This window comes from Staurois parvus, unplaced genomic scaffold (assembly GCF_062004578.1).
Source record: "Staurois parvus isolate SC_StPar_1 unplaced genomic scaffold, SC_StPar_1.0 ptg000344l, whole genome shotgun sequence".
Lineage (NCBI taxonomy): Eukaryota > Metazoa > Chordata > Amphibia > Anura > Ranidae > Staurois > Staurois parvus.
The window spans coordinates 1057557-1345914 of record NW_028318140.1 but is presented as its reverse complement, the minus strand read 5'-3'; the positions used below and the strand labels follow the sequence as shown (position 1 = coordinate 1345914).

Here is a 288358-nt window from a genome sequence, read left to right as displayed (position 1 = left end):
AAGACCAGGGGCGGACTGACAACTCATGGGGCCCCCGGGCAATTGGGGATCATGGGCCCCTGTGTCCTCACCCACAGCTAAAAAAAGCCTATGAAAAAGCCAATTAAAGGTACCAGGGGCATCTCATGGGGCCCCCTACTGACCCTGGGCCCTCGGGCAGTGCCCGAGTGCTCAAATGGTCAGTCCGCCCCTGGAGAAGGCAACAAAATGATGACCTTCTAAGTCTGATTCTGCATTTTTATTGTGCAGCTATAGGCTCAGGCAGGGATGTGCTAAAGCTTTATTGCTTAATGGCAATACGCAGGGACGGACTGACCATTTGGAAACTCAGGCACTGCCCGAAGGCCCGGGGTCAGTAGGGGGCCCCATGAGATGCCCCCGGTACCTTTTTCATAGGCTTTTTTGAGTTTGGGCAAGGACACAGGAGCCCCATGATCCCCTATTGCCCGGGGGCCCCATGAGTTGTCAGTCCGTCCCTGAGCAATAGAGAAAAATCAGGCCACTGGGCTTGCTGTGCTACCTGACAACACTGTATATGTTTCAGGACAGGCTGGACCTAAGTAATAATCCTTTGGCAGATTAAACATCTACCAAATATACTGTATATTTCAGCAGCAAAGCTTTAAAATTCTCTCTAGCCTCTAGCTGCTGGATGTAGCAGAATGTGAAAGCACCTTAGTAGCATTCCTGTTTCAGAAACACAAGCAAAAAAAAGCATCATTTTAAACTAATGAGAAAAAAGTGTTATTAAACCCACAACTGAATAATCAGTCTGCATATGCAGAAAAGCATGCTTGTGATACTCACTGAGTAACCTAAGAAGTTAAAACTCTGCTTTGTGTAAAAAGGATGTTTGATCCTGTCTCCTCTGATCTCCCCCTTCTTCCACAGTCCCCAATCCATCTGCTCATAGAACAGAGCCTTGGTGGCAAGCTGCACATGCTCAGTTTTGTGTGTATTGCTAGACAATTTTTGTCCACAGTCCCCAATCCATCTGCTGATAGAACAGAGCCTTGGGGGTAAGCTGCACATGCTCAGTTTGGTGTGTACTGTTACATAGTTTGGGTTTTTTGTTTTCTTGGGAGAGTACATGTGATCAGCACATGGCTAATCAGCACTTTCTAGACAGAGGGTCAGGGGTCCTGCAGCCTCATAGGACAATCAGGGAAGAATGAAAACTCCTACATTGTTTTTTTTTTTCATAAACAGAGTTTTCTTGACTTGTGTTGTGCTTGTAAATTTCTTAATAAATCAGACTACTTCAGAAAAGTCACAAACAGTACAGCCCCTCTCCTCTTTTTGGGAGTGCCTGATTACTGTCAGCCCTGGCCTAGCTCCTCTGCCCCTCCCTATGGCTCCCTACATAACCTTTTACACAGCAGCTGGGAAGAATGAAGGGGCATACTATAGAATGTCATTTGAATGACCGCTGTGAGTCTACTGGCGCTGCTGAAATCACAACCAAGGTGGTGGTGCCCAGCAAAAATATTGGGGCTTGTTGATGTCTACACAGCGAAGCTTTTACAGTTAAATAGCTTGCCTAAAATATGATAAATGCACATATAATCTTATTGTAAGATTGTTGAAATGATAAGTCTGGCTTAAAGCTAGACAACATCTATCAAAGAATGAAAACTCATAATTTTTTTCAGAGTAAGAATTGTATACACGTAAAGAACCAGCAGGATAGCTATCAATAATTCTATATCCATCGAACTAATACATTTTTCATATTTTCTATATTCTAAAGGCTTAGTGCCCCCAAACAAGTGGCATGTTAATAACCAAGGAACGCCCTTTCTAATTCAGTGTTCTCAGTGATCCTGCAGACTATGTGTGTTTTACACATGTTATTTTTTTGTCGGAAAATTGACTAGGTTACCACTGTGTTCACTGGCCTGTCAAAAATATCCAGACTAATTAGATGCTTGCTCTGTAGCTTCATTAATTTGAGCATTCATACAAGTAGAGGAGCAGAATAGGATCGGCTGTGTGTGTAATATTATAGAGGCAGTCCTGAATTACACAGGATTTTATTGGTTATATCAAGATTATATTTGTATAAAAGTGCGCTGGACAAAGACTGATGTCTTCATTACAAGGCGATCATACCCAATACAATGATCAAAAAGGTAAGTGAATGCTATAGAGATCCTTTATGAATATATGTATAAAGGAAGTAGTAGTGACATTGCACTGTATCAACCTTCCATAACAATGACTCGATATATAGGTTAGGCAATGGACCTATCCACAAGCTTTCATCAATGTTAATGATTACATAAATCAAACCATGCAGTACATTTTTTAAGTCTGTATTCCATAGTGAAAACAACATATTGTTCCAGTTTATTATTTAATAAATCACATGAAAAAAAAGATTAGAGAGATCTAGTATTTCAAAAATGTTTCTTGAGTGAATCTGAAAACAGAAAGCAAGAACCCAGCGTTTTTGAGCAAGCTGAGAGAATCCAAAAACGTCTTTAACTTCTTAGAGTATTAAGCAGCCTGGGCACATTTATTCAAACTCCGGACACTACAGAGGAATGTGCCTGGACAAGGTAGATAATTATTCAGCATGACTCCACCCAGAGCAATTATTTAAATACTGACAGACTCTGGAGAAATATGTTTTTTTTTCTGTAATTTAGGAACATGTACATATTACATTGTGCTTGACAAAGTACATAAAACCACACAAGTTCAATCTCCTGAACAATAAAGGATTCTAACCACAAACCAAAGCTGACCATAGAGTAAATGTTTTTTTTTTTAATCAGCCTTGCTCAACCGGCCAATCTTCGATCCATCTATAGCCAGCTTAAGACAGATTATCCAACCAACCAACAGGTTTTTGGTGGAAAGCAATGCAAACTTCAGAAGAAGATAGTGGCCTTGTACCATGCAGTGTCATTTGTATATGTGGTAATGGTGCCTGTTCTAGTATTTTTGGAGACCAATTCTGTACAAGTGGCCAGTGCCCTTTGGGTGACTACTAGATATTTTTCCAGGAAAAATCTAAATTCCCTGAAAGCTGTAGCCAAGGCAAAGTTGTTTTACCTACCAAAGGATTTGTATTATAGTCTATCCAATCATTAGATTTACACAGGCCGGCCAGACAGGAGAGGCAGGTTGGCGACCTAACTTTTCCCTGATACAATTAAGCAGTCAAGCTTGGTCTCCATTCTGTGATTGGATACTGAGGGAAAAGCAATGAACTGGTGAGGTCATCTCTCCTTCGCTCTCTTTGGCAGACTGCTGCCCAGAGCTCAGCTTTAAACTGCAGTGGGTGTGTATCTGTTGATTTAGAGAACTATATATATATATATATATATATATATATATATATGTATGTGTGTGTGTGCTGTTCTATAATCTAGATTGTAAGCTCCAGGGAACAGGGCCCTCCTTTCCCTCTTGTATTGAACTGTATTGTTGCTGTATTGTCTCCCATTATATTGTAAAGCGCTGAGCAAACTGTTGGCGCTATATAAATCCTGTATAATAATAATAATGTGGCACATACACTCCACAATGTAGCACATACGCTAAAGCCAAACTAATTTCATAGGTTGCCGAGAGAAAAAAATAAGTAGCCAAAGACACATTTTGTAATTAGGTTCTCTGAATAGCAATTTTCTAACTTTCCTTTTATTCTTCTTAAGCATACATTTTTAAAAGTAAACAAAACATTGTTGCCCCTCCCTCACAAAAAAACAGTTTAGCACACCAGTCAAATGATGCCGATATCCCTTGACTGGAAAATAGAGGGAGTCTCTTCTAACCATACTGATACCAATAATGACCTTCTGATGAAAATCAAGAATACAGTTCAAATGTAATTTTAATTTTTGTATTATTGTTATGCAGGATTTACAACATGAGGGCAGACAGTACAGTTAGAATACAGAGTTTACAATCTAGGAGGGAGGATCAAGTGATACAAAAGCTAATAAGGCTGCTTTCACACTGAGGAATTTTTTAAGCATTTTTGCGTAAAAAAAAAAAAAAAATGCACCTGAAAAGCTCAAGAAAACTGCTTCCCTGTGTATGTGAATGTATATCTATGTATGTTTTCACACTGAGGCGTTGTGCTTGCGGTGTAAAAACTCCTGCTTGCAGCATGTTTGGGGAGTTACAAAAAATGCCCCAAAAAGCCTCTTTCCATTGAAATCAATTGAAAATGCCTCAAAAGCACCTCTGAGAAGCATTTTTGGTGCAGTTTTAAGTCACGTGTCCTTTAAAAAAACTCCGTAAAACCGCCTATGCCTTTTTGAGGTGTTTTTGCGGTGGATCAGTGTGAAAGTAGCCTAACTGTGTGGGATGAGCTGATGGAGAACATAAAACTCCAGTTGTTAGTTGGGGCAGAATAGGCGTCTCTGAAGAGGAAGGTTTTTGGGGATTGTCTAAAAGCGAACAGAATAAGAGATAATTGGGCTGATTGGGGTAGAGAGTTCTGTAGGATAGAAGATGCTCGGGAAAATTCCTAGAGGCGAGCATGGGAGGAGGTGACGAGGAAGCCAGAGAGCAGGAGGTCTTGGGAGAAATTAAGAGAATGAGTGGGTCAGATTTAGAGACTAGGTTAGTGATGTAGATGGAGGATGAGTTGTGCATTGTAAGCAGTTGTTAGTAGCAGACACTGAATGGTTGGTAAGGTGGATGAGCCTGACAGCAGTACTTATGATGGACTGAAGGGGTGCTAGCCTATGTTGAGTTGAGAGATGACCAGGGAGTGAACTAGGAGCTTCGTGGTATCATTCCTTAGGAAAGGGTATATTTTGGAGATGTTGCGCAGGTTGAGGTGGCAAGATTTGCACAGTGATTGGAAATGGGGCTGAAAGGATAGTTCAGAGTCCAGGACTACATCTAGAACCTTGGCATGCAGGGACGGGCAGATAGTTGTGCCATTGATTATGACAGAGAAATCAGGGGAAGAGGCTCATGGGGAAGGAAAAATTATGAGCTCAGTTTGGATAGATTGAGTTTGAGGACGTGGTGTGACATCCATTCTGATAAATCTTTTAAATTATTTAGCTCAGAGAGGTAGATGGACATTTTTTAAACTGATTACAAACTCTGGATTATTAGTGTGATGGTATTTGTATTTACAGGAAATATTGTGTTCTTCCCATTTAATGAATAATACATGTAAAATGTAGTTATTTCAAAGCCTTGATGTAATTGAGCAAATTATGTACCGTATATTTTGCTCCATAAGACGCACTTTTTTCCTCCCAAAAAATGGGGGGAAATGTCTGTGCTTTTTATGGAGTGAATATGGAGTGGCCGGCCTGGTATTGCCCCTGTCGCTGCCGCCGTGTTAGAATACCGAGCCGGCTGATCGGCTCTTCTGTGGCATCAGCAGGCAGGGCCCTAAGCAGCTGCCCCTTAAAGCGGAGTTCCAGCTGAAAAAAAAAATAAAAGTGAGCAGCTACAAAAACTGTATCTGCTGACTTTTGAAATACAGCCACTTACCTGTTCCTCAGTCCAGCAGTGTCCTCACCACTGCTGGTTACACCAGCCGTCTTCTCTCCCTGGTGCCGGCATCTTTAGTGTGGTCACCCGGCTGTGATAGCTTGTGGTTTCACAGCCGGGTGCCAACTGCGCACGCGCAAGAAGCTCTGCTCTTTTTGAATGGTCCCGTAGTCTTCTGGGACCTGTCGTGTGTCCCAGAAGACTACGGGGAGGGAGGACAACTTCTGCTTCCGATCGCCTAGGCGATCGCAGAGGAAGTGGGAGCGGGTACCTGTCAAATTCGGGTACCCGCTCCCCCCTCCTGCTCCCCAAAGGTCTGCAGTCTCTGGTCATCTCCTGTACTATTTCTACAGTCTCTGGTCATCTCCTGTAGTATGTCTGCAGTCTCTGGTCATCTCCTTAGTACGTCTGCAGTCTCTGGTCATCTCCTTAGTACGTCTGCAGTCTCTGGTAATCTCCTTAGTACGTCTGCAGTCTCTGGTCATCTCCTTAGTACGTCTGCAGTCTCTGGTCATCTCCTTAGTACGTCTGCAGTCTCTGGTCATCTCCTGTAGTATGTCTGCAGTCTCTGGTCATTTCCTGTACTATGTCTGCAGTCCATTGGTTCAGAATATTTTTTTTTTACTTGTTTTCCTCCTCTAAAACCTAGGTACGTCTTATGGAGTGAAAAATACGGTATATTACTTTGCTTATTTTTTATTGTATTTTTTTTTTTAATTTATTAAATGTGATCCATAGGCTGATATGTAGTCTGCTTGCACATTTAGGTATCAGAGCACATAAATAACAATTAAAAACAATGATTGGACTATATGGCTGAAATTTATTGATACAGCCTGAAAAGCGTGAATGGCTGCTTCTTCCTAATACATTTAACAGATGTGAACAGCCTCACAGATTACCTTAAAGTGTATTTGACCTAGACTAAAACATTTCTAAAGTAACAACACTTCTGAAGTGCACACAGCTTGCCCAGCCTGCTATGGAGACCCCTTGGATTCTAAACCTAGATTGTACATAGAAGATTGACTTTTGCTCAAGTCTAAACAAAATCCCAACACCTTCTTGACATCATGTCTCAACCCTGTCACTGAACTTTCATTCTACTGAATACTGACGTTCTGGCACATAATAATTGTATGAGATGGATCAAAGCTTATTGCCAATATAGGCTCAAGGTTTGCAACTTCCTATTTGTGTATGTGAGAGACAGCAAGGTCCCTGCTGTAGGTGAATTAGGAATTTCTCTTCTGCAGTTACACATCAATAAGCAAACGTTGATCTCATAACAGTCTAAATTGGGTCTTCACCCTCTCTAACTACTTTACCTAGTTTTATTCCTTCCCCTCTTTAAAAAACTGGATGCAGAAAAAAAATTCTCACCCACCAAAACACCTCTTCTGCAGGACCAAGGGCTTCTCACTCTTCCAGCATTTCTTGCCTAGGTGAGAATAATGTGTCTTCCACCCCCTTCCAGAAGTCTCCTGGAATACCCACATCATGCACGCACAAGGCTTCAGGGCAATGCCAGGCACACTGTGCATGTGTGGACAATCTGGAGCATACTGCACATGCAGTTGTGAGAATCCGGAAGTGACACCTGGCCCTCTGAAAATAGTGACTCAGGACCCAGCCTGCAGCAGTGAAGCAACAGGTTTTACAAGACAACTCTTGATTCACTGGGCATGCGAGTATGTTTTTTGAGGACTAACCTAATGGGAAATTTCTCTGTAAGACCCATCTACTTGCTCCCATTTGCCTCTAAACTTCTTGATCAGCTTACCTAAAACTGTCTGAGCTGCTACTGCAATGATAACAACCTTCTCAACCCCCTACAGCTTCCACCCTCAACATTTCCCTGAAACTGTCTGACTGAAACTCACTAACGACTTACTAACTGCTGAAAACCAATGGCCACTACTCCGTACTCATACTTAGACCTTTCCACCATTTTTTATACAGTTGAACATCTTCTTTTTCTCCAAAAACTCCAATCCCATGCCCTCTGCGAATCTGCTTTATATAATTCTCCTCCTACCTATCACAGCACACCTTCAGTGTAACCTACAACTCTCTCTCGCTTCTGTTGGGATTCCCCCAAGGCTTTGTCCATGGGTCCTTTCTATTTTCTATTTTCCCCATACAACTCTTCCCTGGGCCAGCTGATAATCTCCCACAGCATCCAATACCATCTCTATGCTATTGACATCCAAATCTATTTTTCTATTCCTCAGCTCACCATATCAATCATCTTATGCATCACTAATTTACTGACTGACATATCAGTATAAATGTCACACCACTTCCTCAAACTTATTCTGTCAAAGGCTGAATGTTTACTATTTCATCCTCCCCCATTCCCCGTCCCTCAACTTTAACAGTGAGATCAATAGCACAACCATCAGATCCTCCATACATGCTAGGGTGTTAGGTGTAATCCTAGACTCTGATCTTTTCTTCGGGCCCCATATCCAGTCACTGACTAAATCTTGCCACCTCAACCTGTGCAACATTTTCATTGTTCACCTCCAACTAATGGCAACAACAATTTACTAATTTGATCCCTTGTTATATCCACACTGAACTATTGCAACCCTTTTTTGTTGGCCTATGTTTAAACAGACTGTCCCTCATTCAATTTATTATGAACGCTGCTGCCAGACTAATCCACCTTACTAACTGATCTGTAGCTGCCATCACTCTCTGACAGTCCTTCCATTGGCTTCTACTAGCCCACTTTATATAATTTATAATACTAACAACCACATACAAAGCCATGGAAGCACTAGTCAGGTAGGCCCAATTTCCTTTATGTGCTTTTAAGGCAGGGGTGTCAAACTGGCGGCCTTCCAACTGTTGTGAAACTACATCATGCCTCTGCTGTTACGGATCCGCCAGGTGGTACCTCTGGCAGCCCACTAGGCGGAATCACCCGGAGCGTGGAGTCTAAGTCCCGGTCTGCGTTTTCACCAGGGCCCTTGATGGTGGGGATGGACTTGGAGCAGAACCAGGACCAGGTCACGACCTCCGAGCAATGCCACCAGTGGCAGAGGGAGCCTCCGGGGATGAGAGTAAATCAGAAGAGAGCCAGAGGAGGCCGGCAGGACCAGGCAGGATAAACCGGCGGTTGTCACCGTGGGGAATGGCGAGGTACAGAGACGGCAGGCAGAGAGTGGTCAGGTCACACGCAGGGTCAGTATCGAAGTCAGTCCGCAGAATGGTCAAACAAGCCGGGGGTCGGGATAGGAGAAGGCAGCGTAGACAGGGGCAATCCGGGTCAAACTCAGGAGAAGGCAGCGTAGTCAGATAATCCGGGTCAGAGCTGGAGCAGGCAGAGAGGTCAAACAATCCGGGTCTAATATCACAGGGCACAGGAAACTTCAGATAACAGGTCAGACCTTGCGGCGATTTGTGACAGTGCAGGGCATCTTTAAATATCGCGCCCTGCACTGTCATTGGCCGCCCAGGACGCGCCCCCGGGCTGTCATTGGCCGCCCAAGGCACGCCCGCGGCTCCTACTGCGCAAGCGCGGCATCCTGTCAGCCACGGCCCGCCGGGACCTGGTGCTTGTGTCCCTGCGTGAGCCGCCGATAGTGCGCGTGCGCCGGGGACGGACATCTGCCTTTGGGAGTCATACTTGTAACTTCAATCTTGCAATGCCTCATGGGACTTGTAGTTTGGAAACAGCTGTAGGGCCGCCAGTTTGACACCTGTGCTTTAAGGCATAAAGTATTCCCACTCGTTTTTACAAGTATGCTAAACTTGTAAAAATTAAAATGCAGGCAACTAAAGGCCTGTGCATACCTGCAGATATCCAAGTGTTATATTAATCTGTTGTATTGGGGGGGGAAGGGGGGGGTGAGGTGAACCCATTGAACAAACCTTTAGTATGGAAGTAGTTTCATTACCAGGAAAAGCATTAGTTTTTTCATTTTGTGTTTTAGCTGTGCGTACCACTACTGTGGTTCAGATTTATCAAGCTACAGTGACAGAGGTGCTAAATAATGCTTAAGACATGATAAAATGGCCTCTTAACCAATGCTAATGAATATCATTTTAGCATGCCCTAAGCACTAGTTAGCACTTCTTAAGTGATACTGCAGCTTGATGACTCAAGGCCTTTATCCGTGTATCTTGAGTTCAAAGTTGGTTTTATCAATCATCCATAAACTGAAAAAAGATTATGAGTGGGTTATAAATTAATTTGTATAGTTTAATAACATGTAAAAGACTAAGCTTTATCTCACTGTTGTGGAAAAGGATCACAGGTTTGATTATCATAATTACATACATTTCTTCAGCACAGGAATTTGTGAAATTCTCCAGAAAAGGTTTCCTAAAATCCCTGCCATGTAGTATGTATATTTTACCTGAAGGGGATTTTATTTATTATAATTTCTTTTTTCCTAACGATACTGAACCTTCAGGCAGACATAGACAAATATAAACAGTCCTTTACACAGGCATCACACCTTTTGTGTCCATACCTCTGTGTGGCGTCCCTTGATGTGGATTGTTAAGCCAAGACCCACAGTGAGTTTTCTGGGATGGTGAATCAGAGACCCCAGTACCATCACTGCAGTTCACAAAATTTTTCAGGATCCTCACTAAAGTTATCCCTTTGTTGGGAAATACACGTTTAAACAATTCAAGAGGCCTCTCTATTTACAGTCCTACGTAGTCCACAGGGGGGCCCATCAAACACCAGAGACATAGAGACATAGGGCTCAGATTTTCAGACCCATTCACCAAAGAGAAGCTTCTTACCATTGCCAAGCAGGTGGACCATTTTTACTGAGCCACCACTCATTCCCAACCCAAATGGGTCGCATTGTACAAAATCCCCACGTATTGGCTGCATTGTATATTTCTTTTACATGACCAATACAGTACTTATAACACCAGTCCAAATTATTATCTTTCCACTGTGCATAGACTCCCACCATGCCAGGCTTGGCATACCCATGTTGGTAGTATTCGCAAAACACATCACAGAGGCACTGTTGAGTTTAAACATTTATTAAACGTACTTGCATAGAATTACATATTTGACATAGGCAATTGTTTGCGTAGATTTTCTAAGATATGACAGTGTGTTGAATGCATAGTTAAGTTTTTCACATAACTCACCCAGAGTCAGGTGCTATAGAAGGGGTGCTTTGGTACTCATGAGATTGTTCTCTTCTTACATTGTTTTGATTCTTGCCTAAGGGTTCAGTTAAGCTCCAGCTTTACCCTGAAGAAGAATGTATAAGTACACACTTCACCTTTCCCCTGAAGAGGAAAGTGATGTGCTCTACATCTGTTCTCTTGTGGACTTCTCGTCTTTCCTAACCACCTCTCCCTTAAATACCCCAATCCAACTCACTTGAATGACAAGGGTCAAACCTCTAAAACAGGAAGTATCTGTTTTTAGAAGTATACTTGATTAACAGGGGCTCCACTCTGCTACCATTTTCCTTCCCTCCTTAACTATGGCACATTCTCGTGCAGGGAATAAAGAATCACAGAGCTCTCAACTCACAAGTTAACAAAAGTTAATGATTTTTACACACAACTTCGATGAACCAACAGCTAACACAGGACTTGCAAGTCTTTTACACATAATAGTGTCAGGCCAGCATCTGAATCAATTTCCCTGTACTGGGGTGCTTCCAATGAACTGGAAGAATAATATCTGGCCCACTAGGGTGAACAAAATCTCCTTTCAGATGTGTCAACCGTAGAAAAGTCCTGGAAGCAAAAGTTGAAGTCTTTAAAGGCTGGATTGTTCAGCTGCCAATGACAGTAGAATTTGAGCACTTGTAGGAAGTCACAAACAGCCGATTTGTAAAGCATTTGTCAGTTACGGTCTACGGCATCAAACAGACATTCCGCCACATAGGGAAAGTCAAACTCGTATTCAAAACAGGCAATTCTCCAGTTTATCAGTCCATTCTATCTCCTAAACTTCATCCATGCATGTGACAACCACCCTCTACTCATTGACAGTCACATATCCAGAGGGGGTCCCCTCATGTATAAAGAGAGTCACTTCTACCTCTGATGTTGGGGAAAAACAGGGTAACATTTCTCAATTCTTTCAGCTGTGCCAGGGATGCCTCAGCCCTAGGTTCTGAGGTTAAACTGTCCCAGCCCTCTGACTCTGCAAGCATGATTTCAGCACCCATTACAACCTTTGGAGACTCTTGGGGTAATGGGTCTGCATCTGGAGGCAGGCTACTGATGTTATACAGTCTCAAAATTGGCTTCTCGAGGTATGGATAACACTGTCTGTGTTATCCAATCAAATGTAGAATGTCACTAGTGTTCCAAAAGCCTTTCCTTTACTACTTATTGTGACGGAAAAAAAATTCCACATAACCCATGTCAATAAATTGGTGAAAAGAAAAATGCTGGTGGCTTTCTACATTTGATTGATTCAAAGACATCATAGACTAGTGTTTTTCATTTGGACAGATCCCTTAAAATGTCATTGCATTTAATGAATATGGTAATATGTTTGTCTTGTTGATCTGTAGCATGAGCACACCAAGCTTTTATAATTTGTTATGCCTTCAATTATTTATTAACTCTGAACAAAATATAGCTTCAAACTCAGTGATCAAACAGTACTGTTACAAAGATTTAACCTGATTTAAGCTTTCTATTTAGGTCAGCTGGAAATAATTGACATGAGCCATTCTCTGTGTGAGAGTGTCTTAAAAGCTTCTCTCCTGCATAGTCCGATAGATAATATTTGACTGTTAGATTCTTCATTCATCTTTGTCTGATGTAAACTCAGGGACAGCCACCATATCAACTAGCTGGGTAGACAAAGTCAGCTTATTTGTCTCACAGTGAGAGAGAGTGTATGATACATCAAGATCTCATTATAACCCTAAAGGAGAGTTCCACTTTATCATGAATACTAAACAGCTGTTCTTTAAGGATATCAGACTTATAAGAAAATCTCAATATATGAAAGACACCTTACAGCTCAAATTGTGTAGCCACGGTGCCACCAACCCTGCCTCACACCACAAACCTTATATATATGCATATGTATTATATATATGCATATAAATACATACATACACATATATACTGTATATGTATATATATATATATATATATATATATATATATTTATATACACACTGCTAGAAAAAATTAAAGGAACACTTTGAAAATACCTCAGATCTCAATGAGGGAAAATATCATGCTGGATATCTATACTGATATGGACTGGGTAAGGTGTTAGGAACGTAAGGATGCCCCATCGTTTGCTGGAAATGAAAATTATCAACCTACAGAGGACTGAACTAAAAGACACTTCAAAAACCAAAGTGAAAAAATGATGAAGCAGGCTAGTCCATTTTGCTGAAATTTCATTGTAGCAACTCAAAATGGTTCTCAGTAGTTTATTTGGCCCCCACGTGCTTGTATGCATGCCTGACAACATGGGGGTATGCTCCTAATGAGACGATGGATGGTGTCTTGGGGTATTTCCTCCCAGATCTAGACTAGGGCATCACTGAGCTCTTAGGTAGTCTGAGGTGCAACCTGGCAGTGTCAGATGGACCGAAACATGATATCCCAGGGGTTTTCTATTGGATTTAGGTCAGGCAAACGTGGGAGCCATTCAATGGTATCAATTTCTTCATCCTCCAGGAGCTGCCTGCATACTCTTGCCACATGAAGCCGGAAATTGTCATGCACCAGGAGGAACCCAGGACCCACTGCAGCAGCGTAGGGTTTGACAATGGGTCCAAGGATGTCATCCCGATACCTAATGGCAGTCAGGGTACCATTGTCTAACCTGTAGAGGTCTGTGCGTCTCTCCATGGATATGCCTCCCAAGACCAACACTGACTCGCCATCAAAACAGTCATGCTGAATGATGTTACAGGCAGCATCACATTCTCCAAGGCTTCTCCAGACCCTTTCACATCTGTCACATGAGGCTCAGGGTGAACCTGCTCTCATCTATGAAAAGCACAGGGCGCCAGTGGCGGACCTGCCAATTCTGATGTTCAATGGCAAATGGCAATCGAGCTCTATTGTGTTGGGCAGTGAGCACAGGGCCCACTAGAGGACATTGTGCCCTCAGGCCACCCTCATGAAATCTGTTTCTGATTGTTTGGTCAGAGAAATTCACACCAGTGGCCTGCTCGAGGTCATTTTGTAGGGCTCTGGCAGTGCTCATCCTGTTTCTCCTTGCACAAATGAGCAGATACCAGTCCTGCTGATGGGTTAAGGACCTTCTACGGCCCTGTCCAGCTCTCCTCGAGTAACTGTCTGTTTCCTGGAATCTCCTCCATGCTCTTGAGACTGTGCTGGGAGACACAGCAAACCTTCTGATAATGTCACGTATTGATGTTCCATCCTGGAGGAGTTGGACTGCCTGTGCAACCTTCGTAGGGTCCAGGTATCGCCTCATGCTACCAGTAGTGATCCTAGCCAAATGCAAAACTAGTGAAAAACTGTCAGAAAAGATGAGTAGGGAAAAAATGTCAGTGGCCTCCTCCTGTTAATTTCATTGACACCAAAGCAGCTGAAACTGATTAACAACCCCCTCCGCTACTTAACTGACCAGATCTAATATCCCAGGAGTTTAATTGACTTGCTATACTCTGATTAAAAAGTGTTCCTTTAATTTTTTGGAGCAGTGTATATAAATACAGCACAATTCAAAGGATTGGGCACTTGTGAGAAAATGCTGTAAAGTAAGAATGCCTTAAAAAAAGAAATAAACAAAAGTTTTTTATTTATCGATTAAAATCCTACAAAGTGCATAAACAGAAAATCTAAATTTTAAATCAATTATTGGCATTTCCACCCTTTACCTTTAGAACAGCGTCAATTTTCCAAGGTACACTTGCACAGAGTTAAGGAATTTGCAGGCATACATCATAGTGCATGATTAAACGTTTATACTAGACATGTGCAATTCGTTTCATTACAAATCAAAATTCGGACAAAATTTTCGTTATGCAGAGATTCAGATATAACTGAATTTCCGAATCACAATAGTAACAAAATTCAACAAATCCAAAATAAATTATAACAAAATGAATTATCCAAATTCGAATTTAAAAATTCGAAAATGAATTCAAATTCAAAATGGAAACATATTGCAATAAATACAGTAATGCATAGAAGTGAAATAAGATAATTCCTACTTATAGATTCCTACTTATATTCTACTTTATAGAATATAATAGCATAGAAAACATAAAATAGAAAACAATAACATAGAATGGAAAATTAAAAAATAGAATAGAAGGGAATAGAATAGAACAGAATAGAAAATAAAAGAACAGAATAGAAAGGAATATAATAGAAAATAATAAAATAGAAAAAAAATTTATATAATACAATAGAAAGAATAAAGCCATCTTCCAAAGTTCTAATTTTAATTTCGAATAGAATAAAACAGAATATAGCCATCTTCTGAAATTTTTGAATTGATTAGAAAATATTGAATATACAGAACAAATCTGAATATACAATACAAATTCCCGAAAACGAATTGCCGAAACAAAAATTCTTTAATGAAGGAATCCGAAACTAAAGAAATTTTTCCATTTTGCACATGTCATCTCTAAATTATACTAACCAAGTGCTAATAATCAACAAGATAACATGTAGGTTAAAATACAATCATTTAATCAAAAGAATTAGCTGCATCAAAGAGATTAAACTGGGTAAGTGTAGCACCCTCCTAGTTAGGCTGCTAGGTAAATTTAGTTTTTGACTGTTTCTGTAGTCAAAAGAGCAGGGATTGTTTGCTCTAATCTGTTCAGGGTTTCATGGGTTGGGAGTTTGATTGCTTCCCCCTACCTCTAGAAGACGTTTCTGGAGCTTGGGAGGGAGAATTCAAATAACCAGCCTGAATATAGACCAGGGACTAGCCAATCTGTGGGGAGGTGTGCCCAGATGGAGGCTGGGCAGCTGATAAATAATCTGAAACCCTAGACTGCTCTATTCCACAGGAAAGAGAGTTCCCACCCTCAAGAGGGCTGTTGCCCCTGAGGCAGCCTAAGGATTGGATTCCTGTTGGAAGGACATGCAGTGCTGCATCCTAGCCTGGATTTGACTGCAGGATTTCCTCAAGGTGTTTGGAGAAGGATTATTTACCTGAGTGGTGTTCTGGAGGAAGCTGGAAGGAGGGAGCTGTCCTGAGGACTTAAGAGTAAAGACCCTAAAAGTGATGATTGTTGTGGCTGTATAGTGTTCTGAAGAGTCCACTTGGTACAATTAGAATAGATTGGAACAAGGTAACCATACGCCAGTGTGATTTGCCTCCATGGTCTTCAGCTGTGAGGGAATAGACTATTTAGTATTCATATTTACATTTGGGAGAAGATTGTCCTCTAATTGTTTGCTAATCATTTTTGGAGTATCCTATCTCCAATCCTTCTCCTGTTCCAAGTTCTTCGGGCAATAAATCTTAAAGGAGACAGCCCCTACACTATTTCTTGAGTGAATGGACTGTTGCTTGGGTCACTGGTGGCCTCTATTCTGTTTGGGAAAGAACCAATTAATATCAGTGCAGGTGGAAAAGCTATGTTCTACTAACAAGCTGAGGTTGTTGAAGACAACTCAGTGTAAAGTAATGCCATGTTATTTCAAGAATGAGCACAGCAACAACACCTTAGTGCTACAACAAGGTCTCTCACAGGAGAACATTTCAGGGTAAACAAGTGTCTACAGTCCAAGCTCAAAACAGGCAAACCTTGTACACTCATCTACAGTCTGGTGAGAATGGTCTTTATAGAAGGCCTGCTGCTACAGATGCTAACGCTGGGGAGAGAGGACGGCCGGTGAAACCTGCTGTGATGAGGACACTGCTGGACCCTTGGACAGGTGAGTGGCTGTTTTTTAAAAGTCAGCAGCTAGTTTTTGTAGCTGCAGACTTCTATTTTTTTTCAGATTTGACTGGAGATCAGCTATAACTAAATATCTTTATAAATGTCAAATATTGAATGAAAATAGTATAAAAAATTGCACACATATAAAAATACCCATCTTCCACCATTTTTTTTTTTATTGGTGGAAGAAGGGTATTTATATATGTGTGTGATTTTTTTATTTTTTTTTTTATACTATTTTTGGATAGGGTGGAGAGATATTAGATCACCTATTAGGTTTTTATTGCTGTCTGTGCCCCCATTAGGGAGATTCACCCTGTTTGTCCTGTTTACCATTATCACTGAAAGTGAAAGTAAAAGAAAAAATCCCACATTTCGGGTTGCCCCCAGAAAAGTAATGAGGGGGAAATCTTCCAATGGGAGTCCTGGTGACCTGGGAGGGGGGACCAAAGAGATTCCCTCAGTTTGCAGGAATTTCCTCTCACTTCCTGTTTTGCCAATGGGATAAGAAATTAAGGCAAATCTCCCCAATGGCAAAAAAAACTGACAGGGGTTGTAACCCTCCATTATTCTATCCAAACTGAAAAAGAAAGTTTTGCCTATAGTTATACTTTAAACCAGCCTTTTTCAACCTTTTCAGCACAGAGGAACCCTTCAAAATCACTTTCCAGTCTCAGAAAACCCCTGCTCAAAATGTCTATATCTAAAACACACAATACATTAATGCAATGGTCAGTGAAAAGAATGTTCCTTGCACTTGTCGTTATTGGGAATAATTGCCCCCTTACAGATAGCTAAAAAAATCAATGGTGTTAGTGGGAATTTATCTGAGGGGCAGAAATTGCTCATTAGTCAAGGAACCCCTGGGAACCTTGGATGAGAAACCCTGCTTTAAAGTAATTTTTGCTGTGATATTTGAAAGTCAATGCTATATCTTTGGACAGGCCTGTTTTGTCTTGTGAGAGAATATCCATTGTCATTCTCTGAATGTTCCTGAAAGTGTCACTCTGGTATCCATCTGTCAAACCTTCAAACTGATGACACCCCTCTCCTAACAGCTCAAGTTCCACACCTTGGTAAGAAAACTTGTAAGACTACTCCGAATCTGATTCTGTCTTGTGAATATTTGAGTCAAAGATATTCCTAAAAATAATTGTGAAAAATTAAAGTATCTCCACTACATATGACATACAGTAAATTCTAAAATGGGTTTAGACCATTGTGATATGTTTGTAAATTCTATTATGTTTGGAGTGACTGAGAGTTTTTTTTTTTTTTGCAGAAAATTATTTTTATGCTTGTATATACACAAAAACAGTCTCTAAAAATTTGGTGAAATGACAGGAGAAAATAGATATATCTGACTAAATGTAATGGGGTGGATTTACTAAATGCAATGAGGTGGATTTACTAAAGACACATAGACTGAGCACTTTGCAAGTGCAGTTACCCCAGACATAGTAAGTAAGGGGAAGCTCTGCTGGATTCCATCATCCAATCATGTGCAAGCAAAAATGCATTTTTTTTTTTTTAATTTCCTTGCACGTGATTGGATATCCTTTGTAAAGTGAAGCTTTACCTCATTTACTAAGCTCTGGAGCAACCTGCAAAGAGCACAGCCTATTTACCTTAAGTTAAAGGATTAATTTGGGTCCCCCAGGTTACCAGAACAAGTGTCTCCATTGGAAGGTTTTGGATTTTTGGATTTTGAGGTAAATCCCGAATAAGGTGATAGTGAATTGACATTTTAAGCATCCCATGCAATATTTAAGAAAAATGTGTCAGATCACCTAAATACAGCATGAAATCTGTTTTAGTGAATGGAGCACATTATTTTTTATTAGTGTACCTAGGAGAAATGATGCTGTTTTAAAGCCATACGCTTATTTGTACCAGCACAATGGAGGGTTTTGATGATGAGCTGCTGCATATATGCGTACAGCTGGTGTTCCTCGTTCACTCGCTCTCACTCAGCACCCCCATTACAATGACTACATTGTCCCCAGCAGCTCCCAGTCACTGTTTATAATTAGGAGCCAGTGGGGCAGGCTTCAGCTCATGTGATCACTGTGAAAGCCAATATCAGTGATCACATGACTAGGTAGCCCATGTAACGCTTCTGACATCACAAAATTGTAGCAGCTTTAATAAGTTAATTTTAGGCTTTTTTTTGTCAGTTTAACCACTTTTGAAGGTTGTTAATTGACAAATATGTACTATTTTGGTACCATTTTTACCAGTGCCTAAAACTCTCTCTCTCTCTCTCTCTCTCTCTCTCTCTCTCTCTCACTCTCTCTCTCTCTCTCTCTCTCTCTCTATATATATATATGTATGTAGGAAAACAACAGTTTATAGCAACTGAATTAAACTGCAGAGTATATCAAGAGTATCCCCCCACCTCGTGTCCAGCAGAGATGAGACCATATGGCAGTCAGTTGTACACAAGGTGCTTCCAAGCACAAAACAATATCATTAAAAACAATATAAAACACTAGGTTAAAAACTGTTGTCTAAAAATAAATAAATAAAACTGACTACAAATCATTGGATGTTCCCTTTAATGCAGCAGTACAAAAAATCAATATTGTACAAAGTTCAGTAACTCAATCAATCTCATGAAAGATAGACTAATGAGTGTAATGTCAGAGGATTTGTATGTCAGCATTACACTCCTTTACTAACAGTCTCTCAGTCTTGTTGTTGCAGCTATGGCTTGTTATTTTTGTTTTACTTATGTGTTCAGTTTAGTACCCAGCAAGCCATGCTGCCTCACCCACTGGACTACTTACAAGTTTACTATGACCACATACTTTATATAATAAACTGTTTGGTTAAAAAAAAAATAAAAAAAAAAAATAAATATATATATATATATATATATATATATATATATATATATATATATATATGGGAAAAAAGTGTCAGTGCATTGATGTAATCAGAATAGAATCTTTCAGGGTATAGGTCCACCACTACTACTTGGCATTCTACTTGTAAATGCTGGGAGTATTCTGCATGTTTTTGTTTTATAATTTTGAATATATCCCCATCAGATTTCATAGTGTTTAGCAATATATGCAGAAACATGCCTGTACAAAACAATAGCAAGAGAAAATCTACAACTTGCCAGAAAATATAAAGCCTCATACACATGGACATATAGCAGCACCTGTGTGCTAAAGGATAAAATCCCCGACAATTTCCTGCGCCCTGGGAGCCGCAAGTGCCATGTTCAGCCACTAATACAAGTGAATTGTGGAGAAAGTGCCATTTTTGGGAGAAATGCTTTACCCGCATGTGCAAGTAAACACTCATGCTCATAGACATGTGCACAGGGTGTTCCTAGGCACATCTTAATCACCCATAGTTGCCAACATTCCTAGATGACATGCACATTAAAGAGATGACTTTCCTCCCCCTATCATCTCCTCCAGCAGTTTCAGGTGCTCCTGCCTCTCATGGAGGACTGCAAGAACATCTCCAAGGGGGATACTGCCTTCTCCTTGCTTTCTACTAGTACTCCAGTTAAGTTTGACTTGCCAGGATGGGAATGCATCCAGCCTTTGAGATTGGGCCTGGCCTGTCCTTTTCTGCTGTGTCGCATGTGAGCTGAGCAGAAGTCAAAGCGAGTATATGCAGAATATATATATATATATACACGAATGAGTATTTGAGCTTTTGGGGGCACACCCTAATGCAATAGATTGCACACACCAATGCTTATGCAGAAGCAATCCATGTATTCCCTTGTATTGGCACCTGTATATGGCATGTGTGGCTCTCCAGGTGCAAGAGAGTGCAGTGGATTTTAAGCTTCAAAACAGGCCCTGCTTTACAACCATGTGCATGAGGTCTAAGGGTATGATGCCCTGGCTATGACAATCATCATTGTACCAATGTGGACAGTGGATGGATACAAAGAGACATTCCGGAATAGAGTTACTGTTGAAGAAAACAATCATTGAATGGGGCAGTTTTGATATTTTCCAGTGTGGATTATATTGTGTGCTTTGTTTTCTTTAGCCAGTCATTCAATATTTATGAAGGTATTGTGAACTTGTAAATCAAAAGGCTCTACAGGTGCTGTATACATGAGGGCAACATGAGGAAGTATAGCAAATGATTCACAGCATTCCTTGAACAGATTTTTCTAATGTGTATGTAAACCCAAATACTAAAGTTGTGTGAGTAGCACCCTTTTTGCTTTGTAAATGTAGTTGTGCAATGTTTATGGTTAAAGTGGATGTAAAGGCTCAAGGTTTTTTACCTTCATGCATTATATGTGTGAAGGTAAAAAACCTTCTGTGTGCAGAAGTGCCCCCAGCACCCCCTAATATTTACCTGAGCCCCATTGCAATCCAGTGATGTTCATGGCAGCTTGGGTTGTCGTGGGTCTCTGCCTCCTCATTGCCTGAGGCAGCAAGTAGGAGCCATTGGCTCCCACTGCTGTCAATCACAGCCAGTCAGCCAATGAGGAGAGAGGGGGCAGGGCCAAGCTGCGAATCTCTATGTGAATGGACACACAGAGCAGCGGCTTGGGAACACATCTGCTCTGGTTCCCCTATAGCAAACTGCATGCTATGGGGGCACCCGATAAAAAGGAGGAGTCAGGAGCGCCGGCTCTGACCATTTAGCTACTAAAACAGGGATTTCCCTGTTTTGTCCCATATACCCCTAGACCCTATCCAAGTTTAACCCCTTAATAAAAAAAAAACAAAACCAAGCTCAAAGACTGCTTATTGACTACAATGTGAAAATGCGTGTTACCTGGCCGTGCAGAGCACAGGGGGACCCAATTCAAATCCATCGGCCCCTAAAGGGGTAGTGCTACATTACTTAAATTGCTGCAGGACAACTGTGAGATTTTAACCCATTACTTCTTCCCCGATAAAAGGCTTTTTTTGTATAACTGAATGTACCGTATTTTTCGCTCCATAAGACGCACCTGACCATAAGACGCACTGAGACTGCGGACACAGTACAGGAGATGACCAGAGACTGCGGACACAGTACAGGAGATGACCAGAGACTGCGGACACAGTACAGGGGATGACCAGAGACTGCGGACACAGTACAGGGGATGACCAGAGACTGCGGACACAGTACAGGAGATGACCAGAGACTGCGGACATAGTACAGATGACCAGAGACTGCGGACACAGTACAGGAGATGACCAGAGACTGCGGACATAGTACAGATGACCAGAGACTGCGGACACAGTACAGGAGATGACCAGAGACTGCGGACACAGTACAGGAGATGACCAGAGACTGCGGACAGTGCAGGGGATGACAAGAGATTGCAGACAGTGCAGGGAATGACCAGAGACTGCTGACCTTTGGGGAGGGAGGGGGAGCGGGTACCTGAATTTGACAGGTACCCGCTCCCACTTCCGCGGTGTTGTCCTTCCCTCTTCTTCCTGCGCCGGCTTCTGTGACAGCTGGGTGCCCACTGTGCATGCGCGAGAAGCGCTGCGCTTTGTGAATGGCCCGGCGCCTTCTGGGACCTGTATTGTTATCCCAGAAGACACCGCACCATTCACAAAGCACAGCGCATGCGCAGTGGGCATCCGGCTGTCACAGAAGCCAGCGCGGGAAGACTGTGCAGCGCTGGAGCGAGGAACAGGTAAGGCCCTGCAGGAGAGAGCAGCTGAGCGGCCGGCCCGATATTCTGACATGGTGGCGGCAGAAATACCGGACCGGCCGCTTTATATTCGCTCCATAAGACGCACTGACATTTCCCCCCCTTTTTTGGGGGGAAAAAAGTGCGTCTTATGGAGCGAAAAATACGGTATATTATTTTTCAGTTTTTGTTAACTTAGACTTTTTGTTTTTCACCTGACAGTTTACTGCTAATCTTTGTACCATTTCAGCTTATTCATTGGACTTGAACTGTTTACATTTCAATAAAAACTGGAAAAATGGGGGTGTTCTAAAATATTTGACCATTGGTATATATGTTATTTCCATATATTGTTATTGTAACCCCCTTAACGGCCAGGTAACACGTATTTTCCACACTTTGCACACTGGAGTCAAAGAACAGTCCTTGAGCTTGGGTTTGTGATTTTATTAAGGGGTTAAGAACTTGGATGGGGTCTAGGAATATATGGGATGCCCAAGGTACTGTAGAACTTGAGGACCACTCCTTAGCAACTATGTACAAAAATGTGGTTAGCAACAGTTTATTTCTTTGAAGAGCCCCAAAGACTCTTCCTAGGGTCCCAGATGATTACACCTCTTCACCCAGCTGCACTGAGGATATTCCCTGGGCAAGGGGGCCCAGAAGCTGCCAATTTAGCACAAGCAGTCCCGAATGTGAAGCTAGTTAGGTCTTTCACCTGACTGCCCTCTCCCCTTATCTAGACCAGGGGGTATAAGAGTACTCACACTATCCTTTCCTGTCAGCTTAGTAGGTTGGTGGCTGCCTTCAGGCCTTTTTCTGGGCTGGATCCTTCCCTGCTGCTCAGGATGTCCTCCCCAGGAGTCGGTGGTACAGCGGAGATCCACTTTTCCAGCAAGCTGCCTGTAGGTAGGCCTCCTCCCTGGGCCCCTCCCCGACTCCACACTCCAGCACTCCCTCCTCAGGCTCTGCCACATTTGAGGGTTGCCCTGGTCACCATGCCCATCCTCCTGTCAGAGGATTGGCCAGTGTCCCTCAAATATGCAGATCTGGGTCTTCTCCCCTCCTCCACCCCTCCTCCAGAAAGTTCTCCGGTGTCTAGAGAGGTGGAAGGGCTCCAGAAGCCCTGACCTGATAGAGCCTCCTAGCTTGTCCTGAGGTGAACTCTTGTCTCACTCACAGGCTGACTCATCCCAGGCTGCTACTCAGCCTCTGCCTGAAAAAAAAACCATCCTACCTGGCTAACCTGGAGGGTGTTACACTATAATTAGACTTTAACCACTTCAAGTCCGGACACTTTCACCCCCTTCCTGTCCAGACCAATTTTCAGCTTTCAGCGCTATCACAATTGCGCGGTCCAGCAACACTGTACCCGTATGAATTTTTTAGCATTTTTTTGAGACACATACAACTTTATTTTGGTGTTATTTATTCACCAGTGGGATTTTTATTTTTTTGCTATATAAATGAAAAAGTCCAAACATTTTGAAAAAAAAGTATTTTTCTTATAAAATTTTGCAAATAAATAATCTTTCTTCCTAAATCTTGGCCAAAATGTATTTTTTTTACATTTTTAGTTTATTTTTTATATTATTTGTTTTTTTTTTTAACATACTGTCATCCTAGCAATACAGTGTAACCATAATGACACCTTACTACTTGTGGGGGGTGATGACAATTTGTTTTTTGTTTTTTTTACACTGATTGCTTTTATACCCATAAAGACTGTAAAAGCAATTATTTCTCCTTCTCTCTGACTGCCTTCTTGCAGCCATTGAGAAATACTGTGTGAGCTGTAATTGGTCACAGTTTGTCACATGGTACAAGGCTGTTGTGAATAGCCTTGTACCATGTGACCTCTGTGATCATTCACAGATTTCACAAGTAGTAAACAATGATGTCAAGAAGTGACATCTTGCTTACTACTATTCATGTGATCACTAATTGGCCAATCAGTGATCACATGAATCGGGATCTCACACAGAGGTCCCGTACAGCGATTGGCATTCCGCTGTGTCCGGAGGATCGCAGTGTCGCACGCTCCCAGGGAGTGTGCACAGGCAGGGAATCGGGGAGGACGTTTATAAACAGCCACCCACTCCTGCAATGCTCCCGTCCAGCCATTTATATACATGGGCCAGACGAGAAGTGGTTAAAGTGAAGTCTACATTGAAGATACCTCACATAACTAATTACAATATGATCTGTCAATAAGTTTTATTTGGTTTTAAACTGTCTTACAGGGAATGTCAATGTTATTGTCTGCCTCCTCATGATTCAGATCTCTCAGTTCTGCAATACTGAAATCCTTAATTGCGTGATATTATTTTTTCTTTTGTTTATAGTGTTAGGCATGTTGAAAGTTGCCAGGGCTAACAATGACAGTGCAGTCTTAACCACAGCAGGATCAGCATGTTATACTTTTTCTGTCCAGGCCCTTTCTCAGCTTTGAGTGCTGCGATAGTTTTATTGACAATTATTCAGTCATGCAACATGGTATGCAATGGAATTTAAAACTATTGTAAGACCCTTTTTATAGTTAAAATAAAGAAGAGGTTTATACTTATCTGCTCTGTGCAATAGTGTTGCACAAAGCATCTCCTTACCTCCTCTTCTGGAGTCTCCTCCTCTCCTGTGTGTGCCCCATAGCAAGCCATGTGCTATGGGGGCACATGTGCGGGCACACTTCCTAACTGGGCTGTAGGCATCCATAGAGACACACAGCACAGCTCAACCACGTCCCCACTCCCTCCTCACAGGATTTGACTGAAAGCTGCAGTACTCAATGGCTCCTACTTCTGCCTGAGACTCCTGTTAGACCAGGAAGAGGGGAGAGAAGACCTGCAGCTGGGTACAATGCTAGTCTTAGGTAAGTGTTTGGCGGAAGGGGGGCACACCATAAATGTAATGCATTAAGGTAAAAATATTTTAACTTTAGAACCACTTTATAATCATTTTCGTAGACACATAAGGGGAGATTTACTAAAACTGGAGCACTCAGATCTGGTGCAGTCAATCAGCTTCTAACTAAACTTGTTCAATTAAGCTTTAACAATAAAACCTGAAAGCTGATTGGTTTCTATGCACAGTTGCACCAAATTTTTCACCCTCCAGTTTCTGAGAGATTTCTATTTATATTAAATTCCTATTTTCTATTTCTATTTAATAACCACTGTTGTATAACTATATAAATAAAAAATAGAGAAAATGTTGAAACAGATATTTTTTTCCTACTTTCTACTATAAAACATATCAAATAAAAATGCTAGGGCAGTAGGAACATCCACCTGTTTGTGATGTGGACACCTCAAGGTGATCTCTTTTTTCCATTTTTCCTTCAAAAGTCTGACATTACATTGTGTGCAATGGCTATGTCAAAAGAAACAGTATAATTAAAAAAAGATAATTTTTGTCATGATGTCCTCAGTCCTTGAGCTTCAGTTAAGTGACTGCATCTATGTATACTGGGAAGATTTAATTGTTCTTGTCATAGGAAAGTCATTGGTCTGGAAAAATGGAAGCTGAATGCATTGGTATTATTGTAGTTGCCTCTGTGGGAGCAAATACATAAAAGGAAGTGTTATACTGTAATTAGACATAACAGGCATGAGTATAAAGTGATTGTAAATCTTCCTCCTCCTCCTCCCCCTTCTCCCCCTTCTCCTTGTACATGCTCACTCTCAAATCCCTCTCTGTGTGTCTAATGACACACAAAGCGCAGCTCGGCCCTGTCCCCCACCTCCCTTCTCACTGGCTGTGATTGACAGCAGCAAAAGCCAATGGCGGCCTCTGAGCCAATGAGGAGTGAGAGCTCCGAGAGAGTCTCTGCTCTCATGCATAGCACTGGATTGAGATCTGGCTCAGGTAAGTAGGTAAGTATGAGGGATAAGCTGCATGCAGAAAGTTTTTTTTTTTTTACCCAAATACATAGAATGCATTACTGTAAAGAAACACTTTAGGATGAAGAAATATATATGATGCAAGATACGATTAAATGATAACAAAGAAATATGGCCACATTCAATAACATATGACATACAGTGTATTGAAACAGTTGCAGACTGCTAAAGCTTTGCAAGTTGCCATTATTCAGACCTTGGAAAGATTTCCATAATGCAGTGGTCGGCAAGCCGCGGCTCGCGAGCCACATGCGGCTCTTTACAAGCTTAAATGTGGCTCTTCTGTGTGCCGGGCGCCCGCTCCCCTCCCTCCTCTCCCTCCTCTCGGACGGGCGTGTGCAGGGCGGCCGCCCCCTCACCTCCCCTCCCCTCCCCTCCCTCCTCTCGGACGGCCGCCCGCTCCCCTCCCTCCTCTCGGGCGGCCGCCCCAAAAGTCAGGACTCTGCAGCTGTCAGGATGTAGGCGGGGCAGCGTGACGAACTCCTCTCCTCTCACAGTCCGCCCTGAAGACCAGAACGGCGCGGGAAGCACGGCGAGAGGAACGCGCGGAGCAAAGGTAAGTGAATTGACACAGGGGGGACTTACTATATGGGGGATGAATTACTATATGGGGGACTTACTATATGGGGGGACTTACTATATGGGGGGGACTTACTATATGGGGGATGAATTACTATATGGGGGACTTACTATATGGGGGGGACTTACTATATGGGGGGGGACTTACTATATGGGGGACTTACTATATGGGGGACTTACTATATGGGGGATGAATTACTATATGGGGGATGAATTACTATATGGGAGATGAATTACTATATGGGAGATGAATTACTATGGGGGGGATGAATTACTATGGGGGATGAATTACTATATGGGGGATGAATTACTATGGGGGATGAATTACTATGGGGGATGAATTACTATATGGGGGATGAATTACTATGGGGGATGAATTAATATGGGGGATGAATTACTATATGGGGGATGAATTACTATATGGGGGATGAATTACTATGGGGGATGAATTACTATGGGGGGATGAATTACTATGGGGGATGAATTACTATATGGGGGATGAATTACTATGGGGGATGAATTAATATGGGGGATGAATTACTATATGGGGGGATGAATTACTATATGGGGGATGAATTGCTATATGGGGGATGAATTACTATGGGGGATGAATTACTATATGGGGGATGAATTACTCTATGGGGGATGAATTATTATATGGGGGATGAATTACTATGGGGGATGAATTACTATATGGGAGATGTATTTTCAGTTTTAAAAATGTGGCTCTCAAAATAAATTTCAATCGTGGTTTTGGCGAGATTTGGCTCAGTTGAAAAAAAAGGTTGCCCACCACTGCCATAATGCATAGTCTCACTACCCAACAAGAGAATGCACTGACCAGTGGTCTACTGCTGACAACAATGGTTAGTTAGTACTTAGTGAACACACTTCCTGACAGGGAAGAAAAGTTTGATTCCTGAGATTTAACTGAATTCTGGTATGTACTAATACACTTGTAGGTTACAAGTGTCCACCCGACTATTGGAATGCAGAAGAGCACTAGACAAGGGTGGTTGGAGACACCAAAGCAAGTGCTGACACAAAACTATGTTCTGTTCTCCAAGTGTGAGTAATGACAGAGTCACAAAACTCTAACAACATTTCAAAGGAACAGAAAAGTCTCTTATGTATTTATTTAAAACTAAATTAACAAAGGAAATATTTACATAGTTGCCAGGGGTAAATGTAAAACTGCAGAATGTTCTCACATAAGACAATCATGATGAACCTTTAATTAGCAGTACCGTCAATTAGAATGTTGATATTAACTAACTCAAATCAGTGAAGGTACCTAGAACGAGAAGAAAACAGCATTAGCTTGGAGGAAATGGTGAAGAGTGGAATGTGCTAGTTTTTTTAGTAGCTCTATCAAAGTAACATACATTTTATATGTGTTACTGTGGTGACCAACAGTGGGTTGTTGATTAGTGATAGCAGAGTTGGAGCCTCTAGTGGTTCAGGCAAATAAACAATGAGCAGCAGATACGTTTATTTATTAAAGGTACTTATATAGCGCCATGAAGTTTACACCACGCTTTACACTTATATTGTACATCCACATCAGTCCCTAACCCTCAAGGGTGCTTACAATCTAAGGTCCCAAACTCACATTCATACATTCACATGCCTGAGCCAAATTAGACAAGAGACATTAACCTACCAGCATGTCTTTGGAGTGAGGAAGGAAATGGGAGAACCCGGAAAAAACCCACACAGGCACAGTGAAGACATGTAAACTCCAGACAGGTATTGTCATGGTTGGGACTTGAACCAATGACCCTAGTGCTGTTAGGTAGACGTGCTAACCATATATAGAGCTATGTGAAAAAGTCAGAATATAAAACTTGGAAATGACAGAAAAATTAAAACACAAGAGGACAAGGGGAAGACCCAGTACCAACCAACTGGTGAAGGGTTCTTTTAGCAGCCCACTTTTGGAGAAACTACCTACAGTATCTCACAGAAGTGAGTACACCCCTCAAATTTTTGTAAGTATTTTATTATATCTTTTCATGTGACAACACTGAAGAAATGACACTTTGCTACAATGTAAAGTAGTGAGTGTACAGATTGTATAACAGTGTAAATTTGCTGTCCCCTCAAAATAACTCAACACACAGCCATTAATGTCTAAACCGCTGGCAACAAAAGTGAGTACACCCCTAAGTGAAAATGTCCAAATTGGGCCCAAAGTGTCAATATTTTGTGTGGCCACCATTATTTTCCAGCACTACCTTAACCCTCTTGGGCACAGAGTTCACCAGAGCTTCACAGGTTGCCACTGGAGTCCTCTTGCACTCTTCCATGATGACATCACAGAGCTGGTGGATGTTAGAGACCTTGTGCTCCTCCACCTTCCATTTGAGGATGCCCCACAGATGCTCAATAGGGTTTAGGTCTGGAGACATGCTTGGCCAGTCCATCACCTTTACCATCAGCTTCTTTAGCAAGGCAGTGGTCGTCTTGGAGGTGTGTTTGGCGTCATTATCATGTTGGAATACTGCCCTGCGGCCCAGTCTCCAAAGGGAGAGATCATGTTCTGCTTCAGTATGTCACAGTACATGTTGGCATTCATGGTTCCCTCAATAAACTGTGGCTCTCCAGTGCCAGAAGCACTCATGCAGCCCCAGACCATGACACTCCCACCACTATGCTTGACTGTAGGCAAGACACATTTGTCTTTGTACTCCTCACCTGGTTGCCGCCACACACGCTTGACACCATCTGAACCAAATAAGTTTATTTTGGTCTCATCAGACCACAGGACATGGTTCCAGTAATCCATGTCCTTAGTCTGCTTGTCTTCAGCAAACTGTTTGAGGGCTTTCTTGTGCATCATCTTTAGAAGAAGCTTCCTTTCGGGATGACAGCCATGCAGACCAAATTGATGCAGTGTGCGGCGTATGGTCTGAGCACTGACAGGCTGACCCCCCACCCCTTCATCCTCTGCAGCAATGCTGGCAGCATTCATACGTCTATTTCCCAAAGACACCCTCTGGATATGACGCTGAGCATGTGCATTCAACTTCTTTGATCAACCATGGTGAGGCCTGTTCTCAGCAGAACCTGTCCTGTTAAATTGCTGTATAGTCTTGGCCACCGTGCTGCAGCTCAGTTTCAAGGTCTTTGTATTCTTCTTATAGCCTAGGCCATCTTTATGTAGAGCAACAATTCTTTTTTTCAGATCCTCAAGAGAGTTCTTTGCCATGAGGTGCCATGTTGAACTTCCAGTGACCAGTATGAGAGAGTGAGAGCAATAACACCAAATGTAACACACCTGCTCCCCATTCACTCCTGAGACCTTGTAACATTAATGAGTCACATGACACCGGAGAGGGAAAATGGCTAATTGGGCCCAATATGGACATTTTCACTTAGGGTCATACTCACTTTTGTTGCCAGCGGATTAGACATTAATGGCTGTGTGTTGAGTTATTTTGAGGGTACAGTAAATTTGCACTGTTATACAAGCTGTACACTCACTACCAGGGGCCGACTGACAACTCATGGGGCCCCCGGTCAATAGGGGATTATGGGGCCCCTGTGTCCTTGCCCAAACTCAAAAAAGCCTATGAAAAAGGTACCAGGGGCATCTCATGGGGGCCCCCTACTGACCCTGGGCCCTCGGGCAGTGCCCTAGTTTCCAAATGGTCAGTCCGCCCCTGCTCACTACTTTACATTGTAGCAAAGTGTCATTTATTCAGTGTTGTCACATGAAAAGATATAATAAAATATTTACAAAAATGCGAGGGGTATACTCACTTCCGTGAGATATTGTATACTCATTTATGCATAGTTGCCCTCAATTCTTTCTACTTCGTGAACATTTTACTTGTACCACACGGTATGAATGCCTAGGACACACTAGAACAGTGAAACTAGGATGGGACTGCCAGTGAATGCAAGTGATCTGAAATGCAGACTACAAGTAGACAGACTAGGAAACCCTGACTGAGACATGAGATATGCAGTGCCTTAGATAGATAACACAGAAAGATAGTCGAAATGGCAGCCAAGAGATAGAATTCCAAACAAAACATGAGTGAGATGTAGAGATCATAACAGGAATAACAACAGTGATGCAGGTTGAGTCAGCAAATGAACACTCAAGCTGTGGCAATATTCAGTCAATCCCAACAATTGTAACTATAAGCTTTTGTAATTCCCATCATGCTTTGCCCTGGTGACCACGATCACCAAGTCGAACAGGGATTGTGAACATCCCCAGTGGGGACACAGATCTGATAGGTTCCAACCTTCTACAGTCCACCCACAGTTTTTGGCTTTAAATATATTTCAATTATTGGCTTCAAGCACAAAAAAAGAAAAGCATGAGCAAATTCTGGGATCTTTTCCAGAGACCTAACCATTAATTACTCCCAGGAGACAAGATTTAGAGTTAAAAATATTGGGTAAAGAGAAGATGTTAACATGAAAGTTCTAAGTTCTAACCAAAGTTTTTTGACATTCTCAGGCCGCATGGAAGAATCATTTGAAGGGCAAAGATCTAAAGGAACATCTGAAGTACTGATATCAGTTTGAAAGAAGTGCCAAGAAACATAATAAACATAATACATTTGATAACATAGATTAACTTTTTATTAGTGAGATAATGTGAATTAATGGTTTTTTAACACCTATTCCACCTATTCTCTGTCATATGAGAATTATCTTGATGTCACCCTTCCAAATTCCTTGAAATTTAAAATACAGTATTTAGGGACTAGTTTGTCAATATGTTTCCCAAGGAGTTATCTGAGAACCCAATTGTAGAAAACCACTTTCTGTGCTTTAAGTAAAAGATACCTTAAAGCAGACCTTCATCCTGTAGCATTCACCCCCCGGAGGGGCCACTGAGATTATACCTACATCTCCCTTGCTAGTACAGAGTCTGCCTGCCACATACACTGTTTCATGCACACTGACAATACAGGCTTAGTCTAGGGGATGTCTTTTTGTGAATTTATTATAGAAAAAGTTAACATGAGGGAGGGATAGGGTGTAGGATACTCCAAAATGCCAAGAAGTTAAAAAGAGGAATAATTTCTTAGCACAAATCCTGCAGCATTATCCTTGACAGGAGGGAATAGGAAATGGCCATTAACACTAGGTCTTGAAGAGACCAGTTCATACAGTAGACCCTGGCACTTTAATGTCTGCCACCCAGCTTCTCCCTTTTCAGCGAGGGAGATAAAATATCTTTCTCCAAAGCATGCCTCCAGAACAATGCCCTCAAGCAAAAGTCCTTTAGCAAAACTGCAAATCTTGTTTCAAACTATTTACTTCTCAGGAGCAGGAGAACTGGTACCCTCCCTGAAATGAAAGAACCTCTGGAAAGGCCTCCCAAATATTTATCACCTCTCCAGCCACCTTCTGGGTACCCACTTCCCAGGGATTGTCTGGGGTCTGATAAATATTCATAACTCAGTAGTTGACCCTCCTCTTCTTTTTTTGGGCTTCCTCCAGAAGCAGAAAGGAGCAATCAACCACTGACCTTAGGAAAAACCTGACCAGAGCTAAAAACAGATAATTGCTCTAATGAGTACAGTGGGGCCAAAAACTAGTAAGAAATGTAGCCTAACATTTGGCAAGGCTCTATAACACATTAAGAGAAATTTCTCTCGTCTGTCTCTCCCCACTGAGTCCCATTGAAACGATTTTTCTTCAACTCCTGTGCTGAAGGCTATACAGAAAGTGGATGGAAATCTCCCCAAAGTAAGGCAAATTCCTTACCATTACCTCTTGTTGGGTCACAACTCAAAAAAGCTGGATTTCCCATTACTTTCTCCTTTGGTGGAAAAAATGATTTTCCTTTAAATCTCTCACACTCTCACACTATAAGCTCTCACACTATGAATGACAATTGCACGGTCATGCAACACTGTACCCAAACTAAAATTTTATCATTTTGTTCACACAACTAGAGCTTTCTTTTGGTGGTATTTAATCACCACTGGGGTTTTTATTTTTTGGTAAATTAACAAGAAAATTTTGAAAACAACCCACGATTTTCTTTGTTACTGTTATAAAAGTTTGCAAAGAAATAATTGTTCTTCATAAATTTAGGCCAAGATGTATTCTGCTACATTTCTTTGGTGAAAATAACCCAAATCAGTGTTTATTATTTAATCTGTAGGAAAGTTATAGAGTTCACAAACTATGGGATATATCTGAAAATTGACCAGTCCTGAAGTACTGACAGCCAATCTAATTTCTTGAGGCCCAGAAATGTCAGAACAGTACAGATATCCCCCAAATAACCCCTTTTTGCAAAGTAGCCAGTCCAATGTATTTCATAAGAGGCATGGCAAGTTTTTTGAATTTGTAATTTTTTTGTAATAATTTTTTGGAAAATTAAGAAATTAAAAAAAAATGTTCACAATTGTTTTTGTACATACTGTCACCAGTGCAGTACAGCATCAGCATATAACTGGTGTGGTGGTGATCAGGGACACTGACTGGTGACAGTACGAAAAAAAAAAAAAGACAATTTTATTTTAATTTTTTTTATTATTATTTTGTATTTTTTCTCTTTTTTTTAAGATTTTTTTTCATATTGCACTACGACCAAAGTAGTACAATGTTACCATAGTAACATTGTACTACTTTGGGGAAGTGATCAGTGTTTTTTTTTTGTTTTTTTTTTACACAATTTCATTGATTATAGCAAAGAAATTCTTTAAGCAAGCATTAAACTGAATGAAATAGATTCATTCAGGTTTTTTTTGTTGTGATTAGCTGTGATTGGCTACGGCTAATCACATGACACAGATGGGCTGTCATTGGCCCAGCCTGTGCATGTGATCGCTGTGACCATTCACAGCTAGACACACTTGTATATTGTGGATGGCATGAAAGGAAGCCATCCATTGTATACAAATATCATGTGACCTGCTGTGATTGGTCACAGCAGGTCACATGGTACTGGCAATGGGGCTGATACACAGATCTGTCATCGGCCGTGTCAGAGGTACACGGGCGATGACAGATCTCGCCACAGCGCTGCCCTGCGGGCACGTGCAAAGCGCGACCCGGGAAGGATGCCATATGGTGTCCTCCCAGAGGGACGAAGTGTTCGCCCGACCGCCATTTGACCATAGGCCGGGCGACAAGTGGTTAAGCCACACCCACTCTCCAGCTTGATATTTACTAATCCTTCCAAAAGTAAACATTACAACAAAATATACAGCAAACTAGAAATTTTTGCAGTGCTTTTTCAGTAAGTTTTCCCTAAAAAGAGAGTGTTCCTGTGACTTTAACATGTGTCATCATCTTGTTAGGGTTGCACCGATACCTGTATCAGTGCTGATACTAAGCATTTGCATGAGTATCAGTGCTCATGCAAATGTCCCAATACCTGAAACTGATAACTTCAGGCTTGATTTTTTTCAGCTGTCAGCGGAAAAAAAAAATCCAGCAATTACCAGTTGTTAAGGAGCGGTGCTGCCATGTTCTTAACAACTGATGACTCATTCAGCTGTCATCGGGGTCCTGGCAATTAAAAAAAAAAGAAACATCCCAGCAATTGAGACTGGCAAAAATCAGCCTGACAATTTTTATCAACAACATTGCTCAGTTGCTAAAACTGAACAATAAAAAGTAATATTGTTTCATTTTGTATCTTTATTCATCTACAGCAGGGGTAGGCAACCTTTTGAGCATAGTGTGCCGAAAAAATGTTTGAGAGCGCCAGCTACATAAAAATAAGTCAACTTCACACTCAATCACGAAAATACATTTTTATAAAGAAAATGCTGTAAATGACTTAAATAATAGTAAGAAATTAATATTGAGCTTTGCACCTTCATACCTCAGATCAGCCCAATTTCTGTACCTTCACACTTCATATAAACCCAACAGAGCATAGGACTGGGGTCAGCAGGGCATAAGCCTGGGGTAAGCAGGACTTGGGTGTGGTCAACAGGGCATAAGGTGTGGTCAACGGGGCAGAAAAAAGGGGTCAGTAGGGCAGAGGATGGAGTCAGTAGGGAAAATATATGGCTTAGCAGGACAGAGGATGGGCTCAGCAGGGCAGAGGATGGAGTCAGCACAGCAGAATACAGGGTCAGCAGGACCTAGGACTGGGGTCAGCAGGGCATAGGACTGGTGTCAGCAGGGCATAATACTAGGATCAGCAGGGCATAGGATGGGGTCAACAGGGCTGAGGACAGAGGTCCCAGGATGAGAGGAGGAGGTTACCGACCCAGGCACGGCATCCGTGCAGGCATTCAAAGTGAGCTGGACAGAATCAGAGGTGGGTCGGAACGATGGCGGGTGGGAACAAAGATGTGCGGAGTGGGTATGAGGTGGGAAAGAACCAGCAGCACTACCTCCTGTTTAGCCAGCCACAACCTCCGGTCAGGTTTGCTGATGTGTAGGAGGTGTACCAGGCTTCCCTCTCGTGTCACCATAAATGCGCCTGTGTGCCATCTTTGGCATGAACTTCAATCTGGAGATGTCAATTAAAACCAATTTGTAAAAAAAAAAAAGTTTTTTCTCCCTCTGTTAACCCCTTATTAACCCTTAATTTACACTATTTAGGCCTAATTAATTTCTTATTCTCCTTCTCCATTTAATTATTATTTTCCTGCTGATTTTTTTTCTGTTCATTTCTTTTGTATAAATTATTAATAATTAAAACTTTTTTGTTTTTGTTTGCTTTGTTTATTAATATTTTTATACTTGCCCTCCTGAAGATTTACCTCCCTTCCTGACCAGGCCATTTTTTGCGTTACAGCGCTGCATTATTTTAACACACAATTGCGCAGTCATGCAGCACTGCACCCAAATGAAATTTACATCCTTTTTCCCCCACAAATTGAGCTTTCTTTTGGTGGTATTTGATCATCTGTACTTTTTTTTATTTTTTGCACTATTAAAAAAAAAAAGACCGACAATTTTGAGAAAAAAACATTTTTGACTTTTTGCTTTTAAACGTGTTCAGTAAAAAAAATGTTAAAAATCAAATTTGGGCATAAATGTAGGCCAAAATGTATTCTGCTACATGTCTTTGCTAAAAAAAAAATCCCAATACGTGTAAATTAATTGGTTTACGTGAAAGTTATAGTGTTTACAAATGGCAGAATATATACTGGGATTTTTTAAATTGTTTTTAATTTGTAAAAATAATGACGGTGATCAGCGAATTATAATGGGACTGTGGCGGGCATTCTGACACTGTGGGGAACTGACTTGGTGTCACTGACATCCCCAGTGACACCAATACAGTGATCAGTGCTAAAAAAAAAAAGCACTGACACTGTACTAATGGCACTGGGCAGGAAGGGGTTAATATGTGGGGCGATCAAAGGGTTAACTGTGTGCTGTTTTACTCTGTGCTGTGTCTGTGTGCTTCACTGTAAGCACACTGCTTTGGATGGCTGTGCTGTGCACAGCCATCCAAAGCAGTGTGCACGAGCTGACAGGGAGAAGAACTATGTTGTTTACATACAGTTCTCCTCCCCATCAGAGATGCTCAGGAATCACCGGGCGCCGGCGAGTAATCACCGGCCGGGACCTGTTGATTGAGAGCTGTGGCTGCGAATGGCGCCACGGGTAGCCGGAAATGCAAAATCATGTATATATACAGTATATCTGCTATAGGGTGGTTGGGAAGTGAAAAGAAAGTCTTGTTTGTCTTTAAATAAACAATATATGTACTATGTTGTTATCTTAAGTAATGACAAAGTTATCGCTAAATAAACAGGTTCATAGCAGAAATGTAAAAATTGCTCTGGTTCATAAGGGGTGAACAGGTATGACAGCTAAAGTGGTTAAGGAGCGGGGCCTCTGCATCCTTAACAACCGGGATCCCCTGCTGACAGCTGAAGTGTAAACAAAATAGTTGGTCGAAGTTATCGGTAATTGGTATCGGTGAGCACAAAAAAAAAGTATTGGTATTCGTACTCACTGTAAAAAAAAAATGGTATCAGTGCATCCCTAATTTTTTCCTCTGTGGTATTTCCAATATAGGATCCCTGTAACTCTCACCTCTCTGTACTCAGCAATCTCTACTTATGCGTTAAGGTAAAAAAACTTTTGCATGCAGCTTCCCCCAGCCCCCTTTATACTTACCTGAGCCTAATCTCGATCCATCCATGTGCATGAGAGCAAAGGCTCTCTCTACTCTCTCCCTTCCTCATTGGAAGGGAACAAGCTTGCATGTGTGCCTCCATAGCAAACAGCTTGCTATGGGGCACTCGCAGGGGGGAGGAGCCAGGAGCGCTGGCTGGGCCCCAGAAAAGGAGAATTGGGTCTGCTCTGTGCAAAACCATTGCACAGAGCAGGTAAGTATACCATGTTTGTTATAAAAAAAATAATCTTTACAATCACTTTGACTTTTATTATTATGTCAGTTAGTTAACACATTTTAATTTATGAATTAGTATTTGCCAACTTAATTACATTTTATTTACAGCCAGTGAATGAAAAACTCAATACTAGAAAATATTTAATATCTGGAAATCGATAACATGTTTGATTGTATATGTCCACACTTATGCACTAACACTCACTAATGGGATGATGATCTGCAGTATGGGTATATATATATATAGTCTATTTCAGATAAGTGTAGAGGTGCTGATTTTTACTGGTTGGGCTGCAGACAATGCAGGAGGACACCTAAGGCGGTAAGTACTTGCAGAGAGAGTGGCTAGGCTGTGTATGTTTAAAGGGTTAGGGAGAATGCTTGGAGAAAAAAAACACAGAACCTTTAAGAACCTTTAGAACTGTTAAATTGCCAACAGAAATGTACAGGTTCTTGTAGATGGCTGCATGCATGAGTACATGTGTGGTAGAGCACCCTGGGAACTCAGAACCCCGGTGTGTCTTAATATGCAAATAGAAATTCCAGAATTGTGTCCACACTTCACCTGTCACCTCCAACCTCCAGTAGTGCAGCACAAGAAGCTATTAGCATATTCCAATATTGCTCCGTGATATGTTTTGCACGCTATGCTATATAAACATACACACAGGTAACTTAAACTTCACATCTTCCTTGGGGGTTTAAAAAAGGTACACTTTAAGAAAGGAAAATAGTAATTATTTCTAATTTAATGTAGCAGGAAGCCTGGTCTTGAGGGGTTTTGGCCATCCATGCTGATGATCATGTCTGACAGATATGGGCAATTGTGATGGATGTTGGTAATTCGTATTGTTTTGGAGGCCATAGGTCACAACTTGCCAGCTGTATAGATGTGCTGATGCAAGCCTCAAATGATCATACTGTCCACATGAACAATATATGAGTAGATAACTAAGGGGGGCGACTTGGAAGTATCCTATATACACACTTAGCAGCATCAGACCATAAGATGAGAGCTCTGAACATTATCAGCTCATGTCAGAATCTTCAGCTTATACAATATTATTTTGCTTGCAGAGGTATGTTTCTTGAAATACCTGCAGTGAATGTTACAAATACCTACACAGCAGCTGAAGACACTTTCGGTAGTCCATAAAAGTGTATGAGATGTGATAACTGTGTAATCAAACTTATAGCTACCATATATTCTGAGAACAAAAAAAAGCAGGTAAAAATCTTTTTAGTTGACATACATATTAATTAATTCTATGTTTTGCTTAAAGTGCTTCATCAAGCCTAATGTTGGTTGGTCCTTCCAATGGAAGCTTCAGCCTTTTTACAACTCTCTGAAAGGTCTCACCTCAGTTTGCATGCAGATCTTTCTTATTAACAGCAGAAGTAGCAACCAGGTAGAAAAGTCAAATTAACAAAATAATAAATGGAAAAAGATAGTTTGGAATACATTTGTTTTTCAGGTATAGCAATTTCATTAATCAAGGGCGGAATGTTTTAGAGTCTAATGTTCCTCTTTCACACCATCCAAATAAATATTTAGTGTTGAGCTAAGTGAAGTATAAATTAAATAAAAAATTCTCATAAATAATATACAATTAATATATATCAAATAAAGGACAGGAAAAAAAGTGCTCAATAATGAACCATTGCCAGAAATTAAAGTGCAAATAGATTAACATATATGGAAACAGTTGAAAATCTTCATTTCAATATAACCACCAACATGAATGTTGCACCACTGTAATGACAAATTGGAGGCTTACCAGATCCTTTGACCCCTTGACTATAGGGGGTCAATAAATTCCTGATATATATAATTCCATCCAGACTCATATGACTCAAATCAGATCACATGTATCATCAGAGGCTCCTCAAACTGTCCCGATCTTGTGGGGTTGACTTATGCTCAAATAAAAATAAAAAAGGTGCCTTTCATAGTGCAGCAAGTTAAAAAAACATTTTATTGAATAAACAAAAATGTACTTACAAGCATCATGAAATATATAGCGACCATAGACCATCAAACAGCAAGAAATGGTAGAAATGGCGATTTTTACGTGATGACATCACTAGGGAGGCTCCGCCCAACGCGTTTCATCATACCAGACGTCTTCCGGGGCTAGAAGACTGCCCTCCGTCATTCACACCTTACATGCATAAAGACTGATGGATAAAACATGCAGATTTGACTTGCATAGGCTTGTTCACACCATCTGCAGAGACATGCATATTTATTATGTACATATCTACAAAAACATAAAGAAAATTATTTTCTATGTGTCCTGCTCACACCATAACACTAGTATCACCTGCAGATTTTTTTCTGCGCAGAGATACATAAATTCTACAGGTTGCAGATGTCTGCTCAGAAAAAATCCACTCATTATACTGGTGTTTAAAGGGCACATAGAAAACAATGGTTTTCATTGTGCCTTTGCAGAAACAGGTGTGTGAAAATTCACGTCTCTGTACATGGTGTTAACAATGTCTAAAAGTAATTCTTTATTCTAGTGGGGAAGAAAAACTTTCACTGAGAAACTAAAATAGAAATAAACATAGCAAAATACCAAAACAATGTTCCAAAGTAGTTTGCTTAACCAAGACCAAAAATTGAAATGAGAAGCTCACTGCCCAAAGGTCTGAAAAGAGGATCATAGTAGAGATATGCATGATGGAAACATTTGTTTTGTTTGGGGTTTGTTTGTTAAGTTAACAATTTAGTTTCATCATCTTCATTATGCTAGAATGATTTGTTTTTGTAATTTGTATATTCAAATTTATTTCATATATTCATTTTTTCCAAATCGATTTGAAATGTGAATTTCAGAAGACGGCTATATTCATTCTATTCTATTTTATTCTTTTATTTTATTTTCTATTCTATTTTATTTTCTATTCTTTTCTATTCTATTCCTTTTTTTGCTATTCTCTTGTATTCTGTTCTGTTCTATTCTGTTTTATTCTATTCCTTTGTTTTCTATTCTATTCTATTTTGTATCCTATTCTTTTATTTTTTTATTCTATTCTTTTCTGTTTTATTCTATTCAGCAGCCTAAGTAGAAATCATCATCTTATTTAACTTTTATATCTTACTGCATTATAGTATTTCAATAAGTTTCCATTTCAAATTTAAATAATTTGTTTCCTTTATAATTTGTCTCGGATTTTAAAATTCATTACTATTATGACTCAGAAATTCAGATACATCCAAATCTCTGAATAACGAAACTCTTGGCAGAATTTTGATTTGTAATGAAATTAATCATATGTCTAGATCGCAGAAGGGAGCTTCAGTTCTGAAAGTGCTGAGGTTAATATTGAGAATATAAAGTGTAGTGCTAAATAAACAAGGTGAAGTGACAAAACAAATAATAATATGTGCTTACAAATAATTGTCCATATAAATGTTCATTGTATCCATAAATAAAGTATTAAATAAGTGTCCATCCACCACCCTAAAAGAGTATTCTTGACTGCAGACAACACAATTCAGTAGTAAATGAACCACCACCGTCTCCCAGTGAATTACAAACTCACCAAGGCTGGTAGCTGCCACTACAGCAGCACAAGTGCCAATATAGACCAGCAGGGATGTGTATATCTTTTCACAATAACCAATAAATGGACAACGTCCTCTTTGCCCAGACTTTGGTAAAATAAGGCTCACCAAAAGCAAGTGATACTTCCAACAGTGTAGTATTTTAATGGTAAAACAAAAAGATTACAAAGCAAAGTCACTCTTCGCTCATTGTTTTTTTTTCTCTAAACACTCCTTTCTCCATAAATGCGTTTACTCTGCAAGTGCCCTGTTTTATTTTCTCCAAAACCAGGGCACCCAGTAGGATAGCAGTCTTGTGCAGATCGGCAGGGAGGGATGCACTTGCTAAGGAGGAGGATCACCTGTGTTGTTGCTGCCAAAAAGCCTTCTCCATAGCGAGTTAGAAAGCAAAGCTGCCCAGGGTGACAACACTCCAGTGAAACCATCCTGTGAAAGAAAGGAAGTCTGACCTGTGTGGTCATTGGGTATTTATAAGAGAAATAGAAATCCTGGAGGTAAGTTTATTAGGTATTTTGACATACTCTGCTTCAGGCTTTCTCAAATGTTTTACCCCAGAGGAACACTTAAAATAATTTTTAGGTTTCAGGAGACCCTTGCTAGATAATATACCTACAACCTACAGTTTATTAGCATGGTCAGTAGGTTGTAGAAAGTTTAAAATGCAAAAATACATAATGTTGAATACCTAGAGTATTTGTACCCAGGTCAGATCATTTTTAACACCCAGCTGATGTATAGGAGAAAACACTCTTCATGTTAACCCCTTTAAGGCCGTGTAACAGGAACCAATGGCTCCTGCTGCTGCTCATGTGCTGTGTGAAGAGGAACAGAGGGGACAATAGATGCAGCCATGCAGAATGCTGGATCTATTCTCTATTCTCTTCCCCTTCACACGGGGGGGGGGGGGGGGCACAGCAATAGAAAACATTTTTTACCTTAATGCAAGAAATGCATTAAGGTTAAAAAAAAATTTTTAGCTTTAGTATCCCTTTATATCTGTTGAAAAAAAAAAGTTGATTAACTTGTTCACTAGTCAGTATAAAAGTAACACCTTATGTTGATGGTCAGCGAAAAAAATTCCTCTTGCATTGGTGGGTCAGTGTTGGTGGAAGATTAATTCCCCACTGCTCAAACACCTACCAACTTGTGGAAGAACCCTATGGATTTATGGAACCCTGATTGAGAAAGGCGTTCTAACCTTCTGCACCACCATCTTGCATTTTGGAGCCATCTGCCACTTCTTGATTACAAGAAGAGTGACTGGCCCTGTAGCCAACTGGGATGTGTGACATAATCTCAGGAAGCTCTGGGGAAGAAGGCAGGTGGGCCAAGGACACCATCAAGGATACCATGAATAACAGCAAAAAAGGGTACTTGGAGAGCTGGGGCTTTAGAAGAAAATGATGATGACTGTTATTTGTACAAGTCTGCCTAAAGCCCCCGTTCACACCTGATCAATTTGTTTCACATTTCCTGAAGCAATGCCCTTTCACACCTAAGTGTAGTGCGGCTGCTTGTCATGCAAAGAAAGACATAAGCACCACTGAACATAATGGGAATCTTGATGTTGAACATTGAAGTGCTTGGGGATATCGTGAAGCCTTTTACTCTCAGAAAAAAACATTTTAATATGATCTTGTTTTGCAGGGATTTTCAGTGCCTTTTCTGTGCCTTCCCCCTGTAGTTTTTAACATAGCCTGCCCCCCCCCCCAAGTTGTTGGTTACCAGATGCTGGCTGCCGCTGGCGTCCTAATGACCAATGATGGACAGCCTCTCTGTCTATTGACCACCGACTGAGTTATCCATCTCTTAACGACTACAAACATTGAGGATTTGGATTTTCAGGGCTTTTCTGTGCCTTCCCCCTGCTGCCGCTGGCGTCCTAATGACCAATGATGGACAGCCTCTCTGTCTATTGACCACCGACTGAGTTATCCATCTCTCAATGACTACAAACATTGAGGATTTGGATTTTCAGGGCTTTTCTGTGCCTTCCCCCTGCTGCTGCTGGCGTCCTAATGACCAATGATGGACAGCCTCTCTGTCCATTGACCATCAACTGAGGTATCCATCTCTCCACCTCTTCCAGCCCTGGCCAAAGCCCCACCTGGACCCCAATCAGACAGTGCATGTGATCAGCACAGGGCCAATCAGCGCTGTCCAGACAGAGGGCAGGGGTTCTGCATTGTTCTAGAGGAGAAAGAAAACTCCTTCTACAAGCTGTAACATGTGCTCGGCTGGACACTGATTAGAAGTCACAAGACTGCTCTAATGGCTGATGAGAAAAGTTCTCCCTAGGAGGATTCCCCCTTCATTTTGAAGTTTTTAATATATCCATTGGAGAAGTCTGGTCTGCACTTATTGGTCTCTAAGATTTTCATCTTTGTGATCAGCATAAATGCTACTATAACCGTAGTGTTCTGGTGAGTGCATATCCAAAGGAGGTGATGGATCCCCACTTTGGATTATGAGCACCATTTTGAACATCTCCCACTGGTATTGCTGTACTTTGTAGTACCATGGATTCCTTAACTGGATGATGAGCACTATTTTATCAGTCACATTGGAATTGCTGTTATTTGTAGTACCATGGGCATTTTATTCATATCTTGTTTGCCATTTGAATGGGTTTATGTGTAATACATTAATATTTTGTCACATAGTTTATTGTAATCAGGTGTACACATTTTTCACCATAACACTTTATGACGATATTTAATGTTTTAGCGCTGCACTTCTATCTGCTCCAGCATCACCCGCTCCACACCTCCAGATTTATGGCTGCTAGTTGCTGTTTGCCACTCGACCTTCTCTTCCTCCTGGTCCCTAATCTCTGTTATACTGTAACACTATAAGGTATGTGATCAGGGGACAACTTATGTGAACAGTGGATATGAAAGGGGGGCTCCAGATGTGAATAGGGGGACTCTTTATGTGAACTGGGGGGTTCCTGATGTGAATGTAGGAACTCCTGATAAGACAGAAGGGACTCCTGATGTGAATGGAGGGACTCAGATGTGAACATATAATTCTTGATGTGACTGTAAGGTCTTCTGATATGAACAGGAGGACTCTCATGTGAATGGAGGGGCTCCAGATGTGAACTGGGGGCATTGATGTGAACAGGGTGGGACTCCTCATGTGAACTAGGAGACATGTGATGTGAACAAGGGGACTCTGTGAATGGGTGGATTCTGCTGTGAATGGGGGGACTCTGAAGTGTACTAGGGTTACTCCTGAGGTGAACTGCGGGACTGTGATGTGAACAGGGGACTCCTGGTGTAAAGGGGGACTCTAATGTGAATGTGTGGGGGGGGGGTCTCCTGGTGTGAACAGGAGACTCTGATATGAATGGAAGACTCTGACTTGAATGCAGAACTCTAATGTAAACAAAAGGGAACTCTGATGTGAATGGGTGAAAGGTTAATTTTTTTCATGATTTTGCTGACCTTTGTATGTGTCGGCTTTATTTAAAGTAATATTAAAGGCTCATTTTTTTTTTAGTTAACATAAAAAACATGCTATACTTAGTTGCTCTGTGCAATGATATTGCACAGATTAGTTCCTTACCTCTGTTTCGACAGTCCTCCACGGGTGTTGTGTTCTCCTTACTGCGGGTGCCCCCTCAGCAAGCTGTGTGATAAGGGGTACCTGTGCGGGCATGCTGGGCCAGAGCAGGCTGTGTGTTTCTATCGACACACACAGGGTTGGTTAGCCACGCCCCCCCCAGCAGTCCCCTCCTCCTCAATGGCCCCAATGCTCTCTGTGTGTCCTGTGAAACCAGAAGGAGGGAGCAGTGCTACTGCAGCCAGGACAGCACTGGATTGGTGGAGGAGTCAGGTTGGGGGCACAATAATAATACTTATTAACTTAATGCAGGGTTTGACAAATTTGCTTTGAATCTAGGAGCCAGATAAAAAAAGTTAGGAGCCAGTTTTTTTTTTTAACAAAGCTTTATTTTCAACAACAAAACCCCTTTTCTTATAAAGCCCTGATGTGTATCTTTCCAGATGTATGACAAAGGTTACTCACCTCTGCCATTACAAGAGTGCACTCTCTCTGATTCAAACACCATGCATACATTATTTCCAGTTTTTATGGTGCCCAGCTCAATGCCATGACAACAGACGCACCGCACACCTGCAACGTCTGAATCTAGGAAAGATATTGCTGTGGCACTCCAGCCGCTAATGCCCACTCTCTCTCTTTGAAGCTCTTGGATTCAAACATGATGCTGAGCTACTCACCATGGCAACAGGGAAGATGTAAGACCCCCTATATACCACTACAACCCCATCCTGTATAGACTTATTCTAATCCCCCTACATACCACAGACCCTCATTCAGCATAGACATATGACAACCTATATACCACAGCCCCCCTCATCCTGTATAGTTGCATGACCCCCTATATACTACAGCCCTCCCTATCCTGTATAGACACATGACCCCCTATATACTACAGCCCTCCCCATCCTGTATAGACACATGACTCCCTATATACTACAGCCCTCCCCATCCTGTATAGACACATGACCCCCTATATACTACAGCCCTCCCCATCCTGTATAGACATATGACCCCATATATACCACAGCCCCCCATCCTGTATAGACATATGACCACCTATGTACCACAGCAACCTCATCCTGTATAGACATATGACCCCCTATATACCACAGCCCCCCCCCATCCTGTATAAACATATGAGCGCCCATCCTGTAAACACTTATTCTAACCCTGCTACATACCATAGTCCCTCATCCTGTATAGACATATGACAACCTATATACCACAGCACCTCCATCCTGTATAGACATATTTTACTCCCTCCCATACATAAAACCCCCCTCAACCTGCAAAAACGTATGATCCCCTCTTTAGCACATCTCCCCCATTCTGTATAGACATATGCCCCTCAAAATATATTATAATTAAGTATGACCCCCCACATACCACAGCCCCATCCTCATTAGACATATTATGCCCCCCTATATAGTACAGCCCCCATTCTACAGAGATACATAGGTCCGGTCCACATATGGGCTATGCCATGGATGGAGGGGATGTGAAAGGATTCTGTGTAGCCCCATTGATGAGAGTGATTCCCAGAACTGGCCATGCTGGGATGACACGTCACATTAACTGGCAGGAGAACAATCTGGGGGTGTTAGGTATTTTCAATGGCTGGCAAAGTTTTCTGCCACAATGCTGAGGATGAGGGCTCTGATGTGACACAGAGGATGGCTGGGTCTCCTTAGTGCTCCCCAGCAATCAGAGTGGTGTGGGTGTGACAACCTCTGACTGGGGGTAAACTAGAGGGAGTTGCTCACCTCCGGGGTCTGAGCCGGATCCACCTCAGCGGCCACACAGATGGTCAGCTCCGTCTGGTTGGTGTGCAGCCCGCAGTTCAAGCCAGTGGAGAACCTGAAGAAGAACATAGAATGCTTTAGGGTCAAAAACATTTTGCCTTTAGAACCACTTTAAGATATTAAACCTTTTGACTTTAATACCACTTTAAATATGCTCCTTTATACCCTCCTATTGTTAATCGAATCAGGTCTCACCCACCGTTTGGCTTTCTGCACTACATGTACCGCTTTATTACTAAATATATTTTGTATGCGGGAAGCGTTAAATACAAAATTACAGATGTAGGTATCTGCAGTTTGCCAGTGCTCTCCCTTGTTGTGGGTCAGGGGCCTGTTTTTACATACAAGCTCCCTGCATTCAGTCCTGTATCCTCACCTACAGAGACATGGGGGAGTACCAGGGCCTCACCTGTATAGAGAGATGAGGGAGTCTCGTGTCCTCACCTGTATACAGAGAGATGAAGGAGTCCCGGGTCCTCACCTGTATACAGAAGGTGTATAGAGGACAGGGAGTAGGGGAGGACAGTGGCTCCAGTGTCTCCCTCTCACATCCTCAGTCCCATGGACAGACATATCAGCCCTCAGTATGTTCTCCCCTCACAGGAAGTCCTGTATCCTTGTATACAGAGAGAACTGAGGGAGTCCTGTAGCCTTACCTGTATACAGAGAAAGCTGAGGAAGTCCTGTATACTCACATGTATATAGAGAGAGCTGAAGGAGTCCTGTATACTCACATGTATACAGAGAGAGCTGATGGAGTCCTGTATCCTAACCTGTATACAGAGAGAGCTGAAGGAGTCCTGTATCCTCACCTGTATACAGAGAGAGCTGAGGGAGTCCTGTATCCTCACCTGTATACAGAGAGAGCTGAGGGAGTCCTGTATCCTCACCTGTATACAGAGAGAGCTGAGAAAGTCCTGTATCCTCACCTGTATACAGAGAGAGCTGAGGGTGTCCTGTATCCTTACCTGTATACAGAGAGAGCTGAGGAAGTCCTGTATACTCACATGTATATAGAGAGAGCTGAAGGAGTCCTGTATACTCACATGTATACAGAGAGAGCTGAAGGAGTCCTGTATCCTCACCTGTATACAGAGAGAGCTGAGGGAGTCCTGTATCCTAACCTGTATACAGAGAGAGCTGAAGGAGTCCTGTCTCCTCACCTGTATATAGAGAGAGCTGAGGGAGTCCTGTATCCTCACCTGTATACAGAGAGAGCTGAGAAAGTCCTGTATCCTCACCTGTATACAGAGAGAGCTGAGGGAGTCCTGTATCCTCGCTTGTATACCGAGAGAGAAGAGGAAGTACTGTATCCTCACCTGTATACAGAGAGAGCTGAGGGAGTCCTGTATCCTTACCTGTATACAGAGAGAGCTAAGAAAGTCCTGTATCCTTACCTGTATACAGAGTGAGCTGAGGGAGTCTTGTATCCTCACCTGTATACAGAGAGAGCTGAGGAAGTCCTGTATCCTTGCTTGTATACCGAGAGAGATGAGGAAGTGCTGTATCCTCACCTGTATACAGAGAGATGAGGAAGTCCTCTATCCTCACTTGTATACCGAGAGAGAGATGAGGAAGTGCTGTATCCTCACCTGTATACAGAGAGATGAGGAAGTCCTTTATCCTTGATTGTATACCGAGAGAGAGATGAGGAAGTGCTGTATCCTCACCTGTATACAGAGAGATGAGAAAGTCCTGTATCCTTGCTTGTATACCGAGAGAGATGAGGAAGTGCTGTATCCTCACCTGTATACAGAAAGAGCTGAGGGAGTCCTGTAACCTCACATGTATACAGAAAGAGCTGAGGAAGTGCTGTATCCTCGCTTGTATACAGAGAGAGCTGAGGAAGTGCTGTATCCTCACTTGTATACAGAGAGAGCTGAGGAAGTGCTGTATCCTCGCTTGTATACAGAGAGAGCTGAGGAAGTGCTGTATCCTCGCTTGTATACAGAGAGAGATGAGGAAGTGCTGTATCCTCGCTTGTATACAGAGAGAGCTGGGGAAGTGCTGTATCCTCGCTTGTATAAAGAGAGAGATGAGGAAGTGCTGTATCCTCGCTTGTATACAGAGAGAGATGAGGAAGTGCTGTATCCTCGCTTGTATACAGAGAGAGATGAGGAAGTGCTGTATCCTCACCTGTATACAGAAAGAGCTGAGGGAGTCTTGTATCCTCACCTGCATGCACAGAGCTAAGGGAGTTCTGTTTCGTTGCACATCAAGTATCATCCAGTTTATATTCCTGTTCTACCTATCTCAACTCCAATTCCTGCTGTTACCAACAGATGAACTACATTACAGAAGATTCAGGAGAGTGACTGATACTTTGAAGGAAGCTCCGGAATGTTACAAAGAGGCTGCTGCCAGACATTGTAGGTGACTTCCTACTGGGTGACGTTTGGTTAACTACCAAAAGCGTGAAAGTTTCATCTGGGCCAACAATTTGTAGGACCTTTCTAGATTTCTGCTCAAATTAATCCGGTCAATTTTCGCTTAAGCCATCCAGACAGTATTAAGATTCTCCGTTTTTCACAAATCACTACTCAAACCATTTCATGAAAATTCTATTTCTGGAAGAATTTGTAGTGGAGGAAATCCTAGATTCCAGGACTTTTAGGAAACAATTACTAAAATCTGGTTCATGGACCAGAAGAAAATTGTTGGGAGCCTGAGGAAAATGTTCACCCCCCTAGAATAACATCAGAATTCCACCAGAGGTTTCCTCACAAACTTGGCCCTATGACGTCTGGGAATTTCCTGGGAGAAGGGAAGTGCTGCCAGGACCCCCATCTGAACCTGTGACCTCTGCTGTGTCTGGCAATGTCTCTTCTTCCTGAGCCACCTGAGATGCTCTATGGTTCCCTGCCTGATCTCTAAAGACAACCTTCATTGTGTCTTGTAACTTAAACCCCTTGCTCCTCCCATAAACTTCCTATTAAAGCCAAGTCTTCGCACTACCCCTTTGCCATATAATTTTGCTCTGTCCAGCCAACATCTTGCTCGTCTTTCCTGCTGCCATCCATATCCTCCCTACCACTTGTTACTGACTTTTGGCTTGTTTACTGCCTACACTTCTTTTTGATCCCTACTTGCTATATCTGTCCCGGGTCCTCGCTGTATACAGAGGGATGAGGGAGTCCCGTGTCCTTACCTGTATACAGAGGGATGAGGGAGTCCCGTGTCCTCACCTGTATACAGAGAGATGGGGGAGTCTCGTGTCCTCACCTGTATACAGAGAGATGGGGGAGTCCCGTGTCCTCACCTGTATACAGAGAGATGAGGGAGTCCCGAGTCCTCACCAGTATACAGAGAGATGAGGAAGTCTCGTATCCTCACCTGTATACAGAGAGATGAGGGAGTCTCGTGTCCTCACCTGTATACAGACAGATGAGGGAGTCTCGTATCCTCACCTGTATACAAAGAGATGGGGGAGTCTTGTGTCCTCACCTGTATACAGAAGGTGGACAGAGGACAGGGAGGAGGGGAGTACAGTGGCTCCAGTGTCTCCCTATCACATCCTCAGTTCCATGGACAGACATATCAGCCCTCAGTGTGTTCTCCCCTAACAGGAAGCGCCTCACCTGTATACAGAGATATGAGGGAGTCCTGGGTCCTCACCTGTATACAGAGAGATGAGGGAGTCTTGTGTCCTCACCTGTATACAGAGAGATGAGGGAGTCCCGGGTCCTCACCTGTATACAGAGAGATGAGGGAGTCCCAGGTCCTCACCTATATACAGAGAGATGAGGGAGTCCCGTGGCCTCACCTGTATACAGAGATATGAGGGAGTCCCGTGGCCTCACCTGTATACAGAGAGATGAGGGAGTTCCGTGTCCTCACCTGTATACAGAGAGATGAGGGAGTCTCGGGTCCTCACCTCTATAAAGAGATGAGGGAGTCTCGTGTCCTCACCTGTATACAGAAGGTGGACAGAGGACAGGGAGGAGGGGAGGACAGTGGCTCCAGTGTCTCCCTCTCACATCCTCAATCCCATGGATAGACATATCAGCCTTCAGTGTGTTCTCCCCTCACAGGAAGCGCCTCACCTGTATACAGAGAGATGAGGGAGTCCTGGGTCCTCACCTGTATACAGAGAGATGAGGGAGTCCTGGGTCCTCACCTGTATACCGAGAGATGAGGGAGTCCCATGTCCTCACCTGTATACAGAGAGATAAGGGAGTCCCGTGTCCTCACCTGTATACAGAGAGATGAGGGAGTCCCGGGTCCACACCTGTATACAGAGAGATGAGGGAGTCCCGGGTCCTCATCTGTATACAGAGAGATGAGGGAGTCCCGTGTCCTCACCTGTATACAGAGAGATGAGGGAGTCTCGTGTCCTCACCTGTATACAGAGAGATGAGGGAGTCTCATGTCCTCACCTGTATACAGAGAGATGAGGGAGTCTTGTGTCCTCACCTGTATACAGAGAGATGAGGGAGTCTCGTATCCTCACCTGTATACAAAGAGATGTGGGAGTGTCGTGTCCTCACCTGTATACAGAGAGATAGGGGAGTCCCGTGTCCTCACCTGTATACAGAGAGATAGGGGAGTTACATGTCCTCACCTGTATACAGAGAGATGGGGGAGTCCCGGGTCCTCACCTGTATACAGAGAGATGAGGGAGTTCCGTGTCCTCACCTGTATACAGAGAGATGAGGGAGTCTCGGGTCCTCACCTCTATAAAGAGATGAGGGAGTCTCGTGTCCTCACCTGTATACAGAAGGTGGACAGAGGACAGGGAGGAGGGGAGGACAGTGGCTCCAGTGTCTCCCTCTCACATCCTCAATCCCATGGATAGACATATCAGCCTTCAGTGTGTTCTCCCCTCACAGGAAGCGCCTCACCTGTATACAGAGAGATGAGGGAGTCCTGGGTCCTCACCTGTATACAGAGAGATGAGGGAGTCCTGGGTCCTCACCTGTATACCGAGAGATGAGGGAGTCCCATGTCCTCACCTGTATACAGAGAGATAAGGGAGTCCCGTGTCCTCACCTGTATACAGAGAGATGAGGGAGTCCCGGGTCCACACCTGTATACAGAGAGATGAGGGAGTCCCGGGTCCTCACCTGTATACAGAGAGATGAGGGAGTCCCGTGTCCTCACCTGTATACAGAGAGATGAGGGAGTCTCGTGTCCTCACCTGTATACAGAGAGATGAGGGAGTCTCCTGTCCTCACCTGTATACAGAGAGATGAGGGAGTCTCATGTCCTCACCTGTATACAGAGAGATGAGGGAGTCTCGTGTCCTCACCTGTATACAGAGAGATGAGGGAGTCTCGTATCCTCACCTGTATACAAAGAGATGTGGGAGTGTCGTGTCCTCACCTGTATACAGAGAGATAGGGGAGTCCCGTGTCCTCACCTGTATACAGAGAGATAGGGGAGTTACATGTCCTCACCTGTATACAGAGAGATGGGGGAGTCCCGGGTCCTCACCTGTATACAGAGAGATGAGGGAGTCCCGGGTCCTCACCTCTATAGAGAGATGAGGGAGTCTTGTGTCCTCACCTTTATACAAAAGGTGGACAGGGAGGAGGGGAGGACAGTGGCTCCCTCACATCCTCAATCCCATGGACAGACATATCAGCCCTCAGTGTGTTCTCCCCTTTACAGGAAGCGCCTCACCTGTATACAGAGAGATGAGGGCATCCCGGGTCCTCACCTGTATACAGGGAGATGAGGGAGTCTCATGTCCTCACCTGTATACAGAGAGATGAGGGAGCCCCGGGTCCTCACCTGTATACAGAGACATGAAGAAGCCCCGGGTCCTCACCTGTATACAGAGAGATGAGGGAGTCCCAGGTCCTCATCTGTATACAGAGAGATGGGGGAGTCCCGTGCCTTCACCTGTATACAGAAGGTTAATAGAGGAAAGGGGGAAGGGGAGGACAGTGGCTCGTCTCCCTATCACATCCTCAGTCTCATGGACAGACATATCAGCCTTCAGTGTGTTCTCCCCTCACAGGAAGCGCCTCACCTGTATACAGAGAGATGAGGGAGTTCCGGGTCCTCACCTGTATACAGAGAGATGAGGGAGTCCCAGGTCCTCACCTGTATACAGAGAGATGAGGGAGTCCCAGGTCCTCACCTGTATAGAGAGATGGAGTCCCGTGTCCTCACCTGTATACAGAGACATGGGGGAGTCCCGGGGCCTCACCTGTATAGAGAGATGAGGGAGTCTCATGTCCTCACCTGTATACAGAGAGATGGGGGAGTCTCGTGTCCTCACCTGTATACAGAGAGATGGGGGAGTCCCGTGTCCTCACCTGTATACAGAGAGATGAGGGAGTCTCGTGTCCTCACCTGTACACAGAGAGATGAGGGAGTCCCGGGTCCTCACCTGTATACAGAGAGATGAGGGAGTCCCAGGTCCTCACCTGTATAGAGAGAGATGAGGGAGTCCCGGGTCCTCACCCATATACAGAGTGATGAGGGAGTCCCGGGTCCTCAACTGTATACAGAGAGATGGGGGAGTCCTGGGTCCTCACCCGTATACAGAGAGATGAAGGAGTCCCGGGTCCTCACCTGTATACAGAGAGATGAGGGAGTCCCGGGTCCTCACCCGTATAGAGAGAGATGAGGGAGTCCCGGGTTCTCACCCGTATACAGAGAGATGAGGGAGTCCCGGGTCCTCACCCGTATAGAGAGAGATGAGGGAGTCCCGGGTCCTCACCCGTACACAGAGAGATGAGGGAGTCCCAGGTCCTCACCCGTACACAGAGAGATGAGGGAGTCCCGTGTCCTCACCCGTACACAGAGAGATGAGGGAGTCCCGTGTCCTCACCCGTACACAGAGAGATGAGGGAGTCCCGGGTCCTCACCCGTACACAGAGAGATGAGGGAGTCCCGGGTCCTCACCCGTACACAGAGAGATGAGGGAGTCCCGGGTCCTCACCCGTACACAGAGAGATGAGGGAGTCCCGGGTCCTCACCTGTATACAGAAGGTGTATAGAGGACAGGGAGGAGGGGAGGACAGTGGCTCCAGTGTCTCCCTATCACATCCTCCGTCCCATGGACAGACATATCAGCCCACAGTGTGTTCTCCCCTCACAGGAAGCGCCTCACCTGTATACAGAGATATGAGGGAGTCCCGGGTCCTCACCCGTACACAGAGAGATGAGGGAGTCCCGGGTCCTCACCCGTACACAGAGAGATGAGGGAGTCCCGTGTCCTCACCCGTACACAGAGAGATGAGGGAGTACCGGGTCCTCACCCGTACACAGAGAGATGAGGGAGTCCCATGTCCTCACCCGTACACAGAGAGATGAGGGAGTCCCGGGTCCTCACCCGTACACAGAGAGATGAGGGAGTCCCGGGTCCTCACCCGTACACAGAGAGATGAGGGAGTCCCGGGTCCTCACCCGTACACAGAGAGATGAGGGAGTCCCGGGTCCTCACCCGTACACAGAGAGATGAGGGAGTCCCGGGTCCTCACCCGTACACAGAGAGATGAGGGAGTCCCGGGTCCTCACCCGTACACAGAGAGATGAGGGAGTCCCGGGTCCTCACCCGTATACAGAGAGATGAGGGAGTCCCGGGTCCTCACCCGTATACAGAGAGATGAGGGAGTCCCGGGTCCTCACCTGTATACAGAGAGATGAGGGAGTCCCGGGTCCTCACCTGTATACAGAAGGTGTATAGAGGACAGGGAGGAGGGGAGGACAGTGGCTCCAGTGTCTCCCTATCGCATCCTCAGTCCCATGGACAGACATATCAGCCCACAGTGTGTTCTCCCCTCACAGAAAGCGCCTCACCTGTATACAGTGATATGAGGGAGTCCCGGGTCCTCACCTGTATACAGAGAGAGGAGGCAGTCTCGTGTCCTCACCTGTATACAGAAGGTGTATAGAGGACAGGGAGGAGGGGAGGACAGTGGCTCCAGTGTCTCCCTATCACATCCTCAGTCCCATGGACAGACATATCAGCCCACAGTGTGTTCTCCCCTCACAGAAAGCGCCTCACCTGTATACAGAGATATGAGGGAGTCCCGGGTCCTCACCTGTATACAGAGAGACGAGGGAGTCCCGGGTCCTCACCTGTATACAGAGAGATGAGGGAGTCCCGGGTCCTCACCTGTACACAGAGAGATGAGGGAGTCCCGGGTCCTCACCTGTATACAGAGAGATGAAGGAGTCCCGGGTCCTCACCTGTACACAGAGATATGAGGGAGTCCCGGGTCCTCACCTGTACACAGAGATATGAGGGAGTCCCGGGTCCTCACCTGTATACAGAGAGATGAGGGAGTCCCGGGTCCTCACCTGTATACAGAGATATGAGGGAGTCCCGGGTCCTCACCTGTATACAGAGAGATGAGGGAGTCCCGGGTCCTCACCTGTACACAGAGAGATGAGGGAGTCCCGGGTCCTCACCTGTATACAGAGAGATGAAGGAGTCCCGGGTCCTCACCTGTATACAGAGATATGAGGGAGTCCCGGGTCCTCACCTGTACACAGAGATATGAGGGAGTCCCGGGTCCTCACATGTATACAGAGAGATGAGGGAGTCCCGGGTCCTCACCTGTATACAGAGATATGAGGGAGTCCCGGGTCCTCACCTGTACACAGAGATATGAGGGAGTCCCGGGTCCTCACCTGTATACAGAAAGATGAGGGAGTCCCGGGTCCTCACCTGTATACAGAAGGTGTATAGAGGACAGGGAGGACAGTGGCTCCAGTGTCTCCCTATCACATCCTCAGTCCCATGGACAGACATATCAGCCCTCAGTGTGTTCTCCCCTCACAGGAAGCTCCTGCACCACAACAATTGCTTTCCCCAACAATCAGCAAGTTGTAAGCGAGGGCGTCGTTTGGCTGGCAGCGCCGTGTCCTCCTCCTCCCCTCCTCCTCTCAGGGCTCACACACACACACTATGGAGGGCAGCGGCCGCCCGCTCCCCCCGGACCAGGAGGGCATCGAGTCGTGGCTGGACGACCACCTGGACTTCACTCACTCCTACTTCGTACGGAAAGGGACGAGGTGAGGAGGGGCGAGCTGCCACGGGATGGTTGGGATGGGATGGGGTTCAGTGTACAGGGTCGGGGTGCACGGCTGCTCTACAGGTGAGACATGGTATCCGGGGAGCCCAGTGATGAGGACGGAGCCCGCCCATTGTCCTCCGCTGTGTCCGGTGGAGCGCTCCTTCCTCCCCGGGGTGGATCCGATCTTCTGTCAGCCCCGTCTGTGCTCCGCTCCCCGCCTGTCCTCTTCTCTCCTCACTCGGGACGATGTGGCAGGGGAAAGGCTCGGCGATGGCTGAGCGGGGGGACAAGCCCGGGGCCCAGCCTGACCCATGGGGACACACAGCACTACTCACCGCCGACCACGGCTCGCCTACTGGCCGCTGCACTCTACAGTAAGTGCCCCGCCACTGTGACTACCTACCGCCGCCTGCATCGGACACTAACTTCTACTCAACTCCGCTACTGTCACTGCTGGCTTCATCTATATCTCATCAGAGAGAGAGAGGGATGGAGGGAGAGAAGGATAGATGGAGAGACGGATGGAAAGAGGGAGAAATAGAAGGGTAGATGGAGAGAAAGAGGGATGGAAATAGAAGGGTAGATGGAGAGAAAGAGGGATGGAAATAGAGGGGGGGGGGGGGGATGGAGATAGAGGGGAAGAGGGAGAGAAGAGAGAGAGAGGGGGGAAGAGAGAGAGAGGAAGGAAGGGAAGGATGGAGATAGAGGGGAAGAAAGAGAGAGGGAGAGAAGAGAGAGAGGGATGGAGCTAGAGGGGAAGAGAGGGAGAGAAGAGAGAGAGGGATGGAGCTAGAGGGGAAGAGAGAGAGAGGGAGAGAAGAGAGGGGGGGGGAGGAAGGGAAGGATGGAGATGGAGTTGAAGAAAGAGAGAGGGAGAGAAGAGAGAGAGGGATGGAGCTAGAAGGGAAGAGAGGGAGAGGGAGAGAAGAGAGGGGGGGGAGGAAGGGAAGAATGGAGATGGAGGGGAAGAAAGAGAGAGGGAGAGAAGAGAGAGAGGGGGGGAAGAGAGAGAGAGGAAGGGAAGGATGGAGATAGAGGGGAAGAAAGAGAGAGGGAGAGAAGAGAGAGAGGGATGGAGCTAGAGGGGAAGAGAGAGAGGAAGGAAGGGAAGGATGGAGATAGAGGGAAGAAAGAGAGAGGGAGAGAAGAGAGAGAGGGATGGAGCTAGAGGGGAAGAGAGGGAGAGAAGAGAGAGAGGGATGGAGCTAGAGGGGAAGAGAGGGGGGGGAGAGAGAGAGAGGAAGGGAAGGATGGAGATGGAGGGGAAGAAAGAGAGAGGGAGAGAAGAGAGAGAGGGGGGGAAGAGAGAGAGGAAGGGAAGGATATAGATAGAGGGGAAGAAAGAGAGAGGGAGAGAAGAGAGAGAGGGATGGAGCTAGAGGGGAAGAGAGGGAGAGAAGAGAGAGAGAGAGGGGTGGAGCTAGAGGGTAAGAGAGGGAGAAAAGAGAGGGGGATGGAGCTAGAGGGGAAGAGAGAGAGAGAGGGAGAGAAGAGAGAGAGGGGGGGAGAGAGGAAGGGAAGGATGGAGATAGAGGGGAAGAAAGAGAGAGGGAGAGAAGAGAGAGAGGGATGGAGCTAGAGGGGAAGATGGAGAGAAGAGAGAGAGAGGGAGGGATGGAGAGAGAGAGAGGTGAAGAAAGAGAGAGAGGGATGGAGATAGAGGGGAAGAGAGAGAGAGGGATGGAGATAGAGGGGAAGAGAGAGAGAGAGAGAGAGGAAGGGAGATATAGGAAAAGAGAGAGGGGTGTGGAGATAGAGAGGAAGAGAGAGAGAGGGGAAGAGAGAGGGATGGAGATAGAGGGGAAGAGAGAGGGATGGAAATAGAGGGGAAGAGAGAGGGAGAGGGATGGAGATAGAGGGGAAGAGAGAGAGAGGGAGGAATGGAGATAGAGGGGAAGAGAGAGAGGAATGGAGATAGAGGGGAAGAGAGAGAGGAGGGGGTGAAGATAGAGGGGAAGAGAGAGAGAGGAGAGCAGGAGAGAAGAGAGGGAGAGGGATGGAGAGCGAGGGGAAGAGAGAGAGGGATGGAGATAGAGGGGACGAGAGAGAGGGATGGAGATAGAGGAGAAGAGAGAGAGAGAGGGATGGAGATAGAGGGGAAGAGAGAGAGGGATGGAGATAGAGAGGAAGAGAGAGGGATGGAGATTGAGGGGAAGAGGGAAAGAAGAGAGAAAGGGGGGGGGGAGAGAGGGAAGGATGGAGATAGAGGGGAAGAGAGAGAAATGGAGAGAAGAGAGAGATAGGGATGGAGATAGAGGGGAAGAGAGAGGGATGGAGATAGAGGGGAAGATGGAGATAGAGGGGAAGAGAGAGTGGGGGATGGAGATAGAGGGGAAGAGAGAGAGAGGGGGTGGAATTAGAGGGGAAGAGAGAGAGGGGGATGGAGATAGAGGGGAAGAGAGAGAGGAATGGAGATAGAGGGGAAGAGAGAGGGATGGAGATAGAGGGAAGAGAGAGAGAGAGAAAGGGGAATGGAGATAGGGGATAGATGGAGAGAAAGAGAGAGGGAGAGATAAAAAGAGGGATGGAATAGAAAGAGGGATGAGATAGAAGGCTAGATGGAGAGAAAAAGAGAGAGAGAGAGAGAAAGAGGAATGGAGAGAGAGAAAAAGGGTTGGAAATAAAGGGAGAGAGAAATAGGGAGAGATAGAAGCATAGATGAAGAGAAAGAGGGATGGAGATAGAGGGATATATGGAGAGAGAGAGAGGGATGGAAATAGGGAGAAATAGGGAGAGATAGATAGAAGGAGAGAGATAAAAAGAGATAGAGAAAGAAATAGAAGGACAGAGAGTTAAAGGGAGAGGTAGAGAGGAACAAAAATAGAGAGAAAGAGATATAGAGCATGAGAGAAATAGAAAGAATGAGGGAGAAAGATAGACATATTTTAGATAGACAAAGCGAGAGAGATATAGATAGATTAATAGATAGAAATAGACAAAGATATATATATAGAGAGAGAGGCATAGCTAGAGAGAGAGAAAGAGATCAAAGAGTGATATATAGTATAGATGATAGATAGATAGATAGATAGATAGATAGATAGATAGATAGATAGATAGATCATAGATGCATAGATAGGTAGATTATGGATTTGAAGAGTTTATTCTGATGTTTTTCTTTTACTGCTGAAGTTCATCTCCTGCTTGCTTTCAGTCATCACTCTGAAAATGGGGATGAGAGAGATGACCTAGCTATACAGAGATAGATAGAATAGATCGATCTATGGTTATGAGTCGATTTGCCGAGTTCTCTCTGTTGAGCTCCATAGAAGTGTTGTGATCAGACATAGTGACATTGTGTCCTAATAAGGAGAGGAAAGTGAGTGGGGCTATGCTTTGTTTCCATGTCCCCACACAAGAAGAGTTCTCTTCTCACAGCCTGCACAGGGAAGTCACTAGGAAGGGATTGCTCCAGGACTCCAATAATATAAATAACGTGTGCATGGCCTGCTTCAAAAGCACCTTTTGATTGTCATTAGGACTCCTAATAATAATCTTAACACACTGCCAAGACTGAAGTTGTAACTGCAACAAATATGTAACAGATTGACTGCTGGATACAAGTTGTTTCCAGCCAGGAAAGGCAGTATACTCCCCTTGTTTTCTGCAGATTACACATCGAACATTGTAACATCGCTCATTTCAAGACAAAATCCCAGTCCTAGTTGTAGATCCCCAGCAGCACTGATAGAAGAAGTTTTGAAAGAATACATTTGGGAAAAATCAGTTTGATGAATCTGAAATGACTGTGCAATTTACAATGTGTATCAGAAAGTGTTCTTACTTTTCAGCTTAGCAATGCGTTGGAGATCACTAGATATATTTTCACCAGACCGCAGTGACTTCTGAAAAAAGGCTGATTGTCCTTTTTGGGGCCACGAGTGTTTGAAAGCAATCGATGCACTCCTTCTCCCCAGGCAGTAACAGATTTTTGGAAGAGACAGCTAATGGTTTTTAAATTGTTCGCAAAAGCTTCTGTTCACTTGCTCATCTGCAAAAAGCAAAAACACGCACAGATCATTTTGCATGCCTGTGTAGCTTGTGAGATGAAAGATCAGATTGTCGGAGAGATTGCTCAGAGAAGATCAGATTAATTATTGACTAACATTAGTAAAGCAGCCATCTAAACCACCTGCTTCCCTAAAACCATCTGTGCCAGACTCCTATACTACCTCTAAACATATGGAAAACATCCTATTGAATTTCAAAGTGCAACCCTTACTATTCCTGAAGGAGAAGTGAGCAAATGGTTTGATGCCTATCGTGAGCAATACCAGGCAGATAGGAAAGAGGCATATTGGAAAATACATAATTACTATTATTATTATTATCATTATTATTTGTTCCTTAGATTAATGACACACAGGCAATTCTGCTGCTAGCGACAAATCGCCAGCTGCAGTATTGCTAAAAAGGTTGCCTTGTGTGTCCCTATGGAATTGCTTTCTACGTAGCCAGATGCAGAGATATAATGTGACATCTTGCTGCCTCAGCTATGGAGGGAGCGATTCCACAGAAAAATAGGCAGATGTTTAGTGAACCTGCCACTGCCAACTTTGATAAACTGTCAGTGGCAGAATCGCTAACAGCAGAGTCAACCAACTTAAAGGTTAGAGCTATAATGGAAAACACAAATGTTTTATTTATTATAGGGATGATAATGATTAAAATAGTAGTAGTATGTGTTCTGGAAAGGGTAGAGGCGTATTGGAAAATATATTATTATTATTATTAGTCCTTAAAGGGTGGAAAATTATTAGAAAAATGATTATTATTTTTATTACTATTTGTCCCTACAGTGTGGAGAAATATTGGAAAACACATTATTATTATTATTATTACTATTTGTACTTAAAGTGTGCAGAAATTTTGGAAAACACATTATTATTATTATTATTATTACTATTTGTACTTAAAGTGTGGCGAAATATTGGAAAACACATTATTATTATTATTATTACTACTAGTTGTCCTTAAAGGGTGGAGAAATATTGAACACATTATTATTATGATTTGTTCCTTAAAGGGCAGAGGCATATTGGAAAACAATGTATTATAATTTTTTTATTATTATTATTATTACTGTTTGTCCTTAAAGGGTGGAGAAATATTGGACAGAACATTATTATTATTTGTTCCTAAAGGGTGGAAAAAAATGGAAAAAATATTATTAATATTATTATTACTGTTATTATTGTTATGTGTTTTTAAAGGGTCACTAGTTTCTCCCGCTGATTAATATATCAAAGATTTGGGGGATTGACAAAACAAAGATTACTGAATATGATTTAGTAGTGTGCAGCATTTTGAAATACACAGCTGACTTCCTGTCCAGTAGACAGAAGAAAACTGCCAACTGTTATTTTAGCAACTGTTATTTTCTTTGCTTTGCCCAGAATGGAACATTGCAGAGCAATAGGATGCTCAGAAAAGTTTTGTACATGTCAGATATGTCAGTTTGCAGGTGTGAGCTCACTTAAACGGTCATAAAAGTTATTAGTAGCTATTTGACATGTTTGAATCCTTTTTGTCTAGGTTTTAATTATATTGTCTGGAAGTACATGCTTTGAATTTGAAAGCTGCAGTATAAATTATAAAATGTATTCCTAATAAAAATCTAGACAGAGTTGAGATAAAAAAAACAAAGCAAAAAAAAACAAAAACAAAAAAATGAACAGTGACATTGATTGAATGTTTGAAAGAGAGAACTTTGGTACAGTTTGCACCCTTTTGCTCCATGTCCTCGTTAGTCAAATGTAGGGTCATAATTGGCTGATTAACTAGTATGTTTCATCAGCCAACAGCAGAAGTTAAAAATCAGAAATGTCATGACTGTTATTGTCTTATTGACATAAAATATTTATTGCCAATGGGAACACAAATAGATATGTATAATTGTAGTACAGTGTTAAGTGCCATCACTACTATGTTAAAGTTAGGCCACTTCTAGTCTGTAAAGTTAATTAGATTTAAGTAAGAATTATTTAGAGGAGGGATCTGCTCTGTGCCAACATTTTCAATATTCTTCTTCCAGCCCTATCCTTGGTACTCTTTCGAGTCGGTGCCTCTCAATTGCTAAAAAAATCTTTCTTCACATTTATTCTTAACTACTTGAGATCCAGACGGTTTTACCCCCTTTATGACCAGGGCTTTTTTTTGCTATTCAGCACAGCGCTACTTTAACTGGTAACATTGTCCTGCACTGAAATTAATATAATTTTTTTCACACCAATAGAGCTTACTTTTGGTGGTATTTGATCACCACAGTTTTTTTTTATTTTTTATTATATAAATGAGAAAAGACCAAAAAATTGGAAAAAAAGTATATATTCTATATATGATGGCCTATCTGATTTCTTGAGGCCCTTAAAATGTCAGGACAGTACAAATACCCCCCAGATGACCCCTTTTTGGAAAGTAGATAGTCTGAAGTATTTCGTAAGAGGCATGGCGAGTTTTTTTAGGTTGTAATTTTGTGTCACAATTTTTTGGAAAATGAAGAAAAAACATTTTTTTCACATATTTTTTACATATTGTCATCAGTGCAGTACAGCATCATTATATGACGTGTGTGACAGTGATCAGGGACACTGACTTTTGATAGTGGGAGTTATTTAATAAAATTGCATTGTGCAAAATCTGGTACAGCTCTGCATAGAAACCAGTCAGCTTCCTTATTGTCAAAACATAATTGAAGTTAGAAGCTGATTGGCCAGCTGATGCACCAGATTCTGAGGGCACCAGTTTTAGTAAATATCCCCCAGTATGTTAAAAAAAAGTTTCAACATTTTATAAAATTTTTTAAAACTTTAAAACAATTTTTAACAATGTTTTTCTTTTTTTCCTAAACATTTTTTTTTAACATTCTGTCATCATTTTAGCTCAGTGTCACCATAGTGACACTGTACTACCCTGGGGGGTGATCAGGGTTTCTTTTTTGTACATTGTTATTGCTTATACTGTGAAGATCACTGTATAGGCAATAGATTTAGCTGTCATGAATGGGTTAACCATTCTTGAACAGCTTGCTTTTGGTTGTGATTTGTGATTGGCTACAGTTAATCACATGGTACAGTTAGCCAGGTACCATGTGATTTCTGTGGGCCAATCACAGATCAAAACAGTAAGCAACCATTCATGACAGGTTGTTAACATTGTTATCATGTGATCGCTATGACCAGTGATAGTGATCACTTGATACCCAGTTACTGATCACCGGTAACTAATTTTATGTGTCCGGTGGACACAGCGGTCACAGGAGGGGCATGCACATCATTGTACCTGTATGCGCCGCCCTGCCACAGTATAAATACTGTGGTCGGGGTGGCAAGTGGTTAATTTATAGAATTTACAATAACATTTGCATAAGCCATTTGGGCTCCACCAACTGTCCTTAGATGAAAAATAATCCTCTTTTTATGGGATATGTGATGAAATAAGACCTGAATACTTTCTGTTTTAAGAAGGCTCTGATAGAGTAGTAATTTTCTGTGCTGTGATGGGAATTGCGGTCATTGGACTTGGTATATCTTGGTGCAGGGTGAGAGATACTTCAGATGACAGTTACTTAGGATTTAGGGTGTTGAGTTTAATGGTTTAAACTTTCTTTCACTAAAAATCACATCAGCCAGCAGCTCTGCATGCTGATATGAAATAATCTTACATTCATTAAACAATAATTTTTTTTGCTTTTACTTATAATTACTGTTTTTCAAATATCCTGGTTGAGTGAGGCACTGGTGATGTAGTCTTCTCAGGATGCAATTTTTAGGCTAGAGCTACATCACCAGTGCCTCACTGCCAGGATTCATCACGTGTTCCAGCAGGCAGATGTTCAGGAAGTAAAGGGAGATGGATTAATTTGCCTGTAGTGAAAATGTCCACCATGAGAAGAATGGAATGAATAGAAATAATAGGGTATGACAAGGATAAAAAGCTTGAAATGATCTATAAGTATATGATTGTAGATTTCTGTTACTAAATATTTTTTAAGGTGCATTTTTTAATTTTTAAGATAAAAGTGAAGCTCTATAAAGTGGTTGTAAACCCTTACATATATCCAGTGAAGTGGCTGGCCTTGGGTAATACACATGATGAAACAAATCCTATATAAGTTGTACCTGTCTATCTGCAGTCTTTGGTTCTCTACATCTACAAAGTCCAGAATTTATACAGCTTTCTTAAGGGGGCAAAGAGCTGACGTTACGCTCTGCAGAGCTCAGTGAAGAGAGATCTTAGAGCTGATTGGAGGGAAGAGACACCCCCTCTCCACATAGCACACAGGAACAGAGTTGAGGCTGTCAATCAGCTGGAGCTCTCCTCCCCTGTCACCATGTTTAATTTGGTGTTAGGAAAACTTGTCACAGACAGAAATGATGTGTACTACTCTTAATTGAGACAAGTACACACTATAGAGCAGGGGTGCTCAACCTTTTAAAGAGTGAAGGCCACTTAAGTGATTTGGTAACTGGTCGTGAGCTACAATAAAATAAAAAAGTGTAAAACAGAATGTGACAGGGAGGCCACACGGGCCCCCTGGAGCATGGAGTGGGGTCAGCATTGCGACCACTGATTCCTTATCAGTGGTTGGGGGGGTATGTGCTAAAAACACATCTCAACTATGGGGTTTTACTGCCCCCCAGACCACAAATGTAATTGAGCCTGCTGTCCTAATCCCCTATATCACTGCTTTTACACTGATGTGCTGTGGTTTACCTGAACTGCAAGTGCAGTGCAGTGCACCTGCAGCTTTCCTGTGGGTTAACTGCGCTTGGCCATAGAATTTTTATTACATCTTGTGGGTGTGGTGTACTTTTTGAAAGTGCACCAAACCTGCAGGATATAATAGAAGTGCACTTCCCTGGTTTCAGTTTGAGGGCCACATCAGAGGGCTCTGAGGGCCACAGGTTGAGCACCCCTACTATAGATATTCTTTGCTCATATTTCATATCTGAGGGGTATAATCACTTTAAGTGTTAAGGTTCCAGGTTACATTTTAGGGCTAGCTTCAGTGTTAAACAGTAGATTAAGGGCTCATGTACACTGTAGCTGATAAACTCACGTTTAGGAGATGTTCAGCGGTTTTTCAGCAGCCCCTGAACTCTCCCTAATGTTTTCTTATGTGTCCATGTACACATCTTTGTTTACAGTCATTTACAGGCATTTAAGTTTACAGTTGTTATTTGAACGCAGAAAACTTGCGTTCAGCAGTTGATTTTATCAGCGTCTCAAATGCAAAACGCTTGTAAACGCAGCAAATCGCGTTTATAAGCGATTGCGTCTGAAATTTTTTTGTAACTCTTCCAATTCCCAATGCAGTCCAGAGCCTTTTTTCATCATGAAAAATGCATGCAAAGCATTTTCAAGGTACTCAGATGGACAAAACACTTAACACAGGATGTTCCTACCAAGCTTGTCATACATTGTAATGACCAATTCACACCTCAGACCTCTCCCACTCTTGGAAAAAAAAAAGGTATGTTAATGCAATTCACACCTCAAATTCCTCATCAAGACCCCCTGCCAGGTGACCTTAATGACTCACTCCACCAGTCACCTATCCCACCCTGGAAACAAAAGAAATGTTAATGAGCAACTCACACCTAATTATCTCAACACATACTGCTGTATCTGCTTCTACTCTCTGTGTTTCTCTGAAACAGTCTGAAATAGTTAATAATTTACCACTCTTCAGTGCATTCTCGGCATTTGGGAGATTCTCCTGTGCTTATTTTAAAAAAACTATTCTAAACGTAAAAGCGCATAAACACGCATAAACGTGTTATGCAAACGCGGCTAAACAGACATTTTTTAATCTACGTTTTCCATCGTTCATAAGTGTCCTGCATACATGGGGCTCATTTTAGGGGGTAGGTAAAAGTTAAGGTTGAGGTATGGAAGGTTTAACTTGGTGAGAATAAAATAAGTGCCAGTGTGAATTAATACTTGGCAAAGCATTGGTATTGCACCCCTGCACCCATAGCACCACCATTAACATCCTTAACCACTTAATGTCCGAACACTTTTACCCCCTTCCTGTCCAAGCCAATTTTCAGCTTTCAACGCTATCACACTTTGAATGACAATTGCGCGGTCATGCAACTCTGTACCCATTTGACATTTTTAGCATTGTTTTGAGACAGATAACACTTTATTTTAGTGGTATTTATTCACCAGTGGGATTTTTATTTTTTTTGCTATATAAATGAAAAGGTCCAAAACATTTGAAAAAAAGTGTTTTTCTTATAACATTTTGCAAATAAATACCGGTAATCTTTCTTTATAAATCTTGGCCAAAATGTATTCAGTTATCTTTTTAGCAAAAAAATAACCCAAATTAGTTTATAACCAAAAATTTAAATTAAAAAAAAAATGTTTTTTACATTTTTTTTTAATATTATTATTTATGGGTTTTTTTTGTTTTTTTTTAACATACTGTCACTCTAGCAGTACAGTGTCACCATAGTGACACTGTACTACTTGTGGGGGGTGATGAAGATTTTTTTTTTTACACTGATTGCTTTTACACCTATAAAGGCTGTAGAAGTAATCATTTCTCCATCTCTCTGGCTGCATTCTTGCAGCCATTGAGAAATACTGTGAGAGCTGTGATTGGTCACAGCTTGTCACATGGTACAAGGCTGTTGTGAATAGCCTTGTACCATGTGATCTCTGTGATCATTCACAGATTTCACTAGTAGTAAGCAATGATGTCAGAAGTGGCAGCTTGCTTACACCTATTCATGTGATCACTAATTGGTCAATCGGTGATCACATGATTGGGACCTTACACAGAGGTCCCGTACAGTGATCACAGTGGGCACCGGATCACGGTGCCGCATGGTCCCAGGGAGCATGCACAATCCAAAATGGCGGCGCTGTTTATGAACGGCAACCCGCCCCTGCACTGTCACCATCCGGACGGGAAGTGGTTAAATAAAGACTATAGACAAGAAAGAATTGAGGTTTACTAACAAATCAGATGAGTTCTGCAAATATGTTTTTTGATGAATCTCATATTTTTGTTGCATTACTTAATGTGTATGCCGATTTGGATTCTGGGGATAATCATATAATTCACTTAATCGGGAATGGTATATTGAATGACCCTCCACAGATCAGATAAATCTACATGCTTGTATTCAGGCAAACTGAAAATACTGAGTCTGCAATAAATTCATCAAATTTACTCCTTTACACTATATTCCTTGATAGTACACCTGTTTTACATCTTAAAATGCTTAATGGGTAAGTGACACAGGACTGGAGTATCTCAGGTCACCCTCATCTGCTGTGCAGTGTAGTCTTGTTGGAGGTATCTGGATAAGACGCAGAGGCAGCAGTTGAATGGTATATTTATAGATCGAATTTGAGTAAAATCTGAAAACTCTAACACAGACTCCATACAAAAATGGAAAGCAGTTTAAGGCTAACAGCTTAATAGGTGGTGATTTAAATTGAATATGACAGGAATTTAATTTAATTTGAACGAGCTACAAAGTTCCATTCTATATGTTATGAGTAATTCAAAATGTTGCAACAGTTTGTTGACAATAACTTTGTTCATAGGATTGGGATTTCTTTCTCTCTCCTATTTTCACATTGTAATTATTATATAATATATATATAGTATCTCACAGATGTGAGTACACCCCTCACATTTTTGTAAATATTTTATTATATCTTTTCATGTGACAACACTGGAGAAATTACACTTTGACACATTGCTACAATGTAAAGTAGTGAGTGTACAACTTGTATAACAGTGTAAATTTGCTGTCCCCTCAAAATAACTCAACACACAGTGAGAACACCCCTAAGTGAAAATGTCCATATTGGGCCCAATTAGCCATTTTCCCTCCCTGGTGTCATGTTAGTGTTACAAGGTCTCAGGTGTGAATGGGGAGCTGGTGTGTTAAATTTGGTGTTATCACTCTCACTCTCTCATACTGGTCACTGGAAGTTCAACATGGCACCTCATGGCAAAGAACTCTCTGAGGATCTGAAAAAAAGAATTGTTGCTCTACATAAAGATGGCCTAGGCTATAAGTTGAATTATTTTGAGGGGACAGCAAATTTACACTGTTATACAAGCTGTACACTCACTACTTTACATTGTAGCAAAGTGTCATTTCTTCAGTGTTGTCACATGAAAAGATAGAATAAAATATTTACAAACATGTGAGGGGTGTACTCACTTCTGTGAGATACTGTATATATTCTAAAATACCAATTAAATTCAATAAAATCATGTAACTAAATGTCAACCAGTACAACATACACATACACAAATATTCTTGGTAATTTGCAGAATAAATAATTCTCTAATTTGATGCCACACATACATATTTCATGTATTTCAGTTCTTTGTTTCTTTAATAAATTTGGGCCTTTTCTGCAATTTAGATTTGTATTAGTTTGCCATCCAGATATGTCCTAGGCTGCCTCGTTTGCAAAACATCTACCTGAATGATTTGTAAATAAGGAAACAGAAGGGTTTAAGCATAATAAACACCAAAAACAAACATTATATTTCAGTTTACTTGTCTTTCAATGAGTTAACTGCATTAGCTATTACTGTGGTTTGTAGTGTAGTGGGCTGCATATTCTTGCATACCCCCTCCTCCCCTGCATTCATAGTTTGGAGAGCCAACAATTCTTTTTTGGATCACCTTTTTGTGTATGTTGGCAACAGCTGTAGTCATCGTTATATTGCTGTGCTCCCCCTTGCAGTTTTTCTTTTTTTTATTGGGTTTTGTTTTTTTTTATTTATGTAAAAAAAATTTTAAATAAAAAAAAAGGTTGAAGTTGTGCCTTTGAAGTTTATTTTTGTTGGGGGTAGTAGGGTATATATTATTTTGTTTTCCAAGGGCGTTTTTTTTCAGGGTCTGCAGCATACACTTACAAAGCTGCCCCTTGATTGCAGTACTTCACTGCATTCTTGTGTAGTAAATTAGTGTAAATCAAAGCACCACATATGATTTCCCCCCATTTGTAATCTATTTTATTAAAAATGTCACTAAGGCTTACAGTGAGAGGCAGATGGCGAGCAGGCTTTGCAAGATAAAGAGGTGTTCGCTGATCATGGAGCACAATTTATGTAATTTCTGATGCAATACCTTTGTAAGAAGATGCAGATGGAACATACCATGGCCAGACTCTATCACCCTTAGACCAATAGGCTATATGAATGATTCAATGACACTTTGAAGCAGACTATCAAAGTGTTTGTGGAATCTCCGGGAAGGGACTAGGGAATCTGCTCTTCACCTATCGTGAGGTGCTCCAGGCAGGAACTGAAATAAGGGTCCATGGACCCTTCATTGTCATTTGCGAGGCTTTGGAGGGGAAGAATGTTGGTCTGGGAAACTCAGTTTTTGTAATATGACCTTAACCCCTTCATGCCTAAGGGTAAAACAAATCTTAAATCCTAAGCACAATCTTGCAACTTTGACATTTGTTAGTAAATCCGTACATATCATCACAACTACTTTGTACATCCAAGTAGATTATACCTTGTTATTTTCAGGACACATTTGGCTGTCATTTAGTGGTAAATGGTAATGGATAGCTCTTGATTTTTTTTATTATCAAAGGAAAACTGACTCAAAATAATTAAAAAATAATAATTTTTTTTAATTTAGCTGTGTGTTTCTTGTTACTACCATAATCTAACCCCAAAGAACAACCCAAAATAAATTTCCTAGCTCTTGACGATTGCAGCGATACCATATACAGTGAAGGAAATAAGTATTTGATCCCCTGCTGAGTGTGAATGTTTGCCCACTCACAAAAAAATGATCAGTCTAAAAATCGAAAAGAATTCAAAAGAAATGCATGTCTAACAAATTATGCACTGATTTGCATGTTCATGAGGGAAATAAGTATTGGATTCCCTTCACAAAACATGACTTAGCACTTGGTGGCAAATCCTTTGTTGGCAATCACAGAGGTCAGACATTTCCTGTAGTTGGCCACCAGGTTTGCACACATCTCAGGAGGGATTTTGACCCACTCCTCTTGGCAGATCCTCTCCAAGTTATTAAGGTTTGGTGGCTGATGTTTGGCAACTCAAACTTTCAGCTCCCTCCACACATTTTCTATCGGATTAAGGTCTGTAGACTGGCTAGGCCACTCCAGGACCTTAATGTGCTTCGTCTTGAGTGAGAGGTAAGGGAAGGCCTGAAGGTGTATGCCATCTAGCAGTGGCCCACCCCACAGACCAAGAAACAGGTCATGTCCTGGGGCCTGCAGGGTAGTATAGATAGTTTGTTATTATCTATAGTGCCCTGGCAAAAACCTTGTTATATCTGACAAAGAAGAAACTGTCAAAGCAGGCCCTCTAAACTCCAGAGTGAACAGTCATTAGCAGCCCTTAAGAGTGCCCTTGCCAACTCACCAGTGCTGCAAGCAACAAAATTCAGCCATAGGTTTAGGGTCCAGACTGGTGCCTCAAACTGTTGTCCAGGCACTGTACTAAGCCGAAAAAATGTAGCTGGGAAGGAGCATCCTGTCCTATACCTCAGCTGGAAGCTGCTGCCCTATGAATTAGCCTACACCAACTTAAAGAAGTAGTGCTTGACAGTTGTATGGGCCCTACAATAATAATTTGCCTTCATCCCTTGCTGTGGTGACATACGGTATCTAAAAGTGTGGATCTCCCCTCATTTCAGACAAGGAGAACGAGTAAATTTATTAATGGGAACACAGACAGCAATACAAAGTTGTGAGAGGCTGTAACCTTTTCACAAATCTAAAGAATAGTTTGCCTTTACATAAAATACAGCCTTGTGGGAAAGGACAAAATATGGCATATATGGCTAGTGGAGTTTCTGAGGTCATCATGTGACTTAACCTACCTGTGCCCACCCAAAACTAAATTATAAGAATTGGGTGAAACTAGCCTTTCAATGAATATGTGCGCTCATTGCATTATGTTTCTACTAATAGCTATAAAGCCAGGATTCCTTGTTATTTGTATAAAATACACTATTGGGGAGATTTACTAATGTAGAGTGAAGAAGGGTTACAATTTCTGGCAGTGTTTTATTGCCGTCTGTTACCACCTGACCCAGTGACAACCATACCTCTTTTGACACAGGAAGCAAGGGAAATCCTCTTCAGTGTAGTCACTAATAGAAAATAATTCTGACAGAATTTTTTGGTTTTCTCTGCTGTGTTGAAAGTAAAAAAAAAAAAACCTGGGGTTTTAAGGTTGAATTACACTGTTCAACAAATTTTTATTTTTTGCCAGTTTTGGAAACAAAAGGATCCATTTCTTAATGAATTTCACATTCTGAGTTCAAATATAACAATGAAATTTGTCAATTGGCTCTAGTTTTTCTGTAAACGGAAAGTTTTCTACTATAGGCGTAATGACTACATAATGCACAATAATTATATAGATAGATGTCTTTCCACAAATATAAAGCAAGTGATATTGACTACATAACAAAGCCTAAATGGCATAATATATTGCATAGGATTACCAAGAAAAATTATAGCCATAAGCTAAGTTGAATCATTTTAATACTTAGGATTCTCACTAGTTTTGTCTTCAGTTTGTGTCGGTTTTGCTTCTCTTGGCTTTTCTCTTGTATTCGAGGAAAGGGCTATCTCTTACAACTGCACGTGACTACACGCTTCAGGTTCTTCCTCACTTGACTCAACCACGAAGGATTCTGGTGCTTTAGGAATTGGTAGCCCCTCTCCATGAGGAACTGGACGTATTGCCGATGGAATATTTGGATAGTGCACAGATAACTTTTTCTTCTTATTTAGCCCTTTTACAATTGGAGGCACCATACAAAAGTAACAATTACTAACATGATCTGTTGGCTCTCTCCAAATCATTGGCACAGCGAAAGGCATAGATGCCTTTTTTCCATTCAACCATTGCTCCAGTGCCGTCCCACAAGAATTGCAGCATATATGTGGTGCCCAGCTCTTGTCCTGGTCTCCTATCTTGCAGCCAAAATACAAGTTGTAGGCTTTCTTAATCATTCCTGTTATCCTCCTTTTTTGTGAGATAAAAGTTATTTCACCGCAGATATAGCAGAAATTATCTGCTTTATTCACACAAGTTCGAGGCATTACTGAGTAGCCTATATAAGCATAAAACGAAATGTAAAGACGCTGTCGAACTACAATCAGCTACAGATACTGCAGCTTTTATGCAGTGAAGTGATGCAATTAAAGGCTAATATTGCATCATCTCAGTATACATGCAATTTTCTATTGGTCACCAGTATCAATTGCGCAATATGCAGCTGAAGTTGCATCATAATTTTGAATGGCTTACGTCATTAGATGGGTGAATATATCATGGAAACTAGAGCCAATCAACATTTTTTAGGGTCATTTTCGTTTTCAGCACCCCAAAATTATGTAAGATTAGCTAATTTTATGCCCAAAACTTTTTACCTGTTGAACAGTGTTATAGGCAAAACTTTTTTTGTCATTTTGGATAGAGTAAGAAAGCCTTATAACCTCTGCCAGTTTTATTTCTGTCTGTGTCCCATTGGGGAGGTTTACCTTCACCTCCTGTTCCATAGCCAAGGGAGAGGAAATCACTGCAAATTCATGGAACCCCCCAGGTCACCAGAACTAATGTCCCCATTGAAAGATTTCCCCTTTATTACATTTCTAGAGACAACCCAAAATTTGGGATTTTCTTTTACTTTCACTTTCCATGATAACGCTAAACAGGAAAAATAGAGAGGGTGAATCTCCTAATGGGGCAAGGACAGCAACAGAAACTAACAGGTGTTCTGCTCTGTCTCTAATCTATACAAAACTAACAAAAAATTGCCTTCACTTATACTTTAGGTCAGGGGTCAATAGTTAGCTATCAAGTTCTAACTCTGCTTCCATAAGGGTTTAAATAAATTTAAAAAGTTGAGTTCTTAGGACACACTGTTGTCTAAACTGGCATTTTTGATGTGTATATGATGCTGAAAATGCAGCATGCAGTCCCTGTTAGCCACTGTAGTGAATAAAGAAATAGTAGTGGAAATGAGCCAGCGTTGGAATACTCCTGAAAAATGTGTTTTGGTGCTAAGGTTCAAATGAAGAAGCTGGCCAAAACTGATGTGTTGTTTTTGAATGAGCACTGATGAGTTTGACCAACTGCTGGCTTCTAATATATCTCAGAGACTCCATTCATAGGATAAAGTGTCTTCCTCCAAGTTCCACAGTACTTCTGAAAGCTACATTTAGTTTCATTTTCTGTTGCTTTTAATACAGGTATATGCTGATCTTGTCAATAGGGTCTGTAGAGCTTATAAAGAACAAGTCCAGCTAAACAGAAAAGTAGAGGAATGGACAAAAAAATGCAGATTTTTTTTTCAAGGTTCCGTTCAGTTTTTCAAGAGAAAATGTAGTCATTTAACTGGCATAACATATACACTTTATGAAATTAAAGCTGGTCTTTTAGTGAAGTTAATTTGGTCCAAACAAACTGTTACCTTCACTACCAGATGTGCTCGCTGTGTTCACTGTATAAACTATATGTACAGTGCTTTGAAAAAGCATTTATACCCCTTGAAAATTTTCCACATTTTGTCATGTTACAACCAAAAATGTAAATGTATTTTATTGGGATTTTATGTGATAGACCAACACTAAGTGGCACATTTTTGTGAAGTGGAAGGAAAATGATAAACGACTTTCAAACATTTTTACAAATAAATCTGTGAAAAGTGTGACGTGCATTTGTATTCAGCCCCCCTGAGTCAATACTTTGTAGAAACACCTTTCACTGCAATTACAGCTGGCAGTCTTTGGAGATGTATCCAGCAGCTTTGCACATCTAGAGAGTGACATTTTTGTCCATTTTTCTGTGCAAAATAGCTCAAGTTCTGTCAAATTGGATGGAGAGCATCTGTGAACAGCAATTTGCAAGTCTTACTACAGATTCTGAATTGGATTTAGGTCTGGACTTTGACTGGGTCATTCTAACACATGAATATGCTTTGATCTAAACCATTCCATTGTAGCTCTGGGTGTATGTTTAGGGTCATTGTCCTGCTGGAAGGTGAACCTCCGCCCCAGTCTCAAGTCTTTTGCAGACTCTGGAAGGTTTTCTTCTAAGATTGCCCTGTATTTGGCACCATCCATCTTCCCATCAACTCTGGCCCTGCTGAAGAAAAGCATCCCCACAACATGATGGTGCCACCACATTTCATGGTGGGGATGGTGTGTTCAGGGTGATGTGCAGTGTTAGTTTTCCGCCACACATAGCGTTTTTGCTTTTATGCCAGAAAGTTAAAATTTGGTCTCATCTGACCAGAGCACCTTCTTCAACTTCTCCACAACTTTATCCCTGATCTGTCTGGTGTGTTCCTTAGCCTTCATGATGCTATTTGTTCACTAATGTTCTCTAACAAACTTCTGAGGGCTCCACAGAACAAACTATATTTATACTGAGATAAAATTACACACAGGAAGACTTTATTCACTAACTAGGATTTTAGTTAGGGGTATCAGAGTAAAGGTGGCTGAATACAAATGCACGCCACACTTTTCAGATTTTTTTTGTAAAATGTTTTGAAAACCATTTATCATTTTCCTTCCACTTCACAATTATGTGCCATTTTGTGTTGGTCTATCACATAAAATCCCAATAAAACACATTTATGTGTTTGGTTGTAACATGACAAAATGTGGAAAATTTCAAGGGGTATGAATACTTTTTCAAGACACTGTAGCATCAGCTATATACAGTATTTAGCCTTCAGCAGGAATGGAACAAAATCGAATTGGCCTGAGTGCCGATCACCCATTCACATTTGTAATCTATGAGTAAAGTCAGAGAATGAATCGGAGACTGACATCATCGAGCCGCCTCTCTTCTTCAGTCAATCATAAGAAGCTTTATATTCATTCAAGGAATACAAAGCTCCCTGTGAATGACTGAGCATTGATCAGTCCAACTCTATTTTGTTTTAGGAGTGGGATGGGAGGTTCTCATCTTGCTGCTGGAACACAGCGCTGTATACTTTAACCCCTTCTCACCTAAGGGTAAAACAAATGTTAATGCCTACGCACAATTTTGGAACTTTGATGTGTTAGTGAAACTGTACATATCAACACAACTACTTTGTGTATCCAGGTGGATTATACCTTGTTTTTTTTTTTCAGGACAAATTGGGCTTTCATTTGGTGGTAAAAGGTAATGGATGTCTTCTGATTTTTTTTTTATCAAAGAAAAACTGGCCCAAAAGTTTTTCTTTTTTAATTTAAATGTATATTTCTTGCTACTACCATAACCTACCACTAAAGAACAAACCAAAATCAATTCTCCTGCGTTTGACAATTGCAGCAATATGACATATGTGTATGTTAGTTGTTGTAAGTACCTGTAGAAATCCAGAAAAACATATACTAATTTAAGCTTTTTTTTTTTTTAAATACTGCCCAAAATATACTGACCATGACCTTCAAGCCTGACCTTGGCCCTAACACTAACCCTGGCACTAATACAGATCAAACCTTAACCCAGGTATTTTTTATTTATTATTATTTTTTTATTATTATTATGGATTATTTTACACAAAGTAATGTTTTTTTCTCTGCAAGGAGAGAGAAAGATACTATATATCTCTGTCCTCCATTCAGAGAGAGAGAAAATACAGGGGTGGGCTTCAAATATATTTCTTGCTACTAACATAACCTACCACTAAAGAACAACCCAAAAAAAATTCTCCTGCTTCCGACAATTGCAGCAATATGACATATGTGTATGTTAGTTGTTGTATGTCCATGACCTTCGAGCCTGACCTTGTCACTGACCTAATCAAACCTTGATCCAGGTATTTTTTATTTATTATTTTATTATTATTATTACACAAAGTAATGTTTTTTTTCTCTGCAAGGAGAGAGAAAGATACAATATATATCTGTCCTCCATTCAGAGAGAGAGAAAACACAGAGGAGGGCTTCACAGTGACTGATCAGTGTGATAGCCAATCAGAGGCTATCACAGCGATCAGGTGACCTGGAACCAGGAGTTCCAGGTCCTAATCGTTAGTACGGGACTTGGGGCTCCCAGTGAGTCCTCAGTCTCTGGCCAGGGTGTAGTGCACTCCCAGCACAAAGACAGATATGTATATATGTGGCACCATGGAAAATAAGCCCAGTCCAGTGAGGCCGCATATATGCCTACTGTCAGCGGGAAGAGGTTAAGTAGCTGAGGCTACATACAGTTTATAGAGCCCACACAGCGGTAACTTCTAGTAGTGAAGGTAATAGTTGGTTTGCACCAGCTTGGTCCAAACAAACTATTTAAACTTCACTAAAAGATGGAGATCAGCTTTACTAATTCCTTTATCTAACATTAATACCTTGTTAGATAATTAGAATATAATCTATGGTTCTGCCCCCAGTGTGTAGCAACACAGTCATATCTCCCCTGCACCTACTATTACCTGTTTTGGCCTGCAGCACCTCCTGCACTTAGAAAGAAGTATTGCATTTGTAGTAAAATGAACCTTTCCACTATGCAAATGACTCTTGTAAGTCATGATGGCGGTTCACTTAGGGTGATGTAATTTTCGGCTCGCCTGGAAGATATCTTAATGAGTTGCAATGAAATTGTAAAAACAGTTTTGAATTTGCAGTCAGTTTTGTTTGGTAAAAACATTCTATTTTTTTATGAGCATTTCCTTTTAATTTAGTTGATTGCTAGAGGAAATGACTTGGGTGTTGTGTTTTCTTATCTATGACTCCCTTATGTGCATTTTAACTTGGATTATTCAAGGTTTTAAACTCTAATTCTGTTTTACTTATTTATCGTGCCTTAGAGCACTGCAGTCGTCTTTATCCCGGTACCTTGTGTTACTAAACTTTAATATTGTATGCTGCGGCTAGACCCAGCAGATTAAAACCTATTTTACATCTAATATGATATGAATAATGCTCCCTTGTGGAGGACTAAACATTTATTGCTGTGTTCGCATTTTTTTCAGTGTGTAAATAACTTTAAATAACCTTCTTCAATGTGTAACCACAGGGAGCGTATTCTAAAAAAAGCTGACAAGCACAAACAACATATTATCACAGCTTTAGCAAATGATCATTTAATTCCTGTTTTAGACAAATGTGACTTTTTTTATTTTGGTATTTAAAAAATGACAGTGACTAAACAACTGTTGCATGAATTGCTTTAACAAATAAACTACTGGAAACAATGTCTACAGTGTTGCTTTGCAAGGTTTGTGACAACAAATATATAGATCATTTTATTTGTGGCCATATTGTAGTTTATTTTAAAAAAAGAGACCAAAAAATTGCAAGTACTGTAATAAAATGGAAAGAGACAAATTAAACCATTACGTAAGGGGGTCAGATTACTAATAGGGGATTTTTTCTGGCTGGTTAAAGTGGAACTTTAGTCAGAAAATTAATAATGCTAGATTACTTCAGGCTGGCTCCTTTAGCTAAGTGCCTATACTGTTTTAAATCTAGTAATACACTGGGGTTGATTTACTAAAACTGGAGAGTGCAAAATCTGGTGCAGCTGTGCATGGTAGCTTCTAACTTCAGCTTGTTCAGTTAAGCTTTGACAAAAAAACTGCATCCGATTTTGCACTCTCCAGTTTTTGTAAATTAAACCTACTATCTCACTCTGCACATGCTCAGTTGCTCTCTATTTTTAGACAGTGCGCTGAAAATCAGAGCCACTAGAGGCCAATCTGCTAACAGCTTTAAGATTTACTGCTGCTCAGGGACTCTGGGCTTCAGCCAAATGGCAGCCTCCAGCAAGCAGAAACATGAACAATGATGGAGGCAATTTACAGCACACACTAATTTTGTTAGCATAATTATTAATGTGGAATGTATGTTCCTTGCTAAAAACATTATTTTTATCAAGTTGTTATAGGTAAGTTCTGCTTTAAGCAAATAAGTCATTATACCCATAATAAATCAACTCCAAATGATGTAAAATTGGCTAAGACTGCTTTAGATACTATTATTATTTGAATAATAATATTTGAATTTATTTGGCTTTTCTGCAGTACTAATAAGTAAATACAGTACAATTAATAGGGGTGAAGTGTAAAAAAAAGAGTCATTTTATTTCTCTTACGGACATACAAGATTATATTTTAGATCTGTTTAAAAATAATTACAAAAAGTGTATAGATGGTAGACAGTTTAGAATTTTAAGGTTTTTAAAAAATATATACTGTATTTATCTGACTTTAAAAGAATATGTACCGTATTTGCCGGCGTATAAGACGACCCCCTACTTTTCCTGCTAAAATGTAGTGTTTGGGCTATACTCGCCGTATAAGACTACCCCTCTTTCAATGCACACCAGTGGGAGGAATAGTGCCCCATCATTGGTGTCAGTGGGAGGAATAGTGCCCCATCATTGGTGTCAGTGGGAGGAATAGTGCCCCATCATTGGTGTCAGTGGGAGGAATAGCGCCCCATCATTGGTGTCAGTGGGAGGAATAGTGCCCCATCATTGGTATCAGTGGTGGGAATAGTGCCCCATCATTGGTATCAGTGGGGGGAATCGTGCCACATCATTGGTGTCAGTGGGAGGAACCGTGCCCCATCATTGGTGTCAGTGGGAGGAATCGTGCCCCATCATTGGTGTCAGTGGGAGGAATAGCGCCCCATCATTGGTGTCAGTGGGAGGAATAGCGCCCCATCATTGGTGTCAGTGGGAGGAATAGCGCCCCATCATTGGTGTCAGTGGGAGGAATAGCGCCCCATCATTGGTGTCAGTGGGAGGAATAGCGCCCCATCATTGGTGTCAGTGGGAGGAATAGTGCCCCATCATTGTTATCACTGGTGGGAATAGTGCCCCATCATTGTTATCAGTGGTGGGAATAGTGCCCCATCATTGGTGTCAGTGGGAGGAACCGTGCCCCATCATTGGTGTCAGTGGGAGGAATAGAGCCCCATCATTGGTGTCAGTGGGAGGAATAGTGTACCAACATTGGTGTCAGTGGGAGGTGGAATAGTGCCCCATCGTTGGTGTCAGTGGGGGGGGGGATAGTGCCCCATCGTTGGTGTCAGTGGGGGGGGGGGAATAGTGCCCCATCTTTGGTGTCAGTGAGGGGGAGGAAAAGTGCCCCATCGTTGGTGTCAGTGGGAGGAATAGTGCCCCATCATTGGTATCAGTGACACCAATGATGGGGCACTATTCCTACCAATGACACTTGCTGGCCCCTGTTCCAGTATGGTGCTGCTGCAGCCAGCATATGTGGTTGCAGCAGCACCTCTGGACTGCACACTTACTGGCCGCTCCTTCACTCGAGTTTCGCGGGGCCGCTCGGCTCCGCCTCCTCGCCGGTGATTGGCCGCCTGTGTGCCTTTCCTGAGGTACAGTTCTGGCGGCCAATCACCGGTGAGGAGGCGGAGCCGAGCAGCCGCGCGAACATCCAGTGGCCGAATGAAGGAGCAGCCGCGCTTCCTGGACCGGATCATCGTGGGACCGGAGCCAGGTAAGAGACAGCAGTCCCTGCCCAGCCCTGTACTTAGTGTCCCTAAAAAGTGTCAATATGCCGTATACCGGCGTATAAGACGACCCCCGACTTTTGAGAAGATTTTCAAGGGGTAAAAAGTCGTCTTATACACCGGCAAATACGGTAAATTAGTATGAAAAATCATGTAAAGGGTGAGTTATAAAAGTGCCCATGAGCAAAAACATCCTTGCACGATTGTGTATCAAGCGAGGTTTAGTAGGGTATATGTCCATTTACACTGTATACAAAGATGGCATGGTTTCTGATTGCTTACTTTGACTGATACTTTGCAGATGGGTGACATCATTAGAGTTTATTGCTTCAGTCAGACAGATCTTGTCAGGATCAGCAGGAAGCAAGGCCTGCTTATCTAATGATCAAATATGACTTCCCCTATGTACATATGCAATCACAAAATGTGTAAAAAGAAGGTTTTTAAACATATACAGTTGTGTCCAAAATTATTCAACCCCCACTGAAATTGAGTGTTTTGGCCAGTTTGACATTGCTTTTGATCATTCAGTCATCTTGCTTACATTTACATTAAAGAGGCACTTGTAGGTCAGACAAATATAACATAACAGTTATAATGAAATAACCACAAATGTCTTTTCTGTGCTCACAGCATTATCAGTTTTATTCAACCCCCAAGTGACATTCAATCTTAGTACTTAGTACAGCATCCTTTTACAGTTATAACAGCTTTTAAACGTGAAGCATAGCTTGACACAAGTGTCTTGCAGCGATCTACGGGTATCTTCGCCCATTCTTCATGGGCAAAGGCCTCCAGTTCAGTCACATTCTTAGGCTTGCGCACTGCAACTGCTTTCTTTAAGTCCCACCAGAGGTTCTCAATCGGATTTAAGTCTGGTGACTGCGATGGCCACTCCAAAATGTTCCAGCCTTTCCTCTGCAACCATGCTCTAGTGGACTTGGAGGTATGCTTGGGATCATTGTCCTGTTGAAAGGTCCAACGTCTCCCAAGCCTCAGGTGTGTGACGGACTGCATCACGTTTCCATCCAATATCTCCTGGTACTGAAGAGAATTCATGGTACCTTGCACACGCTGAAGCTTCCCTGTACCTGCAGAAGCAAAACAGCCCCAAAGCATGATTGACCCTCCACCATGCTTCACAGTAGGCAAGGTGTTCTTTTCATCATAGGCCTTGTTCTTCCTCCTCCAAACATAGCGTTGATCCATGGGCCCAAACAGTTCTAATTTTGTTTCATCAGTCCACAGAACACTATCCCACAACTTTTGTGGTTTGTCCACATGGCTTTTGGCATACTGCAGTCGACTCTTCTTATTCTTTGGAGACAGCAAGGGGGTACGCCTGGGAGTTCTGGCACGGAGGCCTTCATTACGCAGTGTGCGTCTTATTGTCTGGGCTGAAACTTCTGTACCCACATCTGACAAATCTTTTCTCAGTTCCTCAGCAGTCACACGGGGACTTCTCTCCACTCTACGCTTCAGGTAGCGCACAGCAGTCGAAGTCAGCATCTTCTTTCTGCCACGACCAGGTAGCGTTTCAACAGTGCCCTTTGCCTTGAATTTGCGAATGATGCTTCCTAAGGTGTCTCTTGGTATGTTTAACATCTTTGCAATCTTCTTATAGCCATTGCCCTTCCTGTGAAGAGAAATCACCTCTTCTCTTGTCTTCCTGGACCATTCTCTTGCCTTCACCATGTTTGTAACCACACCAGTAAATGTCTAGAAGGAGCTGAGTATCACAGTCATTTTAAAGCTGCCTAATTGGTGCTTATTATGCTTGATTGCTGCTCGGTGACATCCACAGGTGTTTTCAATACCTGATGGAAAGCACCTGTATGAACCTCTGTTCTTCAGAGTGGTAGTCTTTAAGGGGTTGAATAATTGTGGCAATGAAGAAACCACATAAGAACCATTTACTACTGTATTACATAAACAATTGATGTCATTTTAGTTGCATTTGGGTAGTTACAACGTCCTTGTAGGATTTGATTCTGAATACAATTCCAAATGTACACTATAGTCCCTAAACCCCTTTACAGCATTGGGGGTTGAATAATTTTGGACACAACTGTAGGTGCAGTGTTGACTGTGTTTATGTTGTTTATCTTAAAAAAAAAAAAAAAAGTTTAACAAATTATAGTTCCTCCTTAACTACTTGCCAACCAGAGATAGCCGAATGACGGCTACACTGCGGCCGGCCAGTTCTGGGAGGGCGTCATATGACATCCTCCCAGAACCCGCTCTCCTGGGTGCCCCCGGGGGCGCGTACCCGGGGATCTCCATGATCGCTGTGTCCTACGGACACAGCGGATCACGTGATGTGGTAAAAGGCCAATCACAGCGCCCTTTTACCACGTGATCAGCCGTGTCCAATGACACGCTGATCACCGGAAAATGCAATTGCCGGTTCTCGGCTGCACTTTCCTCACGCTGTCAGAGCGCGAGGAAAGTACTGCCGAGAACCGGCAGTTGTCAGGGCAGGGATTGGCACCGATCATCAGGGCACTGATGATCAGTGCCCTGATGATCGGTGCCCAGCAGTGCCACCTACCAGTTCCGCCCACCTGTGCCCAGCAGTGCACCCACCTGTGCCCAGCAGTGCCACCTACCTGTGCCCAGATGTGCCACCTACCTGTGCCCAGCAGTGCCACCCACCTGTGCCCAGCAGTGCCACCCACCTGTGCCCATCAATGCAGTGCTGCCAGTCAGTGCCACCAGTCAGTGTCCAGCGGTTGTGCCAGTCAGTGCCCAGCAGTTTCACCAGTCAATGCCTAGCAGTGCCTCCAGTCAGTGCCCAGCAATGATGCCAGTCAGTGCCACCTATCAGTGCTCTCTATCAGTACCCATCATCAGTGGCACCTATCAGTGCCACCTATCAGTGCCGCCTATCCGTGACACCTCATTAGTGCTGCCTATCAGTGCCGCCTATCCGTGCCACCTCATTAGTGCTGCCTATCAGTGCCCCCTATCAGTGCCCTTCAGTGCTGCCTATCAGTGCCCTTCAGTGCCCCCTATCAGTGCCCATCAGTGCTGCCTCATCAACGCACATCAGTGAAGGAGAAAAATTACCTGTTTGAAAAATTTTATAATAGAAACAAAGAAAAAAATTTTTTTTTCTAGTTTTTTGACATTTTTTTGTTTATAGCACAAAAAGTAAAGTGCCCAGAGGCGAATAAATACCCCAAAAGAAAGCTCTATTTGTGAGAAAAAAATTATAAAAATGTCATATGGGTACAATCTTGCATGACCGCGCAATTGTCAATCAAAGTTAAAGAATATGTAAACCCAACATTTCATATTCCTAAAATGTGTCTGCTGTACCATGCACTTGTATGAAAAATTATCCTGCTCTCTTTGTATTGCTTCTTTTGTGTGAAATCCCCTGGATCTCTTTCCTAATAAAACTGACTACACTAGGCATGAGAGCACAGGGTGGTCAGTTCTCCAGCTGTGCTGGGAACTCAATGTACTCTCCTCCAATGATCAGACTTGTTCTCAGCCCCCCCCCCCCCCCCACACACACACACACACAGTCATTGACTGGGAAGGACAGTGTAGCGCTGTTTCTCCTCTCTGAGCTCCTTATGCAGCTGAGAATATAGACTATGTGATCACTTATAAAAAAGGGGAAAAATGTGTTTACTGTATATTGTTTTTTATATGTATACACAAATGTTTTGCCTGTTCTGTTTTAAACTGAATGGGTTGTTTTGCAAAGTGAGGGTTTACATACACTTCAATGTTTCCAAGGGACAGATTCACTTTAAGCAGAAGAGTCTGTGCAGCCAAGAGGTTAAATGATGTCACAAGTATTCCTGTATGTAGTCTTCTTTCCACAGAAAAAAAGTGGTACACAGTGAAGTCATCTTTTGGAGAGAAGTCCAGATTTTTCATGATTAGCGCATTTGTCCTTTAATATCCTCATGGGAATTGCAAAAACCTAAAATAACACTGTCATTATATAAACTAACTGGGACACTGAACTAAAAGACACCAGTGCAGACATAAGCAGGGCAGTATTCTGAGTTCATGCAACCCTATGCACACATTTATAATGACATTTTATTGTGCATGCCATATCCCATTTTTTATCCACATTATCTAATTATCATCACAGAAAATAAAACCAGAATTATTTCTGTAGGCAGCATACTGTTTGCCTTACATGCAAAACTATTACTGGTCTATAACGGCATACAATCAAGAGACTGCAAGGGAAAAAAAACAGGATAGTTGCCCGTTATATCAGCCAGAGAGAGCAATCGACAGCAATACATAGACAGTATATAGGAATAACAATATATAGTATGAGCAAAATCTTACAATTAAATTACAAGTTTAAAGAGTATGTGAACCCATGAACAAAAAATGTACAGTATATATTGCAGCTTACAATGTATTGTCTCTGACATCTGCAGATTCACTTAAAATCCAAGTGTATCATTGTTAGGAAATTAATTGGAACTATGGGATTTTTACTAGGTTCTTTACTGTAATACAACGATGGGAATACTATGATCTCTGCAAAGATGAAATGAAGGCACATTTCCTTGTAGTCCTAAAAAATACTTACCAAAAAAAGTGATATGATGACCAGCCTCAAGAGTAGAACTGCTTGACTTATACTAATTAGGTATTGTGCATTTTTGAAATGGTGACGTGTACTAACACAATTTTAATATAGGTTTTAGTTCTTTTAAAGTAAAGCATGAAATACGAACAATATTATTATTATTATACAGCATTTATATAGCACCAACAGTTTGCACAGCGCTTTACAATATAAAGGGAGACAATACAACTACAATACATTTCAGTACAGAAGGAATAGGAGGGCCCTGCCCGTGGACCTTACAATCTAAAGGAAGGAGGAGGTGGTACAAAAGGTGATAGCTGCAGGGGATGATCTGATGGAGGTAGCTCAAGTACAGTTCTTAGGTGGAGGTGGGCTAGGCTTCCCTGAATTAGTGAGTTTTCAAAGATTGCCTAAAGGCAGCCAGGGTGAGGGCTGAAATACTGGGTAGGGAGTTCCAGAGGATGGGAAAGGCTCTGGGGAAGTCGTGGAGGCAAGCATTGGAGGATTTGACAAGGGAGCTAGAGAGCAAGATGTCTTGGGAGGAGCGGAGTGGGCGATTTGGACGATATCTGCAAATGAGGTTGGTGATGTAGCTAGGGGCAGTGTTGTGGATGGCTTTGTATGTTGTGGTTAGTATTTTGAATTTTATAAGTTGGGTTAGTGGAATCCAGTGAAGGGATTGGCAGAGAGGGGCAGCAGTTGCTGATCAGTTGGTAATGTGTATGAGTCTAGCAGCAACTTTCATAATAGACTGATAGATTTGTTTCTGTTTATTAATGCTATTTCAACTTACAGTATGTAATCCTTACCCAATCAGCAGCATTGTATGTAGTTACCTATATGAAGTCCTGTTGTTAAATCTACCAAGGGCACTGTCAGGCTGATAGATAGATAGATAGATAGATAGATAGATAGATAGATAGTCATCCTTGCATTGGTTACTTAAAGTATAAGTTCACCTTTTGGAACTTTTAGGGTGGAGCATGTAACATGTTCCACTTCCTGCTGCCTCTCAGCAGGTGACAGCGGATGGGGGATCTTTTCTCCTTACCCACTGTCATAATTCAAAAAGAGCACGGATGTGTGGGGCTCCACCCACATGATTGCATCATTCGTTCAGTTTCCTGTGAATGAATGACTTACAAGTACTGTCTGCCGCTGCAGTAAGAGGCTTGGAGTTCTGAATGAACTGCGACAAAGCTGAGTGCCCTTGTAGTTCATTCACAAACCCTGAAGCTTTCAAACAGACAATCCATATGTAGGTACAGGCTGAGAGCTGCAGGGCTTGTCTACAGAAGCCTGACTTTGCACCCCTGATCTACTGATCAGGGTACAATGCTTTCCAGGCTCCTTCAGGAAAAAATAATAAATGCTCTTTTTTTTTGCCAAAATATGTGCATTATTATTTTTTTTAAAAAGGTGAACTTATTTTTTAAAGCTGGCCATTCACACATAGATGTTTTAAAAAAAATCAAACAGATTCCCCCTCCATGCTACACAGCACAGAAGAACAAATGTTCTCCTGCAGCTATTGTACTTTCACCCGAATAAAGCACCTGAATAATTATGTGCTTGCACTTTTTGCCTGATGATATTCTGCCTTGCTCCTTCAATTTTTCAATTAAGGGCTGTCAGGCAGGAGGCGACTAACAGGGCCAACCACTGAGGACATTGTGGCCTGATTCATCAGGCATTCACTCAGGGTATGGCCAGCTTAAAGGCTCATCTCTCAAAAGTATACTAGTAGGTTAGCTAGTATTTGCTAATATTTTCAGAAAAGGTAAAAGGACACTTACTTGCCATTGGTCGGTGGTGTGCTTCATATAAATTAATATAAAATATCATGGGACAAGGAAAGATAAATTGGGCTGTTAATTATTTACGGTGGCGCTTAATCCTAAGAGATCAAGATTGTGACATTACAAAACCACAAAAAAATATTTTTTTAACTCTGTATTGCAGTGGAAATGGAAGCTTGTTATTTTTGGACGCTTGATCTGCCACACACACCTATGACTAGTATGTAGACCCAGATGTTCAAATTTTGGAGGGGAACTTTTTGAAGCAGTAGATGTGGTCACTGTATAGCTGTGCTGATTGCAAATAGTTATAGCAGTAATTGCTGTGTCACGGTAATCTGCCCAACAATCAAATACCTTGTAGCTGTATTACAGTATTTACAGTATATGTTCTTCCAGCCATTGAAAACAAAAAGAATAGTGCATTTGAAACCCCTAAGTTTTCGTTAGCACACGTAAAGAGATGTTTTAGAATAATTCTGAACATTTTGAAACTTTTCATTTTTAACTGCTGAGCCAAAACATAGGTCCCATGTATACTGCACAAGGTCTTCTGGCGGTCTTTAAAACAATGTGGATAAAGAAAGGAAATTAATCTTGACGTATAGTTTTTTTTTAGATCAGTTATCTAGCATGTAAGTAGCCCTCCTAACTTCAGGACAAAACTATTAGTATGTAAAATTTACAATTCCTTTTAAAAGCATTCACTCCGTGGGTTTTCATGTTATTTCATATTTAATGTCATAGAACAGTGATCTCCAAACTGTTGCCCATGTGCTGAATATGGTCCTTTGCTTGCTTTTATCTGGCCCTTGGAGGACAGTTCATCACACTGATATGAGGCACTATTTCTCTCACTGACACCATTGATAAGGGACCATTCCTTCCACTGACACCAACGACAGGGCACTATTCCTCCCATTAATACCAATAATGGGGCACAATTCCTCTTCCTACTGACCACAGATGTTACAGTATGTAATTGTTTTACTCCCACTTACCACCAAGCCTGAGGCATTGTTTACTCCCAGTGACACTCTGGCATTTCCTGTTCCCACTGGCCACAGTTGCCCCCTTCCTCCCCCAAAGTCTAAAGGACAGTAAAACGGCCCTTCGTCTGGATAGTTTGGAGAACCCTGTCATAGAACATTGAATCACTGAGGAATATTTCATACTAATAGACAGAATAAAGACTTTCATGTCAAAGTGAAAACAGATCTCTTCAATGTGATTGAAATGAAAGAGTCTATTTCTGTTGTTCGGATACATTTTAATTTAAACAAATTAAATATGCAAAAACAATCTCGAGAGAGAGAGAACCTAAGGAGTTAATCCTCTGCATTATGTAAAAAGGATGTTTCATCCTGTCTTCTCTGATAGCCCCCTTCTTCCACAGTCTTCAGTCCATCTGCTAATAGAACAGAGCATTGGGGGCAAGCTTCTCATGCTTAGTTTGGTGTGTATTGCTAGAGAGTTTTTTTTTTTGGGGGGGGGAGTGCATGTGCTCAGCACAGGGCCAATCAGTGCTGTCCAGACAGAGAGCCAGAGGTCCTGCAGCCTCATTGGACAATCAGGGAAGAATGAAAACTCCTCCTACAAGCATTAACTAATACTCTGCTGAACATTGATAGAAGTCACAAAAACACTCAAACTGCTGATGAGAAAAGGTATTTAGCAGTTTACATTTACTAAAATAATTTCATTTCCATGTTCTGTGTACTGTGGGAGGCCAGATATAGTGATCGCAGGGTCATAAGTTTAGTAACACTTTAAGCTTTGTAATTAAACACAGACTATAAACAGAGAATATATAAACAGGAAGATTTGTGAGTCAAACCAAGCACTGCAAATCATATATCTCTCTCAATTATTTATTTATGAATTTATAGCAAAAAGTATAGACACACATTTAAACATGTAAGAAAAAAGCTGTGTTAAAGTGAGCTGCTAAATAAGGCTTTATGTAACTGTGATTATCGAATAGATAAGAAAAAGGAAATAAAGCAAAAATAAAAAAAAAGTAGTTTTCACATAAATTGCAGGAATGTCCAGTATTTCTATCAGTCATGTCAAACAATGTCGTAAGTATGTATCGAGAACACCTGGCAAGTCCTCTCCAAAGCAATTAAATCCAAATAACCAATGCTTGAAATTTCACTCCAGTGTGTCCAACAAAGTCATTGCAATCCAGGATAAAGTCATTTAACATATGGAAATAACACAAAGTGGATATGACTACAGTAGCAATATACATATTAAAAATATTTGTCTGGTTTAACCAGATATTTTCATAGACTGTCTTTGAAACAAGTGTAAACCGATATACATGTTAATTTGAAATGTGTGCTTCACTTACAGTATAATAGTGTATGAGTAACACAATTGGTACATAAATTGTATGAAAAAGCAAGCTTACTAATAGGCATATACAGTAAAAAATTTGAAAACTGAAGTCTAAAATAATTGTGCAATTCAGCCCAAAATATTATGCATGACAAAAGTGGAGCCTGTTGGCAAAGGCTGCTGGCTTGTAGAAGTGGATGGTGAAACACATACCTGCATTGTGTCACGGCTCTACGTCAGCTCCTTAACAGTTGCGCTTGTTCTACCATATGTTGTAAGTGTACATTTTTTTATTTGGTATTATTAATAAAATTTAAAATGGTGAGCACTATGCATCTTCCTTGCTTTTTTTGAGTTATATCTGCCTAAGAAGGTCTTTATGCGGTGAACCCTGGGCTCAGTCATCCATGTTGAGGAAGAGACAGCTTGATGCTGCTATTCTCCAGTTGTCCTTGTATAATGCTGGGATTGGAAGGAGCATTCTCATTTTAACCTTTGTAGTGGGGGCCATTTAACCAAGGTGAGTGGGGCTGGTGAAGGTACTCACATGAAAAGAAGTTTACGACTTCACAAGGACATTTGGGTATGTTTTCTGGCTTTTGTCAGGTGTATTATTTTGCACGGAAATGTTCAATTTGTATGTACTTTCATTTTCACATTTTTCACTGTGTACGCCTATTATTAAGCACAGATGCCATGAAACATGTTGGAATAGTTGTGGTATTGAAGATACTGAAATAGACAACACAGGTTATGCTTATGAACTGCATCAATGAATCTGAGAATATGTAAATACTGATCACAAATCTTCCCCTTTGACCTTCACCTGTAATAGCCAGAGCAACACCATTGACTCTACAACAAGTAAACTTCAGGTCAAACATACAGTTAGGTCCATATATATTTGGACACAGGCACAATTTTCATACTTTTGGCTCTGTATGCCACCAGAATATATGAAAGCAAAATAATCCAAATGAACTTGAAGTGCAGACTTTCAGCTTTAATGCAAGGGGTTGAACATAAATATCAAGTACAAATTTTAGGAACTGCAACCATTTTTATACACAGTCCCTCCATTTTCAGGGGCTCAAATGTAATTGGACAAATGGATATAATCATAAATAAAATGTTCATTTTTAATATTTTGTTGAGAATCCTTTACTGGCAATGACCGCCTGAAGTCTGGAACCCATGGACATTACCAAAGACGGGGTTTTCTCCTTTCTGATGCTTTGCCAGGCTCTAACTGCAGCTGTCTTCAGTTGTTCTTTGTGGGTCTTTCTGCCTTTAGCTTTGCCTTCAGCAAATGAATGCTCAATTGGGTTGAGATCAGCTGACTGACTTGGCCATTGCAGAATATTCCATTTCTTTTCCTTCGAAAGCTCCTGGGTTTGCGTTTGCAGTGTGGTTTGGATCATTGTCCATATGTAGTGTGAATCGCCGTCCAATCAACTTTGCTGCATTTCACTGAATCTGAGCTGACAGTATATCTCTAAACACTGCAGAATTCATCCAGCTGCTTCTGTCTTCTGTCACATCATCAATAAACAATAAAATAACCCAGTGCCACTGGAAGCCATGCATTCCCATGCCATCACACTGCTTCCACCATGTTTTACAGATGACGTTGTGTGCTTTGGATCATGAGCTGTTCCATGTTCCAAGCCTTCTCCACACTTTTTTCTTCCTGTCATTCTGGTACAGATTAATCTTAGTTTCATCCATCCAAAGAATACTTTTCCAGAACTGGTCTGGCTTTTTTAGATGTTTTCTGGCAAAGTCTACTCTGCCTTTTCTATTCTTCAGGCTTATGAATGGTTTGCACCTTGTGGTGAGCCCTCTGTATTTGCTCTCGTGAAGTCTTCTCTTGATAGTAGACTTTGACAATGATACGCCCACCTCCTGGAGAGTGTACTTCACTTGTCTGGATATTGTGAATGAGTTTTTCTTTAAAATAAAGAGGATCCTGCGATCATCCACCACTGTTGTCTTCCGTGGACGTCCATGCCTTTTTATTTTGCTGAGCTCACCTGTGCATTCTTCTTTCCTCAGAATGTACTAAACTGTTGATTTGGAAACTCCTAATGTTGCTGCTATCTCTCTGATGGGTTTGTTTTGTTTTTGAAGCCTTACAATGGCCTGTTTCACTTGCATGGACAGCTCCTTTGAACACATGATGTAGGTTCACAGCAATAGATTCCAAATGCAAATACCACACTTAGAATCAACTTCAGATGTTTTACCTGCTTAACTGATGAAGAAATAATGAAGGGGTAGCCCACACCTGGCCATGAAACAGCTTTTGATTCAATTGTCCAATTACTTTTGGTCCCTTGATAAAGGGGGGATGGCTACTCTTAAGAGCTGTAATTCCTAAACCCTTCCTCCAATTTGGATGTACTGCACATACCCTCAAATTAAACCTGAGAGTGTGCACTTTCAGCCCATGTCCATTATATAACTATAGCTTGAATATGTTTTGGTAAATACCTGAAAAAAACTAAAATGTTGCCTGTGTCCAAATATATATGGACATATCTATATATCTTTTGCAGTGAGGAAAATCAGGGAGATAATTTTTTGCAGAAAAAACAGAAGTGTGTAATGTAGATTGTCTTGATCCAGTTGGACTGAACTTACCAGTGCCAAAGCATGGAAATAAAAATGTTCATAAGTACTGGGCAAACTGTTTACGACCTCTTTGGAGTAGCTGAGCATGCAATTCTTGACAAGCATTTGATTGGATGTACATCTTTTTTCTTATCTGTATGGTTACCAGGGGTGGACTGACCATTTGGAAACTCTGGCACTGCCCGAGGACCCGGTGTCAGTAGGGGGCCCCATGAGATGCCCCTGGTACCTTTTTCATAGGCTTTTTTGAGTTTGGGCAAGGACACAGGGGCCCCATGATCCCCTATTGCCCCATGAGTTGTCAGTCCGCCCCTGATGGTTACCACAACTACACAGGGCCTGTATTGAAAGTTACTTCCTTTTCCCCTCCGGTTTACACCAATGGGTTTTTTAGTGCTTTTTGCAGAAACGCACTACAGTCCATTTAACATGGCTTCCTATAGGACATGTTCACATCCATGCTTTTTTGAGCTGCTGTAGTTTAAGGGTCAGGGACTTTTTCAATGCAAAAAGCAACGTTTTTGCTGCAATAAAGTAAAATGGAGAAGCTGCTGAAACGTATGTAATACGTTTTTACAGTGTTTTGCATTTTTTCTGCCCAGCAACAAAAAAATTTTCCACTTTAACAAAAAAAAGCTGACAAAACCGCGAAACACGATAAAAACATGGCAAAACTGAGTGTGTAAAAACGCAAAACACGATGCAAAAAGCAAAAAACGGATCAAAATCAAAGAGCATAGGTGTGAACCAAGCCAGGATCTTTGGATGTTTTTAAATGTGTATTTTTTTTAATTTTTGCTATAAATTCAGGAATAAATCATTGAGAGAGATACTGTATGTGATATGCACCTGTAAAGCCATGATTCAATTTTTTTATTTTGTCCAACCATAAGGTTTAACAAAAAAAATTAGCTGCTTTGATGTGGACGGTGAAATCCTTCCTGCTGTGGTATTGTATTCTGACAGTGGGGAAACTTCCATGCCATCAGAATACAATTATTAGTGTTGCTGGCTATAGCCTCATCATTCGGCAAAAACCCAACAGGTTGGTTGTACACATGTCGATCGATAGATTGGCTCATGTACAACCAGCCCGCGCATATATGGATCGAAATTTAGCTAAACCCTTCTGGACCGGACAAATTAGGATTGGTGTATGGCCAGTTTAAATCTTCCTGTAATACGTATTCTCTGTTTACAGAAAAATGTAATCAATGGATATTCAATATTCTATGCTTACAAAACCTGAAAACCTGTAGGGGGCCAAATACGTATAGAAACTGTAAACATCTAAGAAGCTCTGCCATCAGAAATTATTGATTAGAAAGTATTTTTTGATATTCTGGCTCTGGTCAATTTATACCATTTATTCATTTTACAATACTCAAATTCTGTTTTAGCAAGCAACTTTTCAGGAAGAAGAGTCTCTTTTTTTTAACACAGTAAAGGCTAATATACAGTATGCCAAAAATGTGCCTGAGAAACTCTGTTTCATACAGTTATATTGAACACAGGCTTTAGTTTTTCATTATGAAAATGACCCCAGCCAAATTACAGACAGTACAGATGCTATGCATTGGATTGCAGTTCATTTCTGTAAAGGTTAAAGGATTAATGATCACTTTAAATATTTCATGCTGACACTTTACATCAATCACATGCTTCTGTGTTGTGAAATATTTATCAGTTCTCTCTCCTTTTCAGAGAAATGGTCAATGCATGGTTTGCTGAAAGGGTTCACACAATACCAGCATCAAAAGAAGGAAACAAAAGCAATACAGAACATAACCAGCAGGCCACTTCTTCTGAAATCACCAACCAAGGGGCACCAGTAAGAAAGATTTCAGCTTCGGAGTTTGACCGGCCTCTTAGGCCCATCGTGGTTAAAGACTCTGAGGGAACTCTGACATTTCTTGCTGATTCAGAAAAGAAGGAACAGATGCCTCTGCAACCCCCCATTATATCGACTGCAAGTGATCAGTGCTCAAGGCTTTTGGAACTGGTGAAAGATATATCAAGTCACTTAGACGTCACTGCCCTTTGTCATAAAATCTTTTTACACATTAATGAACTTATATCTGCTGACCGATACTCCCTATTCTTAGTATGCGAGGATAGTTCCAATGAGAAGTTTCTGGTCAGCAGACTGTTTGATGTAGCTGAAGGCACAACACTGGAGGAGGCTTCAAATAACTGCATCCGCTTGGAGTGGAGTAAGGGCATTGTAGGCTATGTAGCAGAGTATGGACAGCCTTTGAACATAAAAGATGCATATAAGGTAAGATAAAGAAATCCTGAACTAAAGCAAAACTGTGGGAAAAAATGACAAATCTGATGCAGTCTGTCAATATGAATAACAAAGATGTCTTTGTTTTTTTGAGTCTCCCATGTAACATAGTTTTGTCACCTGTTGATCCTGCCAGTAATTCTGTTAGTTTTCAACTTCTTTTAACAGATTAAACTGTCCAGGAAAAGTAACAGAGGATTGCACCAAACTATTTACAACAAACAGGTGCTCACAGTGGTCAGATTTCTTCTATAGTTATAACTTTTATCACAAAAAGACAAAAAAAACTCTGTAACTGCGTAAAATTGTTAGCTAGATTAGAATGTATTTTGTAAGTTACTTACCGTATGTAAAGGCCATCTACATCTACTAGTCTATTAACCTCTGCCCTCTCCACAGATAGATAATGTTGCTGTCAAAGTCTGCCTACTCTGCTTCTTCGATACAGTGGAGTAGTGAATGTAGCCACCCTAAAGAAGGAAATGTTTTTCTAGCCAGATAATCAGGTAAAAATAAATGGGAAAAAAGCCTAAAGAGAAAACCAATGCAGCCAACACATCTAAGGACTGGCAAGCTGCAATATATTACAATTTTGTTTTTGAGTTTAGATATGCTTTAAGCAGGGTTTCTCAACCAGAGTTCCATGAAACCATAGGGTTCCTCCAGAAGGTGCTAGGGGTTTCTTGAGCAATGAGCAATTTCTGCCTCCCAGATAAGTTCGCAATGACACCATTATTCTTTTTAGCAATCATTAAGGAGGTAATTCTTCCCAATGACAAGTGTAAGGAGCATTTTTCCCAATGACCACAAGTGTAAGGAGCATTCTTCTGACTATCACACTAATGTATCATGAGTTGTAGATATAGTAATTATTATAAACTGCTCCCTGGTACCAGGAGGTTATTTCAAGGGTTTCTCTGTGTTGAAAACTTTGAGATTAGTTGCTTTAAAGTAAAGCATACATGCAGTAACTTATAGAGCTTGGAAAACATGGCCTAAAGTAGATGAAAACCCCAAATGAATGGTACTTAATCATCTACAGCACTGTGTATTATAAACAATTACCTTTTGTTTTAAATATAAAACACAGTTTCCACCTTTTTCAGTGCTGCTGGTCTCCTGTCTACTTGCATGCACTCCAACAACTTTTTCACATCATCTCCTAAGGTAAATTTCCTGATGGTTTACAACAGTGGAATGTGCCTATGCTTTGTGTGTTGGCACATCCACCTCTATTCTCTATTGAGAGAGTGTGGAAAGGGAAGACAATGCAGGAGAACAATTAGGAAAAAGGGGCAGAGAGTTGTCACCCTGTAAAGGGAAGTGCCTGCACAAGTATATTCATGGCAGAATTGCCTAGTATTATTATATCAATAAAAACTGTAGATGCAACATTACTTAAAAATTATAATAACCAGCTTATGTGAGATTTCAGCGACTGGATATGTGTACTTTATTTTTCAGTATTGTAATTGCTACATTATTATTTTCTGATGTGTTTGTATTAAAGAAGCCCTCCAGCTAAATGAAAAAAAAAAAATATTTTTTTTCTAAGTGAAAGGTAATGACTCTCTTTTGGTCAATAAAATGCAACAATTTAAATATTATATATCTATGTTTTATCTATATCTATATATGTTTTATCTAAATATGTCTTCTCACTATACTGGTATATTTAATAAGGAAGTGTAAAGTGCCACGGCTATGTGTGAAGTGCAATAATCTATGCACTTTGTACTGCTTTATTAAATAGCCCTGTCTGTGACATGTTCATATTTTGAAGTTGTGCATTGTCTTCAGCACCATTGCCACACTGTTTAGGTGCTATTTGCCAGTTATATTTTGGTACAGGTATCCATTATTATTATGCTTCTTCTGCCATGTATTTCATCTTGTATGGTGCTTGAGTATAATTATCTGAATGTAATATCAGGTCTTCTGTAGATCTACAGAAGGATAAAGGACAAGGACTGACAACAAGTTCCTCTGAATAACATTACTCACAAAATGATATTGATACAATAGAATGAGTCCAGAAATGGGAACCAAAATGGTGAAAGGTTTGGTGATAAAACTTATCTGGAGAGGCTAGTATTACTTAATATTTGCAGCTAGAGTAAAGAAGTGAAAAGGGGACATGGCTGAAACCTTTAAAAATAATAGGGGTGAATAAGGCCGGGGAGGATAGTATTTTCAATATAAAGCTAAGATCAGGAATACAGGGACATGACCTGAATCTAGCAGTAAATAACCTTCAAACCTAACCTAAGTTAAAGTATAATTTTCCCCGAAAGAATAGCGGATACTTGAAACAGACTTTTAGTAGAGCTAGTTAGGCAAACTATTGTAAGTAAATTTAAACATGCTTGGGATGAAAATAGATCTATACAAGGTTAAAAACAGAACAAGAAAAAAAAGCTACAAACGATAAAAAGAGGGACATACTTAACGGACCACTTGGTCTTTTTCTTCCAGAAATGGCACAGTTATCGCGCCATGCTTGAAAGTAGAGCTGTTGCTTTTTAGGGCTGTTTATTACTAGCTTATTATAGATTGTGGAGTGCTTAGTGATCATAGCACTGCATCCCCCATATTGAGCATAAGAAGAGCAGTTTATAAATGGGACTTCAAAGATGCCACACACAAGAATAGCTAAAATGCATTCATATTTTATTGAATATACTGTGCATTCAGTATTCAGACCCCCTTCACATTTTTCAATTTTCTTATGTTGCAGCCTGATAATACAGTTGATTAAGTTAATTTTTTTTCTCATTAATTTACACTCAGAACCCCATAATGACAAAGTGAAAACAGAATTTTAGAAATATTTGCAAATGTATGAAAAAGGAAAAACTGAAATATCACATTGGCATAAGTGTTCAGACTCTTTGCAACAACACTTGAAATTTAGCTCAGTTGCCTCCCATTACTCTTGATCATTGCTGAGATGATTCTATGCCCAAATTGGAGTCCACCTGTGGTAAAATAAACAAATTGGACATGATTTGGAAAGGCACACACCTCTCTATAAAAGGCATCACAGCTGACAATGCATACCGTATCAGAGCAAAAACCATGAGGTCAAAGGATTTGTCTGCAGAGCTCAGAGACAGGATTATTGCAAGGTATTGATCTGAGTAAGGCTAAAAAAACTTTCTAATGTATGAAGGTTCCCAAAAGCACAGTGGCCTCCATAATTCTCAAATGGAAGACATTTGGCACAACCAGGATTATTCCGAGAGCTGGTAGCCTGGCCAAACCGAGCAATCGGGGAGAAGAACCTTAGTAAGAGAGGTGACCAAGCACCCGTTGGTCACTCTGACTGAGCTCCAAAGTTCCAGAAGGACAACCATCACTGCAGCCATCCACCGATCTGGACTTTATGGCAGAGTGGCTAGTCAGAAGCCTCTCAGTGAAAAACACATGAAAGGTTGCTTGGAGTTTGCAGAAAAGCACCTGAAGGACTCTCAGACTGTGAGGAACAAGATTATTCTGGTCTGATGAAACCAAGATTGAACTATTTGGCCTCCATTCTAAATATTATGTTTGGAGGAAACCAGGCACCGCCCATTACCTGCCCAATATCGTCCCAACAGTGAAGCATGATGATGGCAGCATCATGCTGTGGGGGTGTTTTTCAGCAGCAGCAACTGGGAGACTGGTCAGGGTTGAGGAAAAGCTGAATGGAGCAAAGTACAGAGCTATCCTCAATGAAAACCTGTTCCACAGCACTCAGGACTTCAGATTGGACCTCATGACAACCATCCAATCACACAGCCAAGACAACACAGTAGTGGCTTAGGGACAATTCTGTGAATGTGCTAGAGTGGGTCTGCGAGAGCCATGACTTGAACCCTTTTAAACATCTCTAGAAAGACCTGAAAATGACGGTATACCGATGGTCCCCATCCAACCTGACTGAGCTTGAGAAGATTTGCAAAGAAGAATGGCAAAAAATCCACCAGTCCAGGCATGCAAAGCTTGTTGCATCATACCCAAAAGGTTTGAGTCTGTAATTGATGCCAAAGATGCTTCAACAAAATACAGACTGAAGGGTCTGAATACGTATGCTAATGTTATAATTTGGTTTTTTTCTTTTTAATAGATTCACAGACATTTAAAAATGAATTTAAACAACAAAAGTATCAGGCTGCAACATAACAAAATAAAAAAAAAGAAGGGGGGTTGAATAATTTATGAATGCACTGTAAATAATTTAAAAACATACATATATGTGCAGAATGCTTTATGGGTATAATTAGCACTCCTCCTTATGGGCTAACTAAAATATCTCTTATTAATCACCTCCAGTTAAATACTTAAAGTGACTCTAAAAGCACTATATTCACTATATCTGGTCTTCCACAGTACACAGAACATGGAAATGCAATTATTTTAGTAAATATAAACTGCTAAATACCATTTCTCCTCAGCAGTTAGTGCACTCTTGTGTTTAGTCGAACACATGTTAAAGCTTGAAGGAGGCATTTTCATTCTGCTCTAGGAGGATGCAGGACCCCTAACCTCTGTCTGGACAGAGCTGATTGGCCCTTTGCTGATTACATTCACTCTCCCAAGAAATAAAACCCTTATAGCAATACACACCAAACTGAACATGTGCAAAGTGTCTCCACACTATATGTCTTATTAGGAGATAAGAGGGGGGCCCCCACCTTGCCCCACCCCCACTCTCTTCTCATTGGCTCACTGGCTGTGATTGACTCAGCCAATGAGGAGAGAGAGTCCCGGGATAGCCGAGACTCCAGTGCACATCGTTGGATCGAGAGGAGGCTTAGAGTATAAGGGGGGCTGGGGGGGATGGTGCATAGAATAGGTTTTCTACCTTTATGCATAGGAATGCATGAAGGTAAAAAAAACTTGAGCCTTTACAATCACTTTAATAGTCTATACACATTACAATCAATATGCTAGAATTGTTTACAAAACTTCTCAATGTGTTCTGCTGTCTTCTTCAGGAAATTGACAAGTTACATTTCTATCCAGTTCAGCTACTTGCTATTGGCTTTGACAGCTCAGACTACCTCACCTATGTTAAGTTGCTCCATAACAGAGGTGTGGAGGTGTTAGCAGGGTTACTGTTAATGCTGAATGTCACAAAATGTACCTGCTCTTGGCTATGAGGTCTGTCATCCTGACATGTGGACATTAAATCCCTACAAACACAAATGTATTGCACATGGGATTGAATGTTTGAAGTGAACATTGGTTCACTTCACCTTGCAGAGTGACATTATTACTAGTTTACAGATTAGCTTTCCTAATTGCAGGGGAAAAAATAAATGAAACACAAATATGTATAGACACTAGCAGCTCTTTCTTAATGCTTATCATGCACATGATCTTTTCGGCTGGAGTTCTTTAAAAAGTAAGTTCCACATACTGTTGTCATGCTTTCTTTAGAAGACCTCCAAGTGCCAGCATCATACGAAGAACATTCTTTCTTAATAGACTGCTGTTTGTTGAAGCATTTGACAAACAGCTGTGAATGAATAAATACACATTACTTTTGGTCAATATGGCTAAATTTTCATTTTGTTTACTACAATTTAAACTTTATTTGGGAATATGAATATTTTCAAGCTTTTCAGCATGTTTTCCTGACATCATTATTACAGAATGTCATTATTTGAAATCAGAAGTGCCTTCATCAAAATGACACAACGTAGTAGATGGAACATTAATATCACCACTTGGCTGTTTTACTATCTGGAATGTAATTTATTACAGAGCTTGATGTAAATGTGGAATAACATTCCAGCGTAAATCCAGTGGATTTACAGTGATTGCTCTTTTGAGACCTATACACTAATTAATTCACAGAAAGGTCACGTTATGTATGTGTAAGTAGCATTACAATTAAATACGCAGGATTGATTTTTAAATCGCAGTTTGTTATGTTAAAGTCAGAAAAGCCCAGAAGGAGCTCAGTACCTCGCCCTGCAGGTGCTCAAGCCGTGTACCTACTAATTAACACATAAACCCAATCTAATTGGCCCAACAGGATTTAAATCAAGCTGATTTCAGAGTTGTTATGCCCAGGAACATTTCTCAGTGCTCCCAACCCCTGGGGTGTTAGAAATGAGTCATACCTCACACATGGATCCCTTAAGTAGAAGCAGATTTTACAGATTATGAAAAGAAATGTTTAGTTTTAAAGATACATGCTAATCAAATCAAAAATATTAACTACTTGACCTCTAGAGGATTTACCTCCCCTTCCTGACAAGGCCATTTTTTGCGATATTTACGTTGCTTTATTTTAACTGACAGTTGCGCGGTCATGCAATGCTGTACATAAATGAAATTTATGTCCTTGTTTCCCCCCACAAATAGAGCTTTCTTTTGGTGGTATTTGATCACCTGTGCAGTTTTTATTTTTTACGCTATAAACAAAAGAAGACCAACAATTTTGAAAAAAAACCCTGTATTTTTGACATTTTGCTATAAAACATATCCAGTAAAAAAAATTTAAAAAAAAATTTTAAATTTAAATTTCTTCATAAATTTAGGCCAAAATGTATTCTGCTACACGTTTTTGTTAAAAAAAATCCCAATACGTGTAAATGAATTGGTTTACATAAACGTTATAGCGTCTACAAATGGCGATATATATATTTAATGAGTCATACCTCACACATGGATCCATTAAGTAGAAGCAGATTTTACAGATTATGAAAAGAAATGTTTAGTTTTAAAGATACATGCTAATCATATCAAAAATATTAACTACTTGACCTCTAGAGGATTTACCTCCCCTTCCTGACAAGGCCATTTTTTGCGATATTTACGTTGCTTTATTTTAACTGACAGTTGCACGGTCATGCAATGCTGTACATAAATGAAATTTATGTCCTTGTTTCCCCCCACAAATAGAGCTTTCTTTTGGTGGTATTTGATCACCTGTGCAGTTTTTATTTTTTACGCTATAAACGAAAGAAGACCAACAATTTTGAAAAAAAACCCTGTATTTTTGACATTTTGCTATAAAACATATCCAGTAAAAAATTTTTTTTTAAAAATTTAAAATTTAAATTTCTTCATAAATTTAGGCCAAAATGTATTCTGCTACATGTTTTTGTTAAAAAAAATCCCAATACGTGTAAATGAATTGGTTTACATAAACGTTATAGCGTCTACAAATGACGATATATATATTTATATATATATATATATATATACAGTCATGGCCGAAATTGTTGGCACCCTTGATATTTTTCCTGAAAATCAAGTATTTCACACAAAAAAGGTATTGCATTAACACATGTTTTGCTATACACATGTTTATTCCCTTTGTATGTATTGGAACAAATATAAAACAGAGGCAGAAAAGCAAATATGACATAATGTCACACAAAACCCCAAAAATGGGCTGGACAAAAGTATTGGCACCCTTAACTTAATATTTGGTTGCACACCCTTTGGAAAACATAACTGAAATCAGTCGCTTCCTATAACCATCAATAAGCTTCTGACACCTCTCACCCGGAATTTTGGACCACTCTTCCTTTGCAAACAGCTCCAGGTCTCTCTTATTGGAAGGACACCTTTTCCCAACAGCAATTTTAAGATCTCTCCACAGGTGTTCAATGGGATTTAGATCTGGGCTCATTGCTGGCCACTTCAGAACTCTCCAGCGCTTCTTTGCCATCCATTTCTGAGTGCTTTTTGACGTATGTTTGGGGTCATTGTCCTGCTGGAAGACCCAGGATCTTGGACGCAAACCCAGCTTTCTGACACTGGGCCCTACAGTGCGACCCAAAATCCTTTGGTAATCCTCAGATTTCATGATGCCTTGCACACAGTCAAGGCACCCAGTGCCAGAGGCAGCAAAACAACCCCAAAACATCATTGAACCTCCACCATATTTTACCGTAGGTACTGTGTTTTGTTCTTTGTAGGCCTCATTCCGTTTTCGGTAAACAGTAGAATGATGTGCTTTACCGAAAAGCTCTATCTTGGTCTCATCTGTCCACAAGACGTTTTCCCAGAAGGCTTTTGGCTTACTCAAGTACATTTTGGCAAACTGTAGTCTTGCTTTTTTATGTCTCTGTGTCAGCAGTGGGGTCCTCCTGGGTCTCCTGCCATAGCGTTTCATTTCATTTAAATGTCGACGGATAGTTCGCGCTGACACTGATGCTCCCTGAGCCTGCAGGACAGCTTGAATGTCTTTGGAACATGTTTGGGGCTGCTTATCCACCATCCGGACTATTCTGCGTTGCAATCTTTCATCAATTTTCCTCATCCGTCCACGACCAGGGAGATTAGCTACAGTGCCATGGGTTGCAAACTTCTTGATAATGTTGCGCACTGTGGACAAAGGCAAATCTAGTTCTCTGGAGATGGACTTGTAACCTTGAGATTGTTGATATTTTGCCACAATTTTGGTTCTCAGGTCCTCAGACAGTTCTCGTCTCCTCTTTCTGTTGTCCATGCTTAGTGTGGCACAGACAGACACACAATGCAAAGGTTAAGTGAACGTCTCTCCTTTTTATCTGCTTTCAGGTGTGATTTCTATATTGCCCACACCTGTTACTTGCCCCAGGTGAGTTTACAGGAGCATCACATGCTTGTAACATTCTTATTTATCCGCAGTTGTGAAAGGGTGCCAATACTTTTGTCCAGCCCATTTTTGGAGGTTTGTGTGACATTATGTCGAATTTGCTTTCTTTCCTCCCTTTTTTTGTTTTGTCCCAATACACACAAAGGGAATAAACATGTGTATAGCAAAACATGTGTTAATGCAATACGTTTCGTGAGAAATACATGATTTCCTGGAGAAATATCAAGGGTGCCAACAATTTCGGCCATGACTATATATATATATATATATATATATATACTGGAATTTGTATTTGTATCTATCAGTGCCGTCAGTCAGTGCCACCCATCAGTGCTCATTAGTGCCGCCTATCAGTGCAGCATCATCAGTGCTGCCTATCAGTGCCGCCTGTCAGTGCCTCCTATCAGTGCTTTTCATTGCTGCCTATCCGTGCCACCTCATTAGTGCCTCCTATCAGTGCCCATCAGTGCTGCCTATTAGTGCCACATGTCAGTGCCCATCAGTGCTGCCTATCAGTGCAGCCTCATCAACGCACATCAGTGAAGGAGAAAAATTACCTGTTTGCAAAATTATATAATAAAAACAAAAGAAAACTTTTTTTCACATTTTTTGCTCTTTTTTTATAGCACAAAAAATAAAACACCCAGTGGCAATTAAATTCCACGAAAAGAAAGCTCTATTTTTGTAAAAAAAAAAGGATAAACATTTCATATGAGTATAGTGTTGCATGACTGCGCAATTGTCATTCAAAGTGCGACAGTGCTGAAAGCTGAAAATTGGCCTGGGCAGGAAGGGGGTGACAGTGCCCAGTAGGCAAGTGGTTAACAACCATGACTCATCTGCTTTCAGGGGGATTTCCCAGTGACAGCAGAATGTAAACCAACAAGTGCAGCATTAAAAAAAAAAACTACGTGGGGGTCTTATCCAAACATGCAGGCTAGGAAAGAGGGGGACAAGCATGTGCGCCTCCCACCTTCCCGAACCATACTAGGCCACATGCCTTTAACATGGGGGGGGGGGGTGCTTTGTTGATGAGAACAAGGGCATGTTTCCCACAATCCTGGGAGGTGGATGTGCGGGTGTGTGGGGTGACTTATCCTGCTGTATTTATCTAGGGGTACAGCTTAGGTTTTGATTTTGCAGGGATAATTTTGAATTTGATAGAAAAAAGAATTGCATTTTTACACAAATGTCTCACCTTAGCTGTATATTTTGTGCCATTACCGTGACCAAAAACAAGCCAACATAAATTCTCCTGACATGCATGGGGATGCCATATATGCTTGCATTACTTGTTGTTTGTACAGTACTTGTAGTACGGCTCAGAAAGTATAGTGAATAAGTGTCACAGAATTAAAAGAAGTAAATGTGTGGGTTTCCTTATTAAGTAAGTTTATAAACTTCAAGATTATTCAGATTAATAGGAGTAATATAAATAATTGAAATGCAGTGTGGAAGTGAATATATAATTTTATATTATGACCAAAGATACAGTTTAATACACTAAAACTTTTGAGGTTTTAATTATGAGGTTTCCATACATTTAAAATATGATTATAATCCTTTCTATTGCTTAGTACTGGCCTTTAGAAATGTGACTTGTCACAGATTCACATGTGGATATTAGGCACATCATTATTTTAATGAGCTTTGCCAATTTTTCCTTTTTTCATTTTATACAGTTATTGCCCCTCTGATACAGCAATTGAAATTATTTTAACAAATCACAATATATCTGACTGCTTCTGTGGAGCAATTTCATTATTTAAACCTTCAGTAATTCCGCAATCATATTATTTCAGCAAATTGTTAAATATAAAGGTCTACTAGCATGTAATGCAACTTATACAAGGACTCTCGTCAGAGAAGGTAAAAATGTACTGGTGAGCTCCTATTCAGTATACATTTAGATCAGGGGACATCTGTGACTTCATAATTATAGGAATCCATATTCATCAATTGGCTTTCGCTTCAGGAAAGATATTAGTTGGCACTCTTGGTGAAATGTGTGCATTGGCTGCCTTAATAATGAGAATGTTACATATGTTATGTGTTTAACAATCCAGTAAAAAGAACAGTGCTATGCACCTTCATCGTGAGTCACTGAAATAAGAAAAGCAAATACTGAATACTGACTAAAAATTTAATTTGCTTGTATGGGGACCTATTGGAATTCTATTACAATGCATTTTGCTATCGGTTGACAATGTTTTTAAATCCAATTTGCATTTTTTCTCCAAAATATTTAAACAAATTGCTTAATCGAGTTCATAGTTGCATTGTCACGTTGGAAAAAAGAAATGTCCACTGAGTTCAACCAAAAGTTAAAATGAATCTGTAGTTTGAAGGTTTTTATCTAGTTTTGGATACACTAGGAACCAGAGGCGGCTCTATGCTTTGTGAGGCCTTAGGCAAAACTTAGACATGAGGCCCCACTCACGCCAATAATGGGTAAAAAAAGTTCAAGCGATAAAAATTAACTGTATAATTTGCATATATTAGGAGACCTAAATCCTATGAACTAAGAATTCACAGTTTCTAGAATTTTCTCTAACTAATTATTCTTAAATCAAATATCATTAAACATAGGGTATGTACACTATATTGCCAAAAGTATTGGGACACTCTCCAAATCATTGGATTCACCTCCATGGCCACAGGTGTATAAAATCAAGCACCTAGGAATGCAGATTTTTTCTACAAATATTTGTAGAAGAATGGGTCGCTCTCAGTAGCTCAGTGAATTCAACCTTAGTACAGTTATAGGTTGCTACCTGTGCAATAAGTCCATCCTTGAAATGTCCTTGCTACTAAATAATCCGCAGTCAAATGTTAATGGTATTATAGCAAAGTGGAAGCAACTGAGAAAAACAGCAACTCAGCCACAAAGAGGTAGGCAACGTAAAATGACAGAGCGGGGTAAGTGCATGCTGAAGCGCACAGTGCGCAAAAGTCGCCAGCTGTCTGCAGAGTCAATAGGTAAGGCACCCACCTGAGGGCGGAGCCTAACCATGGCGGCTGAGGAGAGCCCGATGTAGGAGCTCTCGGACAATCTCCTCCACCCGACCTCCCCAAACCCCTACCTGTGACGAGGAAACGTGGTGAAAGGGGTTGCTGCGGCAGGGTGGTCCCCGCTGGATGGACGGAAGAGCTGTGGGAGAGCTAGTCTGGGAGACGGGGTTCGGATGCGGTGCTTGGTGGCGAGGGCGTGTCTGGTTGCTCGGAGACGTGGAGGAGCGGTGCGGCCACGTGGTCAGCCGCTAAGCAGTGCTGGGAGACCAGGAAGCCGGCCGGTGTTCGGAGCGGAGGGAGAGCAGCTGCCCGGCTTACGGGCTCACTAAATGAAGTCCTGTTGCGGGTCAAATAACCGGACTTTTGTCTGCCGGCAGACTATCTGGTGCCCAGCTAGCTAGCTCTCGATCTGCAGTCCCCTATGTTAAACCTAGAACCCGGAGCCCTGGTGGTCGGTCCTTACCCGGAGATCTGCCTGCCGGCTTATTAACCGAAGACCTGACCGCTGGCCAACTACATGGAGGCATACTTGGTGGTCTACTGTTCGGGGTCCTGCTGATTGGCCCACTGTTCAGAGCCCTGTCTGTGAAGGAAAGACACTGGGGATTGGAGAGACAAAGGTGGAAGATACACTTGGGAGCCCTCTAAATACACACACTGCCCAGCCGAACAACAGTGGAAGAGAGCTCCTAGCCGGGTCACGAGAGGAAGAGTGACACGAGGAGGGTGAGTGACTTTGGTCGATACTTGATAAGTATGGTCCCCTGTTGTAAACTGCTTAGGGGAAGAAGCGTATGAGAGTAAAAAGGGGACCCCCCTTGACTGGGGAATGTAAAGGAGTGGAAAAGAGAAGAGGGTAAACGAAAGAAAAGTGTGAAAACCAAGTGAGTGGATAAGGTGCGATTTGTTTATTAATAATTGTCTCTCCATAACCCCGAGCCTATAAAGAAGAATAAGATTCATAGAAGAATGAAAAATAAAAATGCAAAAGGAAGTGGGCCTAAAGGGACTCAGACCGGTACCATTAAAAAATATACCTCCCAGGGAAATATAACTCCAGAAAGATCTCAGGGAAATAGTGGAAAAGGAGAAGTAGACCTAAGTCTGGAATGTAGCCCTAGACTATCACTAGGCCTTGACATTAGTAGCCAACAAATATCAGCTAATACAGTGATGGAGACAGAGTTACAAATACCAAATAAAAAGGAAATGGCAGAAATGTTTAAAGGTCTGGAAAAAACAATAAAACAAGAAATTGTAAATATTCGAAATGATCTGGGACATCTCTTGGTGAGAGTGGAAGAAACGGAGGAAAAAGTTAAAAAACAATCCCAAATTATCTCTGAATTAGAAAAAGAAATAATTAATATAGGGAAAGCCCAAGAAAAACTGCGCTATAAGACTGAGATACAAGAAAATAGGAATAGGAGGAGAAACATTAGGATACGAGGAGTCCCAGAGAATTCAAAAGGAGAAAATTTGCAAGAGGTGGTCTGTAAAATATTAAACTCCATAATGGACAATACTGATATGGAAAGGATTAAAATGGAAGGAATCTTTAGACAAGGAAAATTCCAAGGAAATTCGGGAAAGGAAAGGCCAAGAGATATACTTGTTAAATTTTGTGACTTCCTAGATAAAGATAAAATTTGGAAAAGGATTAAGGGAAAATCAGTAATCATGTACGAAGGAAAAGAAATACAGATATATGCGGATTTGTCATCAGAGACTCTGTGGAGAAGGAGAATCCTTAGACCTCTATTGGAAAGATTGAAAGAACAGAACGTCCAATATAGATGGGGGACCCCTGAGTGCCTAATAGGGTGGAGAAATGGAACTACAGCATATCTCAGGTTCCCAGAAGATTTGCAGTATTTTTGTGATAGACTTAAACTACAAAGACTGGAGATCCCTGGTTGGGAAGAAGAACACTGGGAAATTAGAATAAAAGGAAAGGAGCGCTGGCAGCCTGTTGGAGGGAGGAGGCGGGGGGAGGGGGGGGGAGGGGGAGAGGGAGAGAGATAATGTGGGTTTTTTTTTTTTTTTTTTTTTTTTTTTGTCTCTCTCTCTCCCTCCTGTCTTTTTCTGCCTTCTCCCAACCTTCTCCTAGCCACTATTATTGAGATATTCAGGGAGGAGTTAGGGGTTGAGGGGGAGGTTGGAGAAGGGGGAAAAGTGGTCCATGGGTGGAGTTCTTTATTTTTTTTTGCCCTGAGATTAAATCAAAGGTGGATTGTATTTCCACAAATGATTAGTAGGCAAATAGTAGGCCTAAAAAGAGGGGGGGGGGTGGGAGGGAGGGGAGGGAAGTTGGGAGGGATGGAAGCTGGGTGGGAGGGAGGAAGGGGAGGGAGGGAGGGGAGGAGGTACGGGGTCAATACTCTGCAAGACAGAAGAGATAAAGAGGAAAAGGCAATCAGGAAGAGGGATGGAGCCAATTGGGAACGATGGAAGAAATACAGTTTATAACATATAATGTGAACGGGCTGAGTTGCCCAGGGAAGAGATTTAGGTTGTTTAATGAGTTACATCATAGGGCGACGTCAGTGGTATTTTTACAGGAGACACACTTTGAGATAGAGGCAAATGTAAAACTGAGATCCAAATACTATCCAACATGGTACTATGCAGATTCTCCAAGTAAAAGAGCAAAAGGGGTTGCAATAGGTTTGGCAAAGAATATGAGATTTGAGCTGGAGGATAGAAGAACCGACCCGGAGGGGAGGTTTTTATTCTTAAAAGGTAAACTTCAGGGGATTGAGTGCACTTTAGCCAATATATACTGCCCTAATAAAAATCCGGAGATATATATGAAGGGTCTGTTAAAAAAATTAATGGAATTTAAAAAAGGGCGTTTGATAGTAGCTGGAGACCTAAATTTCTGTATGGACCCACAAAAGGATAATACCTCTTCTGTGCAAAGAGAGGGGAGTAGGTCTCTGAGAGCTTTGAAAAAAGCGATGCATGAATACCAACTAGTGGACATCTGGAGAATAACGCATATGAAAGACAGAGACTATTCCTTCTTCTCGAATGCACACGAGATATACTCGAGATTAGACTACATCTTAATAGACCACCAACTGATAGATCATCTGGTTAAAATCGACATAGAAACAAGGACGTTCTCGGATCATGCTCCGGTTGTGATGAAAATGAGATGGGGAGGAAGGTGGACTGGAGGATTGGGGTGGAGGTTAAACGAGGCTCTTCTTCTGGATGAGGATATAGTTCAAAAAATCGAGAAAGAGATTAAGGTATATTTTAAGGAGAACGAAACAGAGGGAGTATCGATAGCTACAGTTTGGGAAAGCCACAAGGTATTTATAAGAGGAATCTTGATCGCGGCAGGTGCAAGGAAAAAAAAGGAAAGAAGAGAGAGGGTCAGTAGGCTCTTAAAAGAAATATTGGAACTGGAGCAGATCCATAAGAAGAAAATAACAATAGATACGAGACAGAAGTTAGTGGATAAAAAAGATGAGCTAGAGAGGTTGATGGAGGAGGAGAAGAGAAGAGTATACAACAGGGTTTTGAACGAAAGATATAGATGGGGAGACAGACCAGGAAGATATTTAATGAGAGCCTTGAATAAAAAGAAAAATAGGAACTACATAGAAAAGATAAAAAGTTCAAAGGGGGAGTTGGTCCACTCAAATAAAGAGATTATTAAAGTGTTTACGGAGTATTATAAGAAATTATATAATATCAGTACCCAAGGCCCTCTAAAAGAAGCCCAAGAGGAAATTAATAAAAAAAAGATGACATACTTAAAAAATGCGGGATTACCAAAACTAAGTGAAATACAATTGAAATCCCTAGATGCAGAAATCTCCCAGGAAGAAATTAAAAGAGCATTGAAAAGCACAGGGGGGGGAAAAAGCCCAGGCCCGGATGGTTATACAGTTAGGTACTATAAGAAATTCAGTGAGGTATTGCTACCCAAGCTGGAGAAATATATGAATGCTCTGGGAGGTGGGACGGAAATGAGGAGAGAATCCCTACAGGCCCATGTAGTACTTATTCATAAGGAAGGAAAAGATCCATCTCAGTGCTCCAGCTATAGACCTATTTCATTACTGAACACTGACACTAAACTGTATGCAAAGGTGTTAGCAAACAGGTTGAGGGATCTGATGCCTGAATGGATCCATGGAGATCAGGTGGGCTTCGTACCAGGGAGAGAAGGTAGAGATAACGGCTTGAGAACCCTGATGCTTATTCAGAAGAGTAGAAAAGGGAAAGCCCCGGTGGTGCTCTTGTCGATTGACGCAGAGAAGGCATTCGATAGAGTGGACTGGGGCTTCATGATGGATAATTTAAAAGTGCTGGGGATAGGCGATAGAATGCGAGAGTGGATAAGCAAATTATATAGTGAGCCTACTGCAATCATCACGGTAAACGGGGAGAGATCAGAACCCATTGGAATGTCTAATGGGACAAGACAGGGCTGTCCACTGTCCCCTCTGTTATATGTATTGTCACTCGAACCTCTGTTGTCAATAATAAGAAATAGTGGATCGGTAAAGGGAATACAGATAGAATCCACAGAACATAGAGTAGCGGCCTTTGCGGACGACTTATTGTTCTATGTGGGGAATCCTCGAATAACTCTCCCAAATATAATGAAGATTCTGAAGGAGTACGGTGAACTTTCAAACTTAAAAATTAATCCAACGAAAACAGAGATCCTGAATATTAATATACCAAAGAATGAAAAAGAAAAACTACAAAAAGAATTCCCCTTTATATGGAGAGAAAAAGAGATAAAGTATCTAGGAATAAAGCTTACTGCCTCACTTAAGAACTTGTATAGATTAAATTATATATCTTTGATAAATGAGATCAGGGAAGATTTAAAAAGATTAGAAGGAGGAAACCCAGCCTGGATAGGACGCATAAACCTAGTCAAAACGGTAATTATGCCTAAAATACTGTATAGATTTCAAATGGTACCAATTAAAATTCCAGAGGCCTTCTTTAAGATAATGAAAAGAATGTTAACAAAATATATATGGAGGAATAAGAAACCCAGAATAGCATATGAAACATTGAGTAGGACTAAAGAGAAAGGGGGAATGGGTCTACCAGATGTCAAGAGATATTATAAAGCAGTGGTTTTGGCAAGAATATATGACTGGACATTTAACCATAAGGGGAAAAGTTGGGTAACAATTGAAAATGATCTTAGTGGCACTAGATTGAGTCAGATGATATGGGTCCCAACACAGTTTAGGGGAATTAAAGAAAGCACAAGTATGTACACATTAAATGTTTTTAGGGTATGGGACACTTTACACAAAAACATGAAATGGGAATTCAATTCTATATTAATGCCTCTCACAAATACTGAGTATTTCCCCCCGGGAAAGAATAAGATATCAGGGAGATGGTTTAGAAAGGAGGACACCCAACTGAGTGATGTCTTGGTGGAAGGGGAACTGAGATCACTTAAAGATTTAATAGAGAAGAAGGGAGATATTTTTATTAGAATAGATGAGTGGAAGTATCATCAATTGAAATGTTTTATTGGAAATCTACCGAAACCCCTGAGAATAAAACAGGAGTGGAATATGTTTGAAAGGTTGTTGGGGACACGAGGTGATGGGAAACACGGTATTTCAAAAGTGTATAGAATACTCACAGAATTAGACACAAACACAAAGTCAACTTTTATTACAAAATGGGAAAGGGACATGGGAGTTGAGTTTGACGAAGATAGACAGAGAAAGATGTTTAGATTGATACACGATAATGTTAGTATGAGAGAGGTTGAGGTTAATTACAAGTGTATGACACGATGGCACATTACACCGAGTGTAGAGCATAAGATGAATGGGGAAAACTCAAATAAGTGTTGGAGAGGATGTGGAGAGATTGGCACGGTGTTTCACATATGGTGGGAATGTCCGAAAATTCAGGCCTTTTGGAAGATAATAGTTAAACTGATTGAGGAAATAACCGAAATTGACATAGGGTTAGACCCAACGACGTGCCTCCTACACAAGGTAGAGACATCTGTAAATAAACATAAAGATTCAGGTATTTGGTACTTCTTGAATGCAGCGAAAGGGCTGATACCCAAGTTTTGGAGAAGAGCCGAGGTACCGAAGGAGGAAGACTGGATTAACAGAGTGAACCAGATTGGTAGAATGGAAAAATCATACCATATGCATGAAGATAGGATGGGAGTGTATTCTAGGAGATGGGAAAAGTGGGAAAGAGCAAGATTGAAGGAGAAATATAAGAAAATATAAACTAAGAGGTTAACAATAAAATGGATAAGCCTTATTAGATCAGAATGGATTGGAGTCTGCAGAGGGAAGAGGGGGGATGAGGGGCGGGAAGGGGAGATAGTGGGATGGGAAAGAAAAGAGTTTTTTTTTAATAAGGGAAAGATAGAAATGTTATAAATGTTTATTTGTATTGAGAATTTTTTTTTTTTCCCTGTTTTGGGACTTTTGTATTAATATGAAAAATTTAATAAATATTTAAATTAAAAAAAAAAAAAATAGGTAAGGCACCCAAACTTTGTGTGGCCTTCAGATTAGCAAAACAACAGTGTGTAGAGAGCTTCATGGAATGGTTTTCCATAGCCAAGCACCCAGTGCAATGCAAAGCATCGGATGCAGTGGTGTAAAGTACGCCGCCACTAGACTCTAGAGCAGTGGAGATGTGTTCTCTGGAGTGACGAATCACACTTCTCTGTCAGGTAATCCAATGGACATGTCTGGGTTTGGCATTTGCCAGGAGAACGGTACTTTCCTGACTGCATTGTGGTTGAGCTTGCCCCTTAGTTCCCATGAAGGGAACCCTTAAGGCATCAGCATACCAAGACATTTTGGACAATTTCATGCTCCCAACTTTGTGGGAACAGTTTGGGGATGTCCCCTTCTTGTTCCATCATGACTGCGCACCAGTGCACAAAGCAAGGTCCATAAAGACATGGATGAGTGAGTTTGGGGTGGAGGAAATTGATTGACCTGCACAGAGTCCTGACCTCAACCCAATAGAACACATTTGGGATGAATTAGAGTGGAGACTGTTAGCCAGATCTTCTCAACCGACATCAGTGTCTGACCTCACAAATGCTCTTCTGGAAGAATGGGCAAACATTCCCATAGACACACTCCTAAATCTTGTGGACAGCCTTCCCAGAAGAGCTGAAGCTGCTATAGCTGCAAAGGGTGGGCCAACTCAATATTGAAACCTACGGACTAAGACTGGGATGCCATTAAAGTTCATGCGCTTCTAAAGGCACGCGTCCCAATACTTTTAACAATATAGTGTGTGTGTGTATATATATATATAAAAACAGATTCTGTTAAGAGTACAGGAGACGGAGCTTATCTTTGTGAGCAGAGAACGATGGTGTAGAGCTGTCATTGTCTGGGGTGTTAGAGTAGAGTGTCAGCACACATGCCCCAGTTGTTATGCAGAGTGATCAGTGCCCATCTCACCTTGTCCCGGGGTGTTCTGGAGCTGTGCAGGGTAGGGAATCCCTAGCGTCCCGCCCTCTGTCTCAGTCTGCATAGTGCCTTGTGAATATATTGGGCTCTCCATGGTGTGATGAGTGTACATACAATGATTTACAATGCAGAGGTCACCCTATGCTAGATTCTGCAGGGAGGCGCCACCACCCATATATGGTCAAAATGTCCTATTCGGGGAACTTTGAGCAAGGCCAATCAGAATGCGGGGGTGTGTTCATCAGTCCTCATTCACTTTACAACTCCATTGAATGACTTAATGGGGAGCAAGGACACACATGACCTGCACAAGGCATGAACACAGCATCGCTCAGACTAGGGTCTCTCTCCACAGACGGGGCACAAGTGACACACACTGCACTTCTTACCCACTTCAGCTCAGGAGATACATCTGCATCAGAGGCGGCTTTTTAATTAGGAGGCCACAAGACCCCTTGAGCGCGAGGACTTAGGCGACGGCCTAATTTGCCTAATTAAAGAGGTGCCTCTGCTAGGAACAGTTAGAACCTTGATTTGGGGTTTTTATTGCTGTCTGTGTCCATACTGGTAAGATTTACCATATCTATCTGCCTAGTCATTATTATTAATGGGACAGAAAATGATGAGTGAGTGCTTTTCCCAAATTTTAAAGCCCTCACCCCAACAGGTGGTGAGGGAATATATTCCAAAGTGAACATATGTTCTGTTGACAAATGTCCTTCCCTTTAGAGGCAGTCCTCGAGTTACGAACATTCAAGTCATGAACGACTCATACTTACGAACGGAGGGAAAAGTAAGAAAGGAGAGGAAATCTACCTCTAGGAAGGGAAATTCATTCCTGTAAGAGTTATCATGGGAAAAAGGTGTTTTCACTGAAGGTTTATCACCAATCCTTGATTCTAGGGCACAGACAGCAAAACAAACATTACAAGGGTGTTATCCATTCCCTATGCTATCCAAAAAACTTTATAATACTTTTTTTGGTTGGAGCTACACTTAAAAAATTTACCTGTATCAACTTACATACAACTTCGCCTTACGAACAAACCTCCAGAACCTTGTTTGTTTGTTTATTGTAACCCCGGGACTGCCTGTATTTTGAAGAGATGTCTCCTTACTCACCGTTGTGCTTCTGATAGGAAGTATAGGGAAAACTCCCCAACGTGACATAGGCAAAAAATAAATTTAAAGCAGAAACTTGGACAGGTTTTCTAACCATTTCCTATGCTTAAGCCTCATTTATAATGGCTTCCCTTCTTTTAGAAAAGCAAAAAGTATCTGGAAACAGATCACTTTTTTACTGTGTAGGAAATGCATATAAATGCAGGTTTTACAGTGCCAGTGTGAATGAGGCCTTATTTTATCCAAACACCACTCATGCCCACTGGGCATTTTAATAACACTGGTCACGGTAGCTGTGTAAAGTCACATTAAAAATGTGAGTTTTTCAGCGTTTTTTTAGCATCTTTGTATTAGTGTTTAGCAGCGTTTTGACACTTTTTTTGCGTTTTTTAACATTTGCGGTTTTTAGAGGTTTTTTTTGTAAAAAAAAAAGTCCAAAAACGCTGGTTTGCCGCCATTTACCACGTTCTGCCATGTTTTGCTGCATTTTCCAACGTTAGAGCATTTTTATAGCTAAAAAAACTCCTCTAGAATCCCACTACTGGGTTTTTTTCCAGCCAAAAAAACTCCCCTGCCAAAAAAACGTTGATTACAGTCTGTCTGCATGGACACATAGGATAACATGCTCGAGAGTTTACTGGCTTTAGGAAAAAACGTCAAAAGCCAAAAACAGCAGCTGTAAAAACGTCCAGTGTGCATGAGGACTAAAGAAAAAAAAGTTTTGGCCATCCAATTGTTACAGTTATTGTAGAGAAAAACTTTGAACTAAATAGCAATCAGAGGATCCTGTTTGGTGCATTGTTTGTCTAGTGCTTCCGGTGATTTCCTTCCTAGCTTGAAACTGTGATAGAACATGATGCAAGCTCCCTTTTCATCTCTCTCCCAGAAGCATGTGTTTATCAGCAGAACTAGAAATGATTTATTCTCCAGGCACCAAAGCTGTAAAAGTCTCACTTGAAGGCTTTGTCTATGGAACTAACCTAGTGTAGAGTAGTTCTCCCGCAATTTCACTTCCATTACCCCGGTATGTAATATTGTCATTTGCACAGCTGACATTTTCTGAAATATATAATTTGCCTTGTGTAGAAACACTGATGTGCACTTAATACAGCAAAAAAATGGCATTATAAATAATTGATACTAGCTTTTTCTGCTTGTTATGTGCCTGTGTTGTTTTCCAGTTTATTTGGTTGCTATTGTAAAATATTTTCATACATTATAGGCTTCAGAGATTATTCTTCCAAAACATACTCATTTTCTTTCCACCTCTGCGCTCCAGTGTTTGTGTCCTGCATGATTCAAGAAGACTAGAATACAAGAAAAGTGGAAGTGTTACCCATAATACTCAGACTCACTTTTTATTCTCTATTTGGGCGTAAAAAGACTAATGGCAGAATCTTGCTGGGCAAGGCAAACCATTTCCATCCTTTAATTTTGGTGAATTAGGTTCAGTCTGCATTGCTGAATGAAATCCACATGAATCCTTACCTGTAAAATGGACAGGGTGGAGGTGACTGTGTGTGTGGAGGATGGAAATGACAGGATGGAGCTGAATGTGTGTGTGTGGAGGATGGAGGTGTGTGCGCAGGATGGAGGTGACTGTGTGTGCGTTCAGGATGGAGATGAGAGGATGGAGGTGTGTGTGTATATGTGCAGGATGGAGATGACTGAATGGAGGTGACTGTGTGTGTGTGCAGGATGGAGGTGGGTGTGGGATAGAGATGACTGACAGCCACCCCCACCAGATAGAGACCCCAAATGGCTGCTTCTCACTCCCCCTCCCCCCAAAACAAAAAACACAGAGAGAAACCCTTAGCCATCATGAACCCCCCCTCCCAACCTCCCACCCTCAGAGATGTAGATGCAAAGAGAGCAAGAATTTCAGCACTAAACATACCTCCAGTTGGGTCCATTGCAGCCTCACACGTGTTGTTTTTGTCCCAGAAATCCAAGATCAGGGCAGGAGCAGCAGCAGATAGGGGTTCCTAATTCTGCAAGAGCCTAGAGCAGTTAAAAGATTATAAGCTTTCCTGTCCTTATTTGCTAAGTGAGAAGGGGGGCTGCGTCAGACTGGGGACTGTTTCTTTATTTTCGGGTGCCACAGATTAATCTGCATTCTATGCATGAAGGTAAAAATTCTTCTGTGTGCAGCATCACCCCCAGCCCCCCTAATACTCACCTAAGCCCCCTCCCAATCCAGTGATGTGCACTGGAGTCTCGGCTATCCCAGGACTCCCTCTTTTCATTGGCTGAGACAGAAGCAGGAGCCATTGGCTCCAACTGCTGTCAATCACAGCCAGTGAGTCAAAGAGAAGAGGGGGGGCGGAGCCAAGCCGCGACTCCGTGTGTGAATGGATACATGGAGCAGCAGGTACCCCCATAGCAAGTTGCTTTCTGTGGGGGCCCCCGACAGGAGGGAGGGGACAGGAGAACCTGCGGGTGACCCGAGAAAAGGAAGATCCAGGCTGATGTGTGCAAAACCACTGCACACAGCAAGTAAGTATAGATGTGTTTGTTATTTGTTCTTAACCACTTGCCTTCCTGAGGATTTACCCCCCTTCCTGACCAGGCCTCTTTTTGCTACTTGGCGCTGAAATAATTCAACTGATAATTGCGCGGTCATGCAATGCTGCACCCAAATGAAATTTACGTCCTTTTTTTCACACAAATAGAGCTTTCTTTCGGTATTTGATCACCTGTGCGCTTTTTATTTTTCATGCTATAAACAGAAAAAGACCGAAAATTTGGAAGAAGAACGATATTTTTTACTTTCAGCTATAAAAAATATATAGTAAACTCAAAGTTAGTTATAAATTTAGGCCAAAATGTATTCTGCTACATGTTTTTGGTAAAAAAAAAACCCAATAAGTGTATATTGATTGCTTTGTGTGAAAGTTATAGAGTCTACAAACTATGGTATAGATACTGCAATTTACGCCATTTTTTGCTATACAGCGCTGCACTAGTTTAACAGACAATTGTGTGGTCATGCAATACGGTACATAAATTAAATTTATGTCCTTTTTTCACAAAAATAGAGCTTTCTTTTGGTGGTATTTGATCACCTGTGCGCTTTTTATTTTTGGCGCCATAAACAGAAAAAGTTTTGAAGAAAAAAAAATTTTTTGAAAAAAACAATAGTATTTTCTCATTTCAGTCATAAAAAATATCCAAAAAAATTTACATTTCGTCATAAATTTAGGCCAAAATGTATTCTGCTACATGTTTTTGGTTAAAAAAAATCCCAGTAAGTGTATATTTATTGCTTTGTGTGAAAGTTATAGCGTCTACAAACTATGGTATAGATAACGAAATTTACACAGCTTTTACTTTCTGACTGCCCATCACATTTCTTGAGGTGTTAAAATACCAGAACAGTACAAACACCCTCAAATGACCCATTTTCGGAAAGTAGACACCCTAAGCTATCTGCTAAGAGGCATATTGAGTCCATGGAAGATTTATTTTTTTCCACAAGTTTCTGGAAAATGACAAAAACATTTTTTTTTTTACACAAAGTTGTCATTTAAATGATTTATTTCTCACACAAGCCATGGGTATATGTGGAATTACACCCCAAAATACATTCTGCTACTTCTGCCGAGTATGGGGATACCACATGTGTGAGACTTTTTGGGAGCCTAGCCACATACAGGAGCCTGAAATCCAATGATCACTTTGCAAGCCTGAAGGTGCGTAACTTCCTCATTACACTTCCTCACTACCTATCACAGTTTTGAAGGTCCTGACATGCCAGGATAGCACCAAACCCCCCCCAAATGACCCCTTTCTGGAAAGTAGACACCCCAAGGAATTTTAAAAGAGGCATGGTAAGTATTTTGCAGATCTCATTTTTTCTCACAAGGTTTTGAAATATAAAAAAAGAATAGAAAAAATTTTGTTTTTTTTCTTCATTTTCCAAAAACTTGTGGCAACAAATTAGATCTGCAAAATACTTAACATTCTTCCTATCAAAATCCTTGGGGTGTATACTTTCCAAAAAGGGGTCATTTGGGGGGGTTAGGTGCTATCCTGGCATTTCAGGGCCTCCGAAACTGGGATAGGTAGTCTGGAAGTGTAATGAGGAAATAAAGCCCTTTAAAACTCTGAAGGTGCTTATTGGATTTTGGGGTCCTGTACTTGGCTAGACAGCCAAAACGTCTCTCACATGTGGTACCCCCATACTCGGGAGAAGTAGAATGTATTTTGGGGAGTAATTTCACATATACCCATGGCATGTGTGAGCAGTAAATCATTTAAGTGACAATTTTGTGTAAAAAAAAATTTTTTGCATTTTCCAAAAACTTGTGGTAAAAAATACATTTTTCTATTGATTCAACATGCCTCTCAGAAAATAGTTTGGGGTGTCTACTTTCCAAAAAGGGGTCGTTTTGGGGGTTGGGGCATTCTATGCCCAGCATTAGAAGTTTATGCCACACATCATTCACTCTTCTAACCACCTGAATATCAAGCCTTTTCTGACACTTTTTGTTCATATGAAAAAAATCAGTATTTTTTGCTAGGAAATTAATTTAAACCCCCAAACATGGAACATAGTACTCGTGCAGTGATTTTTCAAAAGCAAATTTAAAAAAAAAATACATTTTTTTTACTTTTAATGCACAAAAACACAATATATTGGCCAATTATTTGGTAAAATATAAAATTCAGAGTAAATAGATACCAAACATGACATGTTTTAAAACTGTGCATGCCCCGTGCAATGGCGACAAACTGCATACATATTTAATATCCATAGGCAACGCTTTAAAAGCCTTTAAAAGCTACCATTTTAGATTTACAGAGGAGATCTGGTGTTAGAATTACTGCCCTTGATCTGACGTTCATGGCAATACCTCACATGCATGGTGCAACCGCTGTTTACATACCAGCACAGGGTCAAGGCTTGTGCACACAGGTGTGTGCGCATGGGAGGGGCGATTTTTTTTTTTTTATTATTTTTACACTTTACCTTTCATTTTTTTTTATCACTTTTAATGCTATCACAGGGAATGCAAATATCCCCTATAACCTAAATGGGCATTGCCATATATTCTTTTTTGAGAAATCTGGGGTCTATCAGACTCTGGATATCGCTTCTGCCCTTACATTATCTAATCAAACCAAAATCAGTGTGATCAGATGCTTTCCCAATTTACAAATGACGCTGTTTATATCCTGCGAAACTGAAGTGATGAAATGCTTGTAGCTTCCAAATTCTAAGACTATAGAGATGATTGGCACCACTCTGGTCTCCAATCAGCTCTATGGTCAGCTGGCAGAAACACCTGCTGCATTCTCAGGTTCCCCCGATGGCACGGGACTGCCCGAGAAGACCGTGGAAGGCAGCGGGGGAGGGGGAGCATCATCTCCCGCTGCTTGTAAAAGCAATCTTGCAGCTAATTAGCCACTAGGATTGGTTTTACATGAAAGCCGATCGCCGGCTGAAAAAAACGATACCAGGATGATGCCTGCAGCTGTAGGCATCATTCTGGTATAACCATTCAAAGTCCAGTGATGTACCAGTACATCGCTGATCCTTGTTGGGTGTATATGCTATGTTCTTTTTTTTTTTTTGTATGCAGCCTGTGGACTGAATGAAAAAAAGAGAAATCTCTGTCAGAAAAAGTGTGTGGTATGCCCACCATTAGAATATACCGCCCTGCATCCACCCTCTTCTAATGGTGGGCACACATTAGGTCACACTTTGCCACATGCGCCAGTTCCAAGATTGAACAAATGTCTAAATAGTGGCACGCTTGAATAAAAATTGTCCATGTATAAGTGGTACCCCATATGGAAAAAGGATGACACCAAGTCCCAAACTATCTTGCCACTGTTTCCCATGTAGTCTGGGCATCCGGGGGCTCCACGTGACTATCTTTTCCCTCGTAAATCCAAAACTTATAAGTATAGCCTGTTGTCCTCTCACAGGTCTTCTACTGTACAGTTGCAAGAAAAAGTATGTGAACCCCTTGGGATTACGTGGAGTTTTGCATGAATTGGGCATAAAATGTGCTCTGAACGTCATCTAAGTCACAACAATAGAAGAACACAGTCTGCTGAACATAATACTACACAAACATTAGATGTTGCCATGGTTTAATTGCACATAACATGTAAACATTCACAGTGTAGGGAGGAAAAAGTATGTGAACCTTTGGACTTAATAACTGGTTGACCCTCCTTTGGCAGCAATAACCTCAACCAAACGTTTCCTGTAGTTGCAGATCAGACCTGCACAACGATCTGGAGTCATTTTGGACCACTCCTCTTCACAAAACTGTTTCAGTGTAGCAATATTCTTGGGATGTCTGGTGTGAATCACTCTCTTAAGGTCATGCCACAGCATTTCAATGGGGTTGAGGTCAGGACTGACTGGGTCACTCCAGAAGGCGTATTCTGTGCTGTTGCAGCCATTGTTTTGTTGAATTACTTGTATGCTTTGGGTCATTGTCCTGTTGCATCACCCATCCTCTGCGGAGCTTCAGTTGGCGGACAGATGGTCGTACGTTTTCCTGCAAAATGTCTTGATAAACTCTGGAATTCATTTTCCCATCAATGACAACAATCCGTCCAGGACCTGAGGCAGCAAAGCAGCCCCAAACCATGATGCTCCCTCCGCCATGTTTTACAGTGGGGATGAGGTTTTGATGTTGGTGTGCTGGGCCTTTTTTTCTCCACACATAGTGTTGTGTGTTCTTCCCAAACAACTCAATCTTGGTTTCATCTGTCCACAGTATATTTTGCCAGTAGTGCTGTGGAACATCCAGGTGCTCTTTTGCAAACTTCAAACGTGCTGCAATATTCTTTTTGGACAGCAATGGCTTCCTCCGTGGTGTCCTCCCATGTACTCCATTCTTGTTTAATGTTTTCTTTATTGTAGATGTGTCAACAAAAATGTTAGCATGTGCCAGAGATTTCTGTAGGTCTTTAGCTGACACTCTGGGATTCTTCTTTACCTCATGCAGCATTCTGCGCTGTGCTCTTGCAGTCATTTTTACAGGACGACCACGCCTAGGGAGAGTAGCAACAGTGCTAAACTTTCTCCATTTGTAGACAGTCTGTCTTACCATGGACACATGAACATCATCGCTTTTGGAGATACTTTTGTAACCCTTTCCAGCTTCATGCAAGTCAACAATTCTTGATCGTAGGTCTTCTGAGAGCTCTTTTCTGCGCGGCATGGTTCACATCAGACAGTGCTTCTTGAAACCAGTAAACCCAAAACAGGTGTGTGTTTTTTAAGGGCAGGACAGCTGGCAGCAACACATCCAATATCATCGCACTGATTGGAGTCAAGGTTGGCTCACTCCTGGCTCCAATTAGCTCTGGGAGAAGTCATTAAGCTAGGGCCTCACATACTTATTCCTCCCTGCACTGTGAATGTTTACATGTTATGTGCAATTAAACCATGGCAACATCTAATGTTTGTGTAGTATTATGTTCAGCAGACTGTGTTCTTCTATTGTTGTGACTTAGATGACATTCAGAGCACATTTTATGCCCAATTCATGCAAAACTCCACGTAATCCCAAGGGGTTCACATACTTTTTCTTGCAACTGTACATCTTGACCCCATATCTGGCACAAATTGTTTGAATGCAAGGCGGCCAGAAAAATTAATGAGGGACTCATCAACGCAGATATTTTGCTGGGGAGTATAGACATCTGCAAATTTTTGGTTAAGGTGATTTGCGAGGGGCTGAATTTTGTGGAGCCGGTCAAATTCAGGGTTACCCCAAGGATAACAGAGTGCATTGTCGCTGAAATGCATAAAACACATTATACTCTCATATCTATGCCTGACCATGGCAGCAGAGAACACGGCATATGATGACTCGGGTCTGTGGACCAATACAACCGCAATTCATTTCTTTTAGTAATGCCCATGTTGAGGGTTAGGCCCAAAAAAAATGTAAATTCGAAAACTGTAATGGGTTTCCATGTGAATGGTCTGGCAAGGTTTGAATTTGGGTTGGCGGCTATAAATTGTTGGGCATACAAATTGCTTTGATCCACAATCAACACATACAGATATTCCTGTGAAAAACAGCTCCAAAAATCAAGGGGAGTAGTTAAATTTGCTATTTCCACCTGAATTCTGGGTTGGGCAATGAATGGGGGAAGTACGGGTGCTGCAGAATTTGTGGGCTGTCAATCGGGATTTGCAAGCACATCCGGAAGGATACTAGGAGCTCTACGGGCCTGTGTGCGAATTCTTTGTGGTTGCGGGACAATACTTGTGCTTGCCATGGCACCAGCTTGTACTGCACTTATGGGACTCACCAAGTCGCCAAGTCATACTGCAGTGCTGGTATTATTATTATTATACAGGATTTATGCGCCAACAGTTTGCTCAGCGCTACAATATAACGGGAGACAATACAGAACAATACAGTTCAATACAAGAGGGTTAGGAGGGCCTAATCCTGGGAGCTTACAATCTAAGAGATATGTGAAAGACCAGGATGTACTAGGCCACTATTACTCGCCAGTTCACCAAAAGATAGCGTGGCACTAGTACTGGCACTCTGCTGCATATGAGAGTCATCAAAATTTACTGACAAGTGCTAACAGAGATCAGGACTGATTCTGCGAACACTGCGGTTTTGTGTGCAATGTATCAAGTGACAGTGGCCTACTGACACTGCACTTGCTGGGGGAGAAGGGGGGGGGTATGCGTAGGGGCTAAACGCAGGTGCAGGCAGGTGCCGGGGCTGATCCTACTAACGCTGCGTTTTTGGGGACACTATACTAATGTGAATGCTGGTATAGTGCTGATCTGATCAAAGATATTGATCCATTCAGACACTATACTAACAATGGAGGTTTATTGTGTACGAGCGTGTTCGTGGCAATCAGTGGGTTAAATGTGATGACTGGTGTACTGACGGGCAATCTAACGCTATCTGGGAAGGGCGTGAAAACCGCGGGAGCGCAAATCACATATATATATATATATATATATAAATATATGTGTGATTTTGTGCACCCATGCCGCCCTGTAACAGTATTTCTGCTATAGGGCGGTCAGGAAGCGGTTACAGAAGCGGTTTGTGTTACGTCGCTGCATTACTTTAACTGACAATTGCTCGGTCATGCAACACTGCACCCAAATTAAATTTACGTCCTTTTTTCCCACAAATTGAGCTTTCTTTCGGTGGTATTTGATCGCCTGTGCGTTTTTTTTTTTTTTTGCGCTATAAAAAAAAAAGGCTGACAATTGTGAGAAAAAAAATATATTTTGGACTATTTGCTATAAACATGTCCAGTAAAAATATTTAAAAATCAAATTTCGGCATAAATTTCGGCCAAAATGTATTCTGCGACATGTCTTTGCTAAAAAAAAAATCCCAATACGTGTAAATTAATTGGTTTACGTGAAAGTTATAGCATCTAGAAATAGCTATATATATACTGGATTTTAAAAAATTTTTATACTAGTAATGGCGGCGATAAGCGACTTATGGCGGGACTGCGGGACTACGGCGGACATTCTGACACTGGGGGGGAACTGACTTGGGGTCACTGACATCCCCAGTGACACCAATACAGTGATCAGTGCAAAAAAAAAACACTGACACTGTACTAATGGCACTGGGGAGGAAGGGGTTAACTTTTTTTAGGTAATGAAAGGGTTAACTGTGTGAGGGGAGTGTTTTACTAGGGGGAGGGGGTGTGTGCTTCACAGGAACATGCTGATCCTGAGAGATAAACTCTTCTCTCAGGATCAGCGTGCTCGGAACTGACAGGAAGCAGAGTTGCAGTGTAAACACTACAGCCGTGCTCCCTGTCAGTGATTGCCGGTAATTGCCGGGACCCAGTGATTGACACTCGCGGCCGCGATCAGCGGCACAGGTAGGGCGGTCACGCGCTTCGCGTGCTCCCCCTACCTGTTTTGCAGAATGACGTTTAAAAACATGATTCTGCACAGCGGTGCCGCCCTGCCGCAGTAAAAACACTGTGGCTGGACAGCAACTAGTTAAAAAAAAAACAAGCCTTTAGAATCCCTTTAATCACTTGCCCTCCAGAGGATTTACCCCCCTTCCTGACCAGCCCATTTTTTGTGTTACGGCGCTGCATTATTTTAACTGACAATTGCACGGTCATGCAATGCTGCACCCAAATGAAATTTATGACCTTTTTTTCCCACGAATAGAGCTTTCTTTTGGTGGTATTTGATCGCCTCTGCATTTTTTATTTTTTTGCGCTATGAAAAAAAAAAACGACAATTTTGAGAAAAAAAACAATATTTTTGACTTTTTGCTATTAAACATGTCTAGTAAAAAAATTTTTAAAATCAAATTTCATCATACATTTAGGACAAAATGTATTCTGCTACATGTCTTTGCTAAACAAAATCCCAATACGTGTAAATTAATTGGTTTATGTGAACGTTATAGCGTTTACAAATGGCAGAATATATACTGGGATTTTTACATTTTTAAAAATATTTTTACTTGTAAAGGCGGCAATCAGCAACTTATAGCGGGACTGCGGTGGGCATTCTGACAATGGGGGGAACTGACTTGGTATCACTGACATCCCCAGTGACACCAATACAATGTTCAGTGCTAATAAAAAGCACTGACATTGTACTAATGGCACTGGGCAGGAAGGGGTTAGCATGTGGGGCAGTAAGGGTTAACTGTGTGCTGTGTGTCTGCTTTCAACTGTAAGCACACTGCTTTGAATGACTCTTTTATGTGTATTGTTTACATACAGTTCTCTACCTCTGTTGGTAATGTGCCTCGATTACCGGGTGTCGGCAAGTAATCACCGGCCGGGACCCGGTGATTGACAGCGGAGGCCGCAAACAGCGGCTTCGGTCAGGCACACGGGCGGCTCGCGCACACCCCCTACCCGGAAATGCAAAATCAAGTATATATACGGGATTTTACACACCCCTGCTGCTCTGTAGCAGTATATCTGTTATAGGGCAGCAGGGAAGCAGTTAATCTTTTAACTACTTTAGGCTTTGTAGAATTAGGAAACCCTATCTGCTGCTGCCCCCTCCTTGATCTCGGATCCAGAACACTGGCCGGGACTGAGGCATATCGGGATATCATTCAAAACTTTGTGACTGTCCCCAACAATCCGTGACAGCTGGCAGCTATGCCATGGACATATTTCCCAAGTAGACTGAGAATTTAATTCAGGGAATACATCCAAACGCTATATATATGTGGATGTACCCATGCACAGCTATTCATGTCTGTGGGTGGCTGTACGCATCACCTGTGCTTCCCTGGAAATGAAAAAAGCCAGCTTTTTATATTTTTCTGCTAATACATCTGTATACATGTGTATATATAACCAAATGTTTTTCTTAGTCTTGAATAGAATAGGGAGGGATTAAAACCCCCTGCCAGCTATATTATGCAGCCTGTGTGTTGTGGGAATTTCCCTTAACTTTCTGCCCTGATTACACAACAGAGAGTTGGAAATCTCCCAACATGTGCAGAATAAAGGGGATCAGAGGGTCCTTCTTGTTAGAGTTTACAATCTATTTCACTGACCTTTTATTCTGAGAACAGCTCTAAACGTTTGATTTTCCACTTATTTTCTGATTTGGTTAAAAAGGGTAATCAGTATAGAGGGGTGAATGTCATAAATGTGGACACAGAAAGCAATAAAATCTTTAAATTATAAACCCAGTCAGGTGGGCTGAGTCAGTCCCCAGTTTTTTACATTTCTCCTAAACTTCAACAGCAAGATTTAGTACTATACATTGCTATATTATTTTTCTCTGTTCTTGTCCACCCTCGAGGTTCTGGGTGTTCCTTCCCACCATTGTGTCTTCCAGTTCCTCCTGTTGCATTCTTCATAAAAAAAAATTATAAAACAAAATTGTCTGGTGGTGTACCTAAGTAGCACCTGCCAAACACTGAATTAGCAGTTTGAAATAGACTGACTCTTTAAATGTATTCAGTATCTGCTTGATTTGCGTTATCTGTCTAGATTCTTGCCTACTATTTTTGTAAATGCTCAAAAATGCTGGATAAAAATGCTGGTAATAGCATTTTTAGTAGTGTTTTAGTAGCATTCAGAAGCATTTAGGAGCGTTAGCGTTTTGGTAGCACTTTAACAGTAGATGTAGAGGAAAAAAATTAAAAAGCTAGAAGAAAGCTGGAGTGTTTTAGGAGCATTTAGCATTTTTTTCTGCTGGAGAATTCTCTAAAAAACTCTACAAAAACAATTTTTTTTCTTCTCCTAGATGCTGAAGCTCAAAAAATGCTCATAGCTAAAAGTAGTGTGCGTGGACACTTCGTGGAGCAGAAAAAATTCTAATAACAGCTACTAGGAGCTTAAAAAAACAATAGTGTACATGGAGCCTAAAGCTGGCCAAATTTCCCAATAAACTAGCCAAAATTCACTTTATGGGTAGCCCTGTCATGACCCTCCCACCCAACATCCTTCACTGGAAAAATTGGATGAGCCAGGCCAATAATTGTCTGGCGAACAGCCATTCAATCTGTTCAGCCATTCTGACAGCTGCTAGCATCGGCTGTCAGGAAGCAATACATGAAACTGTAGATTCATCGATCTGTGCAAAGTAAGAAGGTTTTATTCTTGCTGCTATGGTGATATCCCATACAGTTTATAGGGTAATAGGCGTTTTCAGTTGGACATTCCATGTGCAGTGGAGTCTGCAGGTTCAGGAGTATAAAATGTCTAATGCTATGCTTCTGCTGTTGGATTTAAGCAATGATCTTGCTTGTGACTGAATGCAAATTGAAAATAACATCAATAAACAGAACCTCTACATGATAAATTGAGGTCATATAAGGCCTATGTTGTGTATTGATTTCTCTACTGCAATGTGTCATATTTTTGTGAATTAAGTACAGCTGCATTATTATGTTACACCACTATTATCTTTGAATTTGATCTAATGACTGCTGAGGTAATCATAGTGAATATTATCTCCTCAGTTTTGTGAGCCACTACGTGCAATCTATTCTAGCTTTATTTGCTTTTACATTTGATATTAAAGTATAACTAAAGACCAAACATTTTTTTTAGATTTGGATAGTGTAGTGAAGTGTTAGAACCACTGCTGTCTGTGTCTCCATTATGGAAGCTCAGTCTTTAATTGTTCTGATCATCAATGTCACCAAGAAAGAAAGTGAGGGCAATTCCAAAACTTTGAAATATTCCAGTGGGAACACTTGAGACCCTGACAACTGTATGAGAGGAGATATCCCTCACAGTGAAAAGATCCTCTCAATTTCTGTTGAGTCTACGGGAAAGGAAGTGAAGCGAAATCTCTGTAATGAGACACAGATGGTCTAAAAAAAACTGACTTCAGTTTTAAACCTCCCCTATCTATTCAAAATGAAAACATGTGGCTTTAGATATTTATGTTGCAATTAAAGTAATATTAAAAGCTACTTTTTTTTAAGTGGTTATAAAACCTAAACATTTTTACCCTAATGCATTCCTTGCATTAGGGTAAAAAATGTTTAGGCATCGGTATCCCCCCCCCCTTTTTACTTATCTGAGCTCTCATTAAATCTGGGCTGTGCCTATCTGAAGCTCTTCTCTCCCCTCTCTTCCTGGCCTTGCTGGCTTTGCTGAGGCAGCGGGAGCCATTTGTGCCCACTGCTATCAATCAAAGCCAGTGACGAGGGGTTCAAGGCTGAGTCCTGATGTCTGTGTCAATAGACGCAGACAGTGAGCTTGGGAGCGAGCCCAAACGAATGCCCTCATAGAACCAGGAGCTCTGCTGGTGGGGGACCTGAAAAGAGGAGGTTTGTGGCTGCTCTGTGCAATTTGATTAAGTTTAAGCCTGTTTGTTATTATTATTATTTGTTTTTTTTTAAAGAGCGTTAACAGTCACTTTAAGAAATATGTACTGCTGATATAAAGACTTAGACCAGAACCTCTGGCAGAAAAGCAGCATAGAAAACACACTGATAGTGGCTCGTATTGCAGAAGAGTTTATAAGCTTTTATGAACATTTGCTTTTATAAGCACTTCACTGCAATTATGCCTGTAAATGCCAAATGTGCAAGGATGAACAGGCTAAGATAGAGTTGCTTTTAAAGGCTGAAAACAAAAAAAGTGTAGAGGAACCATTTTTTATGCCCAGTGTGAATGAGGCCTTACCATGTTCACTGGTGCTTCTTCTTTCAGAGTTCTCCTTACCAATGTTTTAGCTTCTCCCTGAAGTGTTAGCACTGCTTTCTGGTTTTAGGATGGCTCTATTCCTTTGTAGGGTCTTCTGTAGTCACCCTTTCAAGTGCGTGCTTCCAGGATCAGACTACACAAGGACATGCTGACGCTGCTTGTGCCTACATACACACAAGTGATCAAAGATTACTACAAAAAAAAGATACAGTGGGACTTCCAGTCCCGCTGAGGGAGATATAGTAGTTATGAAATGTGTGTTGTCTGCAACAGGATGTTTTTGGGAAGCGGCATGAGGTGAACAGGAGAATAGGGGATTAAGCATGGAAAGCTAAGTGTTGTCTATATACTGAAGCTAATGATTATTGATGAGTTGCTGTTAAAAATGAAGGCGTTTTGTACTACTGTAAAGACGGACCACAATGAGACATATTTGGAAGATGCTATTACTGAGCTCTTCTGAAATGCTGATGGTAGTCATGCTGACCCTCTTACTTTAATACTTTAAGCCGCAGAACCAAAATGAGTATATACTGTAGGTAGGGACTAAGAACTTTTGTCCATCTTTCATGACTGTCATATTTATTCTGGGTCAATAGCAGTATTAAACAGAGTGTGTTTCCAAGACTGTAACACATGGAAACACATCCTCTTGTTTCTCTCGTAATAGGTTTACTTTAATTGTTCTTCATGGGGTTATATCTAAAACCTTAAACAGATAGTACTCAGAAATTCCCTTGTCAAAGCCCGGATGTCCGGATGTCTCCTGGCTGTTCCCGGTGTTGGGAAATCTAACATTCTCTCCTGACTGTACAGACAAACAGTTCAAATACCTTATCCAACAGGGCATCCAACAGACTCTGAGATTTCCTTTCTGATTCTGGGTTGAAATTTCCTTCAGACCTATGAATGATGCTTGACCAACCGGTAGACGCCTGGAGGCTCCAGTATTGACATACTATATAACTAGCCTGCTCTGGCAAGGATTTTTCTCCCACCTTAATACCCTGTTTGAGAATCTTTGTCTGGTGGTGGGACCTTCCTCCCATTCTGCTTCAGAAGCATACAAACTACTTTGTACACCCATTCTTGAGGAAGTGGGAGAGGGACATAGCTTTCAACCGAACAAAGAGAATACATTTTGTATTTTGCTCATTATTTGTCCATTGCCAGCAAATATCAGGGTTTCTGTTACAAGGTCCTCAATCGCTGGAGTAAGGCTCTTACACGTCTAAGAAAAATTATTCCTAACGCTTTTATTTAAACCATTGGTGGGCTTTCTCCATCCCGAACGGCAGCTGGCATCACACCTATTTATGGCAACCAAACTGACAATCGCGAGGGCTTGGAAGACTCACCTCCTCAGCTTTGAGGTTGTCAAAAACCGGATAAACTTCATAATGGTTAACGAAAAACTGACAGCTATACTGTTGGACACCCATACAAAATTCCTGCAGATGTGGCGTCCCTGGCTTGCTATAGCCCAACAATCGAGATTCAACCAGTCCCTTCTGTCGATATAAGGAATGATTCTGTTGCGATCGTCCTAGAGCCCCTTTTTGATTGTTTTTGTATTTGTTTTTGTTCTCGTCTCCTTACTTACCGTCCTTCCCTGTTCTCTTGTCTAATCTGTTCTCATGCTACTTGTACTGATTGTGATTATTGCTATGAGTGCCACACCTGCAATACTAAATCCGCAAACTGGACTCCACCGTGTGCCCAGGGTTTGGATTACCTATCTACATTTAGAGAGACTTCACTTCATACCTTTTCCGCTCTCTGTACGCTGATACAGTGACAATTTTTCTTAGAGTTTATATTATTAATCTCTAAAGGTTTACTCATTGTTTTCTCCCTTTTTTTTAATTTATTATACATGGCACTTAAATATTCCGTTTATGTCTATATCTCTACCAGTACTTGTTGTGTAACACTCAGCAAATACCCGGTATGTCTCATTTATACTGGTCAATGCATATGTTTTTTTTGACTGATTCTTTGATCCTATCTATTCTATAATATAATTCTTTGTAAAAGAAAAATTATTCCTGAGGCAATGAGTACCTGTTGGCGCTGTAAGGAGGCAGAGGGAACCATTTTTCACATCTTATGGATGTGTAAGAAATTAGAGAGGTTTTGGTCCCAAGTTGGCAAACCATCAAGTGGCTTACTGACATTGACTTTGGCATGGACCCAACCAGATACCTTTTGTAACATTCTGATCTCCCCATACACAAGTATAAAAACGCAATGCTGATCTATCTGCTAAATGCAGCTAAAGCTTGCATACCCGTACTCTGGAAGCAGGAATCCTCTTACTCTCTCGCTGTGGCTCACAAAAGTCACTGAAATTTATTCTGTGAAAAACAATACTGAGAGGCAAGGAAGAGAAATTCAGACATAAGTGGTTTCTCTGATCTCTGTACATGAGTTCCAGGGAATTGCTGCTCTGTTATTGCAGCAAAAGGGTGAGAATTCAGAGCAACCTCCCCCCAATCCTCCCCTTTTTTCCTCTTTTCTTTTCTCTTCTTCTCTATTTTGTACACTCCTTTTCACGTCTCTTTAATGTTGGTGGCCCCCCATCTCTGGGAAGCTACCCACAGGATAAGAGTTGTTTACATTGGACGTCCACAATCTGATTATTTGCGGTGTAGTTTTGTACTACTGGATGACTAGTCCTTGCCTCTATGTACTCTCTAAAAGTACTTGTTTGATACATTGCTGATGATATTTGTTGTAATTGTACAGCTTCACTCCTGTGTGATTGAAAATTTCGTAAACAATTTTGTTAAAAAAAAGTACTATTTTACCTTCATAATCCCCTGTAGTATTAGTTCTCCTCTCCAGTACCCCACTCTCTTTCATAAGACTAAAGTGGAATTCTCCTTGGATTTTGTTTCTTTTTATTATCTGTAATTACACTATATGTGTACAAGGGGCATTTTTTGCCTAATAGACACGCAGGCTTGTCTCCTTTCTTATAAGTGTTGTAGGGGTCTGTCTACCTCAGTGCAACTCTATCAGAGAAATCAGATTCGCTGAAAACAATACACTCTCAATTAGGACTAGTTTGATGGGTAGGCAAAGTGGATGCATGCATTGGGTGCATCAGGAAAATGAGGCACAATTGGGTCAGATCTTTGCTCTCCCTCCTATTCCTGTAGTTGCCTTGTTATGAGGGAATGATTGTATTCAGGTTGCTACCTTCTACCTAGTAGCTAAGGCTGGAGTTGGGAAGAAACAGTGTGGGGGTTCTAGACACAAGCCATTGCATCTCGAATATGTCATCCCTTCCCTTCACAATCAGTTGATCTTTCAGTGTACCAAAAAAATAAACATATGGTGCCCTCTTTCCTCTCTTGGGCTTCTGATCACCTGCCAAGGCTTGTTTACATAGTGCTTGTGGATCAGGGAAAGATGTCATTGATGATTGGTGTGATGTCAGATATTGGTTGGAGAGCAATTTGCAGAATTAGCACTTGGCTTTTAAGTTTTTTTTACAGCTCTCCCCAAGAGATTTCTCAAAGCACAAGAATACAACAGGAGCACCAAGCCAAAGGTGAAGAGTCCAAAATGCTTTAATAGTTCTGTAGTTCTCTATTCACACCAGCAAAACTTCAGACTGTTTTGAACATTTATTGTATGTCTGAATACAGATTTTATGTTCTAAAGAGGTTAGTTGAGCCCATGAAAGTTTGCTTAATCCTTAGACCCCGATAAAGGGGGAGCATGTGACCCCTGAAATTCTTTGGCTGTGTTTTTTTAAATATAAAGAACTTGTGACAGACCCAACCGAGAAGGGGCTTTTGAAGGGGACTAGGGGCTAGCCTTCTGTTCACTGATTATGGCCCATGGAGAGAGCAGATCATTCTCTAATGATGGAAAACAACATGATAAACGCTGAGAGCGATGCTTGGATTAATTCTCTGCATAAAGACAATAAATCTTCCCTTTTGGATTGGATGGAAAGATGTAATATTAATCTTGTACAAGTTAATGGTCAGAGAAAATTTGGTGGCCCTCATGAGGACTGGGTTGCAGAAGATCCTCTATTTGGGACAGAAATATATATCAACAATCTCCCTTAAGAAATCTATGAAGATAAATTAATTCCACTGTTCAGACTGTTGGAATATTGTATGAGTTTTGTCTTGTGATGGACAGTTTATGCAAGTGATAGACAGCATGTGTAATGGACTTTGTGTATTCAGGAGTGGGTTTGTTGCTGGGCTGTCTGCAGTGGGCTCTCTGATTAATCAAAGCATTAACTGACTGCTTGGGTGCTGATTAGCTTACTATTAATTAGATCACTGTTAGCTGTTGGCTGTGCTGTTTACCTTTTGCATTTTTAGGATGATGTGATCAAGCTCTTACCTAATCATTGTGGAATGTTTATTCCAATGTTTAATATTTGTTTTATTGTTTATGTGGGGACTGCCCCTATTTCTGAGTGTATAAAAACCTGTATTTCTGTACAGTAAAGAGTTCCAGTTTAGCATCTAAGCTAGTGTGCAATCCAAACGCACACGTTCCTGTATTAAAAATGCCTGTGTGTATAAGTGGGTGCTGCAGCGACCATTGGCTGGAACTGAACAGAATGAGCTCATGCCTGATAAAGGGGTCTTGCGAGACTCCAAAATGTTGCCTTGCTGTAACTATGTGATTGTTCATTAAAACTTTTGGTGATCCTTTGTGTGCTTGTGACATTCTCCCTTGGCATTTAAGCTAGTCTCGTCTAGTCTTGGGTGCGATGCCCAGCTATAATACCTTGGTCCTGTGTCCTAGTGGCGAGGAAGCGCTTCTCTGATGGAATCACCCAATAACGGTGACAGGCATTCCGTCACAGAACTGTTTATTTATTTTGCACTCTTTACCTTTGGTTTGGTGCTACTTTTGTATTCTCATGCTTTGAGTTGCTTAATTTAGTATCCAATGGAGTCCCTGTATTATGTGAGCCACCAAGCTGGAGCTAGTGAGCTTAGTAAATTTGCTTTTTTTTTTTCTTTACTCCTGACAAATAATTACCTGTGGACCCAATGCTGCTTTGGAATTTTTTTTTTGCTCCACAGATATTTCTATCGAGTCCAAATCTGTTCACAAATGAAAGGGTAAAGCTGAATTCTGGGATAAGCAAATATTGTCTAAATAACAGATTCATGTGTATTCTTATTGGAATCTTGGTGCTTTGTATATTTCGTTCAGATCTGTGCAATAATCCAGTGTGAAACTTTTCCTCCTTGCATTAGCTTCCTGCCATAAACACCAGTCACTGCAGCTCTCTCTCTCTTTGTGCACCATGAGTGATCGTATCCCTGCCCCTTCTTGTGATTTTGCAAGTAGTATGTAATGGGTAGTGGGTGAGCCTGCTGGACTACTCCCACAGCTCTTCTTTTTGTGCAGGCTATTTACAGCACAGTGATGTCACTGCCACTTTTATATGGTAATATCCAGGTTTGCCAAGAAATTTGCTCACACAAACTGAATTGAATACTGTTATGTCTATTGAGGAATATACAGTCAGGTCCATAAATATTGGGACATCGACACAATTCTAACATTTTTGGCTCTATACACCACCACAATGGATTTGAAATGAAACGAACAAGATGTAATTTAACTGCAGACTGTCAGCTTTAATTTGAGGGTATTTACATCCAAATCAGGTGAACGGTGTAGGAATTACAACAGTTTGCATATGTGCCTCCCACTTTTTAAGGGACCAAAAGTAATGGGACAATTGGCTTCTTAGCTGTTCCATGGCCAGGTGTGTGTTATTCCCTCATTATCCCAATTACAATGAGCAGATAAAAGGTCCAGAGTTCATTTCAAGTGTGCTATTTGCATTTGGAATCTGTTGCTGTCAACTCTCAAGATGAGATCCAAAGTGCTGTCACCATCAGTGAAGCAAGCCATCATTAGGCTGAAAAAACAAAACAAACCCATCAGAGAGATAGCAAAAACATTAGGCGTGGCCAAAACAACTGTTTGGAACATTCTTAAAAAGAAGGAACGCACCGGTGAGCTCAGCAACACCAAAAGACCCGGAAGACCACGGAAAACAACTGTGGTGGATGACCGAAGAATTCTTTCCCTGGTGAAGGAAACACCCTTCACAACAGTTGGCCAGATCAGGAACACTCTCCAGGAGGTAGGTGTATGTGTGTCAAAGTCAACAATCAAGAGAAGACTTCACCAGAGTGAATACAGAGGGTTCACCACAAGATGTAAACCATTGGTGAGCCTCAAAAACAGGAAGGCCAGATTAGAGTTTGCCAAACGACATCTAAAAAAGCCTTCACAGTTCTGGAACAACATCCTATGGACAGATGAGACCAAGATCAACTTGTACTAGAGTGATGGGAAGAGAAGAGTATGGAGAAGGAAAGGAACTGCTCATGATCCTAAGCATACCACCTCATCAGTGAAGCATGGTGGTGGTAGTGTCATGGCGTGGGCATGTATGGCTGCCAATGGAACTGGTTCTCTTGTATTTATTGATGATGTGACTGCTGACAAAAGCAGCAGGATGAATTCTGAAGTGTTTCGGGCAATATTATCTGCTCATATTCAGCCAAATGCTTTAGAACCCATTGGACACCGCTTCACAGTGCAGATGGACAATGACCCAAAGCATACTGCAAAAGCAACCAAAGAGTTTTTTAAGGGAAAGAAGTGGAATGTTATGCAATGGCCAAGTCAATCACCTGACCTGAATCTGATTGAGCATGCATTTCACTTGCTGAAGACAAAACTGAAGGGAAAATGCCCCAAGAACAAGCAGGAACTGAAGACAGTTGTAGTAGAGGCCTGGCAGAGCATCACCAGGGATGAAACCCAGCATCTGGTGATGTCTATGCGTTCCAGACTTCAGGCTGTAATTGACTGCAAAGGATTTGCAACCAAGTATTAAAAAGTGAAAGTTTGATTTATGATGATTATTATGTCCCATTACTTTTGGTCCCTTAAGAAGTGGGAGGCACATATGCAAAGTGTTGTAATTCCAACACCGTTCACCTGATTTGGATGTAAATACCCTCAAATTAAAGCTGACAGTCTGCAGTTAAAGCACATCTTGTTCGTTTCATTTCAAATCCATTGTGGTGGTGTATAGAGCCAAAAATGTTAGAATTGTGTCGATGTCCCAATATTTATGGACCTGACTGTATTTCATGTAGGTTTTTGTGTCTGAAATTCAGCTTTAAGGGCTCCACTCTGGGACTGGTTCAGTGAACTGCAGTTTTTCAACTACCCTCCTCTTTCTTCACCTGGTAAAATAGTGTACCTCATCGGAATTTTTTTTTAATATATGAATGGCAGTTATCCTTATGTTTTATGTATATTTAATTTTTAGGAACCTTGTTATTAGGATAATTTTTACTCATGATTAGGTAACTAGGTATTATTATGAATTAATTAATTTTGAATACTTATACACAGTGAAAGGAAAATGGCAACAAAGGAGGGTACACTGGAGGAGGAAATGGACAAGACAGAAGGGTATGCCAGAGAAACAGGAAAATAGCAGTACAAGAGGGAACACTGGAGGAGAAGAGGGACCGTACAGGAGGGAAATTTGGAAGAGAAGGAAAGGAGTAGTGCAGGATGGAATACTGAAAGAGAGGGACAGAGCAGGAGGAAACATTGGAGGAGAGGGGCAGTATGGGAGAAGAGTGGGGTGGGGGAACACTACAGGAGTAGGAGAGGGACAGTAAAGGAGGAACATTGGTGGTAGAGAAGAAGGGCAGTACAGGAGGAAACAATGGAGGGGAAGAAGAGGGGCTGTGCAGGAGGGAAAACTGGAGGGGGAGGAGATGGACAGTTCCAGGGGGCACTAGAGGAGGAGGAAAGGGGCCATACAGAAGGGAACACAGGATAACGAGAGGAACAGTATAGAACTCTGCAGGAGGAGTAGAAAGTAGAGGAGTAATTTGTAGATGAGCAAAAGAGGCAGTATAGGCTGGGACCTAAATGGAATAAAGTGAGAATCAATAGGTCAATTAATGACAATGCAGCAGTAGTCGAGGGGAGATGTGATGTTCAAATATACATTCCAGAAACTGGCAAAAACAGAGTAGAGAGGTATACTTTGCCATCCTCACTTTGAGTGCTGAAGGGTTTTTTCTCACCCTGTTCAGCAGTTGATGATAGCACCGTCACAAGTAGGGAGATAGGCAGTAGAAATAAAATATGTAAAGGTGAGGGACAGTATAGGGAGTACACTGGAGAAAGAGGAAATTGGCAGTACAGGAGGGTACACTGGAGGAGGAGGAAATTGGCAGTACAGGAGGGTACACTGGAGGAGGAAGAAATTGGCAGTACAGGAGAGTACACTGGAGAAAGAGGAAATTGGCAGTACAGGAGCGTACACTGGAGGAGGAGGAAATTGGCAGTACAGGAGGGTACACTGGAGGAGGAAGAAATTGGCAGTACAGGAGGGTACACTGGAGGAGGAGGAAATTGGCAGTACAGGAGGGTACACTGGAGGAGGAAGAAATTGGCAGTGCAGGAGGGTACACTGGAGAAAGAGGAAATTGGCAGTACAGGAGGGTACACTGGAGGAGGAAGAAATTGGCAGTACAGGAGGGTACACTGGAGGAGGAGGAAATTGGCAGTACAGGAGGGTACACTGGAGGAGGAAGAAATTGGCAGTACAGGAGGTTACACTGAAGAAGGAGGAAATTGGCAGTACAGGAGGTTACACTGAAGAAGGAGGAAATTGGCAGTACAGGAGGGTACACTGGAGGAGGAGGAAATTGGCAGTACAGGAGGGTACACTGGAGGAGGAGGAAATTGGCAGTACAGGAGGGTACACTGAAGAAGGAGGAAATTGGCAGTACAGGAGGGTACACTGGAGGAGGAGGAAATTGGTAGTACAGAAGGGTATACTGGAGGAGGAGGAAAGGAACAGTACAGTATAACACAACATTCAAATATACATTACAGACATTGGCAAAAACAAAGTAGAGAGGAATACTTTGGCATGTTCACTTTGAGTGCCACAGGGTTTTGTATCACTGTTCAGCATTTGATGATAGAAGTCTAAATGACATGGCCAGTAGAAAGAAAATCTTTATAGGCTCATATGAAAATTAGACAGTGAAACTAGAATAGCTACAATTTCTGGGGAAATTGTGTGAAGTGTTCTTGCCTCCACCAGTAGTCTACAACTGGAGTGGTCGCAGTTTAGAAATTGCCCTTCAAATTTGAGGTGGCTAGAGTGGAGTTTCAATAAATGTCAATGGGCAGCGTGAGTTGCAAACAAATGGTCATATTGTGAAAACTATCAGGACTATGGCTTAGCCGTGGACATTTTTTGTGTAGGAGGGCTTGAAAATGAGGGAGTGATGGCAGTTTAGAAATCATGTCCTGATTTTTCAACTCACACTCTAACTTTTGCCAGCTCCCACTCTAGTTTTGAACATTCCGCCATTCATTCCTGTGGGACCAATTTCACCACAAAAACGCCGATATTTCGTGAACCATTCGGCAAAACGTTCCACAAAGTAATACCACACCAATCGGGAACAATCCGCACGTTTCGGTATATTACTGTCTATGTAGTGTAAAAACTGTGGGAGGAGTTAGGGTGGTAAATTTGGCTATAATAATAAGAATATATATGTGAGATAACAGTAAGTGGTCTTGCCATGCAAGAACACTTAATAAGCAACAATAAGCAAGCAAAATATGAAAGCCAAGTTAAAAGACTTTTATGCAGCTGTTACAATAAGAACTGAGAATGCATAGTCCCTGAAAAAGAATTCTAATTTCCCTTTAAGTTTGCTTGTTTGTTTAGCACATGTTCATTGTGATAGCAAAGTCTGCCCTTTGCTGCTGCTGTATTTCTAGGTTGGAATGTCCATCGTCAAATCAGATTATTATGTAGAAAAATCATCTGTAATCTTTTATCTAATTAGACAATGTCGTTTGCCTTTTCAGGATTCCAGATTCAATGCGGAAGTCGACCAAATTACTGGGTACAAAACACAAAGTATTCTTTGTATGCCAATAAAGAACCACAGAGAAGAGGTAAGCTGTGCAATTTTCCCCTAAATATTTCTACTTCCTGAGTTTAAAGGTTAACAAGGGCAGTGTTTTTATAACCGTATATAAAGACTGCCTTTCAGCTACAAGAAGACTGTAGAATTTTGTGAACTGTTTAAACCTTGCATTTCCAGAAATCTATGTTCATTTTCAATACCTTTTTTTAAACAATAAGAAGAAACCCACATGAACCCATTGAACTGAAGCCTACAACTGTACCAAGGGTGCAGCTGTCCTGGAGCCTCTGCATTTTGATAGGGCCGTAGCTGCCATTTTTATTCCTCTGTGGCCAACAATTTGCAGCCTCCTCTTTTTTTTAACTGTGTTGTACCTGGAGCTATAGGCTGCATCCCATCCACAGGAAAATTTGTGGGAGGTTATATTGCAACATGGGAACAATGGCAGTGCTGGCATAATGTGATGATGTCACACTGTGCAATTGTGTTCCTTCTTGGGATAGACAAGACAAGATAAACTCCTGAAGTACTTAATGCCATTCTTGTTTGATAAGTGATTTGCTGATATGTGGAACATTTTGAATATGTAATATAATGCACAGCAATTGGCGTTTCAAGTGTTGTGGGGCTAAGTTCAGGGATGATGTACAATGTGCAATAAACTATAGAAACCACACAGATCTGACATTTACTGCTCTGACTACGGTAAACGGAGATATGATTGCTTACTATAAATTACTGCCAGCTGGTATACTGTCAATTTTCAGATTACACAAATAATAAAAAAAAATATAAGCAGAGGACATTTTCAATGAAAAAAATGCATGTCAAAACATTTGGTGCATCAAAAGAATTAGCTAATTCTGTGCAAACCTTGACTTTTCCTGTTTTGATTAAACTTGGCTTCACATTCCTGCTTGCTAACCATCTCTATTAGTAAAGGAGACTAGATATGTGCAGAACAAAAAACATTGTTTCATTTCGAATTGATTCGTTAAGTTACCAATTTTATTTAGTGTATTCATTTTTGACCGGATTCACATTTTTCCAATGGATTCGAAGTATTTTGAATTGAAAATATTGAATCAATCCAAATTCATTGTGAAGAATAGTTGGTTCTATTCTATTCAAAATTCAGGTTTCAGAAGACGGCTATATTTATTCTATTCTATTCTTCTCTATTCTATTTCATTCTTTTCTTTTCTATTCTGTTCTATTAGTTTCTATTCTGTTCTAATATTTCCTATTCTATTCCTTTATTTTCTATTCCATTCTGTTCTTTTATTTTCTATTTTTCTGTTTTACACTATTCTTTACTGTTTTATTTCAGTCTATTCTTTTTTAGATTCAAATTTCTGAAGACAGCTCTTTTCATTCTATTCTATTTTAAATTTGAATTTCAGAAGATGGCTATATTCATTCTATTCTATTCTTTTCCATTCTATTCTGTTTTATTCTATTCATTTCTATTCTATTTTATTCTGTTCTATTCTTTTCTAAATTTGAATTTCAAAACACGGCTATATTCTTTCTATTTTATTCTCTTCTGTTTAAAATTTGAATTTTGGAAGACGGTTATATTCTTTCTATTCTACTCTATTCATTTATTTTCTATTCTATTATTTTATTTTATGTTCTATTCTGCTTTATTCTACTCTTTTCAAATATTCTGATCCACACAGTCTTTGAAGGATATCAGCAATAGTCAGCAATATGTTTACATTTCAAATTTGTTTTCCAGTTTTGTATTTTAATCTGTTTCGAATTTGGATAATTCGTCCTTTCAGACGAAATTTCGTTTTGTAATTTCGGATGAAATTTTGTTTCATTATTTGGGATTCATTTAAATTCATTACTGTCGTAATTTGGAAATTCGGATACATCTAAATCTCCGCATAATGAACATTTTGTCTGAATTTTGATTCAGAACAAAACAAACTGCACACTTATAAAGGAGATCCCGTCATCATTAGGGAGGCTTGGGAGGTTGGAGAAGGTATGGACAAGCTTAACCTTTATAGGATAGTTGCAAATATATTTAGCTGTCTGTAGTATTTATAAAATCATCAGAATTCCAGTACTTCAACATTAAATCTGAAATACAAACCACACTTATACTGTAATTACAGGCATACCTTGGTTTACAAATGTAATTTGTTCTGCAGGACTTTTTATATAGCGCAAAATTCATAACTGAAACGCCGTTTCCCATAGGAATGCATTGAAAACCAAGTAATCCGTTCCTGAGGTCAGAAAAAAGTAAACGCTACTAAAATACTGCATGAGTTATTTTATCAAATCATGCGGTATTTTAGTAGTGACAACCATGTGTAAGAATTAATTAAATTAAAGAAATAAATAAAAGGACCCGAAGACCCAAAAGATGGATGGGAGGGTGGACCCCACGCTTTTTTTTTATTTATTATGGTGCTGGTTTTTAAATGTAATTACCGCTTTTATTTTTCTTCACTATAGCTCAGAAATTCAGCTGTCACTTTCACCCCAGCTAAAAGAGAAAGTTTCTTTTTAGTTTGTTTCCCCAAGTTAAAAGAAACAAAGCTTCCTTTAACTCCGTGGAAAGTGACAGCTCTGTGAGCTATAGTGAAGAAAAAAAAAGCCGGCAATTGCATTTAAAAATTGGTACCAACATACACTTTGTATTGCCAAAAAAAAATTAGTAAAAAAGTAGTAAACCGAGGGATTATTTCCAAAGGATTTTCATTCGTAAACCGAAAATTACGTTAACCAAGGCATTCGTAAACCGAGGTACACAAGTACTTGTAATCTACAATGTAAGGTGCTAATAGACATATAATTGTGTCTTAAAACCATGGATAACTTGTATGATTTTACACTTGTTGTGATTACTGCAGCTGATCTCGGACACTGGAAACACTGTTCTCACACATACCTCATGCATATAGCACTGGGATTAAGATGGATTATAACTTTTCCTACTTGGCAAAGGCTAGATGTGACATATATAGATTTTATGGTTCCAAGATTATAAATCTTGTGGATTGTGTAGCTCCCAGAAGGTAAATGGTATAAACATGAATGGGGCCTTGGATAAGATCTGAGGGGTATAGCTTAAATATTCATATTGTTTGTAAAGAGGCCAAGAAAATATACTTTTAGCAAAACAGTTTCAACAAGCCAATGATTTTGGGGATTCTAGGGGGTCACCTAAAACCATGCAAAGGATCCAGAGAATAAATATATTTAATTAAAAACAAAAAAATGTAATGATCAGTTGCCATCCATTTGGTGAGTATGTACCTATACAATCTATTCTAAGGTAACTCATAGTAATAATTGTATACTAAATAGACATTGATACACTCAAAATAAAATAGTTATCCTTTACATTTTCCATGAATTGTGTTGTTGTTTTTTATTTAAATTTCACAGTGGTAAAGGTTAAGGCTGAGGGCCAATGGCTTCTGCTGATGCCTCAGTCAATGATGAGGGAGAGTTCCCAGAGAGATGAGGCTCTTGTGCACATCACTGCACATCACTGGATTGCTCCTGCACACAGAAGGTCTTTTACCTTGATGCATAGAATGCATGAAGGTGAAAAAACTTTGAGCATTTACAACCACTTTAAAGTGGAACTTTAGGCAGGCCATAAATTATGCTTTTTTTTTGTGGTTGCAGAATGTATGCTCCCAGCAGAGGAGCGGAGGAGGGCATGGAGAGTCACCACTGCAGGGAGAACACAGTGATTATTGCTAGTGGCTATAGCTGTTGTCAATAATCGCTTGCTAAAAATCTGCATGTTGTTTGTACCCAGGTCGATCGATAGATCGATTTGGGTACAATCAGCCTGCTCATAGATGGACCGAATCTCAGCTGGTCCCTGCTTAACTGGTCGAGATTTGATCCATCTATATTCGGCTTTACTCTCAGTCAACAGGAGCTATTTTTAATCCTTATGCTGCTGGCCTTAGTAAGTATATTGCAATATTTACTATACAGTATGTACTTGTTTTAAACTTTTTTTTTAACATTTCTGCTTCATGGCTTCTGGCCTAGGCCAAAATGATGTCATACTTCCCAGGAGTCTTTATGGGCATTTTCTGAGAGGGGACGGGGTTTTCTAAGCAGCCCTCTTGCTTCTATACCTGACTTAAAGTGGAGCTCCACCCATATTGACATCTCCCTTGGATCACAATGCCCATCCACAGTACAGTGCTAAATGGATATTCTTTTTTTAATTTATAAATACCTTTTTTTAAATTTATTTTGGTACTGGCTGCTTATACGATTACGTAATTAGGTGATTCTCTTGGACTCCAGGGATATCGGCATCATGTATCCCAGGAGTCTTCAGGAAGCCAAATAGTGTATTGCAGGGCTTTATCTTTTCCTTGACTGCACTTTCCTCTGCTCCTTTCAGCGCACTGTGTTGTTTACAGGGTGCTATAACAACAGGGCTGGAACTTCTGCTGCCACCTTCATTAATATAGCAACCTGTTGACAACACTGGGCACTGTCACTGGTGCGCATTCACGGGTTTGGGATGCGCATGCTGGGCAAACCAGCTACACTATATCCCGGAAATCATTGGCCCTGGCTTCAGATGCCCGCACCGAAGATGGCCGCCGCAAGCATTTCATCAGAGGCAAGTAAACAGCAGATGTGGCAAGTAAGCACTTTATGGACAGTGTTTACAATATCCAAATTTAAAAAATCATTTTTTAAACAGCATGGGGATGTTTTGATTGAACTTTTCATTTAAGGAGACTGTAGCTCCTCTTTAAAGGCAGATGGATTCCAGAAAGTAAATGCACCATGGATCATCTGCTCTTACTCACAATGAACATGGCTACAAATGCTAGGGTGTGTTTTTCAAAGTGATTTCTCAGCAAAATAAAACATGGATACATGGGTGGATGCTTTGCTTTGAAAATTAACCGCTTTAAGTCTGCCCTATAGCAGAAACACTGCTACATCGGCGGACTCCCTGTGCAAAATCACATATATATGTGATTTGTGCTCCCGCGGTGACCGGGGACACACACGTGCGCCCGCCGACCCACCGGTGCCGTGATTCGGTGCCTGACTGATTAATCATCAAATTCAGCACAGTGATGTTCAGCCTGGATATGGTGATTCATCCCTGCCCTATCACAGGTCTTCCTGTACCGATGTTTACATTTACACAGGTACAGGAAATGATGAAATCTTCTCTCTCTGGGCACATTTCGTCCCAGAGAGAGAAGAAAGCAGATCCACGTGAGTAAAAGCAGTACACACACACAGTTAAAACACTTTTAGGACACGTTTGACTCCCTGATCGACCCCCAGTTAACCCCTTCACTGCCCTGTCACCAGTGTCATTAGCACAGTGTACAGATTTTTTTACAGATCACTGCATTAGTGCCATGGCGACTTCAGATAGCATTAGCGTCAGTTAGCGTCCCTCCCAGATAGTGTCAGATTTCCTGTCACTACATCAGTCATCACATTTAACCCCTTGATTGCCAGGAACACACTCACATACACAATAAACCTCCATTGCTAGTATAGTGTCTGAATGGATCAATATATTAGATCAGATCAGCACTATACCAGCATTCACATTAGTATAGTGTTCCCAAAAACGCAGTGTTAGCAGGATCAGCCCCAGCAGCTGCCAGCACCTGTGTTTAGCCCCTACGCTTAACCCCCCCCTTCTTCCCCAGCAAGTGCAGTGTCAGTAGTTCACTGTCACTTGATACACTGCACACAAAACCTCAGTGTTCACAGAATCAGACCTGATCTCTGCTAGCACTTGCCGGTAATTTTTTTTGTAGTGGTTCAAGCACTCCCTGGCAGCCAGGTGCTCTTCTTCCCGTGAGGCGCACTAGGTACCCATAAATTTAATGGCCAAAATGTCCAACTAAAGGTACTCTAGTGAAGAGGCCTACAGGATTCTGAGCATGTCAGGTGAGAGCGAAGTGGAAGACTCACTGACAGAATCAGGCTCAAAATGCGAACCTGTAGACAGCAGCGTCACCCTGACAGATAGCTCAGACGATGGAGAAGAGGTCCCTGCTAGGGTCAGGCGTACCCGACCCCGTTCCCAGGTTGCTGAGATGTTACAGTTGCATGATGATTCTCATATGCAGCAGAGTGCCAGTACTAGTGCCGCTCTACCTTTTGGTGAACTGGTGAGCACCAGCGGCCTAGTACATCCTTGTCTTTCACATACTAGCACTGCAGTATCACTTTGTGATGTGGTGGGTCTCATAAGTGTAGTACAAGCTGGTGCGGTGGCTAGCACAAGTAGTATCCCGCAGCCACCAAGATTTCGCACACAGGCCTGTAGAGCCCATATGTCCTTCCAGATCTCTTGCAGATCTCTTTTGTTGCCACCAGTTTTTGGAAAATGAAGAAAGAAAACAAAAACATATTTTTTTTTATTTTTTAAAACCTTGTGAGAAAAAAATGAGATCTGCAAAATACTTGCCTTGCCTCCTATTAAATTCCTTGGGGTGTCTACTTTCCAAAAAGAAGTCATTTAGGCGCTATCCTGGCATTTCAGGACCTCCAAAACTGTGATAGGTAGTGAGGAAGTGAAATGAGGAAGTTACGTACTTTCCGGCTTTCAAAGTGGTTATTGGATTTCAGGCTCCTATATGTGGCTAAGCTCCCAAAAAGTCTCACACAAGTGGTATCCTCATACTTGGTAGAAGTAGCAGGATGTATTTTGGAGTGTAATTCCATATATACCCTTCGCATGTGTGAGCAATATATCATTTAAGTGACAACTTTGTGTAAAAAAAAATAATAATAATAAAAATGTTTTTGTCATTTTTCAAAAACTTGTGAAAAAAAAAAAAAAGTTTATGGACTGAACATGCCGATCAGATAGCATAGGGTGTCTACTTTCCGAAAAGGGGCCATTTGGGGGTATTTGTACTGCTCTGGTATTTTAACACCTCAAGAAATGTGATGGGCAGTTAGAAAGTAAAAGCTGTAAATTCCAATATCTATACTAAAGTTTGTAGATGCTATAACTTTAACACAAACCTATTAATATGCAGTTATTGGGATTTTTTTTTATCAAAGACATGCAAAATACATTTTGGCCTAAATTTATGGCGAATTTGAGTTTATATGATATTTTTTTTAACAGAAATGAAAAAATATTGTTTTATTTTCAAAATTTTCGGGTTTTTTTTTATTTATAGAGAGAAAAAAAACCCCAGAGATGATCAAATGTCACCAAAAGAAAGCTCTATTTGTGTGAAAAAAGGACATAAATTTAATTTATGTACAGTATTGCATGACCGCACAATTGTCAGGTAAACTGTATAGCAAAAAATTGTGTAAATTACAGTGTCTATACCATAGTTTGTAGATGCTATAACTTTCACACAAAGCAATCAATATACACTTATTGGGATTTTTTTTACCAAAGACATGTAGCAGAATACATGTTGGCCTAAATGTTTGACTAACTTTAAGTTTACTATATATTTTTTATAGCAGAAAGGGAAAAAAACATTTTTTTTCAAGATTTTCGATTATTTTTTTGTTTATAGCACAAAAAATAAATAACGCACAGGTGATCAAATACCACCAAAAGAAAGATCTATTTGTGTGAAAAAAAAGACATACATTTTGTTTGGGTACTGTATTGCATGACCGCACAATTACCGCACAATTACCGGTTGAAATAGCGCAGTGCCGAATAGCAAAAAAAGGCCTGGTCAGGAAGGGGGGTAAGTCCTCTGGAGGGCAAGTGGTTAAAATGGTTTGTGGTGCTCAGATACTGTTCTGCTTTAAGACTCCTTGTGTTTACCAACTTATCTTTCATTAGACATGCTGGGGTTTATTTACTAAAGCTGGAGAGTCCAAAATCAGACTCCCTTCTGCATAGAAACCAATCAGCTTCTAACCTCAGCTTGTTCAATGAAGCTTTGGCAATGAAACCTGGAGGCTGATTGGTTTCTATGCAGAAGGGAGTCTGATTTTGGACTCTCCAGCTTTAGTAAATAAACCCCGCTATGTCCGTCCATACCTTCTTTACCTGAAGTCTAGGATCAGGTATTCTAGGTTTAAGGTTTTTTCTTCACTGAAATCAATAGTCTTTCCATTGGATATGGTGAGGGTTATTTCCATGGTTACTAAAGCTGGAGAGTGCAAAATCTGGTGCAACTCTGTATAGACACCAACACAGCTTCCAGGTTTTATCTCTAAAGCTTAACTGAACAACCTGAAGTTAGAAGCTGATTGGCTACCATTCATAGCTGCACCAGATTCTGAGTTAAACATTTTTAATAAATCTCCCCCGGTTTGTCTGTTTGAACCTTCCTATATGGATTTGTTTTTTTTCTGGGACTTGGCCCAGCAAACATTGTTGACCATGATAGCAGTAAGTCTTTTTTTACTCCCACTTGTGTTGTGTTTGGTTCACCACTTTTTGGTGAATGGATTGTTGGACCTTCACATTTGCTGGTTGAGGCCCAACTTCTTTCATGTAGTAGTTTCCCCTAGCTGTGATTAACTATCCTGGTCTGGAGCATCACGTTGATCTTCGATGCCCTCCCCTTGATCATGGCAAGTTCAATATTCTGCTTGTACCCTTCAGATACTCTTTTGTAGAATGATCTCCACATCTGTTGGACCTTGTAGTGGCCGTTTCCCTACCCCTCAGTTGTACTACTTTTTTGCCCCCTGGCAGCTGAGTCTGGGTCACAGGAGTGCAAAAAAAGATGCACTCCTGTGACCCAGAAGAGAAGTGTGGCCAAAAAAAACTTTGGGCATACTGCTCTTTTAAAGAATTCCCGAGTTCTCATTTCACTCAATGGACAATAAAGAAATATAAGATTTCTGCATTTACTGTAAAATATTTTTCTTGAAGTCCATTGATAGACACAGGTCCCACAACTCTGTGTCCTGTGTCGTTTGCACTATGTACTGCTTGCTCACAAAGTTTATACATGATGATTAAGGCTCATTTGCCCTAGTGTTAGCTCTCTGAAGAATGTTTTGTTGATTGCTCCTAAGAGGGCAATTGACAGGATGTGGCACCTGTTTTAACCTCTAAAAATTCTACACCACTGTATCGGAAGGGCATGCATTATTTTTGGTAGTGGCACAAGCACACAGAGCTGATTCAGTGGTGAGGATTTCTTTATCTACCAGTTGTTTCCCCTCTATTCCTGTTCCAGCAGCAAGAAATTGAGAGAGTGTTTCTCCCTAATGGGGACACAGACAGAAATGAAATCCTGGCAGGGATACTGACTTCACTATTTTATCCAAAATTAAAAAGTTTTGGATTAAGAAACAGTGTTTTGCACTTTAATGTAATCCTGTTGTGTAAGAGTAGGCATTGATCAGCAGCCATTTACTTAGCAGCCAAGTTTTCTTATTGATACTCTAGCATAGAGTGCAGTTACATCAAATGTTCAACAGCACGACTGTGCTTACTGGTCTATGTCGGTTATGGTTCAGGCCAACACAAGGCTTGTTGTGGGCTTTTAGGGGTTTTCTACCTCACTGCTGCTTCCAACACCCATCTATTGTAAACATTTCCAACTGTGATTTAATGTTGGAGCAAATGTTATCAGCATATTGAATAAACAACTGTCATATTTTCTACTAATAGTATCTTATATTGAGCTGTCACTTTATGGTTCATGCAACTCTAGACCTCCAAATTCTGTTTATATAATTTCAGGAGCAAATTCAGGCAACAGGATAAAGTTTGTTCTTAGTAATCCTATACATCCAGACAGAGTTCCTTATTTAGTGGCATAGAATTTACTGAAGCCTGTGCTTTTCAATATCCTCACTCTGTTGAGGATCAAGCAAAATGACAACAGGGGTTCCTACTGTGCAGAAGACACTGTTCTTATTTTGTGAACCTCTCATGCCATAATTCCAGTGTCTTCTCTACGTTAACCAAAATTGACATCTCCATGAATTCTAATAAGCCTGTTACAAGGTAGTACAAGTGGTCTGTGCTGCAGGCTTTGCTGTCATTACATCATCCCCTGAAGTGATATTTGTACACATACTGTCTATCCGAACTTGAGACCATATGGTCTCAAAATATGGTGTGAACTGGAAATAGCATTCTTACTATAGGGACCCACTAGGGAACTAAACCTTGCAAATATGACTGTAAACAAGTATCACACGTGTTAAAAGGACATCTAATGTCACAGGATCATACTGCGGTATTTCCAGTAATACAGTGTACTGTTACACATTCAGATGCAGCCAGGGTCCTTTCAATGGTAAAACAAGACAGAAAGAAAGGCAAAAATAAATACCAGAAGCAAACTGTGTATTTGTGGCCATTGTCACTAAAAAAGAAATTGAGGGGAAAATAAAAATGTTAGAATTGTCCCCAGAACAAGGAGAAACCTTCTAATGAGGATACCTTTTCCAGGGACAACTGTCTTAAGAGGGCATTTGCCTCATTTTGGTAACTTCCTGTTGTGTCTCTGGGTCAGGTAATGGAAGTTTCCCGAATGGTACACAGACAGCAAAACAACATTTTGGTAGGGTTTTTAATCCTTCCCTACTCTGTCCACAGCTACTTTGGCTGTAGATAAACTTTATAATCTATATACTATCATAAAGTTAATTGCAGCATTGTCTGTCAGTGTGACTGACAGTTTATACAAAAATGAATCAGTCTTAAAGTAGAAATCCAGTCTAAACCTATCTAAGTCTATACCTGCTCCTAGTCCCATTCTAAGCCCTATATTAACTAGCTTGTAAAGGAAAAATGTGTCTGCATTATTACCTATTCTAAGGGCGAGTCGGTCCAGTCACGTGTTCTCTCCAGCCACTGGCTTCAGGGGAGAGGAGAAAGCAAAGACAACAGCTGCATTGCCTGGGCGGTGATGCTACCCATAGACTTACTATGGGGCTTCTGCTGTCTGCTTTTCCTCCACACCCCTGAATCCTGCCCTGGGAGCTGATCATATGACTGGACCAGTATAGGTAAGTATACAAATCTTTACTTTACAGGCTAGTTAGTATAGGACTTAGAATGTGGGTGTAATACCATGACACATGGAAGAGAAGGAATGTCCTTGTTTTGAGGAAAGAACATTAAAGCTATTTAAGAAGGAAATTCCTTTGAAGCTGATCTCCAGGAAAAAAATACCTTTACCCTTGCAGTGGGCCCCCTCCCCACTGCAATGGTTAACTGTTCATTTTTCCTAGGGGATAAGGAATACTTTGATTGCTTACCTTATTCTCCACTCCCCCAGCAGCCAGTACTTTTCTCCACTGTTTGATGATCCTGGGTTGTGAGTGGACCCTTAGCATCTAATGCACGACTACTGGTTCTGCATTGTACAATGTAACATCAGAAAGCTGCAGTTGGTTGGGCATGAAGATAAGGGAAGATGCATCAGGGGACTAGTTGCACAAAGAGGAAGAAGCCTATAGAAGCAAGGACGTTTATCAACATTATTCATCATTCCCTTGGCAATACGAGCAGGGTAAAGTTTATTCCTTGGAGTTCAGCTTTTAACTAAGAACAATAATTCTGTTTGATACAGGATAATGGACTCTGTGTTGATCTTTAATGTTTTTAAGGAATGATCAGATAAATATATGACTATTCTCACTCCTACAACCCTATTCCTTAGCCCACTGTTCTGTATTATGGCTCATTCCTATGTATGCATTTTCATTGTTTCCTAAAGGTGCCTGCAGGCATTACAGAATGTTTGCCAGTGAATGTAAAACGTGCATGTTTGTAGAAAGATCTTTTGATAGAGAAATTGTTCAGCAGCCAGGTCATTCATCCACAGCCAGTCATCATCTAGTGTTTGTAGGCCGCTTCAATTTTCACTGATTATTATCTAAATTGTAAAATGTGTTTTTAATTTCTTATGAACGTTTGCATATCAGAAATGCTGTGATTCAGTAAAGAGAAAGTATGTTTCATATGTTTGTCATGAAAACTGAAATGTTAGTAAAAAAAACCCAAAGAATTATCACTTACACATCACTTAGCACAAAGTCAAAGTAATTGTTTTAAGTTTTAGAGGAGGGAGCAGGAATGAGCTCAGACCAGTTCAGATCTTCTTCCAAGCCTACCTGAGCTATTCCACTAGGCAGCTGCTGCTGCACAAAGGCAAGCAATCATAAGAGGTCGAAGCATTCCCCACCTGCAGCTATGCCTATACTAGGGGCATGCCTGCAAGCAGTGTGGAGTGGGAATGCCTGGGCCGCTTAAGATTGGCTTTGTGAAGTGGCAGCTTCCTGGCGGGATAGGTCACGTGGGTTCAGACTAATATTTGAACATACTCGGGTTCATCCCTAGTAGGGAGCTAATGAAACCCATGTAATTTTTTTTTACTTCATGGGTCCTTTTGTGTAGATTTTCTTTCACTTCCTGTCTCAAGACAAAGCTGAAAGTAAGGAGATTTCTCCCCAAAGGAAATCCTCTCTTTTAAGCTCTATGCTCACAAATGTTTACAAATTCTTGAGCGGTGCACCCAGGGAAATATGCTGTACATGCATGCACAGGAAAATTCCAATGCAGAAGACACTGTCATTTACAAGCAGCCATCTGCATACAGCCATTCACCTATATGGGCAATTATATGTGGCATTGCTGCTCTCTCTGGGTGTAGGAAAGTTTTGTAAATTGTATGATGCATAACTGAAGAACTTATAAACGCTCATGTGCATGAGGCCACAGACATAGGTTCCCATTGGAGGATTTTCTCTCTTCTCCTGTTCCAGGGACAACAAAAAATTTCAGTTTCTGTCCTGGTGAGAGTAGTCATCAGGACAAACAGAAAGGGTGAATCTCTTTAATCCTCCACAGACATCAATAAAAACCTTACAGAGATTCAGATTTACTACTGAAACAAAATTGGACTTAGATACACGTTTTATATTGCACCAACACAGCTACATTCAGTACTGAAAGGTAATCTTGAAATGATGGTGTTGATGGTTTTCACTTGAATAGACAGTCAGGAAGCTGGCTGACTGACATTTGGTTTTCTGGATAGGCTGCAGGGAGACATGTTTATCTGGGGTCTTAAAACATGGCAGATATAACATCACTAGGGAAACCACCGTATCCAGTCAACACATTCATCCCCACCAGTTCCCATTTTGAAATAGTTTCAGGCCCATTCCTTTGTACACACTGGGGATAGTCAAAATATAATTATATAAAGCATGAGCCAAGATTAATGAGCACGTACTATGCTGTCTAAATCACTTTTGCACTGGAGCAAAACACTGATGTAAATTGTAAGATGTCCTGTTCAGGCTTTTTCAGTCTGGCTCTTTGCACAGCTGTCTTGCATGTTATCAGGCTATGTCTCCAAATACCGCTGACAGATACGAGGCACAAGCTTGACTAAACTAAACATCACAGACTACAGGAAGTATAGAAAGAATGCAACACCGCTGAAAATCTAAAATCTAACAGGATGTCCTTATGATTTTATGGGCACAAAATGAAACAACAACAGCAAGTCAAAATTTGTTTTGGAGAAAGGGACCAAGACAAAGTCCCAGCAGAAGGTTTTGACTTAACCATAAGGTTTTCATCAACATCACTGTAGTGTTCAGCTGACACATTTCTCTATTTGGGCTTTAATTCAAGAAACCAACTACTAAATTACAATCTGCTTTCTACTACTGTCAACTGCTTATCCTAAAAAAGGCAAAGGAAAACACTTTGCAAAAACATGGCCTGAACTGAGCTAACCCAATTGCTAATAGGGCTATGGGAAGCTGTTTGGTGTGGTATTGCGAATATTAAGGGATTGTTTACACCAGCAGCAGTCAAACACATTTTTTAGTGCACGGCAAATGCATATGAAACACTTACCCCCGGATGGGCCGCTAAGAATGTACACAGGTCTCCCACAGTAGTACAGAGGCTAACAGTCACACAAGCTCAGTCTCAAAGACACAGACCATGCAGGTTCTAGGGGATGTCTTTTTAGTATTTATTGCTGAAGAATTTCAAAAGGAGAGGAGTGTAGGGTCACAGGACACTCCAAACCATTCAGTAGCAACAAAAGGAGAACACATTTCTCTCTAATCTTCCAATAGCAGCTTTTCTGGATTTTGCCCACTGTACAGAGGCAGATACCAGGATCGTTCTACCCCCACTGCCCACCGCTGATGCAGGGAGAGAGAGGCAGAATGGCTCCTCATGTTCACGTTCATGTTGAGTTCTGCTTGGGCTGTGGACTGTATATGGGCAGAGCAGTGAGGCCCTAGTCAGCTCTGTTTTGTAGCAGGCCCCCTGGTAGAGTGTGTGGCATCGAATTGGGGGCTGCCTTCAAGCTTGGGTGGAAGGGGCACTCCTTTTTTTAATTCTTACAAAATAATAGACGGAATAGGTGAGTGGATCCAGCTGCTTGGCCTCTATCCACCAGCCTGATATGAGTCTGAGATTGATTCAGGAAGATCACCTTTAGTGAGAATGAGAAAATCTTCAATGATGAAATACATCTGTCTAGGGTAAAAAAAAGCATACACTTTATTCTTTGGAGCTGCTGCCATGTAAATTAAACCAAAGGTTTAAAAACTAACAATGGAAACCCGTTGCTCAAATTAGTTCTCTGCTAACACCACACACACCTTCCAGTAAGGTGCTCACCCAGTTTGCATGCTGCATAGAGATCAAGAAAATGTCCAGATGTCCTCACTCTTGAATGTTCCTCTTTATTGTAAATAAACAGTAAAATCCAAGGCAAAGATATATACAGTGGGGAAAGGGGGAGGGAGGTTGATGCATTTCACACTTTCAGCGCTCATTCATAACCTTTGTCACTGTCAGTGACTGGCTCTCTGCTGTGCCCTTCCAGTGCTCACTGGATCGCCGTGCTGGGTATGGGCAGCTCACTGAGAGGCTGAGCCAGCTGCCGGTCCAGGCATCTGGGTGGACCCCGACTGTAAACTCAGGAACTTTCCTGAGCCTGGACCAGCGGAAAACGGGCCACAGGAGTGAAGAAATGAACTGCACTGCTGTGATCCATAGGAAGAACATAGTCTAAATAGCTTTGGTTATACTTCTCCTTTAACTCAAAAAGTACCTTCTATTGCTCTCAGCCTCCTCCAAATTTCTGCTGTGATCTGACTTCATATTAGAGGGTGGCTATGTTATTCTCCATGGTCCCACTTTATGTAGGAATGTACAGGATCATTAAATAGTGGATGTGTATGGATTATTTTTTTGGGAGTAACAATATTTTGTGTCAATTTAATTGTGAAAACATTTCCTCTTTAGTTTATAATATAAAGTGTTCCACACTCCCAAAGACAGTGGTCATAAGTGGATCCAACAATGCTTGTGCACCTCCACCAAGTGAAATGCACCCTAACCTTAATAACTGACCCATGTACCATGTGTTCTTAGCTCAGAAATACGGCTTATCATGATCACCTGCCAGATGGAATCCTGCACCATACAGCCTAGACAGTTTGGATGGAAAACGGTGCCAGTCCCCTTTAAGACTTAGTGGTCCCGGGTGGAGGTTAGAACTCAAGAAAGGAAAAAGAAACGCAATAGTTTATTCAAATAAGATACTTAATATGCAAATGCACTTACAATTAAAAACAGTCTCAGACTCTCAAACAGCATGAATGGTTTAGCAGAGAATCTCACATATGGTCCTCCATTCGGACTGGAAATTACATCATGTCAGGAATGGACTTGCCAGTGGTGGTGGGACTCACCTGCCTTGTGGGCTGCAGTACCAGGGCTGGCCAGCAGGTGCTTACAGCAACCAGAGGCTCACTCCTGCAATGAGCCATCACCTGAAGCTGATTAGAACAGGTGTATTTAAGGAATGGCCAGGCCTGTGATCAGGGCCTTGGTGTATGTTTCCCATGGGGCCCTGTACCTGCATCCTGTCTGCTTTCTGCCTGATCTAGATTTTGCTTCGATCCCTGACTCTGCATGAACTCCGCCTGTCCTGACCTCGGCTATTCCTGACTACTCTTCTGCCTTCTCCTTGTGCCCTGCCTGCCCGTTTGCTACCGACCCGGCCTCCCCGACTACGCTTAGTATTGTTTCTATTGTTATCTGTTGGAGGTTTGGGTTGGTTTTTTTGCACTGTGTTGTTGTTTAGTCTTGCACTGCATCTATGTTTTGTTTAGTCTTAATAAATTGTCTTATTCACACTATACCTGAAGCCTGTGTTTCCCTGTGTCAGTCCACACATTTCTGGTCATACCCGGATCCCTAACACATCACCAGCCTCTGTTCTGATGTGTTGTGATTGGTTTGGCAGTGCAACACCTTTTTATTTTCTATGCATTTAGTTTATGTGGGAACATGGTGTTTGCAGTCCTTGATACTTATTGCTGTGAGTTGGCAGAGCATATAATTACTCATTATATTGGCTCTGGGTCATTTCTAAATTATGAGAAACCATCGTTCCTTATAAGTTCATCTTTAAAAAACACTCCGGGATAGGCAAAAATAAATCACCCACTAGTACACCTCCCTACACAAAACACTACACAGTTAATACATTTGTGAAATTCCTTAACATTGAAGGAAAAAGTCTAATAGAATTTTCAGGAAGTCTTCATTGTAATTCAAAAGATAACACAGCATCTGCTCTGCCAAGGTGGTGTAACAGCACATGTTACATCATATCTTCTCTCTCTCTGCAGTAAAAAGAAACAACAGTTCCCATCAACCACAGAGAATTGTAGTAATTGTGGGTGGGTACACTAGACCTGTACATATTGAATGTGTTTGAGAATCTTAGTCAGCTCAACACTGCAAGTGGGGCTGAATTACATCACTGCTTTCTGGAGAAAGAACTACAGAAGGGATGTGCCAAGACCAGTGGCTGGGGGAATAAGGGGTATAGCAACCACCAGTCTTACAAACAGGAAACTAAAGAGAATAAACAGTTTGATATAAAAATGAATAGGTTATTTCAGAGCAACTACTGAGTGAACCAGAAGATGAGGAACCAGAACAAGGACATGTAAAGAAGTGTTTACCCGGAGTTCAGTTTAAAAAAAAAAAAGCTGTATTTGGAAATTCTTCAAAAAATTGCCAACAAGACCAAATACAGTAACGATAAATTGGTTGATGTAATACAGCATTGTGGTAACACATTTACATTTTTTGTGCTACAGTATGGTAAAACAGATGTTTTCTGTACGTTCTCCATAAAAGTTTTAAAGGGTCATAAGGGAACAGGCTTAGAGCCTACTGAGAAAAATGTTGCAAAAATTAGGCTAATCAGATGTTAGACTATGGTGGGAAATGTGCATCATAACATTTGCTAAGGGAAATCACATACACATAATTTCATCCTAATGAGAGAGTTAAAGAAATGTTTATTATGTCGTCTTTTCCTACGCAGCTGTTACATGCCTTGTGTGGCTGTGCGAGTTCAGACCTGTGGGTGCGTGAGATTGATTTAATGAGCTGCTGAAACCTTGCAATAACAGGAAAACAAACTGTATTTGTTATTATTTAACCCTGTTATGCTTGGTTAAAGTGTATTTAAAGGCTAGATTTTTTTGTCCTCCTTAAGTTTTTCCTACCTTGATGTCTTTCTTGGCCTTCCACTTATGGCCTCTTTCACACGATTTGATTGAGTCCACCTGTCTGTTTTTTAGGACCTGATTGGAACCTCTATTCTCCTCTATGGAGCAACATGTGTAAAGTGGATCAGATTGGATGCCTACATCCAATCTGATCCGCTAAAAACAGACACATGGGGATCCGTTCCCTTTCCATCTAGCGCAAGGGTGTCAAACTCAATTTCATCTCGGGCCATTGCCCTCAAAGGGCCAGTTAGTATCTGTAAGACTATATAAATGTATCTACTCTTTTATTAAATAATTGCCTCTGTGTTTGATTATTACTGGTTTTAGTAATAACTTAAGTAATAATTAGTTCTGAAAGTAGAAATCTAGTAAAAATAATGGCAAGCATTACACCATTACCACCATCAGAAGTCAAGAGTTCCCAGCTTCCCTCACATCACTGTGCTGTTGTGCTGTTGCCGTGATGAAACTGAGAGTGGAGCTGGAAAGAAGAAAGTGCAGGGTCTAGAGGAAGACCAGAGGAAGACTGGAGTCAGCTGCTGGAGTCTGCTGAATGCTGAGGCCAGAGGAGGTGGAGACGAGGGGGTGCTGCGGCTGCACAGAGAGACGCAGGATCTGTAGGAGGAGTTTTTCCCTTCCCTTTACTGCTGAGACGGGTGGAAAGGGGCGGTAGAGTTAAGCCACAGCTACTCAGAGAAGTGCAGGAACTCTAGAAGGAGCTCTGTCCTCCTCACTACAGCTGACTGCTGAGACAAGGTGGGGCGGAGACGAGGGGGCCACCGCAACTGCAGATAGGTGCAAGGGCAACATGGAATGGCCAGACAGGCCACATTTGGCCCGCGGGCCTTGTATTTGACACATGTGGTCTAGTGGATCAGATCAGATTGCAGTCGGGTGTAAACGGACGGACGGTCCGTTTACATCCAACCACCCACAGAGGAGACCAGGTTGTATCTGTATCCATTCTGCATAAGTGGAGGAAACAGTGACCTGTTATTCTCCTGCTCAGTAGGGATCAGCAGACCAGTCCCCTGCTGAGAAAACAGATCTCAGGTGGAGTTCACCCTGTGTAAAAGGGGCTGCTCTGGTCAAATTTCTTAATAACAGGCCTCATCTTCACTTCCTCTCCCCTGGTGACACCCTCTCATTTTTAGGAGCATGATTGTCATTAGAGATGAGCGAAGAAATGAAAAATTCGATTCGGCTGATTCGGCGAATTCCAGTGTGAAATTCGATTCGATGCGAATTTCTCCGCTACGAAGATGACTTATTTAAAGGGTTTCTAGGCTTCAGAGAGCCTTTAAATTAGTGCAGAACACTGTACCTTTAATTTAAATGCCCTTGGAGATGAGGAAGGAGAAGGAGAAGGAGAAGGATGAGAAGAAGGAGAAGGATGAGAAGAAGGAGAAGGAGAAGGATGAGAAGAAGGAGAAGGATGAGAAGAAGGAGAAGGATGAGAAGAAGGAGAAGGAGAAGGATGAGAAGAAGGAGAAGGAGAAGGATGAGAAGAAGGAGAAGGAGAAGGATGAGAAGAAGGAGAAGGATGAGAAGAAGGAGAAGGATGAGAAGGAGAAGGATGAGAAGGAGAAGGATGAGAAGAAGAAGGCTGAGAATAAGGAGAAGGATGAGAAGAAGGAGAAGGAGAAGGATGAGAAGAAGGAGAAGGATGAGAAGAAGGAGAAGGAGAAGGATGAGAAGAAAGAGAAGGATGAGAAGGAGAAGGATGAGAAGAAGAAGGATGAGAAGAAGAAGGATGAGAAGAAGGAAAAGGATGAGAAGAAGAAGGATGAGAAGAAGGAGAAGGATGAGAAGAAGGAGAAGGAAGAGAAGAAGGAGAAGGAGAAGGATGAGAAGGAGAAGGATGAGAAGAAGGAGAAGGATGAGAAGAAGGAGAAGGATGAGAAGAAGGAGAAGGAGAAGGATGAGAAGAAGGAGAAGGATGAGAAGAAGAAGGATGAGAAGAAGGATGAGAAGGATGAGAAGAAGGAGAAGGATGAGAAGAAGGAGAATGATGAGAAGAAGGAGAAGAAGGAGAAGGATGAGAAGAAGGAGAAGGATGAGAAGAAGGAGAAGGATGAGAAGAAGGAGAAGGATGAGAAGAAGGAGAAGGAGAAGGATGAGAAGAAAAAGGATGAGGAGAAGGAGAAGGATGAGAAGAAGGAGAAGGATGAGAAGGAGAAGGAGAAGGATGAGAAGAAGGAGAAGGAGAAGGATGAGAAGAAGGAGAAGGATGAGAAGAAGGAGAAGGATGAGAAGGAGAAGGAGAAGGATGAGAAGGAGAAGGATGAGAAGAAGGAGAAGGAGAAGGATGAGAAGAAGGAGAAGGAGAAGGATGAGAAGAAGGAGAAGGATGAGAAGAAGGATGAGCAGAAGGAGAAGGATGAGAAGAAGGAGAAGGATGAGAAGAAGGAGAAGGATGAGAAGAAGGATGAGAAGAAGGATGAGAAGAAGGAGAAGGATGAGAAGAAGGACAGTTCTGTGACAGTTTCTGTCTATTTCTGACAGTTCTGGGACATTCACTCCATACAGCGGTTTCAACCGCTGTATGGAGGGAATGTCATAGAACTGTCAGAAATAGACTATTAATGACAGTTCTGGGACTGTCCTTCCATGCAGCGGTTGAAACATTGTATGTATTTGTTTCCATAAATGGATCCATTTATGGAAACAAATACATACAATGTTTCAACCGCTGCATGGAAGGACAGTCCCAGAACTGTCATTAATAGTCTATTTCTGACAGTTCCATGACATTCCCTCCATACAGCGGTTAAAACAGCTGTATGCAGTGAATGTCCCAGAACTGTCATAAATAGTCTATTTCTGATAGATCTGGGACATTCACTCCATACAGCTGTTTTAACCGCTGTATGGAGGGAATGTCATGGAACTGTCAGAAATAGACTATTAATGACAGTTCTGGGACTGTCCTTCCATGCAGCGGTTGAAACATTGTATGTATTTGTTTCCATAAATGGATCCATTTATGGAAACAAATACATACAATGTTTCAACCGCTGCATTGAAGGACAGTCCCAGAACTGTCATTAATAGTCTATTTCTGACAGTTCCATGACATTCCCTCCATACAGCGGTTAAAACAGCTGTATGCAGTGAATGTCCCAGAACTGTCATAAATAGTCTATTTCTGATAGATCTGGGACATTCACTCCATACAGCTGTTTTAACCGCTGTATGGAGGGAATGTCATGGAACTGTCAGAAATAGACTATTAATGACAGTTGTGGGACTGTCCTTCCATACAGCGGTTGAAACATTGTATGTATTTGTTTCCATAAATGGATCCATTTATGGAAACAAATACATACAATGTTTCAACAGCTGCATGGAAGGACAGTCCCAGAACTGTCATTAATAGTCTATTTCTGACAGTTCCATGACATTCCCTCCATACAGCGGTTAAAACAGCTGTATGCAGTGAATGTCCCAGAACTGTCATAAATAGTCTATTTCTGATAGATCTGGGACATTCACTCCATACAGCTGTTTTAACCGCTGTATGGAGGGAATGTCATGGAACTGTCAGAAATAGACTATTAATGACAGTTCTGGGACTGTCCTTCCATGCAGCGGTTGAAACATTGTATGTATTTGTTTCCATAAATGGATCCATTTATGGAAACAAATACATACAATGTTTCAACCGCTGCATTGAAGGACAGTCCCAGAACTGTCATTAATAGTCTATTTCTGACAGTTCCATGACATTCCCTCCATACAGCGGTTAAAACAGCTGTATGCAGTGAATGTCCCAGAACTGTCATAAATAGTCTATTTCTGATAGATCTGGGACATTCACTCCATACAGCTGTTTTAACCGCTGTATGGAGGGAATGTCATGGAACTGTCAGAAATAGACTATTAATGACAGTTCTGGGACTGTCCTTCCATGCAGCGGTTGAAACATTGTATGTATTTGTTTCCATAAATGGATCCATTTATGGAAACAAATACATACAATGTTTCAACCGCTGCATTGAAGGACAGTCCCAGAACTGTCATTAATAGTCTATTTCTGACAGTTCCATGACATTCCCTGTTTTAATGGATCCATTTATGGAAACAAATACATACAATGTTTCAACCGCTGCATGGAAGGACAGTCCCAGAACTGTCATTAATAGTCTATTTCTGACAGTTCCATGACATTCCCTCCATACAGCGGTTAAAACAGCTGTATGCAGTGAATGTCCCAGAACTGTCATAAATAGTCTATTTCTGATAGATCTGGGACATTCACTCCATACAGCTGTTTTAACCGCTGTATGGAGGGAATGTCATGGAACTGTCAGAAATAGACTATTAATGACAGTTGTGGGACTGTCCTTCCATACAGCGGTTGAAACATTGTATGTATTTGTTTCCATAAATGGATCCATTTATGGAAACAAATACATACAATGTTTCAACCGCTGCATTGAAGGACAGTCCCAGAACTGTCATTAATAGTCTATTTCTGACAGTTCCATGACATTCCCTCCATACAGCGGTTAAAACAGCTGTATGCAGTGAATGTCCCAGAACTGTCATAAATAGTCTATTTCTGACAGTTCTGGGACATTCACTCCATACAGCGGTTTCCGGCAAAAAGTGTATGTGCAGAGTTCCTCTATTCTGCAGATACACTTAGAGGAGCTCTGCAGATACACTTAGAGGAGCTCTGCACATACACTTTTTTCCGGTTTGGAATTATTCTTATTTTCATCCTACTTCTTCTTCTTCTTCTTCATCCTCATCCTCATCCTCTTCTTCTTCTGAGGATGAGGATGAAGAAGAAGAAGAAGAAGAAGAAGAAGTAGGATGAAAATAAGATTAATTCCAAGCCGGCAAAAAGTGTATGTGCAGAGCTCCTCTAAGTGTATCTGCAGAGCTCCTCTAAGTGTATCTGCAGAATAGAGGAACTCTGCACATACACTTTTTGCCGGCTTGGAATTATTCTTCTTTTCATCCTACTTCTTCTTCTTCTTCTTCTTCATCCTCATCCTCAGAAGAAGAGGATGAGGATGAGGATGAGGATGAGGAAGAAGAAGAAGAATGAAAAGAAGAATAATTCCAAGCCGGCAAAAAGTGTATGTGCAGAGTTCCTCTATTTCTGACAGTTCTCTCACAGCTTCTTCACATGTACAGCGGTTGAAATATCTGTATCCTAAATGGAAACTAATAGATACAAATTGTATCTATTAGTTTCCATTTAGGATACAGATGTTTCAACCGCTGTACATGTGAAGAAGCTGTGAGAGAACTGTCAGAAATAGAGGAACTCTGCACATACACTTTTTGCCGGCTTGGAATTATTCTTCTTTTCATCCTACTTCTTCTTCTTCTTCTTCTTCTTCTTCTTCATCCTCATCCTCATCCTCTTCTTCTGAGGATGAAGAAGAAGAAGAAGTAGGATGAAAAGAAGAATAATTCCAAGCCGGCAAAAAGTGTATGTGCAGAGTTCCTCTATTTCTGACAGTTCTCTCACAACTTCTTCACATGTACAGTGGTTGAAACATCTGTATCCTAAATGTAAACTAATAGATACAATGTTTCAACCGCTAAACATGTGTTCCTTCTGTCAGAGAACTGTCAGAAATAGCGGAGCTCACTGCAGGGACACTTTTGCCGGCTGATCGGGAAATGTTCGATTCGCGCACCCGAAGTAGGCAAAATTTCGGTTTCGACACGAATCGAATATTTCCTGAAATTCGACTCGAATTCCGGTTCGCCTAGTTCGATTCGCTCATCTCTAATTGTCATAGGTAACCCAAACCAAAAACTGAATAAAAAACAATGCAGCTTATCATAGGCAACAGTTCACCGACTCACTGTAGTTTGTTGGTTCAATCCATGTAACTCAAAAGCATCAAAGTACAAAATATTCAGGCTGAAAGGAACCCAGGACAGAAGGTTACTTCAAAGGATCAAGCAGCTTATACAAAAATACCTATAGTACCATAAATGTAGAGCAGTACAAAAACTTTCCACAAATTAAAAAGACAATGTTGTCACTGTCCCGGAAGTAGCTGCTCACACCAGACTCAATATCCAGTCTTGGGGGCATGTGTGGATGGTGAGTCTGGTGAGAGCAGTTGCTGTTAGGACCAGGGACAACATTGTAATTTTAATTTGTGGAAAGGTGGAGATGTATTACGTAATTTTTGTCCTGATTTACATATTTGGCATTATAGGTATTTTTTAATAAACTGCTTGATCCTTTGAAGTAACCTTCTGTCCTCGGTGCTAGTTATTGATATAAACATGTGGCACCCTGCTGCAAATTTCACAGGCTCAACATTAGTAAAACATTTCTAGGCATATTCTCCTTCTCAGTTCACCCCCCACCATTGCTAATTCTCCTGAGTGTGAACAATAAGAGGTGGGACAGCAAGATTGTCCTTCTGAAGTGACTAGGCCACTGTTCACATGTGCACACTTTTGCTGCGGCCCAATTCTTGCTGGAAACTGTAGTCTTGTCAGCTAAGTCACATGTCAGAATTTGAACATGCACATGCGGCTCCAGTGCTGGTTCTCAATACCTAAAGTTGAGGTTATAACATGCATGGGGCCCAGATGGAGAACTTCAGCAATCATAACTGAGAAGTGATTTTTATGAAAAAAGCTGAGAGATGAAACTGTTACCAGAATTTAGTTGTACTTTAAGGTGAACTCCAGACACACATACAAGGCAAGATTTAGCTACAAAATGTATTAATACATCATTCCCTTTCACACAGGCATTCCGTTAGTTTCATCAGTTCAGTCACTTTTTTCATTCAGTTACATCAGTTTTACATCAGTTTTTTTGTATCCAATACCAATGCAAAAATGGACCATTTGTCCATTTACTTCCTTTTTTCATTCATTCCATTTTTTTAACGGAACAAAAATAGGGCTTTGATCTGTTTAAAAAAACTGATGTTGACTGATGGGGATTTAAACAGATGATCATCTGTTTATCCATAGAGATGCATTGATGTCCGTTTGGTTCATCCGTCAACGGAACACATGTGAAAAGGGCCTATGTACTTGAACTACTACTCATGTCTATGTTGGTATCAGCCTCTAACCATGCCCTGGAAAGTAACACTCAGAGGAGCAGGAGGGGCAGCCGGTGTGCTGTACACAAATACGCTAAGAATAACTTGACAAGAGGAGAGATCGGTGCGAACAGAGTGATGAACTCATCTCTATGCTGCTGCTCCTTCACTTGACCAGTCCGCAGGCTTGGAGTAGAAATATTACACCACTGTAAGCCTAAAGCTGCCTAGAAATGGATTGAAGTTCGGCTGGCTCAGCAGGGAGTGAACAAATTTTAATACACCGATTGCTGTTCCTACTCCAGGCATCTATGGCCAGCCTTATTGTAAGCCTTACTGTAAGAGAGCAAGTTTTGTAATCCACCTGTGTGGAGAGTGTAGCATGGTGGGGCTTTGTAAATTTCATGACTGAATAAACCACAATGCAGATTTTTTTGCCAGGTAAAATAGCTCCCACATATCTATTTTATATGATCTCCTAGATTGTAAGCTCCAAGGAGCAGGGCCCTCCTATCCCTCTTGTATTGAACTGTATTGTTGTGGTATTGTCTCCCGTTATATTGTAAAGCACTGAGCAAACTGTTGGCACTATATAAATCCTGTATAATAATAATATATGATTATTTAGATGTTTGCCTGGAGCTCAGCTTTAAAACCCCGAAGACTTGCCTCCTGGATGTTCTACCAAAACTACAGCATTACCCTTTTAAAAATGTATTCACTTATTTTTTATCCTACAATAAAGCAGTCCATGATTCAAGCAAGGAGCTGTAAATGAAACGTGACGGCAACTGCATTCACTTACCTCAACTTTGCATGTAGTGTTACTGGTTTATAGCAAACATACTGCCTTAGAAGTAAAAGCATATATCCAACTGGGATGCAAATGGTTCAAATATCTTTTTTTTAGTTCTTACTGAACAAAATTGTGCTGCCACATAAATTGCACTCGGGGCTAAACTACATATATTGTTGTTCCAATGTTGTTGTGATACTAGATCCTGCCAGAATTATACCTATGTTGTGTTTGTAGAATTTAGAGCACTGGTTCTTACGCTGTAGCCTGTGCACTTGTGCACTGTCAGTGTGCTTCTTGCATGGGCTGGCTAGTCTGTGGCCATCAGTTTTAATACTTGTATATATCAGTCTAAGTGGGTGGCAGGCAGATGACATAAATAGACTGATTTTCCATAGTTGCCAATTCCTTGTTTAATTTTATCAGAGTATTAAAGATTAAGGCTGGATTAACAATGTCACATTGCGGTAATGTATGTGTCACTGCAAGGGGCACATTGGTGCACTGAGATTCCATTAATTCTTCCCAACATACCTGAGGTGCAGCACACTGCCATATGCAATAACACAATGCCATGCATTGATAAAAATGGTTCATACACATTTTTTGTGTGTTGTTTGAAAGATCTGCCTTCACGCAGTGTGTGTTAATACGTGTTTGTTAACACACTGCACAAATGAAAATGGGACCCAAATCTAACTGGTCACTGTAGTAAACAACTCTCTATTTTCTTTTGTCCAATATTTATACTGCTCACAGTGCCATTTTTTTTAAAGAGGGGTAGAGACCAAGTTAATGGTCATTGGGACTCTTTGAAATATGGGGAACATACAGTGAGATCGACAGGATTTAAAGTGGAAAAAGGATAAGAAATAATATAAAAATCAGGCATGTATTTTTTTCTAATTTGCAATTTTTAATTTTCTATATATATATTTACTGTATATGTAAAAACAGATGAGCAGATAGTGACAACAAGGGCATTGAAAGTGGCTGAGTGGGTACACACGATAAGCTTATTGTGGCTGATTAGTTTAAGCTGTATTGTATTTCTGTTGTAATAGAAAGATATAAAACCATTTAAAAGCTTAATAAGCTTTAAAAAATGAACCAAACCATAAGCCTAGGTTTACATTTGTGCGGGTGGTTGGCACTGTGGGACCACACCTGTTCCTGCAGGCAAAAACACGCTGCAGTTTAGAAGATACATATTCTTAATGGCACCCTCCCATCTTGGAAACTACAGCACTGGCTTTCTGCACTTGGGACTGCATTGCATTAGCAATTTCCATGTGGGTCATGTTTTCTGAAATGGTGCAGGGATCTTTTTCCTGCATATTCAGGAGGCACAGCAGCCCATTCCAATGAAAGGGCTGCTGTGCCCACTCAAAATGCGGCACACAGAGTCACACAAGTGTGAACCAAGGTTTATAGGTCCCCTTTAAACAGAATCACTACATCTATACAATATATGTACCGGTATATGGGATAATTACTAAATTACTTTTAACAATTAAAAAATGCAAAAATGTTAGGGACAATGCTAGGCAACAGTTGAAATCTAATGCTAAATATTACACTGCCCTTAGGTAGACATTCCTTTGAGCCTATTTTTATACATTTACATTTTTGTCAGATAAATGTCAGGCCAATTTTCATATTTCATCATTGATCCCATTTATTTGGCAATAACTGTGTTATTAATACAGCAAAGAAGTGGTACACATATTGTTTTGTTTTTTTTGTGGTGGGGGGGATAAACAATGTAGCACCATCTTCCACAGATTGCTTGGCTCAAATATGAAACATGATTAAAAAAATTTAAAGTATACCATTTTATTGACCAGTAATAATTTTAAAATTACTAGAGTTCATTTATGTACACAGTACAGTGTTATCTTGTGATTTAGTCAGTTTTTATGACACTACAAAGTGTGACAAAGGTATTTGTGCATATTTTTTAATTCTGTCCTTAAAAATGACTCAGAAAAAGGAAAGATATTTATTTTTGAATATTATTTTGCTTCAGTGATTCATCTGTATAAATTTAATACTGTTAATTAGGTGCACCTGAAAGGTAACTTTCTTATTAGCATCTATTAACGTTATAACAAGCACTGACACTGTAACAAGTGTTAAAGAGATCAGTGCCAAAATCACAGTGGCTTTGCTACACAGACTGGGACTCCAACTGTTAAGATTATAGTCAGTTTTAGCATTTGCACTCATGCATATATTCCAAACAGGGATGTAATCTGCAATGTACACAGTATATTTCAGGTCCTTAACTGGTTAATAGGAAATGTACATGTAGAAGTAGTAACTAGTTCATACATTATTTGATGTATTTAACCTTCCTTTCCTTTAACATAAGCTCCAAAAGCTGGGTTTCCAGTGTACACAATATGCCATGTGTTTGATGTTTAGGAAGATGTATTTCCTGTAGGAATAATACAGTGATCACAAAAGATGTTTGGTTTGAATTCATTTGCTATGTAAATTGTGTGGTCACTCATGTTTCCTTGGTTTTCTTTGTGTTGGTCATTCACTGATGTGCTGATGTGTATATTCATGTACTTGGAAACTCATTCATTGTTGCTTTGTTAATGATTTGCTTAGGTGGTTGGGGTGGCACAGGCAATCAATAAGAAATCTGGAAATAATGGCACATTTACCGAGCAAGATGAGAAGGTAATGTTTGTTACATTGTTATATTGTGTCTATATGCATTACTTATAAATGACAAATCATTTTGAATTTGTTACAAATAATAAAGAGCCCGGTCTGCCACATATAACACCAAAAAGAAAAACAAGAAAATGTTATACTCAAATGCACATTACATAAAAACAAAAATAACCAATGGCTATAATTATGCATCTATTAAAGGAAAAACATTGAAATAGTTAATATTATACTTAAAACAGCAGTGTTTTCTGTGATGCATTTTCCTTATAAAAAAATTGGATACCAGTATATTTCACAAAACTGAGTTACTTATGCTTACTATACACTACATAATTTTAAAGTGATTATAAACCCTTAATTTTTAATCAAAACAAAAAAAGAGGTTTATATTTACGTGCAATGGTATCGAACAGAGAGGCCACTTACCTCCTCTTCTGAGGTCCATCGCCAACGCTGTCCGCTTCTCCTCTTCTGTGTGTGCCTTTATAGCATAGTATTGCAACTAGCATTGGACACTTTTTTTTTATCTTAATGCAGAGAATGCTTTAAAGCGGAGCTCCAGCCAAAAAGGGAAGTTCCGCTTTAAGGACTGCTCCCTTACCCCCCATTAAGGATTGACACCTTTGGGGGGCGGGGGGGGAGCGGGTACCCGAATCCCATTTCCGGCCCGATCTCCTAGGTGATCGGAAACGGAAGGTGTCCTTCCTCCCTCCCTTCCTGTAGTCTTTTGGGACACGTGACAGGTCCCATAAGACTACAGGACCATTCATGAAGTGCAGCGCTACTCGCGCATGCGCAGTGAGTACCCGGCTGTGAGGCCGCAAGCTGTCACAGCCAGGTGCCCACACTGAAGATGCCGGCCTCCTGGAATCCAAGACGGCTGGTGAAACGGGCTGCGGGGGACACACCATGGGACCGAGGGACAGTTTAGTGGCTATTTTATGAAAGTCAGTAGCTACAGTTTTTGTAGCTGCTGACTTTTATTTTTTGACAGGTGAGAGGAACTCCACTTTAAGATAAAAAACTTTCAGCATTTACAACCATTTAAAAGTGCAATGCAGGCAAGCAGTGAAATTCATAGTTGAAATATATTATATGGCTGAAGGTTTGTGAACACCTGACCACTACATTAACATGATCTTGTTAGATACCCTGTGTCAAAACCATGATCATTGATATTGAGTTGGCACCCCTTTAAGGCTATAACAGCAGGCCTCTGGATAAAAGCTACTTAGGATAAAAGATAAATCTTTACTTCCCTTAGGATTTATCCTGAATGGTGGTAAGGGTGCCAGGTGCTGTCATTATAAGGGTTATTACTTTGTGCTTAGCTGAGTTGTAAGAAATCTTTGAAATTAAATTCAAATAAATCATAGCTTACACAAGAGGGCTGCGCCAGCTACTTCTACTCTTTTTACACGGAGGTGATTAATCCAGCCCACAGGGTACCCTGTACAATATCTCCCATCCCTCTATACCCCTACGCAGAGTGAATACTTCCTTCCCTCTATACATACACAATAAATTTTAATCCTAAACAGGGAGGAAAATACCCCCACAGGATACCCCGTACAAAACCTCTAGTTTTTTTATACCCCTTATACAAGTAGAGGGGTGCCCCAACTCCAGAATACCCTGTACATTATCTTTCATCCCTCTATACACATACATACAGTAATGCCCAAAGTACCATGTAAAATACCCTTTATCTCTCTGTACTATAAGAGAATACCCCTAGGTTACCTTGTACAATATCTCCAATCTCTATAACCCTACACTGATACTGTTACCAGTAAAAGGTTTGCGGTAATAATAATAATCAGTCTTGCAATTTGAAATAGTTATAAAAAAATGCTAATTGGCACTTTTAAATATGGAAGTGTATGCACTTGTATTTGGGGTGGGAAATTTGAGTGTTGCACAAGCAGAATGTTATTAAAGTGCAAGGAAGTATTAAAAGACCTGCCAGTTTATTTTTTGCTGTCTATGCACCAAATCTCCCAAAGTGCAGAGAATTATCCTTTTAGACAGTTACCCTTTGAAAGTGGTGTCCCCATTGCAAATTTCCACTTACCTCTATTTCTAAGATCAATGGAAAACACAACAAAAATGCATCAAAACCTAACTTGCGTTGCTTTTTTGGTGCGTTTTTGAGTCACACATCCTTAAAAAAAACGCAGTAAAAACACACCAAAAATGCATTAGCGTTTTGCTGTGGATCAGTGTGAAAGTGGCCTAAAAGTGGTATTCAGGGATATAACTATCTAATTTTAAAACTGCCCCAACCCCCTTGTAACACCTATACTAACAACAAAATTAACAAATACCAAAATGTTGGATTTCCCCTTACTTTCTTTTGTTCTCAGTGACAGTGGCCACCAGCACGAACTGAGGAGTAGGGATGCAGAAAGCAAAAAAAATTTGACAGAGGGTTTAACACTTTCCCACACTATCTAAAACTACAAAAACTGTTTTGTCTAGATATGCACTTTAAGAAACATGTACTAAAAGGAATACAGGATCTGCCATTGCAGAGCTTCTAAAAAAGCTAGTTACCAAGCTGTCTCTGAACTCAGTGCGTTCTTACTCACTGACCAAGAACAAGCTAACTAGTGAGGTAAGAAGACGAACAGAACTTCTAAACAGCATAGCTGTTCCAGATCACTAAGGGCCACACCAGAATGCAGTTTGGGAAATGCACTTTCTGTGCGGATTTCCTGCACCGCGCTCAGACTCATTGCCCTTGCAGTCTGCTGCTGATGCCAATGTAGTGCTAATAGCACCCTAAACTGCATTTGTGGGCACTTAGTTGCATGATGCAGCAATACAATTCCATTTTGTGTGGTGCATTTTTAAATAAAGTGCATGCATTACTTTTTGCATGTTCTAGCGCAATTTGTAGCCCGTTCAAATGAATGGGCTGCAAAATCGCACCACACAGGAATGCTACTTGCATTCCTGTGTAATCCTAATGTATACTGTCCTTGGCTGAAAAGGTATAGAAGTCTTTGGGTCTATGTAACAGTCAGGCAACTAGCCTTTTCTAAAAAAAACACATCAGCAATTGCTGCCTCCATATTGTTTTCAGTAGAGGTTTACTTTAAGTCAGCCATTCTCAACCAGGGTCCCTCCAGAGTTGGCTAGGGGTTCCTTGAGCAGTAAGAGATTTCTGCCTCTCAGATAAGTTCCCAATGACACCAATGATCTTTTCAGCTGTCTTTAAAAAGGAGATTATTTCCAAAGACCATAAATGTAGGGAGCATTCTACATTTGGACCATCACACCAATGTACAGTGATCTTTAGGTACATTAATACTTAGCAGGGGTTCCCTGAGACTGATAAGTTATTTCAAGGGTTCCTCCATGTTAAAAAGGTTGGGAAAGGCTGCTTTAAGTAGTTGCTTTAGTGATATGTTCTGTTCATGCCTTTTGAAAATATCGTCCTTGGCATTAGTTCACCATGAAACAGTTTGAGTCTTTCATTCTTTTAATTGCACCTGTGCAATTAGAAAATGTAAATGCAGCTTTTCTTACTAGCATTGCATAATGAACATCTGTACTTCTCAAATTCAATGCATATTCGCCTAGCTAGTGCTGAGTCTTCAGCTGTTAGGATGTGAATTTCAAGTATGTATTGCTTGGAAGTTATTAACTGAGGCCAAAACTCAAGCACAACCATTCATTTTCACAAATAACTGTTTCCATCGTGTAGATGTTACATAACTACCAAATACCGTCGGCACTTCTTGCTTTATTATTAGCCTGCAGTATGTGTCAGTTATTTGTGAGAGTGCTATAAGAATTGGTCTTCATTGGTAAGGCAAGGATGGGTAGACATATTTATGTTTTATTTTTGTTTCTGTATGTTTATATTTACTGAATATTTCAAAATGTAAAGTACCCCAGAATGGAAGCAGAAGTGATATGCTCTGTCAAAAACAAGCAATACAGAAGGCATACTAGAGCAGTCACAAAAGGGATTTTCTACTTTAGTGAAGATTTAAAGTGGTAGCAAATCGCAAAAACTAAACCAAAAAAAAATGTTCCCCCTGAAAGTTAAGAGCATAATGTGCTAGTATGCATCACATGCTAACACATTATGAAAGACTTGCCTGAAAGCGAAGCCCTCCAGCAGGACGCTGTCACAGCATCCCAGGGTCTTCCATCTAAACCTTCTGGGTTCACGTTCCATTTTACTGGTCGAATCGGTCGTGGCATGGCTCTCTTAATGGACGGCATGCTGCCCATTAAGAGCTCAATGTGCATGCACCAGTGACATCACCAGCACTGCCAAAGTAAATATCTCCTGAAAGGTGTATTTTATATTTACTGTACCCACAGGTAAGCCTAATTACAGGCTTACCTGTAAGTATAAAAAAAAACAGGGGACTTTACTACCACTTTAACTAACCCATTTTGAACTTATTTGTGATAAAGTTAGAACTAAGGGCAAAACTTTTTTTCATTTTGGAAAGAGGGGTTTTTACCCATTTCCCATTTCAATGTTTATTCCATCTTTGTCCCCATTGAGTAGATTTCCCATCACTTCCTGACCCATAGCAAAAGCAGGAATTGAAAGGAAATTGTGAGGGAACCCCTGGTTGACACCGAGTCACCAGAACTAGTGTCCCCGTTAAAAAATTCCCCATCTTTTCCTGGTCTGGTGACAACCAAAAACTTAGGATTTTCTTTACAGTACAATTCTGAGATAAAACTATCTAATCTTAAAACTACTCCTATCCCCCTTCTAACACCTATATTAACTACCCTGTTGGAGACAGATGTGCATACTTAACTCTTCTCAGTCACTTGATCTCACCTGTGCCAGCTAGCACCAGCTATAGGGGAGAGCAAAGAACATTCCAAAAATGGCTGGAAGGCCAGAGTGATGACATCACTCATAGGCTTACTATGGGCCATCCATTGTCAGTTTTCCCTGCTCTCCCCATGACACCACTGCTAACTCACAGAGGGAAGCTGATCATGGGACTGGCTTGGAGCTGTCTGAGAATATGTAAGTATATGCATCTTTTTTTTTTTTACAGGGTAGATAGTATAGGTGTTACAAGGGGGTGGGAGCAGTTTTAAAATTAGATAGTTATATCCCTGAATTCCCCTTTTAGGCCACTTTCACACTGATCCATGGCAAAACGGTAATGTACAGTTGCAAGAAAAAGTATGTGAACCCCTTGGGATTACGTGGAGTTTTGCATGAATTGGGCATATAATGTGCTCTGAACATCATCTAAGTCACAACAATAGAAGAACACAGCCTGCTGAACATAATACTACACAAACATTAGACGTTGCCATGGTTTAATTGCACATAACATGTAAACATTCACAGTGCAGGGAAGAAAAAGTATGTGAGGCCCTAGCTTAATGACTTCTCCCAGAGCTAATTGGAGCCAGGAATGAGCCAACCTTGACTCCAATCAGTGTGATGATATTGGATGTATTGCTGACAGATGTCCTTACCTTAAAAAACACACACATGTTTTGGGTTTATTGGTTTCAAGAAGCATTGTCTGATGTGAACCATGCCTCGCAGAAAAGAGCTCTCAGAAGACCTACGATCAAGAATTGTTGACTTGCATGAAGCTGGAAAGGGTTACAAAAGTATCTCCAAAAGCCTTGATGTTCATGTGTCCACGGTAAGACAGACTGTCTACAAATGGAGAAAGTTTAGCACTGTTGCTACTCTCCCTAGGCGTGGTCGTCCTGTAAAAATGACTGCAAGAGCACAGCGCAGAATGCTGCATGAGGTAAAGAAGAATCCCAGAGTGTCAGCTAAAGACCTACAGAAATCTCTGGCACATGCTAACATTTTTGTTGACACATCTACAATAAGGAAAACATTAAACAAGAATGGTGTACATGGGAGGACACCACGGAGGAAGCCATTGCTGTCCAAAAAGAATATTGCAGCATATTTGAAGTTTGCAAAAGAGCACCTGGATGTTCCACAGCACTACTGGCAAAATATACTGTGGACAGATGAAACCAAGATTGAGTTGTTTGAGAAGAACACACAAGGCTATGTGTGGAGAAAAAAAGGGACAGCACACCAACATCAAAACCTCATCCCCACTGTAAAACATGGCGGAGGGAGCATCATGGTTTGGGGCTGCTTTACTGCCTCAGGGCCTGGACGGATTGTTGTCATTGATGGGAAAATGAATTCCAGAGTTTATCAAGACATTTTGCAGGAAAACGTACGACCATCTGTCCGCCAACTGAAGCTCCGCAGAGGATGGGTGATGCAACAGGACAATGACCCAAAGCATACAAGTAATTCAACAAAACAATGGCCCAGTCAGAGTCCTGACCTCAACCCGATTGAAATGCTGTGGCATGACCTTAAGAGAGCGATTCACACCAGACATCCCATGAATATTGCTACACTGAAACAGTTTTGTGAAGAGGAGTGGTCCAAAATTACTCCAGATCATTGTGCAGGTCTGATCTGCAACTACAGGAAACGTTTGGTTAAGGTTATTGCTGCCAAAGGAGGGTCAGCCAGTTATTAAGTCCAAAGGTTCACATACTTTTTCCTCCCTGCACTGTGAATGTTTACATGTTATGTGCAATTAAACCATCGCAACATCTAATGTTTGTGTAGTATTATGTTCAGCAGACTGTGTTCTGCTATTCTTGTGACTTAGATGACGTTCACAGCACATTTTATGCCCAATTCATGCAAAACTGCACGTAATCCCAAGGGGTTCACATACTTTTTCTTGCAACTGTATATTTGGTGCATTTTTACTGCGTTTTTTTTAAAGGACATGTACTCAAAAATGAACCAAAAATGCAACACAAGTTTGGTTTTGATGCATTTTTATTGTGTTGCACCAAACCTGCAACAAAAATACAGCAAGCAGAACACCAGACCCACAACAGATCAGTGTGAAGAGTTCTATAGGAATTCTATATTCATAGGTCATGAGTTTTTCTTCTGATTTTGCACTAAAAAAAGCAGAAGAAAACATCTGAAAACAGCCTAACTCTCTGATAACAGTAAACATGACAAATAAAGAGGTTAAATCTCCCTAATGGGGGCACAGACAGCTATAAAGACCTGACAGGTGTTCTACTCCCTCTTCACTCTATCCGTTTCTAAAAACAAAAGGTTCTTTCCAAACGGAATCCATTCAGTGTTTTCAGAATTCCAGCATGTTTGTGGGCAGGCAGCTCAAGCAGGGAGCAGCATCTTCTTTCTTTCCCAATGGCTTAGCAGCCGAAACACATCACTGATCATATAGTTATATATTGCCCAGTTATTCAGTTACAGTAGGCTGCTCCATCAATCAATCACAAATGTTTTATTATATCCCCTTATAGGCTAAATTTCTGTTTTACTTCTACAATACAGTATGCTCATTGTTTGAAAACAATCTATATATTAGCTGGAATAGCTCTTGTAACTGATTTACTGTTCCCCCTTGTATTTTACGGTTAATTAAAGTATTGGCACACATATGCGGTTATTTGTAAAATAGTTTGCATTAAAATAATAAAGAAAAACAACAACATAGTATATGTTAAATCTTTTAAAATTGTTTTAAATTAAATTATATGTGATGCAATGCCTGTCTATTCTAAACAGATTTGAATTAAGAAGCTCTCTGGAATGTACAGCTGTTTTTCCTTTATTTTAGAGCAGTTTTCCATTTTTGGCTGAAAAAGCACACCTTTCTGCTTAACAGCCATCCACACTCCCAGGAGACATCCCCTGAACCTCAGCCAAATGTTCCAATATTATATTACTCTTGTAGTCATGCTGCACTATCTGGCAAAATAATATATATTAGGGTAGGATAAGGTGTTCAAGAAGGGAGACCCCAGCATATTACTGTTCAGAAGGGACCTGAAGAAAGGGTGTCCTGACATCTGCATACATCTCTACATGTCAGGTTACATGTTATTTCAGGGTGCTTGGGTGTGTCAATGCTCTGCCTTTGAAGCATAAAGTTGCTAATTACATTACATACAACAACCTGGGTTGGGATCCTTTTTATAACATTTTAGTTTTTTCAATGTAGACACTTGATTTGGATTCAGGGTTACTTTAAACAGCAAAAAGACAATCATGCAATCTCAGCAAGAAAACAATGTAAAACCAGAAATATTGATGTTGACATGAGCACGCATTTCCTTGCATTTGACTTGTGCAGAAACAAATTATTAATGATATATCAATCATTTTTCTGATGTTCTTATATTTCCTGTGGTATATAGATTTTAAATTTAAATATTTCAGGACTTTGCTGCTTACCTGGCATTTTGTGGCATTGTACTGCACAACGCACAGCTGTATGAGACCTCGCTGCTAGAGAACAGGCGAAATCAGGTATGTTTGTTGCATTTAGTTATTTCATGGAATGGCTTAGCAAAAAGAAGTTCAAGTTATACAGTAGGTAATATGGGTGTGTAGTTTAGCCTCTTTATTAGGTAGAAGAATACTTAAAGTGATATTAAAGGCAATATAAAAAAAAAATGTTATACTTACCTGCTTTGTGCAATGGTTTTGCATCTTCCTCTTCTCGGGTTTCCTGCGGACGCTTCTGGCCCTTCCCTCCTGCCAAGTGCACCGACAGCAATTAGCTTGTTCTGGGGGTACCTGAGTAGGCTCACTCCTGAGCCTCTGCCCTGTGTGTCCATTTACACACACAGCTGCTGCTCAACCATGCCCCTCTCTCAGCTCATTGGCTCACTGACTGTGATTGATAGCAGAATCCCTGGAGAGCCAAGGCTCTCCTGCACATCGCTGGATCGTGATGGGGCTCAGGTAAGTATTATGGGGCTGGGGGGGCTGCTGCACACAGAAGGTTTTTCACCTTCATGCAATAGAATGCATGAAGGTAAAAAACCTTGAGCCTTTACAACCACTTCAAAGTTGACTTATCTGTTACTTCTGTCTTCATAAATACATTTCTGAGTGCAGTCCTGTATATACCTGTTCATTTCCAGCAAAGGTTTTTTTAAGTTCCCGCCCCCAAGTTTTGGTGCGCATTTGCAAAGTTGCTAGTGTAGGGAGAGCATATTCATCTGTCAGGAACAGCACTAGCAGTAGGGAAAGGTTTCAGAGGAGTAGGGAAAGCTCTTTGCAAGTTTGCACTTCAGCAAGCTCCCTTTTAGGTTGGACCAGCCAGGCCACATTCCACACCCCTCGGCAAGCAATGTCTTCAGTTCGGGCTTACTACCGCTGACTCTCCATTGCATTGACTGTAAGCTCCCAGTCAGGTGAGCCTCCCCGCCGGGTTGTTGTACTGTTTGCAAGTTCTCCAATACTTTGGTTACTGCACTCTGGGCCTCTGTGTGTTTACTGCAGCCGCACCACGCTGCACCTATCCAACAAGCAGTTTGGTGGAAATTAAAATTTTGGTTGCATTATCTCGTAAATGAGAAATTTAAGAAGACAGTTCAGCTTGCCAGTGACCTTACAAAACTGTAATAGGTGGAGTTGGTCTTTAAGGACTATATAGCACAAAGCTACATTTCTGTCAGTCATTTTATTCAGCATATACAATATTGGATTAGAATATGCTTATCTTGTAGTCATTCTGCAGGGGAGATAAAATGTATTCCACATAGTTATTTTCCAGAAGACATGCTAAGTTTTTTCTGGCATACTGATTAAATGAGCACTTATGAAGCGTTGCTCCCTTGCTGATTTTGCAGTCAATATATTGATATAACAAAACAAAAAACAACAGCAATAGTTTTCAGTTTCACAATCTGATGTCAGATGAGTAGACTGAACTTTTGTTTTATTAGGGGAAATTATTTTTTTATCCATTGATCCTTTTCTTTTGTATATTGTATAATACAAAGATAATACTGTAATTGCAAAAAGATAAAGTACACGTAGTCCATTTTTCTTCTATGGCATCAATTTCTATTTACAAAACAAAATAACGTCTTGGGTCAAAGTTTGATGTTAGTTGTTTTGGCAGGGGCCCATTAAAAGCGATTTTCTTGAATGCCACATTTGTGAGATCAGTCATCGCAAATAATTTGTTTTGCTGACCCAGACTAAGTCTGGTATATCAACATTTACTTGACTATTAATATTACTGATTGTTTGTGGCCTATTTTGAGATTAAGTGCTCCAGAAAATGAATTAAAGAGTTATTTTTAAGGAATTAACATCCTCCTTCACTGCCTTACTTTGTGTCTAGTATATTTTATCCTTCAGCTGGATTTGTAACATTTCCATATTTTGGGGCTGAAGTTGAAGAGTGAATCGCATTTTAATAAATGTACCTAAGTAATTATTGTTGGGATTGCATTTCCATCCATAGGTGCTCCTTGATCTTGCCACCTTAATCTTTGAGGAGCAGCAATCACTGGAAGTTATTTTAAAGAAGATAGCAGCCACAATTCTGTCGTTCATGCAAGCTCAGAGATGTACAATCTTCATTGTGGATGAAGACTGCCCTGTGAGTAAACTGTATGAGTTCAATTAAAAAAACATCTGGAAAATATCATATTATAATTCACAAGGAGGAAGCAATAGCCTAGCAGTTCAAGCTGCCTAAATTTCAACTGAACACAGAAAAATGAAAATCTGCTATGCTATAGGCAACATCTAGACATGTTAATGGAGTTTAGGCGGAAGTTGAAAAATTTACCTTTTACCTTGAATTCCACCTGTAAAATAGCAAAGCTATCTGTGGTATGTGAGGGTGCTTGGGCACCTAGCTGTATTTCTACAGTCTCATAACTGTACATCTATAGCAGCGGTCTTCAAAGTCCAGCCCACGGGCCAAATCCGGCCCAGTAGTACATTTTATCCAGCCCACAGCTAGAGGCTATAGGCTTACTTATTCCCAGTCTCCACTAGTCACTGCATTGCCGCTAACCCACCACCAGCATCCTAACAACCAGTGACGTGTTCAGTGCAGCACCTCCCATCTCTTCCTACTGTCTAAATCTGTGTCCATTCAGCTTACAGCATGTTTGTGTAACAGTGGAGTGGGAGCTAGGAGGTGCAGAAGACACTGACATAAGAGGAAAATCTGTGCTGGACATAAAAGTGCAGGGAGACTGATGTGGGCACATATGTGGAGGTGATTTTGATGGGGTCACAGATGTTGGGGAAATTCTGATGGGGACACAGATGTGGGGATGATTCTAATGGGGAAACAGATGTGGGGGTGACTATGATGGGGACGCAGATGTGGAGGACACATGTTAGGGAACTCTGATGGAGACACAGATTTAGGGGAAACTCTGATGGGGACACAGATGTAGAGAAAACGCTGATGGTACACAGATGTGGGAGAAGCTCTGATGGGGACACATATGTTGGGGAGACTTTGATTGGTGACACAGATGTGGGGGAGACCTCCATTACATCTGTGTCCTCCTCGAATTCCCCATTTACATTTGTATTTCCCCCAGATTACTCCTTTACATCTTGAATAAATAACTGATTTATTTTACACAGTTAAATAAATAACTGTGTAAAATGTGCAATGTGGCTCTCTTGCTGAAATGTTAGGAGACCCCTGATCTGTAGTGTAAGAATAAAACGTTGCCACCTATGATTGTTAGTCTTAGATTTGGAGTGAGATTTGGTGATGTTACTGCTGTTCTGCTCACTGTTGTTCTTGCTGAAGGTTCTGCTGTGAAGAAGCAAAGGCCTTGCCTCTACCAAAATAGTCCACCACAAAGAGAAAGTCAGTAATGGTGAAAAGATTAGCTTCAGGGAGACCACAGGTAATACTGGTGATTAGTCCTTTGGCTGTTCTAGCTAGTAGGAGTTTACAAAGAGATTCTTTTCCTTGCTCCTGTGGATTACAGTGGTTCACAAAATAGAAAAACAATATGACATACATATGCCATTAAAAAAAATCAATGTATGGTCATCATGCCTTCATAGACTGATTCTTAGAAATAGTCATGGACAAGAGGGAGTCCAGTCTTCCTGGAAAAGTCTGGGTTCAATTTTGCAGTATTATTGGTACACTATTTGGCATACTTGAAAGAGGTGCTTCTTAGTAAGGCATTATTTCAGTTATTTTTATGTGGAATGTATTCATGGTTTAGATAAAGCATCTGACAATTTGTCCTGATGTATTGTTCTCCACAGGGGCAGACTGACAACTCATGGGGCCCCCAGGCAATAGGGGATCATGGGGCCCCTGTGTCCTTGCCCACACTCAAAAAAGCCTATAAAAAAGGTACCAGGGGCATTTCATGGGGCCCCCTACTGACCCCGGGCCCTCGGGCAGTGCCCAAGTGCTCGAATGGTTTGTCCACCCCTGGTCCTGCAAAAGAAATGCCACCCCAACATATTTTTATAATCCCTCCAGAAATTACTTGATTTGAGATATGATACAGTGAGGTCTGAATATTCTAACATACAAATAAGACAGATACGAAGCTTAGACAAAACACACCATATGTATACATAGAAAACATATACAAGGACTAAAATAACTTGTTCTGGTTTGGCCACATATGTTTTTTGGGTCAGTTTGGGAGTACACATACCTACTATAATTATGAATGTCTATTTTTGCAGGATACATTTTCCAGTGTATTTCACATGGAGTCTGATGAATTAGGAGAAGCTGCAGATTCCATAAAAAGGTACATCTGACTTTAGTGAATATTCAGAGGTGTATTTTGTCTTTATTACAGCTAATAATTTCTGGGAAAATTGCTACAGGGTGCTGTTCAATATTTGTGATTAAAAGTCTGTGTAATGATCCTAGGTTAACAACTATGATAACATGTTTGTACTGTTGAAAGATGTTTTTATAGAAATGTAGACAATTCTTAATCTTAAAACAAATATGAAGTCATCTAAAACCTGCTAAACTGCTAGATCCATGCAATAGTAGGCACTCACGTTGGGCTGCATATTGGTTTATCTTTGCTACTGCGCTCACAAGAGCTTCAAATCCCATGGCATTCTGGTATGCATGTATCAACAAGCTCCAAGACTGCATCCTCTACCACCTCCTGTACCTCACTACTAGCCAGCAAGGCCACCTATTACAGTAATAGGCCACTACTGAAGCACAGGAGGAAGACATGAAAAAGCAGGGCCAAAACCTCAACCACAGAAGCTGGTCAGGAATTGGCCTCAGGATTTTAGTCTCCCCAGGGGGCCGAGGAGGAAAACTAAACTAACCTATTGGCATCTGGATATGCCAACTATGCACTGCCAGATTTATAATGGAGCAAAAGGGGCAACTGCCCTTGGCCCCCTGACAGAAGCCCCCCCCCCATAAAAATATATATAAAACAATATAAAAATTACATAAAATAATAGAAAATAAATAATAATAGAATCATATAAATTGTTTAAAAAAAGTTAACTTTCTTTTATTATTGTATTATGTGAAGTAATATTTTGACAGTCATCATCTGTAAAAGTTTTTACTCTGGACTGGTATATTGTATCATAATTAAACATGAATTTGAAGTGAACCACACATAGAGCACTATGACTCTGTGTGTGTGTGTGCACGTGTGACTTCAGAGTGATATTGTGGCATGCAATTTAAAAGTGTGTGACTGTCATTACAAATGTAAACCAACTCTGTGTATAAGGCCCCCCCCCCCCCCACACACACACACACCTGAAGTGTAACTAAAGGCAAAACATTTTTTGTTTTGTTTTGCTTTGGATAGAGTGACGAAAATTTTAAAAAAAAGTTTTGCCTACTTTAATTTTGGTGTTTTACAAGCTTTGAAATATTTCAGGCATGTCTAAATAATATTCTTCTTTTATATGCCTTCCAGTTTCATAAATATTGTTTATTGCACACTAGCAAAGTTCACCTCCTACAAACTCTCCAACTTTTTATCAGCCGGAATCAGCTTTAAGTGTTTTACAAATGTTACTTCTATATTAGGACTTGAGAAATGCTGTTGAGCAAAATACTTCAGTGGCATTTTGTAACATAATGCAAATACTGATGGTATGAAATTGGTCACTGTAACCAATAGTGACTAATTACTCATATTCATTAGCCTGATTACAGTAAACCTCAGAGAGTTGATTGGCTGGATTACAAAACAAGATTGCCCTTGCCATATTCCAATTAACTGTGTCATTAAGAAGCATGTTCATTTTTTGTTGAGAAATCCTAGTATCCCTTGTAAACTGAATATAATGAATTTTCCAATTAATAAATACAACTAATTATTATTATAATACAGGATTTATATGGCGCCAACAGCTTGTGCGGCGCTTTACAAAATGAAGGTAGACATTACAGTTACAATACAATTTGGTACAAGAGGAAACAGAGGGCTCTGCTCCTTAGAGCTTACAATCCAGGAACTAATGAAAGTGTTTCAAAAGCCAAACCTTTTTTTTTTAGGTTTGTTTGGGATTTTTTTGCACAATTGAAGGGATTACTCTTTTCTCCCTGTCTTCTAGACACAACAGGAATTGAGACCATGTTTCTCCAAAGTAAAAGATGATTATCACTAGAGGAAGTGCCTCTTTGAAAGCTATGTCCTCTATTCCTGTTCCAGTAACTTTTTTATTTTCCCTCAATTCCACATCTTCCCTCTCTCTTCATAATGTTTTAAAAGATTTGGTTTTAGATACACTTTAACAGGCTTACTGAAATCAATGAACAATGATATAAAAGCTGAAGTATTTTCTATGGAGAAACAGTTTCCAGGCTCCAGGATTCCCTTAAACTCTTATAACCAGAAACCTAGGCATGATCTCCGTTGAAGGAAAGCATTTAAGTTCACACTGTCTGATCCTCCCTTAAATCCATAAAATTCAAAGTTTGGCTGTCTAACAGGAAATCTTTAGTACAGTTTATCTTTAGAGTATAATTCCTAATTAGAAGCAGCAGCAAGCTCCCTCATATGTGACAGTGTTTAGGCACTAAACTGTCCTTTAAGCTTCACTGGAACCAATCAGAGGTTTGATAGGAATACCCCATTTATTCCTGATTCTGATGACTGGATTACATTGATAATGTCATCAGTGGGCAGGGACTAGGAATTGTGGGATGCTCCACAAAGACACAGTGCCATTCATAAAAAGTGGGAATGGGCAAATAGGCAGCTGCAGAATGACTGCAATCATTGCTATATCATTCATAACTGGCTTGTCTCTTTGTAGAAAATCATTGCTAGAGCCTCTGTGTAAGCAATGATCATGTGACCTAAAACGTAATCTTTTGATTATGTGACTGGTACTGTAGGGATTCTGGAACAGCACATCCTCCAGGAGAGGAAACTATTTTAGCTCTTTCATTACACGCTATCTATCCCAGCAATACTGATAACATGGCTTGTAATTTAAAGTTGATCTGAAGCCAAAATGGTTTTTACATCAATACATTCCCTGCATTAAGATAAAAAATGTTTTATTGCTTTCTGTCCTCCCCATTCCTTGTGTCAGGGGGGAGAGAGGGGAGAAGAGATCCAGCACTGTGTTTAGCTGCATCTCTTCTCCCCTCTCTTCCTCTTCACACAGTGGCAGCACCAGGAGCCATTGGTTTCTGTTACTGTCAATCAAATGCAGTAAGGAAGTGGGGGCGTGGCTAAGCCCTATTGTGTGTGTGTCGATGGAGCACAGCTCCATCAACACACGCAGCTTCGGAGCAAGCATACACTGTGTGCCCACATAGCAAGCGGCTTGCTATGACGGCACACAAAGATAAGGGGGAGCCAAAATCTCCGGTGGGGGACCCTAGAAGGAGAGGTTCAGGGTCACTTTGCGCAAAATGATTGCAAAGAGCAGATGAGCATAACATGTTTAATATTATTTTTTTTGTACTCTTTATTTACGAATTAAAACAAATTATACATTATCAGTGCATTCAAAGGGTTATCAAGTGTACTAAATGTCAAGCAGACTGGGGTACCCAAAAGTGTATTAGCAGGCACCATGGTTGGTAAGGGGGCCCGAGCCATAAAGACAAATGAAAGGGTTATCTTCCGACGAGGGGCATGCAGACAACCGAAGGTATAATCGGAGACTTGTGCCTGAGGGTTTTCATTTGAGGTGTAGCTAGTAGAGATCAGCGACAGAAGCCATAATCAGATATAACCGTCCGGGAAAGGTAGGGGATCCCCCCCATCCGGCCATATGCAATGGCGCACCCAAGCAATGTTTACACCTGCTATTAAGGAATTGCATTGTCTGCATATAAACCTCTGCGGTAAATAAAATTCCTGGAAACTATATACTAAAAAAGGGGAATAAAGGAATATACCAGAAGAGTAGATGGACAAATGTATGGATTTTCACTGAGCCTGTGATCGGCCACACCGACTTATGCCACTGGAAAATAGTAGTGATGGTTCAGAGGCTTTGAAAAAAAGAAATTAAGAAAAACTAAGCATTAGCTTATTAGGTTAGTACGTTAACCTTATAGAGGGATCTGCTAATGCCAACAAAGCTACATCTAGACTGGATGGGATATGGTCAGGGCCTGAGGTGTAATCCGGCTACTCCACTCAGATGCCTGTGAAGCTCTCCTGCGTGCCCTTACACATCACCACCCAGTCCTAAGCCTCCGTTATCATGTTCCCCTTCCCAATCTATTCCTCGCTACTAGGAAGATAAGCTTGTTGCAAGTAAATAGGAACTAGGCGTTTAGCCGCATTCAGTGGGTGCTGTAGCAATGGTGCACACAGAGATGGCCGCGGTCCTCCATTTTGTTAAGAATCTTCCATGTTGTACCATCTCTCCCTCCCAAAGCAGGCTTCCACCCTCCAATCATCCCCCCTCCCTCTCTGTTGAGTGACATGTGGTCCGTGTGTGTTTGCAGAGATCACAGGCACCAAACTCAGTGGGAGGGCATCCTGGCTATAAAACCTCACTAGCTAGGTGCCCCTCTGTCTAAGAAACTCTTGCTTGGAAAGATATCGTAAAAGTGTATACCAAGTCCCTCACTGAACTTCAAAAGACCTTCCAAGGGGTCGTAAAAACAGACTTACTTTTAAAGCTCACTTTTTCATATAAGTGATATCTTCAAATATGAAGTAATTACACACACATGGAGCACATATTCGGATGGCTCACTTTAATACAAATCGTTTGGTATATTACATCCCCTAGCTGAGATCAATAGGAGAGCAGAAAATAATATCTCCTTAACCATCCCAGCAGGTATGTCATATTTCAGATGTAGACATTAATCTACCCATAGGTGGAATGTTACATGTACCTAGGAAAAGTTATGGGCCATAATATAAGCTAAGAGGGATTTTTGTTCTAGCTTGGGTCTCCGCCCCAACACCCCTCCCCAAATGAGGCGATTGGTTCTCTGCTGTAAGGAGACACCCTGCTGAGATCCTAGAAAAGGCTGTTATGCTTGGAGTTGAGGTGTGTGTGAGAGTTGTAGAAGGTCTCCCTGCTTTAACATCGAAACAGACAGTGGGAGATAAAAAATCCTTTTGGCTCATGAAAACTTGAAGCTGCTTAAACCAAGGCTGACTGGCAAGTACTTTAACCCTTTAAACTCCTTTCTGTTATCTCTTTGCTGTGCTATTGTTCTTTGTATATTTTTATATATATATTGGCTACATCTTTTTCTGTAAATATTTTTATTGCACCCTTTTGACCTTTTAATAATAAATCTTACTTTCTGAAAGTGTTGAACTGTTTCTAACGCTCTTTAATGCAAACTACGAATTCCTGCCGCAGAAGAGTGCTACTGTGTGGGTTTAACCCTCTGTATAACCTGTCTGCAGTGACAGTGGTATACAGACGATTATCCAATCATCACAGTGTATTGCTAATATTGCCGAGTTTCCTCTTTCTCTGTACAAAAAGGAGGTGGTGGCAGTGTGAAGGGTTAATTGCGTAATTAACCTGACCGAATAACAATCGCTCCCAGGCTGCCAGTACATCGATTGTGGTCCAGTGAGCTGGAAAATCTTTGTGCAGGGTGCAGCTGGGCGTGGCATTGTTACACATGTGACAGCGGGGTTTTAGATTGGCTAGTCCTTCGGTCACGAGTTTGGTGAGAAGGGCTAGGGTCTGACGTTGCGATCGTCACAGGTGCGATAGAGCACAAAGCCTATAGTGACTCAGCGGGAGGCTAGGGACATGGAGTAGGAAGTGGACTGGAGAAAGGGGGCTATCCACTTCCAGGACAAATTTTTTCTGGGACTGTGGGGCACTCCCATCATAAGTGTAAGAGTGTGCTTTGCTGGCCACAGCTCTGCTAGCAGAGGTCAGAGGCAGAAAAATACGACATTTGCGACAATGCAGTGGGCATGCAATACCAGCATGTTAGTAACTTATTATTAGCTTCCTGGGTTTTAGAGTCAATAAAAATGGAATGGGTAAACCGATAGAGGTGTGCAAGTTGTTCAGACCCAAGGTCGAACATGTTTATTATTTTAGATAAACCATTTTTATCTTTAGTGTCACTTTAACCCTTTTGCCGCCAGGTCCGTACATCATATGGACCTGACAGCGGGGGGTTGCAGCCAGCGTGATTGGCTGCAGCCACCGTGATTGTGTATAAAACTGAAGGCAGACTCTTGTCAGTCAGTTGTAAAAAGTTGGGCTTCCACAGCCCCCGGTAGTGGTGCCCCCTTCCCCCCCCCCATTACTGGGAGCATGAAATTGTCCAACATGTCCTGGTATGCTTAAGAGTTCCCTTCACTGGAACTAAGGGGCCAGGCCCAACCTCTGAATGACGACCCCACACCATTATCCCCCCTCTACCAAATTTTACACTTGGCACAATGCAGCTAGGCAAGTAGTTCTCCTGGCAACTGCCAAACCCAGACAGGTCCATCAGATTGCCAGACAATGAAGTGTGAATTGTCATGTCAGAGAACACGTATCCACTGCTCTAGAGTCCAGTGGTGGTGTGCTTTATACCACAGCATCTGATGGTTTGCACTGCACTTGGTTTTGTAAGGCTTGGATGCAGCTGCTCGGCCATGGAAACCCATTCCATGAAGCTCTCTATGCACTGTTGTGCTAATCTGAAGGCCACATGATCTTTGGATGTTTTTAGCTATTGACTCTGCAAACAGTTGATGACGTCTGCACACTGTGCTCTTCAGCATGTGCTGACCTCTGTCATTTTACGTGGTCTACCACTTCGTAGCTGAGTTGCTGTTGTTCCCATTTTCTTACACTTTGTTATAATACCATTAACAGTTGACCGTGGAATATTTAGTAACAAGGAAATTTCACGGATGGACCTTTTGCACAGGTAGCAACCTATCATGGTACCATGCTTGAATTAACTGAGCTCCTGGGAGCGACCCATTCTTTCACAAATGTTTGTAGAAGAAGTCTGCATGCCTAGGTGCTTGGTTTTATACACCTGTGGCCATGGAACACGTGAATCCAATGATTTGGAGCGGTGTCCCAATACTTTTGGCAATATACCGTAGTGTGTGTGTACAATATATATACAGTGGGGATCGAAAGTTTGGGCACCCCAGCTAAAAATTTGTATTAATGTGCATAAAGAAGCCAAGGAAAGATGGGAAAATCTCCAAAAGGCATCAAATTACAGATTAGACATTCTTATAATACGTCAACAAAAGTTAGATTTTATTTCCATCATTTACACTTTCAAAATAACAGAAAACGAAAAAATGGCGTCTGCAAAAGTTTGGGCACCCTGCAGAATTTATAGCATGCACTGCCCCCTTTGCAAAGCTGAGACCTGCCAGTGTCATGGATTGTTCTCAATCATCATCTGGGAAGACCAAGTGATGTCAATCTTAAAGGTTTTAAATGCCCAGACTCATCTGACCTTGCCCCAACAATCAGCACCATGGGTTCTTCTAAGCAGTTGTCTAGAAAACTGAAACTGAAAATAGTTGACGCTCACAAAGCTGGAGAAGGCTATAAGAAGATAGCAAAGCGTTTTCAGATGTCAATATCCTCTGTTCGGAATGTAATTAAGAAATGGCAGTCATCAGGAACAGTGGAAGTTAAAGCAAGATCTGGAAGACCAAGAAAAATATCAGACAGAACAGCTCGCAGAATTGTGAGAAAAACAATTCAAAACCCACGTTTGACTGCACGATCCCTCCAGAAAGATCTGGCAGACACTGGAGTTGTGGTACACTATTCCACTATAAAGAGATACTTGTACAAATATGGTCTTCATGGAAGAGTCATCAGAAGAAAACCTCTTCTACGTCCTCACCACAAAAATCATCGTTTGAACTTTGCAAATGAACATATAGACAAGCCTGATGCATTTTGGAAACAAGTTCTGTGGACCGATGAGGTTAAAATTGAACTTTTTGGCCGGAATGAGCAAAGGTATGTTTGGAGAAGAAGGGGCACAGAATTTAATGAAAAGAACCTCTGTCCAACTGTTAAGCATGGGGTTGGATCAATCATGCTTTGGGGTTGTGTTGCAGCCAGTGGCACAGGGAACATCTCACGAGTAGAAGGAAAAATGGATTGAATAAAATTTCAGCACATTTTGGATGGTAACTTGATGCCATCTGTGAAAAAGCTGAAGTTAAAGAGAGGATGGCTTCTACAAATGGATAATGATCCTAAACACACCTCGAAATCCACGGGGGATTACATCAAGAGGCGTAAACTGAAGGTTTTGCCATGGCCTTCACAATCTTCTGACCTCAACATAATTGAAAATCTATGGATAGACCTTAAAAGAGCAGTGCGTGACAGACAGCCCAGAAATCTCAAAGAACTGGAAGACTTTTGTAAGGAAGAATGGGCAAAGATACCTCAAACAAGAATTGAAAGACTCTTGGCTGGCTACAAAAAGCGTTTACAAGCTGTGATACTTGCCAAAGGGGGCAGTACAAGATATTAACTCTGCAGGGTGCCCAAACTTTTGCAGACGCCATTTTTTTGTTTTCTGTTATTTTGAAAGTGTAAATGATGGAAATAAAATCCAACTTTTGTTGACATGTTATAAGAATGTCTAATCTGTAATTTGATGCCTTTTGTAGATTTTTCCATCTTTCCTTGGCTTCTTTATGCACATTAATACAAATGTTTAGCTGGGGTGCCCAAACTTTCGATCCCCACTGTATATATATATATTTATATATACACACATACTCACCGGCCACTTTATTAGGTACACAAGTTGCTAATCAGCCGATCACATGGCAGCAACTCAGTGAATCTAGGCATCTAGACGTGGTGAAGACGACTTGCTGAAGTTCAAACCAAGCATCACAATTGGGGAAAAAGGGGATTTAAGTGACTTTGAACGTGGCATGGTTGTTGGTGCCAGACAGGCTGGTCTGAGCATTTCAAAAACTGCTGATCTACTGGGATTTTCCCACACAGAGACTGGTCCGAAAAAGAGAAAATATCCAGTAAGCAGCAGTTGTTTGGATGCCTCGTTGATGTCAGAGGTCAGAGGAGAATAGGCAGACTGGTTTGAGATGATAGAAAGGCAACATTAACTCAAATAACTACTCCTTACACCTAAGGTATGCAGAATACCATCTCTGAGCACACAACACAACCTTGAAGCAGATGGGCTACAGCAGCAGAAGACCGCACTGGGTGCCACTCCTGTCATCTAAGAACAGGAAACGGAGGTTACAATTCACACAGGCTCACCAAAACTGGACAATAAAAGACTGGAAAAATGTTGCCAGTGTGATGAGTCTCGATTTCCCTAGAAATGGTTGTGCGTGAAAATCCCAGTAGATCAGCAGTTTTGTGGGGTTTTTTAAATACTCAGATGAGCCCGTCTGGCACCAGCAACCATGCCACGTTCAAAGTCACCTAAATCCCCTTTCTTCCCCATTCTGATGCTCGGTTTGAACTTCAGCAAGTCATCTTCACCACATCTAGATGCCTAAATGCATCGAGTTACTGCCATGTGATTGGCTGATTAGCAATTTGTGTTACCAAGCAATTGAACAGGAATACCTAATAAAGTGGTCTGTTAGTGTATATATATATATACAGTCAGGTCCATAAATATTGGGACATCAACACAATTCTAACATTTTTGGCTCTATACACCACCACAATGGATTTGAAGTGAAATGAACAAGATGTGCTTTAACTGCAGACTGTCAGCTTTAATTTGAGGGTATTTACATCCAAATCAGGTGAACGGTGTAGGAATTACAACAGTTTGCATATGTGCCTCCCACTTCTTAAGGGACCAAAAGTAATGGGACAGAATATTAACCATAAATCAAACTTTCACTTTTTAATACTTGGTTGCAAATCCTTGGCAGTCAATTACAGCCTGAAGTCTGGAACGCATAGACATCACCAGACGCTGGGTTTCATCCCTGGTGATGCTCTGCCAGGCCTCTACTGCAACTGTCTTTTGTTCCTGCTTGTTCTTGGGGCATTTTCCCTTCAGTTTTGTCTTCAGCAAGTGAAATGCATGCTCAATCCGATTCAGGTCAGGTGATTGACTTGGCCATTGCAGAACATTCCACTTCTTTCCCTTAAAAAACTCTTTGGTTGCTTTTGCAGTATGCTTTGGGTCATTGTCCATCTGCACTGTGAAGCGGCATCCAATGAGTTGTGAAGCATTTGGCTGAATATGAGCAGATAATATTCCCGAAACACTTCAGAATTCATCCTGCTGCTTTTGTCATCAGTCACATCATCAATATATACAAGAGAACCAGTTCCATTGGCAGCCATACATGCCCACGCCATGACACTACCACCACCATGCTTCACTGATGAGATGGTATGCTTAGGATCATGAGCAGTTCCTTTCCTTCTCCATACTCTTCTCTTCCCATCACTCTCGCACAAGTTGATCTCGGTCTCATCTGTCCGTAGGATGTTGTTCTAGAACTGTGAAGGCTTTTTTAGATGTCGTTTGGCAAACTCTAATCTGGCCTTCCTGTTTTTGAGGCTCACCAATGGTTTCCATCTTGTGGTGAACCCTCTGTATTCACTCTGGTGAAGTCTTCTCTTGATTGTTGACTTTGACACACGTACACCTACCTCCTGGAGAGCGTTCTTGATCTGGCCAACTGTTATGAAGGGTGTTTTCTTCATCAGGGAAAGAATTCTTCGCTCATCCACCACAGTTGTTTTCTGTGGTCTTCCGGGTCTTTTGGTGTTGCTGAGCTCACCGGTGCGTTCCTTCTTTTTAAGAATGTTCCAAACAGTGGTTTTGGCCACGCCTAATGTTTTTGCTATCTCTCTGATGGGTTTGTTTTGTTTTTTCAGCCTAATGATGGCTTGCTTCACTGACAGTGACAGCTCTTTGGATCTCATCTTGAGAGTTGACATCAACAGATTCCAAATGCAAATAGCACACTTGAAATGAACTCTGGACCTTTTATCTGCTCATTGTAATTGGGATAATGAGGGACTAACACACACCTGGCCATGGAACAGCTGAGAAGCCAATTGTCCCATTACTTTTGGTCCCTTAACAAGTGGGAGGCACATATGCAAACTGTTGTAATTCCTACACCGTTCACCTGATTTGGATGTAAATACCCTCAAATTAAAGATGACAGTCTGCAGTTAAAGCACATCTTGTTCGTTTCATTTCAAATCCATTGTGGAGGTGTATAGAGCCAAAAATCTTAGAATTGTGTCAATGTCCCAATATTTATGGACCTGACTGTATATGCTTCAGCTACATTGTATCTTCATAATCGCATTAATAGTGATTCTAAAGGCTCAATTATTATTTTTTACAAACATGTTATTCTTACTTGCTCTGTGCAATGGTTTTGCACAGAGCAGTCCCTGTCCTCCTCCTCTCAGGTCCCCCGCCGTTGCTTCTGGCTCCTCCCTACCCCCATAGAAAGCCGCCTGCTCTGGGGGCATTCGTGCATGCTTGCTTCCGAGCCCTGCTTTTTGTGTCCATGAGACAAACAGCATGGCTTGGCTCCATCCCCCACTGGCTGTAATTGACAGCAGCAGGAGCCAATGGCTCCGACTGGCGTGTTTGAGCCAATGAGAACAGAGAGAGCCTCTGCTGTCATAAACAGTACTGGATTCAGATCAGGCTCAGGTATGTATAAGGTGGGGGGGGGGCTGAGGGGGGGAGCTGCTTGCAGAAGTGTTTAAACATGGCAGCCAACAGCCTTTGTTAAATAACTGCACACGCTAATTTGAAACTTTAGTAGTGCAGCAAAGTTTTTGTGACCCAAACGTGTAGCAGAGCTGTGGTTGATGTTCCTCAAGTGGACAGTCTAAGGCTATCTTTTCTATGCTGGCAAGGTGGCACACCCTGAGATGCACTTTTAAATGTGAGAATTTTTTTTACAAACTTTTAAATATTAACATGCATATGGGGAACACTATGGTTGTATGTGTCACTGAAGGGATTGGAGGAGTGCATCAAGCAGGATTGCTTTCATGACATTGTGAGGATTTGATGGAGATTGGACTTTTGGAGTGCTTTTTTTTTTATTTTCTTATTTTCATTGTTTTTTTTTATTTTCATTTTTATTTTTTATTTTATGGCGGTATAGGATTCAGATATTAAATTCATACGTGTACCGATGTATAGCCATATTAATGGTTTGTTTGTGTATTGAGTTTTTATACATATACAGTATTTCTACATTTACATATACAATTATTTCCTGTTCACATATATGCGGATTGGATGTGGTTTAAACTGCATCCAATCTGTATGACGTAAAAAAACCTTGCTTCCTATGGTGCCTGTTCACATATGTCCAGTGCACGGCCTGTGCAGATTCAGTGAGGATTCAGTGCAGTTTTAACCACTAGCCTACAGGGCACTTATACCCCCTTCCTGTCCAGGCCAATTTCCAGCTTTCAGTGCTGTCACACTTTGAATGACAATTGCGCGGTTATGCAACACTGTACCCATATGAAATTTTTATCATTTTTTTGAGACAGATAGAGCTTTCTTTTGGTGGTATTTAATCACCTCTGGGATTTTTATTTTTTCTTAAACAAACCAAAAACCACTGAAAATGTTGAAAAAAAAAGTTTTTTTCTTAGTTTTTGTTATACAATTTTGTAAATAAGTGATTTTTCTCCTTCACTGATGTGTGCTAATGAGGCTGCAGTGATGGGCACTGATAGGCTGCACTGATGGACACTGATAGGTGGCACTGATGGGCACTGATGAGGAGGCACTGGTAGGTTGCACTGATTGGCATTGACAGGCATCACTTATAGGCACTGAAAGGCAGCACTGATACATGACACTGATATATGGCACTGATAGGCGGCACTGACTGGCACTGATAGGCGGCACTGATGCAAACTGATAGGCGACACTGACTGGCACTGATAGGTGGCACTGATTGCCAGCGATAGGTGGCACTGACTGGCACTGATGGGTGACATTGAAAGGCAGCTCAGATGGGCACTGATATGTGGCATTGATGTGCACTGGTATGCACTGATATGTGGCATTGATGTGGCACTGATGGGCACTGGCACATGGCACTGATGAGCACTGACAGATGATCACACTGATCATCAGGGCACACTGATCATCAGTGCCCTGATGATCAGTGTACATGTCCCCTCCGCGGAAAGTCGATTACTGGCTCTCCTATCCTCTTGAGCTGTCAGCGTGACATCTCGAGAGGAGAGAAATGCCGATAACCGGCATTTCCATGTTTACATGTGATCAGCTGTGATTGGACACAGCTGATCACATGACCGAGCCGACATCTTCGGCTCTTTCCGTGATCCGCTGTGTCCGAGGGTCACAGCGCACCGCGCGCTCCCTGAGCCGCATGCGCAGTGAGAATGGTATATGACGTCCTATCGGAACGAGAGAACCACCTTGCGCCCGTCATTGTAATACAGGGTGGGCGGAAGGTGGTTAAAAAGAATCAGGTGCGGATTACAGGCTATTGATTTCTATGGAAATCATTTCTAAACCGCATATGTGTGAACAAGATAAAATCCTGAGCTAATCCTGTCCTGAATCTGATGCAAACCTGACCTGAACCTGTGAACAGCTACTGTATGAATTAGCTGTGAAACCTGAGCTTCAATCTGTACCACACATGTGTGAATCAGTTCTTATACTGTACATATACAGTATTTAGCACTGGAAAACAACCTTATAACCTGTGCTTAGGTATAAATTATTACGTGACTGTGTGCACCAAAATGTATTAGTATACATCAATAAGTGACTCAAAAATAGACCAAGTGAATATCAAAAAAATCAATCAATCAATCAATCAATCGATCAATCAATCAAAAGAATAAATAAATACATTTTAAAAAAGCTGCTGCTACTATATAGGGTGCTGACCCTCATAAAACTAAACAATGATAGTAGTTAAGCACTGCCTAGTCATAAATTCACTAACATATTATGCAATAACTCTTCTTAGAGTCCATAAACTGTGCATAATTGTGCAACCTTTTAAACCGTGTCTGTGCGGTATTCTTCTTAAAAGTGCTAAGAAACACACTGTGCTCCCCACCGGTGATCCCCCTCACTCGCCGACTTGAGTGGACTCTTGGGTTTAGATAAGAGTCTGATGCTCTTAGTGGGAAGGTCCCAGTATAGCTGGTACTTGTAGTCCTCCTCGATGTGGATATACTCCTTATTCGCGGAGATGATCGATTTCAGCGGTCATAAGATTTAGGCACTCATAGGGAATGAAGAAAGTGTCCAAATAGCGTAAGTCTGTTTATTTAAAATTACCAAATAAAATAAATGTATTGTACTCACATATTAAAAAGAAATACCAAGCATACAAACTGTCAAACCGGAAGCAGAGCAGCAGCGTGCGCTCCACCGACCGGAAACAATGTCACCACGGCTCCCATAAACTGACGCGTTTCACTCCTCCAATTGGGTGTCCTCAGAGGCTGTGGTCGGTTGAACGGATGCTGGTGGACTTTGTATATGTACTTTGTACTATATATATTTTTGTGAATTTATGATTAGACTTAACTACCATCATTGTTTAGTATTTAGCAATGCACTATTTTAGTTTTAAATTACATAGCATAATTTATTTAAAAATATACCAAATATATACATCTAAGATATGGAATATAAAATGGTATTGGTGAGCATATGTCCTGGAGTCTGATGCAACTTTCATCAACCCCTATAACACTGTTATATATCAGTACAAAACAACACACTGTACATAGCCACAATATTTAGTTATTTACATATTCCTTTGAGGATTTGTAGAAACAACATCAGACAATTCTGTCTGTACAGAATTTGTTGTTAAAGTGAAATGTGTACATATGAATATGAACACAGCTGGTCTCCCTCCCTTTCCACAGTTATTATGATCTGTTCCAGCGTATGAGAACATCATGTGCCTAAGCCTTGCTCTTCTGTTCCTGAGTACAGATAACAGTTTACTTCTACCTTCTGTACAATAATAGTAGCTGGCAATCCTCTAGTGTTGTAGGCAATGTCTTGTGCAACTACAGATGCCTACAACATGCATCCCTGATACTGCTCTAACATTGGTCACTCTTATTGTAAGACAGACAATGCAGCTTATTGCTGTGGCATGAAGTTATCAGATTTGAGTGCAAGCCAGTCAGTGCAATCATCTGCATTCCAGTGCATTTTTATTCTGCATCCAAAAAGCACAGAAAGTAGGTTAGATGATTGTCAATGGCACGGATCACACCAGTGCTTGCAGTTCCAGTACATTCCAGGAAAAATGCTGCATTTTTCCTACACAGAACTGTACTGGAACGTGGTAAAACACATAAAAAATGCGATAGAACGTATCAAAAACGCACCAGAATGCATCAAAAATGCAGCGGACCCCAAATGACTCAAAAAAGGAGGAATAAAAGGATTTGGAATGCATCAGAAACGCGCATGCAGAAATGCATCCGGACTGCGTTTTTTTTTTTTTACTGTCGCTATGCAGCCAATCATTATGTTTGTGTGTTCTTTGTTTGTATTAACTTTTTCCACATGCCTTCAGTAATCTCGCCATCTAGTTTCATTCTGTAATTCTCCTTAATAAGTGCACCCATATGACTGTTGTACGGTAGATTGATGTCAATTGTATATTTTTTACATAATACAAACATCATTGTGACCAAGATGTCTTTCAATAGTAAAGGCATGTCTTTAACAGAGATTAGCTTTGAACCGATTACAACACTTCTTGTGAAATTAACCCAAAGGGACAAATATGAACATTTTTCTCATACGATACCAGAATGTATGATTTTAATTTAATCAATACGGTATTCGTCCGAAAAAAAATGTAAGACCAAGACCATGCATGCTCAGAAACAAAAGAATACATTACAATACAATACATCACTAGATTGCAAATCATTTCAAAAACAAGATTGATGCAATTCGTAGGGGCATCGCCATGGCACAGACATCCATCCTACTTAGCATACCTCATACTAAACCTCCCTCAACACTTCCCTCTTTTCACCTTGCTACTACTGAAGCGGTCACTAAGATTTCACAGAAGCCCGTCTCACTATCTACCCCCTGGATCCTGTCCCCTCACAACTACTACAGTCACCCTCTTCTTCCATTCTATGCTCCATCACTCACATCTTCAATCTCTCCCTCTCTAACGGTGCCTTCCCCTCCCCTCTAAAGCATGCACACATCACTCCCATGATTAAAAAGCCCTCCCTGGACCCCACCAACCTGAACAACTTAAGACCCATCTCCCTGCTCCCGTTTACCTCCTGTTTACCTCTAAACTCTTAGAACGCTTAGTCTACAATCGCCTGAGCTCCGACCTCACTGACAACAACCTTCTTGACCCTTTACAGTCTGGCTTTTGCTCACTACACTCCACTGAAACTGCCCTACTAAAACTCACGAATGATCTACTAACTGCTAAAACCAATGGCCACTACTCCGTACTCTAACTACTTGACCTGTCTGCGGCTTTTGATACAGTTGACCATCCCCTCCTCCTCAAAAAACTCCACTCTCTTGGCCTCAGAGACTCTGCTCTCTCCTGGTTCTCCTCCTACCTATCGCAGCGCTCCTTCAGCGTTACCTATAACTCTGGCTCCTCTTCTTCACTCCTTCTTTCTGTAGGGGTCCCTTATTGTTCCGTCCTTGGACCCCTACTCTTCTCCATGTACACCTCCACCCTTGGTCAGTTGATAAACTCCCATGGCTTTAAGTACCATCTATATGCTGATGACACACAAATCTATCTTTCTACCCCTCACCTCACCCCTTCAGTCTCGTCTTGCATTACTAACCTACTAAGCGACATATCGGCATGGATGTCACTCCACTTCCTCATACTCAATCTTTCCAAAACTGAGCTCTTAGTATTCCCTCCAGCCTATGCCCCCTCCCCTGACTTCTGCATCAAGATCAATAACACTAGGTGTAATCCTAGACTTCCATCTGTCCTTTCAGCCCCAAATCCAATCGCTGTCCAAATCTTGTAGACTTCACCTCCGCAACATCTTCAAGATACACCCGTTCTTAACCTCAGAAACTACTAAGCAACTTATTCACTCCCTGGTTATCTCTTGCCTTGACTATTGTAACTCCCTCCTCATTGGCCTACATCATTGCAGGCTATCCCCTCTTCAGTCTATCATGAATGCTGCTGCCAGACTCATCCACCTTACTAACTGTTCCATATCTGCTATCCCTCTCTGCCAATCCCTCCACTGGCTTCCCATTGCCCAACGAATAAAATTCAAAACATTAACAATAACATATAATGCCATTTATAACTCTGTTCTAAATTACATCACCAATCTTGTCTCCAAATATCACCCAATCCGTACTCTCCGCTCCTCACACGACCTCCTGCTCTCTAGCTCCCTTGTCTCCTCCTTCTATGCTCGTCTTCAGGACTTCTCCAGAGCTTCCCCCATCATCTGGAACTCTCTACCCCAATGTATCAGACTATCGCCTACTCTGCTCACTTTTAGGCAATCTCTGAAAACCTATCTATTCAGGGAAGCCTATCCTGCCTCAGCTAATAATGGAATCTTCTACTCTTCCTACCAGTCCATCTCCCACAGTTACTACCTTTTGTTCCACTAGCCTCTCCCTCCTAGATTGTAAGCTCCAAGGAGCAGGGCCCTGCTATCAGTCTTGTATTGAACTATATTGTTGCTGTATTGTCTCCCTTTATATTGTAAAGCGCTGAGCAAACTGTTGGCTCTATATAAATCCTGTTTATTAATAATAATAATAATAATAATAACATTACATCGCATCACTTCTGAAATTTTATTCTTTCTTCCTATTTTTGTAGCTTTCGTAGCCTCTTCTTTTTTGATAAGAGACTAGCATGCAAAAAAACCCCAAGAAAAAAAGATGATCATTCATCCGATATTCTCTTGTGCGTATGAGGCTTAAGACTGGCCAGTTTGACAGTGCAGACTCCTAAACAAACATTGTAATTTAGTGGTGGTAGCACTACCTCTGGTTAATGGCAGATTCCTAGCTGGATTTTGTTTGTACACAAAACCAGCCAGGGGTTGTGGATGATGTAATTGCCCAAAAAAAGTCATGACCCCATTTGGACAATGACATCATATAGCTTCCCTGGCCAGGAATGCTACCTGATTATCTTACCTCACCACACTATCGCTGCATAACAACAGCAACATTAAAAATACACATATCAAATAACATGCTTGGGGGTGACCTTAAAGCAGAGCTCCACCCAAAAGGGGAAGTTCCGCTTTAAGGACTGGTCCCCTGCTCCCCTTTAAGGATTGGTATCTTTGGGGAGCGGGTACCCAAAATTGATAGGTACCTGCTCCTACTTCTGCTGCCATTGCAACTGACAACGGATGCCCCACAGCAAGCCTATGGGCGATGTCACTGCTCAGGCATTCCGCTTGTTGTCGGCACTTTCTCCTCTCCCCTGAAGCTGGCTGCTGGAGAGATCACATGGCCACACCAGAGCTCTCTGAGAATAGGTAAGTATAATCATCTTCCTTTCACAGGGTAGTTAGTATAGGTGTTAAGAGGGGGGTAGCGAGCAGTCTTAAGCTTAGTTAGTTCTAGACTAGAATTCCACTTTACATTTTGACATAGCATAGGATGACTCACTAGCAGAGACTTTTCCCTTATCAAACAGCTCAGTCTGAAGTTTCAGAACTAATTCACCCTATAATGATGCGTCTGAGCTCGCACAGATTTTGTGCGTTTCCCTGCAGCATGTTATGGGCAGCTAATTTATTTCAATGGGCTTCCAAACGCATGGGAACACGCAAACAGTACTGCAGGCACAATTTTTAAAAACGTGCCACACCAAACTGTTTGGTACCATATGCTTCAGTGGCCACAAACACACCCATGCTTGCTAGATGCGTGGAAGTGCCAATAAGAGTTAATAGCAAAAAAACATGCATCTAGCAAGCAGCACCATGCTAGATATGGCACCTGCACACATCTGCAGAGGGCAGAGTGTTTCCCTCTCACCCACATTCTTGCAGTTATCTGAACCAGCCCTTTGTCAGACAATGTGAAACAAAAGACAGGCTGCCTTGAAATTTCTGTTTTTGTTCTAAATGTTTATTTGTCAAACGAAGACTGTATAGTGAGAAAAAAGGTGTCAAAGCATTTAAAAAATATTAAAAAAAAAATTAGATGACCCAAAATCATTATAGCTTCCCTTTAATGTAAACAAAAAGCTATTATATTAGGAGTAGAGATCACTTCTGTGAGATAAACCTTTACTTAAGCAGCACTAATGTCACTCCTGTAACCTGCATTACATGAAATGATTATATGAATCAAAATTATTATAACATTGATTATATACATTCATCGGCCACTTTATTAGGTACACCTGTTCAATTGCTTGATAACACAAATTGCTAATCCACCAATCACATGGCAACACCTCAATGCATTTAGGCATCTAGACATGGCGAAAAGGACTTCCTGAAGTTCAAGCCATTATCTGAATAGGAAAGAAAGGAGATTTAAGTGACTTTGAACATGGCACGGTTGTTGGCGCCAGATGGGCTGGTCTGAGTATTTCAAAAACTGCTGATCTACTGGGATTTTCACACACAACCATCCCTAGGGTTTACAGAAAATGGTCCAAAAAAGAGAAAATATCCAGTGAGCGGCAGTTGTATGGACAAAAATGCCTTTTTGTTGTCAGAGGAGAATGAGCAGACTTGTTCAAGATGATAGCAAGGCAAAACTAACTCATGTATAGACCAAAATCTCTGAGGAATGTTTTCAACACCTTGTTGAATCTACGCCATGAAGAACTAAAGCAGTTCTGAAGGCGAAAGGGGGTTCAACCCGGTACTATCAAGGTGTATCTAATAAAGTGGCCATTGAGTGTATATGAGTGATGACGATCTTAAACAATATAAGGTACATGTCAGCTATAGTCATGTCACTCCTCTAAAGTTGGCCATGGACCAGGGATTTCTCCATCCACTTTGTGTGGATGACGGAAACTGTTTGAATGAACAAAAAAAAATGGACCGTCTATGACCAGTTTAGGATCTGGAGAGTAGTGATGTCTCTACAGTGTCAAGTCCTAGTGTTTTCTGTTCCCACAGTGACAATCAATACTACTTTTCTATAGTTCAGTGTAGGACATAGTAGATGTAAACTGGAAAAAACGGACTTGCATGGTGCAGTTTAATACATTATAAAATATATATCTAATTACACTATTTACATGCTAATATTAAGCAATTTCTCTTACTAAAGAAGTTTTTGTTTTCCATAATTTGTTTCTAGTGTTCAACTAACTGGCATATTGTTACTAGTATGTTACCAGTTTACTAAAATTATATTGCATGAATGTATGTAATATTAAAGTTGTATAGCTGAATGTATATGTAGCCCCATTAAGAACAAGACCAACTGCAACTAGATCAATGACTTAGACATAGGGGTTGCAGAGGTCACAGCTGTGAGTGCACCTGTGCCCCTGGGTGGTCTAAGAAGGGCCCCTGCTGCCAGTTGGATTTTGTTTCAGCCTGGCAACCTTGTTCTTTATTTTTATTGATGAGGGGTTTCTGGTATTCAAAAAAAATAATATAGACAGAATAGTGCTAGCGGTCAAAATGTGTTCACTTCCAGCATCATGGACAGGGCAGTGTGGAATAAATGGAAGTTTCCCCTTCCTTGGCCTAATATACTGTAGTACATAACATAAAATAAGCTGTATGCTTGTCAGTTATGTTGTTTTCTAGGGGTTTATGGCCAATTTTATTTATTTATTTTTTTGTTGTGAAGCATTGCTCCAAAAATCCTTTTTACAAAGAGATAACAGGTTTACTCTGTACTATGAAAATCAACACTGATGTATGCCAGTTTGACATAGGAAAGCCTAATGTATAGTGTTTTGGATCAAAATGCTGTATAAGGCTTCATGCACATGGGTTCATTCACTCATGCAGTGTAAAGAGACTGCAGTTTTCTGGTGCACAGGATGTCATGGAGCTGCGTATAGCTGCCCATAGACATTAATGGGTGAAGAAGGCCGTACGTAATGTTCCGAACACACCCCACCTACAATCAGGAGATTTTACCTGAGTGCATGCGCTACTGTGTGCAAATAGTTGCGCATAGCATAGCTACATTCACCCATTCATGTTTATTGGAGACAGTACAGGACATCCCCGACACCAGAAATATGCAGCGTCCTTACACTGCGCAAAAGAAACGTGCCCATGTGCATGAAGCCTAAAAGAGTAAAATAAAACAAAAATGCACCATTTATGAATGCTATTAAGAGCTTGCTTCAAACATATGTTTTCTTATTTTAGATTTGCTGGTCCTTTAACGCAGGCCTTCAATGCTGAATACTTTAAACACACTGTCACGTTAGATGTAGATTTTTGATAATCTGATACATTAGTATTCCCTGGGGCCTTCATGGAAGCCGAGTGTTGGGATAATGATATTACAGATATGGGATCCAGATGCTACCATTGTGGGTTATTATTTCTTTATGAATGTTTTAGTGCAGGGGTTAATTATGTCCAACCAATTTGTTACCAGAGTTACTTCATTTTCAGTAACTACAATTGTCTCCAGCTGCATTGGAGTTCTTTCCTTAAACCAGATTTGTTAGTAGTATAGAAAAAATAGTGCAATGTGATCTTGGAAAGCTGAATGGCTTGTCTGCTGGGAATAACCTCTAACCTCGTTCAGCGTGTGAGTTTACTAACCTTTGTTGTAGACATGCTTCTTTTTCCAGATAGAATCTGCACAATAGCGACACCCACTGGGCAAGTGAAACCTCTTCTACTGTTTGTTGGAAATGTTTTACTGATGCTCAGAACTATTTTTATTATACAGGGTTTATATAGCACCAAAAGTTTACATAGCGCTTTACAACATAATGGCAGACAGTACAATTACAATACAATTTAATACAGCAGGAATCAGAGGGGCTTGCTTGTTAGAGCTTACAATATAAGAGGCAGAATTCCTTATTCTCCTTAGTTTCAAAAGTAAGGATGCTTGGGACACACTTTTACTATGCATTCTATCAATGCATTGATATATAACATGCATAAAACATATAAGTACGTGATAATAAACTGCCAATCATGTTACAAGTTCCCAATCCAGCTCAAGTCTTTCAAGCTGTAATGATGGCTGTATTAGCTGACGTGTCTACACCCTGCCCTTCCTTTGGCAAGCTTTTAATAGCCTCCCTATGACTCTAGGATGTGCTTTTTTTTTGTTTTTTTTATCTTGTTCTCTCCCTCAAGGTGGTGATCCATACATGTACTGCTGGGAAATGTACTGTGTGTTATCCTGATTGGTTGAGAGAGGCAGAGACCTACAGTACACTTCCCATCATTAAAGGAAATGTGTGAATGAATGTGTGAATCAATGCCCTGAGCTTAACAAAGTTATGCTGATTAGGAAGAAATACTACTACAGGGGAGATATGCTGCTGGTAAAAGGACATACTGCTGGAGCAGGTATATGCTGCTATGGAATGAATATGTTGCTGGAGGAGATATACCCTGTAAGAAATATTCAGCTGGAGGTTATATACTGTTATATAGAGAAATATACAGTGTTATTAATTTTTTCCTGGGTCCATAAACTTTTTAGGAGTTATGTTAAAAGTTTGGAGTTTAGGTCTGCTATTAAGCTATTAAAGGTGCATACTCTCCGGGTGCCCTAGATCACTTCTTCAGCCTGTATACAATTCTGAAAATGGTCCTGAATCCTACATATTTATTTACAGAGATACAAGGATAAGCAATCAAATATAGATAAATGAAGAAAACAACTATTTGTTCTTGACAAATTTGAGTGGTAAAGAGCTTTTGTAAAATTTACATAACATTTACATAAAATTTACATAAAATGCAATAATTTGCAAATCTCATAAATCCATATTTTATTCACAATAGAAAATAGAAAACATATCAAATGCCTAAATTGATAAAATATACCTTTAAATAAAAGGTAATTTTAAAATGTATTGCAACAACATATCTCAGAAACATTGGGACAGGGCAATAAAAAGCTGGCAAAGTAAGTGGTACTAACAAGAAAGAGCTGGGGAAACATTTTGCAACTAATTGGGTTAAATGACAACAGGTCAGTAACATGATTGGGTATAAAAAGAGCATTTTAGAGAGTCAAAAGTAAAGATGGGCAGAGGGTCACCAATCTGTGCAGAGCTGAGCCTATAAATTGTCAGACAATTTCAGAATAATGTTCCACAATGTCAAATTGCAAAGACTTTAAATATATCATCATCTACAGTACATAATATCATCAAAAGATTGCAAGAATCTAGAGTAATGTCTGTGCACAAGGGACAAGGCTGAAAAGTAATATTGGATCTTCAGGCCCTCAGCAAGCACTGCATTAAAAGCAGTCATGATTATTTGATCAATATTACTGCATGGGCTCAGAAATAGTTCCAAAAATCACTGTCTGCGAAAAGAATTCACTGTGCCATCCAAAAATGCAAATTTACAATGGTCTGTTGCAAAGTGGAAAACTATTCTGTGGTCAAACAAATTGAAATTTGATGTTCTTTTTTGCAATCATGGGCGCCACATCATCTGGACTAAAGAGAAGAGGGACCTTCAGTCTTGTTACCAGCGTTCAGTTCAAAAGCCTACATCTCTGATGGTATGGAGGTGCCTTTGTGCGTATGAAATGAGCAGCGTGCACATCAGGAAAGGCACCATCAATACTTAAAGATATATTCAGGTTTTAGAGTAGAATATGCTGTCATCCAATGTCTTTTTCAGGGAAGGCCATGCATATTTCAGCAGGTCAGTGCTGAACTGCATATTGCATCTATGACAACAGCAGGGCTTCATAGTAGAAGTGTCCAGGTGCTTAACTGGCCTGCCTTCAGTCCAGACCTTTCACCAATTGAAAATAATTGATGCAACTTGAAATGAAAAATGCATTAAAGAAGACCTACTGTATGACTGTTGAGCAGTTAGAATCCTATACAGGCAAGAATGGGACAACATTCCTCTTCTAAAATTACAGCAATTGGTCTCCTCAGTTCCCAAACATTTACAGAGTGTTGTTAAAAGAAGAGGGGATGCTACACCGTGGTAAACATGGCCTTATTCCAACTTTTTTGAGAAGTGTTGCTGCCATCAATTTCAAAATTACCTTATTTTTTTTCTCTGTTTAAACATTTGATATGTTTTCTATTTTCTACTGTGAATAAAATAAGTGTTTACAAGATTTGCAAATCTTTGCATTCTGTTTTTATGTAGATTTTACGCACCATCCCTACTTTTTTGGAATTGGGGTTGCATTTGCTTCTTCATCTGTATGGTTCATCACAGTATTAGCTCTCATAAAGTGACATAGTGCTAATCGGGTGTAAATGAATCTGCAATAAGGTGCTATAATACATGACAATCGTGAGCACTTATTAGTGCTAAATTACACCACAGATAATGCCATATAAAGTCCACAATTTAATAAAGATGAAGATCCATCAAATGGTCTCAATCAGGTGATCAGTATATTTCTAGTAGTCATTCAGGTGATGTGCGAGAGTTAGACGTTAAGATTGCGCACTCACCAGATGTAAAATCATAATACGCATTTGTATATATGATAAATCAGCCAGAGGTCCCCTTTAAGGATATCAGCAGCCTGGTCCGGTCTGAGAGATTCCCTTCCCCTGGGTTATCTGCCGCACCACTGCCGTCCTCCAGAATTGGCTCTGTCTATGTTGATTATAAATCTCCAAAAATGACCATGATCAAAACTTTTAAAAGAAGAACTTTTAAAAAGTCGGAAACCACTTAGCAACCAGCACCTTGCTCTGAATATGCTCAGTTGCTCTCTATTTTTAGGCACAGTGACAAAAATGTGCTCACGATTGTCACGTATTATAGCACCTTATTACAGATTCATTTACACCTGATTTGCACTATATCACTTTATACGGGATATCATTAAGCTGTTGATGTGTTTATGTGCATTGTTATTTATTTATTTAATTTAAGCGCTGCACCTTTCTTATATTTACTTGTTCTTGGAGGTATATTTTGGTTGCCTTTTTGGTGCAAGAGCGGCTCATGGTTTTGCCGCTCGCTTTCTCTATTTATACTATATTACAGTATTGGCTCTGCTCTGACCTCAACAACAATCACAATCTCCAACAGCTTCAGGCCTCTGATTTTAGTGACTTCACATCATCAAAACATTCATACCATAAACCGTGTTTCACCACAAAGTTTTCAAGTGGACATTCACTCCAAAAGACAATTTGGGTTTGTGCTGCAGGGCAGCACTTCGTTTTTTGTCTAGGTGTTAATGGCGTTGCGCACAGATGTACTGACGTGCTCTGTTGGGGTTCGGGACCCGGCAGAGACCTTCAGCACATCTGCCCACATACGGCAGATTTTACACTGCAAATACGTGGGCAAAGCTTAGTGCATGTGCAGATGCGTGGGGGCTTTGCCAGATTCTGAAATGTTTAAACCCACTCAGAAGTTTTAATGGACATGAGAGTGAACAGTGCTCTTCATAGGATCTATAAACATAAACAGTGGTCACATACTGCGTTTTTATAAAACGTAAAATAAAAGTCTCCCTTTGTCCTGGTAATAGAAAAGCAATGGGTGTGATTACAAGAGGTGCCATCATTCCTGTAACAAAGTATATGGAAAAACCCTCTTTTTGTGGGATTTAAGGGCACAAAACAAATCAATAACATCATAAAAAATGAAAATTTAATAAACCATATTTTATTTATACAAAATGTTAAAAGGACATATAGATACAATGAATGGCGGTGACATAGGACAAATTGCAAACTCAAGAGACATCGTTTTCACTTACATGGCCCCTCAAAGGGGCAGAGAACATGAAACAACCGCCAATAGACTAAAACTATTAGTGAAGGGGATCTGGCCAATATCTCCAAAATCCTCCCATAAGTGAAGAGGTGAGAATGGGAAATTAAGAGGAAGAAACAGGCACCACCCCCCTTGCATCCAAGAGAGACCCCTCCACGACCCCCAAGGGGCGACTACAATTTTTTCTTGGACGTATATAAGATATGCTAATAATGACATATTTACTATAGGTATCATGCCTTCTAAGCACTTCTGAAGAAGAGATTACTGTCTGTCTCGAAACGTGTCAAGTGTAAATGCATGCATGATTTATCTTCATCCATGTACCGTATTTATTCGAGTATAACGCGCAAAATTTTCTACCAAAAAGAGAAATCAAAGTTTGGGTGCGCGTTATAAACGAGGGCTGGGGTGGGGTGACGCAGTGGCGGCCGATCCATTGAGGGCGCAGGCGCTCACTGTACGCGAGGGCGAAGAAAAAAAAACGTCCCCTGTGCCGGCCCCGCCCCTTTAAGGGGCGGCGAAAACAGGGGATCGTTTTTTTTTTTTCTACGTCCCCTCGTCGCATACAGTGGGCGGCCCGAACTGGCGAGATGCACTGGTGGGGTGACGCAGTGGCGGCCGGTCCATTGAGGGCGCAGGCGCTCACTGTACACGAGGGCGAAGAAAAAAAAACGTCCCCTGTGCCGGCCCCGCCCCTTTAAGGGGCGGCGAAAACAGGGGATAGTTTTTTTTTTTCTATGTCCCCTCGTCGCGTACAGTGGGCGGCCCGAACTGGAGAGATACACTGGGGGTGAGAATTCTTATCCGCTGTAACATATGGTCGCCTCTTCATTTCCTTTCCTCGCCTCGCCCACACGTTACGGTAAGCATTGCTGTTTTGCTGTTTTGCACAATTCAGTGTTCTTCATATTTTTGGTTCTTCAAAAAGTGAAACAAAATTTTATACCAATTTTTAATCGAAAATTAGGGGTGCGCATTATACACGTGTGCGTGTTATACTCGAATAAATACGGTACCTACTGTGACAGTTATGTCCTATGTCACTGCCATACTCTATATGTCATTTTAACATTTTGTACAAATAAAATGTGGTTTATTAAATTTTCATCTTTCTATGATGTTATTGTTTTTTGTGCCTTTAAGATCCCACAAAAAGAGTGTTTTCCCATATACTTTGTCCTGGTAATAAAGCAAGAAAAAAATTGCTATGTAATGCCTGGATACTTTGTACTATTTAGGTTACAAATAGTAATCACCATTTGACTGCAATTTCTTGCCACAAAGGAATAAAGTGTCTCTCGTCATGAACTGGTTAAGATTTATCTGTCTATAATAAGCACAGCTGTGTGTTTTCATACTTCCCATCGTCATCTGTTTGTAAAGTTCCATCTCTAGGATACATTAGATGTGCAGAGTTAGTCATTTATAAAGAGGAAGATTTTTTCCCAAGCAGAGGCGTATTATTACTAGCAATGGAGGCTTTCTGTCAGCTCCAGCAAGGCTCACTTATTAAGGCAGGGAGATATTTTTTGCTGAAGCAATGTGATTGCCATCGGTTATTAGCTATTCAAAAAGTCCTTCTCAGGCTATTCAGTGGAGATTTTGAAAGAACTGCAAGATAAGCAGAGAAAAGGAAACAAGTTATTTAGGGCATCACAAGTAGTTTTGCATGTACTCTCTGTAATCTCCTGGAGGTCCTTTTCAAAGTGAACCTAAGTCTTAGATCTTCATAGGAAGATGTACAGTTCAAGTTCGTGTCAGACGGAAGCTTGCATTTAACTTGTCCTGTTCTTCTGAGACTTTGGTGATGTGTGAAGTCAATAACTTTTAATCAAAATAAAATTAGTCGTTGTGGCTCATTAAACCAAAATATTTATCAAAAATATGTTTAAAAATTCCTATACATTTGCAGAAGTAGGGATTCTTTACAATATGTTACATTTGCCAAATGGCTACATAAACTGAAATTTCAAGTATACATCCAGATGGGCATAAGCATGAAATAGTAGTTTAAGCTTCATGCACATGGCTATAATAAAATTATTGATCATAGACTGCTGGCAGAAAGATCCTGCATAAAAAAATGCAAGTATGGTCCATAAAGTGCACACATATAGGGCTGGTTTCACATTGATCCATTTCTCCTCCATTTTTGTATTAAAAAAAAGCAGAAGAAAAACATGACAATGTATTCCTATGGAACAATTCACACTGACCCGTTGTGGGTCAAGCGCATTTTTTTAAAATCCTGCTTCCTGCATTTTTGGTGCAGATTTGGTTCGGTAAAGAAAACGCACCAAAATCGCACCTCCCCATTGAAATCAGTCACCCACAGTGTGTTTTTGAGTCACATGTCCTGTAAAAGCACAGAAAAACCATGGTAAAATTGTGGTAAAAATGCATGTGTTTTTGCTAGGATCAGTGTGGAAGCAGCCTAAATGCGTACAGGTGCAAGACATGCACTTGCATTTATATGCAACAAATTCTTCTTCATCAAATTCGCTAAAATTTAAATAATGCATAGATGCATATATACATCTATGCACATACGCGTTTACACAGGTTTGCATGCATTTACACATATACATATGTTACTGACCTCAGATGCAGATTTTGTGATTGGGATTTTACAGATCTGAATGCAATACAGTTATACTGATCTTTATGCACCATGTGCATGAGCCCATGGAAAACAATAGAACTGCATTTCCATATGCAAATGTGTACTAATAAAAAAAGCTATTTTATTTATGGTCATGTGCATGAGCTCAAATAGCTGGCAATCACGAAAATTGTGAACAATCAAAATCTTACTGGCAGAAAGATCCTGCCTAAGAAACATGAATATGACCCTTATTATATGATTGTTTACATACATATATGTGTGTATACACGCATAAAAATTCTAGCTCCCACAATACTAAAATGTATAGCGGAGGTGTAATTTATGCAGGGATTTGTGCATATTTGCCCATTTGTTTGCTTGCGAACTGACAGCCTGCAAGAGCCTGACATTGTACCCATGTCTGCTGATGATTTACAGGCTTCCATGAAAAAAAAATTATAAACGCACATTTACCCACAAAAAAATGTGCATTTATTATTTATTTTTAAAAAGTGAACTTATCCTTTAACAACATCTTCTGCATTGCTGGGTGTGATGTTATCATTCTTGTGGGAGGGTTCCTCGGAAATGCAGAGCAGGCCAAACCTTGCAAGAGGATACTCCAGTTCAATGCTAGGTCACCATTTTTTTTACTTTAGGATAGAGTGTGCAAGTGTTAAATACTCTATCAGTTTTGTTTGCTGTCTTTTTCCAAGTTGGGGAGATATGTTTGTTTTGTTTGTTTGTTTGTTTTGATGACCATTGTCACCAGAACAAAAATTGATTGAAAATCCTACATGTTTTGTTAGATACAGTATGCTCAAAGCCAAATAAGATGATCGCTGCTGTGGAGAAGATGTGTGGATAGGCTGCACAGTCCAGTATTTTCTGGGACTCTTTTATCAACTTGTTTGCACATTATTTATTTGTCTTTTTTCAACTAACTTTGATTTTGCTTTTATAATACAGGGAATATGATGTAAACAAAATAAATTACATGTATGCCCAGTACGTGGCAAATACCATGGAACCACTGAACATACCAAATGTGTGCAAAGACAAGAGGTTTTCTTGGACGGTAAGTTAATTACATTGTACTTGACAATTAACTTTTACTTCACAAAGTTGGTGGCATTTTTTTTTGTTAAAAGTTTTTGTGACATATATATATTGACTTTCTGAAATGACAGATACAGAAGCAAATAAAATTAGTTTTAGGTGAAAGACCAACCAAAAAATTATTATAATCTTTAGGCACTACGTGGAGAGATGCACCACCAAGATCCCAGTTCTACCACAACTTGTAATTTCTATGCTTTCTGGTTTGGTTTTAAAACAAATAATGTGTTAATGCAGCACCTGCCATTTTCTCCATTTAGTTCTGGTGGAAGTGTGGTAGGTTAGAGGGAGGTGGGGGTCTGAGCTTTCAGACGGCAATTATATGCACGGGGGTTCTCAGTCTTTTTGGCACTCCACCGATGGATTTTTGGGTCTCCGGTACAGCAATCCTTAACGGGGAGCGGGGGATAATGCATTACAACGGAACTTCCCCTTTTGGGTGGAGCTCTGCTTTAACCCCATATTGCCTATAGATTTTTAAAGTGCTGCTACTGCTGGAGTTCCATGTTAAGTAAGTAATGAAAAACAGTTTATTTTTCTTTTGGAAAAAAACGTTTAACCCAGATAAATAAAGGCTGACTTTTACAAGCTTCCCTGCCTCTGTTATAGTTTTTCCCAGCCTCCATAATTGTCACATTTACTGGACAGCTTCTTATAAGTAAATGTGAATAAAAACAGAAATAAAGACATAAAAAAGGAATTTATATATTGACTGTTGTCACTACAGGTAATAACCACATATAATTACCACAATACAGTATTTTTTACTATAGTGACCCTGTACCTATTTAATGAAGTTGTTTCAATTATTGTCCTTATTTAGGTCTGAGAACCAATACATTTGTTTCCCAGTTTTTATTAATTCTCATGCCTTGTAAGCTCTTTGCAATTAAGTCACTACAAAAGACTTCCTGTAAATTCCCTAAATTGCCTGTGCTAGGAATATAGTATTTTCTCAGAATTACTATATTTTTTTAAAGTGCATCCAGATTATTTTAAAGCGTATGCCTGGTACACACATCCATTATTTTTCCTTCAACCAAGCAGGATGAACGAAAAAAAAAAACTGAAAGATTGCTGTACTAACACAAGCTATTGTGCTATTGTGTTTTGACACACTAATCAGCGCTCACAGCCATTGGCTGCGAGTGCTGATCGGATGCTGGTTTTCTAGCATGCCCCTTTGACAAAAGTGATAGTTTTCGGCAGCCAATATGTCGGTGTATCACTATTAAAAAGATTTTCAGTTCATGTTTTGCTGTCCTCTTTGGAGCTTCCTACTCCTGTTCTGGAGAAGCAACAGGAATTGGGAGAAAATCTGGACAGTGAGTAGAATTCCTCTCTTAGTTGTTACTGGAACAAGTATGCCTATTAAAATATTTGCTCAACATTTCAGATTTCCCATCATTTTCTGTCATGATGACAGTGGTCACCAGAAAAAACAGCAGGAGTGAATCCACCTAGTGCAGACACAGAAAGCAGTAAAAACTTGACAGGGTTTCTAATCCTTCCCTACTCTATTCAAAACTAAAAAATCTAAAAAATATTTTTGCCTTTACATACACTTTAAGGGTATTCTGCTCCTCCCAAGGCATCTCTACATCAATAACCAAAGAGACGTGAGGGGGATCATTCTTTCCTATATTATTTTCTATTGTTTTTAGTGGCTGGTAGTCTAATTGGTAGTCTAATTGGGGATTATGTGAGTTTTAGCCTCTCACCAACCTTCCAAACTATACTCATATATTCATCAAAATGATGTCAATTCATCGAAATCATGTCTACTAGTAGTAAAGTGACACTAAACGATATCCCTAATCCCTAATAATACTTAATGGCTCTGAAATCTATTTTATAAGAAATTATAACTTACTGTGTTTTTCTTCCTCCTTGTAACATCCTCCATGAGATTCTTCTTCCCCTTACTCCCTGTTTCTTTAGAACGAGCAGTACACATTCGTTTTGGTCATGTACACTGCTTCATGCATGCTACAAGGAACTTTTTTTTAATTAGAAGGTTACGTTAAAGTGTTACTAAACCCTGGACCCTGCATTCACTGTATCTGGTCTCTCACAGTACACTGAACATGGAAATTTAATTATTTTAGTAAATATAAACTGCTAAATACCTTTTCTTATCAGCAGTTAGAGCAGTCTTGTGACTTTAGTAGAGCTCTGGTTAAAGCTTGTAGGAGGAGTTTTCTTTCTGCTCTAGGAGGTTGCAAAACCCATGACCTCTGTCTGGACAATGCTGATTGGCCCTGTGCTGACCACATGCACTCTTCTAAGGAAAAAAAACTCTCTAGCAATACACACCAAACTGAGCATGTGCATGTGGCTATGGGTTCAGTCTGTCTTATCAGGAGATAAGACGTGGACTTTTGAACAAGAGGAGGGGCAGAGAAAAGAGTATCAAATGGCCTTTTTACACAATGTAGATGATTAACCCCTTAGGTTCCACAGTGAGTATAACAACCATGCTTTACTGCATATAAAGACTGATTTTACTGTTGTGGGTTTAGTAACATTTTAAAGATAGTAGGTGTTTATGAATTTTATATGAAATATGTAAGTAAACCTATGCCCATAAAGGATAAATGTATCCCTTTGCTAAAAGAAATCAAAGTGCTCATTTTTGTTTTCTTTAACTGAAATGCCAGTGATTTATTGCAGGTATCACTATAGTGGTTTGCTTCACTTAGAAAATTGCACAGCACAGGGTGCACATTAATTTAACAAAATCATCATTCATTCAGGCTTCCTAATCAGAAATATGTCTCTCATTTACTCTTGTTCGAAGTTTGATGTTTGTAGTTTATATGGTATTTATAAAACCTTCCAGCTAATTGAGGAAAGAGTTTGAGTCATTTTGCTTACTTTGCAACAAACTGTTTGTCTTTCCGCTTGATTCCGTATATGCATAAATATTACTAGGCTCTTGAGAACAGTTGTACACAATTAATTGTATGCAAAGGGACCATGCTTGTCTTAAAGCCAAACAGCATTACAAATTAAAACATGAATCGTCAGATTTAGGTATGTATAATTGTATCGACATACAACAATTTTCCATTCTGCTAATATTAAAACATTTGGTTTGGCTGGGGAGCATCCGGTTTGGTCAGTTATGCAAGCTGAACAAATATTTACACCCCCTAGACACCCTACTTAGAACAGGATGGAAGTTTCCTTTGTCATGTCAGCAACTATGGTCTCTCAAGATTCACAATTTATAATGAATAAAGAAAAATCATTATCAGCTTGGTGCAGGCTGATGGGGTGGAAAGTTACAGAGAGCAGAACCATGATTTCAGACTCATATTTTGTGGGTTAGTGAGCAGCTCCAACACAGGGAATTGTTAGTACACAGGTTTCAGCTGTAATATGTGATTTGATTATAATGCAAACAGGTTTTTAATTAGATAGTACGAAGAGCAGTGATAGGTAGTAAACCATGGCAATGAAACAAATTTTAATCAGTGTAGAGCTATCTCATAGAAAATCTATGAGCACAACATACACTTTCATTTTAGAACATCAGCATTATAATAACAATACAAACAATAGTTATTTTTTTAAAATCGAATATAAGCTAATATGAAAATCTCCTTTTATGTTGTAAGTTCTGCCTGTGTGTTGACCATCGCTTTTCACAACTTCCTGGATTCCCAGCATGCTTCTCGTGTACTGTTTACTTTAAATTTCTAAGGAATACTTATCCCATGGTACCTTGCTGCCTGCAAGCTGTAATTCCTGTACTGACTCCACCTCTTGGGACTCCTGCTTTTTAGCACCTTTAGTTCAGAAGGCAGACTCTGTGAAATGTGTGACACAGCAGGACCTACTCATGTGACATATTTATTATTTATTACATGTACTTATATAGTGCCGTCAATTTACGCAGCACTTTACATATATATATTGTACATTCACATCAGTCCCTGCCCTCGAGGAGCTTACAATCTAAGGTCCTTAACCACTTGAGCCCCAGAGGATTTACCCCCCTTAATGACCAGGCCTCTTTTTGCTACTCGGCGCTGCACTAATTCAACTGATAATTGCGCGGTCATGCAATGCTGCACCCAAACGAAATTTACGTCCTTTTTGTCACACAAATAGAGCTTTCTTTCGGTGTAATTTGATCACCTGTGCGCTTTTTATTTTTCACGATATAAACAAAAAAAGGCCAAAAATTTTGAAGAAAAACAATATTTTTTACTTTCAGCTATAAAAAATATATAGTAAACTCAAAGTTGGTTATAAATTTAGGCCAAAATGTATTCTGCTACATGTTTTTGGTAAAAAAAATCCCAATAAGTGTATATTGATTGCTTTGTGTGGAAGTTATAGCGTCTACAAACTATGGTATAAATACTGCAATTTACGCCATTTTTCTGCTATACAGCTCTGTGCTAGTTTAACAGACAATTGCGCGGTCATGCAATATGGTACATAAATGAAATTTACATCCTTTTTTCCCCACAAATTGAGCTTTCTTTCGGTGGTATTTGATCGCCTGTGCGGTTTTTATTTTTTGCGCTATAAAAAAAAAAGCCTGACAATTTTGAGGAAAAAAAAACAATATTTTGGACTTTTTGCTATAAAACATGTCCAGTAAAAAAAATGCAAAAATCAAATTTAGTCATAAATTTCTGCCAAAATGCATTCTGTGACATGTCTTTGCTAAAAAAAAACCCAATATGTGTAAATTAATTGGTTTTCGTGAAAGTTATAGCATTTACAAATGGCGGGAAAGATACTGGGATTTTTAGTTTTTTTTTTTTTTATACTAATAATGGCGGCGGTCAGCAAATTATGGTGGCGATCAGGGACTTACGGCAGCGACCAGCGACTTATGGCGGGACTGCGGCGGACATTCTGAAATTGGGGGGTACTGACTTGGGGTCCATGACATCCCCAAAAACACTAATACAGTGATCAGTGCAAAAAAAAACCACTGACACTGTACTAATGGCAATGGGGAGGAAGGGGTTAACATTATTTTGCAGGGAAGGGTTATAGGAGTGAGGGGAGTGTTTTACTAGGGGGCGGGGGTGTGTACTGGACAGGACAAGGCTGATCGAGAAAGAGAAACTGTTCTTTCTCGATAAGCTCATCCTTGAGCTGACAGGGAAGTGACAGACAGCACAGCTACTGCAGCTGTGCTCTCTGTCACTGTTTGCCGCCGATCGCCGGGAAACAGCCGCTAAGGAGTGACTGTGACCCGGCGACTGACATCTGCGGTGGTGATCCGCGGAACAGATAGGGTGGCTGTGCGCCTCGCGCGCGCCCCCTATTTGTTTACAAAACACACGTTTTAAAACGTGGTTTTGCCTGCAAGTGCCGCCCTGCCGCCGTATATGTACAGTGGCTGGGCGGCATGTAGTTAACTCACATTTATACATACACATACTAGGGCCAATATAGACAGGATCCAATTAAGCTACCAGCATGTCTTTGGAGTGTGGGAGAAAACCAGAGTACCCGGAAGAAACCCACACAGGCACAGGGAGAACATGCAAACTCCAGACAGGTGGTGCCATGGTTGGGATTCAAACCAATGACCCTGGTACTGCCAGGCGGAAGTGCTAACCATTTAGCGACTTGTGATGCCCACATAGTAAATATGTAGCACAGAATTAAAAAAAGTAAATGTGTTGGGATCTTCACAATGAACATTTACAAACTTCCGGATCATTCAGATTAATAGGAGTAGACTGGAAATAATTGAAATACAGTGTGAAAATGAATATATGATTTAATCAAAGTGTTTTTTTTCTTTTTTTAGAATTAACAGTTTTTATTGTTTTTACTTTTTGACTTAATGAACAAGACTTTGCAGAGCATTCATCAGTTTTGACAAAAGGCAAAATTAAAATGACATCACATTTGGACATGTTTACAATACCAAACATATTGTTCTGCATCTATCACGCAGAACCCAGAAGTGTCTAAAGGTCAATAAATGTATCCCTCTCCGTCAGGAATGCTCTACAAAGTATTGTCAAGAAGAGAGCAAGAGGAAAGGAGGGAAAGAGGGAATTAGAAAGAAAAAGAATGAGTAAAGTAAGAGAAAGAGAATCCATAACTCCCCACTCCCTTAGATGTCCAGCGCTGATCACTCAAAAAAGAGCTGCCTGAAGTGGATGACCTCTAGCTTCATCCACTTCAGGCAGCTGAACTTTAATAAAGGCCTCGTTACCCTGGATGACACTATGCTTGGCGATTTACAGACCTTTTGTAAATCGTCTCTATACTGTTTATTAAAGGAGAGTTTTTATTTGTCTCTAAATGCTACCTGAATATAACTTTTTTAGCTTTTGAACCTGGGAGAACAGCTAATATTTGAAATAATATATTTTCTGAACTAGACAAGCTGAATAATGTTGTGTGAGTGCCAGCCATGCTTTAACCACTTCAAGTCCAGACACTTTTACCCCCTTCCTATCCAGGCCAATTTTCAGCTTTCAGTGCTATCACACTTTGAATGACAATTGCACGGTCATGCAACACTGTACCCATATGAATTTTTTTAGCATTTTTTGAGACAGATAAAGCTTTATTTTGGTGGTATTTATTCACCACTGGGATTTTTATTTTTTTTTGCTATGTAAATGAAAAAGTCCAAAAATTTTGAAAAAAAGTGGTTTTTCTTATACAATTTTGCAAATAAATAATATTTCATCATAAATCTTGGCCAAAATATATTACATTATCTTTTTAGTAAAAAAAAAATAACCCAAATTAGTTTATAACCAAAAATTATAATTTTAAATTTTTTTTTTATTTTTATTTAATTTTTTTATATTATTAATTATGTTTTTTTTTTTATATGCTGTCACCCTATCAGTACAGTGTCACCATGGTGACACTGTACTACTTGTGGGGGGTGATGAAGATTTTTTTTTTTTTTTTTTACACTGATTGCTTTTACACCCATAAAGCCTGTAAAATCAATAATTTCTCCTTCTCTCTGGCTGCATTCTTGCAGCCATTAAGAACTACTGTGTGAGCTGTGATCGGTCACAGCTTGTCACATGGTACAAGGCTGTTGTGAATAGCCTTGTATCATGTGACCTCTGTGATCATTCACAGATTTCACACGTAGTAAGCAATGATGTCAGCAGTGACATCTTGCTTACTACTCTGCATGTGATCACTGTTTGGCCAATCAGTGATCACATGATTGGGACCTCGCACAGAGGTCCCATACGACGATCGGTGTTCCACTGTGTCCGGAGGACACAGCAGGCACCGGATCGCGGCGCTGCGCGCTCCCAGGGAGCGCGCACAAGCAGGGGACGGGGAGGCCATTTATAAATGGCCACCCGACCCTGCACTGCCACCATCCGGCCATTTATATACAACGGACGGACGGGAGGTGGTTAAAGTTTACATTTTTTCCAAGTAGTGACAGAATATATAACATTTAAAACATTTTAAAAAGCTGGTAAACTTTCCTTCAAGGTTTGCCTTTCACTATATGTTTAAAGTGGTTTTAAAGGCTCAAAGTTTTTTACTTTCATACATTCTATGCATGAAGGTAAAAAACCTTTCCTGTGCAGTATGTCCCTCAGCCCCCCCCCCCCCCCCCAATGCTCAGCTAAGCCTCCTCTTGATCCAGTGAGGTAGATTCAGTGATGTGCACTGGAGTCTTGTCTATCCCAGGACTCCCTTTCCTCATTGGCTGAGACAGCAGCGGGAGACATTGGCTCCCACTGCTGTCAATCACAGCCAGTAAGAAAACAGAGGGGGTGGGGCCAAGACATGGTTCTTTGTGTGAATGGACACACGGAGCAGCGGTTTGGGAACGCGCCTGCTCAGGTGCCCACATAGTAAACTGCTTGCTGTGGGGGCATCCATCAGGAGGGAGGGGCCAGGAGCACCGACAGGGGACCCAAGAAGAGGAGGATCTGGGCTGCTCTGTGCAAAACCACTGCACAGAGCAGGTAAGTATAACATGTGTTTTTTATTATTATTATTTAAGCCTTTAGTATCACTTTAGTGTTTTTGCCTTTTCTCAGTAAAACAGAACTTGTAAACTGGATTCTCTGCAGTTTCAGCATCCTTTATATAAACTGTAAAAGTCTAACTACAGATTTACTTTTACTTTAAATAGCCAGCTATGCCCAAACAAACTATTTAAAGTAAGTTAGTGGGTAACTAATACTAAATTTCTCTGCCAGCTGTTCAGTCCCTTTCAATTTTTTGTCCCCATTGGGAGATTTCCTTCACTTCTTTTCCCTCTGACCACCTCTCACTATAACATGAAGGGAGGAGGACAGTGAGTGAGACAACAATAAAAACATAGGGCAACTCACCCTTCCTTTTTCTATTGAAGGCTAAAAAGAAAAGAAATGCTTTTCATTCCAGTTCAATATCACTGAGGACAGATATGACATGATATGCGGAAGAGTAGGAACACAATAAAGCAGACCATCACCTTCTTTAGGAAATATTTTTCTTTCTTTCCCACCCCATGCTATAAAACAATTCCCCCCCCCCTTTTTCCTGGAGCCTCCTGCGATACATACATCACGCATCCCAGGAGACTTTACATGTGCTAGGCAATCTCTGATACACCATGTATGTGCAGAGGCACGTCATCAGGGGACCAGGTGCAAAAATCTTGTAAAGTCCCTGGTCAACAGAAAATGTCAGTATGGGATCCACCGTGTGGTGTTCGAGTGACAGGCTACATCAGACAACACTGGATTCACTAGGCATGTGAGTATGTTTTTTGAGGGAAAACAGCAGTCGGGGTAACAGGGAGGAAGAGTGCTGTTCTTTAAATTTTTCCATGTGTGCAGATGTGTTAAGAGGATCCCAGTGAGTGTTGTTTTTTTCACAGATGGGATCATTGTTTTGCCAAAATAACATTGAGGTTATTTTATGTAAGCAGTTTAGATATAAATAGTGTTTAGCCGAATGAAGCTCAGAGCCTTTCTTGGTAATCAGTTCATCACAACATCAGCAGGGGACTGAACCACACAGACCCCCACCAGCTACCCAGGGTTTCAAGGAAGTGCTGAATGTTTGCATGGGAATAAAAAAAAGACAGACTTTTTTTATAAATTATAATCATTCAAGTTACACTTATAGAAATTACTGTATAATGCAACCATGCAACTATGGCGGGTTACCTTTTCCAAAGATAAATTCTGGCCTGGCCCTATGTTTGCATCTGACTTTGCTGTAAACAAATTGCGAACACTAAAAGGTGTTGTTTGGAGACAGGAGAGCTGGGCTTCATTGAGCTCAATCAATCAGCAGTCAATTCGCCAGAAGAAGGTTTTTCAGGAAAAGGAAGAGAGAGAAGCAGCAACTTCTGAGTGTAGCATAAAAGCACAAACTTTATTAATCAACAAATTGGCAACTCACAAAGGTAGGAGATAAAAGGCTCATCAAGTACAAAACACCACTGTCATATGCTGATCCGATGAAGGAGCACACATGCTGATGGCCTAATGATGAAGCATGCATGCTCTGAATGTATGCCACGCCCACCACTTCCTCTTCCGGTGCTGAGGTCACTTCCACCTTCCTAAGGAACCCGAACCAGGACCCAAGGGAGTTCTGGGAACCACCAACACAGCCGAGGGCTACTGAGATCCTTCACAGCAGGTACAGTGGGACCAGACTGGCATATCATAGTGGCATTTTAGATTTGATGAACCTTTTAACTTCTACCTTTGTGAGTTGCCAAATTGTTGATTAATAAAGTCTGTGCTTTTATGCTACACTCAGAAGGTGTTGCTTCTCTCTCTCTTTCTCTCTCTTTCTTATCCATTGCAGAGTCCCTTCTAGCTCTTCCTGCAAGAAACAGCCACTGGGTCAAGCATCTAAGTCACCTGGATCATTATAGACATTCCCCATGTGTATCAGCCTCCAATACCCTTTGGACATACACTATATTGCCAAAAGTATTGGGGCATCCCTCCAAATCATTGGATTCAGGTGTTCCAACCACCTCCATGGCCACAGGTGTGTAAAATAAACATGCCAACAGCTACTACAAACATTTGTGAAAGAATGGGCTACTCTCAACACCTGTGCAATAAATCCATCTGTGAAATTCCCTTGCTACTAAATATTGCACAATCAACTGTTAGTGGTATAATAACAAAATTAAAGTAACTGGGAACAGCAGAAACTCAACCACGTCGTGGTAGGCCACGTAAAATGAGTGGGGTAAGCGTATGCTGAAGTGTGCAGTGCGCAGTAGTCGCCAACTGCCTGCAGAGTCAATAGCTAAAGACCTCCAAACTTTGTGTGGCCTTCAGATTAGCAAAACAACAGTGAATAGAGAGCTTCATGGAATAGGTTTCCATGGCCGTGCAGCTGCTTCTAAGCCTTACATCATCACGTGCAGTGCAAAGCGACAGATGCAGTGGTGTAATGCACACTAGCACTGTACTCTAGAGCAGTGGAGATGTGTTCTCTGGAGTAAGGAATCACGCTTCTCTGTCTCGCAATTCAATGGACGTGCCTGGCTTTGGCGGTTGACAGGAGAACGGTACTTCCCTGACTGCATTGTGTCAAGTGTAAAGTTTGGTGGAGGGGAATTATGGTGTGGGGTTGTTTTTCAGGGGTTTTTGCTTGGCCCCTTAGTTCCAGTGAAGGGAACTCTTAAGGGGTCAGCAGAGCAAGACATTTTGGACAATTTCATGCTCCCAACTTTGTGGGAACAGTTTGGGGATGGCCCCTTCCTGTTCCAATATGACTGCGCATCAGTGCATAAAGCAAGGTCCATAAAGACATAGATGAGTAAGTTGGGGGTGGAGGAACTTGACTGACCTGCACAGAGTCCTGACCTCAACCCTATAGAACACCCTTGGGATGAATTAAATCGGAGACTGAAAGCCAGGTCTTCTGACCTCACAAACGTGTTTCTAGAAGAGTGGTCAAACATTTCCATAGACACACTTCTAAAAAGTTAAAACTGGTATAGCTGCAAAGGGTGGGCCAACTCAGAATTGAACCCTACGGACTAAGACTGGTATGCCTTTAAAGATCATGTGCATGTAAAGGCAGGTGTCCCAATACTTTTGGCAATATAGTTTATCTTGGACTGCTTTCAGTTACCCAGGGTGCCAAGCCACCCTGGGGTGCCTTGAAGTTTCTTCAGGGGTGCCTTGGCAAAATGCCAAAAACTTGTCCAGATATTGCCTACAAATTGTCCAAAATTTGTATACAAACCAGCAGTTGGATCAAGCCTACCTTTTAGTTTTCATTGTGCACCATTACAACCTCCTAGCCACTGGCATCTTATCAACCAATAATGCCATCAGTTGATATGGAGGATGTCGGTCGCCTGCATGGCATCCTTGTTTGACTTTCCCTGCCCCTCTCTGTCAGTAATGGGGTCACATTAGCTGAGTGACAGAGAGAAACTGACTGAAAAAAGGTTGAGAAACACTGCACTGTTATATCTCTCAGCCAGGAGGCTGCAAGAGAATGGAAAGAAGAGTACACATTTATACAGTATATTTTAGTAAAGGGGTATTCATACTTTAAATTATTAAGTGCAAGATTACTTATTAAAGTTTTATAGTTTCCCAATTAATATTATACAGGATTTATATAGCACCAGCAGTTTACGCAACACTTTACAAAATAAAATGAGTCAGTACAGTTTCAATGCAATTCAATACCGGATGGTTCAGAGGGTCCTACTCTTGAGAACTTACAATCTAAGAGGGAGGGACATGTGATGCAAAAGGTACTAATTGTTTGGGATTTAGCTGTATTTTATCTGACTCTAAAGCATAAGTGCCAGAGGTAAAGATTACAAATTTCCAGCCATGAGAAAAAAAAATGTCCCTGTTTTTTTCCAGAAAAAATTGAAATTTGTGGAAAAAGTAAAAATCCCTGATCTACTGTATCCCAGCAATTACCCCACTGTAGGAGGTACACGAAGGAGTTCACAAACAAACTAAAGTAGAGACTTTCCCCTGCAGAGCCCCCTATTGGCAGAAATGCATATTTCTTGTTTGATATCTGCATTGTGAAGAACAGTATTACTTGAATTGTATTCCAAGGTTTGCTTGTCTTCAGTTGAGAGAACTTGCAGTATTTTAAGACTTTATATAAAGCCTCAGAAATCTTTCATTAAGGTCTTCATGTTATATAGTTTGAATACCATGTCATAGATACCGGTATATTACAGTATTTATCATTGCAAAAGAACATATTCCACACGCCTTTTTTTTATTTTTCTGAAAAAAAATCCCCAAAAAATGCTTTGGAAAAAAAAAAAAAAAAAATTTTTTCCGAACTTTTTTGTTTTTTTTCCGGGTCTTTCCATCTCTAGCCATAGGAGAAAGGTCAAATTAGGTTGCTAATCTGTCAGTCACAAATAAAAGTTACTCAATCATCTGAAAAGCAAATACCTGTGTATTGACTGCAAATGCATTCTATTATTTGAAACTATTAAAAGTTTAGGAACAGTGAGTGACGTCAGGAACTGTCAGACTTTGGGAATGTCAGGGTTGACAAACTAAATAAATCTAAATAAGAGGTATATAGATCTTTAGATCTACAGCTGAATATTCTAATATTTTAAAGCCCAACTCATAACTTTTTCTCTCTTTATAGTCTGTACACCCTATATGATTTGTGACAGATTTGTGCTTGAAAATGCCTCCAACTAATTTAACCTTCCTAGCGGTATGATCATGTCCATATTGCTGTGCTGAAAGCGGTACATTTTTTGCATGAAAATATGTTGTTTTTTTATTGTAGGCCTGTAATTTTTAGGAATAACTCACTGAAATCTGTCCGAACAAGAGTCTAGTAAACATCCCAGGTATGATAAAATTTGAAACACGAAATCATAAATTATAATATAATAAATAATCATAAAAAATAATAATATAATAATAATACATTTAATTCAATAATATAATCAAACCAAAAACACTGAAATTTGAAATATAGCGCCAAGTTCGCACATCACTGAGCTTAGTCGCAAAATCGTTTTCAGTGTCTGATGACAAATTTTTCCACAAATCATCACTCAATTCTGCAAGTAGTTCTGATTTACTATCGCTGTTCTCTAGTTGGTCTAAAACCGCTTTTGACATAAAGGGATGCTTTTTGGACGCCATGGACATTTCTCAGTTTCCAGGCAGAAAGAACAGTAAAAATGCAGGCAGGGCACAGGACAAAGAAGTAGAGACAAAATGTATGTGAAATGGTTTTATACAGTAATGTTTTACTATGTGATTTTAGTGTATTAGTGAATGTCACTTTTTAAATCTTTTAAATTTCCCACCTGTTCCGGCCCCCGTACGTCCCGACACTCGCAGGGACCGGAATACGGAAAACGGATGCCCGTGTCGGCCGGAGGAGATGGCCGGGGATGCTGCAGGGGACACATTGCGGGAGCGCAGGACAAGGTAAGTGATCAAGGGAATCCCAGAGCAACGCTGCAGGGTAATCCTGAGTGTAGCTCGGGCTTACCGCTTTTGGCACTGATAATTAACCCCGAGCTACACTCTGGAATACCGCCAGGGAGGTTGAAGTGGTTGTAAAGGCTCATTGTTTGTTTTTTTTACTTTTATCCATTATATGCATGAAGGTAAAAAAACCTTCTGTGTGCAGCAGCCCCCCCCCTCCCCCCATACCTACCTGAGCCCCATCATGATGTGCAAGAGACATGGCTCTCTGGGGATTCTCCCTCCTCATTGGCTGAGCAGCAGGAGCCATTGTCACTGTCAATCAGAGCCAGTGAGCAAATAAGGAGAGAGGGGGGGCTGGGCCAAGCCACGACTCTGTGTGTGAATGGACATGCGGAGCTGTGGCTCATGAGTGAGCCTGTTTGGGAGCTCCCATAACAGGGAGCTTGCTCTGGGAGCACTTGGCAGAAGGGAGGGACCAGGAGAGCCGACAGGGGACCCGAGAAGAGGAGTATTGGGGCAGCTCTGTGCAAGACCACTGCACGGAGTGGGTAAGTATGACATGTTTGCTATTTAAAAAAAAATAGCCTTTAATATCACTTTAAAGGAGAAGTACAGTCAGAGCTTATTTAGCTGTACTTCTCCTGTAGATCACAGAAGTACAGTTCATTCTGCACTCCTGTGACCTGTTTTCAGCTGACAGCAGGCTGTTGGCTGACATCACTCAGCCGGTCCAGGCTGGGGAAAGATCCTGACTTTAAAGTCGGGATCCATCCCAGAATCTATAGCGGCACCTGGCTGAGCCTCTCAGCGATCCAGTGAGAACTTGAGCCAACTGCTCTCTCCCACTCCACAGCCCGGCGCTCCTCTGGGGTTGCAGAGCAGACAGCAGTGACTCCCAGTCACCTCACACTTAGAGCCGGCGGAGGACAGATGCAGCATCAGACCAGTGTTGCATCCACCTAGGTAAGTATAATTGGGGGAAAAAAAGGAAAGCCCTACTTCTCTTTTAAACTATCATTTTCTCCTATTGTACTTTCTGTTCTTCCACTCCAGTACTTTATGGTGGTATAGTGGAGTAACAGCCACAACCTTCATCACAAGTTTCCACACATAGACTTGTATTGCAGAGGAAGGGAAGGAAATGTGTCAGACTAGCTTTGTACTGACAGCAGTGGGTCTTTTTGGTGCCTTTTGGACTGCACATATATTCAGACACTGTGCACAATCTCTGTAAGGCTATGAAAACAGACATTGTTAGCACCATACTATTTATGTGTCTTCAAGAATCTAAGACTGAATATTCAGGATGCTGCAAGCCCAGTTGTAATTAGTTATTTTTTAAATATTAGCTTGGCTAGCTAAAATGTTTAACTTGATTTTCATATACTGTAGTTTTTCTACCCATTTTTAGCCCTTGTTTATGTACATGTGCAAGCAGGTTTCATTATGTCTTGTATTCATTATTGAATGGTAGATGTAGCTGGACGTTTATCAGGATGCATACATGCAAATTCGGTGTATTTTTAACCAAAGCAAAATGTGAAATGCTCTTTCACATGTGTGAAGCTACAGCCTTTTCTTGCTAAGTCTGAATAAGTGTTCTCTCCAATGTACGCTGTAATTGCCAAGACAGGAAACAGTGCTACATTGTACTGTGTTTGTGTATTATTCTGGATGAGTGGGTTACTATTGGCTGCGTTAGTTGTTTTTTACTGGAAAAGTTTTTGTGTGAGGATGGAGAATGTAGCTGGAATGCAGCCGGTGACATGGCATTTCCATTTTGTTGACAGAACGAAAATGAAGAAAATAACAGCAAGAACATTCAGAGTCTACTGTGCACGCCTATTAAGAATGGAAAGAAGAATAAAGTTATAGGTATTTATTTAATTCCAACATCTTATGCTAAACTAGCAAGAAAAAGTCTCAAGATCTGTAAAACTTGAAAGTGATTTAAAGCAAAACCAGACAGCAAAAAAAACAATCACCTTTTAGTGCTGAAACATTCCATTGATGCTATTACTCACCGCACTAATCCCTGTTGCCACCCAGTTTAAAATCCAAGTACCATCAGGCATGGGGAAGTATGTGACACTACTACTGCCACAATGCAGTGCTTGAGGGCTGCACTGCTAATCAAACACGTAGCAAGTATTGAAGTCGGGGTGAACATGTCAGCCAGGGAACTCACGTTTTCAGAAAAAAGGTTACAGTAATTGTGGTCCCCATGTTTTTCTAATATCATGTGTCCTTTAAATAGGCTCTGTGATGATCTAAAAAGTAGAAAGAAAGATGTGTATATTTATAATTGAAGACAAATATAGACATAGTTTAGGAGTTGCCAAAGTCATGCTGTCAGTGTCAGAGTTTTACACATCTTTCCTTTATGTTTTTTTTTTTGTTCCAGGATAAATTTGAAAAATAAAGCATAAGGCAAAGCTTTCTGATTTTTCTGCATTATGATTACTGGCATGAGATTATGTGAAGTCTGCTCTCAGAAATATAACATTTATAATATATAACACTGTTCTCCATTACAAACACAAGTTCATGAGCAGATGCCTTAGGGCTTATGCACATGGAAGTTTGTAGGTGCAAATCTCCCAAAGCATAAAAATCCCTGTGTTTTTTTCTGCACCCTGGGAGCCGCAGGTGGCACATACAAGTTACATAGTTAGCCTGGCTGAAAAAAGACAAAAGTCTACCCAGTTCAACCATGAAAAAAGTTACAATCCTACACCCACAGTTGATCAAGAAGCAGGCAAAAAACCCAGCAAAGCAAGTCAAAGTTTTGCATTCAGGAAATACACTATATACAGATAAACACTGCTACAAGAAAACACCGGCATTCATGCAAGTATGGCGACATACAGCTATTCGTTTCTTTGGCCAGCTGTGTGTGCCACCCTTGTCTCCCCAGATGCGGAAGAATGGTTGTATTTTTACACTGGAGGAGAATTGCATCAATTTGCATGAGCCCTTAAATCTACAGGCTTTGGCAGCCACCCAGTATTAAGTCAGTTTTATCATTAAAACCTTAGTCAAGCACAAAATATATAGAGAAAACAAGCATCCATAGGAATAGTTTAACATATACTGTAAAAAGGAAGAGGAATGGACTAAATAGAGCACAGCAAAAGGAACTTGTCAGGACAGAATTACAGGAATTGCCACTGAATAGCCTTTGCGAATAAGCCACAAAGGGTGAAATGCATCTAAGGCATTCTCTACAGGTGGAGAACAGGAGCTGAAGCCATCTTTTACCCATCTCATTTGCATTTATGCAGCAGAAAGGTAGTGTCTGTGTGCGGATGGCTACCAATTTGTTGAAGTCTACTAGAGCCTGGGAAGCAGATCATGCTTGTCTTGCACCATTCTAATCACATGCTGGCTGTGACACAGGATTGGGGGGCATTTGCACTGTACTATTTTTATTGTTTTGGGCTGCACATAATAGTTTAGTTACAGAGAAGAGTTTCATGTGCCGCAATGACCTTTAGGATAGGGCTAAAGACAGGCAATCAAAGCAAACCTGAACCCAAAAGCAAACTTTTAATACATGGCGGCTTACCAGTCCATAGATGTAGTGGCTTGTTTTCTTTTTTCAAACTTTTTCCCTTTATTTTCACATGATGATTCTGCCAGTAACACACTTCCTGTCCTAGAATTACATCGCTCACCTTTTTGGTATCAGGACAACAGAAATGAGCTAGGACTACACAACCTCGTCCCTTTCCTATTCTCCGAAACATAGAGGGTGTGATTCTGTAGTCTCCAGTCCTCCCTTTTCGGCAAGATAACAGATACTTTTTTCAATGTTTCAAATAGATATAACAATAAACTTTCAATGGCATATTTAATAGACCACATAAGAGAAGTTCTTTGTTAGGGATTACATACTTTAAATCCCTTTGCTACTAGCATCTGCCATTCCTGGGCCAATGACCTGCACATACAATTAAGGGGAGGGATGCCATGGCATCACTGACCTTAAATGGTCATTTGTCCATATTAGGTCAGTGGCATTGAGCTGAACCCAAGCTTAACCCTACTCTGCAGTATGATCCTTTGCAACATACTGTATATAAATTAATGCTCTGCTAATGAGTTGACAACAAGTAGGTAAACCAGCAATGGGATGTATTGCCTATGTAGCCCTAGACTTAGGTTGGGCCCACATAGGTCAATAAATCTCTTTGCTACTAAGAGTTTTTCTACCTGATGACAGTTATCTCATTAGAATCAAATTAACATCAGTGAGCTGCAAATGAGTTGATTTTTACAAGTCGGTACATATCTTCTATAGAAAAGATATTTCATTGCTGGTACTGCCCTTGGCTCATTCATACCAGAATTATGTTAAAATGTATGTAACGCAAGAAGAAAATTTAATATATTGCAGTTTACCAACCCTTGTGGTAGCTCTATTAGTCAGGCCTGCCAGTAACACACTTTCTGTCCTAAGATGACAACACTATACAGGAAGAGCAGAATTGTCACCCATGTACAGGAATACAGAACATCTTCCCATTTCCTTAACATGGGGTGAATGTTGTAGTCCATCGAGGTTGATGGTAATGATGCTGATAACAGCACAGGCAGAGAGCACAGAAAGATAAACTCACAACTATTTTTAGCAGGATCAACAGTTATTTTTTTATACTTATCGAACAGATAAAACACAATTCTTTCAATTGTATATTTATCAGACCAAAAGGCTTTGGGTGTAGATATAATACATAAATATAAATACATATTTACTTTAATAACTATGGATGACTTAGTCTATAAACCAATTTGTACTGGCCTGTATCCAATATCAATATATCATTAGCCAAAAACATCCATAGTGTTATTTATTATTATTAATGTTAAGAGCAGATTACACAGCATGTGTATACACCAGTTTAATTAAGTAATAAGAAATATCTGACACTTTTCAGTTCCATTGACAAACATGGTCACTTTTTCCTTTAGTTCTAAAGCAGCATTCTTGAATGTAGCAATGTCTCTGGTGGTACATTTATTACAGGAGTTTGCCAACTTGTAAACAAGGTAGAAGAAAATGCTGGCAAAATCAAGTCCTTCAACAGAAATGATGAGCAATTTTTGGAAGCCTTTGCAATTTTCTGTGGCTTGGGGATCCAGAACACCCAGATGTATGAAGTTGTGGAGAGAGCAATGGCCAAACAGATGGTGACATTAGAGGTGAGTCCACAATAAAAGGATTGTTCTTGGCTGACGGATGCAATATTTTTTGTCAAACACAAGCTTTTAGATACCCTCCTCAAGGATTTTCAATCTTCTGGCACTGCTCTGTAAAACGCTGGCTTAAGTTTATATTCCAGTCACCCATCTGTGTTTGCCTGAAAACTACATTCTCTACTGCCTGATATTAAACTTCTTAAAAATGCATTTCTTGAACCAGAACACACTGCATAGAAGTGTTAAAGGATGGATCGGAATCCAGAATAGGAATGGCAAGGGATTAAATATATCACAATAAATAAGCTTGTTATACAGTATATTACTTTAACTTATTCAAATAGATAAAGGGCAGTGACCCACAGTGATATCCGCAGTTACTTGGCTTCACTTAATGAAAATGTAATTGAATGCCATACGTTAAAGGACTTACCACATCACTGCTTTTTGTGTAGAATGCACAGAAATTGTAAGTATCCAGCAGTGTTGCTTAGACAAGATGTTTTTAATAGTATTGACTTACAGCAGGGCTGGCTACTTAAGTAGATATAGGGGGTCTCAAATGTAGTCCCTAATATCAGCAAACAGCTGCACAAATTATTATGTAATTCTATTGAAGACTGTCAGTTTGTGGACATACAATATTACATTATATGGTCAGAGACTGCAAACATGCCATACAGGAGACTCGATGGAAACTGAGGATATGCTACAAATGTAGTTGGAGATTGGGGACTACCTGCAGGAGACAGTCAGAGACATGTTGTAAGAGACTGGGGACGAGAGGGCTAGGTGATGCTGATCCTCCTCCAATTTTAAATTAATAGCCCAATTGTATCTTCCAAAAAAATGACAGAAATCAAGTCAGGGTGGATCAAAGAGTAAGTGAAAATTGTCTCACTGTTCTTTATGTGCTTAAAAGAGAAGGATTAAAGAAAATAAACTTACATACTCACCTAGGTGGATGCAGCATCAGTTGCATCGCTCGGTTCTCAGTCTTCAGTGAGCAGAGAGGTGGTGACTGTTATTCACTGGCTCTCTGCTCTGCCTCTCCAGCGCTCATTGGAGTGCTGGGCTGTGGAGGGGGCAGGAGTGGTTGGCTCAGGCTCTCAGTGGCTTGCTGAGAGGCTGAGACAGCTCCTGTCAGCAATCTGGATGGATCCCTATATCAAAATTGGGATCTCTCCAGAGCCTGGACCGGATCATTGACATCATCTGACAACAGGATTTAGCCTGCTGTCATCTGAATACAGGTCACAGGAGTGCAGAACTACGGAGAACTAAAGGAGCTTTTGCCCTGCTTCTTCTTTAATTCTCTCCCAGCCCCAGAAGAAAAGTCCTATTCTGGGCAGGGGGTTGCAGCTTAGGAGAACAAGCAAAGCTGACTGCAGCACTGTAGTGATGACAAGGTGGGGGATTGTGTTGGGCTGCGACAAAGATTGTTGCTGTCACACAGAGAGTAGTAGCCCTTATCTGCAGATTCCTGCCTGGCATAGTACCCTCTTTGTATATCTGTAAACCATATATATAGTATTTTCCCATGTTTGTGTTTTTTCATTTTTTTTTCTCAATCTAAAGCTGCTCATACACATATAGATTTTTTGTTCGGCCTACAGGCTGAACAGATACCTCCATCCACGCTATACAGTATGGATGGATGACTCCCATTGCAGCTATTGTATTTTGACAGCCGGCTCTGCCTCTGATTGGATGCAGCCACTGTTAAGCCAACAATTTTTCATTCAAAGAATGTCAGGCAGAAGGGGCTGACAGGGCCACCCACTAAGTGAATATGGGACAGTGTATGGGCAGCATCACTCCAATAGTATCGCACGTTCAATAAGGAACGCAAAGCTGAATTACTAAATGAGTAAAGACTTTTCACTTAGCTTATTGATTGTTCATTTTGCTAAGTGAACAGCCACTTCTGCTTTAGCCCAATGACTAACTTGTTTTCTGATGTGCTGGTTTAAAGACACAAACTTTTTTTTGTATGGCAGATTCTTTCATATCATGCATCTGCCGCTGAAGAGGAAACCATGGAGCTGCAGGTAACAGCGGTAAAAAACATTTTATTTCTCTTTCAAAATAATGTATTGTTATACATTGCAAAATGTTTTAATATTACATTGTTATTATTATGTAAAATGTTGATTATTTAGATTTATCATGCAGTACTGATATATGATAACAGTTTACAGAAATCTATTCACATTAGTCCATATCCTACAAATGATCTTAGAGTTTATGACCCTACACCACTTCAAATACAATTTGGATAGAATGCCATTAGACTATATGTTTTTTGATTGGGAAAAGGAGCCTTGGTAACCAAGGGAGAACATACAGATACCAGGCATTAGATAGTGTATAGTAAAAAGAACTTAAAGCAGTTGTAAACCTCAAACATGAAATATGAACAAAGGATATTCCTCTATAGCTTGTACTTGTCTCTAATAAGAGCACCAAGTGTCATTTCTGTCTGCTGCTTTGTTCCTATGCTATCTGCATGAATCACTTCTGACAAGTTTTCCTGACACCAAGAGAAAAATGGTGACAGGGGAGGGAACTCCAACAGCGAAGGGGGGGGTGTCACTTCCCTCCAATCAGCTCTGTGCTCTCCTCACTGAGCTCTATAGTGTGTCACTTCAGCTCTCCACCCCTTTTTTCTGAACTCTCAGATAAGCTTTATAAATGTTGGACTTTGAACAGATATAGAAAAGAGATGGCTGCAGATAGACAGGTACAACTTATGTAGGAGGATTTTTTTATCTCTATGACCTGAGGCCAGTCACTTCAATGGGTATATGTAAGAGTTTAAAATCACTTTAATGGAAAACTATCTCCTGCCACTTATATCTAATATCTAAATGCAAGTAAAAACAACTGAAATAAATCCCATGGAAAACACATAACATATGTTTATTGTTTTAGAAGTTACATTACCAGTTTTTAAGAATTGTCCCTTGCAGCTATGCCATTCTGAAGTTTAGGATCTGGCATTGTGTCAGAAGAGCACAGTGCTTTTCAGCACAGTAACTTGTCTTAATCCGATTGAGATAGTTAAAGTAGCTGCTTTGTAGCCTTTTATCTTGCAGGCAGTGTTGAAAATTCATTCAGGCTTGTTTAAGGCTCCATGCACACTGGGCATTTTGATAACACTGGTAACTGTGTAAAGTCACGTTAAAAATTTGAGTTTTTCAGCTTTTTTTGTGTTTTTGCATTAACGTTATGTGGCTTTTTTCCACGTTTGCGGTTTTTAGAATTTTTTTGGGTCTTGACCACATTAAGCAAAGAAATTATGTACAAAGGACACTATACACTCCTTTAAAATTGAACCTGTGAAGATATAAATATGGCATCTGCTGACTTGTATTTAAAGATGCAGGAGTGGTACAATCATCCCGATTCTTAATTCACTACTGAAACAAGCATGCAGCTATCAACTTGTAAATGTTCTGAACTACTGTCATGCATAATTACTGTAGGTCAACATACTTGGCTCTCAAATTGGAAGCCTGCACCTTTTAAAAATTCAACAAGGTTTCCTTTTTAACTGTGCACCCAGGTACACAGTCTAGGATGCCATAATGCTAAACATTTTCATTTCTACAAAAGCATGCCAATTGTAAGATATACATTCAGTAACTATTTCTGATTGTAGCATTTATAAGGCAAATAAGCTAAAACAGCTTTCAGTTATAGCAGAAAGACAGCTGGTAATGTCCTGGGGCAAATATTAGCACTTAATTAGCAGTAGGACTCCATGAACCACATAGAGGATACCATATGGGATTTTACATGCAGTTAGTTGCTTTTGTTATTTAACTCTATAGCGGCCACAGCACTTATACAGTAATTATTCATCTAATGTCCCTATAAAAGCAGTGTCAGGATGGATAACTATAACTCTTTAAAGTATCATTCCACTTACATTGTACACATACCCAGGTCCCATTGCCATTCTCTGTGCATGGCACAGCTGGCTCTTCAGAACTGCATTTCCAGCAGAACACCCATCTATACATAACAGTATACAACCTCAATTCCAATAGAAAATGTAAAACCTTAAATCAAATGTTTAAACTGAAAAAATGCTTTTTTTAAGAAAGAAATAAGCTAATTTTGAAATTAATTGGGAGCAACATGTCTCAGAAAAGTTCAGATAGGGCAACAAAAAGCTACCCAATCATGTCAGTAACATGATTGGGTATAAAAAAAAGCATCTTAGAGAGTCAGAGTGTCTCAGAAATAAAGATAGGCAGAGGTCCAATGTGTGAAACTGTCAAACAATTTCAGAATAATGTTCCTCAATGTAAAATTGCTAAGATTTTAAATATATCATCTTTCACATTACATAATACCATCAAAGAATTCAGAGAATCTGGAGAAATCTCTGTGCACAGCGGACAAAGCCGAAATGCAATATTGGATGCCTGTGAATATCGGACCTTCAGATAGTACTACATTATAAATAGGCATGATTCTGTAGTGGAAATCAATGCATGAGCTCAGGAATACAACCGAAAATCTTTGTCTGCAAACACAGTTCACCATGCCATCCAAAAATGCAAGTTAAAGCTCCTCCATGCAAAGAAAAAGCCATATCTGAACATTATCCAGAAACGTTGCTGTCTTCTCTGTGCCAAAGCTCATTTAAAAAGGGATGTTGCACAGTGGAAAACTGTCCTGTGTCGAACAAATGGAAATTTGACGTGGCAACCATGGGCCACATCATCCAGACTAAAGAGAAGAGGGACCTTCTGGCTTGTTATCGGCTCTCCGCTCAAAAGCCTACATCTCTGATGGTATGGGGGTGCAATCGTGCATATGGAAAGGGCAGCTTGCCCATCTGGATAGGCAGCATCATTTCTGAAAGATATGTCCTGGTTTTAGAACAGCATATGCTCCCATCCAGACGTCTTTTGTCGGGGAAGTTCTTGCATATTGCAGCAGGTCAATGCTAAACTGCGTACTTCATCTATAACAACAGCATGAGTTTGTAGAAGAGCCCCTGTGGTTACCTAGCTTAGCCTAACTAGCCTAGCTTAACTAGCTCCAGTCCAGATCTTTCACCACTTGAAAATATTTGAGCATCTTGAAGCAAAAAATATGACAAAAAGGATCCAGAATGGGACAACATTCTCCAGCTACTGGTCTCCTCAATTCCCAGATGTTTACAGGCAAGAATGGGACAACATTCCTCTTCTAAAATTACAGCAATTGGTCTCCTCAGTTCCCAAACATTTACAGAGTGTTGTTAAAAGAAGAGGGGATGCTACACGGTGGTAAACATGGTCCTGCCCCAACTTTTTTTAGATATGTTTCTGCCACTTCAAAATTACCTGATTTTTTTCTTAAAATGGTACATTCTCTCAGTTTAAACATTTGATATATTTTCTGTATTCTATTGTTTATAAACTATGGGTTTATGAGATTTGCAAATCATTGCGTTATGTTTTTATGTAGATTTTACACGGCATCCCAACCTTTTTTGAATTGGACTTGTAAAATGCGACCCTATTCTACATACCAAGCTGTAACAGTGCTTTCATAAACCTCACAAAAGTAATACAAATTTAAAAAAAAAAAAAAGGAATGCAGGAAATGTTGTGTGCAGTGTTTTACAGGTACAAGCAGGTTATTCCTAGCTAGAAAAGATGTCGGGGATCATTTACTAAAACCGGAAATTTAACCAAGCATGTGTTTACTTAAAATATCCATTCAGAAAATGAAACAAATTTGTAGAAAATAGAAATTTACCCTATATCTAATTGGGAATGTAAAAATTAGCACTTTTTAATGCAGTAGTTCATCCTGTGTTATACTGTGTTATCTAGAGGAGACATTTGTAACATTACAGCTATTACATGATTATTGTGCTTCTTTAGAAGGAGAGGCAGTTTTAGTGCTCAAAAGTAGACAATATCTTGCCCCCCTTCTGCCCCTTCAAGTCATATCACATTGTTTTACAAAGTATAAAAATGGCAGACCATTACATTTCATTGAAGAAATGCTTCCTTTTAATAAATATAGGAAGCATGGACAGAGTCATCATTACTTTAAGCACTACAGATACAGGAGCTCCTGTTGTTACAGGGAAGCATTTACATTTGCCCTATGGAATTATTTCCCATTTGGGCTTGTTACTGAGTTTGCCAGCAGTTTGCTAAGCCCCTGGTGTCTAGGCTTCTTTGTTTTGTACATTTAGTTAAATGCAACCAAAACTTAGAGATATAACAAGAAAAAAGCATATTTTCTGTAATTTTAGGCAAATTATAGAATGAATTGTAAATTAACAGGACTCCTTGTAAGTGAACAGGATCTAAGGAAATTGGTATAAAGAGTGTTATATAAAATATTCAGTAAAGTGCAAAAAATGTCAAGAGGAGCTTTTGTTTAAATTCACCAGCTCAGAGAATAGGTTTGTTTAAAATTATCAGGAAGATTCACTTTAACCCAAGTGACGGCTGAGTCAAACGCAGGTTAAATGTTGGAGTGTACAAAAGTTGCATGCCTTCATTACAGTTCAATATGTGTAGGATTTTCCAAAATTCAGCTCAATCAAAGCAGTAGTTTTACAGTGTTGTATATTGTCTGCAGTGGATTCAGAAGTCAGTAGCAGAGGCTCCTGGTTATTTTCCTATTCCCTGTTGTATAGAGATCACCTATGATTTTCGTGATGTGCCTCCAGCTAATTGACGTTTCTTGTCTTTCAAAGGGAGCTGTCGTGCCATCTGCACAATCACTTAAATTAACGGACTTCTACTTCAGTGACTTTGAGCTCTCTGACATGGAAACCACATTAGCCACAAGTCGAATGTTCACAGACCTCAACCTTGTGCAGACCTTCCAAATGAAATACGAGGTAGAAACTCTGTGAAAAGCATACTGAACCAGACTAATTTTGGACTAGTTAAATGATTTTTAATTGCAGCAGTCTGTTTTTTCTGGACTCTATAGTTTAGCAATGACTTAACTGAGGAAACACTTACAGAGCCAACTATGGAACACCCTGTGCGTTCATATGAAATAATATCTTTGTTTGTGCGATTTTTATTATGCTATAATTTCATTACAATTTGTGAACTATAAACAGAGTAAAGTGGTTCCCAATAATACTGGATTGATGCCTGGTGATAGTATAGTGTTGATGCTGGTGTTTCTTTTGGACTGCATTTAGTGTGTGTTTCAGCTAGGCGCATACAACAATCCTTATAAGCTCGACTGTAGATGTATACAGGCTTTAGATACAGAAAGGCAGCAGCAGTCCTGCAGAAATCCTCAACACCATACTCTCCTGGGCATTCAGAGGAGCAGTATGAAAAAACAGGAATTGTAGAGCCACAGTGTACAGACAGTCTGGTTCACATTCTTTTTAATGCAACATGAAGCAATGATTTTAAGTATTAAGCAATTGACCTAATGTATGTTGATACACAAGGTACTGTAGAGCATTTCCGTATGGCATTTTTGTGTAGGGGTAAATATGATTTTAATAAAATGTACCGTTTGTACTTAAAGGAAAAGCCTGCTAATAAGGTTGTGAGGGAGGAGTTTAAGGGTCATTGATAATCAGAGCCCTGTTCTGCCCATCCTCCTTTCCAAGCTCCAGCTCCATGCACCTCAAAATCCAAAAACCCTGGAATTCCCTCTGCCTGGGATAAGAACAATAAGGAGCTTTTTATAAATATCTGATATCTTGTTTGGTGACTGTCCACAAAAGTTAATGGCACAAGGCCACAGCAAAGAAGGATTTTTATGTTCATAGCTTTAAATAAAATACAGAATTGTTAGCAATATTACCAATCCATAGCCTACTGAATGGATAGTTCCAGATAACCATTCGTATTTCTTTAGCAAATGTATATGAAATTTAGCCTTTAAAATCCGGGCAAAACCTGTTTTACATTTGTATAGCAAGGGAAAGAGCTGGAACCAGCCTTTGAAAGTTGCAACGGAAATATTGCTCCCATTAGAAGATGTCTCCTATATTTCTGTTCTGGTGACAACCATTTTGGATTTCTCCTCACTCTCTGCATTAGTGACAGTGGTTACCAGTACAAATATGATGAATCCACTCAGTAGGAACACAGGCAGCCTTAAAAATCCTGACAGGAGTTCTAAACCTTTGGAGTTGTACTTTAAATCAATCCATTACCCCGAATTGGGGTACATTATTTTTTAGACCCTTTTTAAGGTAACGTGCTCAGCAAAATAGCAATACATTCTGCTCATTTAAAAGACCTTTTTTCCAATGCACCTTCAATATGTTCAAATGTTAATAACAAATTATTAAACTAATACGCTATAATAAAAAGCATCAAGTAATGTTTTCATACAATTAAAAATGCAATTTACAACAAATAAAAAGACAGAAATAAAGTACTACTTCAGTACTACTTGCACACACACCAAGATAGTGTGCCTCCATCCTGTTGTTTAGTAATAATACATCACATTACATTCTGAGTTTGAGTTATTTACTAAAAGCAGGCAAACAAACTCTAAAGTGATGTCTATGGCAGCCAGTCAGATGTCAGGTTTCATTATCTAAATTTATTATGTAATTATAAAAGAGGGAATCTGGTTACTTGCTTATAAGCAATGATTCTTCCTTATTTTTATTCTTTTTATAATTTTACCAGTGTTCAGTATTTAATATTCATTGACTCTTGTGCTCTACCATTATCATTACAGACTCTCTGTAAATGGATTTTAAGTGTAAAGAAAAACTACAGGAAGAATGTAGCCTATCACAACTGGAGACATGCCTTCAATACAGCACAATGTATGTTCGCTGCACTGAAGACCGGAAAGATTCAGGTACTGCACTGAAATGACAACAGTATAGAACAGGGGTCTGCAACCTTTAAGACATAAAGAGCCACTTGGACCCGTTTCCGAGAGGGAAAAAAAGACTGGGAGCCGCCAAACCATTGCAACATTTAAAACAAATCCGACACTGCATATATTGCAAAAAACGCTCTGGTCATGAAGGGGGTTTAAGGGCCCAGTAAGCAAAGGGTTAATCAGGGCCACAGTGTATCGTCATAATCACAATCATAGCCTTAGGTCAGTGGTGGGCGACCTTTTTTTTCGACTGAGCCAAATCTCGCCAAAACCACGATTGAAATTTATTTTGAGAGAAACATTTTTAAAACTGAAAATACATCCCCCATATAGTAATTCATCCCCCATATAGTAATTCATCCCCCATAGTAATTCATCCCCCCTATAGTAATTCATCCCCCATATAGTAATTCATCCCCCCTATAGTAATTCATCCCCCCTATAGTAATTCATCCCCCATATAGTAATTCATCCCCCATAGTAATTCATCCCCCCTATAGTAATTCATCCCCCATATAGTAATTCATCCCCCATATAGTAATTCATCCCCCCTATAGTAATTCATCCCCCATAGTAATTCATTCCCCATATTGTGTGAATTCACTTACCTTTACTCCGCGCGTTCCTCTCGCTGGGTTCCCGCGCCGTTCTGGTCTTCAGGGCGGACTGTGAGAGGAGAGGAGTTCGTCACGCTGCCCCGCCTACATCCAGGCTGCCCCGCCTACATCCTGACAGCCAATGTTTGCCAGCGGGCGCCCGGCACATAGAAGATCTGCATTAAAAGAGCCGCGGCTTGCCGACCCTATTGCCTGTCACCTGGTGGGCAGTGTGCTCCGGAGCCGCAGGAAAGGTGAAAAAGAGCCGCATGCGGCTCCGGAGCCGCGGGTTGCCGACACCCGGTATAGAAGATGCTTTTATTGGCCATAAACAGCTGTCACGTTTTACACCAACATATTGCTTTAGGACAGGCAAAGAATAAAAATAATACAGAACACGACTGATCACAACTGTGTTTATTGGAGATTACAGTACCGCAGTGGTGGTCAACAATGTAGTGAGCCTCAAGTGTTACCCCTGACATCACTGAAGGGCCACACATAATATTCAGTGAATGTAATACTGCATAAACCTGTCGGAGACTGCAGACATGCAGAAAGCAGATAGTCAAAGGCTACAGGAATGGTGTAAAAGGTGGGGACATTTTGGATACTGGGGACATTCTTCAAGAGACACTTTGGGTGTTCCTGCCTAAATATACATGTTCGAGCATCTCCTTTTACATTGTGCATTATATAAACTAAAACAGGGGGAGTAGGACCCCCCCTTATAATGGCCCACAGAAGGAGTACACACTCTGGAACTGAACTTCTCATATTTCTTCCTTATCCTCTGTTCACATTGCATGTGAATTAGAAATCGTGAGATTTCAAAATTGCACGCCAATGCGACTTCAGGTGTGACCTGCAGACATCTGTGCAACTTCATGCACAGATGTCTATACAAGTCGCACCCGAAATTGCCAAAATTAGTCGCAAAATTAATGAGTTGCACTGATTAGAACAGTTCCATTGATGATCATTGGATACGAATTGTCATGCAATTTGAACGATTAAATCACATGACAAGTCACATCATTGTGAACCAGGGCTAAGGGTTTTAGCCAACTATCAGGTGATTTAACACATCAGCATCTTATAAAAGCTAAAATATCAGTTTTAAGGATATTCACTTATTAAAGCTGAACTCCAAGCAGTTTACAAAGGCAGGTGTTCATTAAAAATCATTATGTGTGTAGCGCATAACCCCTGACAGGCCCCACTGATTTGCCTCAGGGCTCTTCCTGTTTGGGTTTACAGGCAGCCAGGCACACAGCAACACTAACAGTCTCACAGCTCAATAACCAGGCATTGAGTCTTTTTTTAAAGAATTTGGCTTCATGCACAATAGCGTTTTTTATAATACTGGATTACACTGGTAATAGCGTTTTGTGTTGGCTTGTAGAAGTGTTTAGGAGAGTTAGCATTTTATTTTAGGAGCATTTTAGTAGCATTTTAGTAGCATTTAGGCGTTTTTTTTTCTGCTTGGAAATCACTCCCAAAAACTTTAAAAAAACAATTTTTTTCTGCTCCTAAATGCTGAAGCTTGAAAAATGTTTCTGGCATAAAATAGTGTGCATGGAAAAATAGGATAACACTATTAGCTTCTAGGAGCAGAAAAAATGCTCATTATGACTTCTAGGAGCTTAAAAAAAACGCTAGTGTGCATGGAGCCTCAATGCTCATGAACTTGGACGGGGTGCAGGGAAGCTTTGGGATTCTCCAAAAGCTAGCACACAAAATAATTTGAGGACACACTCTACTCTCTACTTCTTCAGGGATATCCCCCCCCCTCTGGCAGAGAAAAGAAACACAAGTATGTCTGAAATTCCCATCTGTGCAAATTTCACTTTAGCAACAACAGACAGTCACTAGGATCCCACTTTCAGGACTCTACTCACTGTGTCTCCAAATACTTGGATACCTCCTGTCCAATATTGATTAGACACCTGTACCATGAATCTCCAGGCTGAATCCTCAGTGCACTCCCTTGCTTGGCTCAAAACTGCTTCCAGAAGAAGTAGGCCCCCCAGCTCTTACTGAGCTAGGACCTCAGTGAACTCTCTGCAATAGGCCCCCCAGCTCTTACTAAGCTGGAACCTCAGTGAATTCTCTGGCTTCAGCTAACCTGCCCAAAGGGATGCTGTCCTTCAGGCTGGGATCTTCTCCTGGACAAAAACCCTGCTGATCCAGGCCTCAGAATATTTATAGGCTCTTTCTGCTTTCTGGCTCACCTCCCCAGGGATTGATTAGAGTCCCATCAATATTCAAGCTCAGGGTCTGCTTCTTCCAGCCCACTACATTCTAGAATCCACTGGAAGGCAGGGAGAAGTAGTTGAGCCTGTAGTCTGCGAGTTCCAGAACAGCCAAAAGTAATCACACACTGGTCCAACGTCTACAAAGGAGCCAAAAACTCTAATTTTACCTGAACCTCTCTAGCAATTTCTTCTAGGAGGGTGCTACATGTGTATTTTTTACTTGTAAGTACCTGGTATCAGCCTCTTTCGATCCCTTGTATGGGAGAACTCAGACTAGGAGAGGGTGAAGCAGGACAAGGACCAAGCCAGTCATGTGCTAAAAAGAAGCATGCTAAGAGGAGAGAATTGAGTGACAAACAGATGAGCGAATCGGTCTGCTGCTTCTCCTTCTCCAGGTATCCAGGCTGGTTGTGTTGAGTAGATTTCAGGAATAAATGGACAGATATACAAATCCTTTGGCAGGTGAAATAACTCTATATACAGTATTTTATTTGTGTATTTAGCTGTTTGCCTGGAGTTCAGCTTTATAATAGGAAAAAGTGCTTATGTGTAGCACTAGGAAGTGGTCTTCTCCTCACCACCACCTCATGTAGAAAAAGTGAATAAACATGTTCTCTAGAAAACCATCTGACGTTTGATGTGTCACACTGCACCTTGGGGTACGAATAATCTCTAGAGATCCCTCCTCTGTGGGTCCCTTCTCTTTTAGATGTGCTCAAATGAATATGGAATTATCTTTCATACGTAGTGTAGTATGATAAAACTCAAACATTTCATAAAAGTATTGCACTTACTATATATACAGTATGTTGGTACAGCCCCTTTAAATTCCTTATACAGCCGTAATCCCACTATCCTGTGGTATCAGCATCACCCGGTTCCTCCCACACATTACGTCAGCCTCACATGATTTCCTCAGAAACATTCCACCTTACTTAACAGCAACTAGTGCAGAATCCGCTAGGCCACTGAAACCTGTTAAAAGTGCCATCTTCACTACTAGAATACTTTCTACATCTGAGATTGTAAACTACTTCAGTTAAATTGTACTTGTACATGATAAATTTAGAAGGAAAGCTATATTTCATTTCTCTTTCAGGAAGGAATATCTGTGACATATCCATGATGTCTCATTTTTCATTTTAACATTGATTTGGATCATTTAATAATTTTTATTCATTCTTATTTCCTTTAGAGTAAACTAACAGATGTGGAAATTTTGTCTTTGATGATTGCCACATTGAGCCATGATTTGGATCACAGAGGGGTCAACAACTCCTTTATACAAAAGTAAGAGTTTGCATTATGAAGAGTACAGATAGACCAGTATAAAGGCTCATTCACACTAGCGGTAAGGGCTGCCATTCCTCTAAAATGCTATCCACTCTTGAATTGCTTTTCACAGGCATTAGACAGGTGGCGAGGAGGCAATATGTCGCCTCCTCTCGACTTGTTTTAACCACTCTAAATGCAGCACCACTGCACTGCACTGCACTACATTGCATATAGTTGTTGGGCGGTTGCAATGTGGCCCTATGCACTTAAATGGTCTGTGTTTGGCCGGCAGTAGTGCCTGTGGCGGGGTTAAAGTTACTAACGTGGTATATGAGCACCCCCGGCCACTGTCTTTCCAGCTTAAGAGAGAGCAGTTGGGGATAGTAAAACTGTGATTCAGCTGCGTGGTTTTACCGCCCCCACACGTCAAATGTGAATGAGCCCTAACAGTCATGTGGTTGGAATGATCCGTGTGTCTGTGAATTTGTAAAACAGTACAAAGGGGATCCCAAGTACACTTTGAAGCTAGCCAGCACAATAAAACTTTATGGTCATATCTGGCAAAAATAATTTAAATTTAGTCACATTTCCCCACCTGGATGTACAGCTGCCTGTAGAAGACAGTGGATGTACATGGCTATACATGTGTACATACAAATACCTGCTTAAAAAATCATATGTGTATTGCTGTACAACTCTGGACACATAGATTTGCATCCAGAGTTGTATGCCACTACACATATGTGCACTTGTGCAGTTATTTGCATGTAAATGCATATTGCCCTGTATAGCCATCGACTTCTGTGGGGAAATACCCTGGAATTTATGGTATATGAATGAGCCCTAAATTATATGGAAGCTAAAACAGGTTAAAAACATGATAGTTGCATACATTTGAAAATATAGAAGCTACACTTCAAGGCACTTCTGATGATTGCTAGTTTCAAATAGAGCAGATGCCATTGTTATGAACTTGTGCACATTATTGGCAGGATATTTCCTGGATTGATATTTTTTGTTAGAGGGGCTATTCTTTTCACCAAATAAGAATAATCCTACAGAAAAAGAACAGACATCACTTGTGAGCTTTGGGAATGATTGTTCCTATATTATTGAATTATTCTACTCTGAAAGCACCTTTCATCTGTTATTGAACATGCAGAATCGTTCATGGCACATGCAGTGGTTAGCTGTGACTTATATTCTCAGTAATTGGACCAAGAAAATTCCACATAACAATCTCTGTAAGTAAGAGTGTGATTACACAACCAAATATATGACAACCACTGCAAAATAATTACAAACCATAAAACTGCCTCAGAGTCAAATAAAAAGTTATAGGCTTTTGTGGCTTGGATTTGTATTTACTGTATGGTTCCAGACATCTGTCAGTGGAAGAAGAGATCACATGTGTGGTAGTCATTCAGTGTGTAACACAAGCTCCTCCATGGTCATTATGGCTCTATGGAAATGGAAAGAAGGAGATGTGCCATTTGTAAGGAGGAACAGAGCTGGGCGGAAATTTTGGCATATGGATATAATACCACAATAGTTTCCGGTCTTAATTTACAACCCAGGAACTAAAGTAACTTGTTGTTGGAAAGTTTTGTTACCATTAGGACATGAGTACTAGTAGCATTTTTATGCCCTGCATAAATAACTAAAGAGACATGGATATAGAACCAAATGCAGATACTATTGTTAAATGAAGGTCTGCTTTTCAGGTTAAAACTTGATAAGTTAGGTGACTAAACTTCATGTGTATGTAGATTGTTATGCCAGTGTGTTGCGAGCATCAACCTATGGCAACAAATAACTTTTATCTTGCTTGAGATTAAGCAGCCAAAAGTTTTTTTTAAGTTGCCGACCGCAGATAGCGGAATGACGGCTACACTGCGGCCGGCCAGTTCTGGGAGGGTGTCATATGACGTCCTCCCAGAACGGGGCGCGCACCCGGCCAATCACAGCGGCCTTTTAGCACGTGATCGGTTGTGTCCAATGACAAACTGATCACAGGGAAATGCAATTGCCGGTTCTCGGGTGCATTTTCCTCACGCTGTCAGATTGTGAGGAAAGTACTGCCGAGAACCAGCAGTTGTTAGAGCAGGGATCGGCACCGATCATCAGGGTGATCAGATGATCAGTGCCCTGATGATCGGTGCCCAGCAGTGCCGCCCACTTGTGCCCAGCAGTGCACCCACCTGTGCCCAGCAGTGCAACCACCTTTGCCCAGCAGTGCCACCCACCAGTGCCCAGCAGTGCCACCCACCAGTGCCAACCACCTGAGCCCACCAGTGCCACCCACCTGAGCCCACCAGTGCCACCCACCAGTGCCCATCAGTGCAGTCCAGCAGTGCTGCAAATCAGTGCCACCAGTCAATGCCCAGAGGTTGTGCCAGTCAGTGCCCAGCAGTTGCGCCAGTCAATGCCTAACAGTGCCGCCAGTCAATACCTAGCAGTGCCGCTAGTCAGTGCCCAGCAGTGATGCCAGTCAGTGCCAACTATCAGTGCTGTCTATCAGTACCCATCATCAGTGCCGCCTATCAGTGCTGTCTATCAGTACCCATCATCAGTGCCGCCTATCTGTGCCACCTCATTAGTTCTGCCTATCAGTGCCGCCTATCAATGCCCTTCAGTGCTGCCTATCAGTGCCCATCAGTGCTGCCCATCAGTGCTGCCTCATCAACGCACATCAGTGAAGGAGAAAAATTACCTGTTTGCAAAATTTTATAATAGAAACAAAGAAACTTTTTTTTTCACATTTTTTTAATTTTTTGTTTATAGCACAAAACGTAAAACACCCATCGGCAAGTAAATACCACCAAAAGAAAGCTCTATTTATGAGAAAAAAATGATAAAAATTTGATATGGGTACAATCTTGCATGACCGCGCAATTGTCAATCAAAGTGCGACAGCGCTGAAAGCTGAAAATTGGCCTGGTAAAAAAGGGGGTATAAGTGCCCAGTAGGCAAGTGGTTAAAGAACTTCAGGAATGTGATTAAGCTAAACTCTTATTTTGGCCTAGCTTGGACTAAATGCATTATTCACATGCCACCACACTGTGCCTGATAGTGAGTCTGTAATATACTGTTGTAGCCTATGCTACATTCAGGAAGCGGCGTCCACTTCCAGTAGACACATCAGCGATTTATTATGTACTACGTAAAGACAATCACTTGCTCCGGCACCTCTGCCACTCATTGTCAATGAATACAAAGCTACTTCTTGTTAACCGAGGAGGAGATCATCATGTTCTCTCTCTGCCCCTTCACCTCGGCCAGTCAGAAGACTTGTATTCACTGAAAAAAATACAAGGCTTCTTCTGAATGGCAGAGCAAATTATTTTCTGTTTAAAATACACAAAGCGGAAGTTGCTAGAGAACCCGGTGGAAGAGAACTCCACTTCCTGTATGTAGCATAGGCTACAACTGCAAATTACTGATTCATCAGTGCCGCCTATCAGTGTCGCCTATCAGTGCCCATCAGTGCTGCCTATCAGTGCAGCCTCATGAACGCACATCAGTGAAGGAGAAAAATTACCTGTTTGCAAAATTATATAATAGAAACAAAGAAAACATTTTTTTTTTAATTTTTGCTCTTTTTTTGTTTATAGCTCAACAAATAAAAAACTCAGCAGCAAGTACATACCACCAAAAGAAAGCTCTATTCGTGTGAAAAAAATTACAAAAATTTCATATGGGTGCAATGTTGCATGACCACGCAATTCTCATTCAAAGTGCGACAGCGCTGAAAGCTAAATATTGGCCTGGGCAAGAAGGGGGTATAAGTGGTTAAATGCTACATATTGACAGGCCATAGTGTGAAAAAAAAGCTGGACTAAACCCCAAACCATACAGCAGAAAGCATTATAGTGGCTGCAGTTGCAAATGGTTATGAATGTGCAGTGATCATTGTGCTGGGCAGTCTGCCCATCCCTACAGTTTTGCCTCCCTAGGCTCTGACTTGTGTGGCTTTTATCAGCCTGCACTTGAGTAGTTCTAGTTGTGTTTCTGCATCCAAATGTCATATTGTGTTGAAATGTACTCAGGAATATCTCAGTGGAACTCCAGTCTATGACGCTGACAATGAATGTTTTATCATACACACGTAACATACTGTCAATGAATAGTAGGAGCAATAAATTGAAATGTTGCTTTGTGTCTAAATTGTGTTTGTAAAGTGACAGAATAAATATATTTGGTTGTAAGATAGAGGGACTCCCCCTGCTCTACATTCAGTTTTTCAACCAGGCCAAAGTATTATCATTACTATTAATTTGTATCTAAAAGATGACCTCCCATTACTATACAGTTTCATATTGGAAAGGTGGTAAGTTAGTAGATGAAAGCTCAACTCTAGCAATATTTCTTATATAGTTTTAGATAAGAGTGGGAAAGGTAAGAACCTCTTTCAGGTTTTCTCATTGGATAGATGTCCCCTCTATTTCTATTATTGTGGAGACAATGGGGGAATTTACTAAAACTGGAGCATACAGAATCTGGAGCAGATGTACATAGCAACCAATCAGCTTCTAAAGTTCAATTAAAGGATACGTTCACATTTCATAACATGTTACATATTACACCCTGAATGAAAGCATCAGTCCCCGCTCTCTACCGATCCCCCTCTTTGACAGCTAGCAGCAAGCTGTCATTCACATCATTCCCCTGTGAATGAGAAACTATAAGTCCCAACAGCCTTAGCAGCTGTTGGCGTGTAGTTCTCAATGAACTACCATGGCGCTGCAGAGTAATTGAATCTTCCTGTAAGTGTATCTGCTTGCTCGTACACCCCATACAGGAAAGGAGAAATACTGACAGATCTGCAGGAGACCTGCATGGCACCAACGTTCTGCTGATTGCTGGCATAATGCTTTACAGGCTCTTGCAGCAAAAAATAATAAATGCCCATATTTTTTTACCTGCAAAAAATTTGCATTTAATATTTTTGATCAAAAGATGAACTTATCCTGTAAGGTTTTGAGTTCAAAGATAAAAGCTGATTGGTAGCCATATATAACTGCTCCAGATTCTGATTGCTCCACTTTTAGTAAATTCTCTGCAATGTGTCAGAGGGGCAAGAAGTGATGGGAAATCCCTCCAAAGGGGACAGAGATAGCAGCAAAAAACATTTTATGCAACTAGAGTTGGGAAAAGGTTTTTACTTCTGTCTGTGTCTTCCTTTATTGGTGAAACCTGAGCCCTTTGTGTGTCCGTGTGTCAGAGTAACAGAAAATGAAGGGGAAATTTCCAAAAGGGCTCACAAACAGCTATAAAAACCTGACAGGGAGTCCAACCTTTCTCTACTTTTTTGTGTGGTACCAGTCCCGTGACCTGTTGCTGCTAAGTCTTTGTGGGATACAATTCTGTGATCTTCAGTGTGCATCTGTGTTTTATTTGTTGCACCCATATGTGCTTGTGGGTAATTTTGTGACATTTTGAGAAATATCAAAGAAGACTGCAGGTCCCAGAAGGGGATACCATGAATAGATTGGGAGATCAGAACTACACCGGAGAATGCTGCCAAATTGCTACTGCATACCAAATTAGACTTTCTTAGTCACTAATGACTCAAAAACACATTGACCATGTTCTGCACATATAGTTTACATACTTTATAACTGTCTCTGAGTAAGAATTAATTTTAACTTTGTGAAATTTTTTTGTTAATATGTTTTTTATCCACATTTTACTTGTACTGTCAATATATTGATTCTTTATGGGGATAAAGTGACCCCTAGTGGTGTATGAGAAAATGGTATCGCCGTCCAGTTTCTGTGAGCAAAGGAAGATTCATCAGGTTCAGTAGAAATGGCTATTTCATTTTTCTCTTCAAGCAGAACCTCAGTTAAAAGTATAAATCTTAATTATATGTTGCACACCTTACTCCTATAGCTGCAATATTCCAACAAATACACAGTTCAACACTCTTACCACATAAAAGCATGGTAATGATTCTCACCCATCAGATAAGTGAGTATAGGAAAATAAAAGCAAAGCACTGCTGAAGTTCAAATTCTTTAGTCACTTCTATTTTGCAATTGGACAGTGAAGGAGGAGAAGCACACTGATGAGGTCATCTATGTGCTCTCACGTTTATGTGCATGTTCGCAGCATAATGACGTGTCAATGGGCTTTGGCCTTGTGTTAAAAGACAAATGCAACGTTCTTTTAAAATCAGTTTGTAACACTTGTTAGAATTAATTGGCAGGTGCATGTGATCTGCAAACTACCTCTTTCTAACCTGCATGTGGCCTGCTTCAAGTTTCTTTTTGCATTGCTGCTAACTTGTATGGGGGGGGAGCAAAGTCGGTCAACAAAACCCTTAGATTGACAGTGCTGTGTAAAGCCCTAACAGAAAAACAGAACATCTCCTTTTTGAGTACTACACCTCCTGCCTTTAAATTCACAACTTGACTTTTCAAATGTCACCTGTTGTGCCACTGGTGGAATCTCTCAGTGCTGTGCTTGTATAAAATGCAATGATTATGTATGGAAATTGTTTCATTTTCATAGTTAGACATGCCACTGTCCTCTGAAAACAGTAGCGAGAATGAGTTCTTCCTGTGGCTTAAAAAAAGTGGAGTTGATGACACCTCTGTTTTTCTACAGGGAGGACTTCCAAATCAACAGGAACTTTTTAATTCTGAATTCCTTTTTTTTTTTACAAGTAACAAGTAAGAAAGAGCCCTGCAGCAGCTGATTGCACACCATATGGGGTCATACAGCACAGGGAAGGGATGCTAGTGTATTTTCTATATCTAGGGCAGTTTTTTTTAATGCAGGTGACATCAATGATGGCTTCAGTGAGTGGCATAACTGAGTTAGAATTGGTATTTAGTGTTAGGAGTCAGAGAAAGGAAACTTCCAGCTGATGCTTCCCACATATATTTTTTTTAGGGTATACACCAGACCCTACTTCAGTCAGTGAGGAAGTGTATTCAAGAACAGTATACTTTGTACACTAACACTTCCTGTATGCCTGATGGCATAGAGAATTGCCTGCAAGTTAAGATCTGATGACAGGTACAGTATAATCATAGCATATTAAATGTAGCACTGTTGTAATAAAAAAATCTGAAAACAGCTCCAACACAAAGAAAATTCCTTCCAATCAAACCACTTCAGCTCTCATGCTTGTATATCCTCTTTGGACCACATTGTGATACTTAAGTCCAGACACAAGCTTCTGAGATTGTACAGAGTCAACATTGTTTTGGTACATACTGCATCCAGGGCCACTCTTCTTTCCTTGCTCGGGTTTGTGGTTTTATTCATACAGCCATGGTGTCTGCCAGCCTGCCATTGAGTTGTACAGGCTACTGACCACAGCTGAACTCCAAGACCTGTGACTCCCAGGTACCAAAATATACTCCTCTTGATGGTGTACAACCCTCTGCACCAGTGTGCATTGGTCTGCTGAGAGATTCCTCTCTTGTTCTGTCCTGGGGACAATGATTTTACCAGACTGGAAGTGAAGGGATCTCTCCCACCTAGAGCCTCTGATGGCAGTAAAATCTGACAGGGGTTCTAATCCTCCCCAACTCAGTGGCAGGGGGAGAGTAGCTGAATGTTGGAGATTCATTCTAGAAACATGTTGTTGTTGATATTTTTAAGACAAACGGTATCCTCTCTGTTTAAAAGTTACTGATGCAATGGGGTTGATTTACCAAAACTGGAGAGTGCAAAATCTGGTGTAGCGCTGCACTGTAACCAGTCAGCTAGTAAGTTAAATTATCTACCTGAAAGTTTTCTTGGTATTGGTTTAAAAGAGAAGGTGCTTTTTTGTTCATACTTCTCTTGTGGGTCACAGGAGTGCACTTACTTTTGCTCTTCTGTGACCCAGAATCAGCTGACAGTGAGCTAAAGCCTGCTGTCAGCTGATGTCATGGAGCTGCTCCAGTATCTGGAAGGATCCTGACCATATTTTTGGGATCCACCTAGCTGCCTGATTGAAAGCTGGCTCCAGCTATCAGCCATACGCTGAGACTGTGCCTGCCCACTTTCCAGTCTGCTGCTCCAGTGAGTAAGGCGATAATTTACAATATAAAATATCTACAGTACTCAGGATAAATGAGTACATCCCTTTTGAAATGTAAGATTTTAATCAATATCTCAATGAACACAAGAACAATTTCCAAAATTTTATCAAAACTTAGTTTTATAGAACATTTACTTAGCTCGTTACGTGAAAGTAAGGTAATAATTTAACTTAGGTTACACAATCTTCAGTTTTACTCAAATTAGTTGATGCAAAATGAATACACCCCTCTACAAAAACTACTACATTTTGTATTTTGTATGAGCTCCATGATTTGTAAGAACAGTACCACGTTTTCTAGGCATGGAATGAACATCTTGGTGACATATTGCAACATCAGTCTTTTTCCAAACTTTAAGAATTACCCGTCTCAGAGCCTGGATGCTGGATGAAGAGTGATGCTCAACTTTTCTTTCAGAATTCCCCATAGGTGTTCAATTGGGTTCAGATCAGGAGACATACCGTACCTGGCCACTGAACCACTTTCACCCTGTTCTTCTTCAGAAATGCAACAGTGGCTTTAAATGTGTGTTTTGGATCATTTTCATGTTGGAAAAGTGCGTGACGACCAAGGGAACGGAGTGATGGTAGCATCTTCTTTTTCCATATAGAGCAGTAAATCTGTGAATTCATGATACCATCAATGCAATGCAGCTCCCTGACACCAGCAGCACTCATGCAGCCCTACAGAAGGACACTGCCACCACCATGATTCACTGTAGGCACTATGCATTTTTCTTTGTACTCCTCACCTCTGCGATGCCATACAACTTTGAAGCCATCAGTTCCAAAAACATTTATATTGGTCTCATCACTCCAGAGTACAGCGTCCCAGTAGTCTTCTTTTTCAACATGGGCCCTGGCAAATTCTAGCTTTTTAGTGCATGGACTTTAGGAGAGGCTTCCTTCATGGACGACACCAATGCATGCCATTCCTCTGCAGTGTACGCCATATTATGTCATGAGAAACAATCATCCCAGTTTGGCTTTCTAGTTCTTTAGCTAACTGCAGTGAACTTGCATGGCGATTTTCTTCAACCCTTCTCATCCTGTCAAGGTGTTAACGTCCGAGGATGGCCTGGACGTCTCTGAGAGATGGCCGCAGTTCCATCTTTGTTAAATGTTTGTATCACTTTTACTACAGTATTCTGACTGATAAGTAAAGCTTTGCTGATCTTCCTGTAGCCTTCACCTTTCTTGTGTAAAGAAATTATTTTCTTTTGCAGGCCTTGTGACATTTCTCTTCTATGTGGTGCCATTGCTGACAGCATGAAAGTGGAATAGTTTTTTTTTTATTAAGTAACACCCTTTTATAATCAACTGTCTGCTGGACACCTGTTTAATTAATAATTAAACTCACCTGTAGTTGTATTCCTGTTAATTAGGATTTTGTCTAAAATTTAGCTTTGGTCCTAATGCAGGCCATACATGGTTCGAATTTCGAACGATTTTTCGTCCGAAAATCGAAAACGTTGTGCGCTCGGTAATCTGATGGTGCCATCAATAATTTTGAAAATCGGCCGACCGAGTCATAAAGTTCACCCCATATAACAGGGGAAACTTCTGTTTCTTCCAGGTCACAGCTCATGCACATATTCTTTTCGGAAAAATGATCATACGATTTGACCATCATTGAGTCGAAAATTGGTCGTTTTTCACGAATTGTCCGACAAGCCCGATCACTGAAAAGGGAAGGAACCACGAAAATCGGCCGGTGCCATTGACCCACTAACAGAGCAAATTATTCTTAGGTCCGATCTTCGGACAAAAAAACAGTCGAATTTCGACTCATGCATGGCCGGCCTTAGACTTTCATTGGGGTGTATTCATTTTTGCAACATAGTCTTAAATAAATTTGTTAGGAAAAATACTTTTTATGTGTGTGCAAATTTAACCAATCTTGCTTGCAATCAATGGCCCGCATTTGTGGGAGTATTTTGTAGTATAATGTCCCATAGAAAATGTTGTTTCTGAAAGGAAAGTAAAAGTTTTCTGACAAATCTGTTCTGGTGTACTCATTTATGCTGAGCACTGTATATGCAACAATTGACACGGAGAACTAAGTTCAAAACAACCTTGGGTAACCTTGGGTGACCTGGGTTTTTCCCATTGGAACACAGGAAAGGAGTGCTATCATCAGGTTTCAATTATCCAGAGGTTTTTTATAGAAAGTGTAGGACGCCGCTCCCCCAGCCCAATACATGTAGGTATATGTGATGGCCTCACGCTGCTCCACAGGCCACATCCCCTGATGTGTGAAAGAAGTAAAGTTTTAAAGGTTTCATTTTTTTTTTCTCTATGGTAACTGCTGAGACAAGTCAAAGCTTAGGTTTACAGCCTACAGTTTTTTGCTTGTTGTCAAGGACATGCACTGTAAAGGTGTCCGTACCTGACTTTCTTGTCATCATTAGAAAAGACATGTCACCAGCTGAGGCAGCTGAGATTACCCTTGCTCATAGCACTAAGTAAGGGCAGTAAAACAGCAATAAAACACTTGGAAGTTCTAAATCTTTCCTTGTTTTTATTAAAAATGTTTCCTCAATGGAAAGATTTCCAATAATTTTTTGTCTTGGCTAAAAATAAGGGTAAACCTGCCCAACAGGGACACATGCCAATTAAATTCTGATAGAAGCATTCACTCTTCCCTTGCAACAAAATAAATATTGTTGGCTGAGTCTGGGCTATAAAATGATATTAGTCTCGCTTTGGACCCACTTTGTCTATTTTGGACAGCACAGTGTCTAAATGGTTAGCACTTCTGCCTGGCAGCACTGGGGTCGTTGGTTGGAATACCAACCATGGCACTACTTAACTGGAGTTTGTATGTTCTCCCTGTGTTTGCTTGGGTTTCCTCCAACACTCCAAAAGACATGCTGGTAGGTTAATTGGCTCCTGTCTAAATTGGCCCTAGTATGTGTATGTATGAATGTGAGTTAGGGACCTTAGATTGTATGCTCCTTGATGGTTATGGACTGATGTGAATGTACAATATATATGTAAAGCTCTGCGTAAATTGATGGTGCTACATAAGACCTGTAATAAATTATTATTATACATGATTTATATAGCGCCAACAGTTTGCTCAGCGCTTTACAATGTAATGGGAGACAATACAGCAACAATACAGTTCAATACAAGAGGGATAGGAGGGCCCTGCTCCTTGGAGCTTTCAATCTAGGATTAAACCTGATGCTAATTTTGTGGTTAAAGGATGCAAGCACCAGTGTAGCTATCATGCAAGTTACCAGTAAAAAGATCAGATATACCTTGAATCTAACTGTCATCTTTCCATCTTTTTTCAGGAGTGAGCATCCATTAGCACAACTATACTGTCATTCTATCATGGAGAACCACCACTTTGACCAGTGCCTCATGATACTAAATAGCCAGGTCAGTGCATACTGCTAATAGAGTCTCTTTGGAAATGATAGTTGCTTATAAAATGTAAGCGCAAGCTTCTCATTATTGATTCATGGTGGAGCAGAGAATGAAACTATAATGACAGCATAGTGGGTAAATCACCTCGAGAACAAAAGGGAGAGCTTCAATTATTTGTTGGAATATATTAATCACAAGTATCATACTGTATACAGTATATACATTCTCACTGCATCCCAACTGGGGTTGATTTACTAAAGGCATATGGATTGTACGTTTTGCAAGTGCAGTTGCACTCATTTTCCCTGGAGCTTAGTGAATATGGTGAAGCTTCACTTTGTAAAAAATGCCTAATTAGGTGCCAGTAAAATAAAAAACAGCATTTTTGATTGATTAATGGAAATCGGCATAGATGCACCACATACACGAAGCTTTGGGGAAAATGAGTGCAGCTGCACTTGCAAAGTGCACAGTCTATTTGCCTTTAGTAAATCAACCCCATAAAGTGCACTTATATGAGACTGGACTGAGGTATAAGCAGTATGTTCCCTTGTTTACTTGGAGCATCACCAATATCACCTATTCCCAGTGACCAGAATTTCAGCAAGTTCCAGTTTTGACTAAGACGTTTAGCAGCTAATCTTATTCAGTATTTGAGCACCACTTAATTTTACTAAAATGTACATCTAAATTCAAAATACATTTGTAAAATACATAGTAAAGTACAAGAGATTGAAACAACACAGAAATCACTTTAAAGCTGTGGTTAGTCTTTATTAGACTTTTGCGCTGAGGTCTCTGCTCTTGAGTTCCAAGGTCTGTACACCTAATGGTGAATTATAAGAGGGGGACACTCTCCCTATTTCTTTTTTTCTGGAGGAGCTGTGCTGGGGATAGATCACCACTGAATTCCTCCATAGCCATACAAAGAGAGCAGTCGGCAAAGAAGGAGAAGGTTCAGGGCCGCTCTGTGCAAATACCTTGCACAGGGCAAGTAAGTACAGTATAAATCTGTTATTTTAAAAAAAATTAATTTACAATCACTTTAATGTAAGTCCATCACATACAGTATATTTGCAGCACTTTTAAAAATATGAATAGATTACTAAATCACTGTTGTTTCTGGAGTATAATTGCAAAATGTAATATAAAATTCTAATGTACTTTTGTCCTCAGGGTAATCAGATTCTGAGCGGGCTTTCTGTTCAGGATTACAAGGCTGCACTAAAGATGATAAAGCAAGCAATCCTTGCTACAGATTTGGCACTTTATATAAAGTAAGTATTCAAAGATCAGCAAAGTATCCTCTGACTCTTCTATTATTCTCTGCTCTCTCCAGTAAAATCATATTTAATTTATTATTTTTCGGGCATGGCTCATTCTAACTGACCATAAAAGGAATGGCTGAGTTATGTCTTTTTGGCAGTACTCAGTTTTTATGTGCGTCACAAATAATCTGTCTTATACCGTCAAGTTTCGTATAGGTAACCATCATAACACAGCCAGAAGCACTGGTCGGTTTACTTAATACAGTCAGATAGAGTTTACTGTTGGTCATTATTAAGGTGCAATCTATCAAGTAAAACACTGTGTTTGTTTTGCAGGAGGAGAGGGGATTTCTTTGAACTTATAAAAAGAAAGAAATTCAGGTGGGATGATCCAACACAAAAAGAGTTGTTTGTGTAAGTATCAAAAATGACATTGCTTGTATAGCGTTGTTGCCTTGATATATAAGGTTTCAGCATTGGGAGTTCTTGTTGTGTAGGCAATTATGTTAACCCTTGTACTAACCTTCCCCCTAATCAATATTCTTACCCTTTTTGTAACTGTTACATTAACTCTCCCTGTAACCCTTCCACTAACCCTCCCTGTAAGTCTTCACACTAACCCTCCCTATATCTCTTACGATAACCCTCCCTGTAACACTTACACTAGCCTTCCCTAGTGGCAGGGCGCCCTAGGTGGCTGCCTAGTTCACCTAGTGGAAGCACCAGTCATGTCTGTAATACATACATTAACTCTCCCTGTAACACTTACACTAGCCTTCCCTAGTGGCAGGGCGCCCTAAGTGGCTGCCTAGTTTGCCTAGTGGAAGCACCAGTCATGTCTGTATTACATACACTAACTCTCCCTGTAACACTTACACTAGCCTTCCCTAGTGGCAGGGCACCCTAGGTGGCTGTCTAGTTTGCCTAGTGGAAGCACCAGTCATGTCTGTATTACATACACTAACTCTCCCTGTAACACTTACACTAGCCTTCCCTAGTGGCAGGGCACCCTAGGTGGCTGTCTAGTTCATCTAGTGGAAGCACCAGTCATGTCTGTATTACATACACTAACTCTCCCTGTAACACTTACACTAGCCTTCCCTAGTGGCAGGGCGCCCTAGGTGGCTGCCTAGTTCACCTAGTGGAAGCACCAGTCATGTCTGTATTACATACACTAACTCTCCCTGTAACACTTACACTAGCCTTCCCTAGTGGCAGGGCACCCTAGGTGGCTGCCTAGTTTGCCCAGTGGAAGCACCAGTCATGTCTGTAATACATACATTAACTCTCCCTGTAACTCCTCCACTAACCCTCTGTGTAACCCTACATTAACTCTCTCAGTGACCCACAAGACAATGTAGAGGCAAATCATTGCCAAGTTCATAATGCTATATGGAATTTCTTTTTAATGTAATTTTAGCTGATAACAAAGCAGTTGCTCTCAGAATCATATCACTGCATTTAAATATTTTAAAGCCACCTCCAGCCAATTTTTTTGTCATGGCTAAAACTGAGAAATGTTAGAACCTCTATTTTGTTTTATTGCTCTCTGTGCCTCTCTAATGAGGTTGTCCCTTGCTTCCTATCCAGTGCCCACACAAAAAGTGAGGGAAATCCTCACATCACATATATAGAGGTCAACATAACCCTGACAGTTCAAACAATTCTCCCCTCCATCCAAAACTATAAAAGGCTGGAGTTGAGCTGTAATATTCTCCTGTTTTTTTTTTTCTTTCTTTAATTTAATAAAACCGGAGAGTGCAAAATCTGGTGCAGCTGTGCAATCCAATCAGCTTGTTCAGTTAAAACAAGCTGGAAGCTGATTGGTTTCTATGCAGAGCTGCACCAGATTTTGCACTCTCCAGTTTTTGTAAATCAACCTCAGTATGTCATGTGAGCTGAAAAAAAATTGGGAACCTCATATGTTTATATTTAACATTTTTACCATTAACAGACCATAGTAATATAAGATAAGATAAGGTAGAGGGGAATGCGGGGACTTTCTATGATGAGCTTTTTGCGGTTTTCTAGTTTCACTAGCAAATGCCTTTGTTGTAGGCCAGGGGTGGGCAAACTTTTTGACTTGAGGGCCGCAATGGGTTCATATATTGGACCCGGGGGACGGACCAAGAGTAGATAAATGATGTGTATGTGTCATCCATAGTAAGTATAGTAATATTCCCCCATAGTAAGCATAGTAATTAATCCCCCATATAGTAATTCATCCCCCATAGTAATTCATCCCCCATATAGTAATTCATCCCCCATAGTAATTCATCCCCCATATAGTAATTCATCCCCCATAGTAATTCATCCCCCATATAGTAATTCATCCCCCATATAGTAATTCATCCCCCATAGTAATTCATCCCCCATATAGTAATTCATCCCCCATAGTAATTAATCCCCCATAGTAATTCATCCCCCATAGTAATTCATCCCCCATATAGTAATTCATCCCCCATAGTAATTCATCCCCCATATAGTAATTCATCCCCCATATAGTAATTCATCCCCCCTATAGTAATTAATCCCCCATATAGTAATTCATCCCCCATAGTAATTCATCCCCCGTATAGTAATTCATCCCCCCTATAGTAATTCATCCCCCCTATAGTAATTCATTCCCCCTATAGTAATTCATCCCCCATATAGTAATTCATCCCCCATATAGTAATTCATCCCCCCTATAGTAATTCATCCCCCCTATAGTAATTCATCGCCCCTATAGTAATTCATCCCCCATATAGTAATTCATCCCCCCTATAGTAATTCATCCCCCATAGTAATTCATCCCCCATATTAAGTCCCCAAGTCCCCCCTGTGTCAATTCACTTACCTTTGCTCCGCGCGTTCCTCTCGCCGTATTCCTGCGCCGTTCCGGTGTAGCATGAAAATCTGTCTCCTATGAGGATCTGTCCCCCTCGACGTATCTGCGCATGTGCCAGTTTCAGGCATTAGCAGCCGATCGGCGATCTCCGGCACATGCGCAGATACGTCGAGGGGGACAGATCCTCATAGGAGACAGATTTTCATCCTACACCGGTCTTCAGGGCGGACTGTGAGAGGAGCCTAGCTCTGCGGGCCGGATTAAAAAGTCCGCCGGGCCGTATACGGCCCGCGGGCCGTAGTTTGCCCATTGCCGTTGTAGGCAATAATAAGACATCCATAATATAATCTTATAATCTATAATCTAATTGACAGCCTTTTTTTTAAATGGTTCTACATTTTCTCAGCATAAGTGATATAACTAAAGGGTTGTTGAGTAAGATATAATTGTTTGCTGATAACACAAAGGTGTGCGATAGGGTTGATATCCCTGGAAGTGTACGTAACATGGAAAATGATTTGGCATTGCTTAAAGATTGGTCAAAAAAGTGGACATTGCAGTTCAATGTTTCTAAATGTAAAATAACACATCTAAGATAAAATAATCCCTCGAGAGTGTACAACAGTGGGGGTACATTGTTGGCCAGCACTTGAGAGAAAAAGGATTTGGGGTACTTATTTCAGATGATTACAAAAAGAGCAAACAGTGTGGCCAGGCAGGAGGAAGGAGGTCCTGGTTCTTCTATATAGATCTTTAGTTAGACCTCATTTAAAATACTGTGTCCAGTTCTGGAGACCTCACTCCCAAAATGATATTGATAAGAGTCCTGAGATGGGTAACAAAAACGGTGAAAGGTCTGTGGGATAAAGCATATCAGGAGAGACTTCAGGAACTTAATATGAAAAGTCTGGAGGAAAGAAGGGAAAGGGGAGACATGATTGAAACCTTTAAATACATCAAAGGGTGAATAAGATTCAGGAGGGCAGTATTTTCAACATGAAATGAAAATCAAGAACATGGGGACATGACCTTAGGGCTAGTTCACACTAAATGCAGTCCAGTGCGGGTTTTTTTCTGCATCAAAAATGTATGCACAGTGTTTTCTATGTATTCCAAATGCCCTAGTTCACACCAGTGCAGTCTGTTCCAGTCAGTTTCTGGTGCAGAAAAAAAGAATGTGCTGCATTTTTTCTGCACAGAGCCATACTGGAATATAGCAAACTGCATCAAAACTGCACCAGAATGGAGTGTGGTGTGAACTGTAAGCAAAACTGTATCTGGAATACATCTGGAGTGCCTTTTTGTGGTGGGAACAGGCCCTTAAACTAACTGGAGGAAAGTTCAAAACTAATTTCAGAAAGTACCCCCCCCCCAAAAAAAAAATGGACCACCCGGTCTTTTTCTGCCATCACATTTCTATGTTTCTATAGAGTTCATTTATGTGGTCATTTTAAATGCAGACTGTAAAGTTTTGTTAAAGTTTTTTTTTTTTTTAAAAACTAAAACAATTTTAATGTTTGGGAAGGAATCTTTTTGTTTGTGTGGAATTACAGTGGTTGTAAACCCTTATATACACCAAGTGAAGTGACTAGCCTTAGGTGATACACAGAGATGAAAAAAACCCTCCTACATAACTTGTACTTGTTTACCTGTGGTCTTCTCTTCTCTGCATCTGTTCAAAGTCCAGAATTTATAAAATGTGTCTAGGAGTTCAGAAAGCAGGGGGTGGGAAGCTAAAATTGCACACTGCAGAGCTTAGTGAGGAGAGAGACACTTCCACCTTCACACAGCACACAGAAACAAAGTAATCACAGGCTGTGTGCTGGAAGTCCCTCCCCTGTCACCTTTTTTTTTCTTGATGTCAGGAAGACCTGTCAATAGTGACTCATGCAGATAGCAGAGGAACTAGGCAGCAGACTAAAACAACACGTAGTGCTCTTACTTGAAACAAGCACACACTATAGAGGGATATGCGTTGTTCATATTTCATGTCTGAAGTTTACAACCATTTTAATCAAAAATTTTCCTCTTTTTAGTTTAGTGTGTTCTTTTTTTATGGTAATCCTTCCAACTAAACTCTTTGTGTGTGTGTATTAGCTTAAGGCTATTCTTTTTAGTAGCAACAGTTAACTGTTTTTTTACTCTCCAACACAGTAAAATACAATTGAGATTTGGTGTGCCTGCTATTTTTGGATGTGCTGCATTTTGTGATAGCTCAAAACTGTAAAAACACATGAACCTACTGCACTCTTCTTAAGTGATAAAGGGTGCACTTTTTACTATTTTAAATGCATGAGTATAGATTCTCCTGGCCCTCTGGGTAAAAAAATATTTTGTTTCAAATCCTCCATTTCTCTGGTCAGTTAAGGAAGAGGAAGTCCATCCAAATATAACTAGATATTTTTTGGGAAAAGGATTTTTTTACATTTTCTCTGGCAAATACGGTATAACTACTTCCTTTCCTTTAACCTTTTTTTTCTTTGGTTACTGCAGTATTATGTTCATCAATGTAAGTTGCAGTTTGCAATTACTCAGCATACAGTATAGTTTATTTCAGGTTGTATGTAGCTTGTACCATGCTGGCCATCGATTAGTGCATAAAGTTTGGAGTTTAAGTGACAACCTATATTTACCATATTTTTCGCTCCATAAGATGCACCTGACCATAACACTCACCTAGGTTTTAGAGGAGGAAAACAAGAAAAAAAATATTCTGAACCAAGACTACAGACATATTACAGGAGATGATCAGAGACTGCAGACCTAGTACAGGAGATGACCAGAGACTGCAGACATAGTACAGGAGATGACCAGAGACTGCGGACACAGTACAGGAGATGACCAGAGACTGCAGACATAGTACAGGAGATGACCAGAGGCTGCAGACATAGTAAAGGGGATGACCAGAGACTGCAGACATAGTAAAGGGGATGACCAGAGACTGCAGACATAGTTCAGGAGATGACCAGAGACTGCAGACATAGTACAGGAGGTGACCAGAGACTACAGACCTAGTACAGGAGATGACCAGAGACTACAGACTTAGTAAAGGGGATGACCAGAGACTACGGACACAGTACAGGGAATGACCAGAGACTACAGACATAGTACAGGAGATGACCAGAGACTGCGGACATAGTATAGGAGATGACCAGAGACTGCAGACATAGTACAGGAGATGACAAGAGACTGCGGACATAGTACAGGAGATGACCTGAGACTGCGGACACAGTACAGGAGATGACCAGAGACTGCGGACATAGTACAGGAGATGACCTGAGACTGCGGACACAGTACAGGAGATGACCAGAGACTGCGGACATAGTACAGGAGATGACCTGAGACTGCGGACACAGTACAGGAGATGACTAGAGACTGCGGACACAGTACAGGAGATGACCAGAGACTAAAAACATAGTACAGGAGATGACTGCAGACACACTACTGGAGATGACCAGATACTGCAGACATATTACAGGGGATGAACAGAGTTCTTTCAGCAGTGCACAGATGTACAGTTTGTGAAAAACAGCTCATGGTTTGGTTAATAGTCCACAGGCAGTGTATGGGGGGGGGGGGGGGACATACCTGGCCAGCCGTGCTCAGCATCCTCTCTGAGGTCTAGGGGCAGGACTCCCACTCACATCACAACTTCTACTACAGCAGCTCCCTCTTGAGCATACAGGCTGCATGGGGCGGGATCAGTGGAGCTTCTGGACCTGGCCCCATCCCCTCCCTGCTGACTGGCCCACTAATCTAATGAGGCGGCGATGGGGGAGGCCTGGTCAATATTCGCTCCATAAGACGCACAGACATTTCTCGCCATTTTTTGGGGGGGAAAAATTGCATCTTATGGAGCAAAAAATACGGTAGTTATCTAAAGATGCAAGCTTTTGAAATAACTTAGATCCCTCCTTCAGGCTTCATACAATTCATTGTATAAAATCTGAATTGTAAAAAGCCTGAAAAGAGATCTAAGTCATCCCGGAAACTTGGATCTTTAATAACTTAAGTTAGCCAGTAAGGTATATCACTTAAACTCCAAACTTTCAACACGTTTTACCTGATTCAAAGTTTCAAACGTGTAGATTGCTTTTATGTTATGAGGTCTGTGTTGTTATTGAATGCCCCAATAGGTAATCTCAACACTATATGATGAATATACTTTATAATGTATTCCTTGACAGATTGTGGAACGTACGTGGATCACCATGTATACATATGTTTCTACTGTGTTTTGTAATTCTGTGAATGCTGGATACTTTAAATAAAGACTATGCAAAAAAAAAAGTTTCAAACATGATTCTCTGTTCTCTGCAGGGCAATGCTGATGACAGCTTGTGATCTGTCTGCAATAACAAAACCCTGGCCGGTTCAACAGCGGGTCTGTATCTAACTCATTGATGCTCATCTCTGTATATTTATTTCTTAATGCAATTTACATGTGATAATTAAAGCTGAATTCCAGGAATGGATTTTATACCATAGTTACATAGGTCCAGCTTGGACCAGTGTAAGTATGCATATTCCATACCAATGAAATCCATGTGGAAGCAGGAAATCCGGTTAGTAGTCTCTGCTACTACAATGATCACTGCTATCTTCCGGGTTCTATGCAGAAAGGCTGTCATGCTGCATAGTAACCACAGAGGGTCACCTGCTAGGCACAGACACCATTCATAAAATGCCTTAGTTTTTTTAAATGAAAGTAATGTATTCTCTGATTGGACAAGGTGGGAGGCAGGGTGGTGACATCACAGTATGCACCTAGTCCAATCAGAGAATGCCTTGCTTTCAATGAGAAAAATTGGTGTTCTATGGATGGTGCCCATGCCAAGTGAGTGATCCCTGTATTCACTATGCAGCATGGCATCCTTAGGAAGCAGATTGCCACTGGATATAAACCCCAGGGGGGAAGATGCATTAAGACCTGTGCAAAGGTCTAAAGCAGTGGTTCTCAACCTTTCTAACTCCGCGACCCTTTAATACAGTTCCTCATGTTGTGGTGACCCCCAACCATAAAATTATTTTCGTTGCTACTTCATAACTGTAATTTTGCAGTAGGAGGAATAGTGCCACGTCATTGGTGTCAGTGGGAGGAATAGTGCCCCGTCATTGGTATCAGTGGTAGGAATAGTGCCCCGTCATTGGCGTCAGTGGGAGGAATAGTGCCTCGTCATTGGTGTCAGTGGGAGGAATAGTGCCCCATCATTGGTATCAGTGGGAGGAATAGGGCCCCATCATTGGTGTCAGGGGGAGGAATAGTGCCCCATCATTGGTATCAGTGGGGGGAATAGTGCCCCATCATTGGTGTCAGTGGGAGGAATAGTGCCCCATCATTGGTGTCAGTGGGAGGAATAGTGCCACATCATTGGTGTCAGTGGGAGGAATAGTGCCCCATCATTGGTGTCAGTGGGAGGAATAGTGCCCCATCATTGGTATCAGTGGGAGGAATAGTGCCCCATCATTGGTGTCAGTGGGAGGAATAGTGCCCCATCATTGGTATCAGTGGGAGGAATAGTGCCCCATCATTGGTGTCAGTGGGAGGAATAGTGCCCCATCATTGGTATCAGTGGGGGAAATAGTGTCCCATCATTGGTGTCAGTGGGAGGAATAGTGCCCCATAATTGGTATCAGTGGGAGGAATAGTGCCCCATAATTGGTATCAGTGGGAGGAATAGTGCCCCATCATTGGTATCAGTGGTAGGAATAGTGCCCCCTCATTGGTATCAGTGGGAGGAATAGTGCCCCATCATTGGTATCAGTGGGAGGAATAGTGCCTCATCATTGGTATCAGTGGGCGGAATAGTGACCCATCATTGGTGTCAGTGGGAGGAATAGTGCCCCATCATTGGTATCAGTGGGAGGAATAGTGCCCCATCATTGGTATCAGTGGGAGGAATAGTGCCCCATCATTGGTATCAGTGGGAGGAATAGTGCCCCATCATTGGTATCAGTGGGAGGAGGAATAGTGCCCCATCATTGGTATCAGTGGGAGGAGGAATAGTGCCCCATCATAGGTGTCAGTGGGATGAGGAATAGTGCCCCATCATTGGTGTCAGTGGGGGGAGGAATAGTGCCCCATCATAGGTGTCAGTGGGGGGAATAGTGCCCCATCATTGGTGTCAGTGGGGGGAGGAATAGTGCCCCATCCTTGGTGTCAGTGGGGGGAGGAATAGTGCCCCATCCTTGGTGTCAGTGGGGGGAGGAATAGTGCCCCATCCTTGGTGTCAGTGGGGGGAGGATTTGTGCCCCATCCTTGGTGTCAGTGGGGGGAGGAATAGTGCCCCATCCTTGGTGTCAGTGGGGGGAGGAATAGTGCCCCATCCTTGGTGTCAGTGGGGGGAGGAATAGTGCCCCATCCTTGGTGTCAGTGGGGGAGGAATTGTGCCCCATCCTTGGTGTCAGTGGGGGAGGAATAGTGCCCCATCGTTGGTGTCATTTGGGGGAGGAATCGTGCCTCATCGTTGGTGTCAGTGGGGGGAGGAATAGTGCCCCATCGTTGGTGTCAGTGGGAGGAATAGTGCCCCATCATTGGTGTCAGTGGGAGGAATAGTGTCCCATCGTTGATGTCAGTGTGAGGAATAGTGCCCCATCATTGGTATTAGTGACACCAATGATGGGGCACTATTCCCACTGACACCAATGATACTTACCTTGCTGTCCCCTGCTCCAGCCTGGGCTCGCTCGCTCCCTCCCTCTCCCATGGTACAGACACTTACCTGTCAGCTGTCTTCCTTCTCTGGCCGCTCTCCTCCTCTTCACTCGCTCGATCTTCGCGGTGCCGCTCGGCTCCTCCTCTCCAAGCTCCACCTCCTCGCCGGTGATTGGCCGCCTGTGTGCCTCTCCTGAGCTACAGTTCCGGCGGCCAATCACCGGCGAGGATTGATCCCGGGGTGTGTCCAGATGACAGGGGCGGCATGTCATCCCGCCCACACCTGGAGACGGCTAGAGGAGCGGTGTCTCGGTTCCTAAGACCATCGGAAATATGTGTTTTCCGATGGTCTTAGGCGACCCCTGTGGAAGCGTCGTTCGACCCCCAAAGGGGTCGCGACCCCCAGGTTGAGAACCGCTGGTCTAAAGTAAAGGTGAGCGCATATATTGGCTGGTGGCACTGGCACTCTCTTGTTGTAATATCCCAATCAGTTACATATTTCTGGTCTGCAGTTGTGGCTCCTTGTCCTCCCAGTAGAGTGGTGGGAGGTAAAGCCTTCCTTGTTACAGACCCATACACATTACATAGCACTAAAAAGTGGCTACTGTGGGATCTATCTTTCTTAGAGCCCTAGTGCGAATCATTTTTTCAAATTATGCTGTATCTGTACATATTTGAAAGTAAACATGTGCACATGTAGAGTGTATGAAAATCATCCGAAATGTCTATGGGGCCATACACCTAGTTTTCTCCATTCAAGAGAAACCCAGTACAGGATATTTACGGCTATTATTACTATTATTATACAGGATTTATATAGTGCCAACAGTTTGCTCAGCACTTTACAATATATTGGGAGACAATACAGCAACAATACAGTTCAATACAAGAGGGTAAGGAGGGCCCTGCTCCTTGGAGCTTACAATCTAGGCTATGATTTAGAAAAGTTACATATATAAATTAGAAAAAATTACCATCCTAATCGAATATAATTGTATATCCTTATAATATCTCCGTCTCACTTCTAATTAAGTGTGGATTATAAACCCAGCAATACTTTGAAAAACAAAATGGCAGATGACTAGTGCAAAACCTACCTAAAAGGTGGTTTGTAATGAATCCTATGCAGAGTAGTATATCACTACATTGGTGAATGCAATATTGTATTTATTTGATCTCATGGATCGTAGAAAAGGTAGACATTGTCATGGTGAACATAATACAATCATGTTATAAAATCAAAGAATTAAAATTGAGAAACGTTCAGTGTCCTCAATAGAGCTGTATAGCAATAAATGGTCAATATGAGGCTGTGAAGATTCTTCTGTGTTCATCAGATTGAGGTTTCCATACTTAATGACCTAATCAATTAGTTTTTCCTCTTTAACTGTTCCTTAAAATGAACATCAAAGTGTATATGAAGAGGTTCTTAGGAATAAATAGTGGATTATAATGAATAATTTGAATATGATTTAGAAAAGCTGGGTGGTTACCATTGTTGGTTTTACTCACTGGTATGTCATTTTCCTGTCTAGCCAGCTGCAAGCAGCAGTTATTGCATTATTTGTTCTGTGCAAAGCCCTTCCATGTGCACCTTACATTAAAAGTTAGTTATAAATTGGGGTGGCTGCCAATATTTTAGCTAGCATGTTCAAAGGAGACTTCTCAATGTATTTAGAGTTATAAAAACAAACAATAGACTATACATTATCTTTAAACTGTAAAAAATCTAAACAATCCTTTTACCGTACATTCGAAAGGAAAACAGACTCTCCACAACAGTGTATGTTTTGGTTGTACGTTCTGGTTCTCGTAAAAGCAGGCAGCTGTAGGGGGATTTACCACAACATGACTTGAACAGGGAGTGCAGATATTGAGTCTATATGATATACAAGATGTGAAGCCATGAATGTATCCCAACATAAGCAGATGAATTTATTTGAAGCACAGTAAATGTTTACAAAGTGATCACAACATTGAAAATAGAAACAAATAAAAAAGACAGTTTAACAATGTGGATGATGTGGCACCAGATGGAGCCCTGGGCCTCTGGCCAGGAAGCAGAATCCCTGGAAAACAGATAATAATGCAAGAGGAAAGCAAAAACCATGGATATAATTATCTGAATTGCCTGGGTCAATTTCAGAAGGTCAAGTGAAAGCGTCATTATCTGTCTTGGCTGCTGACATTCTGGGGTTTATTTACTAAAGCTGGAGAGTCCAAAATCAGACTCTCTTCTGCATAGAAACCAATCAGCTTCTAACCTCAGCTTGTTCAATGAAGCTTTGGCAATGAAACCTGGAAGCTGATTGGTTTCTATGCAGAAGTGAGTCTGATTTTGCACTCTCCAGCTTTAGTAAATAAACCCCTATGGGTCAGATTGTTTGGGGTGTAAACAAGTACATTCATGAGAATCTGTTGGCTGTGAACCACAATCTTGGTTTTGTATTTTTAACTGTTTCTAAGGTCTTCCTTCTATTGTAAAAGTACTCATACTTCTTAGATGTATGAATGTTGGATGCAGCTCCTGTACTGAAACTCATGTTTGTCTAAGCTTTCATATAGTAAAGGTATGGTGTTTGAGATGATGAGCAAATCAAATGAACTTGACCGAAGTGCAATTTCAGCTAGATTCTTTGGTCTACAAAATGCAGCACAGTGCTGTGTAAAGCAATTATCTTTTAGCACACCTAGGAACTAAGATTGGGAGACAGAGGTGTTCTGTCATCATATCCCACATTCGGTGGAGTCATGGAAGTCTCATCACATTGGTCCATGTCAGTTTTGAGGACCCTGTCAAGCTTGGCTCACACCAAATGGAAGTACTCTGTAATCATAGTGATGCTAAATATTACCCTACTGCGGTGTTTGTGTATACTGAGTCTCAAAGACTTTTAATATTTTCTGTCTGCATTTTGAAATCTTACAGCTGAACTCCAGCCAAACAGCTAAATACACAGATTAAATACTTTTGTATTTTTATCCATCTAGTTGTGAGATTTACACAGAATTGCCAGATATCACAGCTAGGGGAAGATACTACATTCTCTGTTACAGTTACTGTAGAAGAGATACAGCGGGGGTCTTTTCTCCATATCCAGACTAGATGAGTGTTTCTCAATCTTTTTTCAGTCAAGGTACCTTTAGAATTGTAGACAATCTTAAGGCATAAACATTTTGAGTTTTGTGGGCTGCTCTATGTACATGAAACATGCAAGAAAAGTGTCTGCATGATTTTTAAAATTGCGCTACACCAAACTGCTAGTACAATGCAGGTTAGTGGGCGCAGATGCACACTTATTTGCTACATGTGTGGGGAGTGCCATTAAGAATTAATGGCACCTGCACACATATGCAAAAGGCTACACATTTTTGTGCAGTGCTGGAAAATGTCTTCTCCATAATCACCGCTGCTAACACAACCCCCTCCACCCCTCCGAAATCCTCCTTCCTAGCACAAAACCTCTAATCCCGCCTTATCCCTCTCGTCACTACAGGAGTACAGATAGCAGCAGAGAGGAGGAAAGAGCCAGGAGGAGGTGTTGGCTGTGCTCTTTCCCACTTCCCCTCTCACTCCAGCTCTTCTCCCTCCTGTCTGTATACAAGAGATAACTCAGAATGCTCCCAGAAACTGTACAGAATTTGATTACCGCCCCCACCGATAATTTCTGCTACCAGGACAGGAGTAGTGTGTGGAGGAGAGAGCACAGCCTGCACCTCATGCCAGGCTCTTTCCTTCTCTCTGCTGCTGTCTGTACTCCTGTCAGCAACCCAGAATGCCATGCAAGCGCCCGATGTGTCCTTAGTAACCGATGATTTAATTAGTTGTTAGGACATGGGCACCCTGGTTGAGGAACGCTGGACTAGACAGTTAAAGTGCAGCCACAGACTGATGAGGTCTTCTCTGCTAAATCTGCTCTCTACTCCTATCAATGTCATCCTTGCTGTGAGGCTGTGTGGAAGAGGCTTCAAAGTTAGAGTAATTAAACTGGACGTGGGTAAATACCTCTATAAAGGTAGTATTCCGTGAGCAGCATAAACAGTGACAACTGCAAACGTTTTGCACACTGATAGTTTTAACTTCACAAGTCCATAAATTTCCAGTTTTTGCTTTGTATGAGCAGAGCAGTCTAGCTCACACACCTGTGTATATAATATTATGCTCTGTATCGGTGTGGAATCCCTCACTTCTACTCTTCACCTGTTTACATTGCTCCTAGCAGTAACTGTATTGTCTACAATGAGAAGTGTTTTATCTTTTACTGAGAAAATAAAACTTTATGTTTTTAGATAGCTGAACTTGTCGCTTCAGAATTTTATGACCAAGGGGATAAAGAGAGGAGAGAACTGAATATAGAACCAATTGTAAGTATCACCTCCACTTTCCCAGTTGTATTCTTAAAGTGTCCTATTCAAACTTTAATGTGCAAATATGGAAAAAAAACATAAAAATGACAAATGATGTATTCCGTCACTAGCATTAAATTAGAACTATAGCAAAACTTTTTTTTTTTTTATTGGATAGAGCAAGAAAGGGTTATAACCCCTATCAGATTTTTTTTCGCCATCTGTGTCCTATTTCAGATATTTCATTTCACTCTCTCTCCCATAGCCAAACCATCCCTGCAAATAAAGGGAATCCCTTGGGGATCCCCAGGTCACCAGAACTTGTGTCCCCTTTGAAATATGTCCCCTCTAATACTTTTCTGGGGATAACCCAGGACAAATAGAGTCTCCTTAACAGGGGCTACGACCACAAAATAAACTGACAGGGTTTCTAATTACTCTCCACTCTATCCAAAACGTAAGAAAAAATGTTGCCTTTAGTTACTCTTTAACACAATAGATTTTTGAGCCCTTCTTGTATACTTCTATTACCCATTGATCCTGCCAGAAGCTGCAGCTAACAATTTTAGGCAGTTAAAGCAACTGCTTATTTTTTTCTTTTGGCAAAAAAGGCTTAAACCACATTGATAGACTGTGGGGATGGGGGAAACAAATCTCAGAATGAAAAATGCCAAAGGATCCTGCAGCTACCAATAGACCCAGGAAGATCCAGAAACAGCTTAAAAAAACAAGGAAACAGGAGCATGGGATCTCCGTCAGCAATACATGTAGTTTTATTGAACAATTAAAAAATAGTACACTCACGTGCACATCTTGCTGATGGAGATCACGCGCTGCTGTTTCTTTGTTTTTTCAAACTTGTCAATGTTATATGGTTTGTCCTAACCCTTCTGATTGCCAGGTCTACTGGCAGGATCACTCACCATATGTTTAAATGAGTATCAGTCTTGGAAACAGAATGTCATCACATGCTATGCTTATGTTTCAGGATCTCATGAATAGAGAGAAGAAAGACAAAATACCCAGCATGCAGGTTGGATTTATTGACGCAATCTGCTTAGAGCTGTATGAGGTTAGTTGCTTTGTGCTTGTTGTGTCTGTTTATGCTTTTCTCTTAACATTACTTATTTCCCTCCTGTATTTTTTTAAATAATGAGGGGCTAAAGTAAATAATGGCGCAGTACAAAATTGCAACAACTGTCCATACCGATCAGTCATATATGTTTTTTTTACTATTCTTTTGTAAAAATTCTAATTAAGGCAGACGGATATACCTTCATTGCCTTTTTGTATAATAAGCCTGTAAGTATCCATTCTGTCAGTGTTACCAGTCTGTCCAGTTCCAATGTGTGGACTACATAACCCCACGCCCTTCCCCATTATAGAGTTGAAAAGAAGTGGAATGTTAGTATACAGATTGTGGATGGAAGGAGGTTAAACTGTTGCATGCAAAATTTATTCAGGAAGAACTATAACCTCATTGTGTGATAGTCCTTTGAAATCTTCATAAAGAGGACTAGTAATCTGCCCAGTGCTATCACCCAAGGGGCTTGTTAACCTCCCTGTCACAGCAATAAAATTAAACGTTAAAAAAAATGTAAAAAGGTTAAAATAAATAAATAAATAATTTAAAGTTATAATAAAATGAAAAAAATATATAATGAAATGAAAAAAATTAAAAGCATCCTCATTACTCTGCACATTTGAAGCGCCACCTAGTGATAATTCTAGTAACTAGAGATGAGCGAATCGAACCTGGCGAAGTGGAATTCGTTTCGAATATCAGGAAAAATTCGATTCGCATCGAATCCGAATTTTAGCAAACTTCGGGTGCACGAATCGAATTTTTCCCGATCAGCCGGCAAAAGTGTCACTGCAGAGAGCTCCGCTATTTCTGACAGTTCTGACAGTTCATTTACAGCGGTTGAAACATTGTATCTATTTGTTTCCATTTAGGATACAGATGTTTTTATTCGGAAATAAATAGATACAATGTTTCAACCGCTGTAAATGTGAAGGAACTGTCAGAAATAGCGGAGCTCTCTGCAGATACACTTTTTGCTGTACTTTAATTCTTCTTCTTTTCATTCTTCTTCTTCTTTTCATTCTTCTTCTTCTTCTTTTCATTCTTCTTTTCATTCTTCTTCTTCTTCTTTTCATTCTTCTTCTTCTTTTCATTCTTCTTTTCATTCTTCTTTTCATTCTTCTTCTTTTCATTCTTCTTCTTCTTCTTTTCATTCTTCTTCTTCTTCTTTTCATTCTTCTTTTCATTCTTCTTCTTCTTCTTTTCATTCTTTTTCTTCTTCTTTTCATTCTTCTTTTCATTCTTCTTCTTCTTCTTTTCATTCTTCTTTTCATTCTTCTTCTTCTTTTCATTCTTCTTCTTCTTCTTTTCATTCTTCTTTTCATTCTTCTTCTTCTTCTTTTCATTCTTCTTCTTCTTCTTTTCATTCTTCTTTTCATTCTTCTTCTTCTTCTTTTCATTCTTCTTCTTTTCATTCTTCTTTTCATTCTTCTTCTTTTCATTCTTCTTCTTCTTCTTTTCATTCTTCTTTTCATTCTTCTTCTTCTTTTCATTCTTCTTCTTCTTCTTCTTTTCATTATTCTTCTTCTTCTTTTCATTCTTCTTTTCATTCTTCTTCTTTTCATTCTTCTTCTTCTTCTTTTCATTCTTCTTCTTCTTTTCATTCTTCTTCTTCTTCTTTTCATTCTTCTTCTTCTTCTTTTCATTCTTCTTTTCATTCTTCTTCTTTTCATTCTTCTTCTTCTTCTTTTCATTCTTCTTTTCATTCTTCTTCTTTTCATTCTTCTTCTTCTTTTCATTCTTCTTCTTCTTCTTTTCATTCTTCTTTTCATTCTTCTTCTTCTTCTTTTCATTCTTCTTCTTCTTCTTTTCATTCTTCTTTTCATTCTTCTCATTCTTCTTTTCATTCTTCTTTTCATTCTTCTTCTCATTCTTCTTTTCATTCTTCTTCTTCTTCTTTTCATTCTTCTTCTTCTTCTTCTTTTCCTTCTTCTTCTTCTTCTTTTCATTCTTCTTTTCATTCTTCTTCTTCTTCTTTTCATTCTTCTTCTTCTTCTTTTCATTCTTCTTTTCATTCTTCTTCTTCTTCTTCGTCGTGCCCCGTGACTGCCCAAATGAGTGAAGTGTGCGGTGATTCTAAGATCGACGGCACTCATCTGCATGTCATACTGACTGACAGTATTATTTCTCTTCCCCAGCAGACTCCAAGGGCATTTAAATTAAAGGTACAGTGTTCTGCACTAATATAAAGGCTCTCTGAACCCTAGAAACCCTTTTAGTAAGTTAAATTTGCGGCGAATAAATTCGCATCGAATCGAATTTTTCCCGCAAATTCGGCGAATCAGCCGAATCGAATTTTTGAATAATTCGCTCATCTCTACTAGTAACCATAATTTTTTGCCATGTTGCGAAAATACGCAGTGTTAAGGCTTGACTTAACATTGACTTAACTTGACTTAACAACTCATATATTGATTTATACAACAAAATTAGAGGCTACATTGGGTTTGTGTGCAATAAAAATAATTTAAATGCATTTATAATTGGAAAGGTAGATTTGAAAAACAGTTACACAAATATAGCGTAACATAAAGAATTGCACCTGCCATCTTTCTATTCTACAAAGTCTCTGTAGGAATAATATAATGTTCTAGGGGTTTTTAAGTAATTTTATAGCCTAAAAAGCTCCTTTTAATATGAGTTTAAAAAATGAAAAACAAATGCTGTAGAGGGGAAGTGGGTATGCACTGCAATGATACAATGTAATCCTCTGTAATTAACCTCAAAAGGAAGGCCAGACTGTATCAGGTGGTGACCAGCACTTCAGCACTTCAGAAAATGCTGATCCTGAGATCCCCCCAAAACGGCATAATTTATTTAAATTATATTGGAACTTAAATTGATTGTAAAGTATTTTTTTTTTAAATAAAAACATGATGCACTTACCTGCTTTGTGCAATGGAATTGCACCTAGCGGCCCTCATCTTTCTCTTCTTGGATCCAGCTCCGACAGAGCTCCTGGCTCCTCCTATTCTCTGTGTGCCACCATAGGAAGCTGCTTCCTATAGTGGCCCACCTGTGGACTTGATCTTGATCCTGCGTCCATAGACAAAGGCAGCGTGGCTCAGCTGTGCCCCCACTCCCTTTTCATTAGTTTTGACTGACAGCAGCAGGATGCAATTGCTCCCACTGCCTCAGCAAAGCCTGTGAGTGTGGGGAGAGCCGCTACAGACGGGCACAGCGCTGGATCAAGTGAGGACTCAGGTAAGTATAAGGGGACTGAGGGTTGATACTGTTAAAGTTAAAAATGTTTAGGCTTTAGAACCACTTTTCCCAAGAGATTTACTGTATGACGGATGGATAGTTAGGATGATTTAACCCCACCCCATCCATCCACCCAAAACTGAAACAGTGGAACCAAACTAAAAGATCATAGCACCAAACTGGTGTTTGTTGCATAAATCCTTTATTGGTGTAAACAGGCTACATACAGAAAGATGTAAAACCTCTTATTTGTATCTAACGCTAATCAGAGCTTACTCACAAAGTATGCACTGATTAGCGTGATGCTCATAAGAAGCAATATGGTATAGCCATCTGCTATTTCAGTTGGGCTAGTGTATACAGTGACGAGTTGGATGGGAACAGGCTATTTCCAGTGAGCAAGCACAGACCCACCTGGAGCAGTACTGAATATAATGGCTTCAAAACTGAAACATCATTGACTTCTTCAACAAATATATGTATTAAAGCTCCATTCCAGGCTGCTGTTAAACTTATTCAAGCAGTTGGGTCCCCCCCCCCCAACACATGAAATTAGATACTCCTTTGGCCGGGGGCAGTGGATTAGTAGAAATACCTATTAATGTAACCTATAGGTGAGCTTTATTATAATATTATCTGTAGTTAAAAATACATAGGGGACTTTACTGCCACTTTAAAATGTACAGTATTTATGTATGAACTGACTTAAAGTCAACTTTAACTCTTCCTCCATTCCAATTTTTTTTTTACCCCTTCCCACCAGGTGGTGTTTTCTGCACAGTTAAGATACTCACCCACCCAGTGGATTCAGCGTTGTCCCACTGAGATCCTCTTGTCATTGCTAGGCCCACTCCCCCTCCTCCCTTGAGAATTAAGGACAATGAATAGAGATACATAACAAATAACGTGCATATCCCCGGAAGCGCAGCAAGCACTGTGCACGTCATTCACCTAGGTAACTGATGTGCATAGGGGGCAGGGCCACACAGTTTACATGCATAAAAGATAAATGAAAAAAAAAAAACGTGCTATTCATGTAGAGAAGGGGAGGAGGAGTGGAGAAGATGGAGATCCGCATTAACGTTTTTACTTGTGCCTAGTTACCAATGATTTACCAATCTTCTTTTGAACTTAAAGCACAACATCACCCATTCCTCTGGGTCCTCCCCCCTCACTCGTACAGGAAGGAAGCACTTCCTTCTTTCTGGCCTAGGTGAAAGTTGCATAGGCCCCCTAGCTGTGTCCTGGGATTGCCACATCACACATCACACATCACAGGAGGCAGTGTTTTACTGTGGGTTCATTTCCCCTTCAAATCTCAGCACATGAGAAAAAATGGCAGTCTTCTTGGCATGTCTACTCTCGAGCAGGGGATCCACACACAGTTGTCGCGGGTCTCCACAATGCCTGATATCAGAACCCTAATAGCATCTGTGCACCTGCACCAGAATCCCTTGCATGTGCACAGGGATGCTGCAGATTTCTGCCAGGTCCCAAATACCTGACTGATTCCTGTGGCAAATCTGGATTTTTAAAGATAGTGGCACAGATGATGGGCAGGGGGAGGGAAACGATGCTGGGATGAAGTTCAGCTTTAAAGGAAGAGTTCACTTTTGGGAAAATGTTACATGTTCCACCCGTTTTTAGGGTGGAACATGTAACATGTTCCCAGCGCTGCAACCGCCACCAGCGATTGCACCAGCGATCTGAAGACAAAAATAATAAATTAGCATTTTTTTATACCTGCAAAAAATGTGCATTTATTATTTTTGTGCAAAAGGTGGACTTATCCTTTAATGAAATCCTCATGCAGTATATGTTGATTCCTTAGCAAATTAGAAGGAACAATGGTATTAACCTCTCATTCTTTCTGCCTTGACCATTTATGTAGGCTTTAACGCAGGTATCTGAGTCATGTTACCCACTACTTGAGGGCTGCCTGAGGAACAAGCAGAAGTGGGAAGTTTTGGCAGAGCAGCAAGAGAAAGGTCTGATGAACGGAGACAGCAGTCAGCCTAAATTGAACTGTGACATTGACTAAGCAACACCAACAGCAGCTCTCTCCTTTTGTGGTACAAATTAGCATTACACTGTTTGAAATATGAAGTATATTTTGCCACTGTTATATTTATTAAGTTCACATTTTCGTTTAAGGAAATAATAAGCAAATGTAAATGAAATTACATTGTAATGTTTTCTACAGAAGCAATATATTTTCAAATGTATATAAGGTTACATCCACAATTTGGAGGTCGTTAGGGGTGTCACTCCTTTGTATCCCCCCTCTGGAATCAGTGCCTTAATGCATGGATGGGTGCCACTTTACACAAGGTCACCTGTGGTGGCCACTACAATACTCTTTCAGTAACATAGCACAATATGAAGTTATGTCTAACATCACACGGGTTGGTTCAAGTAAAGACTGATAACTGTCACAGTTATATATATATATATATATATATATATATATAAATGTACTAAGAAAACCATGTAGAGGCACACAAATAGTTTGTAGTACACCAGTGTGAGGGCAGGAGGGATTACAGTGCAGGCAGCCTGGAGGCAGCTGTGTCCCTTTTGCCTTCATAAAGATTTTTTTTTAAATAAATGTGTGCTTCTGGCAAATTTTTTTTTTTTACACAATTGACGTACTGTTAATAATCTCATTAGAAGTATTTCTGAACAATAGGAACTTTACTACAGAAAACATTCGGCTTAGAATGGATGGAATCTAATTGGTTACCATGTGCAACATAGTTTTCATTACTCTAGTCAAATTGGTGCCAATATGTTTCCAGTATTGATAATAAATTCACTAAATGCCACTGAAAACTTGTACTGTTTGACCTCTACAAAAAGGTATATCCAGACTTTAGTGGTGGTGAAAGGCACCTGCTTCTTCAGTCGCAAAGTGCAGTTTTAAATAGAGCACAATCCCGTCTTAGTGTCCGGTGGCTTGAGGACAGACAGTAGTCTAAAGATGAATGGTATTATATAACCATTACATGATAGAGCACAACAGTAAAATCTCTGGTCATGATAAATTCTCAGAATATATGAAATTCCTACTCAATGGTTATAACAAGGTCATTCATCAATTTAATATGGATATTCACTGCTTGAGGTACACACTCCGGCTATCTCAGGAGTTCAGGTGCAGGCTGAAGGGGAGCCATGTTCCAAGCGTATCATGAATAAAGAGCAGAGTCACATTCTGGTGACATACAAAAGATCAAGGTTTATTCCAGCAATGAATACAGCCATAGTTCAAACCCAGAGACCACTTACTTTAATGCATTTCACCGTATCAGTCTTAGTCATAGAGATTTCTCTAGAGAAATCACTATGGCTAAGCCTGTTGCGGTAAATCACTTTAAGATGGGTGGGCTCTTGGTGGGGAATATGGCTGTGATCATTGCTGGAATAAACCTTGATCTTTTGCATACCATTTGAGTGCTTGCTGTTTATTCATCACAAACATTTTCATTTAATGGATCTAAGCATATAATTATTCGACACGTTATTCTTGCCTACTCTGACAATAATAATATTCTATCACAAACACACTTAAAAGGCAATATGTGTTAAGGCAGCATTAAAAATATAAATGATAGAATTGTTTGTTAAAAACAAAAATTTAAATGAAATGTACCCATGTTTTATTTATTTATTAATCTCCCAGTGTAGTTTCAATACATGAATAGTTTTGCTCACATATTGTACATCTAATTTTCTTGAATTACTGTGTTTCTTTTGAGGTCGATTTTCTTTATCTGGCTCAGTACTGATCTGTTCATAAGAACAGACTTTCCAGAGGTTCAAATCAATAATGGCAATATCCTTTTATTGTGTTTTACACCTCAACACCACAGCCTCTAGTTCACAGGCATTGTTTCTGGGCTGCCTTCTGTCCTATAAATATGGTGCAAGATATGCAGGGGATGGTGAATCCCTCATAAAATATTAAGTTCTCAGTTACTGGGGCAAAATGCGCCTTATTACCCAATACAACCATCCACAATTCCAATACAAATTTCAAGTTAAAAAAAAAAATTAAAGGGAATTTATAGTGGCTATCTATTTTCTTTCATTCTTCGTTATGGTTTGGATTTTTAATAAAAATGTATCTTCTATATTTTAAGTCAGGTACATATAAAATATTTTCAATATTTGATATTCTCCTTTTGAGTCAGCAAGTGGAGTTTTATTGTACTTTTCAAATCTTTTTTATAAGACTACTTAAGCCTCTTTGTAAAAAAAAAAATTCTTTTGTTTACAAAGCTCTATTGAATAGACTGAAATTCACAAATACAAGTAGGAGTCAGAATTCCTTACTGAATTACTTCATCCTGAGTTTCAATCAGGCAAAGCCATAGCTTAATACCTACCGCTTTGCTTCTTCTGATGACCCATAGTGGTCTGGGAGTCCTTAGTATTAAATATTTATTTATTCAACAATGATTGTATGCATATACTAAAAAGTCAGAAATTACATCTAATCCCAAAACCGTGTAAACTTCCAAAAAATTGACCAAAGACATTTGATTCTCTTGGTAAAATGTGAGGTTTGAAATTATACAGTATGAATAAAAAGGTATACTTGAGTTCCACCTCCTGGTGGTTTGTAAATCAGGAGGGAGCTAGTAGAATTAGGACAAATGGAAGGTTGCTTAGTGTAAATGTGTTCCTTTGTATACAGAATTTCACAGTTACATAGGTTTAAAACATTTCCATCAAGTTCAACCAAAAAAAACACTTTGCATCTTTAGAACCCTAAACCTGTTGCTGATCCACAGGAAGATACAAAAAAGTAATTAAGCATGAGATCCAGTTTGCTCTAATAGTAAAAAACTCCTTTCTGATCGCCAGAGCAATCAAATGCTCCCTGGGTCAAAATTCTACTATGTTATTTCTTACAAATATTATTAGTTATTTATATTTTCAAATTTAGAGACGTGTTAAGACTATTTTAAAGTAATCTACAGAGTTGGTTAGAGCTAGATTCTATGGAAGACTATTCTATATTTTCAGAGCTCTCTGTTTGTATGCGGATGTTAAACCTCTTATAATCCAGGAGAAAAGCATGCGCCCTTGTCTTTATGTGATGACTGTAAATTGTATGTTACCCCAAAAATTCATATATTTTGTATGTGTCTTTTTTTAACAATGGTATTGTGGGTAATTTCTATTCTTTACTGAGAGCCTTATTTCTTGTTTAATGTCTTGTGATCCTGTCAGTTTCCCTTTTGTTTGTTTCATTGTGATCACAACAAGCATGGAAGGGAATCCTTCCTGCTGTGGTCAGTTTGCATATCACTTATTTCTGAATAGAGATACAGGATGCTGTGCTCATGCACGGCATGCCTGTTTCTCCCATAGTCAATTTGCTTGCCACACTCCCCATAGAGCCCTGTCGTGTTGGTAGACAGAAGCTCCCAGTAGAAACCACGCTTTCAACACAGCAGCTGCTGGAATACAGCACTCAGAGATGGGGTATATGCTTTCCTGCTGTGTGTGGGGTCATCCTCTGCCCACCCACTATACAGATACACCTCCCCTATGGTCTAGAACAGGGGTGTCAAACACAATGTAATTGCAGGCCGCTTCAGCATTATAGTGGCCCTCAAAGGGCTGGTTGTATCTGTAAGACTAGATTTTCAGAGTCTCCCACTCGCCCTTACATCACTGGGCACACTCCTTACCTTGTGTCACTGCCAGGAAGAAGCTGGGGGCAGAGCTGGGAATCAGAAAGTGAAAGGTCTAGAGGAGGACCAGAGTAGTGCCTTGCCATCCTACACTACGAAGCCATGTGTTTCTATTGATGCACACAGTGTAGGGGGACACAACTCTAATCCTGCATTCAAGGGTGGTTTCATAGGATGCTGCAAGAAAGAGGAGAGCTGACAGGTGGTGCAAAAATCAGTTCAGTGCAAAGGATAAAAGGAAAGTAAAAAAGGATGCAAACAAGAGCTTATAATGTCCATCATAGTCACAAGGGGTTAACTCCATTTCCATACTTTGCTGCACACCTGAAAAGCCTGAAGAAATATACCTGGCCAGCAGTGGTGCTTTGGCTTCCTGGCATGGACTGAGGCAAACCCTGTGGATTTGCTGTGACAAGGATTATTGATGACAGCCACTCTGTACATAATCCTTATTTGAGATGCTTTTTGTCTTATTACCCAATTCAATTTATAATACTACACTTAGTGATTGATTTACTAAAACTGGAGAGTGCAAAATCTGGTGCAGCTGTGTATGATAGCCAGTCAGCTTCTAACGTCAGTTTGTTCAGTTAAGCTTTGACAAAAAATAAAGGAAGCTGATTGGTTTCTATGTAGAGTTGCACAGGTTTTACACTCTCCAGTTTTAGTAAATCAACCCTTTAGTCTGGCACCCCCTGGTGTTCCCTTGCTAGAACAAGGAGCTACACTAAGGGTCCTTTCATACGAGGCGGAACCGTTTAGCAGATCTGCTTGCTCAGCGGGGGATGTCTCTGCTGATCCCCATTGAGTAAGCAGATGAAAAGTCCGTGCCCCCTCCGCTGCTGCAGAGCGGACACAGAGCAGCTTGCTCTCCTCAATGGGTGGTCAGATGAAAACAGACCACCTGTCTGTTTCCATCTGACCCAATCCAATGGACGGAAGGGGAATTGGATCCCCATTTGTCCTTTTTTGTGAGTTGGATCGGATTGGATGTCGACAGGTGTAAATGGACACATGTCTGCTTACACCTGCCGCTCCATAGAGGAGAATGAAAGTTCCGATCGGGTCCGCCTGAAAAATGGGCAGGCAGACCCGATTGGAACGTCCATGTGAAAGAGGCCTTAAACAGGAAACCTTGGGCAGTGGTCTTGGCACCAGCTTAAAATGGACCATAGGCAAAGATTAAAAGATAAAAAAGCTGTATACTCAGTAAGTGAGTAAGGGTCCATGTACACTGGCATGAAAAAACCCGAATGCTTTTGGCAGAAAAAAGCCTTTTTGTTTGTATTAGCATTTAGGTGCATTTGGTGCTTTTTTCTGCCAAAAAAATTTCTCAAAAACGCAAAACAGAAGGGTTTATTTTCTCTGCCTCTAAACACTGAGCTTAAAATATGCCTCTAAACGTCCCAATGTCCTTTGACACATAGGATAACGCTGAAGAGAAAAGTCATCTAAGTGCATCATATAAATACCCATTTATAAAGAGTAAAAGTGGAGCAACTCACAATATTGCAATATAAAAGTGCTTGTCACGAAACAGATCATCCGCTGAAGGTCCAGGTGTAGGCGGCCCCAAAGCTGGGTGCGACTGTGATGTCTCTCCCAGTGCTTTCTGTGGACTCGGGTATACCAGAGAGATTGGGTGGACGTCACTTCCGGTCACATGAACAGCAGGAAGTGGTGCGTGTTTGGAGCATGCGCTCTCCCTCTTCAGGCAAGGAGAGGGCCTGAAAAGGGAGCACACCTGAAGATGGCCTGAAGAGGGAGCACGCATGCTCTGAATGCGTGCCACCTCCCCCCTGCTGTTCATGGGACATGAAGCAATGTTCTCCCCTTTTCTGGTGTACCCGAGTGGTATTTATATGCTGCACTTAGATGACGCCACCTTTTCTCTTCACTGTTTCCATACGGAATCCCTTCTAGCTCTTCGCAAGCAGAGAGCCTCCAAACCCAGCAATCCACAATTACAGACTGATCTTGGGACTTTATGACCCTTTTTTCACCTTTCCCCTTCCCTTTCTTTATATAAGGATTTATATTGCATTTTATTGCTGCAGCAGCCACTCCAGCCTCCCCCCCCCCCCCCGAGTGCACCAAATATCCTTTTCCTTTTGTGCCTACACATAGGATAATGTTAGTTGCTTCTACTGGCAAAACAAAAAACTCCTCTAGAAGCAGCTTTTTTTTTTAAGCCAGTGTGCAAGGCACCAATCAGCTGCTAAAAATGCTTAAAACTGAGGGATTATTATAACTTTAGGATTAACATATTGCATACTATGTTTACTATAAGGATCATTTATGTTTTTATACATAGTGATGATATCCATCCTAATCACCTCTTCTCAAATATGAATACATTAATTTCAGCTTTTTTCTCACAGATGAAATCCTCAGTTCTCCTAAATAAATTAGTTGCCCTCCTATGCAGCACTTTCCAGTTCTATAACATCCTTTTTTGAATTTATTCCCAAAACTGAAATGAATATTTAAGGTGAGATCTTAGTAAATCATGTGTGTGTCTCTCTCTCTCTCTTTCTCTGGAGTCTATGAATCTTCTAAAATATTAAAGAATCTTTGCAAGTAGTGCTGGAATCAGTTGCTTGTTACGGTGCTCTTTTGGAGCACCTAAGGCCCCTTTCACATGTCAGTTTTTTAGACAGACCCGATTGGACCCTCCATTATCATCTATGGAGCGGTGGATGGAAGCAATCTTGTGTCCATTTACACTCGCCTACATCGGATATGATCCTTTTTGCTAAAAATAGATGCATGGGAACACATTCCCCATCCATCTAGTGGATCAGATGGCAGTTAGGTGTAAACGGACAGGTGGCCCATTTACATTCGACCTCCCATAAAGGGCAGCAGGCTTTGTCTGTGTCCAATCTGCACAACCATCCGCCTGCTCAGTGAGGATCAGCTGAGCAAGTAGACTCCTAGCGGAGTCCAACCCATGTGGAAGGGGGCCTCCTGTGTCCAGTTAGTCCACAAATAAGCAGTAACCTAGTAGGTACTATTTTTGTAGCTGCCCTAAAACAAATCCTATTTTTGTACTTGTATGCAATGCAGTTATGCACTCTATAACCTGTTCTAGTCATTCTTATAGTCTACTTCAGTGAAACGCTTTACCTGTTTAAATGAGAGGCTCATGCACATGGGTGTAAAAAATACTGAAATATACGCCGGATTTTGCTGGAAGCATGCACAAAAAAAGGTTTGTATTGCAAACGGTGCATATGTCTGTAGTTGAGATGCATAGAGGCTCAGTTCTCAGGCTTTCTGGTGATGTAAACAAAACAAACAGAATCATTTGGAATTATTAAGGGCTGGTTCACATAAGAAGGCTGTGTGGGAAAGGAGCTTTCCATGCACGTTTCTCGCACTGTGTTCAAAACGCGCTGCCTTTGCAATCGTGCTGTGGGTGCCAATACTTTGTTAATGGCATCCCAAACACATCACAAATGCAGTACTTTTGTGGGCACCAGATCGCATGGTGCTGCAATACAATATGATTTGGTGCAGTGCATTTTTCAAAATGAGTGCAATTTGTTGCGATTTGCATAACAAAAATTGCTGCAAAATTGCATTACAGGGGAAGGCACAGGAATGTGGATTATATTTTTTATTTGACTCTGTGAACTGGCTCTGAAAGACTGAGGTCTGCTGTCTATTTCCACTTATTGACATTTTGTTTATGTTTACACCTCCTTCCTGACCCTGATTCATTCAATAGGCATGGATGCAAGAGCAGAATAAGCTCATTCTTCACCCGCACCACCACTGCCTTGAATGTGACTCATTTGGGGCCATGAAAGTGATGTAAATATAAACAAAGTGTCACTGAGTGACATTAAGCAGCAGACCTCAGTCTTTAGTCATTGTGAATGATTGACTTGACAATAGGCATCAATGGCACATATAGCCACACTGGTGGACTCCATCGCCTACCCACTGATCTTTGGTTCAGCTACCTACAATGTCCATTTATGTATTACACATGTAAAGATTTGCACAAACAATGACACTTGTGCTGTGTAAAATTAATTCAAGTTCAAACCGCATATGCACAACTTTACACTTTAGGTTTACACAAATCAACACTTTGGCTGACCACAACACAGATGTCTGCATGGGCCCATAGCCTACATCTGTTCAGAACCTTATAACACTGTTTGCAGTGTTTTAAATCTGCATTGGATCCAAATGCAGTGTTTTAAATGCCCATGTGCATGAGCCCTAAAAGGAGTTTTTAACAGAAATTAGTTTTTTTTTTAAATATTCGCTATAATACATCACATACTGGAAAAAACTAGATGAATGACTAAAAAAATAAGGTACAGAAGAAAAATGGTTAAAGGCCATATCATATGTCAAACCAAATGGCCTGTTACAGCAAATAAATATTAATACCTAATTAATAAAGCTGAACTCTGGGTATTCAGTTAAATACACAGATAACATATTTCTCTTGCCACCTGGATAGGACAATAAAAAGAGAAGCAGCAGCCTACTGAGCTCATTTCTTGATCTCTGGTCTCTCCTATTTCATGTTCCTTGCACTGCAGCACAAATAAGTTCTGCTGTGTAAAGGACTGCAAGAGGCCAATGCCAAGTGAAATCCTGGCACTTTTCTTGCGTTAAAAAAAAAAATATATTTAAGGATCTATTAGTGAATACAGAGCTGCATTCATTTGCATTTTTTATATATTCCTGGTGTTCAGCTTTAAGGTAAACCTTACACAAAACTATGGCTGTTTAAAGAAAGGATCTCACAAAATGTCTGCTTTTAAGGTACGTTGTCTTACAATAAGAGATACCTTTACTCCAGATTCAGGGCATCTTTTAAACCAGTTAGTGATGGTTGGGGTGATTTGATGAAGGGATGGGGGGGGTCTAGCAGCTGTCTTCATTGTGCTTACAATTCATTATTTTCCATGAAGGTACTTTGTCTTACGATAGGAGATATCTCTACTCCTTAAACCAGTTTAGTAATGGTTGGGGTATTGTGAGGGAGTTTTAACAGCTCTCATCCCTGTTCTTACAATGAACCATTTGCTTTAAAGGTACATTGGGGTTGATTTACTAAACCTGGAGAGTGCAACATCTGGTGCAGCTCTGCACAGAAACCAATCAGTTTCCAGGTTTTATTGTCAAACCTTAATCAAATAAGCTGAAGTTAGAAGCTGATTAGCTACCATGCACATCTGCCCCAGATTCTGAGTGCACCAGTTTTAGTAAATCAACCCCATTGTTTTACAGTAAGAAATACCTCTACTCCAGAACCTTTAAACCATTTTAGAGATGGCTGGGGTAATGTGGGGGTGGACTCTAATGGCTCTCTTCCCTGTTTTTCCAATTCACCATTCCAGTTATTTTTCTGAAATCTCAGAAGTCCCACCAGTTTATTTGGGGTGGAACAAAATTAAGTACTCTGTTTAGAAATGCAGGTCACAGAAGGATAGTTAACCATTTTTCTAGACAGTGGCTGTAAAAAAGGACAGGGCAGAACATTTTTTTAAGCTATTTTGAATTTGTCTTAAACAGGACCTTTAATCTTTATAAAGTTTTTTTTGTTTTATATATAGTATAATGTGAACAGCTTAATTAAACAATGGTTATTTCTGTATATACATAGTTTGTAAACTTTAAAGTACATAAGTATAGTCACATTTGGCTATCTTTCCTTCATAGTAATACTGTACAATCACTGTATGTCACTGCTTCATTTTCTATGTGTTTGTCTATTGGTCAATTCCAACCCGAATAAAAACAACAATCTCCATAGGGCTAACTTGGCTGACCTAAGCAGTCCTAGAAGCCAACTTGTCACTGCTGTCAAGAACAAAACCAACTTTTCAATTTAAGCCTGTCAGTGCCTACATGTTGTGAATTTATTTTAGATTGAACCCTCAGAATGTGGGAGTATCTGTAGTATGCAACTTCCTACATCCCACTGTGAACTGCAGATAGCCTCTCAATAGGGTGCTAAGGACTTATATGTAAGGAGTGCATTAGTGTAGGCAATTCCAGACACTGGATTTTGTATACCATGGACACTCATGTTCTGGTGTCTCCCTAGGTGACCTGTAGGAACATATTTACAATTCATAGGCACCAGCCACACCTAAAAGCTTCTACTGGCCATTTGGAGCTTTGAGTTTATAAACAGGTGCACTTTAACCAGGAGTTCTTACCTTATTTTCCGATATACAGCTGGCATATACAAATCTATGTATTTAATAAAATAAGAGCGCAAGCAAAAACAAACTGCAATGGCATATAAATATAAATTTTTTTTCATACGCTTCTATTCCACCCACTAGAGAGCTGAATGGCACTTGAATCTGCCATTCCCAACTACTACAACTGCGGCCAAAGGAAAGTCTCAGTATGCACTAAGGGCTGAACTCAGCAGACACACCACTTCACTTCTCAATGAGTTTCAGGATTCACCTCTTTCTCAAAGAGACAGCTTCCTGCCTGGCTGCTGGCCACAGTTGAAAGAGATTCCTAAGTATTTTTATTCAGTCTGAGGGAAAAGGACTAATTACCAGCATTGCCTTTAGGCTCCATGCATGTTTCCGTGTGGAGGTAGTCATCTTGGTAGAGAAGCAGGGCTACTGTTCCTCTTGTCAGAGCTGCCTCCTTGATGACTTGTGATATAAAGATTAGTGGGGTAATAATCAAAAAACACCAAGACAGGTTAGGAAACACAGTTCCACAGAAAGAATGAAACAGAAGTAGGGAAATCCTTGCACTGCAAGTCCTCAGGTACAGCTTCCTCTCCGGTAATCTTCTTTAGGGTACTGCTTAGGCACAATTAACATTTCTATATGTTCCCTATTAAGTAACCAATCTTCAGTTTTTGTGTTCAGATAAATTTGAAAGGAATTCTATAGTCACAGCTTACACTTTGATATCATCAACATTGCAATAGTAATACAAGCAATAGTTATGTTTGACAATCCAATATAAGTTTACATAAAAAATCACCTTGTATGTTGTGAGTTCTGTCTGCTGGCCATCTTTTTCCACAACTTCTTGGATTTCCTGCATGCTTTGAGCTTCGCCTCTGCTTTTCACTTTTAATTTCTAAGGACTACATATCCCATGGTATCTTGCTGCCTGTAAGCAGTGATTCCTATACTGACTCCGCCTCTTAAAATTCCTTTTCTGTATTTCAGAAGCAAGCCTTTGTGAAATGTGTGACACAACAGTGCTACTCACAGGGTATGGTGAATATGTCAATCAGTTAGGATACTGCACTGCCACTCCTATAACTGTGAAAAAAAATATGATTATAAATGAATATGTGAACCCCACTCTGAAAATAAACGTGATGGAGTTTGTGTGATGTGCTACAGTACACCTCTCTCCACAATGAGTGAATGTGTGATCACATCACTAAAAAATTAATATAAATATTAATAACAAGCGTATCGTGCTACAATGCACCTCCATCCTCAGTGAGGATGCCCATATAACACTATATGCTAAAAAACATAAATCGTGACAGGAAACCTAATGTGCGAATATATCAATGATAATACGTGAGGGGCTACAATACACCTTCTCCTAATACAACACACTGAAATTTGTGCTAAAAAATATGCAAATATATAAATGATAATACTTGAGGGGCTACAATACACTTTCCCCTAATACAATACACCGGAAATTTGTGCTAAAAAATGTCCTTGAAAGAAAGGTCAATATTCAAAACTTCCATGTATGTGTCAGTTCATCTTTATAAAATCCCTGTACTACAAAACACCTTCCATATTTTAAATACAATGGTGACTTGGTGATATAGCTGGTACCAGTACCAGGTAATTTGTGATCCGTGCTATCACTCGTGCTCCCCCTCCAAAACCTCACTCACTGCAATATATTGACCCTCTGTGCATAGGTGGGTGAAAAGCACTTTTTGGGTGCTTTCCTTCCTCAAGTCCCTGCAATGAATTAGCCTCCTGTGTATTGTAGCCTCTCAAGTATTATTATTTATATATTCACATATTTTTTAACACAAATTTCAGTGTGTTGCATTAGGAGAAGGTGTATTGTAGCACCTCAAGTATTATCATTTATATATTCGCATATTAGGTTTCCTATCACATGATTTATGTTTTTTTATTTATCATAGAGTGTTATATCACATCATCACGGAGGAGGGAGGTGCATTGTAGCACGATACACTTGTTACTGTTGTTTATATACATTTTTAGTGATGCGACCACACATTCACTCATTGTGGAGGGAGGTGTACTGTAGCACGTCACACAAACTCCATCACAATTATTTTCAGAGTGGGGTTCACATATTCATTTATAATCATATTTTTTTCACAGTTATAGGAGTGGCAGCGTGCATCCTAATTGATTTATTACCACACCTACTTGTGTTAGTTGCGAGCAGCAACCTACAGATCCTAATCTTCCCGCTGCACAGGGTTTCTCAATTTAATATTCCATGGTGAATATGTGTCATAGATTCTATAAAATAAATGTGTGGGGATCTTCACAAAGTAAGTTTACAAATTTCAAGCTTCATTCAGATAAATAGTAGTAGGCTAGAAATAATTGAAATACAATATGGACATTAATATATGATTTTAAATTTTGACCATAGGTATGCTTTAAAGGGTTTATTTATTAAAAAAAAATCCTATGCAAATGTCACACAGCTGTAACAAATAATCCCTGTATTCTGTTATATGTTTGTTTCTTATGATCATGAGCTTCATCTAGTTACCATAATGCGTTATTTTCTGGATTGAAATATTTCAGGAAAATACCACATTGTGGCAACTAAATGGAGATGACTATCAGAGGAAATATATGAATCAGGCAAACTTTGGCGATTTTTCATGATTTTTCATGATAGCTGTGCAAAAGCTTGAGACATTCACACAGTGTTTTTTTTTATAGATAAGTCCTTGATTATTTATTTTTTTTAGCAAGCAGGTAAACCTGTGAAGTTCTAAACAAAAATTGCCTTCAGGTAGACATTAAAATAGTAATTAAAAACATGCACTCAGTAAATGTACTATACACTATAGTGTACATTTACAAAAACACACCATCTTATCATTAACACCTAAGTGCAGCCAAAATAAAAAACAGAAAAATCAGTATAAGGGACATAACTTACACTCAGTTGGATGTGTCCTTTGTGCATTCATAGAAGTTGTAGTATACCTTCTATGAATGGAGCTGCTAGGGGGAAAAGGGTGAGCAAAGTCAGGTTCTCTTGATGAAAGCTTGTGAGAGCCCCTTAGTTGTATTAACCCCCGTCACACCAGAATATATTTTGGCTGCATTTAGGCTTTAAAACCTCTAAAAATATACAGTAGGTTTCCTTTTTGTGCTGTGCAAATGACTATAATAATTTTAGATCTCACTAATACTTTGTTCTATACATCTCTGTGATCAGTGTCAGTAAGGGTACCCATGCACATAAGACAATCATGTGAAGAAGCAGTGGTTTCATTGTGCGTAGTCAACAATTCTTATATCTATTGATCGCTGTTTACAGCTAACTTATGCTATGGTAACACAGATAAAAGCAACAGGCTTGCTATAAATCCCACCTTCCCTACCCAACAGCACACAATCACCTTTAATCACTCCCTTGATGCTCTGTTCAGTTTCTGGGAGTGAAGAAAATACCCAGTACATCCAGGTGTATAGGAGCATGTGAATAACTTATGTTAGTGCTTGTCGGTACTTGATGATTAAGCCAGAGCTATAGTTTTTAGCCTTGTATTTTTCTTTTTTTTTTTTGCTTAGCCAGTTTCCCCTGTCCACACAAACCAGGTGGAATCCCACCTCCTTTGGAACATTGTATTCTGACAGCAGGACCTGGCCTACTGTCAATCAGGGGCAGCCAATCACTGATCGAAATTTGTCTGGTCCTTGCTGAAATGGCCACATTTTGATCAGTCTGTTGTACTCCAGAGCTTACCCAGCTCTTCCATTCAGAAATGAATAGTCTGCTCAAGATGGGAGAATTAAAGCAACCAGTTTCTTTAAAATAATGGAATGGTCATACACACCACGCTTTTGCATCCCCTGTACTTGGAAGCATTGGTTTTTGAATGTCTGTTACTATTGGCTGTGTATTTTGCAAATATATATGGTTTTTTACATATATATGCGATGAGCTATAGAGTGTTTTGTCCTAACCTGTCTTTAATAAAACAGCACAAAACAATACTGGCATAAGGTGCCAGCCTCCATATTCGTTCTGTACAAATCCTGACTTTGGGAAGATCTGAGCATAGGAACCCCTACCCATGCAACAATGCTCATTGAAGTTTACAGCAGGCATTTCACAGCCATCACATGGGCTGGGCCATTGTTGTATCAGATCACATTAGTTTTTCTGTTGATTCCACAAGTATTCCACAGCTTTCCACAGATTCCATGACTAATTGATTCTACAACTATTCCATAATTTTCCATAGATTCTATGGTTTGTTAATTCCATAGCTATTTCATAGCTTTCCATAGCTAATCAATTCTACAACTATTCCATATTGTTCCATAGATTCCATAGCTAATCGATTTTACAGCTATTTCATAGCTTTCCATAGATTCCAAGGCTAGTTGATATCACAATTAATCTATAGCTTTCCATAGATTGCATACCTAATTGTTTCCACATCTCGAGGAAGTAGGGTATGGCACAGGAAGACTTTTATTGCTTTTACATACCAAATAATGTGTGAAGATGGTCACGTAAGCAGTGTATTCACAGACAAAATCAGGCACGGGTAAATGGCTAGACACAGCATATGTGTTACCAAAGGTGGTGTTTGCAGTTGGCTTTTACTACACAAATGCATGTTCCTCATTTTTGTATTGTAGGTTTTGTAAAGATAAAACTAACTTGATTTGACAATTATGTAGTTTGATACTTTGCACTAAATCTGCTAGCATAACCAGAAACAACTGCTATAGTGGGGGAATTTTTTGCTGTTTGAACTTGATATGTTAGATACCAATAGATTTCTTAAATAAAGTTATATATTTGTACCATTTTGTATTATATATTTCCTTTATAATAACTGAAATAAAGCCATAGTCAAATCATGTAAATATTCCACAGTGTACAAGACATATAAAACCACCAGTCAGTCAGAACTGTATGTATTAAGCTGAACTCCAGCCAGTTATAAAATGCACTAATGCAAAGGCACAGCCTTACCTTTACCGAAACATTCATCCCAGCTACTTTGCTAGTCAGATTTAGCCTTAAATATGTTTTTCAGTAAGCATCAGGGGAGCCATTTTCTGTTGTAAGCACTCATCTCTACTCTTTTCCTACTGAGCACATTGACATCTTATAAGCCTCTATGGTAGTCCAGGGAAGCCCAACGTAATGATATCAGAGCTACTTTTGGCAGGTAGATCAACATTGGTGGATCATTTGATCATGCCCCACCCGCAGCAAATAATTGGCAGCTTATACTTGCTTATTTTTGTGTGAAATGTAACTTGCGGCACCTTATCGGATACTCCTGGCATCCAGTAATACAAAGGTTCTGGGCCGCTTTGCGTTGACGTCACAGATATTAAAAGATGGGATTTCAGACCATTTAAGATTTGAATTTGAGACATGTATTGGCGTTCTTCTTTGCATGGAGAGAGGGGGAATTTTATGCAATAGAGTTTTTTTCTGGAGTTCAATTTTAAATGTATGTAAATTTACAGTTTCCTGCATTTTTCATGTACTCCACAAGTGGCAGCCAGGAATAGAGGTTGTGGGGGAGATTAAACAGACATATTTGTTCAAGGTTCAAAAAGAACAGACAGTGCTAGGGAATAGAGTAGATATAGCAATATTAGGACTAGCTGTCATGCTTGCCAAATATGCTGCAATAGTTATATGGCTAATGCAGAATGTTACAGAAAGGAACACCACCTCCAACAAGCATGTAAAATAAATGGAAATGTGAAAATAGCTCTAGGCATTTACTGTAAAGGTAGAGTACACATTAAGGTAATTTCTTTATTCAAAGTTATATTTCATATTTCAATTATACGCCATCTTCCAGAATTTGTACAAAAGCTATCTCTATGGTTTGGTGTAGTTTGTAATACAATATATGCCTTCAGGAATTCCATATAGCAAAAGACTGGGCAAAGAGCACACCCCTCATTCTACCACCAGTCCTGTAGCTTGTGACTGTTGGAGGTTCATTTCTAAGTAATCCACATAAATTCTAACAGCATAGCATCCTAAGCCAATGGTAGAAGTACAGAGCAAGCCCGATGGCACTACAGGAAACATCTGAAGTAGTCGCCCGTGGTATTTCATAAATCCTTCCATAAAGGTACTCAAATTATGTATTTTTTTATTTATTTCAAATAATCTGTCATGCTTGGGCTCATGCAGTTTATGGATGAATTCTTTTTTTTATCAATTTTCACTTAACTTTATCTGAGAATTCTTTTCACCTGAAGTCTGACAGTTGCAGGTGTCCTAACTGATTGACCAGACTGCTCCGCATTCCTAGGTGATAGAATACAGTGCGGGGAACTTGCTAAAAATTGGAGCAGGTCAAATCTGGAGCAGCTGTGTTTAGTAACCAATCAGCTTTTAGCTTCAGCTTGCTCAGATAAGCTTAGAAATGGAAACTAGAAGCTGATTGGTTGCCATGCACAGCTACCCCAGATGGACAGAGCAGCAACTGTCAACATTAGGTAGGCTCTTAAGCTGAAAAAATAACCTCTTGCCACCAATCCTTTAGGGGTTGTTAACTCTTCCAGTGATCACATGATTGGGAGCCAACCCAGTCACTGTGCTGGGTGCCCCGAGTGAGTGCGCTCCGAGCACAAGACATGCAGTATACATGTGACTTCGCAAAAGAAATCCCACCTACATGATACAGCATACATACAATATGTGTGAGCTTGGCAAGAAGATTTTAACAACCTTCCCCTAGAAACCCGCACTTGGGCATGGAGCTTACAAGAAGCTGCAATGCGGCAGCTGCTAAGGGCTCTTTTAGACAGCCTCCCCATTTGGATCCATGCACCCGCTTTTGTCCACTTGTCAAACTTTGACATGTGATTGTGTCCATGCAACCACTGCATGTGCACTCACTTCTATGGGCTGCTGGCACGCAGCTTTGAGGTGCACACATCTGCCAGTGGCTGCACATGGAGGATGGACTTAATCGCCCGTCTAAATGAGCCCCAGCCACCCTGCCAGTCCTTCACTTCTATTGTGCATGTAGAAAAAAATCAGAGTGGAGAGGCTGTATTTCATGTGTTCCAGCCATAGACTCAAAGTGAGTAAAGAAAACCTGGATAATAATCATGTAAACTGAATATTTTGCTATTTGCATAAGCTAGTTGTCTCTGGTTCTTTTTAAAATGGAAACTCTTTAAAGTGCACCTGTGCCCAGACTACAGACAGTAAAGTGTATATATATATTTTTAAGAGGCAATAAAACAGCTTTAAAACAGGCCCTCACTGACTTTTGTAGCTGCAGGCACTTTGAAGTAATTCATCCTTAAAGATCTACAGAGACACAGATGTGAGGTTTCAGTTGAATTTCAACAGTTTACAGCACCTGCTGTTTGTTTACATTAAAAGACTGACAGGCTGCTAAGTATCTGCTGCCATAAGGTCACTTTTACATAGGCCTAGGTTGCTGACTTGCAATCTACGATGGATCCAGTTGTTAGTAGTGGCTGGCTCACAGTTAACAAGCAGTTAGGGAATATGCCGCCTATATAATATATAAATACTTTAATTTGCAAAGTCTAGACACAGGTTTTCTTTAAGTAGAAACCAATACAGTGCCTATTTATATCCATTTCAAACCACATTGTGGTATAAAAACTTAAATGGCCTATAAAAACTGCCTAATAATACGAATTGCTAATATGTAATCAACCACCATCTAACTAGTAACTAGAATGTTTATCAGGAGATATCAGAAATGTTTATGTTTTGATGTGTATTTGTTTTGCAGAACAATAATGCATTCCCTTCATATAAAATGTACACTTGTGTATTTTTAAGATATAAATGCACATTCAGATTATGTACATAATGTTAAATGTATATTTAATGAATTATTGCATTACGGTTCTATAGCCACTGTTATGTTTTACACGTTTGTATTATACATCATTTCTAAAGTTATTTGCACAGTCACACTTTTTTGTCACTTTCTATTTTGTGTGACAGATTTTAGAGT

General features: G+C 40.7%; 1 protein-coding gene across 1 annotated transcript; it reads left to right on the top strand.

Moving 5' to 3' along the window:
• The first annotated feature begins 54542 nt into the window (after positions 1-54542).
• PDE5A (phosphodiesterase 5A) lies at positions 54543-271270 on the top strand. The gene is made up of 21 exons (XM_089684312.1): positions 54543-54663; positions 91194-91767; positions 136036-136125; positions 164076-164147; positions 172408-172497; positions 174452-174589; positions 176680-176747; positions 205895-206003; positions 221238-221322; positions 224477-224652; positions 226650-226709; positions 231371-231517; positions 233350-233475; positions 237552-237646; positions 248975-249062; positions 250227-250327; positions 250655-250732; positions 257469-257532; positions 264094-264168; positions 265139-265222; positions 270330-271270. The coding sequence occupies exons 1-21, from the start codon at positions 54557-54559 to the stop codon at positions 270477-270479; spliced, it is 2577 nt and encodes an 858-aa protein (XP_089540438.1). The 5' UTR covers positions 54543-54556; the 3' UTR covers positions 270480-271270.
• Positions 271271-288358: the final 17088 nt, after the last annotated feature.

Bases quoted from the DNA above. Each gene is read 5' to 3' on its own strand.
- PDE5A (XM_089684312.1), top strand. From the start codon at position 54,557: ATGGAGGGCAGCGGCCGCCCGCTCCCCCCGGACCAGGAGGGCATCGAG. The intron at 54,664-91,193 runs GTGAGGAGGGGC...TCTCCTTTTCAG, and splicing joins TTCGTACGGAAAGGGACGAG to AGAAATGGTCAATGCATGGT. The intron at 264,169-265,138 runs GTAAGTATCACC...CTTATGTTTCAG, and splicing joins AACTGAATATAGAACCAATT to GATCTCATGAATAGAGAGAA.